We start from the raw sequence: 288,358 nt of genomic DNA, 5'->3' as shown, positions 1-288,358 counted from the left end.
CTGCTCCCTTGAATACAAGCCTGAATTTACTTATATTTTTTTTTATGTTTATTGCACGTCGCTTTTCTGTATACCTTCGGATAGTTGTAACGATGAGAATTAACGATTTAGTGGATTCCTGACCAGGATTCAAACCTGGGGCATCTGACCAGAAAACGATGAAGCTGACATGTATGTGAAAATTTTGTTTCATTTTTTCTTCATACGAGCATGGACCAATGGAAATATTACTACTACTACTGCTGCTTCTGCTTCTACTACCACTGCTAATAATAATAATTATTATTATTATTATCATCTTTGTTTAGGTGAAGGGAAAAATTGGTCCAAAAATGGAAATTTTGCCCCTTGGGAAGGGAAATTGTGCCATCAGATTGTGGCAACACTGGATAGAACCAGGCTCTCCTGCGTGGCAGTCAGACACCCTACCCACTAGACCACCGCGGCTTTGTATGGGTTGATATATTTAGTTTATGTAACGTCCCATTTCTCGGTGGCTCAGTCGGTAACGCGTCTGACTACCATGCTCAAGGTCCCGGGTTCGATCCCCGGCCGGTTCAAATTCGGGAACTTTTCTAACGGTGGAAGCGGCCCCGGCGCCTACCCAGCGTCGAATAACATGGGTACCTGGGGGAAACCCTGGGGGGTAAAGGCGGTCAGGGGCGTGATGCTGATCACATCACCCCCACTCACGACCGGATCAAGAAAGTGTGGGGCGTTACCCCCACACCCCCTATACGCCTTCATGGCGTGGTGCTATGCACAGGGGAACACTTTACCTTTTTTACCTTTACCCATTTCTGCGACGACGCCAGTGATCCCGGGTTCGAATCCCGGCTTTGGCGTTCCTTGCGAGTGCCCCTTCACCATATCATCACCATCTTCGCGATTAGCCAAAAGTAACAGAAAAGCGAAGTAAATTAACTAACTAACTAACTCACTAGCCTTCTTAAACCCGAAGGTTCATGGCTGCAGCAACACAGGCCTTCCATCTTTCCCTATCTTGAGCAAGTTCTATATACTCTTTTCCATCCCTACCAATTTCCTTTAGGTCTATCTCAACGCCATCCCTCCATCATCTTCGTCTTGGTCTTCCTACAGGTCCCTTACCATCAGGTTTCCCAACAAGAATCCTGTAAACTCCTCTTTCCTCTCCCATTCGTGCCACATAGCCTGCCCTCCTAAGTCGTCTTGATTTAATCATTCTAATAATATCTGGACATGAATACAAATTATGTAGTTCTAAATTATGTAACCTTCTCCACTCACCTGTCTCCTCATCCCTTTTAGGTCCAAAGATTTTCCTAAGGATCTTATTTTCAAATACTCTCAATTTATGTTCCTCTTTCAATGTAAGGGACCAAGTTTCACATCCATATAATACTACAGGCAAAATTACTGTTTTGTATATTTTAACTTTTAGTTTCTTAGATATTAAACGAGAAGACAAAAATTTATGAAGAGAGAGAAGTAAATTAACTAGATCAATCTAATCCAATCTTTGTTGATGAATTTTAATTGTCGGCTAAAGAACAATGACATTTCGCAAACATCAGTGAATGCGTATTCCTGAGCAATTCTGAACAATTATTGAAGATTTTCTCCCCGTTTCTCTGTAGCATGATGTTGACTACCGCCTCTATGGTAGCACGGAAGTGCCCATTGAAAAATGTTCGTTCCAAATGCTTCAAGAAGCACAACACTGTGACAGTTAATTAAAACCTTAGAACTGCAGTGTTACATAACTACCAGAGCGAAAGCAACTTGCCCCAGAGGAAAAACTAACCTTGTACAACAACCACAATCCTCTATAAAGTCATCCGAAGGTCAACAACCCGGAAAAATCCAGTCTGAAGTTGCAAGTGTTGCAAACCCTTTTCTGCGGAGAAAACGAAAGCGACCGAAACCTATGGGGCTATGAGGTGTAAAGGACCGAATATCACACACACGAAACTTTCTGGTTCTCTACGGTGACATCAACGTTATTGTCTTGAAAGTTAATGACATGAGTCATGGGCGTAACTTGGGAATTACCTTTCGGAGGAGGGGAGGCTGAATCCAACTCTGGTCGTAACTTTCGGGGTACAGTAGAAACAATTTTCATCGAACAAAAATACCGTCCAGAATTATTGTTAAATAACTGGCACATTTGCGAAATCACAAATAATTACTTTGTTATTGCTTTGCTCCGCAGGTCTCAGGGAGTTAACAAAAGTACTTCGTAAATTTTAACCTGACATTTTTTTTGGGGGGGAGGTGTCCACCATGCCTCCGCCAAGTTAGGAATATGGCACGAGTAACTAAAAACTACTGCAGTGGAATTATACATGATGATACGTCCAAATACGCCTCCCGATAGCGTAGTGCTAACGTCGGTGGCTTATAATCAAGGGGTCACGGGTTCGATTCCAGGTGGAGGCACTTAGTGGCTCGGATTCCACTTTAAACTGTTGGTCCAGTCCCGATTAGCCTATATGTGCATTAAGTGGAATACAAAACTCAATATTTGCCAGAAAGACTGGTGCAGAAGAATTCAATTTGAAGCCCTTTTGGGGAAACATAGTCCTTGTTTGCCCCCTCCCTGGAAAACACCACGCAAAGGGCTATGATTAGATTAGATTTACTTCGCTTTACTGCCGGATAAGCAGAAGATGAGGATGAGAAGAGACTATGATGAAAGTGATGAAGTGGCACTCACAAGGAACCCATGCCGGGATTCGAACCCGGGATCTTTGCTGCGATAACCACTCCGCCACGGAGGCCGACACGAAGGACCTATGGACGTGGGAGTTGCAAATTTTCAAATAAATTGCGTTCTTCTTGGGAAACCCTTTTTACACTTGCCCTTCGCCGTCTCTTCTGACGTAACGATGACGAATGCAACAAAAACTATGAAACGGATAGAAGGGAACGCGCACCATTATTGAAAAACTATCAGCAATGTTAAATGATGTAATGAGCATACCAGGGCGAATCAACAATCGTGAAAACCGGGCTCCATGCTTCCTTGTAATCCTGGGTCACCTCCGATAAGGAGGCAGGCAATCGTATTGACAGATGTCGTTTCGCATTCATGGCGAGCCTCTATGAACATAACCCGTTGGAATGCCACACCGAAAGTATGGTGTGTCGCTGGAACGGGTAAAGATGAGGAAACGAGAGTTATTGGGTAAGGGGGGGGGGGGTAGGGAATGACTTTCTGCATTCCATTCTCCAGTCAAGGCATCGACCGTCACTGCATCCTTGCTATGTATTCTGATCACATGTACGCAGTGTTGCCAGCCCGTCGCAGATTTTCAGAACAGGTAGGATCAGTGTTGCCACTATATGAGGGCACAATTTCCCTTTCCAAGGGGCAAAATTTCCCTTCTTGGACCAATTTTTCCCTTCACCTAAGCAAATCATACAATAATAATAATAAGTATTAGTAGTGGTAGTACCAGTAGCTGTAATTATTATTATTATTATTAGTTGTGGTGGTGGAAGCAATAGTACTTGTGAATAAAAAATGTTAAATTTTTCACATGTCACTTTCATCGCTTCCTGACCAGATGTCAGGTTTGGATCCTGGTCAGGAATCCATTTAATCGTTAATCCTCATCGTTACTGTTATCCGAAGGTACAGAAAAGCGATGTACTTAACAGAAATATAAATAGATACATGCTATATTCAAGGGATCAGGAAAGAGAACAGAAAAAATGAAAATGTGAATATGAAAATGGATGTCTTTAAATTTCCCTGAAATTGGTATTTTAAATCGAAATTCCCTTTTCCCTTTTGGCTAAAATTTCCGTCCGAATTTCCCTGCAAGAGGGAAATTTCCCTTCATGTGGCAACACTGGGTAGGATCTTTCAATTCTGTAAACTCTGTCCCCTTTATATGTCTGGAGCAAGGCCGCGCACAGCGGCTGATGAGGAGGGGAAATCGGGTGAGTAGAGGGAAGCAGTACACGCCGCTGGTAACTGCAGTCGCTTCCCCGGCCACGAAATCCCATTCCCTTCCATGTGCTCATTGGTGGAGCAGCCTAGCGTCACTACTTTCCCAGAGACTTGTTTTCCTTCGTTTGCTCCAGAGATAGCCTGGATAGGGTATATAAATGTTACTTATGCATGAATCACACGAGGTTCGATTCCTCATGGATTTTTCTGGTAGCGTCGTTGCCTTGTAATCAAGGGGTCTCGGGTTTGATATCCGGTGGAGGCACATATTGGTTCGGATCCCACTTTAAACTGTAGGCCCAGTCCCGATTAGCCTTAAGCCGGCTTTAGGCGAAAGCTTGCTAGCATAAATGCTATGTAAATGCTTCCAAAAATCTTATAGCAGATAGCACTTTACACGAAAACATTTCATGGAACATTTCGGTTAGCTGTTGAGATTACATTGTATGATACATACAGCACGATAGGCACATCGAGTTACACCATCTATGGCGAGTGCACGGTGTTTACAATTGAAAAAAACCAAAATATTCTTCCATACGTGTACAGCAGTGGCGTATGCTGGTTCTAACGAGTGGGTAATCTCCGACCATTGATCCTCAAACTCCAAAAGTTTCCGTGCAATTTATGTCAGGATCCATATTGGATTTAGGAATATTGTGTCGGAATGTTTGTCTTATTGCTACGACCACAATCAATTAATTCTCGTTATTGCAGTTTAATATACGTGTAGAATTTCAAATAATAAAACAAGACAGTATTATAAAGCTATAAAAAACAACCTGTGAAATATAAAATGAAAGACGTGCACTAGTGAAATAAAAACCCGCAATATTAATTTATGTGAAAAATTCAACTTAGTCCAGGACCCGATTACTTGTGCCGTACCACATCCAAAGCACGCTGTTTGTCCAGTTGCACGTCAATACGTGTCTGTGCGAAAGATTGCAGCTTAACAAAGGAAGTTATTTGACTTTCGGATTTTTCATGTTTGTCACAAGCGTTGCAAAGATAGTTTAGATTACAGTATCCGCCACGCATCCATACATTCTTTTCAGTCCCGAAAAGTAAGCAAGACCAACAAAAAAGCAAAGCTTATTAACACTTATACTTCCTGTCAACCATGGTGTTTTGTCATAATTTGCTTGCGAAAATGCCTCACATATTCCCGATTTTTGTCTTTGTGTGTAGAAATAAGTTCAAGCGATGGCACTGGCCTACCTGTATTAACAATTTGCAACTTCTCCTGAAAAGATCTTGTTCCAAAAGGTTTCACCAGCAAATCTCGTATCACATCCATTACCCTTTAACACAGCACTATCACGACAAACACTAACACATAAATAAATAATAAACACGAAGCACAGCATGAAGCCAACGACTACACGCATTCAGTTTCATGCGCCAAACTTCTGTTGTTGTGTTCCTGGCTCAGAATGAAATTCCCCATGAATGATAAAAAAAAATCCCTTTCCGAGCTCGAAATGACAGGTTTTAAAAGTTCAAATTATTGCAGGCCAGAGCCAGAATTTTATTTCGGGATGGGGATCATCCCTTATTAGCAGCCGACACATAAAGTTGAAACAGTGGGGTTAGAAGTCCTGAAGATGAATCTCAGATTATTACAACGTATTATGCAAGGTGTTTAATCGTGCTAATGAAGGAAAATTAATTACCACTATACACTTTTTAAATTAGATATTTGTAGGATTTCAGGGAGTGGGGTTTCAGCCCCCGAGTCCTCCACCTGGCTATGTGCCTGATGTGTTTTTTCGTTTTATGTTTAATTCGTTCATCTTCATCACTATTAATCTATAGAGTCGGAATATAGCAACTTAAATGAACTAATAATATATATATATAATTTATTTTTGATATCTTTCCCTTTAAAAAATATTCAGTTCCGTGAAAGAAGTATTCTCGCTGCTTTTGAAGATTAGAGAGGAGAAACAATCACTACTTTGTAATACAAGGAGGGGGGAGTCAGCATGTACAGTAGGTGCTTTAATTGCTTAAGCTTTGAATTTTAATTTAGTTTGCTTCATCTTTAATATTTAAGCTTTTTACTTTTGATAAATTTATGTTCAAGTAACAGAAATCAGCAAGACAGAAGCAAATGTAAAGTGAAAATTAGCGTAGAATTGGTTTGCCCATGTTATTCAGTTTTCCTGTTCTTCGCACTCTACCGGGTATGTTTTCCCTAGTTGAGCGGAGGGAACGGAAAAGGCTCTCAAGGTTGAGAGTGCGACCGGTGGACTCTCACAAGAAGGAGCTTACCCTGGGCACGGAATCACCGCGCCTGAAAAGCAGTGTTTCCTCCCCCTCTTTCCTTTCTCCTCCCTCCTCGCCAAGGGTTGTAAGGAAAGCGGGAGGAATGACGTCAGGGTGAGATTCCCTGACGTCATTCCACCGGCTGGAGAAAGGTTCCCGCACATTCAGCGGCAAACGGTTGGAAGCATTCGCGCGCTGGAAGCAAAGAAATGTATGCATCGAAATTGGTTTGGAAGAATATTGCGAAGAAATGTATATATATATTTTTTTTTAAAAAAAAAATACAGCCGGGTCATCTGCGATTACCTAGATGACCCAGAGTATACGCCGCTGGTGTACAGTAAACGTTGTAAAGTATATATTTAATCAGCGCCATGCCTCTCGGTTGAATAGTTATCGTGTTTTAAAAATGTGAAGTGATACGTTGTTTACATCTCACGCGGCCGCCATTACAACTGCGCTCGTGACCTAGAGGTCGCTTCTGATTGGTTACCCTACGAAAAATGATACGGACCGAGCCTATCCTTGAGAAATGCCATGAAATATGCCATGGCATCTGAAATGCCATAAGATTTCTCACTTTACACGATAGCTTTTTGGTCATGGCTTAAATGTTATGAAAAATGCTTAGGAAAATGCTTTCGTTTAAAACGGTCCGTACTGTGCATAAAGCGGACTTAAAACACCAACTCAATCAATCAATCAAAATCCTGCTGGATTTTCCAGTTGGACTTGGAACTAGTTGTGTGGTACTTGCTTATCTGCTTGTTTTCGCCACACACAATACTAGTAACTGTACTTGGTATACTTTTGTTCACACAAGACATTTAAAATTAGAATTACTAAAAGCAAAGTATGGGCTATAAGTTGGCTCGTAAGAAAATATGATAGTCAAGGTGTAGTTAACAAGCTTTTAATAAACACGGGTATGCATATTTATACATGAAATTTGCAGGATTCGTTCATTAAAAACAATATTTTGTTCAATCAAATAAATAAACCAGTTATTACAGTTAAAGCCGCGGTAGCTCAGTCGTTAGGGCATCCGACTACCATGCGAAAGACCCGGGTTCGATTCCCGGCGTGGGAGAACGTGGATTTTTTCCACCTGTTCAAGCGTCTCCGGCGCCCACCTAGCGTGGGTACCTGGAGGAAACTCTGGAGGGTAAAGGAGGCCAGGGGCGTGGTGCTGTATCACATCACCCCCACCTTCGGCCTGTGATCAAGAAAGTGTGGTGCCACAACCCCTATATGCCTTCATGGCGTGGTGCAAACCACAGAGGAACACTCCCTTTTATTTTTTTTGTTAATATACTGACAACCAACACTCGAAAACCACAGACAAAAATATTTTCCTTGCCAACTCACAGATTATCTTCACATGACAAAACTTTCGCAGTGATTGGCTGGTCCACAGAATATAGAAGAGAAAGCTTGTTGGAATTAGAACACGGTCTAGTCGTACTAACCAGTCTAGCAGCCAGGCCGGCAGCCATTATTTCCAGCCAGATGGCCTGTCGAGCGCCAACTAGGACATTTCTACTGAAAATCCAATTCCGTGTAATTCGGCTTTTAGTTAATTGTTTGAATCGTTGTATTAAGTCCACTTTATGCACAGTAAGGCTAATTGGGACTGGACCTACAGTTTAAAGTGGGATCCGAACCACTGTGCAATGTGCCTCCACCGGGTATGGAACCCGGGACAACTTGATTACAAGGCGACGAAGCTACGACTGTGCCATCGGAGAGGCTCAACACAAAGAGTTGATGTCTCGTTTGTCCTCTATTTTTTATCTTTATACACCATATTCGCCTCCTTTCGATGTACAGTGGGATCCATAAGTATTACCAAGCAAATTGTCCATCACCATGTTTACTCCCTTTGTTACGCAATGAGAGCTTCAAGAACTAACACAAAACACCAAACAATCTGCTTACAACATCTGAACCAGTACACGTAAAAATACAGTCCTTAAAAATACGTAGAATGGAGATAAAAGCCAACGAAAATAGTCATGGACAGTTTGCTGAGCAGTACTTATGGACCCCACTGTACGTATAGCAACTTATGAATGTTACCCCTTCTTTTCTTACCGTGTGGAACCTTATTCTTCCCGGAACCTTCTCCCAGGGATAGGTCCTAATGGGGTACGAAGGTGCTACCAGGAACTTTATCGATGAAGACACTTCAGCAGATTGGTTGTTGCAGGAGGGTGAAGACATGAAGAAGAAGAAGAGGGAAAGAAGAAGAGACCGGAGATTCCAATCAGGTGAGATAAAAGCTTGCAAGTAAAGTTTCTTCTCCCGAGAGGGTGGAACGTGGCACATCCTTATAGACGAAGATCGATCACTGTAAGCGCCAAATGAGCTTTTCCCTAGCGATTTCCGATGACGACACGCATGACGACCTTCGCTCACCTCTGTTTAACATTCGGTGGTGAAATCAATTGATTGATTATTTTATTTAGGGCCGATGCCGATGTATCGGTATGATTTATTCCCGATTCATGATTTTCCAATTCAGGAACTATGGAAATTCCAATAAAAACAGTATCTGGTGCTCTTTACCAGTTGGAAATGTCAGTAAAAATGTCCCCCCAACCTAGGACGTTTTCTAGTTACAACCGAGGAGGATGGATTGACGTTTGAAATAGTTGACATTACGCACACGTGTGTAACTCCTAACCTAATCAAAGCACACGATGAACCTCCGGGATTTTGAAGTGATGGCAAATTAAAACACCCGCTCATCTTTTGGTAATTTTGAGCAATTCATTGTTAAAGACACGCCGAAACTTACGCTGCACTGTAACAATTGATTTTGACTCCGCAAACCATACCACAGCGTGTTTGCTCTTAAGAAGATGCCATTTTCACAAAAGCGACGACAGCGCTGCCAAGCATGACGCGCACGAACTAAAAAAACACACACACACACAAACTTGAGCGTATATGGCGCCAAATACAAAAGACTGAATTGTCGTAACTTTATTTTCTGATTTTTAACATTGCGTCGAAACCCCGGAGGTTAATGGTGTACGTATATTACGATTACGTATATGTGTATGTGTGTGTCGTATTTCCGGCTAACATACAATAACGATAAGAACCTCTTAGAAACCAGTGCTCACTTCTCCCCCTAGACAGCCTTTCCCGAGTTGGGAACATTCGACTCCAAACCTTCCACGCGAAAATATCCGTTCCGAATTAGGACATCCGCATCGGTATCGCAAAATATCGGTTGGATATTATTTACCGATAACGGACGATACTTTTCAGGTATCAACATCCCCGATGGCGTAATGTTAACGTCATCGCCTTGTAATCAAGGTGTCCCGGGTTCGATACCCGGCGGAGGCACGTGGCACAGTGGTTCGAATCCCACTATTAACTGTAGGTCCAGTACCGATTAGGCTTGTGTATAAAGTGGACTTAAACTCGACAACAACCACCTTCGCGGGCTCTCATTATCCTGGAAGTTTCTCAAAATTCGAAGTATGCATTGAATTTGCATGAATATTATGTGTTGTGTGATTCCGTAAAATGTATTTCAATAGTCTGGTGTAATGTTTGCATATTATAAAGCAGTGGTTCTCAAACTGTGGTACGCGTACACTCAGGGGTACATGAACAACTTGAAGGGGGTACGCGATCAGCTCGGAAGAGAAATGTCAAGAATACCCACACGACAAAATTTTTGCCAGGTTCCTTGTTTCAGACTTCATAGCTTTAACACTCAACAGGATCATAAGTCTGATTTTGTCACTGACACTTATTTTTGTTTCACATGTTTTGAAATAGAATACTAGTTGGAAATCTCGTATAATAGACTAAATTCGTAGCCGAATCTCCGCTTGAAAGTTTAAAGTGCACAACCAGACATCAAGAAACTGTGTCAGGCTATGCCGGAACATCCTTCTCACTTGAAACTCTGAGGATTCACAATTAAAACTACAAAATTGTGCCTCACAGTTTGTTTACAAATTTATTTTTTATCTTTCTCTCAACAACACTAGAAAAAAAGAATGGTACTTTAGTATTATACGGACTACCTCCAATTAGTAAGCTATAGGTACCTAACCTAACTCAACCTAACCTAACCTTCATATCTAATTAGTTAGGTTAGGTTCCTATGGTGTACTAATTAGATATGAAGGTTAGGTTTGGTTGAGTTAGGTTAGGTACCTATAGCGTACTAATTAATAATAATAATAATAATAATAATACAGGGTGTCCGAATTGAAACGCCCTAATTTCAAATACTTATATTAAACATAATATACAGGCAAGAACAGTGTGGTAGGTGGTATATGGTAGCTTAGCTGTGGAAATTTTAAATAGGTAATGAATAGTAAGGATTCGTTTATTTTTTATCGTTCCAGGGGGGTGAAAAGTGAAAATGACAACTTATGCTGAAAAGGCGCAAAATGTGTGGTGGTACGCAGAATTGGGATCCATTATTGCAGTTCAACGACGGTTTCGTGCAGAGTATCACAGAGACCCTCCCGATGCCATGAGAACCAAGGCGTGGCAAGGAGCGTTTCTAGAGACAGGATCTGTCGCTAAGAGGCATGGTGGTGGGCGATCACGAACATCAGAGGAAAACGTTCAGCGCATTGCCGATGCATTTGCCCAAAAAAATCCGTTCGTACGGCGTCACGTGAGATTGCTCTCCCAAATTATGTGTACGAACGGATTTCTTACAATAATGGATCCCAATTCTGCGTACCACCACACAGTTTGCCCTTTTTGAACATTGGATGTCATTTTCACTCTTCACCCTTTGGAACGATACAAAATAAACGAATCCTTACTATTCATTACCTATTTAAAATTTCCACAGATAAGCTACCATATACCACCTACCACACTGTTCTTGCCTGTATATTTGGTAAGTATTTGAAATTAGGGCGTTTCAGTTCGGACACCCTGTATAATAATAATATCGTCTTTATTGAGAGGGCGTGTTTCGGCCTCGCCGGCCGTTTTTACAACAAACCCTTAAAAAATATATTATAATTGACACTTTACACTTCTTGAAAATCATTGTTGCAGTAGAGAGAATAATAAAAAAAAAACATTCATACTTATAATGTACTGAAGGTACAGAGTTAAATCTAAAACCACAATTAGAATACAATTATTACAGCTAAAACTACAACCAATACCTCATTCCCATTCATTACAGAAAATACAAATCCAGACACTATTGTTTGGACAGCAGATGCTTCTTTAGGTTTGTTTTGTGTGTTGCAGGGTGGAGCTCCCCTGAGGTCAGTGGTGGGGGGAGGTCATTCCATTCTTTTATTGCGGTGACTATGAAAGAATTCCCATAGAATGTTGTTCTGTGTACAGGAATCGTGAATTGTGTTTTTTGACGAAGGTTAATTTGCTTTCCTTTCTTCCTCTACGGAGCAATTTGATCATATAAATATCTTGGTTCCTTATTGTACAGGATCCTGTACAATAACGACAATGCCAAAAATGTTCTCCTATTCCTAACGTTTAACCAATTAAGTTCCTGTAAGTACGGGGAAATATGTTCTCTTCTTTTGACATTCAGTATAGATCTTATGCAACTGTTTTGAAGTTTTTGTAGCTTGTAATAGTACGTATAGTACTAATTAGATATGAAGGTTAGGTTAGGTTAGGTACCTATAGCGTACTAATTGGAGGTAGTACCAAATTAAAATTAAAGTTTTTTATATACATCTTAGCGTGTATGTGTTCCACATTTTTATTCTTGTAACTAATCATAAAGATTGTAAACATAAGACACCCAAAATAATAAAAACGCAGGATTCTAATGTTTATTGTCTACTATACTTCCACATACAGTCCGAATGCCATCTTGCCCTATTGCAGATACACGCCTCCAACATATGAAAAACTCCGCACCAATCAGGCAGTCAAAAAAAAAATCACTAAAACCCACCATTCACAGAAAACCTATGCTGAGGGTACAATGAGAAAAAGTTTGAGAAGCATTGCCTTAAAGAATAACTGGTAAATTGAAGCTTATCATTGGAGTGGACTACCCACCCATTAATATTAATCAATATTTTGAACAACTTCTAATTACAGTAAAACCGCGTTAATCCGGACTTCGCTTAATCGGGACAGGCAAAAGAAAAAAAAAGGGCAGAATGCAAGGTTTCAAATGTGGCTAGAAGTCAACAACAGAACTTCCCAAAGAAAGGGCAGTCAACCACTGATGACATTCTGTTTCCCGGAGACTTTGTACTGTACTGCATAGTGCATTTAGGCCTATGCCCTTTAAATACACCATAATAAACGTGTTTTGTTGCTATAAACGGAGTTTTAATGCACTTTCCCGGTCAACTTACCCCCCCTCATTAGTCCGTATTAACGTGGTTTTACTGTATTACAATTTTCAAGTATCGGTATCAGTGGGTATCGGTAAACTAGTTGATACAGGATTCAAGGTTATTCCTAAACGTTGGATTGTTGAGAGAACGTTTGCTTGGCTCTCTCCTAGAAAATCCTTGATATTATTTTCATCTTTTGTAACTTGGAAAGCCTTATCGTCAGATGACATAGATTTTGTTACTACTTTTCTGATAACTTTCGCAATTTCTCTGAGTTGGCAACCTGAATTCTTACGAGTTGGCAACCTGAATTCTTACAAGTTGGCAACCTGAATTCTTACAAGTTGGCAACCTGAATTCTTACAAGTTGGCAACCTGAATTCTTACGAGTTGGCAACCTGAATTCTTACGAGTTGGCAACCTGAATTCTTAGGAGTTGGCAACCTGAATTTTTATAATGATATTGCTATTACTTCGCTTCTCTGTCATTTATGGCTAACCAAGAAGATGAAATGGATGAAAGGACAATAAGAAACACACAACACGTAACACAAGCTCCACAGCACAGAGGATTGTACTGGCCGTAGGTCGAGACGCCAGAGTCTCGTTAGTCTGCAAAATCACGACGTCTCGATGAAACTGATGAAGAGACATTTCACAAAGAACACCCTCGACCAGGCCGGGACTCGAACCATTGAATTTCGGTGACAAGTTCGAAAGTCGACAACTTTCTGCAGTGCTTTTCTGTTGCAAAAACATTATGAAAAATTAGTAAGTTTCGCTATATATTTGTAGTATTTCGGAAGTTATATATGATTTCTCACACCTGCACTGTAAAAAATGTCTATACTTCGAAATCGATGCATAAAACGTAGACCGGGGATCATATTCACACCACGAAGGATTCAGAAACAGAGTAAATGGAAGTGAGAGAGAGCCTAGGATGGATGAGTCGCAAAAATTCCCCATTCAACAAAAAATCCCTCAAATTTCCCTCTCTAAACTTCCCTCTTCACGAACAATGACTGCAAGCGGCTGTTTCCCTCAGCAAACTTCTCGTTTGGAACGGAGGGTGTATGAATCGTAAAAATTCCCTCTTCAAAGTAAAAATTTCCCATTCAACGCAAAAAATCCCATAAATTTTCCCCGATCAAAAATTCCCTCTTCACAAACCATGACTGGAAAAGGCTGCTTCCGTCAGCAAACTTCTCACTTGGAGCGGAACAGAAGCGCCCTCGCATGTCCCTTGGCAGGCAGGCGCTGACATGAGACTAAACGAATGATGATAAACGAGAAAAAAAACCACTAGACCAGTCCGGGCAATTTCCATGTTAGGTTTGAAACGTGCCATGAAAAATAAAATCTCAAGAATCTCGCGAACTTACAAAGGAGCCACGTTGAATTTAACGTATACGCTCGCTCTGTCCAGGGAATCTATGAAGCAAAGCGGGCGAAAACAAGTCTCTAGGCAAGTGAGAGCATGGAGGGGAAAACTCGGATGCAGCTACCAGTCGTTTGCAGCAGCGCGCACTGCTTTGCTTCACCCACTCGCTTTAACACCTTCTCTTCCGTTAACCGCGGCCTTGCTCCACAGAGTCCCGAGACAGAGTGTAGTGATTAAAACGGTACCGTGTTCGATTCCCGGCAAAGTCCACACTGAACGCGCTTAATACTTTGGGCCCTGGGCACACTAGGAAGGGGTGTCGAACAGGTCAATCGCTGTTTGATATAATGAAGCTCTATTAATTTATAAATCAAATAAATAAGTAATGCACAAATATCATTTATGTTCCTACAGGTTGACGTTTTACAATTAGGCCATCTCGAAGCCTGAAGCCTAGAAAGTGAACTACTGAAGAAAAATAATTAAAAACTGTGAATAAACCTGATTTCAATACGAAGATAATGGCGGTTCTGAAGTTGGCAACCTGAATTCTTAAGAGTCGGCAACCTGAATTCTTACGAGTTGGCAACCTGAATTCTTACGAGTTGGCAACCTGAATTTGTATAAGTTGGCAACCTGAATCTGTATATGTTGGCAACCTGAATCTTTATAAGTTTGCAACATGACTACCGTTGGGATGGCAACGTGGGTTGCTTGAAGACGTCAAGAATGATCCTAGCCTTGTCCCATCCTCCATAGCCTACAACCAGGCGTCATAGTGAGCTAGGTCGTAGACTTAGTTTCGTGGCTACGTACGTCTATTAAAGAATCGCGATTATCTAGTCCCGAATAGCTTATCTATGCATAAAATGGACTTAAACGCCAAGTTGTTTTCTAAGACACACTCTAAAATACACACATAAATTCTTAAAAACACTCGCACACCATATTACAACACTTAAAATGAACGAATGATTTATTTTACTTCACGCGTCTGCCACTTTTGGCTAATTGCGAAGATAAGGATGAATGTTGATAAGCAGGGAACAGATTTATATGTACGAGTAAATACATATTTATGTATGAAACTGAAATGTTATTTTTTTAATTGTCTTTGCGCATCAAGGCATGTAGACTCGAAAAATTTAGTTTTTATTTTCCATATTTGTACTTATATTAAGTTTTGGCTCATATTTTACATATTTTAGTTATTTTTACACATTATTTCCATATTTCAGGACATTTCTCAACATATTCGCGCAATAAATACATGTCACCTTGTCATCGCAAGAGTTGAGTGAATTTCTTGTGAACAACTGACGAAGTTCGAAGTGACGTTACCCTCCAACTGCGTTAATTACAAGTTTTTTGTCGTCCTAACAATAATGTTTTAATTATTTTTTATTTTTAATATATTTTTATTTACGGGATTCGCTTCTGGTTTCTCTTCAAGGCAGTCACGACAGCAGCGCCAGAAGGAACGATTTTGTGGCAGACGTACGGGATTCGTTTCTGGTTTCTCTTCAAGGCAGTCACGACAGCAGCGCCAGAAGGAACGATTTTGTGGCAGACGTACGGGATTCGCTACTGGTTTCTCTTCAAGGCAGTCACGACAGCAGCGCCAGAAGGAACGATTTTGTGGCAGACGTACGGGATTCGTTTCTGGTTTCTCTTCAAGGCAGTCACGACAGCAGATCCAGAAGCAACAATTTCGTGGCACACGTACGGGATTCGTTTCTGGTTTCTCTTCAAGGCAGTCACGACAGCAGATCCAGAAGCAACGATTTCGTGGCACACGTACGGGATTCTTTTCTGGTTTCTATTCAAGACAGTCACGACAGCAACGCCAGAGGCAACGATTTTGTGGCACACGTACGGGATTCACTTCTGGTTTCTCTTCAAGACAGTCACGGTCATACAGGGTGTCCCAAAATAAATGTTACTACCATTTCAAATGTAAATAACATCTTTCTTAATCAATCTGTTGACAAGAAATTTGAATGACACATAGTATGCAAACAGGAGATTCATTATTCGCCAGACACACACTTTGGATCTTTGGAGAACGGATAATCTCTCGATACTCTGACTTTAACTGGCCTCCCAGATCCCCTGATTTAACAGCACCAGACTTTTTCATATGGGGTTACCTCAAATACCGGGTGTTTAGAAGTAAGCCCAGGACGGTCCGCCATCTCAAAAACAACATCCAGGAGGAGATTCAAGCTATTGGCCCAGACACATTAAGAAAATTCATGGAACAAGCCATGGAAAGGGCACGTGGTCTGGCGCCCACCTACGTGATATCATATTCCACACCTAGATAATGAATATCCTGTTTGTACACTATGTGTCATTCAAATTTCTATGGGTTCGATACCCGGTGGAGGCACAAGTGGTTCGGATCCCACTTTAAACTGTAGGTCCAGTCCCAATTAGCCTTACTGTGCATAAAGTGGACTTAAAACAACAAATCAATCAATCAATCATTCAAATTTCTTGTCAACAGATTGATTAATAAAGATGTTATTTACATTTGAAATGGTAACATTCATTTTGGGACACCCTGTAGTTACAATGCCGCGACTGTATTTTAAGTCCATATTTAACTGCATATTTTGGTGAAAATAACTAAATATGTATTTACATATTTAGCTCATTTTTACTACATATAAACCCGTTCCCAGGTGATAAGATAAGATAGATCAAGGAACAACCACAAAAGCATATGGCTAATATTCAAACAGAGGATTATACTGATTTCAGGGCCATGCACCAGAGCCTCGTTAGTCTGCAACAATACAGTCCAGTGTACTATGTGGAACTGAGGTTGACGCTTGGGTGTCCCTACACCACATCTTGAAAAAGCAATGGGTATCTTCTGTTAACAATACTACTTTCAACAGAGGCAGCAATAGATCAAAAGTGCTTTGATATCACATGAATTAGCAAATGCAAAGATGCGAAAAAAACTTGTTGACCACGGAGATGGGCATCACTAATTTATATGGTGAAGTAAACAGGTCTATATCCATTCCAAGAAACCATTTGCACTAGTGTATTTAAAACAATGCATTGTACACCCGCACCAGCCACCAGGGAAGGTTAGACAAACAAGACGATGATGGATGGAACCGGCAACTGGCAACTTGCCCTCGGAGAGCGTTCGTAGGTATTATGTAAGCCAAGGTATCCAGACCCCAAACAAGGTCAGCCCGCAAGGTTACCAACACTCAATCCTTTCCGCTGGCAGCGACAAATCTGTGTCATCTGCGAACTGCGCAACCTGTTTCTACCAGAGGACAATGTTCTTGTATTATGCAGTCTTGGCAGTCTTGCTTTGGATGTTGTCCACCGTCCATCTGTTTGTTGCTTATTCTGAGTCACTTTTCTGCTACTTTTGTCCAATCTAGACGATGGCAGAGCAGACTAAAGCCCGCTTTAGACGAAAGCATTTTTCCTAACATTTACGCCATGACCAAAAAGGTACCGTGTAAAATGAAAAATCTTATGGGATTTCAGATGCCATGGCATATTTCACGGCATTTCTCAAGGATATCATCGATCCAATTTCCGTAGCACTTTTCGTAGCATAACCAATCAGAAACGACCTCTAGGTCACGAGTGCAGCTGTAATGGCGGACGCGTGATATGTAAACAATGCATCACCTCGCATTTTTAAAAGACGATAACTATTCAACCGAGAGGAATAACCTTTCCTATTGAATGGTTTTAGGTACAAATCAATGGCGCTGCTAAAGTACATACTTTACAACGTTTACTGTACACGTATGGAAGAATATTTTAGTTGTTTCAATTGTAGACATCGTGCATTCATCATAGATGGCGTAACTCGACAAGCCTAATGTGCTCTAATCGCAGAAGCTAACCGAAATGTTCCATGAAATGCTTTCGTGTAAAGTGCTATCTGCTATAAGATTTTTGGAAGCATTTACGTAGGATTTATGCTAGCAAAAATGTTGAAGGAAATGCTTTCATCAAATCACCCAGCAAAATTTCACAATAACACCCACCGATTCGGATTTCAATGAAACTTGGGGCACTTGTTAATAACACCAAGGTATGAACACATGCAAATCTTTTCTTCTATAGACCTCGTAGTTACTGAGAAACAGGAGGCTAAAGTTTCAGAATATTGCACAGATCGGCCATTGCCAAGGCATTGGTGGTAGACCCTGCAGTGCTTAACAGAAAAAGTTATTTCTCAGAGTCAAATCAACATATCACTTTGAATTTTTTTCCAGAAGTTCATAGATATGTATATATTCCATTAAAAAGTTGTCACCAACATTCCCTTGCACTGAGGGTCAGAAAAAAATATTGTGTATAATGTTAATTTTTTTTGTGTCGACGTCTGACGTTACTAAAATTGCATTAGCACTAGACCTCAGATTTTAGGTTCTTAACCTATTTTTTTTCCTTTACAGGTAGGCTATGTAAGAAATAATAAGTTATGTCAAAAAACGCAACTTCTGATGATGTTGTATAGTGCCTAAAAAAACTATTTTGCTTGTTAGAACCTATTTTAGGTTTATGCGCCTAAATGAAGACTTTTTTTTAGGGTTTTATAAATTTTAAAGGTTTTACAGGATTTTTATGTCACACAGAGGCATTTGCTTTGTTCGGTCATGAAAAAATTCAATGACGAATGTGTTTGAAACGTACTGTCTGTCGATTTCCCTTCCTCCAAGTACATGGTGATTTTTCAATGCTCAATTGTCTCATGGCACTGTTACCTGTACAGTCCAAAGTGCAAACTTCTGATCTGCGTGGTCTTGCTCACTTTCGCGTCACTTTGGTGCTTTGTTGCATTCACGCCTTTCAAACTAGAATTTCAGCATTGAAGTTTGCACCACTGACTATGTTTTTGTTGAAAGATTATTTTCAGCATATAAGATGATCCTCACAGATAAAATTGCGGAGTTTGACTGTGGATAACATGAAAAAAGATTGTGGCCTAACTATACGGCGAAGAGTGGATTTTAATAGCAAATTTCCAATGGTAAGTTCTGCCATCGCCGTAGGGTTAGGCAACACACATAACGTTATGCAAGATAGTGCGTATTTCAGGATATAGGTGTCTCATTCTCATTGCCTGTGACTATACCTAATCAGTATTTTTCAGGAATTTTGAACTATTTTAAGTTTTTTTAACCTACTTCAGGATTTTTCGAGCCAAACTTAAGATTTTTAGGACCTATTTTAGGATTTTTCGAACCTATTTTCGGATTTTAGAGCCTATTTTAGGAACCTAAAATCATACTTTTTAGAACTATTAATAAATCTTCATTAAAACAAATTTTATTTACATGCATATGGGTCATTCCATGCCAAATCATCCCAAAAAAAAAAAAACTTTCCAACTCGACTATTTGAACTTTCATGAAATTTCTTAGCATGGTAGAAGACATGAAGTAACTTATACACGAAAATTTTTAGTCCTCAGTGACACACTGTATTCATACAAGGGTTGCCAACCTTATAACAAATGTAAAATGTATGTGCTTGCGAGGCACAGGCTATATGCTTACAGGCCGAAACCAAGTGTTAGGTAATAATCAAAATCTAATTATTGATAACAACTCGTTTAAACCAGTTTCCAAATTCAAGTACTTAGGAGTAATATTAACAAATGAAAATTATATTAAAGAGGAAATAAAAAGTAGGCTTAATTCAGGAAATACATGCTACTTCTCTCTTCATAAACTTTTGTCTTCTCGTTTAATATCTAAGAAACTAAAAGTTAAAATATACAAAACAGTAATTTTGCCTATAGTATTATATGGATGTGAAACTTGGTCCCTTACATTGAAAGAGGAACATAAATTGAGAGTATTTGAAAATAAGATCCTTAGGAAAATCTTTGGACCTAAAAGGGATGAGGAGACAGGTGAGTGGAGAAGGTTACATAATTTAGAACTACATAATTTGTACTCATGTCCAGATATTATTAGAATGATTAAATCAAGAAGACTTAGGTGGGCAGGCCATGTGGCACGAATGGGAGAGGAAAGAGGAGTTTACAGGATTCTTGTTGGGAAACCAGATGGTAAGAGACCTGTAGGAAGGCCAAGACGAAGAGGGAGGGACAATGTTGAGATGGACCTAAAGGAAATTGGTAGGTATGGAAAAGAGTATATAGATCTTGCTCAGGATAGGGACAGATGGAAGGCCTGTGTTGCTGCAGCCATGAACCTTCGGGTTTAAGAAGGCTAGAGAGCTAGTTAGAGTAATGTGCTTGCGAGGTCAAGTAAAACATTTCATAACTTTGCTTCCAATTATGGTATAACTTTCATCTTGGGCTTGTTTTGAAACTAAGGGATCATAGTTTTCATAAAAAAGTATCTTTACATGAAAAAATTGAAATTTTCACTTCAAGGTCACATATCTAAAAGTATGTATGTTCAATTTTGTGGGGAATAAGGTATGTTGTGCAGTCTCTGTTTGGTGTAGGGTAAGTCTCATTTTGGATCTGACAGTAGTAAGTATATGCCACATTCAATGAAACACCTTATATCTCAATCAACGAAGAGGAAAACAAGATCAAATGTCGGGATTAATTCCGTAAAAGCTGGGAGGAAACTGTATTTCTCCTCCCGACAAGTTTCGAAGGGTGTGGTCAGGACTTTGAAATCATCCCGGTCTTCATAACAAGAGCTGTGTTCAAACCAATAGCGTACGCAGGATTTCAAGGGGGTGTTATTTCTAAAACTTTTTTCAAAATTCACATTACCATTGTTTTATTATACTTTAATTAAATAATAATCACAATTAATTAATAATACTTATAATTAATTAATTAGCTGAATTAATACTAATACTACTAATGCCACTACTACTACTATTAAGTAGTAGAGATCTACATAAATATAGTATTTATAGAAACAATAGAACGAAATTACTTTCTAGTTAATCAAATCCTGGAAGCATTTTTTTTTTTCTTTGTTACGAAATAATTGTCTGGTCAACGAGGTGAGACATATCAAGGGTGAAGAAGATCCATAAATACAAGAAAATATATTAAAATAAATTGAAATAATCAAAGTATGGAACTCATCCAAGGAGCTGCGGTGATCTGGTCGGTAGAGCGTCTGACAAGTGACAATCACGCGGGAGATCCGGATTCGATTCCCGAAATTGGTTGGAATTTTTCCTGCTTTTTCCCGCATAAATGTCCCCTATAATTCACATCTGGATTATCTTGCTGTTCTTACCAACAAAACATTTTGTAATAGTTAAGCTTATTGTCGTTTGAAAAATTGTTTAGTCAACAAGGTGAAACATTTTAAAGGGAGAAGACATTCAAACGTGCTGCGGTAAACAATACAATGGGAAGGCGGACTGGTGACTGTATTCTTGTCCGCTTAGCCTTTGTCTATACATTAGCCTCTTACAACGTACCAAGAACTTTCTTTAGTTAATTCTCATTGTTCACACAAAAAAATACATGTTCGTTGAACACTGGCGTACGTAGAGGGATGGCCGATGGTGTTCCAGCCCCTACCGAAATTTTGAGAAAATCAGAATTTTCAAATAAAAATCAGTTAAGAACTTTAAAAAACCCAAATATGTAAATGCGAAACCTCTTTTAAAATGAATCCCAATTACCATTTTTGTCTTTGAATACAATTTTAATAGACTAAAAAGCTCCAAAAATACGAAATATTTTATTATGCATCCTGCCATCCAAAACGAAGCCATGTGCTATCCACATTTACTATTCCAGCCCCTCCCGAAGAAGAAAAAATCCTGCGTACGGCAGTGTGTTGAACATTGTTGCAACTGAGATACAAAACAACTTTTTTCTCTTTTAAATCATAGTTACCCTAACCTAACCTCATAAACTCGTGGTTATTTTCAAGGCTTCACTCTGAAAGACGCGTGTGTTTGGAATGCTGTGCTTTTCTCCATGCTGCATGGAAATAATAATTCAAATTATTATTATTATTATTAGTAGTAGTAGTAGTAGAAGTAGTAATATTATTGTCACAGATCTTTGACTGTGAAAAATTGGCCATTTAATTTTTTTCCAAAGCATTTTCCATAATATTTCACAAGCTCAAGGGAGGGGGTTTAAACCCCGTAACACCCCCACCCCCCCCTTGCGTACGCAACTGGTACAAACTTCACCGTGTTCTGATAATTTTGTGGCTACTGCGTCCGAGTTGCCAACCATGCCTTCATTCAATGGGAAACATGACGTAAGGTTCTCCTACACCATTAAGTCGTGGCCAAAAATAACACAAAGTGCCAAACTGACGAAAACTACACGCCGTTATGCAACACTGCATAAACAAGCGGTAAAAAGGCAGAGAGCAAAGGATAAAAAAAAATCATCGCCAGAGCTTCGGAAGTTTTCGTGAGAGAAAAGCAGAAAGTGTCGTGACGAACCACTGTGCAGTGTGCGGGGATCGAACCTGCGACTTTTTTTTTTATTATTATACAAGGTCAATGAGGCATGGGAGAGGCCCATACAGGCAAGGTAGCCCACAGACGGGAGTCACATGGAAAAATTAGTTACTTATTATTAGAGGCACATATTTTTGGTAAATAAAAAAGCAAAATTTCGGCACAAGAACAAGAGTCAATATCGGGTTCAAAAGCGGTAAATAAAATAAAATTCCGGTGTTATAGAGGTGAATAATCACATCAAAAGTGCTATATAAAATAACATTTTGGTTTTAAAATTGTGAATATAATCCTAAATTTGATTTAAAAACTGCACTTATTACACAAAATAAACTTATCCCTCCTAATAGCATATTTATGTACATGGACGTCCGCAGGATTTTTTCCAGGTAGAGGCAAGGAAGGTTTCTTCTTTCCAGGGGGGCAAACAACGCACATTTTCCCCAAAAATAGTATTGTTCCCTGAAAAACATTGCTTAAATTTGAATTTATGGTGTTCATGCAATAATTAACACATATTATTGTGACTAAAATGAAATTATAGGTGTGAAATACATACTTTTTGGTTGACTATCATTTTCCAGGGGGGCCTGCCCCCCCCCCCTTCCGGACGCCCATGTTTATGTAGTTGCCAGAGTATTACGTTTATTCCTGTGTAAAGCGGTCCATTTTTGATTCTCAAATATTTACAGCAGAATTAATCTATTTTCCGCGAATTGCATAACTCACAGGATTCTTCAGACTTCAGAAAGTGTCGCGTCGGTATATGGACGGTAAATTTCGTGTTTGAGAGTCAATTTCGCATTTTGTAGTTCATTTCGCATTATTTCGTGAGAAAACAGGGTAGAAAAATGCACCTCAGACCTTTCAGAAACATGAAAAATGAACATTACAGCATGTTATTTCATATTTCGTGTTTTCGTCAAAAACGAAATTTGCATTGCCTCTAGTTATTATTAATTTATTTCTTATATTCGTATCTCTTATTCCATTTTGGCTGTTCTTATTACTTCTTGATTACTTCTCTCTCCCTCCCCCTTCTCGTTGATTTTCTATTGCGGGTCTATTTCTTCAGCTTTCATCTTGGTTCTCTCCCTCATTACATTTCCCTCAATCTCGGCATTCTTGTTTCTTCCTTCTTTATTAACTTTTCTGTTTCTTTATCTCTCTTACTGAATATGCTTCTCTTTCGATTATACTTTCTCTCCTAGGGTTACCAGATCGCTACAAGGGACAAGTAGGACATAATGTCCCAAAATGTAGGACACGAAACATTCGCAATAAATAATACACATTTCTATAACACGTTAGAAAGTAATTTAAAATTCACACTTTTCAGTTTTAAAATAATATGATTTCATAATGAATCCTTAAATTGCAAAATTTCTAAACTTGTAATCAATACTAAACAATACACTTCTTGCTACATGTGCTTCTCAGAGGAGCCAAATTTTCTCAAAATTTGAGGTTACTCTTTCAAATTACGCCGAACCAGCACTTAACCTTTTACAGACTTTATGAAAAAAAATATTTCTACTAAATAAGAATGAGAAACACCTTGCGCCATCAGTATAAACCACAAGACAATAAATTTTGATCAGGCACTGAATAGCGACATCATCAGAACGTAGACCCAAAAAATTGTTCATTCCGGTTTTGTTCTAGCAGGACAAACTTTTATTTTCTTTATGGGCAATCTCCAATTCAAAATAATTTCACTATTGAGTTTGGGAGCGCAGTCTATAGACTTGTTTTGTAACATGCATGATTCTCTTTGTTCAACTGAAACACGTATTTTCCTAATTAATATTACCTCACGCTCAAAATGTAGGATATCTATGATATTTTTAAAATTCCTTCCGGACGCCGGACAAAAGGTTAAAATGTAGGACATGTCCGGGAAAACCGGACGTCTGGTAACCCTTTTCTCTCCCCCTCGCTCATCTTTTCTCTTCCTTTTCTCGCTCATCTTTCTCGGGCTTCTTTCATATTCATATCTCTTTCTCGCTCTTCTTTTCTTTCCGCATTCTTTTGTCTCTTCTCTCGCACACTCTATTTCGTTGTTCTATCTCTCTCCCTCTCGCTCGCTCTTCTTTTCTCTCCCCCCTCTCTCTCTTCGTCGTTATTCCTTCTATGGAGTATGGCTATGCAGAGCCACGCATTTCGACTGTTCTGAGCTGTACAGAGCCATGCCTTGCCGACCGTTCCGAGCTATGCAGAGCCACGCGTTCCGACTGTTCTCAGCTGTACAGAGTCATGCCTTGCCGACCGTTCTGAGCTATGCAGAGCCACGCGTTCCGACTGTTCTGAGCTGTACAGAGTCATGCCTTGCCGACCGCTCCGAGCTATGCAGAGCCACGCGTTCCGCTGTTCTGAGCTGTACAGAGCCATGCCTTGCCGACCGTTTCGAGCTATGCAGAGCCACGCCCAGGCAAGGTAGCCCACAGACGGGAGTCACATGGAAAAATTAGTTACTTATTATTAATTTATTTCTTATATTCCTATCTCTTATTCCATTTTGGCTTTTCTTATTACTTCTTGATGTACAAGCGGTCTGCATCCCTTCCCCCTCTCGTTGATTTTCTCTTGCGGGTCTATTTCTTCAGCTTTCTTTATGGTTCTCTCCCTCAGTCTCGGCATTCTTGTTTCTCACTTCTTTATTAACTTTTCTGTCTCTTTATCTCTCTTTCTGGATATGCTTCTCTCTCTTGCTTCCCTCGCTCTTCTTCACTCTTCCTCTCTCTATCCTCTCTCCTTCACGCTCTTCTTTCCTCTCACTTTCTCGCTCCTCTTTTCTCTCTCTTTCTCTTCGTCGTTCTTCTTTCTCTCTCTTCCTCGTTCTTCTTTCTCTCTCTTCTTCGCTCATTATCGCTCATCCCTCCCTCTCTCTTTCTCGTTCATCTCTCTTTCTACTTCCCTCAAAATATATTTTACAATGAAACACAAACATGGCGTCAGACGATTTTCAAAACTTTCCATCTCATTTTCTCAGCCTTTTGAAAAGCTCTGTATGGGCGCTCATGGGCCCTGGAACCATGGTCTGTTCAAAATCGTGAAAGTGAAGAAAATTATCGTCAAAGAGCGATTACAAAGTACCCTATGACATCACAAAAAACCTTTTTGTCGGTTCTGCTTTAGTCTCGTTCTTTGAACAACCATGACATAAGTGGAGTTTCTATTTAAGTCGACTTACTGCTCATATGGGCTAACCGGGACTGGATCTACAGTTTAAAACTACAGAACAACACTTGTTAAATCCCATCGAGTCTCTTGTGTGAATTTGCATTAGTCCTCAGGTGTTGACAAGAATCAAAGTTCGGCCACTGCATCGTTTGAGGTTCATAAGAAACCCTCCACACACTTTCTTGTGTTGTCACTACGGTTACCTGCAGCCTGTTCGACGTCCCCACACCACTTTTTCTCCAGCAAACCATTGTTAAGTTTTCCACTCTCGGAAGGTCTTTTGGATTTTGCATGGTTCTTTTGTGCTCGCCGAGAAACCTTACGGGTATTAATTGCGAGTGTTTTGTTCCTTTCTGCGTCTTTTGCGAACCTTTCTTGCAACTCCGTCGAATGCTGCGACTTTCAAGAATTTAGGTCACCCTTCTGGGGGATTCTTTGATTTGGCTGTCTGAAGCTCTAGAGCGAGTCTCACTCCGGTAGACATACACGGCACAGTGTTAGGAAACTCATTATGAACTGTTGGCAGGGTAATTTTCTGTCATTTCTCTACCTCTTAAGTTAATCGCGATGATGAATTATGAAATTGATGAAAGGACAAACACAATGCTAACCAGGATTCGGACCTGAGACCTCTGGCTTCCTAGCTGGCGACGCTGACCAGTCCCCGCGGCGTGGAAGTGGTTGTGGAGCATTGTCTAGGTGGTACTGGCCGTTGTTGGTACGCCCAGGACCGGTTTTAATTCTCGGGGAAGCATTCCGCCTGATCCACCCATTTGCTGAGCTGAACTAAGTATTCCAAACTGAGCCAGGCGAGTGTACTTCCTATTTGATTTCGTCAGAATTAAAAAATCCGGGACCCCTTGATTACAAGGAAACGATATCACTACGCCACTGGGAGGCGTAAAATCAATTTCACTGATGCAGATCTGCGCTGTGCCGAGCCTTACAGTGTCGTATTGGCGGTTCCAAGTTGTGCAGAGCCACGCGTGCCGACTGTTCTGAGCTGTACAGAGCCATGCCTTGCCGACCGTTCCGAGCTATGCAGAGCCATGCCCTGCCGACTCTTCTGAGCTGTACAGAGCCATGCCTTGCCGACCGTTTCGAGCTATGCAGAGCCACGCGTTCCGACTGTTCTGAGCTGTACAGAGCCATGCCTTGCCGACCGTTTCGAGCAATGCAGAGCCACGCGTTCCGACTGTTCTGAGCTGTACAGAGCCATGCCTTGCCGACCGTTCCGAGCTATGCAGAGCCACGCGTGCCGACTGTTCTGAGCTGTACACAGCGATGACTTGCCGACCGTTCCGAGCTATGCATAGCCATGCGTTCGGCTCTTCCCAGCTGTATAGAGGCATGCCTTGCCGACCGTTCCGAGTGTGCCGACTCTTCAAAACTACTAGTCTCAATTTGACACACCTCTGTCTAATTTTATTTCATGGATTGATGCCTGTTCTTCCTACTCAGATGTTAGGTACAGTAATATCTCTTAATTATAAGACGTACTGCTACTTAAATTCAACTAGCATTCGCAGAAAACTCTTAACACACAAAAGTAAACTTACGTTTCTCGTATATGGAAAGCAACAACAGATGCAAACTTAACTGTGTGGTCCATTTATCCATATATCCTGGCACGAATTGATTTCGATTCGTCTAAGTGCATTAGCATCACACCGTACACTTTAATGAGGCACAGGACTCATAATTAAGCTTATTTTGTGCGTCAGTCACACACGTTGGGTTTCAGCTCGTGGATGATGAAACATTTTCCGGGCGAGAGGCTTTTGTGAATCTACCGTAGTAAATTTTAGGGCTTTGGAGAGACTAAAGAATTAGCTGAACAGTGTAGAAGGCTTACTCGAAATCTAATTATCGCAGATACATGTCATGGCTGTCAATCCAGGCTGTCTTTGTCGCACGGTGCCACTTAAAGCATATCGTCACAAGCTATCCGGAAGGGTGAAACGGGGGGGGGGGGGGGAGGTCTCTGAAAGAAAAGAGAGAATAGGTAATGAGGAGAGTCGCAGGTGATGCATAAAAGAAACCTCTCAGAGCCAAGAATGCGTGATGAAAACAAAATGCGAATGATGTAAAAACGCAAACGGAGCTGGCAAGTATCCAGATGGCTCGGGCCTGTCCTTTTGCAAGCAAATTCTCATCCTGGAGCCGAAGGGTCTTCAGTAGGTTTCTAATGGTAGTCGGAGCGATTATATAGATGCTGAACCCGTGGCGCAGGGTACAATTCAGGTCAATGACCAGGGTAAAAACATTTTCTTTACCTCCCACCCAGCCCCAAATATTTAGGGTGAGTCTGCAACTTTGTAACAAGCCAAGAACGACTGCAGGTTCTGCCGAAGTCAAGTTTTGAAAAAAACATGGGACGAGTCAAGGGTTTGTAGTTTCACCTTATGTCGTGTTCCACTAAGGACGGGTGTGGAGTTGCCGTAAATTTTTGTAGACTGGTTATGCCATTGATGAGCTCATGAAGCAATGGGAGTATATTTAAAATAATGGATCACCGCGAGATATTCAGCTTGTATTTTCTATTGTTGACAAGAAAGTTAGAATAACAGATACATTATCTAGTGTCAGTGGCGGCGATTGGGTTCCGAAACGGGGGGGGGGGAGGCAAGGACAGTTTACTTTCCTTGGTACATAAGGTTTAGCATAATGTCCGGGCAAAAGTGGCAAAAAGTGGGGGGCAACCGCCCCCTCGTCACCCTAATCGCCGCCATTGTCTACTGTCAATTTTAAATAAACAAGAGTGCAAAACGAACAGAATACAGATGAACGAAAAATCTTTGGTTTTAACAAGACGAGAAAATGTAGTAAAAGGCTGAAAATGGAATATGAATGGTGAAGTTCCCCACGCATATAGCACCGTGCCATTAAGGCACATTTAGGTGTTGTGAGGGTAGGGCTTACACATTCTCGGTCGGCCATTTTGAACGTGATGTGATCAGCAAGACACTCCGGTCGCCTTTAAACCCCCCCCCTCCCCAGTTACACTCATCTCAATTAGTACTCCGGCAGTTTGTTTCTTTATACAGCGTATTTGCAGAAGATACAATTCAAACTACAGGTGTATCAATATACGCTGTATAAAACACACCATATTACTAACTTCGTTGACCCTGTATCCATTGATTTGAGGCTGGGTGAGCACCAGAGCCGCTTTATGAAGGGGACAAAGCCTGAAAAATTCATCCCATAGATCACCCACCCCGGTTTCCCGCGTGGAAGTCAGACACAATACCGACTGAACCATCGCGGCTCAAAAGTTGACATAGCTATGTAAAAATATGAAGAACGGAAATAAGAGTTTTGAAGAATACATTCCACTATTCGCAAAGACAATAACCACTGATTGATTTGGATTATTTTACTTCGCTTCTCTGTCACTTTTGGCCAATCGCGAAGATCAGGATGAGTGATGATACGATGAAATTGATGAAAACCTACACCAGTCCGGAATTCGAACCAGGGTCCACTGGCGACGTGGAACTCTGGTGCTAACCACTCCGCCACGGAGATCGACACAAGATAAAATTGATTTCATGATTATATGAAGGTTGGTTGAGTTGGTGTTTTAAGTCCGCTTTATGCACAGTAAGGCTAATCGGGACTGGGCCTACAGTTTAAAGTGGGATCCGAACCACTATGTGCAGTGGCGTATAATGAGTCTAAGATCTGGGCTATCTCACTATGTCACGTGGTCCTAGGCTATGAATGGAAATAAGTTTACCAAATCACAAGAAATCAGGTTGCCCACTCATAGAAAATCAGGTTGCCAACTCACAGAAAATCAGGTTGGCAACTCACAGGAAATCAGGTTGGCAACTCACAGGAAATCAGGTTGGCAACTCACAGGAAATCAGGTTGCCAACTCACAGGAAATCAGGTTGCCAACTCACAGGAAATCAGGTTGCCAACTCACAGGAAATCAGGTTGCCAACTCACAGGAAATCAGGTTGCCAACTCACAAGAAATCAGGTTGCCAACTCACAGGAAATCAGGTTGCCAACTCACAAGAAATCAGGTTGCCAACTCACAAGAAATCAGGCTGCCAACTCACAAGAAATCAGGTTGCCAACTCCAGAATCACCATCATCATGTCACTGATATGAATAATTTTATTTACAATTTATGATCGATTTTCCTCATGCATTTTATTCTCTAGACTTCAGGCTTCGCAGATTGTCTAGCTAGCCTAGAATATAGGCTCCTGACTATAGTATGCCTCCACCGGGTATCGAACCCGGGATCCCTTGATTACAAGGCGAAGATGCTACCACTGCGCCATCGGGGAGTACATGGAGATACGTATTTGCATATAAATCCGTTCCTTGCTTCTTACCATGACGACCGAAGGCCCGCCTAAAAATATTTCTTCACCTTGCGCCCAATTCTCGGGCGAAGGTATCGACTATTACTAGAAGAATGCAGTCGAAGCATGGCGGAAGAATGCTGCCTTTCTGCTTTGCACACATCAGTATTGAAGCTGCATCCGAGCTTTATTGCAAGCGAGCATCAACATGAGTTGAGGTCACCCAAGACGTGACGTAGATGCATCTGAAGCTCCAAGCGTCGCCGAACAATCGGGCCTTTTAAGCCGTCAGAAGAGGCTAAGAACTTCCTTCAAGTTGCAGACCGTAGCAGACTCAACAGCTACTCACAGTCAAGAGCGCGGCCTCCAAAAGATTGAGACCCACGCGGTGTTCTGGCAGCGTTCAAAGAAACAATACCGCGCCATTCAGGAAGAGAAACAGTGATTGTAATTGTCGATACAAAGGGAAATTGTCTCGGCTTTTACGAGGTTGATTTGAAACACACTTGTAAGTCACCCCTTTGTAGCCACGATAAATATTTCTCGCTTCACGGTCTTTCCTGATTTAAACTTCACAATGCTGCACAGAGAGGCAAGTTTACGGAGGAACCAATTGGGCGATGGCGTAGTGGTAACGCCGCTGTAACCAAAGGATCCAGAGATCGATCTTCATGGAGCCGCATTTCACAAGGGTTCGGACCACTGGCGTACGAAGTATCTTTTTTTTCTGGAATGGCTGGAATTGTAAAGGTGCACAGCTTCGTTCTAGGGGAGCAGGACACGCAATTCAGTATATTTGGAGCTTTTCATTCAAACCGTACTCGAAGATAAAAATGGTACTCGGGGGTCACTTTAAGGGGAGTTTGTATTTAGATCTTTCGTTTAATATTCCAGTTCTTAATTGATTTTCATTTTAATTTTTCTGATTTTATAAAAATTTCTGGAAGGGCTGTAGCCCCATAAACTCCGCCTTGCGTACGCCAGAGCTTCGGACTAAACTAAACTCCACAGAACAACATTCCTCTGGCTGACAGGGTCTGCCAAGGAGCTTTTTTATTGGGTGGCGCGTGGTATTTGCATCGAGTACCATCGTCATGTTTTTTTTCTTTTTTTGTTTGTTTTTTCGATATGAATTGATTCTTATTATTTAGCGCCCCATTGCTACTACTTTTGGTCAATCACGAGTGATGATATCATGGAAATATTGAGGGTGACACTCACAAAGATCGCCCGGGATTCGAACCCGAACCATTTCGCGACGTGTGCCCGCGGGGGTTCGGACCCCTCTTCAAACTCTGCGAACAGTCCCGATTAGCCTATCTGGGCATAAAGTGAACTTAGACTCGGACAAACTTGCAGTGCAGTTCTATCCTGTGGCCGCCCCCGTGGCGGAGTGGTTAGCACAGCATGCTTCGACGCCGGGGCTCCAGAGTTCGAATCCCGACATGGGCATGGGTGTTCTTTGTGAGTGTCCTTTCATGAATTTAATCATATTAACACTCATCCTCATCGTCGCGAGTAGCCAAGTTAACAAAACACAAACTCAAGAGGCAAAAAACACACTCTGCTGCCTTAGCTGAGACCATGGACGGAAGTGCGCATGCGCCAAATGGAAGTGTTCATTGGCAAAATAGGGGTGATGGCACTTTGATCAGGAAGCGGGTTCCGTCAAAATCGTTTTCTGTGGAAACAATAATGAAGTTTCAAACGTAGCAACATCGCCGCCAAGATTTGTAAGGGCACAGAATGAAAAAGATAGTCATCCATATTCTATATAAGCAAACAGAACATATCAGGACAGTATTCATCACGTCACATTAACATATAAACATGTTTGTAAACCAGGAACTTTATTTTGGATCATTCAATTAAATTGATCTCCTTAGTAAATATTATAATTAGCATAAATGTACACAGCAGTAGTCAGGATAGTATTCATTAATAGTAAAATTATTATGCATAGTATTTATAAATATAATAAATACAATGTAGTAACTGAATGGTTTGTGGCATTGTGCATTATATCGAGGGCGTTTTGTAGAATGTGCAACAGGGATCAAGACGACACAGTTTTGAAAAACTAAATATGCTGACCAAGGCAGTAATTTATTTTATTAAAAAACATAAACTAACGTAACGTTTCAACCTTCTAGCAAGGTCTTCTTCAGACTCTGTATCAAGTACAAAAGTAACCAGATAGGACAAGAAGGGTAATATATATACACAAACATTACTCCCTCCAGACTATTTAGAAAGTTGTTTAGAACTTTCTAGCAGATGACTTTCACTTTCCAACTATACTTTCACCTAAAAGGCTAAACACAATTACTTCCATATAGAATGTGGTTGGACTTTTTAATCTCACGCTCTTTTCCCTTCATTTTTCTTCCTTCTCCTCTCCTCTTTTTCTCTTGTCCTTTCCACTCTTTCCAACATCTTCTTCCATTCTTTGTTTAACTTCAGTCCCCCATTCCAGTTCATTGTGTCTTCTTCGCCTTTCTTCTCTATTTCCTTGGCTTCCTTCCATTTTCTCACTAGCATTCTCTTCTCCCTTCCTATCTGCTTAGTCTCATCCCACTCTATGTCATGTCCTGTTTCTCTCGCGTGAAAGACGGGCTGAAAGACAGGTTGAAACAACATAGGGATGATGTACGACTTAAGAGAGAGAGAAATGCAATATTTAAACACACGAGAGAAACAGGACATGACATAGAGTGGGATGAGGCTAAGCAGATAGGAAGGGAGAAGAGAATGCTAGTGAGAAAATGGAAGGAAGCCAAGGAAATAGAGAAGAAAGGCGAAGAAGACACAATGAACTGGAATGGGGGACTGAAGTTCAACAAAGAATGGAAGAAGATGTTGGAAAGAGTGGAAAGGACAAGAGAAAAAGAGGAGAGGAGAAGGAAGAAAAATGAAGGGAAAAGAGCGTGAGATTAAAAAGTCCAACCACATTCTATATGGAAGTAATTGTGTTTAGCCTTTTAGGTGAAAGTATAGTTGGAAAGTGAAAGTCATCTGCTAGAAAGTTCCAAACAACTTTCTAAATAGTCTGGAGGGAGTAATGTTTGTGTATATATATTACCCTTCTTGTTGTATCTGGTTACTTTTGTACTTGATACAGAGTCTGAAGAAGACCTTGCTAGAAGGTTGAAACGTTACGTTAGTTTATGTTTTTTAATAAAATAAATTACTGCCTTGGTCAGCATATTTAGTTTTTCATAATCATGGAAACAAGGCTTAATGGAGTTATCACAGTTTTCTTTGTTCCACTTCGAAACTGTTTGTTACAAATTGTAAGAGACATTACAAACACAACACAGCAAGCAGTAATAAACCCATGCAAGCAAAATGCCACAGGGTGGTGTTCTAACTGCTTCCCCTCTCACGTTTGGAATCGTACTTCCCAGATAGTTTCGTTTCCCTTGGCCGGACTGTAGTAATATTTAACAAATTAGGTCATCATATACGGATAGCAATATCATTGTTTCTAAAACTAGGGACAGACAATTTTCCGGGGAGTGGTTCCTTGCATTGCTAAGGGCGCCCACCCAACGTGGTTGCATCCGCGTGAGTATTTACCTGCCGACAGAGGAGAGTCCCCAGCATCCAAGCCTTCTTGGTGGAACGGCCAACCGGTTTGGCGCTCACATCGTTACACAAGAGACGGTCCGTGAAGCTCACGCAACCACGAAAACACTTGGAGCGGCTACGGAGGTGGTGGCTGTTACGCAACGAGGACGAATGGCCCAACGAGCGAACCTAATGACTTCCATTCGGTTAAGGTCGAGCGCCGCGAACACCTGCCCGCCTGCACGGATACCTCGTACGAGTAGCGCCATGACTCAAGTAGTGGATGCGAGCCAACGATGCTGTTGTGATCCTTTGTTCTTTATCTTTCGTTATCTTTGTCTTGCCTCTTTGAATTTCGCGTTCATTCCCCAGATATTCCTTTCTCACTCACTCTACCTAATTCTTAACTTTTCCTCTTTTCCCATACTCTTATTTCTCTCTCATAGATATTCACCCTCTTTTTTACCATTCATACTTTCTCTCTCTTTCCCTTCTTCTCGTAGAATTTTGCCTGTCTCTCTCTCATTCATATTTTCTTAAGTCTTGGATTTTCCTCTGAAACGCAATATTCTTCTTCAGCTATAATTTTCTCTACCTCTGTCTCTATTAATACTATTTTGCCTAATTCTCTGAAAAATAGTCTTATTATTTACCATTCAATTTCTCTGCCTTCCTCCCTGTCTGCATGTCTCTCTGTTTCCTTTTCCTTCATCCTCCCTGTCTGCTGTCTACATTTCCTTTTCTCTATCTTCTTCCCTGTCTGCTTGACTCTATCTCTATCTTCCTCCCTGTCTGCATGTATCTCCATTTTCTTTTCTCTATCTTCTGCCTGTCTCTCCATTTTCTTTTCTCTATCTTCTGCCTGTCTCTCTACTTTCTTCTCTCTGTTTTCTGCTTGTCTCTCTATTTTCTTTTCTCTCTCTTCTGCCTGTCTCTCTATTTCCTTTTCTCTATCTTCTGCCTGTCTCTCTATTTCCTTTTCTCTATCTTCTGCCTGTCTCTCTACTTTCTTTTCTCTATCTTCTGCTTGTCTCTCTATTTCCTTTTCTCTATCTTCTGAATGTCTCTCTATTTCCTTTTCTCTATCTTCTGAATGTCTCTCTATTTCCTTTTCTCTCTCTTTTGCCTGTCTCTCTACTTCCTTTTCTCTCTCTTTTGCCTGTCTCTCTACTTCCTTTTCTCTATCTTCTGCCTGTCTCTCTACTTCCTTTTCTCTTTCTTCTGCTTGTCTCTCTACTTCCTTTTCTCTATCTTCTGCCTGTCTCTCTATTTCCTTTTCTCTATCTTTTGCCTGTCTCTCTACTTCTTTTTCTCTATCTTCTGCCTGTCTCTCTACTTTCTTTTCTCTATCTTCTGCCTGTCTCTCTATTTCCTTTTCTCTATCTTCTGCCTGTCTCTCTACTTCCCTTTTTCTATCTTCTGCCTGTCTCTCTACTTTCTTTTCTCTATCTTCTGCTTGTCTCTCTATTTCCTTTTCTCTATCTTCTGCCTGTCTTTCTATTTCCTTTTCTCTCTCTTTTGCCTGTCTCTCTATTTCCTTTTCTCTCTATTTTGCCTGTCTCTCTACTTCCTTTTCTCTATCTTCTGCCTGTCTCTACTTCCTTTTCTCTTTCTTCTGCTTGTCTCTCTACTTCCTTTTCTCTATCTTCTGCCTGTCTCTCTATTTCCTTTTCTCTATCTTCTGAATGTCTCTCTATTTCCTTTTCTCTCTCTTCTGCCTGTCTCTCTATTTCCTTTTCTCTCTCTTCTGCCTGTCTCTCTATTTCCTTTTCTCTCTCTTCTGCCTATCTCTCTATTTCCTTTCTCCTCTCTTCTGCCTGTCTCTCTATTTCCTTTTCTCTCTCTTCTGCCTGTCTCTCTATTTCCTTTTTCCTCTCTTCTGCCTGCCTCTCTATTTCCTTTTCTCTATCTTCTGCTTGTCTCTCTATTTCCTTTTCTCCATCTTCTGCCTGTCTCTATATATCCTTTTCTCCCTCTTCTGCCTGTCTCTCTATTTCCTTTTCTCTCTCTTCTGCCTGTCTCTCTATTTCCTTATCTATCTCTTCTGCATGTCTCTCTATTTCCTTTTCTCTCTCTTCTGCCTATCTCTCTATTTCCTTTTTCCTCTCTTCTGCCTGTCTCTCTATTTCCTTTTCTCTCTCTTCTGCCTGTCTCACTATTTCCTTTTTCCTCTCTTCTGCCTGTCTCTCTATTTCCTTTTTCCTCTCTTCTGCTTGTCTCTCTATTTCCTTTTCTCCATCTTCTGCCTGTCTCTATATATCCTTTTCTCCCTCTTCTGCCTGTCTCTCTATTTCCTTTTCTCTCTCTTCTGCCTGTCTCTCTATTTCCTTATCTATCTCTTCTGCATGTCTCTCTATTTCCTTTTCTCTCTGTTCTGCCTGTCTCTCTATTTCCTTTTCTCTTTCTTCTGCCTGTCTGTCTACTTCCTTTTCTCTCTCTTCTGCCTGTCTGTCTACTTCCTTTTCTCTATCTTCTGCCTGTCTCTCTATTTCCTTTTCTCTATCTTTTCCCTGTCTCTCTATTTCCACTTCTCTATCTTCTGCCTGTCTCTCTACTTCCTTTTCTGTCTCTTCTGCCTGTCACTATTTCCTTTTCTCTCTCTTTTGCCAGTCACTCTATTTCCTTTTCTCTCTCTTCTGCCCGACTCTCTATTTCCTTTCTCTCTCTTCTGCCTGTCTCTCTACTTCCTTTTCTCTCTCTTCTGCCTGTCTCTATATATCCTTTTCTCCCTCTTCTGCCTGTCTCTCTATTTCCTTATCTATCTCTTCTGCATGTCTCTCTATTTCCTTTTCTCTCTCTTCTGCCTGTCTCTCTATTTCCTTATCTATCTCTTCTGCATGTCTCTCTATTTCCTTTTCTCTCTCTTCTGCCTATCTCTCTATTTCCTTTTTCCTCTCTTCTGCCTGTCTCTATATTTCCTTTTCTCTCTCTTCTGCCTGTCTCACTATTTCCTTTTTCCTCTCTTCTGCCTGTCTCTCTATTTCCTTTTCTCTATCTTCTGCTTGTCTCTCTATTTCCTTTTCTCCATCTTCTGCCTGTCTCTATATATCCTTTTCTCCCTCTTCTGCCTGTCTCTCTATTTCCTTTTCTCTCTCTTCTGCCTGTCTCTCTATTTCCTTATCTATCTCTTCTGCATGTCTCTCTATTTCCTTTTCTCTCTGTTCTGTCTGTCTCTCTATTTCCTTTTCTCTCTCTTCTGCCTGTCTGTCTACTTCCTTTTCTCTCTCTTCTGCCTGTCTGTCTACTTCCTTTTCTCTCTCTTCTGCCTGTCTGTCTACTTCCTTTTCTCCATCTTCTGCCTGTCTCTCTATTTCCTTTTCTCTATCTTTTCCCTGTCTCTCTATTTCCACTTCTCTATCTTCTGCCTGTCTCTCTACTTCCTTTTCTGTATCTTCTGCCTGTCTCTCTATTTCCTTTTCTGTATCTTCTGCCTGTCTGCTGTCTACATTTCCTTTTTTCTATCTTCTTCTCTGTCTGCCTTTTCTCTGTCATCCTCCCTGTCTCCCCTCAGTATCTTTTCATTTCTCATTCTCTGTTTCTCCCTATTTGTCCCTTTCTTTTTTCTATCTCTTCATATTCACGTCTCTACATTTCCTTTTTTGTTGTTCCTGAACACTCCACCCTTACCGGGCCGCTTCTGGCAGGAAAACCCCCCAAATAAACAACTAAATAGGCTCGTTAGTCTTGGGTTCCCATCCCGTTCCTCACCAGAGCGCTCGGAACCAAAGAATCAATCACAAGCAATCACTTACTGAATTAATGCTGCAGGGTGACTGCTGAAAACTCGCAGAAATGGGCTTTATACATTTATTTACAATTCAACAAAACAAGGCTCGGATTCTTCCAATAATTCTCTAATTTACATTATGTACATTCCTCTAACTTGAGCCCCACGGCAGAACTGCCAAGTGGAAGCTAAGCATCGGAAGAACTGCCTCGGGATGCTTTTTCTCAGGGAGGCCACTGGAGCCCGAAGATCGCTCTCCCTTCTGCTATCCAGTTCCTAAACACACACTCCCCCTGTCCTCTGCCAGAGGCCATATTTATATTTCCTCCCTCGTCGCAAGGGGGAGGGCTGAAAGTTCAAATCTTATTGGCTCTTTTAAACTACACAGAACCATGGAAGAAACCCAAACATACAGAGTTACACACAAAAAAGAAACAAAAAACAAATACTGCTTGTGACATTGTGTTATTTTTCATCTTCTTGTCTTCCTCCCTTTACCCTCAGTCCATATTTTCCTCGTTTCTCTCCTACCATTCTGCTCTCTTTCTCTCTGTAATCTGTCTGACTTTCTCACTCCTTTCTGTATGTGATTCTCTTCCTTCTACACCGTGACACACACACGGCGAAACCCAGAAACAAATACTTCCAAGAATCAAGATTCACCACTTCTTAGTTACAGGAACGAAGATATGCTCCCATTATCCTAAGGAAAGCTACAGACGCACCCTAGACACTGTGAATCTTCCCCGCAGTGTTTACAATCACTTTACCCTTCAAACTGTACCCGTTTCCTCCACTAGTACCCGCTGACCGCTTCATTATCACTTCACGTACCTTCAATGTTATCAAAGCCGCTGTGAACAGTAGGAAATGAATGTGAAATTACGCAGAAGCACGTTCTTAGTGCGACGACAACAGTCGTAAATTCAGAGAACCAAACTTCCAAGAAACATACAGCTGGGAGCGAAGAATGGGTACCGTCTTTCTCAGAAATTTGTGGAACAACTGTCGAGAAGGGGAGAAAGCGAGTGGGCGCAAACGGCTGGTAGCTGCAGCCGCGTTGCCCCCTTTATAATCCCGTATTACGCGTTCATTGGTCGAGCCCTCTCGAGTCACTACTTGCGGATAAGACATCTTTTCGTTCACTTGCTCCAGTGACTCCCGGAACGGAGTGTAGTGGTAAGCATCATTACTTCTCTTGAAGGATCTTACTTGCCTCACAATTTTAGCCCCACCCTCTTTACCAGGGTTGTTAAAGGTCTAGGAATTTTAAATAAATTCAATTCCGGTCCAGGAGAGAAAGTCACCAAGCGTAAATGGGTTCTGGACCGTAAATAACCTTTTTATCTGTAAAATATTTCAATTCGGTCCAGGAATCTTTTTCCCAGATCAATTTAAATACGGTCCAGGAACATTTTTTTCAGATGAATTTAAATTCGGTCCAGGAACCTTTTTTTCGGATGAATTTAAATTCGGTCCAGAAACCATTTTTTCGGATGAATTTAAATTCGGTCCAGGAATCATTTTTTCGGATGAATTTAAATTCGATCCAGGAACCATTTTTTCGGATGAATTTAAATTCGGTCCAGGAACTATTTTTTCGGATGAATTTAAATTCGGTCCAGGAACCATTTTTTCGGATGAATTTAAATTCGGTCCAGGAACCATTTTTTCGGATGAATTTAAATTCTATCCAGGAACCTTTTTTCCAGAATGAATTTCAATTCGGTCCTGAACCTTTTTTCCGGAAAAATTTCAATTCGGTCCAGGAACGTTTTTTTCCCGCATCAATTTAAATTCGGTCCCGGAACATTTTTTTCGGATGAATTTAAATTCGGTCCAGGAACCATTTTTTCGGATGAATTTAAATTCGGTCCAGGAACCTTTTTTCCGGATGAATTTAAATTCGGTCCAGGAACCTTTTTTCCAGAATGAATTTCAATTCGGTCCAGGAATCATTTTTTCGGATGAATTTAAATTCGGTCCAGGAACCTTTTTTTCGGATGAATTTAAATTCGGTCCAGGAACCTTTTTTCCAGAATGAATTTCAATTCGGTCCTGAACCTTTTTTCCGGAAAAATTTCAATTCGGTCCAGGAACGTTTTTTTCCCGCATCAATTTAAATTCGGTCCCGGAACATTTTTTTCGGATGAATTTAAATTCGGTCCAGGAACCATTTTTTCGGATGAATTTAAATTCGGTCCAGGAACCTTTTTTCCGGATGAATTTAAATTCGGTCCAGGAACCATTTTTTCGGATGAATTTAAATTCGATCCAGGAACCATTTTTTCGGATGAATTTAAATTCGGTCCAGGAACCTTTTTTCCGGATGAATTTAAATTCGGTCCAGGAACCATTTTTTCGGATGAATTTAAATTCGATCCAGGAACCTTTTTTCCAGAATGAATTTCAATTCGGTCCAGGAACCATTTTTTCGGATGAATTTAAATTCGATCCAGGAACCTTTTTTCCCGGATGAATTTCAATTCGGTCCTGAACCTTTTTTCCGGAAAAATTTCAATTCGGTCCAGGAACGTTTTTTTCCCGCATCAATTTAAATTCGGTCCCGGAACATTTTTTTCGGATGAATTTAAATTCGGTCCAGGAACCATTTTTTTCGGATGAATTTAAATTCGGTCCAGGAACCTTTTTTCCGGATGAATTTAAATTCGGTCCAGGAACCTTTTTTCCAGAATGAATTTCAATTCGGTCCAGGAACCATTTTTTCGGATGAATTTAAATTCGGTCCAGGAACCTTTTTTTCGGATGAATTTAAATTCGATCCAGGAACCTTTTTTCCAGAATGAATTTCAATTCGGTCCTGAACCTTTTTTCCGAAAAAATTTCAATTCGGTCCAGGAACGTTTTTTTCCCGCATCAATTTAAATTCGGTCCCGGAACATTTTTTTCGGATGAATTTAAATTCGGTCCAGGAACCATTTTTTCGGATGAATTTAAATTCGATCCAGGAACCTTTTTTCCAGAATGAATTTCAATTCGGTCCTGAACCTTTTTTCCGGAAAAATTTCAATTCGGTCCAGGAACGTTATTTTCCCGCATCAATTTAAATTCGGTCCCGGAACATTTTTTTCGGATGAATTTAAATTCGGTCCAGGAACCTTTTTTTCCAGAATGATTTTCAATTCGGTCCAGGAACCTTTTTTCCCGATCAATTTCAATTCGGTCCAGGAACCTTTTTTCCCGCATCAATTTAAATACGGTCCAGGAAACTTTTTTCAATGAAACAATACGCAACTTGGACCGAATTTAAATTGTGCGAGAAAAACATTCCGGTCCTGCAACGGAACCCAATAGAACCCATTAGAATTTTTAGGTCCCTGGACCTCTTTACTCTATTCTACTTCCCCACCTTCTCCGTCAACGTAAGATTTCTCCTCAAACAGCACTCGCCGATGTCTGTGGCGAAGTGATTAGCACAACATGCTACGACGTCAAGGATCACGGGTTTGAATCCCGGCATGAATGTTTCTTGTGTGTGTCCCTTTTTAAATTTCATCACATCATCACTCATCCTCATCTTCTGCCAGAAGTGGCAAAAAAGCGAAGTAAATAAACGAAACCCTAAAGAGTGCTTATTATTACGAAAAAGATAACGAAAGAAACCCAAAGTGAAAATGGCTGCAAATTTCTTAGCTATTGTTCCAATGCTCAACGAGGTTATTGAAATTTTGGGGGGGAATTTTTAACTTCCATAGATAAAACGACCCCCGGGACACACCCTCTGAATTCATCACTGTCAGTGGATGAATCTATCTTCTAACTATCTATATAAAAATTGATGTGTGTGTGTGTCGGTGTGTATATTTGTTTGTTACGGCATAACTCTCGAACGCCTGGAGCGAATACAACCAAACTTGGTACACATATCACTTGCAACCTGGAAATAAATACCGTGGGGTAAGACACCCCTAGGGGTGGGGTGAGAATGGGTGACATGTAAAAATAATCGAGAACCACCGATATTAAATTCCGCACAAACAGACATCCGTGATTCTATGCAATCCGCACAACGATAGAGTTTCTCGGGTTGTCTAACATTCAGGCTGTGTTGCGAATGGAATCCATAGTTTTCGCGACACACTCCCAATGCGGTTTAACTCCAAGTTCATCACCTATCGGCATGGGGGGGGGGGTGAGAGAGGGTGGTGAAAAATAAAATGCCACAAATGACCTAGATTAGTGTCGAATCCATAGTTTTCGGAGTCGCTAAGCTAATTGGTGACATTCACGATCACGTTCAAAATTAGTTACATTTTACACTATAGTTAAATTCATTATTTTCCTGTTTAATACAAGATTGGGATAAATGAACAGCCGGGGAACGCCGGGTAATCACCTAGTAAGTAAATAAGTACGTTTGCACACAAGAAAAGAGGAGGGGTATTATGGCGCAGGCTGCGCCATCGAGATTTTTGGGAGGGATTTTCCTCCCTTCAAATAATATAAAATTCAACATTTATATATTTTTTAAAAACATATGTAAACATTTTACACCTTAAATGCTAACTAACTAACTAACTCTCTAGCCTTCTTAAACCCGAAGGTTCATGGCTGCAGCAACACAGGCCTTCCATCTTTCCCTATCTTGAGCAAGTTCTATATACTCTTTTCCATCCCTAACGATTTCCCTTAGGTCCATCTCAACGTTGTCCCTCCATCTTCGTCTTGGTCTCCCTACAGGTCTCTTACCATCAGGTTTCCCAACAAGAATCCTGTAAAATCATTTTTTCCTCTCCCATTCGTGCCACATGGCCTGCCCACCTAAGTCTTCTTGATTTAATTATTCCAATAATATCTGGACATGAATACAAATTATGTAGTTCTAAATTACGTAACCTTCTCCACTCACCTGTCTCATCATCCCTTTTAGGTCCAAAGATTTTCCTAAGGACCATATTTTCAAATACTCTCAATTTATGTTCCTCTTTCAATGTAAGGGACCAAGTTTCACATCCATATAATACTACAGGCAAAATTACTGTTTTGTATATTTCAACTTTTAGTTTCTTAGATATTAAACGAGAAGACAAAAGTTTATGAAGAGAGAAGTAACATGCATTTCCTGAATTAAGCCTACTTTTTATTTCCTCTTTAATATAATTTTCATTTGTTAATATTACTCCTAAGTATTTGAATTTGGAAACTGGTTCAAACGAGTTGTTATCAATAATTAGATTTTGATTATTACCTAACACTTGGTTTCGGCCTGTAAGCATATATATTTAGTTTTCTCTTTGTTAACTTCCAAACCTATCTCTCTAGCAGTTTTGAAAAATATTTTAGCATTATTCTTAATTGTATTCACATCATCCCCCAGTAAGTCTACATCATCTGCATATGCTAACAACTGAGTCACACCATTTAATTTCAGTCCTTCTTTAGTTTCTTTTACCTTCCTAACAGCATATTCTAAGGCAAAATTAAAGAGCAATGGAGATAATGCATCTCCTTGTTTTAACCCATCATACCTTAAATGCACCATATTTAATCCATTAGATGAAGAAAATAAAGTGTTTAAGGGTATTATCGATGGGGGAGGATATCCAACTATTACATATTATGTCTTAATTGACACGTGGGATCTGGGGAGGAAATTCTGAATTAAATGTTGGGGTGGGAGGACAGTATCCAACTCTAGGTTTTAGGTTATGGCGGGTATTTTAGTTACGGGTGAGGGATTGAGCATTAAATTGAGGGGGTAACCAATTCTCGTGTATTACTATTGTAGACTGTTGCAGAAATTCTGGTGTGGAGACTGAGAATTAATGTTTTGGAGAAGGCAATATCCACTCTTCAATATCAACAGTAAATCTAAATCTGGCATGGAAATGTTGGTGGTAGGATTGACTATTAAATTTAAATGGGGTTAAAGGAAGCTCTTGATAAAGTGTTAAATCTTAGATTGTCAGGGATTTCTGTAGTGGAGAGAGAGTTCGAACATTAAATTTTGGAGACTGCATTTAGCGATATGGTATCCACACGGTTTCGACCCAGAACGTGCCAAAAGAGAAGCTGTAAAAAGCTCGTGACCCTAAGAAAGTATTGACACCCCATTAAATTAATATTTGCATCACTTTTTAAATATAATGCTTAGTGTTGGTATACTGCTTAATTGAAAGCAGGTGCATCATTTGGAACAAAAATATATCGAATCCGTATTTCTAACTTCTTGTCACAGGAAACTTTTATTTAACAAGTTAAATTTGCACTGAAGATAAAATCCACGTACTTTTGTTATGGGTTACTAAAATAATTATATTTGCCCTAAGAAAACGGGGTGAGGGTGAGTTATTTGAAAGACGAACCGTGTTATATTATCGCCCTGAGCTTAAGAATTTCTAGCTAGGGTTCTGTAATGTCTCGTGAAACAATAATTGAATCGGTCATACGGCTGGACAATGTTATTTGGTTTGTCGAGGTTGAATTTTCTATCTTTAAGTTGTGTAACAATTTGTGTTAAATACTCAAATTCTGAGTTTTATAAACCCACTCTCAAACACAATTTATATGCATATTTACATAATTTAATTGACTACATTTAACCAATCAATGTGCTAGTTTCAAGTTTTTTCGAAAATCGAACAAATAAAAAAATGGACAGTGTTAACGTGGTATTTCATTCAAATATACATAAATTATTACATATTCATCCAAACTATTTTGGCGGGATTATGATGAACGATTTTAGGGGCGGTCTTGAGTGATGGGCACCCCTGTTTAGGGAGCAGGGGCAGATCAAGTATAGTTTTCAGTAAAGCTAAGAAAACAGTTACTTTCGGTAGACACCCTGTCGTAATTAAATACTTTGTGGGGATTACGATATGGCTCGAGGGCGTGAATGATATGATTTTGTGGGGGGAATGGGCACTCCTGCATGGCAGATATCAAAGCCATAGTCCACTTCTTCTCTCCCAGGACTTTCCCCCTTGGACAGACAACCACTTTCCTCAAATGTCTCTCCAATCGTAGATTGACTGCCTTGTGGGTGGTTGTTTCCCATACCCTGTTCTAAACGACGCTGTACGATAGTAACAGATTTTGTGCTTGCAAATTCAATCACGCAGAAAGCCTTCTCCACCTGGTTGATTGATTGATTTAGTTTATTTTACTTCGCGGTTTGTGCCTCTTGGCTAATTTGCGAAGATGGGGATTTATGATGAAATTGATGAATGGACATTCACAAACAACCAAACCCGAGCGGGATTCGAACCCGGGACCCTTGGCGTCGCAACGCGATGTGCTAACCACTCGGCCACAAGGGTCCGGCCTTCTCCACCAGGCTAGCGGCCATACTGCTTGACTTACGTTAAGGGTGCTCACGTGATGCTGACGTGACGAAGACAAACTAAAAGCGGAGGTCGTAAACTTGAAGACTTTCTCTATTTAACAGTACTAAATGCTTTCTGATGTAACAAACAAATTTCAATTTATAAAGCGTTTAAACTGTCTATTTCTTTTAGGGTAACCCTGTATTTAGATCTTCGGGCAAAGCCACGAATAAGCCAAATGACAGGAGGAGTGGGGTCGGTGAAAAGGGATAGGGGAATAACGGATGTGCAGTAATCTATTATAAAGTCTGTTTCTTTCGCTCTTGTATTCGGGACATTCGAAAAAGATATGTAAGCATCTTGCCCCACACGTCCAGTCTTGTTTCGGTTACCTTCGCCAAAGGTATCTTTTGGCTCAATGAACGCAAAGCCAATCGATTTGCGAAAAAGCTAATACGTCATTCATAGAAGGCCTACGGTGGCCAATTAGAAGGAGGTCACGGAAATCGAAAGGCCACGAAAGAGAAGGGCAGGAAGATGAAAAACTTGCCTTGCCGAGATCCAAGGCCTAATTAAAGACTGCCCCCAGGCCACTTTATGTACCCACAAGCAGTGTTTGCTTCAATCAGGCTCATCGAGTCGCCTGAGCTTTGTCGTAGCGATTGACTCGAAGGGTTTTATGGCCGGGGGCAACACGAAACAATCAGCTCAATAATGGCGCTCCCGCAACAAAGAAGGGGATTGAATTCGAATGGAACACGGAGGAGGTCTGTAAATTGAGTCTCTCCAATTTAATATATCTCACAAAACTTATAAACACCCTTATCTCATTTTGTTTCGTTATTATTACCAGTGGCGCTGCGCCAGTGTTTCCCAACAGCCAAGGCGTTGCCAACTTTGCTATTTTTGAGCCAGATCTGCAGGGAGAAGATGACTCTCTTTTTCTGTCACTCGCTAGGTTCAATGAAAGTTTATCGTTATTGAAGAACCTTCTAAGGGTGAACGCTTCATTTTAGACTCTTACACTAACTGAGAGTTAGTTTTAGAGGCCACGCTGGGAGAGTAGCTGGGTAATTTAGACATTACGCATGCGTGTCTTCAACCATCTGAAGGGCCTCTCCGATGGCATAGTGGTATTCAAAGAGGTCCCAGGGTCGATACCAAGAGGTGGTACATGACAAATAGTTCGGTACCCACTTTAAACTGTAGGCCCAATTCCGATTAGCTTTTCTGTTTCAATCAAGAAGACTTAGGTGGGCAGGTCATGTGGCACGAATGGGAGAGGAAAGAAGAGCTTTCAGGATTCTTCTTGGGAAACCTGATGGTAAGAGACCTGTAGGAAGGTCAAGACGAAGATGGATGGATAACGTTAAGATTAGCAAGCGTTTTGGCAATTTTGATAATTTCTTTATGCCATGCTGAGCTTCACAAAAGCCAAACCAAGATACTTTCCGCAGATTTCTTACGTAATTTGATAAAAGCTTTACCTTATAAAATACTGACTGTGTAATTATTTGCCGAAGCGATATGGATCTGATCTCCATTTATATATAACCTAAAATGTCGATGGACCTAAAGGAAATCGGTAAGGATGTAAAAGATTGGATTGATCTTGCCCAGAATATGAACAGATGGAAGGCGTGTGTTGCTGCAGCCATAAACCTTCGGGTTTAAGAAGGCTAGAGAGTTACTTAGAATCAAAATGCTGGTATAGCGAAATGAAGTCATGGACTTCTGGGCTGTAACAATCCCCATGAATTTCAATCCAAAAGTGTCTGACTGTACATATGAAGGGCACAATGGAAAAAACACGCCAGGAGCAAATTCCTTCAGCAGGTTGAGAGAATTCCTGCTAATACCACGATGACGTTTGCACTGTACGTTAATATAGGCTTTCAATCCTATGGAGAAAACAGGAGCAGATCAGAGCCAATCAAATCGCACCGAACAGAAGCCGAAACAAAATCCCCTCTGTCAGGATGAAACAGGCCCTTCTTGAAGAGAGCATGGCCACCTCGGGAAATCTTTCAAACAAAACGGAAGATAAATGAGCTGCCAGTAGACCCAGGTAGCCGCAAACATCCTCTCACACACACCGAGATAAAAAAAAGCGTAGGAAGTCACAAAAGGGGCTTTTTCAAAGGAAGTGTGTCATCACGGCCTCGTTCGACGATGAAGTCACTAGTATTATAATCATCGCTTATGTCCCTCGTGTCCAGTAACCCTGGCCAGAAGAATCTGCCTCCTTCCAGACATCACAGTACAATCCGCTTCCAACCACCGCCAGGGCTGGCCCTAGGTGGGTGCGAAGGCTGGGGCGTACAATTTTCTACAGACCTGAAAAATTGCTTTTTAGTCTAAAATACACATGTCCTATATAATAGACGACCCCATGGCTTGTTCATTGCAACCAACAGAGTGAAATGGTCAATATTTTGCTCTGTTGGGATTTACAGAGCTGTCTTGTCATGGCTCTACGAGCGTCAAACAATTGGCAGAGGTGGGGTAGGGTTGGTGGACTACTATGTGGTCCTCCCAGCTAGATCCGAGGGATCCGCTGACCAACGACAGGTGCGGTCCTCCAATCCTATTGGGGGTTAAGCATAGAGCTGACAACTCTTCACTGTTAAAATTGCATGTTAAGAATCAGCAATATGTGGCCATGGATGTTTCCAAGGTAAAATATTGCGGGGGTAAAATAGTCCCCCATTCGGATCTTCGGGCCGGGACTTCTTTGGGAGGTTCTGCTCTAAGAATAGGATGTACAGTAGGAAAGAGGATATTAAATTAGGCACCTGGAATGTTCTGAGCCTTTGCCGACCTGGGGCATTTCAGTCCATAGTCGGAAATTTGATACTCCAGTAGGAGAGCCAAGACGAAGATGGGGGGATAACGTTGAGATGGACCTAAAGAAAATCGGCAGTTGATGTTGAGTTTATGCACAGTAAGGCTAATCGGGACTGGACCTACAATATAAAGTGGGATCCGAACCACTATGTGCCTCCACCTGGTATCGAACCCGGGACCCCTTGATTACAAGGCGACGACGCTACCAATGCGCCATCGAGGAGGCCCTGGAAAAGATTGGATAGGGACAGATGGAAGGCTTGTGTTGCTGCAGCCATAAACCTTCGGGTTTAAGAATGTTAGAGAGTTAGTTATATAATCACAATATAAACATTATTCCAAGTAATAAACAATTAATTTGCATACAGTGGACTCTTTTTAATTCGAACTTAGATAACTCGATTTTTTTCAGTAATTCGAATTTTCATAGTTCGTTTTTTTCGTGTTCCCATGAAGTTCGAATTACAGAGAGTCCACTGTATATTGAAGTATTACCTACAAGCAATAAGCAGAACATGTTGAACGTTAAAGCCAAGAATCATGGGATGGTAATAAAAGTTTCTAAAATATTGTTTCATTTCTGATGTGCCATTGGTGTGACCTTCATCATAATTACAAAACTAGATTGTTGAATATCAAACTATTATTTTACCTACCAAAGTGGCAATTTTCAATCATATACAATAGTATTCCCTAACACAATACTCTTTCGTTTACTTTTCATTGTATTTTGACGATGTTCTGAATTTACATTGATTCATATAAAATAAATAATATGTCCATTTCATGATTTTATTCTTTTAATAAATAAATAGTGCACGTGAACTAATTTTGACAAATATTTCAATATAAATACTTTTTTTAAAAATCTAATTTCAGTAACTTGGGATATTTTAAGTATCGAAACAAACCATGAAGTAAGACTAATTGCTTAATTGAAAACCAGCGTCCTCTAAAAAATTATAATAAACAGTACAGAAATATTTTTTCTCCTGGTGGGGAGCCTCGGACGAGTGCCCAAGTTGCAACCCTACCAGAAATGCCACCCAGTGATGTCCCAGCGGGATTTTTCTCAGGTAAGGGAAATTTTGGATCCCAAAATTACAAGAATGGGAGGAAAAGGGGGGAAAAACACACACAAATGTCAAGAAACAGGGAAATTAGACATCATCCTACAAATTGATTATTTCTGACTCACAGTTGCTTCAGTTATTTATCTCCTACTGAAGTATAAGCGCCTGAAATATCGTCAGAATCTGGAACCTATAGTGGTGCCTGCGAAGGTGAAGAGTATTGTATTGCATGTTTTGTTACTTAGCGTCGCTTTTCTGCCATTTTTGGCTAGTCGCGAAGATGACTATAACTGGTGTTATGATAACAGGCCATTCTAAGACTATGATAAACTTCACGTATAATTCAAGATTCTCAAGGCGAACTTTCCAAAAATTCAAGGGTACAGGCTAATGTTTTCTCTACTTCAGCCTTACACATTACCGCTTCAGCCCCCCCCCCCCCACCGCAACAGATATATTAACAATATAAAGGGTATGTGTGATTACAATGTATCCAAAAAAGTTTAATTCAATTAAATGGTTGGTATGTGTGTGTGTGTGTATTTAAGGGGCAGAGTATAAATACATTTGCCATTTCACATAGTCAGACTCGAAATACATACAAAAGTCACAAATGTCAGGAGTTATACTAATCTACGAGAAATAATTAATTGTATAATAATTTCAAATTCAAATTTAACTAGTTAACTTCAAGATATCTTGGAATAATCTTCAGTCTGTCGGATTGTTCTACAAAGTAAACTGATTGAGAGAATTCTGTCTTATTTTCTAAGCAGCTTTCTTTTCCTTCCTCGATAAAAATACAACCTAAGCTGTGAAAAACTTGTTTCGGGGCATTTATAAATATGTTTAAATTCAATGGGATTTGGATTAATAAAAAGTTGCCATTTTTCACGTGGACGGAGAAAAATTCACGCAGAATTCCCGGAGAGAATAATTCAGGCATAATTCCCGGAATTCATGGAATTCAAGGAATTCCCGGTGAGTGGCCACCCTGGATAACCCCATGAACACCCATGTCCAGGCAGGGATTCGAACCCAAAACCCCTGGCGATGTAGAGTTCTGTAATAAATGTTTCCAATACTGAGCCTTTCTTGCCCTAGACGCATTATATTATGTACATAATATGCTATTGCTGTAAATGGCAATAATGAAATCAGAAAAACATATGCAATTTCGTAAATGCATATAAGATAGTAAATGTATATAACGGTATGGAAATTTCCGCGTTACTGATTTCATATCAATCGACCGCATGGAATATATTGATTCACTACAACACATCTCCGTGAACTCAAACTAACAAAACGTCCACAAACAACATTATCGTCATAAATAGGGAGCGGAAGTTGATGACCTAAAAATATATTGATATATGACCTACAGAATGTCCTAAAGAATGGGAAAAAATGACGTAAAGAATGCAAAAAATGACCATTAAATTTGTTAGTTTCAGGTTAAAAATTGAAATGAAAAGGAAAATAAACAAAATTCAACCTTGCTTTAAAAAAAGCACCAAATGATATCACATGCACATTCAATTAAAATATGCAACGAGGATTTCCAATGGAAACAACAGAATAATTTTAAAACAATTTTATGAAAAAGTCATAGGTGAATGAATGAATTGGTGTAAAATGCGTTAATTTCCCAGATCTTTGCCTGGTGATGTAGTGTGGTGTGTTTCTGTGGCACTGTAAAGAAAAATAAATCCTGCGAGATAAATATAGGCCTATGTTCACCTTGGTGAAAAGACTCAAGAATATTACCACAATGAAAGAAGTGACAAAATATGACGAAACAATACACCGAATATTGCGAAAAATGACGGGAAAATGCCGAAAATCGGGGAAAATGATCTAAAACTTGATAATTGGCAAAAGAAAATGCAAAAAAAAAAAAGCACTTTAAAATTACCTTTTTTGGGTTCTAGACGAAGTGTAATATTGTGTATATTTAATGGGCATCGTGTCCGAGATGTCAGAAAAAAGATGACATTTCATCAACTTCCGCTCCCTAGTAATAAACCAGGAAGTTTTCTGCTTGTAGCGGAGGTACAGAGTGAAGGTTACTTCGATTGACTTTTAACAGTAAATAAAATATTAGTTGTATTACACAGGGGCTAACACAGACTGGATTTTACTTTGGCAATAATCACTAGCGAGGTGTAAGGGGTGACTTTCCACGTATAGTGGAACCACGAGCAAAACAACCTGCGCAGACCCGCAACTCCTGTGCACCGTACCCCCGCGAGTAGGGGAGGGGGGAGAGTGGACCATGCTTCCTTATGGCCCGAGATGGAGGGAATAAGAGAAAGCTGCGCGGGGACTTTTCGTCCCAAGGTTTTTTCCCTTGTGGTCGATCTATAGTACACCCAATTGTCAATCTCACTTCCACGTAGTACACCCTCGACTGCACTTTGCAGACGAACGAGGCTCTGGCGACTGGCCCTATTGTGTGTTGTCCTGTTTTTGTCCTTATGTGTGCTGAGTGCCTATCTACAGCCTCAGCTTTTAACGGAAGTCAGAAAATTTTAAGATTTTACTTATGCAACGTTAGAGTTGCTCTTTGTAAAGATAAGGGGCTGGACCCTGTATAATGTGACGGGTGCGAAATAGCCTAAGTGCTGACGCACCCAATATTTTAAATTCAAATTTAAATTCAATAATCACTAGCGAAAATTAAAGAAGAGATTGCTATTATCATTGGCACATATGGCCGCTTTTACTTTTACACCCTTGAAAGTATATGAGGAAAAACTCTCTTATGACACCTCTCTTACTTTGAAGTTTGAAAAGGGATGTAAAGAGCCCTTTGGGAAAGGTTAAAAGAGGAACGTTTTAAAGAGACCTGCACAGGACATAAACAATACATTAGGGGTCTCCCCGATGGCACAGTGGTAGTGTCGTCGCCTTGTAATGGGGCCGTTTACCCACTGTAACCCCTCGAAAATTACGCAGATTTTTTTTAATCGACAGATTTCAATGTTTTACGTAATGTAAAAGTGGTTCCAGCTTTAGGACAGAGCAAATAACGGAGACATTTGATCCCAAAGAATGGCTCACGTAAGTTCACTTTCTCCAGGGGGTACAGTGTGTCCAAGGAGGAAACGACAGAAAAATGAGATGCGGAAGGTGTAGTTGACTAGGGATGGACGATATCAACAATTTGATATCGCGACATATCGTCACAAACTATATATTTTTTCCTATCGTGATATCGGCGATATATCGTTTCCACGATATATATCGCCAAATATCGTGACCATATATCGCTGACACGATACATATCGCTAAAATATCGTGACGATATATAGCAAACACGATATATCGCCAAAATATCGTCTAGTTGATATCGCCTGGACGATATATCGCCCAACACTACTGTTGACCTAAATACGAGGGGTGCCTCCCCCTTCCACCACCGAAAAACCATGTGGAAACAACAAAATCCGATTGGCTTTCAATGAAGCATGCTGGTAGCGAAAAAATTACGTCACAAGTTGAGAGGGGTTTAAAAAAAGCTATAAAAACATACCTGACCGTTGGTCGGCTGCTCTCCGGAATTCGAGGTGTGAAACCAAAACCACGTCTTCATGCTAACGGTGCCTCGGCGTCTGATCACGTATCACTCACACGTTCCTAGCAGAACGCACAACACAAGTAACGAACCGGCCTCCATACGAGCACGTACGGCTACTGAATGCAGCCAACTAGTTTCAGCAGAAAAAGGCTATGGAGGACGGCTACCTTCTGCTGGAAGCAACCGGTCCACTCCCCACCCCATAAACTCTTTCGCCTTCGTGTTTCATCATACAAGGCGTACTCCACCAAGGTCGTTTGGCCGTAACGTACACAAAACACGGTCGCGCTAAACCGAAAGGCAACATTTTTTGGCAAGGGTGATTTTACGCGTGCTAAGGAAATGGGGCGATATCGGACCTGCGTTTAATAAGGCCGTTAAAAATGGTGGAATTGATTGAATTTGTTTATTTTACTTCGTTTGAATGCATGAATGGATTTATTTTACTTCGCGTTTCTGCCACTTCTGGCTAATTGCGAATATGAATGGTGATAATCACATTCACAAACACACATGGACTACACATAACAAAAGTACCACACAGGATTATACTGCCCTAGAGTCCACACGCCAGAGCCCCGTTGGCCTGCAAAATGCAGTCCGGTGTGTAGTAGGTGAAAGTGAGGTTGACATTTGGGTGTTTTAAGAAAGGGTTTTTGGTTCGATACCCGGTGAAAGCACATTGCACCACTGGCGTATACTGAGTCCAAGATATGGGCTATGTCACTATGTCACGTGGTCCTAGGCTATCAATAGAAATAAGTTTACCAACTCCTATAAGAAATCAGGTTGCCAACTCATAAGAAATCAGGTTGCCAACTCATAAGAAATCAGATTGCCAACTCATAAGAAATCAGGTTGCCAACTCATAGGAATCAGGTTGCCAACTCATAGGAAATCAGGTTGCCAACTCATAAGAAATCAGGTTGCCAACTCATAAGAAATCAGGTTGCCAACTCATACGAAATCAGGTTGCTAACTCATAAGAAATCAGATTGCCAACTCATAGGAAATCAGGTTACCAACTCATAGGAAATCAGGTTGCCAACTCATAAGAAATCAGGTTGCCAACTCATAGGAAATCAGGTTGCCAACACATAAGAAATCAGGTTGCCAACTCATAGGAAATCAGGTTGCCAACTAATAAGAAATCAGGTTGCCAACTCATAAGAAATCAGGTTGCAAACTCCAGAATCAGCATCTCACTGATATGACTAATATTATTCACAATTTCTGATCCATTTTTCTCCTGTATTTTATTCTCTACACTTCAGGCTTCGCAGATAGCCTAGAATATACGCTCCTGGAGCCGACCTCCGTGACGGAATGGTTAGCACAGCGCGCAACTAGGGTTCGAATCCCGAATCTAGGACAATTTCGATGGCGGACATTTGCAATGACGCCAAAATCATGGACAATCGCGACGATCAGACCTAACCTAACCAAAGGCTCCACAGAACTAATATTGCTGTAGAAGGTTGGAACAACGAAACAAATAGATGGCTTGGAAGACCGCATCCAAAAATTCATGTTCTGGCCTGCCTGAAAAGCCAAGCAGATGACACATACATCAAGTACATGCGGATGGAACTTAATCTAGAAGGTCAGAAAGGAAGAAGCGTGACATTAAAACCGACGAGAGATTTGGAAAGTGTATTCGCACATATAAGCAAACTGACGAGTGACATCCAAAAGTTTCTGTTGGTTCTAGCCCATGTTCAAAAACTTGATTGAACCAATTGCCAGCCAAGTTCGACGAAGAACTTCCGTGCTGACAAGAAATAAGAGAAGAGAGAAAAGTAATAACAAAAATACGAAAATGAGGAAATAGTTATGAATGACGATGTGTGGAGTAACACTGACTTTAATTCGAAATTATTAATATTTCACATAATTCTCTTGTAAGAGGTATTATACGGGGTGTTAAGTCAACTTTCAATTTGATAAAAGAATTTGATACCTCGAATCCCGTCCTGGGCATGGATAATTTTTGTGAGTGTTCTTTCATCATATCATTACTCATCCTCATCTTCACGATTAGCAAAAATTGGCACATCCATGCCTTAACCAGGGTCCGAACATGGGTTCTCTGGCTTCGTAGCCCCACACTAATGATCATTTTTCCAAAGCCAAAAAGTCCAATTTTAGCCAGATAGGCTAAGCGAGACTAAACTGGAATGAAAAGCACTTGAAACGAAACTTTTTTTCCTCCTCCACCCACTGCACAATATTTGATTCATTCGCCGCAACCGAATTGCGCACACTTTAGATCCAGGATTGCGCACAAATCTGACTGACCTGTTTTGCGCACAGATTTTGATCGAACGTTGCCACTTTGATAGCTTTAAAGTCTGTGCGCAAAACTGTTTTTTTCTTTAGACAAGAAGAGAGAGAGAGAGAGAGAGAGAGAAATTAGAAATAAAATAGTAAATCATACCAATTTACTCAAACTCAAAACTTAGGTTAGGTTAATGACTGCAAAAACACGTGTAAGTCCACACACACACACAATAGCTTGAGAACATTTTACATCTGACAACATCGCCTCATTCTTTTGTGCGCAATCCTGTACATTGTGACAGCTTATCAGATACCACTGGTAAAACCGGAAAAGTGTGCGCAATCCGGCTGTAGCCGATTCATTGCTGTCTTGATGCAAACATTCAAATTAGCAGGAAAAAAACAATTTATATTTTTTCGTGGTTTACTGTCATGTTTGCTTGTCCGAACATTCTCAACAACTTCACCAGAAACAAATGTACTATATTCAGTCAAGGAAAAGAAGTCAGCATTTTGAGAAGTCAAAGCAACATTACAACATTAGAAACCAGTTGTTACATAACTCTTGGTGATAAAACAAAGGGACGAGGGTACACAACCACTGCCCCCTCCCACTTCATATCTAGTGCAGTAAAAATCGGACAAGTTTTCCGCCTATGCAGACATAATGTCAGTCGAGACATCGTGGAAGCAAGCCGGTGAACGTGAAAAGTAGACCCAATTTATTCTTGTTTCACGCCACACTTGAACCTCTGTAGATTAGTCGCGGCGATGATGGAGTAAAAAAGAAAGAATAAACACGATAAAGTGGCCACGACTAACCGAGGATTCGAACCTTGGAACCTCTGAGTAGCGCGTCTCATTACGAATTCCTCTACGTAGGTCTGTGCAAATTGCATGGACAATGCACTTGATTGTATCGTGGTACGATTTGTGATTGCATTACGCTCATTGAACCACGTTTGATCCGAGCTGTTGTTGTCTCAGCGTTTGTTCCGGCTTCCCCGATGGCGTACAGTACCGCCTTGTCAGGAACCGGCCTGGAGACCGCCATCATGACCCTCTGTTGCAGCGTTTAGCTGCGAAGGAACTCGCGGTCAAGCAGCCAATTACGGCGCCCACTGCTTGGGCAATAGCCCACAACGTTAAAAATCCGCCTCCCCAAAGCAGCCGTTAGGGAAACAAGGATTTTGTCAAAATAACCATTCTGCGCTGTGATCGCACACCGGTTGCTACGGCGACTCCACTGTAGTGGTAACATCATCGCCTTGTAATCGAGGATTCCCGGGTTCGATACCCAGTGGATGCACATGGCACAGTCGTTAGAATCCTACTTTAAACTGTAGGTCCAGTTCTGATGAGCCTTTCTGTGCATAAAGTGGACTTAAAACAACAAATCAAGCATAGCCTACAAGCTTTTGTTCTCTCCGCGTTTGGTCTAAATTGTTGCTCTCAGTGTTTGGCTCAAGCTGTTGTTCTTCCCTTCTTGGCCTAAGCTGCTGTTCTTCCCTTCATTGGCCTATGCTGTTGCTCTTCTTGCGTTTCGTCTAAGCTGTCGGCCTTCCCGCGTTTGGCATAAGCTGTTGATTTCGCAGTGTTTGGCCCAAGCTGTTGTTCTTCCCTTCTTTGGCCTAAGCTGCTGTTCTTCCCTTCTTTGGCCTAAGCTGCTGTTCTTCCGTTTTTCGCCTAAGCTGCTGTTCTTTCCTTCTTTGGCCTAGGCTGTTGCTCTCCTTGCGTTTCGTCTAAGCTGTTGGCCTTCCCGCGTTGGGCCTAAGCTGTTGCTTTTCCGATGTTTGGTCTAATCTGTTGATCTTCCCGGGATTGCCAAACGTTGCCCTTCCAGCAGAAATCAAATGGACGGGGGGGGGGGGGTTGTCATCATTTACTGGCAATTCCGGGGTGGTGGAGAGAGAGAGAGCAATGTATCAGCCACACAAGAATTCACGAATTTACATAGAGCATAGCAACAGCTACCACGAACACCAAAAATAGCTTCTTTAACAAGACATACAAATTGAGAGACAGCATGAGAGTGAGTAATATGATGAAGGGGCACTCACAAACAACATCCATGCCCAGGTCAGGATTCGAACCCGAGGCTCCTGGCATCGTAGCGCGCTGTGTTAACCACTGCGCCACGAAGATCGGCAACTTGAGGAATGTGGTTGGATAGGGTGGAGGAGGAGGTAGATAGGAGTGACCAAAAAATTCGGATCCGGGTTACCCGGTTCCGGAAATATCCGGATCTAGTGGGTAGCCGGGTCAACTATTACCCGGGGATTTCAAAACCCAGACTTAACCATCCCTAGCACCTACCGGATGCAATCCTACATGAAAATCGCAAAATAAGTGGGAGGCATCACTAAATGGGTTTACAAATGGGTCCACCCTCGTACAAAAAAAAAACAAAAAAACAAGCAAAGCTAAAAAACACGAAAGGCAATAGTGGAAAAAACATGTAAAGAGAACGAATGGATTACTAGTGTGCGAAAGAGAGAGAGAAAAAGGCATTTCAAAAACATTTAGTCGAGTCACTGGCTAATCCACCCATATGCGCATCGGCTCCGCTACCGTTTTCAATAACATGAAGGGAACCGGGTGGATATTGCGAAAAAAAAGAGGATAATCGTTTCGAAACCAAGGGGATTGCACCTAAAAAAATACATTAAAAAAATTGCAGTGGTAACATTTGTATAGACCCACTGGAGACTGGAGAGAATTCCATTTGAAAAATAGAAATGAAGATTAAATATCAAAAACGGAAGGATAGATACCGTGTTAAGTGTTGTAGAGCGGGATGCCTAAGTATTACCAAACAAAATTATCCATCAACTTGGAGTTGCTAAGAGCACCAAACCAGACCTGCCTAACCTACTCGCGTATCTAAAAGCAGAAATAAACATGTGAATAGGTCAGGAAGCTTAAGTTATGTTTATTTATGCTATTATAGGGTGTGTACCAGGGTGCGACATCATTTTACACTGGTGGGGGGGAGAAATATATTAATGTACAAACCCCCTCCCCTTCCCCCATATACACAATATACATATTTATAATATTATTAAAACTACAAATACATTATTAAATTAAAATATATTACTATTATTATTATTAATTACACAAAAAAGTAGCAAACTACTTTCTTTACTAACTGGTTAAAGATGTTAATAAATGATGAAATAGTTGAATGTTTTATTATGTGTAAGTTTTTATTTAGTTTTTGCTTTATGTTAATATAAATCAATCAGATTTCATAGTTATTATTATTTTGCATTCTTGTTATATTGTGCGTATTGATGTAGATCTGTTAATGATCTCTTGAGAGAGAAAAAGCATTGAACACTCACAACCACACTAATTTGTGTATGTTTTCGATATTATTCTTAGTACAGTATATTTGAAATTAAAAGTAATTGCTTATCTTTTGTTTGTTGTAATAAAATCTCTCCCACCGGAAATATTTGGTGGGGGAATTTTTGAGACAAAGATTGTTGGGGGGGGAGGAATTCCCCCCCAGGATTTCGCACCCTGGTGTCTACCAAAATAAAAAAATCCAAATTCTTGACTCTTCCATGGCCTTTTCTTAACCTTTATTTACTCCACCCCTACTTAGCTTAAGTTGGAAATTATCAATTAAGAAAATAAATATTAATTTCATGAAAACCCCTACCAAAAGGCCAGTTAGGATGAAAACTGAAGCTGTATTTTACAAGAGAATGACAATTGCTTTATCTAATAGGTCATCCTGGACTGCATTTGGCAGGTTATCGAGGCTCTGGCGTCTCGACTTACAGGCAGTATGATCTCATGTGGTGCTCGTGTTGTACACCCATATATTTTCGATTGCCCCTTCATCCATCTTATGTTATCACCATTCATCTTCATCTTCGCGATTATCCAAAGAGGAAGAAAAGTGAAGTAAAATAAACTCAATCAATCAATCAGTCATTGTGACATAACAAAAAATCTTGACCACAAGTATAATTTCTTGATTTTTTACTGACATCTTGAGCTACTATAGTTGATACTTTTCCTTGACTGGAAGACAGGGCCTCCCCGATGGCGCAGTGGTAGCGTCGTCGCCTTGTAATCAAGGGGTCCCGGCTTCGATACCCGATGGAGGCTCATAGTGGTTCGGATCCCACTTTAAACTGTAGGTCCAGTCCCGATTAGCCTTCCTGTGCATAAAGTGTACTTTAAAACATCAAATCAATCAAAAATTGACTGGAAGACACTCAGCATTAGTTGAATACGTGAGTAGGTTAGGTTTGGTGCCGTATGTACAGGGTGCGCCGGAAATATTGAGACGATTTAAATTTGCCAAATCTATATTAAACTTCAGAATAACAATGAAATCACTTACATGACTGGAAGGTAGATGCAAAAGCATTTCATGTGATGCCTATCTCTTGAAAATAATGTTACCCAGGTGGGCCCCATTCTCCCTCAAACAAACCTTTGCACCTTGACGTACAGCAGTCGCAGCCTTGTTGCAGGCAACTGTTACGTCTCACCAGCGGCGATTAAGGGTGGCAGGGGGGGCAGTTGCCCCCAGTTTTCGCCACTTTTGCCCCCGCATTATGCTAAATCTTATCTACAAAGGAAAATATATTGTCTTTGCCCCCTAGTTTTGGCACCTTGCACCCCTCTCCCAGTTTTGGGTCCCAATCGCCGCCACTGCGTCTCGCCGATATGTGACCATGCTGACAGACTATCTACAGCCAGAAGTGCGCAGGTTCGGTCTTCACAGGCCGTGTATGATTTCAGCAAGATGGTGCCACAGTGCACACAGCGGGGACATCCATGACGCTTCTCGTGGGATGTTTCCAGGAAGGATCATGTCCAATCAGGGAAATGTCACATGGCCTTCACGTTCGCCGGACTTAACTCTCTGTGATTGGGGGGGGGGTGTTGAAGCAAAATGCCTACATGACCCCAACTGACACGTTGGATAGCTTAAAGGAGTCTATTCGTGCTGCAATACAGCAAATTCCACTGGAGATGCTGCACAAGGCTATGGCTGCTGTGCGTCGACGTGCAGAGGTTTGTTGGAGGGAGAATGGTGCCCGCCTGGGTGACATAATTTTCAAGACATAGGCATGACATGAAATGTTTTTGTATATACTTTCCAGTCATGTAAGTGTTTTCATTGTTATTCTGAAGTTTAATATAGATTTGGCAAAGTTGATCTTCAAGTTGCTGTAGCTGTCGTTAGGCGCTCGTCAAAATATCTACCCAAGAGTGACAAGAGAATTCGACCTTGCAAAGAGGTAAAAATAAAAAGAAGTCCACCACGTCACATTGTAAAACACATGCTCTTGACACTGAAAAGAGAAAGTAAAATGCCAGCTCTGAGACTGAAACGAGGGGAAAGGGAGGGAGGGGTGACAACGACGTTAGATATGGAGTGGCAGCCTTCGAAATTGCAGCAGGGCGTTGCTGACGGGCAAATGTTTGTTCACTTTATGCTCAGATGGGCTCATCAGAACTGGACCTACAGTTTAAAGTCGGATCCGAAGTCCCGTACCGAGTGACTAGAATTAAAGTTACCCAACTCAGAGCCCTCTGTAGCCTGTTTGAGGCAAGAACTCTAAAATTTGGTGAATCCCACTATGCAGACCATGGGGAAGAGGATGGCGATAAAAAAAGTTCAATTTTCCGCCACCAGGTTGAAATGTGGCGCCGTACTTCCATGATGGGTTGTAATAATGACGTAAACTGCTCCAATTGGTTATGGATTTGCCTTTACCTTCCAATCTTGCAATAAACGAGAGATTATCTTCTCGCAACTTCCAGCCACTAACAAATGTCTTTCTAATTAATAACTCAGCTAAATCACTTAACGTGATTATTTGTACAACCCATCATGGAAGTACAGCGCCACACGTCAACCTGGTGGCGGAAAATTGAACTCTTTTTTTTATCGCCATCCTCTTCCCCATGGTCTGCATAGTGGATTCACCAAATTTCAGAGTTCTACGATGCCTCAAACAGGCTACAGAGGGCTCTGAGTTGGGTAACTTTAATTCTGGCCACCCGGTAGAATGTGCCTCGAACGGGTATCGCTCTTTAATTACAAGCTAAAAAAAGGGGAAATCTGTCGTAATCAGCAACACACTCCGGCCGTCCCTAAGCTCGGCTGGACCTATGAAGTCTCCTTTATCGCACAACACTTCTGCAACCTTGACGTACGTAGACTGACTTTATTTTTAGGCTAAATGCCCAAGTTGTTAGGTTAAGCTAGCTAGGTTTAGTTCTCTTAGCATAAATAAGTATTTATGCTAACAGAACCAGTATTTATGCTAAGAGAACCAAACCTAACAACATAGACATTCCTCGTATGAGGTCAAATGCAAGGCTGCAGAAGTGTTGTGCGAAAAGGGAGACCTCACTCATCGCACACTTCTCAAACAACATTTTGTTCAAACCCTTCCCTTCGCCTTCTGACTTCAGGCAAAATGCTGTCGTTGATAGGTTAAGCCTCTTAGCACAAATAATACATTTTTGGTCAAGCCCCCGCAAAATTGCTAACAGTGTATTTATGCTAAGGATCCTAAACCTAACAACGAAGTCATTCTGCACTTACGTCAGACGTCGAAGGGCGGGGCTTGGCCAAAATGTTGTTCGAGAGTGGTGCGATCACCTTTGGCCTACACCAGGACAGGTGTGTTCGAACTTTCGTCTCTTCTCGAAAAACTATGATATTCCAAAATCTGAAACATTACACATGCTTAGAATTTCTTCTATAGCATTCGCCTCACCAGTGGCGCAATCTTAGGGGGGGCAGGGGCATAGCCCTCTCCCAACCTTGGACTGAAATGAGTTCTGGGGGAAGGCAAACATTGACGGCCAAGTGTACCTGCAGGGGGCAATTACCGCCCACAACTTGAAATTTTATGCAAATAAAAATACTTTTCGTAAAATTTTCTTAGTCTTATCAAGTTCAGAACCGTAGCTAGGGGGCGGGGGGAGTCGGCCCTGGGCGCCGAACGATTTAAATGAAAATAAGTTGTAAGATTGATTGATTATTTTTGATCCACCTTCCTGCACCATCAAAAGAGATGCATGCTGGTGCATCAAAACGCATCAGCTGATGCATTAAAGTGCATCTCGACTGAAAGAAATCCTCACTTGAATCAAATGATGCACTTTGGTGTTTCTTTCACGACATACAAAAATTCACCAAACTGCATCAAATGTGAATCTGATTCTTCAAAGAAGCTACAAAACACACTTTAGTGCGTCAATCGATGCATTATGGTGCATCAATCGATATGATGCATTTAGTTCTCTGTGTGCAGAGTCGCTCTATACAGGTACGTACTGAAATTATCCATGTCGTAAATCGAACGCTCTGCCGATTGGATGTCCACAAAATCCGTATTTTAAATTATCCGATATTCCTTTTGGGTGCAACGGATAATCCGTATAGTACAGACTTGATGAAGGATTTGTAGAAATATGACCATGACGAAGAAAAGAATATGTGGATAGCTCGTTACAACAAATAAACGATAAAACTGTCCCAATAATGCACACATTCGGATAATCCAAATATCCGGGTATCGGATAATACAGATTTAGGATATTCGGATATTTGAAATCAGGATAAAAAAATGTATCCGTATTTTGACATCCCTGCACACGGATTGCACGGATAACAAATGGCTGATGAATTCCAGAAAAATCCAAATTCATTTCAAAACGTGTACAATGTCCTCTGCATCATACTGCGTAACCAATTCATCCTTAAAACCTGACATTATTAGCAGACTCAATGACATTAAACCCTTGTGGAATTAAGGCATATAAAATAGCAGAGTCAACAATCAAATCGCTTCCACAAAAACATTCATCATCATAACGTAATAGGTATGGCTCATAGAGGATTTTTTTTTTTAAAAAATGTTATTCTCCATTGTCATATTTTCCGTTTCATTTCCCTTCCTCTTTTGTTTATTGTCCGGTAGTTCACGATTTCCACTAGCTTGGACAATGGAGCGCCCCACTACAATCCACGAACTCTGGTTCGTTATGTTTGAAGCTACAAGTCACCAAGTGGATCGTTTGGAATCAGAACAAAAGAGAGAAAATTACGATAAAATTATGAACTAAAGAATGGAATATGAAACGCACAAGCCGAATAGACGACCTCGAAATTTCGCGTCGACTAACAGTATCCTCACCGAAATTTCCTGGTTTTCGAGTCGTGGCCTGAGCATAGTATGAGTGTCTGTCTCTCCATCCATTTCATCTTGATCGTCGCGATTAGCCCTAAAGAGGAATAAAAATGACGTAAAATAAGTCGATTTCGGAATTACAGTCTCCCAATTACACCTCGGGTTACGATTTCTCATTATGCATCAAGAATTGGAATGAATTCGTGCGTAACCATCGCTTTTGGCCTTGTAATGAAGAGGTCATCGGTTCGTTTCCAGGGGGGGGAGGGGGGAGGTTCTGGAGTGGATCGGGTTAAACTTTAAACAAAATATGGCTACTCTTTTTTCGTTTAAAATACGGTTAAACTTATCAAATTTGTTGAATTTTGAGTTTTGAATTAGAAAACTAAGAATAAAGTTTATTTAAGAATAAAGAGAGAGGAAAAGATAGCTATACAAAAAGAGAGAGGAAAAGATAGCTATACACAAAGAGAATTGAAAAGATAGCTGTACACAAAGAGAGAGGAAAAGATAGCTGTACACAAAGAGCAAAGGAGAGAGGAAAAGATAGCTGTACACAAAGAGAGAAGAAAGGATAGGTGTACACAAAGAGAGAGGAAAATATAGCTATACACAAAGCGAGGAAAATATAGCTATACACAAAGAGAGAGGAAAATATAACTGTACACAAGGAGAGAGGAAAATATAACTGTACACAAGGAGAGAGGAAAATATAGCTGTACACAAGGAGAGAGGAAAATATAGCTGTACACAAAGAGAGAGGACAATATAACTGTACACAAAGAGAGAGGAAAAGATAGCTATACACAAAGAGAGGAAAATATAGCTATACACAAAGAGAGAGGAAAATATAACTGTACACAAGGAGAGAGGAAAATATAACTGTACACAAGGAGAGAGGAAAATATAGCTGTACACAAGGAGAGAGGAAAATATAGCTGTACACAAAGAGAGGAAAAGATAGCTATACACAAAGAGAGGAAAATATAGCTATACACAAAGAGAGAGGAAAATATAACTGTACGCAAGGAGAGAGGAAAATATAGCTGTACACAAAGAGAGAGGAAAAGATAACTATACACAAAGTAAGGAAAAGACATATAGACACAAAGTAAGGCAAAGACATCTAGACACAAAGAGCAAGGAAGAGGAAAATATAGCTATACACAAAGAGAGGAAAAGATAGCTATGATAGGAAAAGACAGCTAAACAAAGAGAAAGGAAAACATATCTAAATACAAAGAGAACGTAAGAGAAAGTAAGGCACAAAGAGTAAGTAAAAAGAAGCCAAGAACATATTGAAGGTATGAAAGATACACACTTTAAAAAAAAGATATAGGTAAACATAAAAGGGAAGACAGAGAAAGAGAAAGAAAGAAAGTTAAACAAAAGAAAGGAGGAAAAAGAAAGATTCAAAGACAGGAATAGAAAAGTCCACTTTATGCTTAGATAAGCCAATCGGAATTGGAACTACAGTTTGAAGTGAGTACCGAAAAACTGTGCAATGGTGATGAAACACGGGATCCACTGATTACAAGCGACGGCACTACCATTACACAATCGAGGAGGCCCTATCCAATCAACGCCTCGTATACACTGAGTTAAATAGGGACTCTGTAATCCTTACTTTGCGCGCCACGCTAAAATCTCACGTACCCAGAAGTGGAGAACACAGAAAGGGTCACATGCAAAAGTTGCCAAAACATTCCCACAATTCCAACAGTCAAGATTGATTTATTAATGACAAGTGCCGAGTGAAAGAAAATTCACCCTCGTTATAAACGCATTTCCACTTTTTTCATCCTATGATTCAAGTTAAAAAGGGGGGGGGGGGGTATTCGCTGCCAAGTTAATTGATCACGGATGTCGACCAATCATTTCAATTATGAAACTTTTTTATTATTTTTCCAACTTTGAGGTGTCAACGAATCCACTCCCTCTTCCTAATTATGTATATAGGTAGAATGGTTTTAAATTAGCAGGTTCTAAAATTCTGTTTGCATGCGGACGGGAGGGCTGTAATTTTTGTTCTTCCAATAATAGCTGTGGGTTAGCAATTCGGGATAAAATTGCAGTCACATTACTAAATATGAATTTTCCTAAAATGTTACCAAATAATTTAGTCAAAACGAAGTTTATTTTGACTGATTCATTGATTTGGTTGACTTTACTTCGCTTCTCTGCCACTGTTGTTTAATCGCGAAAAATCCCGGTCGCCTGAAAATTTCAGCCTAGCGAATGATATTTTGCTGTAATATTGACGTTTTTCATTTGCATCCACGAAACTTTGAAGATTCTACGTTCAAATTGCAGTAAAATTGCAAATTATTATTTTTTATCAACGTTGTGTACATTCCGTAGAATCAACAGCAATTTCTTACTCTTTGTCGCCCCCCCCCCTCCGCCCATCGCACCTGCTTTCTCATGGCAAGCACTTCATAATTAAACGCTCAAGTGATTCGCGTATTTTAGTGCCAAAACCACAAGGCATGTGTATGGACACGAGGAGTTTTGTCGTTGTGTAGAAATCAATTGTAATAGACTTGACTGCAACGTGATCTGGGGCTTTTTGTAAATAGTATAGTAAATGATTTGTATATACAGTTGGGTTCAATATTTTTTTTTTACACTGTGTGCTGTGAATATGCCAGTGTGACACCATGTGTGCTCAACAAAAAAAATCAGATAAACTGTTTTTCCCTGGGGCCTGATTTTCAGAGCTGGCACCCAGCTCTGAAGAATTTTTTTCGGGCTCTGTATATAAATATTTCGAGTTCCCTGATGGACATTTCCATTACCATTCTTTAAAATAACAAGTAGAGTATGTATTTTTTTAATGTTTGCGTGTTTTTGTATTGTTACATCAGTACAAACAAAACACGACATTATAATTTTTTGCACTGTTGCTGCCCGAATGTTAAAATCTGCAGCGACATGGCAGAGTAGACCATATATTAGAATGTATAGTATAATTACTCATGTCCAGATATTATTAGAATAATTAGATGAAGAAGATTTAGGTGGCCAGGCCATGTGGCACGAATGGAAGAGGAAAGAAGAGTTTACAGGATTCTTGTTGAGAAACCTGATGGTAAGAGACCTGTAGGAAGGCCAAGATGGACGCAAAGGAAATCGGTAAGAATGAAAAATATGAGATTGATCTCGCCCAGGATAGGGACAGATGGAAGGTTTGTGCTGCAGCAGCCATAAACCTTCGGGTTTAAGAAGGCTAGAGTAAGTTAGTATAGTTCTTCTTGCTTTTACTTGTAGATCCTTCTTTAGGAGGCCCCTTTGGGGCAAGAATTAATTACTTTTAATCCAATCTTGTATTAATGAAGTTAATGTTTTAAGATCTTCGTTGGATTCATGGCTTTCTTGGATCGCATTAAAAAAAACTGCCTCCTGAAAAACAAGCATGACACCAGGACTAAGATACATTGTTTTACTTGTACATCATGCACTGGACGAATATATCCTCCTAAACACAGAAGGAGAGACACTAATGGTACCTTCCCCAAAGTCTTACCCTCCCCAACACCGATTCCGGTACCTGATTAAGTTGGGGGCCGGGAGAAAGTTCATTTCTTGGTCTTATAATCCGAGAGGAACTCGGCTCAAGTTTCACTTCGGGATCTCCTAGCGCTGTCCCAATATGGCCGAATGAATATTTATATCCGGAGAAATGGGAATCGTGTTCCACCCCCGGGATCAAAAATTCGGACTTATAATCAGGAAAGAAAACTCTCTTTTCTTCTTAAACGAGAAGCGAGCAGAAAAACAAAGTAGGAAAGTCTTTTGTGTCCGCGTGTGGGCGGAAGAGAGAGACAATGGAAAAGTTAGGGACTAAAAAATATAGCATGGTGCTCGTCATAAATTGTGAAAGGGTTATGAGAAAAACTTTGCGCGTAATTTAAGGCATACTTAATTACTCGTTAAGTATATCAGCTGACTTGGTTTTCAGAAATTTTCACTCAACTTTTCTTTTTAAAAAAAAGGTAAAGCTGGACCAAGGGGGGGTTATGACCAAGGCCTGGCGCCAAAATCTTATTTCTGAGTACATAACCGTGGCTATTTTTTGTTTATTTTTTTAATTCAACTTTATGCACAGCAATGCTAATCGGGACAGGACCTACAGTTTAAAATGGGAACCAAACCACTATGCGCCTCCATCGTGTGCGTGGATATTTGTTTTAATTTGGATTTTGGATTTTTGTTGACAAGAATTAATTCGAGTTACTGCTGCATGACATAAGTATACTGCAAAATCATGTAGCAATTTAAGGTAAGAGATTACTGTTATTTTGATATATCATTATATAGGTATTAAATAAATACATGCCTTCAGTAGCGTGTTCTTCAACAGCAATAGTTGAAGTACAAATGAACAAATGAGGCTATTATTTTTCACTAAAGCCGAAATAAATGTGTGTACTATTTTCACTGGGTCTCATGTTTCGTTACTGTCAAGGGGCATTTTCATAAAACAGACACGTTTCTCTCTATTTCCTTGTAGGTTAGGCAGCTAGGTTCCGGGTTTGTCTAAAAAATAAACAATAACAAATTCTCAAAGTGTGCAGGTAAGGTACATGTAGAGGCACATAGTGGTTCTGAAGTGGCGAATACCAAGGTCTCTCAAAACTCATTTGCAGTGTAAATATTTTGTTACTATTTGGAGAGTTGCCCCAAAATATTATGCCATAGCTTAGCAATGATTGGAATAAACTATAGTATCATGTTTTTGCATTTCCTTGGTTTACTGAGGATTTTATTACGATAATTTTACTGAGCTTCCCAGCTAGATGCTCGCAATGTGCATCCCACTTTAGATTTTCTGAGAAGGTTTACTAATTTCATGTAGGTAACTTGAGAATTGTCAATTGTAAGCAGTGCGTTTAATTTTGGTTTGCTTTTGTTATGATGGAAGTTTACACAGTAGATAACTTAGCGTTAATTTATTACGAGACAACGAAACTTTGAGTTCTTCAGTTGTATTATTGATATAATCTGATATAGTTTTTTTTTTTTTTTGTAGCAGTCATTATTAGGTTTGTGTCATCTGCATTGTTTTTCCAGAACTTAGATTAAGTAGTAGGACTATTATAAGGCCGAGGATGGATCCTTGTGGTACACCATATGATATTTTGCATGAATTTGACTTACAATGAAGCTGTCTGAGAGATTCTTTCATCTGTATGTAATATCTCCACAACTTGCCTACAGTTTTTAAGGTAGGATTTGAACCAATTATTTGCTACATCTCTTATACCAAGATATTTTAAATTTTCAAGTACTTGGTCATGACAAACAAGGTCGAATGCTTTTGATAAATCTGAAAAAGATACCTATACAATCTTCTGTCTTGTCCAATAGTTTTCACATATGTTAGATATAATTGAATATTGTTGTTTCTGTTAATAACTTTGCAGAAACCATGTAGATATTTGGATATTATATTTTGCTTAGTGTAAAATGATATAATTTGTTTGAACATGACAGTTTCAATTACTTTTGAAACGGTTGATAACAGGGATATATGTCTATAATTGTCACCCTTTTTATACACTAGTTTAACTTTTGCCTCCTTTCAAGAAGGATAAGTTTATGTGTGGCAGTGGTTGTAATGTATTTTACTACTTTTGATAATGGAGGTGGTATTTACTCTGTACCACAGGTAGATTTATTTGTTGTTCATATTTGGAATTAATTTTTCAACGTCGTGATTCATAGTTGGTTGAAGAATTATAGATTTATTACACCGTTTAATTTTTAAATGTAATGTGTTAATTTGAAGTTTATTTGGATTGGAACATTTATCTGCAACAGAAACATAACATTCATTAAATAGGGATGCAATGTTTTGTAGACCCCTAGACCTTTCACATTGTGTTCAAGCATAATGTTATCATTGTTATTTTCCTTTAGTTCTTTATTAACCATCTTCCACATTGCTTCATATCTGTTACTAGACGTTTTTATCATCATCTCATTGTGCAAATGCTTAGCTTCCTTAATCAGTCGTTTGTAAATTGTTTTGTATTTAATGTCATATGATATGTTTCAAATATTCAGGACATCCTTCATGTATATTACAACAATCTTCTGTCTTTCACGTCTTGTGCTGCTATCTCTGTTTAACATTCGTAGCACTTTGCAACTCTGCTGTGTCCGTTTTATGGCTATATTCTTTGTGAACAACTTCATGCAGTCATATTTTTTTTATTATCAAAACTCTCTTGATCCTTTCGCCCAATTCGACGATTCACAAATTTTAAACATTATAATATGTACGGAATGTAACTATTTTGAGTATATTTGTGTGGCAGCAACGCTGTTAAAAATAAAAAAAATCGAGGGATGGAGGCAGACAAGTGATTTTTCTGGAAGTGCAGTCACTTTTAATCTACCACATAATATCGTACAAAAAATACGTATGTAGACACTGGTTTACGCAAGAGGGGAAGTGGAGCTGACGGGGCCCTTCCGAAACTTTGAGAAATTAAAATTTCCAAATGCAAGCAGCATGGACGTCCGCAGGATTTTTTCCATGGATGGGCAAAAAAGGTAATTTTTCCCCGGGGGCAAAGGACATGTATTTTCCTCCAAAATAGTGATGCCCCCTCAAAAACACTATTTCAGTCTGAAATTATCATGTTTCTTCAACGAATTTATAATAATTAACATAAATTACTGTGATTGAAATGAAATTATGTGTGAAATATATAAGTTTTAAGTACAAATTCATTTCCCAGGGGGGCGTGCCCCCCCCCCCTTCCGGACGCCCATGGCAAGCAGTTTAGAACTCGGGGAAAACCAAAGTGGCCAGAGGCGGCGATTGGGTTCCAAAAGTGGGGGCAAAGACAGTATATTTCCATTCGTAGATAAGGTTTAGCATAGTGCGGGGGTAAAAGTGGCGAAAATTTGGGGCGACAACTCCCCCCCCCTCATCGCCGCCACTAATGCAAATTCGCCATAAAATGACTTCCCGATTTCCATTTCTGTCATTGAACATCTTTGAAGTGCAAGGATAAACATTGTAATTACAAATATTTTATTGTGTATCCCGTTCGCCCTAGAATGCAGCCCCCTCCGAAAAAAAATTCTGTGTATGTCAGTGTATGTAGACTACTTTTTTTTGGGTGGGGGGAGAGTCCACCAGTTGGTGCCGTCACTGGTGAAATAATGTATGTCACCAAGTTGTGTGACTAGAATATTAAGATTTTTAACCACCATTCTTATAATTAAGTACTTATGGTATCAGTGGCGCAGGAACGTTTCTGATTTGGGGGGGTACAAAGTCCACCTCTTCGTCTGTCCGTGTATGTCTGGTTCTTCATATGTACACACACACACACACACACACACACACACATACATACATACATACATACATACATACATACATACATACATACATATATAATGATGTCCACAGATTTCTTTCTGGTACATATAACCTAAAACATATGGGGGTGTACATATAGTAGCTTAGAAGAATTATTTATCTGCTTTCAGATTGAAAGTTTAAATGACAATGATGAACCTAAATGTTGCAAATCTCTCAAACCTCATGCATACGTAGTAACATTTATGAATATGTAAGCGAGAATAAAACAACTATTTAAAAGTAAAATGTCATGCTTTGGGTACTGTGATGACTATATTATTGATTAAAAGTTGAATTTGCTACAGAATTTCAATGATATAATTTTTAAAATAATGCAACAATAATAAGTCTCAAATAAGCTATACTTTTTCAGTAGTATTACTGCATAAAACATGGGAAAATGTACTTCAAGATAACCTGGCAATACTGTACATCCACTGCATACACATAAATGGAATGCAAATGTTATGTTGTAATTACACTTCATGAACCTAAACATATTTCAATATTTCAAATCATTTCAATATTTAAGAAAGCAACATGAAAACTGAAGTGTTATTTCCCTGCCTTTACACTTTTCCAAATACACTTTTTCTGTACTCATTGTTAACAAATTCCTTCATCAATACTGCCAGGTCCAAGTTGTCTAAATGGTGTTGATAAGCATGAAGCACACAAAGGTGATTCAATCGTTCTTGGGACATTGTGCTCCTTAGGTAAGTCTTAATCCTCTTCAATGTGGAGAAGCTTCTCTCAGCAGTTGCTGATGTTGCTGGAATTACAAGAAGTTCCTTCAATAATGCCTCAATCAAGGGAAAAAGGTTTCTAGTTTCCTTGTGTAAACTTCTGAATTTTGCTACAACTTGATGGATTCCTCTTATCTTCGAAAGTCTTGAAAACATCTCCATCTCCAATTTCAGTTTTGTTGCTGGAATTCCCCTCTTTTCAGCTTCAGTTATCATAGACTGCTTCCAATTTTCAGGTGACAAAAGTACTAGATTTTCCAGTTCGCAGTAGGTTTTGAAATCAGGCTGATCAAATCTATACGATATTTCTCCACAAATATTATCTAGTGCTTCAAAAAATACTGTTTTGTACATATCTTCAACAGAGGACCACCTATGAGGTTCAGCTGGTTTCTCAGAATGCTCTAAACGTTTGGGTGGACACCGTACTCTAGGTAGCAGCGGTGGAAGTAAATCATAGTCCTCTATTAATTGGTGGACATTATTCCAAATTTTCTGAAATGTTTCATCATTTCGCTTTCCTTTCAGATGATTCAATACTACTTCAACAGCTTCTCTGCTACCGATAACTGTTTGGGAAGACTTCTGAAGAGAGATACTTAGTTTTTCAGTAGGCGCAAAAATTAACTGACAAAGTAAGATTCCAAAGACTGTAGATCCTTTCATTAGGTTGTCAAGAAGACCACGGGCCTTGCTTGAAGAATCACTAGGAGCACTAGAAATGTTCTCGAAGAACGCTAATAATGCAGAATAATTTTCAACTATCGCATGTAAAGCTGACGTACGAACTGACCATCTTGTTGGGCACAGAGGGCGAGGTGAGGTAAACTCCGACACTCCTTCAGCAGCTTTGATGTCTTTGAACTGTGATATTCTTTTTGGGGAATCCTTTAGAAATACACCAATATCATTTATCAAGTTCATTGTGTCTCTCAAAAGAGGGATGGTTCTTGTGGTATCTTGAAGAGCCAAGTTTAAATTGTGGTTATTACAGTGTACAAATAATGCTAAAGGCTGTTTCTGTTTGATTAATGCTTGAACGCCTTTTCTTACACCAGACATGTTAGCGCCCCCATCATAACATTGCCCTCTAAGATGTTCTAAGGGCAAGTTAAATCGCTGCAAACCATCGATAATAATGTCATGCAGAGCACTTCCTGTTGTGTTAGATGTTTCGTATAGACCCAAAAAACATTCACGTACCTCTAAGTCATTTACTGTTCGCACACTGATTGAAACTTGCTCTTTACAGCTAATGTCACAAGTCTCATCGACAATTAGGCTAAATAACTTGTTCTCTCTTACTTCAGAAATTATTTCTCGTAAAACACAGTGAGCCATAATTTGTAGTATTTCATTTTGAATAACATCAGAACTGAAGTCCTTTTTTCTTTTCAAAAACTGTTCAAGTTGTGGTGTTTCATCTTTTCTGAGTTGATTGAGCTGGTATACATTTCCACTTTCCTTGTAATGTCCTCGCAAAGGAATTCCCTGCCTAGCCAAGAAACGCAAAGAATTAATCATTGCACGCAAAGCCACTCTTGCACATTTCTGCTGTTCGTTCTTTGCAGAAGAAAGCACACTGCAAATTGGAACGGATTCAAGACCACCGAGTATCGTTACAGCGTCCTTATGAAGTGGACTGCATTCATGTGAAGTCAGTTTCTCATTTGCTTTATTCCATTTACGGAATCCACGACCATTCACGAGATCGGACACTTTCACTACTTCATCATACTTTTGTCGAAAGAGTCCTTTCTTCAGTGCCTTGCAACAATAATAACAAGAAAATCCTTCTATGGATGAATTGTAATGAAGCCAAGGATACTCACGATAGAGCTTCGTTTGAAAGTAGAACTTACGCCCATTAATTATCTGTGGTGAAATATTGAAGGGGTGATATGGTCTGTTTTCAAACATATTGGAACTTCCACTTCCAGAACAAGATGTTTCTTCAGAAGAATCTTTAAGAGATTTTTTTGAAGAGCTTACAACATCACTCATTTCAGCACGCACATCTGGAACGGAAAATTCAGGAAATAATAAGTACTTATCCCTGTGTTTAAATAAGTGCAATTAAAAATCCTTTAAATATAGTTAATGCAAATACTATAAGAACTTATTCGCCATATCATAAGTATATGTCAGTATTCTCAGGATTCCCTTAAAATCAATTTTAAAGTATTAATTTTCAAAGTTGAAATATTCTTATGTGATTCTTCGTTGATTTACACCTTCAAAATACTAACTTTGTACAAGACAAATTAATAAAATTATACAATTTCGTGGTTTGGAAGCACAAGAGCTAGCCCTGATGTATCTTACTGCTGTTTTTCCACCTGTGTAACAAACATATGGGATTTATCCAACTTAAACGCAATTACAGCTTTAAAAGAAAGAACACCATGAAAATATGCCAAGGAGTAATAATAACTTTAGAAAGAATTGTGTAATGTTTTGATTTTTATAGCTTTAACTTAAATATCAGCGTTGCCAATGTGTGTAATGGAAACGTGTGTGGATTGTGTGTGTATTCTGATAAAAATGCTCCAATATCTCAAATTTTGTTGACACTATTTTTTCTGTCGTTCGCAGATCATGTATTTCTTATATCAAGAAATGAACAAAACAAATAGATTCTCATTTGCTGCTTCGGTCTTCCTTAGAGAGATCCACTGTAACAGTTTAAAATATTACCTCTCCCTGCTGCATTCACAAAGGAACGGAAGGGACAGGAAACTTGAGAAGGGCAGGGGATGGAGGAAGGGAGGTCCTTGGAGGTACTGGCCGTGGTGGACAGTGCTGACGACAACCGTTGGAAAGCTGGGGGCGGAGGGGGTTTAATTTCTCTCGTTCTACTGCCACTAAATCAAAGCAGCTAATTGAAAATGTCAAGAAATATATAGGTAGACAATAATAACACAATTTTTGAGACACGCTTTTAAAATTTATAGTGCATATTATGCTACTTTTAATGCATGTTTTGGCCTTATTAAGTGCACATAAACGCAGACAAATAATAATTGAATATTCTCTGATATAAATCCACCCCCTAACGACGATATACTAATGAAGTTGATTGATTGAATGATTTGGTTTATTATACTCAGTTTTCAGCCACTTTTGGCTAATCGCGAAGATGAGGATGAGTGCTGATACGATGAAATTGATTAAAGGACAATCACAGTAGAGAGCGTCCATAACCAGGCCGGGATTCAAACCCGGCATCGTAGCGCGCTGTGCGTGATGAAATTGATGAAGGGACACTGACAAAAACACGCCCATGCTGGGATTCGAACAAGAGACGCCGAGTGTCGTAGAGCACTGCTCTGCCATAGATGTCGACACTCGAATTATTAAAATGCCACAATGATCACGCCCATTAGAAAATAGGAACATCTTAACTTTTATGAAATTATTTGGACAAACAAATAATCACTATAATAATGGATTTTTTAAGAATATTTTGTTAGTCAAAGCTCAATAAATTTATTACAATACGTCACAAACCGATGAATTGTGATACACTAGCCAGTCGTGTATGCTACATATACAGGTTGCTTTGTAAATTTTTGTTAAAGACTTACTGAACGATCATATGGTGACTTTGTCCCGTTCTGCTCCCCCCCCGCACCAACTTTGCTTATAAAAATGTGCGAGATTTTTTCAAAGCGACGCATTTTTCAAGAGGAGAAGAAAGGCATTTTCCTCCAAATCACTGTCTTCTAGAAAAAAATCGATCCAGTCCATAGGGTACAGTGGAATCCATGAGTATTACCGTGTAAATTGTCCATCACCATGTTCGTGCACTTTATTTGATCCAATAAGAGCTTCAAGAATTAAAAGAAAACTCTAAACACTCTGTTGACAACTTCTGTACCAGCATACATAAAAATCCATCGTTTAAAAACACATATGATGTAAGAGAAAAATGAATGAAAATAGCCATTCACAATTTGCACGGTAATACTCATGGATCCCACTGTACAACGCCTCACGCTCAATCCTCCGGACACCCTTACTTATGAGGAATTTAAAAAAGCAATCAAATAAAGCAAAAATAATGTTTCTAACCTCTTTAGTTTCTTTTCTTTTTTAAGATTGGAAATTACCTGCTTGCGCTTGAAACACCCCCCCCCCCCCTTTTTCGGCATATGTAAGAAATATAGGTGTAATTTCAAAATCAGTGTGTGTGTAATTTCACAGCAGCTTTCGTGGATTCTGTGCGTATGCGTCTGGCAACGCTGCTTAAATTACAAACTTTCTCATTTAAATTGGCAACTTCAACAATATTTCAGTCAGGAGTGTTCAACAAATTTATAATTAAGGACCATTTTCAATCCAATAACACGCTAACTCGCTACGAATAGTTTCAGGTTCAAGTGTAGGATTCAAAATGAATGTCCTTTTCATCAATTTCACATAGCAAAGCGACGTAAAAATTACCAAGACTATCAACACGATCAACCATTAGCTGCATATTTCGTGGTCAGAAAGCACACTCAGTAAATAGGAGTATATTTTCTACAAAATTAAATAAGACAAACCAGATAATTAGGAATGCCCTTTTATTATAGATCCAGTGGGGAAAAATTACCTTAATTTTTTCATATTAGGGTAAATAGTTAACTAATTTCGAAACACGATATCGGAAATATATTTATTATTTGCGTATCAATAATTCTTGATTGACTGATTGACTTGATTTATTTTACTTCGCTTTTGTGCCACTTTTGGCTAATTGCGAAGATGGGGATGACTGATGATATGATGAAATTGATGAATGGATACTCACAAATATCCAAGCCCAAGCCGGGATTCGAACCCGGAATCCCTGGCGTCTGACAGTGATGTGCTAACCACTTCACTACGAGGGCTGGCTATCAATAATTCTTGTTAATTCAAAAAAACTATAGCTTAACTAAAACTAAGAGTGCGCTACTAGATTTTATGGAGGTGTGAGCTCCAAGATTTCGATGTTAACCCAGTATCGTGAGGACAATTGCAGAGCTACTTGAAAGCAATAATAGCGGATTAAGGTCTTCAAAGGCAGAAAACAGCAGCGATAGGATTCAGTGCTCTATAATCATGCATCAGCCAATGAACAAGCGCTCGGCAGATCCTGGACCCTAAAAGACTATTGCGCCACGGAGTCGAGTTTATTTTTTATTTACTTTATTGATTTTCATAAATATATTAAAATAATTTCTCGAATTGCATTTTTCTTATTTTGTTCCATGGCTTTTCTTCCACATTTGGCTAATCGTGACAATAAGGATGAATGGTGAATTGATGTAGTATGTAAATAGAAAGCTCCTTACTAAGAATTATAACCTAAAATCTCTGGCGTTCTAGCACCACTGCCACACAGACTTCCACTGATCTAACCTTACGTAACTAGTACATTGAAAATATTGCTCTCTTAAAAAAATGTATGTTTATGAATTATTACATGAAACGCATTTAACGCATTCCGTTTATATCTAGCGCTAATCTAAACGTACTAGCCCTGATTTCCGACTTCCACGTTTCGTTACGTCTATCTTATAAGCATAGCCGTGTGTATATACAGGGTGACTGGTAATTAGATGTATTCCCTGAAAGGGGTTAAAGTAGAGACAATTTGCAATAAATTTGACCATATGATACCCCGTCCGAAAAGCTCAGGGAGAGGATCTGAACAGCTGGTCAACACATCAATGACACCATCACATCACGAGGTAAGAGACCAAATGTCCGTAAAAACCTGCTTGCCTACATTCGTAACGGAGGCGCCCACTTTGAGCAAGACGTGTAATGTTCTTTAATTGTATTGTTCATTGATTCCATTCACATGAAGATGAATGAAGTATTATTTCTTGTACACAAATGTGAATGTTAGCAACATTTGTATCTTGTTGGATAGTAGATGTCACAAGGAAGTAATTTACGTAATTTGAACGCTTCGTGTCATACCATTTTTGTTATTAATACGTTGCCAAGTAAACTAAGAGTGCATTTTTTTATCATCACTTGTAAGTTTAGACCCACCCGTTACTTACATGTGATTGTTATTTGGGATTTTTTTTTTCAACGAACCACTTATTTGTTAGCTATCAGAAAACGCTGAAATAAGTTCCATACAAAGAGCAGTTTTTTCTGAATTCATCTTTTTATGTGGAAAATTGTCATTTTTTAAAAAAACAATTGAAACTCGATTATCTCGAAAACTACTAATTTTCGGACGGGGTATCATATGGTCAAAATTATTGCAAATTGTCTCTACTTTAACCCCTTTCTGGGAATACATCGAATTACCAGTCACCCTGTATACATACACATTGGTTAAGAAAGGAAACTTCAATTTTTCCCGGCCAATTTTAATAAAATTTAGTAGTAGAAGCAATTTATTAACATTTTTGTATTAAAACAGCGAAGAAACACCATACCAATTTTACCTTAGAAGTACAGTAAAACCTCGTTAATCCGGACCCTGATAAGCCGGACTCCGCTTAATCCGGACAGGCAAAAGGAAAAGAAAAAAGGGAAAAAAGCAGAATGCTTTCGGAAGAAGCCGCATTGATACAGGAATGCCCTCGTACTGCATTATATGTACACAGTAGTGCTATACATTTTATTGTACTGTATAGTGTATTTAGGCCTATGCCCTTTAAATACACCACAATAAACGTGTTTTGTTGCTATAAACGGGAGTTTTAATGCAATTTCTACTATTCTTTTAGGTTATTTAAGTTAATCCGGACTTTTGTTAAACCAGTCAACTTATCCCCCCCCATTAGTCTGGATTAACGAGGTTTTACTGTAATTCTTACCGCTAAAACAGGAATAAACTATGACCACATTCAACTTGGCATGAACTACAAAACCACAAAGAGAATTATGAATTGTCCGTATTAAAAAAACAAACATATTTCACCGTTTGAATTTGAAGTCCACTTTACGCATAGCTAGGCTAATCGGGACTGGACCTACAGATTAAAGTGGGGTCTGAACCACTATGTGCCTCCAGCGAGTATCAAACCCTGGACCCCTTTGTTACACGGCGACGACGTTACCACCATTGAGAAGTCTACATGTTGCAGCGTAATAGTAATTTACTAACTAACACAAGCAGTGGAAAGGATTTTTATCTGTTAAACTTCCCTTCAAATACAGCCATGTTTGAAAGCTGTTAATTAAGTATTGGAGAAAAAATATATAATCACATACCTTCTTTTATCGATTTATCTTCTTCTCGACATTCAGCATTTGTTTCGCTCGTTTCCACTTTCCTTTCTTTGGCAAGAATTGGAACAAAAAAGTCCTTTATAGTTCTCTTCGCCATTGTTTAAACTACACCCACTACCACTTCCATACACGTTCTGATAGAAAATGAAGTTCGAAGAAAACGTGTATGCAGGCCACTGAATCATTGACAGTTGCTCCCTGCACACCAGTGTCGCACCAAACTACACTACCAATTCACTCGAACAGAAAAGAACGTGAGAACTGACAAACCCAAAGTTACGTTGACTGGTGCCGGCTGGACCCACACCCACCCTCAAGTCCGGCGTGGGTATCATATTACCGTGCATGTCCAGCGAAGACTGCGACTTTTCGGTGTTGACTGAAATGTGTTTTTTTTCTCCTTCTGGTCAGTAGCAGAGGGAAGGAAACCAAAATGTCACTTCAACAGCGAAGAGGAAGAAAGAGGAAAAAACTTGCGACTTTGCCACGGTTCAACTCAATTCTACTCAAGTTGTTTGAGTTAGAAAAACTTAAATTAATTTGAATCTTCCGAGTCACACATTTCTTCTTTCCTTGTCAAATGAACTGTAGGGGGGTACAGGGGGTACAATGGGATTTAAGCATTTAGGGGGGTACTGTACCCCCCTTTAAAATTTTGGGGGGGGTACAATGTACCCCTGTACCCCCCCGTTCCTTCGCCACTGTATGGTATTATATTTTAGCACATTGGCAAGGTCTTGTTTATGTTAAATCACACACACCAACCATGAAACATAACATGGAAAAATACAGGTGAACATTATTATTATTTCAGAGATCAGTTGAGCTCATACATTTTATGCGTCATCATTTCATCATAGCAAATATAAGTCAAGCCTACAAACAGCTGAAGATGATAAAATTATATAATTGATAATGAAATGTTAAATCGAAAGCTAAACGAGATTGGTTTCATTCAAATATTTAACGTTTTAAGGTTTGCATCAGTTTACTCTGTTTAGCATGGCTAAGTTAGTTTTGAAAAAAAAATACTAATTAATGTTTTGAAATGCAGACCAAATACTAATAGAACTTACAGTACCTCATAACTTAGAGTCCAAGATATGTAAATCTCAAAAGTGTCACACAATTGATAGGTCATAAAATATTGAGTTCACTGTAGTTTAGCATACGTGTATCAAAGAGATTTGATATAAGAATTTCATTAAAACTATATCAATATATAAAATTTGAACTGCAGTCCTTGCAACATTACACGCCCTGAAAAATTTCGGATCTCTTACTTCAAGCTTTTCAGCGTGACAGACCACAATATTATTTTGTAAAATGGAATAAATACATTCAAAAATAAATGAATAAAAAGTAATAATTCTACATACCTAATCAACTGCAGAACTGGACGACAGCCACAGCGTAAACTACAGCCTGAAAGTCGTCTTCATGTGTTAGACACCAGTTTTAACTTTTCCCCTACACAATCAACACCAAACGCCCCTCTTCCAACAGGGACCACCTGTTCACACAAAAAAACAGAGCAAAAGAACTTGAAAGAGGCTAGTTTGTTTCACGCGAGGCAACACACGAACTTGCAGAAAACGTCTTGATAACATTCAAACGCTCCTCAAGGTCGGGTACACAAAAGTAAACAACGAGTGATAACTTCCTGACACACCTCTTGCATGCAGCAGATCTGCACGCACTTTGCTTTGCAGCCACAAGCCGAAGCAAGTGTCTGCTCTGGTTCCCTCGTCGTTCTGCGCTCACTTGACAGCTAGCGCCACACAGCGACCAATTTCGAAGTTACGATCTGCAAGAGATCGAATTCCGTCAGCGTTTGGGAACGAAGACCAAAAAGTGAATTCTCTTCTCGGTTTTCCGAAGCGTATGGATAACATGTGATGCTGAAAGAAGGGGGAGGGAAAGTGATAGCAATTCCTGTGATAAATCAATATTCTCCAACGTTTGATATGCAGTAATCGGCAGTGTGGGGCCGGCAAATTTCGTTCGGGTAAATAATATTTTCAGATTGATGCTTCTTCCGTAGTCAGCGGATAATTTCTCTTTTCCCTTGCACACTGTCAATTTTCTTTCACTATCTTTTCGCTTGCACATTGCCTTTCCATCACTCTTCGCTTGCACACTTTCTTCTCTTCTTCCACTATTTCCTTTTTTTTGCTTTATCTTCTTTGTCTCATTCTCTCTCCTTTCTTTCACTTTCGTTATGTTCCCCTTTTCTCTACTTTTTAATATCCCTTTCATTATTTCCTTTCTTCCCGATAACGTAATGGTAAATCTATCGCATTGTAACATGGGGTTCCAGGCATAGGCGTGCGCACGGGGGGGAGTGCGAGACAATTGTTTCCCCTTAGCTAAATCATGGAGGTCCACAGATTTTTTCCAAGGAAGGGCAAATTATTTATTCCAGGGGACTTAACGAGGCATATTGCCCTCATTATAGCGTTTCGCTCACGAAAAGACCACTTGAGTTTGAAATTTTCACATTCCTGCATCTCCATTATGATAATAATTAATGTATATTACTGTGACTGAAATCAAATTATATATGTGAAATATGTACTTTTAGTTTAACGTTAATTTTCCAGGGGGAGGTGGGGTCATCCTTCCGGACGTTCAAGCACTTTCACTCAGAAATTTAGTGTAGAGGAATCTTATCGCCGTTGCATAATATTTACCCATGGCTCAACAGCCCTCGAAGGGGCCTGGGCCTATCTCCCGGCTGCCAGTCTCCCTCCCACAATCCTACCTAGAGGTGTGGAGTTCTTCAACCGGTAATGGGGTGAAGTGGGGTCAGCACGTCGAACCCCCAGCCGTTGTATAGGAGATTTCCGATACCGGGTTACGCTACTCACTCGTAGCTCCCCAATTTCCTCAGGATGGTGGGTTGCCACCAGTCCTATACACAGGCCGAGAACCCAGACCATCCTGTCCCGCAGTCGGAGCCCAAAGCACAGCGCCTTAGACGGCACGGCCAAGGACGTATTGGGGGGGGGGTCCGAACCCACCCCGAAAGACTTACCAAGTACTAAAATTAAGTAATGAAAATATTAGCATTTGTTGCGTAATCGATGGTTAATAATTTCCTCTGAACTTTTTAGAAAGCAAGGATAATATTGGGATCATACGGCTTTGAATGACATTACAAAGAAGATTTATGTACACTACTATTCAAAATAATCTGCATAAAATATTAATAAAAAACTTACTTTTCTCCAACTACATGTAACATCATTTTTGTTATTCGATAAATATTCAATTATTCATCTATTTGAAATTAATTTCATTGCCAGGGCACTTGTTTTTATGTAAATTATTCCCATCATGACTACAGGTAAGCTACGTAATGAATATGCGCTGTTTTATAACAGATAATAGATACATATCTATTCTTATTCAATCTTTTTACTTATTCGTGTGTTAATAGTATAATATTAATTTATGTATTGTAATTAGTATTAATTTGATTTAATATAATTATTTTAATTTAAACATTATTATTATTATTATTATTATTATTATTACTATTACTATTCCTGAGACACTTGGTTCAGACCCCCCCCTCCCGAAACATATTTCTAGACACGTGTCTGGGCACGGCCACGGAAGAGGACATCTTACCGCGGCTATTAAACGATATTATCCTCTTAAAGAAAATGAAGTATTTTCAAGCCTATGAAAGTTCCAAGCAACTACGTCTACGAGAGGGGAGGGGTGCACTATTTTCTACGTAATTGAACTATAATATGCCTAAAATTACACTAAGGGGATTTTCGGTGGGTCCGGGCACACGCTATATACGCCCCTGTTTCGTACCCATCAATACAGTAAACAGTGAGATGAACTGAGGTTTTTCTTTCCCGACTGAACTTTCCTCAAGGTTTCTATCCAGAGGCGGCAATTTCATACATTGACAATATTTTTTTTACGTATACTTCTTGAGGAGTTTGGGAGGGACAGGAAGTGTCTTGCCCCTCCCCTAATCAGATGGTCTGCGCACCAGGTTCGACTCCGATGAAGGTATATGGATTCCGATTTGGACTCTTTCAACTTATGAAAAAAAGTGTACGTAACCCCTCCCTTCCGAAAATCATGGGCACGTCACTGACTCTAGCCCATCATAGAAGGTCGTAGTCCACCCATGTACAGTAGCAGAGATTGGTGCCAAAACTTTGGGGTCAAGGACAGCTTACTTTCTCTTGATACACAGGGCCTGTGCGGGGACAAAACCTGGCAAGAAGCAGAGGGTACCTACCTCCCCCTCCCCTGCCTAATCGCCGCCACTGCACTTAAGGTATTTAAAAAAAAAATAAGTTGGGTTGGAAAGTAAACACACTAGGGTGGAAAGGCAAATTTATTGTATAAAAAATATACACTAAACACGTAACGTTTCCACCCTCTGACAGGGTGTTTTTAGACAAAGATTTTTAGTAGTCAACCCTCATTTTGCCATCCTGTTCTGCCTTTGTCGTTCATTTTTAAAGAATACTGGACAAAGGGGGGGGGGGGTTATGGCTCCCACCAACCCCAACCCCTTGGAGATGCCACTGGCTAGAGTCCACCCTTGCACATGAGCGCAACTTGGGGCTTAATTTGGAACAATCACAAGGAAATTTTCAGTCAGATCCAGGAACAACACTGGAAAGAGTACAGCAGAAGTGAAAATGAATGGGTTACAGGCGAGCTGCAAGAATTAAACCAGTTTCCCTCAAATGTCAGAATTCAAAATGTTTGAAAATTCTAGTTCGATCATTTCAGCATTGTCTCCCTGTTGTATTTTTTTGTGAAACTGAGAATACATTTTTGGAAATGTGTTACAAATTTTGGTTTCTGAACGAAATATTTTCCATCCTATAAAATTTTTTACCAAGCCTGAAAATTGGAGGGGGGCTTTATTGTATATAAAAATCCCAATGGTAACACTGTTAAGCCTTGTTTCCATGTTAATAAGACATTCAAATGCTGACCAAGGCTTGCGAAGTTACACCTATGCCCTTGCATACCTAATGGCAATGCTCTGGATCATACTTTTAGCTTAACTTTGGGGGGGCATGAACTTCCATTAATCCAACATTCCAGAAGTTTCGGGGGGGTTGAACCCTAACCCCCCTCTAAATACGCCATGGGACCTACCCTTCCTGGAGCTTCCAGAATACTTCCCTCTTATTGAAATCATTCCAATATACCTCTTCTTCTCAACTATAACCACCCACTGCCAAACAGCCCTGGTACTTAATCGCATACCCTCGAATGTATGCGGGTGAAGGCTGGTCAATCTTTGTTGGTTCCCCCCTTATAAAAACGTTTAAAGTGGGATCTGAACCACTGTGCAATGTGCCCCCACCGGGGGCAACAACGTAACCCCTATGCCATTGATGAGGCCTGGCAAAAAGCTTAATATAATTTGAATGGTGAACTGTAGCATGAAAACATGGATGGGGGCGGCATGAAAGAATTGTCTGAAATCTGTGCATTGTCGAAAAAGCGCAAAAAGACAAAGCAATGTTCATCAACAAAGTCAAGACCTTAGCCACACCAGGTTCCTTCCTGTCCTGGAGGGGGTAGGTTACATTGACAAAAATGTAGCAAGACAGTGGTAGAGCAAATTCCAAGAGCTCCGAATGCATATCCTGTTACATATACGAAAGGACTCCACTTATGATGAAAGTTAAAGGAGAGATGAGGCACAGATGAGTGGGTAAGCACTGATGGAAGCAGGTTACTGTCAGCCTCCTTTTTCATCCCGAGCCAGAATTCACGCTAGGTTGAACTGACTGGGCTGGCTGGCAGTTTTCTATCAGCGTCGTCAGAAATGTTTGTAGAAATGGTTGATAAAACTTGATTAGTATAGTTAATAATACTGATAATTATTATTACCATGGTTATAATTGTTTGCAATAATAACTATTACAAACTAATAAACAATTTTATTACAAATGTTCATTATTATATCCTTGGGGAAACTGTTTATTATCATATTTTACATATCATCTGGCTAGTGTACTGAAATGCATAGTTATTTTATTTTGTTATTATCTTACATTCCTAGTTCAAGAAAAAGTTGTGAAAGTCAGGCTTAGTATACGGTTATAAAGTTTATGTTATTTGTTCTCCTACATAAAACTCCAATTTTGGAAATGGTTGAACTATTCATTCTTTGGATTAACATGGTTCCTGTATTTTTCACTTATTTTTTTCGATCTAACATATTTTTACTTGGTTATTTGAACATAATATATGTTGTTAACTATAAAAATAACAAGATGCCAATTTCCAAGGGTAAGTCGATGGACCGGAACCCCCCCATACATGGGATTCAAGGCTCCTGGTGGCCCTGCACCAAAATCTATTCGTCTCTGTGATGGAAGCATTCACACTATGGTGAACTCCTTATTATCTCCTCTCTGGCGTATGCTGCTTGCCTGTTATATACAACAACAATTACTTTCATACTTAATTTAACACTTAAATTAATGATGCCTTGAAATAAAGGGGTCCCAGGTTCGATACCAGGTGGTTTAGATCCCACTTTAAAAACTGTAGGTCCAGTCCCGATAAGCCTTCCCGTGCATAAAGCAAACCTAAAACTCAAACAACATGTTCTCCGAGAGTTGAGCAATAACCACGATTTGTTCCAGGTAAGGCCGGTAATGACACGTTCAAGATCAACCATTTATTTATCCAAACACGCCCACATTTTTTGAAAAGGCCCTATTCATGGTGATTTTCCACTATATTTACCTTTAAAAATAAAACTCTGTGGCCCTCTGAGGGCCAGAGCTTGCCAAGCAGCTTTTTTATTGGGTGACGTGTGGTCAGTGAATTGAGTCCCATTGCCACTGTTTTCTGGCCTAAGAGACTGCCACCTCCTACTTCTTTTCTTTTCTTTGCAAGTAGCTCCCCCAACTGTTCTCACAACGCTGGGCCAAAACAGACATTTTGGCCTTGGAAGTACACTCTCAAAATCAAAAATGATCTTACACCTCCCAGTGGCCAGATGAAAAATTCTGGATATACCCAAATTTGCCTAACTTTGGAGTAAAAGAAAGTAGATCACAGAGTGGCACCCAACTATCTCCATCACCATGGTTTTGTCAATATATCAAGCTGAAACACAAAAAACTTAAGGCTACAGTTATGATTTTTGGATTTGTTAAGTGCATAGGAGCTTATTATCTAACAGACGCAATGATGAAATTAGTTATCACACAATGAAACAAGGGAGAAAATCATTTGGATGTCCTCTGTATACTCTTACACTTCTCCACATTTTTTTTCTCAAAATGTATATCTTTTTCGGTTACATATTGGAGGGGCTGCAGCCCTCCTCTTCCAGTGGCATGCAGTGACATTTAGACTAGGGTATGCAACATGGGCGCACTGAAGGGGGAGGGGTTAAGGGGGCCAGACACCCCGTCATCCAGTCCATCGTGTTATACAGAAAACTACTTTTTCCCAAATTTTGCAATGGAAAATTTCTCATCCTTTTATCATTTTCAAACAACAGGAATCACTTTTTGGAATGGCACAGCAGCATCTATGAATCGTTGCACCCTTTTGTAAGACCTTCATTCGTCCCTCACAAAAGTTGTTGCTTGAGAATAAAGAATAACATTATTTTATAATATTTTTTTTTTAGGAGGAACTTGTTCTGAAGATTAAGGGAAGCAGAAGTTATTTTAAGCTTCTTTTGTGCACATGGAAGCTAACTGAAGCTTGTTTAAAATAGGATGTCAATTATGGAAACATTAACGATGAAACTAAGGAATCTCTGATATAACCTTACACACTACTAGAGCTATCCAAATGTAATAAGGTAATATAGTATATGTATGATATTTTATATTCGCAAATATTTTCTGATAGTAGCTACGTACAGACCAACAATTGACTTCAATTAATTCCTTCGCAGGCTTGTAATCAAGCGATACCCGGTGAAGGCACATAGTGGATCAAACCCAATTGAAACTGTTGGTCCTGTCCCAATTAGCCTTATTGTGCATAAAATGGACTGAAAAAACTCAAACTCAATTAATTCCTTCATGCAGCACAATGAACATTGAACGGGAACGAACTGGCATAATGATTTTTCATACTTTCGAATAGCATGTGATAAATTTGATAAATGTTAGTATCCTCTACTATTTTACACACCTTTCTCAGAGGAAACCAACGAACAAGGACAACAATAAAGTTTCCGGTTGTTCTGCTGCCTATGAACAACTGTGTAGTTACATTTTTTCCCCTGAAAATGCCTAATATACTGCTTACCATCCTTCATAATTCCTGCCTGAAACAAGTCCTCCAAATCAGGAACACAGCTCCCATTTCGGATTGTTTGCAATTTTTTCGTAATTATATGCATAAAATCCCATCTCCAGAATGTCATCAATAACTCCCGAATCCTCTCCCCCTTCCCTCCCCATTTTATCACTTCACTGCACCTACATACAAGCATTTAATATGAACAAAACACTTGCTGCAAATTTCATGCGATAGAAGAAAGCAAAAGTCAATCTCCCACGGAAACAAGTGTCTGCTGTCCCCGAAAACAGCGCACTGTTGTGAATGAATGACTCTGAGTTGCCAGTTAACGAAATATTTTGTACAAGGGAGATAATAAAGCTCACGAAGAAAATATGTCAGCATACAATGGTATTCATCCCAGCACATTTCAAAAGCACAAAAAGAAAGTTGGGTGTAATATACCATCCATATACATCACTTTGCAATGTCTGGGCAGGGTGGGGGGGGGAGCCTCATTCGAATCCCATAGTAGCATTGTGTTTAGTTATGTTTTTTTTTTTTTTTATTCATTCATATTGTCGGGTCAACAGTCAACACCCATCCTCATCAACTTATAAGTTGAAATGCAAATGAACTTAAATAAAATGTTGATCTCTGGAATGGGATAAACAGATACTCTCGTACTCTGAGAATTGTATGAAACTTGCAAATTGTTTACATCATTTCCTCCGAGACAGTGACGATGCGAAAAAGGGGTTCACGTGCAAAACTCAATCCAGCCAGTCCATTCTGCTCTCCTCACCTCCCTATATGCAAAAATCTTGCTTGTGTAATTTTAACCTCACATAAATATTTTATATCTGATAGTTTACGTGTATATTAAATATGGTCTTCTACCACAAAATATTATTGCCCTCGTCGTGCAATCATTTTTATAATGTATTTTTTATTGCAACCCAGCACAGTGATCTATCTATCTACACGTGACTGCGAAATGTGGGTAAGCTAAAGATTCCAGAAAAAAATATATGTTGAGTACTGCCAACACTGCAGACGCTGTCAAAATCTTTGGTACCCTGGCTTCTCACACCTCTATGCTTTGAACAGGAAAATGTAGGATGGGGTGAGCGCGGGCAGACCCAAACATATGGTCGTGGCTGATCTGAGCCCATGAGGTTGACTTCCAAATTTCTAGGGTAAAAAAGACAAAGGCAGCTTTTGATCGCAGAAATCGGCAGACACACAGATCGGGTGGCTGCGGACAGCGCCGAAGGCACAATCGGGATAATTCAGGACTGCATCCATTAGGGCCAGGCCAGGCGACACATGGCAGGCAGTAGCGTATTCATCCGGAAGTTGGAATTTCTTGCAGAAGTGCCTTCAGAGTGATAATTGTTGAATTTTTATGTTCGGGGAAGGCGAAAAGAAAGGCTTCATTTTTTCTTACTGTGTTGTGGGTACGCATTGTGTACCTTGCATACCCAGAATGCACACCGCTGTCCTCTTCTGAATGTCCATAAGGATCATCCTATAAAATGTAAACATGTCTTTGTAAGAACAAACTACATGAATATTTTTAGTTCAATGTTACTAGCAGTTCTTTCTTGAGAAAGTTTCAGCCGTGTCTATTGCCTGAAATTTTTGTAGCAGAGGTGAGTCCATTGATATGCAGATGAACAGCACAAATAATAATAACAATAACACAGGGCCGCAAATTAAATTCAATTTAATGTTGTTTTTTGATTAATAGTTGAACTTTATTATTTGTGCCATGCTGACCACGAATATGAAATTCGTTTTTCTCTATCACGCAAGGTTTTCTTGCAAATCAAATTTCAAAATTTGGGCTTTGTCCAATATTGCATACTGTTTTATTATAATTTTTATTTTCTTCAATCAGAATAATTAGCTTATCACACTAAACGCATCAACATGTTTATTTTAAAATGAATATAGACAGACACAAAGGACCCATATAATATAGAGAACGACATATAGCAGTATATAATATACACACAAGAAAATCAATACACAATACATATTTTTCAGTTCTCTTTAGCACGCTTTCTTCTGTAACCTTTCCTAACTTTCTTGTGATTTTCTTCTGGCGTTTCTCTGTCCAATGCCCAACAGTAGTCAGCCATCGTGCTAACACTCCAATGTCCTTGATACCTTTTCTCCATATCCCTCATCTCAGGCCGCGGTGGCTCAGTCGGTAACGCGTCTGACTACCATGCTCAAGGTCCCGGGTTCGATCCCCGGCCGGTTCAAATCCGGGAACTTTTCTAACGGTGGAAGCGGCCCCGGTGCCTACCCAGCATCGAATAACATGGGTACCCGGGGGAAACCCTGGGGGGTAAAGGCGGTCAGGGGCATGATGCTGATCACATCACCCCCACTCACGACCGGATCAAGAAAGTGTGGGGCGTTACCCCCACACCCCCTATACGCCTTCATGGCGTGGTGCAATGCACAGGGGAACACTTTACCTTTTTTTTTTTTTACCTCATGTTCTGATGGAACCGTTCGCCTTGTTCCTCACTTAATTCACAAAGATTTTGTGGAAACTTATCAAGGTGTGAATGCAAAAAATGTAATTTGAGATTCATGTTACAACCCAGCTCTTGAAATTTAAGTAACATATTCTCAACAACTTCTCTGTAATCAGGACTTTTGTGGTTCCCCAAGAAGTTCAACACTACACTTTTAAATGCTATCCAAGCATCTCTTTCAGCTACAGTCATTGTTTCCTCGAAGTATTTATTATTCATTAATTTCCTAATGTCTGGTCCAACAAAACAACTTCTTTCACTTTGCCGTACGACAGGGATGGAAATTTGTTGCATATGAACTGGAAACATTGTCCTTCCTTGTTAACTGCCTTCACAAATTGTTTAATCAGCCCTAATTTGATATGAAGAGGGGGAAGTACAACTTTCTCAGGACCAGGGTTCAATATTTTCCGTATTGGCCATTCTTTTCTTTCCCAGTGGTAATTTCGTGCCCTACTATCCCACTCACAGATGTAACATGGCATTTGAGGTATATCAACATTGTAGTCCAAGTAACTCAAAACTTTAAGATCACCACACACCAACCAACCATGGTTCTCATATTTAATTTCATTAAGAACAAGTTGCATTGTGCTGTAGGTTTCTTTTAGTGACACAGAATGAGCAATAGGAACTGAGGGGAACTTATTTCCATTATGTAACAAAACAAATTTTAAACTTGTTTTATTCGAGTCAATGAATAGCCTCCAATCAGTTGAAAGACAAGGAAAATTTAACTTAGTCAGCAAACCGGACACATCACAACAACGAGAAATAAGGCATACACTCTTTTTCTCGGTGTCTGTACCAGGAAAATGTTGTTCCACAAGCCAGCAAGTTCTTTTCGTTAAGTCTGGAACCAAGAAGCTCAGCTGATTCTTTAGATAAATTTAGGTCTCTAACTAAATCATTGAGTTCGCTTTGAGTGAACGGTATAGGGTCACGAGATCCGTGAGGGAGGTCATAAATGTCATCTTCCATTTCACTTCCTTCCACTGAATCACTTAGTGAACCAGGATCACTTACACACTCAAGACTTAATGGAGGTGTCGGTACAGGCAAGTCTAGACCGTGCAACACAGGTCTCATTGCAGAGGGAATATTGGGATACACTATCCTTTTCTTGTTTATAATATTTCGACCTACAATTTCACAGGAACAGAAGTAACAATCATTGCTGTGATCCTGAGGCTCCCTCCACACCATTGGTATTGCAAATGGCATAGATGGCCGCTTTCCCGTGCTCCAGTTTCATAAAGATTCCACACATGATCTACATACCTTGTGTGGGGCCCACGATTTATCTTGATCTCCTAGTTTCATTTTAAAGTATGCGTAATATGCTCTTCTTACAAAATCTGTAATTTCCTGTCTCTGTATCCGGGGAACAAATTCACAGCAGATGTAGCAAAACACATCTGGGCTATTCAGACAACCACGAGATGCCATGGCCACACCACAGTAATGTACATCACTGAACAACCAAATGTTAATGTAGGAGATCAACGTATCTTACATACCATGGAAAATTAGGACTTTTGAGTTACATATAAAATTAATTTCAAATTATATATATCAATGTTTTACATAGTATTATTTTCAGCATTTAGGCAAGAAACATTAATTAATTTAAATAAAACAAAACTTCTCTGTATTAAAGCTTATTCGTCTTTATTACTTGTTGAATAATATTGAAACTTACCAGTGACATCTAGTGACAATCACTTCAATTGCACTGAAACGTGCATACCACAACCCACATATAAAAATCGTGAATTGTAAAACATTCTAGCGTGATGTGAGAAAACTAATGCCAGTTTCAGCATCAGCAAGTTCAAATACATGTAAAACACCCAAAATTATAAAAACAACAGAACCCATGCGGCCCTGTGTAATCAATGTTTATTACAATAAACTATTATTGAAATTAGAAATTAATTGATGGAAAGTGAGCACACAAAGAAATCTAGCTTCCTTGCTTTTGGCAATTCCATGAAAATCCTTGCACTTTAGTATCCAGACAACAATTGGAAACAGAGTTACCAAATGGATGATATTCATCGAACAATTTCCCCCCACAATTCATTGCATGAAATCATGCTCAGCTGCTATATTTTGTGTCAACAAATGAGATACTGCATTGAAATCCTGCTGGGTAAGCATTGTGTGTACGATCTTCACTGAAGTGATTCAAGGTATGGTTATCATCATCATATGAGGAACGTGTACACATGAAATATTGCAAATTTCTCACTGTATGAAGCTTTCTCATATGCTTTCCTTAACGTGTGCGAATCTGTGCGCCTGACTTCATGCTATTTCTTTCCAAAGTGCTTAAGTGTCAAATAATTCTTGAAGCTTTCCTGGCGGCAAATGATGAAAGAGATTTTCTTCGGACAGGTGATTTCTGAGCTTTCGAGAGTTGTAGCATTATAACGTCACTCTCATCTTCAGAGATTGAAGTGACTTCACTCGGAAGCTCAGAAGCCTATCTGGAAATCACCTGGTTGATATCCTGAAAAAATCTCTTCATCAAATTAAGAATGAAAGTAATTGTTGATAACATTACTTCGGTTGCAAGTAACTCTGTAACAGTTACAGCTACTTACTTCTAAAAGCAACTAGTTACAGTTAAACTTCCTAAGTAATTGTTACTTGAAACTAAGTTACTTCCAAACACTGTTAAGATGACATGAAAAAAAGAGGGACAGGACAAAGGAAATTTGCAGTGATCGGAACGCTACATTTTAAAAGTAGCTTCGCTACAGCTACAGCTACTCTTCCAAAATGTAGCTTCGCTACAGCTACAGCTACATTTACCAAAAAGTAGCTCGCTACGCTACTCCTGTTCGCTACTCGCTACTTCGCTACATTTTGCGCTACTTCTGCATTAAAAAATATGAAAACAACGATATGGTATTAAAAAAATCCCCTACTACTGGTAAATAGATTCTGTTATTTATTATCATGATTCCAGTCATTCGATAATTTTAATAGCAATGTTACTTCAGTTACTTATTTCTACAATAGTTTTTGAGAATACCATACCTATGCAAGTGGCATATCAATTCAAATTTGATATATGAATATTGCAATTAGGGTGTTACCCAAATTAATTATCGCAACTATACACAAATAAAATTTGGTAGGATTACGTATTTATGTTCACATCAACATATTTTTCTTGAGAATAAATATTTCATTTTTTATAGACTGATATGAAGTCAGCATTTTGAATGAAAAGTACCTGGAGCCCTTTGACTACAAAAGGGCCCCAGGTTCGATACCCAGCAGAGGCACATAGTAGTTAGGATCCAGTCTCGATCAGATTATCTATGCTTAAAATGGACTCAAAACAAAAACTAGGAAAGATGCCAAGTTGGGAGGATCAGATCCTCCTGCTCCTCCATTCCCCACACTGCTGAGGAAGAATAGATGAGGAGGTAAACAGAAGAGGACAAATGAATGGTGGTGGACTATATCAAAGCGTTCGAAGAATAATATGGAATAGGGATGTACCTATGAAATGCAAGAAGGTAATATGTAACATACTATGTGCCAATAATTACGTATGGAGCAGAAACTTGGACAATAACATAGAGAGACAAAGAAAAGATGCAGGCAGTGGAGATGAAATTTCTAAGGAGTCTTTTGAGGAAGACTAGAAGGGATAGAATAAGGAATGAGGAGATCCGACAGACAGTGGGTGTAGTGAAGCTTTAGGACAGAATAGAACAGGCACAGATGAGATGGTTCGGACACATGAAGAGGATGGATACAGATAGAATACGAGCTTACAATGCACAAGGAGTGGGAATAAGGCCAAGGGGGAGACCAAGATGTCGGTGGAAAGAGCAGATAAGATTGGAACACCTTGGAAAGAGAGGAGTTGTGAAAGACCAGGAAAAAATGGAGAGGCTTGACTTCTATGCCGACCCAGCCAGAGGCAGGAAACAGCGAAGGATGATGATGATGATGATGTCATGATTAGCAAAAGTTACAGAAAAGTGACGCAAAAGTAAGAGAAATACATAAATTTGAAAACTATGTATATTAACTAAAGAAAATTGTCGTTTCTGCAGGAAAGTCAATAACTCGTACATACTTCTTGCAATATGATAACATTATTGAGGAAACTGTCGTATAAACCTGAGTGTTCTAAACGTATTGTAATTTTAAAATTTGTGAACAAATACTATTGCGAAAATAATTGTAATTCCAGAAACTCTATCATTCTTGTAACAATAATTTCTTGCTGGTGAGATCCTATATACTGAGGATGATCAATGCTGTTAACGTACCGAGCCATTTAATAGCCAACTATTCCCTTGTCAGTGCATTGGATATTCCATTGCTCGTTTTTGCACTGCAAGTTGTGTCTTACACAGCAATTAATGACATTTTGGTGTCTCTTACTTCATGAATATCCACAGGATTTGTTCCGGGTGTGACACAAACGAGGCACTTCTTTCCAGTGGTGCAGCAAACGAGGCAAAATAGCGATGCAGCTAAAAAACATAGCTGTTAGCAGGAATATATTCATATATGTCAGTTAGTTATCTGGATATCTGAATTCTTCAGATACTAATTAAATAAATTACGCAGATATCTATAATCTACAATGTAGATAATCTGTATCTCCATGTAATAGACTGTCTTTATGAACCTCTTGCAAAATTAAGGGTTATTGTCGATTTTTTCTGACGCTGTTGCCACATTCAAAATTCACCTCAAAATGCCGAGAAAAAATGTAGCTGTAGCGAAATTTTCGCTACAACTACAGGAATTTTGTAGCTTCGCTACCGCTACAACTACAATTTTCAAAATGTAGCGTCGCTACAGCTACAGCTACAAATTTTGTAGCTAGCTACAGTAGCGACGCTACAAGTAGCTCGCTACTTCTGACCACTGGAAATTTGTTACACATGGAAACAGAGGGGAAAAGTATTGAATCTAGAATGTGATGGATTAAGAACAGAATAGTCCAGGATGTAGGACTGACAGGCAAATTCTGCCAATTAGATAACGATACAAAAACACACATAGGCTTTTAGCATTATTTTATTGGTTTAACTCCTACAGGAGTCAACATTCGTCACACATTGTACAAGTTCTCACGAAAAAATGGCACACATTGTGGCTTTCTAACCTGAGTGAAGAATCTGGCTTATCTGATAACCAAGTCTTTCTTGATAACAGTACCCTAACTGCAAAAATACATCTCAATAGTCGTTTTCAATGCCAACCAATAATTTAAAAAGGGAAAAAATGGAATGATTTAAAGCAATTACCATGAGGAATGAGTTAAGGGTATGATATGCGGTAAAACAATTTTAAAATTACATGGGGCATGTTAATAAATAAATTTCTTCTTTACAGATGTTGATAAATTGTCACAATGGTAATCAAATTGGTATTTCACTAGGTGTTATGTAAGAAAATATTGTTCCCTAATATGAAGTTATAATTAAAAATTTCCCCATGTGTTATTTAACATAAAATTTTTACTAAGTTTTATTTACGTATACTTTCAACCTGTAGTATTTACTTTACATCTTCCTCAGCTGTTCTATATATTTGAAGCATTTTCGAACTTTACAATTTTTTCATATATAATTTTTATTTGCCACACTATTCACCTAATCTAATTTTTATACATATTTTGAATGCTAATTCTTATATTTTCCCCCAGAAAATTGGCCCATATGGAGTTTAAAAGCTATATTTTATACCTTCCATGTTTCATGCTATTTTTTTTTTACTAATAATACGTATTAATTCCTTGCATACAATTGTAACAGAGTTCACTGACTGGAAGTCATTTTTTGCAGTACCCATAATAAATTTACTCGCTATGTTTTTACTGATTTCTTTATTGGTTGGTATATTAATCAGTGAACAGACACTGGATTATGGAAGGCAGTATAATGCTCATTAATACTGTATACTTGATCCTATTTGACTTTTAATAGCCTCTTTTATTGCAATATTTAGCCTCGCTTGTTTGTATTCTCTGTATCTCTTGTCATATTTTATAGAAACTATCTGCACATAATATCAACTATTAATTTTGTATAAATGCTATGATAGAAATGCGCTTTTGTATGAAATTGAGACATCATCTGCCACAGCTACAAAATATGACCTGTTTATATTTTACAAGCTTTCATTGAATAAACTTGTTCAACTGTCTGCATTTCACCCGTACAGCTGGCATTAAACAAATCTCTGGATTTGAACATTACTGTCGTGTACTATATGAGTAACATCGTTAAATTCAAGAAAGAAAAGTCTCAGATAGACCAGATAGCTATCAGTTTGTTCCATGAACTTGTGATGCTATTAAACTTAGAGACCATTTCATGGGAAAACATTAATTGTTGTTATATTTACAATAGAACAAATATAGATTTTTTAAATACTTTGTCAACACTAATTTATAAAAAAAACTATAAAAAAAACTTCGGCAAAATTTTCCTGTTACTTTGTAACTAGTGAATATAAATATAGAAAAGAATATAATGTAGCAAATGGCCTGTACTGTACACACTGGGATTTTTTTGGTCATGTCTCGTATTCTGCCATTTTCCGACAGTCGTACTCAGTATTAAGTATGCAAAATTCACTCATATAAACAAGTAGTATGTTTATAAAAAAAATACATTAACTGCCATTCTGACTGAAAAAGTTCCTACAAAATAACCACACATTCTCGGCACACATCCAATTTATAAAAACAAATTAGGAATTTTGTTGCGAACTGCATTTTATGCAGTTGTATAACCTCCTTCTTATTTTTTGTTTAAATAAGGCACATCGTAAAATTCACTCATACTTTCACACACTAGAACAATTCTTATCTTACGAGTTCGTTTAATCTTTGAAGCTCCTGCTCAACATCAGTTTAAGTCTATGATTCCTGTACGGATGTGTTTATTTCCTTGTCGGACAAACTGGAAGAATTTTTACGGTTGTATGAGCAAGCTCTTCGTGAGCATTTGTTCTTAGGAGGTGTCGTCTTCTCTCTTTTACGGCTGCTCGTTCTCTTGTGTGTTCTTTGCCGAACCATTTGCTGCATCATTCTCACAAGTCTGTAAGTACATGGTATGGATTACATTCATGACCTGAGAAATTTACATCATAAATAACGTAATCTATTTTAAAAAAGTTATGCATAGCATCGAGACAGTATCAGATTATGCATTTGCATTTGTGTGAAAGTGTGTGTATGAAAATATTTTATAAATACGGTGACCATAATATTTGGGCCCAAAAACGGGACATCCGAAGGAGATCAGTTTACCCCCCCCCTCTTTCTGAAAAAATAGGTTAGGCCTCCTAATCATAAAATTATTGTTATTATTAATGTATTGTTATGGATCACATAAATGATACATCATAAACAATAAATGAAATATGATCTCTTGTTGTCAAAAAGTATAATTATTATAATCTCGGAATGCCAGAAGTATTTATCAGAAGAACCAATCTTCTTAAGAACAGTTTTATTCTTCACCAACTGTTCATGAAACTTCCCGAAAACCTTACCCCACATATCAGACACACAACTCTAGATTTTTCTTGTGAATGTGTGTCTAGATGCAGGTAATTTAAATTATTGTTGCAATTTCTTAAAGAAACTGCATGCTTATTCGCTGCTCTTTAAATAACGGAACACACATTGTTTTGTATACACAAAACAATACATCATTTTTGGTGTGAAATGTCTCTCAAATTTAGACTTAGTTTTTAAGATAACTCCTACACCTTTATAAAATGGAACAAATAGTGGCTTTTTAATAATATGAATGGGACAAGCCTCTGAAATGGGACTGTCCAGGACAAAACGGGATGTATGGTCACCCTAATTATAAAGGGTGTCCCAACAAGAATGCCAAGATTTGAATAGCGCCATTGTCTTGTTGTTGGGTTGACGGCCCTGTTCTTACATACGGTTGTGGCCTTATTTGGATGGGGTGGATATTGAACACTTGTGGTTCGAGCAGGATGGCACTACCTGCCACGAGATGATTGCCTTGCTGCATGATAAATTTTCGGGCCAAGTCATTTTGACCAGAACTGGCCAGCAAGGTCGTGTGACCTGACAACTTGCGACTTCTTCCTTTGTGTATTGCAGGTTTATGAAAACAACCACTGAACCCTGCCAGAACTGAAGGAGGAATTTTTCCAAATCGAGGAGCAAGTCTGTGTAAGAATCATCAGTAATTTCATCCATAGAGTAGATGCAGAGCAAGTCGTTGGGCACATATGACAGATGATGTTTTTCAGGCTTAACTGGCAACATGTACCCTTTGTAATGATGTAGTAATGTATACCATTCCATGAAAAAAATATCAAGTTATTAAATCTGGCATTCTTGTTGGGACACTTTTTAGGTTTATTATGAAAGTTCATAATAATATTACGCTATAAACAGTTTTATCCAAAATAACTTTTAGTAAATTTTTAAAATTCACAAGTGGATCCATGTGATATAGTTTATTATGTCATTTGATCAGTGTCGTGCCCAAAGGTGGGTTGGTGGGGTCATAAGTGCATAACCCTACCCCTTTAGCCCAGTATTTCTAAATAAAAGAACATCAAAGGCAGGAAAAGATGACATAAGCTGCTACTATTAAAAAAAATGTTAACCCCCCCCCTCTCCCCACACACACAAACCTTTTGAAACTTCTGGGCATTCCAATGCACATGATTTTTTAAATTTATAGTACATGTTTAATACAGCACATTCTAGATTATTTGAAATTTCACTTGGTCAAAATATAGACATGATCCCATCAAATTAACATAAATTAGTTTCTAGTGTAATACAACATTAATTTGTCCATAATTTATTTTAAAACTTAAAATATAATTAATAATTCTCTTGAACATGCATAATTTGTGTGTTCTGGCATAGGAGTTCTCTAAATAAGAAGGGAGGAGGGTCAGTTACTAATTTTCTGCAGCAAATCAAGATAATACATTTTTTTTAAACAAAGTCCACCACTTTATGTACACTTTTAAGTCGAATCCGAGCAACTTGTGCTCCCACAGGGTATCGAACCCGGAACAATAGAATGAACTTTTTCCCCTATATATACGTATATATATATATTGGCATTTGCTAACATAAAATATTTTATAGAATACAATTAGCTATGAAAAGTGTCATTAGATTTTGATTTGAAGTAAGATTGCAAAATATGATGTAAAATCACAATTTATCACTGAGATAAAAAGAGTATGCAAAGTCTTATGTTACTATTTCTGTTGGCTGTTGGTAACCACGGAAGTGGCCAGTGTTGCCAACTGATAAAGGCAACATGCAGCTACCGAGGCAGATGACAAGGTTCCTTTCCGATCAATACTTAGGCATAACTATGCGTTAATTTTGCTTCACCTGGGAAACTACTTGTTCATGGCCCCCCTCCCCCTCATTGTTTTACCTACAATCCTTACATAGTTTAACATGAACTGACTTTGACTTATATATTTTATGTACAGTGTAATTCTTGAAAGTATCACATCTGTTTTCATTTAATATTACTTATCCAAAATATATCTGCATCAAATCACATTTATTGATAGTTTCAATTCTATTATTTTAAAATTTATATGTGGAAATATTTTACCTATTTACAAAATAAAATATAGAAAGTACTCTTCAATACCACAAAATATAAATAACACTAGAATTATAGGTGGAATGATTTCACTGAAATTCTTAGATAGCACTAATCACATTGCCCTAAAGCTGGTTCTGAAAGCTAATTGGTGATAGATCTACAGTTTTATGAGAGATTATGAGCAAAGAAACTTGAAATTTAGCAATAAATAAGTACATATTTTGCCTACATTCTGAATTAAGACACATAAGTGTTCCGCTGAAACAATGAAAATTAATTTACAGCTAATACTAGTACAAAATTTTGATTATTTCTACTGATTATGATGGAAATGTTATTCAAGTTAGCTTGAGACAGTACAGTTAAATTCTTGCGGTGTTAAACTAGTTAACAAGATTCATATGCGAAGATATAAATAAATTAGAATTGGTATACCACTTATCAGGCAGCATCAGTATTATGACGGGAACTGTCAGACCAAAGTGATAAGCAACAAGCGACATGTGTCACTTGGAAAGGAACCTTCAGATATAAATGCAACCTTTCATACTGGATTGACAGGGCAAGCTCTATGTGTTACTTAGGGTGACTAACTTTCAGCCACAATTCAAGGGAGATTTCCAACTTTTGACATTGAATTTCTGGGAGATTTAGCTGTGACAAGTTTTGTGCATATTTAGCGAAACGGCATCACTCCAGGAAATGTTTATGGAAAGCATAATATTAAACAAAATAATTATTTTACATTTAATATAATATTCAGATCACAATAGAGAATAAAAATTTAGAAATTTGCATGTGTCTTAGTCATAACTCGCATGTACTTGTCCACTGTAGCTGCAGAACCAATCAACTACTGCAAGATATGATGTTCCTTCCGCCTGCCAAATTTTAAACGTGCAATATCTTGTAGTTGACTTGAAGTTTTGTATGGCTCGCCGAACTTGGAGTGAGTTGAAATTGTGCGATCTTGGTTGTTAATGAAAAATATTGAAGAAATAGAATGTCAATATGGGAGCCGGGAGGATAAAAAAAATAGCTGTAATATGGGAAATCCCGGAAAATACATGAAAGTTGGTCACCCAACATTACTGACCCATCTTCACAGTAGTGTGGGTAGTGTCGCCTCTGTGCAGTGAATCCATTTTTACAGACTGGATTAACCTGTGTTACTTGCAGGAACGTCGCCTGATAATGTTCGCAAGAGCACGTGAACACTCATGTGTATGTTCTAAATTACGTACATATTAAATGCACACACACATATATTTCTTCGAAATAATACTTTTTTGATGTTCGAGTATACACACACAATTTAGTCTGATACGACGTCTTTCACGTCTGATAACTTTTTTAGATAGTTGGTAACACTGACTCCCACTGTGTTCCACGGTTGCGATGAACACAATGGCTGTGTTGTGTGTTGTGAACTGGCAGCTAAGGGGCTGTTGGCCACTATACCCCGAAAATGTTCACTGCGCTGTGCGAACCCTGATCCAAGCAGCAATACTTCTTACATTCGGCACCAGGGTGCAGCATATACGTACAAGGCACGTCTAGGAGGACTCGAAAAGATCGGTGCTACATAGTTGCAAACTTTAGTGAGAAGTCACTAAACCTGGCAGATTTTAAATTCCAGTGGGCGCTAAAATTCACGGAATAGTGACGAGCGACTTTTCTTTAGAAACTAGTCTGCAGGAGTTACACAATATCTTTCAAAGTTTATATGATTTGCACATGTGCGTCTAAGGGCAATTCAGACTGTGCAACTTGTTTTAGTAATCGACGTTTTTCATGCCAAGGAACTAACTCTCACCAACTTAAATTGCAAAGGAAAGTGCCGACTACATTTACATCAATTCAACATGCATTTTTCTGGTTACTATACCCAGAATAGTATGGGGTCGTATGGCCTAAATAGTTGTTACCGAAAAAGTTATCAATTGATATTAGTAAATCATTTTTACTATTCTCTACGTTATTAGAATATGCTTATTGTAAAGAACAAAATATAACTTTCAGAAAACTAGAGCTGTATTTTTGCTACACATATATTTTCTTTTTTGAAGTTAGAAAGTTGAAATAATATATGCATTTAAATTATCACAATTGAAATTAAATGCATTTTTAATGTGCATATAAACACACATACATTCAATAAACCTGGTGTAAGTTGTTCCCCAAAGCATTTTTTAAAAATACATTTTGTATTTTTCACCAGAAAATTTGATTCAGCGATTTTTAATTAGCGCATGTTGAAGATTTAGAAACTTCTGCGTTTCAATTGTTGGCAACACTGCTGCTTTGGAAGAACTGCAAGGGAGCACGTTTGTTTTGGAAAGATCAAGTACCGTTAGTTTTTCGGGGTAACAAAAAACCCTATGCTCTTTGGCCGCAACGGGTAAAAGGCAGTTAGTGTCGATGTCGAGAGGAAGATATCTATTGACAAGCGGTTTGGCTGAATGACTGTGGTTGGTTAACATATGGTCCGTGTAATACAAAGTAGATTGCGAAGTATGGTAGTCTTGTGTTGTAGTACATACCTGAGATTGCACTAATTGTAAATAACGTAATTAAAAGGGTGTTAATTGAATAATGAAGTATTGTATTGCTTCAGATATAGCATGATTTTGGGGGGAAATTGTTGAAAATATGTTGAACTGTTATTCTTACTTGTTCAATATTGAAGATGAAGTTACAAGGGAGAGTAGTAAATCTCCAATCCGTATAAAAATTTTATCGTGAACACCCATATGTGAACCTCACGCGACGCCACTGGTTACTTGTCATTTGTAAGTTCCAATATGTTTACCCTCAGTAGTTTGTGTGTGAAGTATGGTTTGATTCTTCCAGTCGAGGTATTCTTTGTCCATACATGCCTTACATATTTCCATGGTATGTGATCACACTGGAAGCTATGTTGTTGGCCAGACACACATATAACATGATTCTGCTTTGACATTGTTTAAAAGCAAAAATAAGTAATGAGCACATGAAAAGAAGTAATTGGCACATGAAAAGTAGTTATGGGTACACGAAAAGAAGTAATGGGCACATGAAAAGAAGTATTGGGCACACGAGAAGAAGCAATGGGCACACGAAAAGAAGCAATGGGCACACGAAAAGAAGCAATGAGCACATGAAAAGAAGCAATGAGCACACGAAAAGAACTAATGAGCACACAAAAAGTAATGTGCACACAAAAAGTAATGGGCACATGAAAAGAAGTAATGGGCACATGAAAAAGTAATGGGCACATGAAAAGAAGTAATGGGCACATGAAGCAGTGGCATTAAGAAGATAACAATCAGAGACTCTGATGACACAGTAGTGTGAAAACAAAGTTAAATTCAGTGAATGCTCATGCAAGCATTATTATACAAGGATATTAGTGAGTAGGAAGGGTGGAACTTGTATTGCGATGACTTCACTTCCGCTGAGCATGTCTCGTTTGCCCTCTTCCTCGCCCTCCTCCTCCTCTCTGGAAAAATTCCTTTGGAAGTCCATGTTTGTACCTGTATTTTTTTGTTATAATTTTTCTGCCACTTTTCACTAATTATAACAATAAGGATGAGTGATGATATGATGAAATTGATAAAGGGACACTCAAAAAGAACTCCCATGTCCACTCCAGGATTTGAACCTAGGAACTTTGGTGTCGATGTACTCAGCCTCTGAGGTGACAAGTGACAGAGTAAGAATTCACAAAGTCCTGCACCATATTGGCACTTTTACAAACAATATTAAATTTCGACAATATCATGTTTTATTAGTAACTATTAGTTCCCACTGCAGCAAAATGCATCAGAAAAGTAAGTTAGAAGATTTTCCTATATCCAACTAAATGAAATGGTTTAGAAACACCACTACCAGTGTCAATGAAAAGGGCACAGGGCTCCAGGGATATAAATATTCGGTTTAGAACTAGAAACCCTTACTACTTTAGAACTGTAGTTACGGAGCATACTTTATAATTGCCGTGCTATAGGATTAAAATCCCTATGGCCACAGGCCTATATAAGGGGAGAGTTTATTGGTTCCAAATCCCTGCCTTTGGATTAGTAAACATCTTGCGGTAATTGTATAATCGCATCAACATTTAACTGAATCAGCATATTATCTGAAATCATTGAAAATATCATTTTTAGTTTAGAGCTAGACCAAAAATATAATGGATCTGGAAATATGGATCTTATATTCTTCCAATACAGTAACAACAGTTTCAGAATTTATTTTTTTCAAAAATGAACTGTAAATCATATAAATTTTCAAAATATTAACACGCACAGATATATTTTGACAGCTAATTTGAAGAATTTGAAAACAAAATTCTAAATGTATTGTAATGCAAATGATTGTAATTTTTTATGTAACTAGTGCACACAAGATATATATATATATATATATATATATATATATATATATATATATATATATATTGAGATATATTGAGATATTTAGAAAGTAACGTGCTATTGGAAACTTAAACAATATTAACCATTTTACTATTAGTGAATATGTGGTGGCTTTCAATGACGCTACCGAAATGTCAACCTCTCTTCCACACATTACATCTCAGGCTTTTCTTACCAGGCTAACAAGGCTATGGAACCACAGTCAGGATAATTCTCAGTGGTTGTTTGTTTCGTGTTGTCCATATATGTTTGTGATTGTCCCTTCATCCACCTAATCTTACCACAATTAGTCCTCATCATTTCAATTCAACAGAAAAGAGACGTAAAATAAAATAAAAAATTTAATCAACCAGACTAGTCGAAGCTCTTCCATTATTTCCATATCTATCTATATCTCTCAATGTGTGTTAAGGGAGGAGAGGCATGCCTAGGGTTACCTCCTAGGGATAGGATTTAGTTACTCAGTAACTTGTAATGTGCTATTTACAAATTACTCCAAACATTTCTCAGTATATTGCGTATTAGTACAGTTCCATAATTCCAGATTTGACATAAAAGACACCACTCACCTACTCTGCATACTCAAGAGTAAATTATACCTATAAGAAAAAATGCTATCAAGTTAAACAGTTCAGAAATGATTAAATAATCTTGAAGATCTTAATTCTTCGTATTTTTACAAGCGATTAGTTATTCAAAATATGCTTCCATGCAGCACAGCAGTTCCATTAATGCATTAGTAACAAGAACAGGAAACAAAGCTCTGTACATTGTTAAATCATTACTCTGGTTATTTAGTAAAAATAAAATAGCATATATTCACAAGCTGCAAGCATTTGAGTTGCTATTAGTAATAAAAAAATTAGAAAATAACAAAGCAATCTACTATTTATAATATAAAGTTATTAATATTTACAAGAAGAAGGTATTAATATACCAATCAACCCTACCCATAGTCTCTTGCTGTATTTCTACCTTGTATGTTGGGTTGTCATAGGCAGACTCTGATTTTCTCTGAGAAATCGCAGCCTTTGCTTGTCCTTGTTTCCGAACAATTATCATTAGGAGAATCAAGATTGCAACAATGGCCAAGGCGGCTATAATAGCAACAGCCACCAAAGCACCATAGTAGTCACCATTTTCTGGCGTTGCATTTGGCTGGGCTTCAAGTTTTCCTGAAATAGAAACAGAAATATATTACCAAAAAAAAAAAGGATTGTGTTATTGTTGTAAGTACATATTATGCACCGATACCCTAGATGGTATGATATTGATAGTCAGGCACATCGCCGGATAATGTTCACTTCCACTGATTGCGTTGAACACAATTGCAGTGCGTGTTGCATCAAACTGGAAGCTAAGGGGCTGTTGGCCACTATACCTCGAAAATGTTCACTGCACTGTGCGAACACATCGTGGTGTGAGCCCTGATGCAAGCGGCAATACTTCTTGTATTCGGCACCAGAGCGCAGCATATACAAGGCATGTCTAGGGGGACTCGAGATGGTCTGCACTACATAGTTGTATAATGTAAAATTTAATTAGAATTATTTCTCTTGATATCGTTATTAAGTGCATTGTGTGTCAGTGTGTAGCGTTCAATTACTTGACCCACAGTGAGAATTTTATTTTCTGTGTAATATCTAGAGCTCAATTATAGGCTTCAGCCGGTCATCCTTCAGGAGTGCGTTCATGTGCAAATGTATCTATTACAAACAAGACTACTTACTGATTTGCCCAAATAAGTGGCTAAAGAACACACACTAAACATGCACTTTCTTTTTATTTGGGCAAATCAGCAAGTAGTCTTGTTTGCAATAGATACATTTAAAAAAATATATAAATATATCTAAAAGAGAATTGTTATTCTTTTTTCATCGGACAGTTCTTGTAATTGATCAATTCACTCGAATGCATTGATGGGCAAAGGACACATCCTGGGCATTTGCTATCATTTGCACATACACAAGCGACTCGCTTCCAAAAAACTGCTTCTGGAATGATTCGTTTTGTGCAATGCATAAGATCAAGGATGGTAAATATGTTTGATTGATTGATTTGGTGTTTTAAGTCCACTTTATGCACAGTAAGACTAATCGGGACTGGACCTACAGTTTCAAGTGGGATCCGAATCACTATGTGCCTCCACCGGGTATCGAACCCGGGATCCCTCGATTACAAGGTGGCGACGGGTAAACATGTTAATGACGACGATGAACAGATGTTACTATACGCTTTAAATTAGTGGTTCCCAAAGTGTGTGTGGCAGCACCCTGGGGCACCATGATTGACTTACAGGGTAGCTGGTTGACTTACAGGGGTGCTGCAAAATGTTCCAATATTTTCACTGAATTGTTAGTCAATGCTATGAATGTTTCAAATATGTGCATTTTTAGTACATTTTTACACATGAAATGTTTCGGAATTTGAAATACGTGTTTAATTTTTAACTTAAGGCATGCAATCTTACAACTAACTGAGCATTGCAAGTGTTAGAGAGGGCTACATTCTGGGCACCGTGGAAACATTTTGAAACACTAAGGGCACCGTGAAGCAAAGATGTTTGGGAACCCTTGTTTTAAATGGTCGAAAATCAATCTCTCTAAACCATTGGCAAAATGATGCTACGAGGAAAAATACGAAACACGAGGGAAGTGTTTTAAATGGTCGAAAATCAATCTCTCTGAACCATTGGCAAAATAATGCTACAAGGAACATTATAAAACACGAGGGAAGAAGGAATATGAGCAATGTCACATTGACTGACACTTCAATGATAAGCATTGCAACCAAGTTACTGTGAGCGGGGGGACATTCTGTATAATACCCATATATCTTAATACACAAAATACACTTTATTCTGGACTGGACGCATCCTCCCCTCTGTCCAGCTAATGATGCACGTGCTTTCAATGCTGAATGAATGTCTTAGGTTAACATATGGTCTGTGTAATAGAAAGTAGATTGCAAAGTATGGTAGTCCTGAGTTGTACATACCTGAGATTGCATGTTATACGAGTACTAATTAGTTTGCACCAGCCATTACTAATTGTAAATTACGTAATTGAAAGTGTGTTAATTGAATAAAAAATCTTGTGTTACTTCAAATATAGTGTGATTTTGGGGGGAAATCGTTGAAAATAAGTTGAACTGTTATTCTTACTTTTTCAATTGAAGATGAAGTTACAAGGGAGAGGAGTAAATCTCCATTCAGTATAAAAATTTTATTGTGAACACCCATATGTGAACCGCACGCGACACCACTGCTGATAGTACAGGTATAAAATTTACTAATAGGGGAACTCCAATGTTAAGTGTGCGATATTCACATGTAAAAAGTAAGGTTCTAGACATGCGATTGGATTAAAATATTCATAATAAACTGGTTTCATAGAATTATGAAGTACTTTGCGGTGTTCTGCTAACAAATAAAAAAATCAACTTGAGCATGATGACATAACTTGATTCAGGGGTAGAAAAATACAGAGTGCCCAGTTGGCACTCTTGGAAATTTCCATTCTCTTCTTTACAAAAAAGTAACATACAGTATGGGATTTTCAATGTTTGTATATTTTCTGTATCATGTGTATCATTAAATCAGAATAATAAACATGACATCATTTTTTTTTCACTGTTGTTGCTAGCCAAATTTTAAAATCTGCAGCAATAGAAGAGTCAGCTATATACGAGAATGTATTGCATGGTTATTCATGATGTTACCAGTTGAACCTTCTTTAGAAAGGCCACTCAGGCACAAGAATTAATTACTTTTCTAATTCAATCTTATATAAATTAATAAATTCAATGTTTTAAGGTCACATTTCAAATAGCTTTATCTTAGTTGGATTCATGATTTATTTTCAGTTTTGTTTAACCTTGGGCTGAATGCATGAAAAGCATTACGAAAATGTAATAAAGTTTGACCTCATTTGTCTGTGACTAATAGGCTATAGATGCTAAAAAAAAAATATTGGTGAAATATGCAAATTATATGCATTCACAAACACCTTAATAAAATTATAAACAATAATAATATTCAGATTAATTCATTTTGTTATTTACATGGAGTATGACCACTTTTGTGGAATGCCACAGTAGCGAGAGACAAGAAGTCACTGATAGTATATCCAAAGGCAAATTTAGATCAAAGTTCTTATGGGCTTTTGCCTTAGAAAAAGGATCTTCTGATCTAGGCTGCTCCCATATTAATGTTTACTGTACATGTCTTTCTTACTATCTGGACCCATTGTCAGAAGGAAATGCCTATCTTCAAGGGGTATTTATGTTTTCTTGCAAATTTTACTTCGGAAACTAGTATGTTGTGAAACACAAAACTTCGGGAGAATCCTTCTTTATAGAATAGAATAGAATGGTCTTTATTTGAGCAGGCATGTTTCGCCCTCATGAGCCATTCTTACAACCAACCCTTGTCAGAGATACAATAAATGAATAAAAAAGAGAGGAAAAAAACACAATGATCATGATAATACAATCAAGATTATACAATGATAAAATAATACATTGATTAGATTAGTATATGTACTGTGGAGTAAAGATAAGTAATAAGTCTTCGGTAGTTCATTGTGTGTGCAAGGGGGGATGGGGGTAGGTTAGGTATGCATTATATGATGTATAAGTGCAGGTGCAATTGTATATGGCATGTCAAAATTTTACTTAGTTTTAAATAAGGGAACTTACACACCTTATTTATTAGCTTAATTCTAATTAATGTCATTATGCAATATAAATACTAAGTTACTAGCAGCAAAATTCATCTCAGTCCAACAATGTCAAATTATTGCCAATATATATATATATATATATATATATATCACTGCATTCCCTTGACATGATAAACAATAAAACCGACAGAGATGATAATTACGTACCTTGTTCTGATGAGCCCACCGGGGGTGCTTGGCCAGCTTTTGTAATAAAATCCTTCACGTTGCTCTTTTTAATTTTGCCACTTGTCAAATATGCCTCTATCCATATTCGGTACCTAGAAGATATATAATTATTGAAGAGAACAGAATGTAATTTTCCTTTGTGTGACAATGAAATATTGGTGATTAGAAGCATTTTACCACAGAAAAATTATATCATTATGCACAATATATTAACTAGGGCTGAGTTGATACCACTTGGAAACAATACCAATATTAATAGTACTATTACTGATTCGATACCGATACCAATGCTTGAAAATTGTAAAAGTTAAAAGTTCTTCAAAATATTGATTAGCATTAATATGTAAGCATTCCACTGTAATAATTTCCTAGTTTTTGTTTGAAGAATTGTAAATCTATCAGTAATGTCTCTCATATAATGATATTCACATATCACCTGATATTGATAGAGTACCAATCAATAAATCCCATCTAGGGTTGAGTCGATACTACTTTGAAACCAGTACTGATACTCTTACCGCACAAATACTGATGTCGATACTCTACAATTGTAACAATTCATAGATTTTAATATATTAAGTTTCCCATTCGAACTATCTAATATCAATCTAACAGCGTCTTTCTTTAAAAAAAATGTATAAAAGATTCCTTTAAAAGATTCATAATTTCACATGAGACAATCATTTTCACCACAAAATCAATTTCTCCTCACAATGCTGTTGCAAAAATAATGAATATTTTGTATAATTCCTAGGATATTTACATTCTATGAAAGTCATGCATTGAATTTTTGGGGACTGTACCAGGTGTGCCTGTTAATAATTCTCAATTGATCCAAAAGAAAACAAGTGTATCTGAAGAGAAAGGTAACAAATGCTTTATTCAAACTATGCGCCATCGCTAGCTATACATTGTGCCCATCTGTCCATCAAATTTTGGATGCCCTTCCAGAAAAATCATTCACATTTTGAGAATATCCAGTCAGCAAGCCATTGTTCGACATCTTCACAATTGTTGAAGTGTTGCTGGGAAAGTGAGTAAGACATCAATGAAAACAAGTGGTAGTCCGAAGGGGGTAAGTCTGTTGAGTATGGCAGGTGGGGCAAGAATTCCCAGCCAAGTGCAGAAATGGTGTGTCTGACGCCTTTCGCTGTATGTGATGAGGCGTTGTCGTGCTGCAAAATCACTTTTCCGTGTCTTGTCACCCAATCTGAGTGCTTTTTGATCAATGCATGGTTAAAATTGATGAGTTGTTGACGGTAACGAACGGCATTCACTGTTTCACCTGGTTTCAGAAGCTCATGGTACACCACACCCTTCTGATTCCACCAAATGCACAGCATTGTCTTCCTTCCGAAGCGATTCGGTTTTGAGGTCAATGTTGAAGGTTGTCCTGGGGCAACCCAAGACTTTCTCCATTTTGGGTTCTCGAAGTAGATCCATTTTCATCCCCAGTCACTATCCGATGCAAGAAAGACTTTCTTTCATGCCGAGAAAGCAACACTTCACACACCCTTTTTCGCTTTTCCATTTGTCTGTCGTTCAGATGATGTGGGATCCATTTTCCTGCCTTTTGGATCTTTCCCGTGGCATGAAGACGATCAGATATGGTTTGGCGACCAACATTTAACTTCTGTGCCAGTTGTTGTTACGTTTGCGTATTGTCTTCATCCAACAGTGCTTGCAATTCGGAGTCTTTGAATTTTTTCAGCTGGCCTGGGCGATTTTTGTCTTTCAAGTCCAAATCACCACTTTTGAATTGTCAAAACCAACGCACACATGCGTCTTGTGTTAGGACATTGTCACCGTATGTTTTCACAAGGATATGATGGCTTTCACTCACGTTTTTCTTTTGATTGAACAAGTAAAGCAGAACGTGCCGCACATGCTCCTTATTTGGTTTGAAGGTCAACATGTTTCCCACACAAACCCAATACCACGATCACTCGCACTTGGTTGCACATCCACGTCATTTTGACAGGTACTGTCCTGGCAACACACTGATGTAACAGTTGTGACTGTGCACCAACCCTTGCTTCCAGCGCCATCCAGCGACGAAATTAAGAATTATTAACCGGCACACCTGGTACAAGACACTCTGAATACAGAAAGTATTGGTTGGAAAATTTGCGATTAAATTCAAATACCGATATTAATGAAGATTTTATTATTATTATAAAGGATCCTGTACTTCAATTTAGCAGTTGTATAGTAATGGTTTTAGTACTGGTTTGTCTAACTGTCGAGTTGTTTATTATTGTTTTTTTGTATTTCTTTTGTTTTTCATTTCTATTTTTTTTATTTTTGATCTTATATTTATTTCATAATCGTATATTTTTACTGTTTGTAGGAAATAAACATAAAGTTCCCTGTGCATATAGCACCGTGCCATGAAGGTACCTTCAGGCCCCACACATTCTCGATCCTGGCAATTTTGGAGATGATGTGATCAACACCATGCTCTGGTCACCTTTAATCCTCAGGGTTGCCCCCAGGTAACCATTGATTTGAAGCTTGGTGAGCCCCTGAGCTGCATTATGTGGGGACAAGGCCAGAAAATTCCGACCTTAGAACACCCATCCTAGGAATCAAACCTGGGTCCCCCATGTGGCAGTCAGATGCCCTACTAGACCACCGAGCCTCCAATTTTGAGAAGTTTTGTCTGTGAAAGAGCATAAATGAAGTAAGCTTGAAGCTTTCGTGGCGACGAATGATGAACAGATTCTTTCCGGTTATTGACCAGGTGAGTCGTGGAAATGATACCAAGCTTTCAAGAGCTAACATCACTCTCATCTTCAGGGTAGAAGTGCAGTTCTGAGCGTCAACCAGGTGTATATACGTTCGTGGAGGGGATGATCCCGGTGAAGATGCCGGACCAATTGAGTGGTGTGTCTGCTCTACGTGCGAGTTTCTGGTTAACTAATGCTAACCAGGCTGCATCCAGTTCGAACCCCGTGTCGCGATTAACATTGTATTTTTCTTCATAAATGGCTATTGCTTCCTTGATAATACGGTCCCAGTAGTTTGAAGTTCTGGCTATGATTTCTGTGTTGCTGAAGTCTGGTCTACATCCCTCGTTGATTGAATGTTCTGATAGTCTCGACTTTTCAGGATGGAAATACTTGATGGAGCTTTGACGTTCTTTACAGCACTGTTCTATTGTCCTACCCGTTTGCCCAATGTATGCTTTCCCGCATTTGCATTTGCACCGGGTTGATGCTCAGAACTGCACTTCTACCCTAAAGATGAGAGTGACGTTAGCTCTCGAAAGCTTGGAATCATTCCCACAACTCACCTGGTCGATGGTCCGAGAGAATCTGTTCAGCATAAAAGAAATAATAACAAAAGGAAAAAGGACTGCACCATTATTGACAAGAGTAATTAGTTAAATCAATATTGAACACACTATACCATACCTTGTTCCTGGCTTCAGATCACTAATCATTGTCTTTGCGGTAGAATCTCTTTTAGCAAGTTTAAAGCTGTTGAAATCCTCTCTGCCTGAGTCACTTTGGTAAATGGCACGGAATATGTTGACATATTTGTCTTCAGGGTATGGCACGCCTGTCCATGTAAGTTCCACAGATGTTGATTTGATGCTATTTATGTCCATTGCGATTTCAAATCCATACGGATCTGTGAGATAGAAGTAAAATACTGTGTCAATAGAAAAACAAAAAATATGATTACATCCAGACAACTGCTGTCTGTAAAATTTACTGATTCAGATTCAGAATATTGAACCAACCTGTTATTAAATGGCAAAAACTCCACCTGTTCACCTCAATTAATGGAAACCGGATAATTGCAATGGGTTTTTATTTTGTAAAAAAACACTGCAAATCTACAAATTTAAAGTATTATAGGAAACTTGCATAAATGAATTATGACTTTATAATCATAAAAATTGTTACAAAATCGCATAACTGAAACAAAATTACACTCAATAATATGCTATATAATACTAGATTGTTAAAATTTGTTGATGATTTAATCATTAAGCTGATTTCACTGATATGTATCCACTATTCATGATGGTTGCGGTAAATGCAGTTTAAAATTACTTACGTGAAATTTAGAAAATTTCACACTTCCGCATTGCACAGTGGATCTTTTAAATTAATAGGATTTGACCATTAAATTGTGCAATGCGGAAGTGCGAAATTTTCTAAATTTCATGTAAGTAATGTATCCACTAGTCCAATGGTTCTCAAACTTTTCAAACCTTGGAGCCTTTTTCACCCAAAGTCAAGGTTGCAGAGCCCCAACATATTTTCCATACCCATTAGAGTAAAATTGTATTTTACAGCCAATGAGAATTCTGGAATTGAGTTTCTGAGAAGTATTGGTTTTAGCTAACACCATACGTAAACTTTCAGTGTTTCATAATATGATATCAAAGAAAATATCGCAACAGAATGGACTCAGAACCAGACAGGAGATAGCAACTCTCCTCGATAGATCCGGATGTGATAGAACTTTGTAAGGCAAAGAAACAAGTGCATTAGAACACTTTATTTCTTGCTGGAAACTAGTCATTGCGGCGACTTTGCAAGTATGAAGGTGTGGTAAAAAGGTAAAGTGTTCCCCTGTGCATAGCACCACGCCATGAAGGCGTATAGGGGGTGTGGGGGTAACGCCCCACACTTTCTTGATCCGGTCGTGAGTGGGGGTGATGTGATCAGCATCACGCCCCCTAACCGCCTTTGCCCCCCAGGGTTTCCCCCAGGTACCCATGTTATGAAGGTGTGACAAGAGATTTTTTAACCGAAAGTGTCGCAGAGACCCAGGACTCCGTGGAGCACATTTTGAGAATCCATGGATTAGTCAATATTGATACAGTATAGTGGAACCGCAGGCAAAATAACCTGCGCAGAACTGCGTGGCCTGTGCATCATACTTGTGCATGTAGGTGAGGGGAGGGGGTAGAGTGGAGCAAGTTTCCTTCTTGCCCAAGTTGAACGAATGGAGGGGAAGATGCACAAGGGCTTTTGACTGAAGGTTTTTTTGTTAGTGTTCGCTCTACCAAGGTGTAAGGGGTGTCCTTTTGAGAAGGTGTCTAAAAGTCAACCTCACTTCCACATAGTACACCTCCATAACGACAATGGAAGATGCACAAGGGCTTTTGGATGAAGTTTTTTTTGTTAGTGTTCACTCTATACCAAGGTGTAAGGGATGTTCTTTTGAGAAGGTGTCTAAAAGTCAACCTCACTTCCACGTAGTACACCTCCATAACGACAATGGAAGATGCATAAGGGCTTTTGGATGAAGGTTTTTTTGTTAGTGTTCGCTCTACCAAGGTGTAAGGGGTGTCCTTTTGAGAAGGTGTCTAAAAGTCAACCTCACTTCCACGTAGTACACCTCCGTAACGACAATGTTGGAGGGCTGAGGATCTGGCATCTGAACCTACGACCAGTATAATCATCTATATGGCTGTGTGCTGTCTTGTGTTTCACCCTTATTTGTTATTTTCCTGTAGTTTACGGTTATTACAAGCATAAGAAAACAGTTTTTCGTTGTGACGTTTCAGGAGAGCACACACTCCCTTCATCAGACATTTATTTTCATTTTGACTAAAGATACAGTTATAACAATGGTTAGCAATTTTTTAAATAAAAATAATCTGTTATATAATGGATGTTGTCAATGTTACATTGTTGTAATATAGCAACTTAACTGTGAAAAGAAGCAGTCTGTTTTATTTTTATTTCAGATAAAAGAATTTTGATCACATTATTTTTTATTTAAAATTATGAATAAAGTCATCATTGTTTTCACAAAGTCTCTTGATGTTTTCTGTTACATTAAATTTTAAAGATGGTGGCTTACTCCATTTGTGAAAAAGAAAACTCCATACTGGATCTATGTTACCATTTTTATTATTTAATTTATTCCAGTGTTCTTCTGCAATGAACGAAGCTTCCCAGACATTCAACTCTATGTTTCCCGTCAATCTTTTTAAAACCCTTCTCTATTACAACAATGTAACATTGACAACATCAATTATATAACGGATTCTTTTTGTATAAAAAATTGCTAACCATTGTTGTAACTGTATCTTTAGTCAAAATGAAAATAATTGTCTGATGAAGGGAGCGTGTGTTCTCCTGAAACGTCACAACGAAAAACTGTTTTCTTATGCTTGTAATAACCGTAAACTACAGGAAAATAATTCTAGAATGCAAGCAATGCGTACATACAAGAAAAACCCTTATTTGTGTTGAGTATCCCTTTACAGCCTGACCATTAACCTGAGGAAAGAGATTTTAGTGCTCGGGGACACATGTTGATATTAGCTATGGTAAGGGGCTTGGCTCCATACAAAATGATGCTTGCAAAGAGCCTCTAAGTGCTGATGCACCTAGAATTTTCACTTCAATCAATTGATGAATGATGCAGCACAAGTACAGATTGTTCTGTCAACCCCAGTGACAGTGACAGAAAAATTAATGGAGTGGTAGTGGAGGGAATGCAAATATTTTCTGTGGGGTATTCACATTTATTATACCATACAAAATATACATATTTAAATTGAAAGGGCATTTATTTTTCAAGATTTTCTTGGTTGTTGCTAGTGTCAGCATTGGCTCAAGACAAGTAGGGTGGGGTTTGCCCCACCACCACACTCTGGTGATGCATCACAGGCCCATCACTAAAACCGAAATTTAAAAGTGCTTTGCACCATGCCATGATAGCACATAGGGGTTGTGAAAGTAAGACCCACACATTCTTGATCTCGGATATGGTGTAAGCAGCACCATGCTCCAATCATTTTACTAATCTCCCTCAGGTACCACTAAATACAGGCTGGGTGAGAAATAGAGCCACTTTATGGAAAGATAGTATGAGAAAAAAATCTCAGAAAATCGAACCAAATCCTTCTATATGGCAGTTAGATACTATGCTCTCTCTCTCTCTCATATCCTAAGAATGTATATTACACCTTTAACCAAATTTTCACTTACCAATCTCTGCTGAAGTTGTTACATGGATAGCATGCTCTGAGAGTAATTCTGTTGTCTGGCTTGGGAACGGAATGAAGAATATTCCTACTTCATATTGTGTACTTGGTTTCAAATTCTCTATTGTGTAACTCGTCACTGCTCGGTGTATCAATGGAGTGGCAGCATAGACCTAGGAAACACAACAAACATTAATATATTCACATTCATTTTAAGGATACTGCTTATGAAATTCAATGCATTTTTTTCACAAATATATGACTGGGAGTTACGAAAATTTAATGATATCATAGCCTTCCTGAAAGATAAGAAGGGCTGTGGAAAGTTAATTAAATTGCTTTAATGGGGATGTACAGTACTGTGCAAATTAATGCGGACAAAGAGAAAAAATATATATTTTTTCCATTTTTTACTCTTTCTTGGAGATGTACATAACGTACACTTACACTAATATGAAATATGTCCTCCTTTGGCTGCTATTAGCTGCTTGATGCAGTTTGGCATTGATTGAACCAAATTTGAACACATAACTTTGATATCACTGTCGTGAAACCACACATGAATCACATTGGTAATGACATTTTGCTTCATTGAACAGTCCATTTTTGCAACACGTTTCTTCACAATACCCCATAAGTTTTCTATGGGGTTCATATCCGGTGAATTCCCTGGCCAATCTAGAATCGTGAAATTGTTGTCAGAAGCAAATTTACGTACAGACTTTGATGTGTGACAAGGAGCAAGGTCATGCTGAAAAATTCTTGTCCGTCGTTAGTGGGATTTTGAATGAGTGGGACAATTCTGCGCCTCAATATGTCAATGTATTTTCCGGAATTCATCATTCCATCCACTGGTACGAGCCCTCCAGGTCCACTGCAAGTAAAGAAACCCCAAAACATTTGCTTGGGTGGGTGTTTGACTGTCTGAATGCAATGTTCAGCTCGTAAAGGTTCACCTGGACTTCGTCGCACAACAGATGCTTTGTAGCCATGCACTTCAAAGTGAGACTCGTCTGAGAATATTACCTTCCTCCAATCAGTGACTGTCCATTTCTGGTATTTCTTAGCCCATTTTAGGCGTTTCGTCTTAATTTTAGCTGTCAACAATTGCTTTTTAACCGGTTTCCTGGATTTTCTTCCAACTTCAAGTAAGCGATGTCGAACAGTTGATGCATCAATACTGATCCCAGCAGAAAGCAAATCACGTTGCAGGTCCACATTTGTTTTGTATGGGTGAATTTGACTGTTTCTTAGCAGTAACGTGTCACTTCTAGGTGTTGTTTTGCATTTTCTACCACACTTTCCTTTTCGCTTTGGAAAAAAACTACCAGTTGCCCTAGTTTCTGATAATTTTTGACACCGCTGATTTCCCAACACCAGCCTCTTCAGCGATTTGCCGCACAGTCATGGATGTGTTCTCACTCAGTGTAATAATTCTAGAACGTTTTCTGGGTGTTATATCCATAATGAAAACTCGGAGGAACACGGAGCCCAACAAAAGCGTGTTTACTACAGCCAAGCTCTCACAGAAGTCTGTTGGTTAATAATATTGGCATTGCACAACGACAACAATGAAACACCAACAATAATGCTTCAAACCTTGCAATTGTTGTAAACATTCTCAAGTACGCATCAAAAAGTTAGCTGATACTACTAGTATAAATCTGTTACATATTTATTCGATTATCTCACATAAAGAGTGTAAAAACTAAAAAAATGTATATTTTTCTCTTTGTCCGCATTAATTTGCACAGTACTGTATTAAGCGGTTATTCATCACGGAGAAATGGATTGAATGAGCATTGACGAATTTATGAAAAAGAATTAACTAAAATACCTCTTTATGTCCATAATTATAAAACCTGAATTCAATCACTGACAGATATTTCTTAAGGTGTTAGGTTTTGGAAGGACCTTGATGTTCTCTCTTTCCAGTATCAAGCCAGTCCTCTCCTAACTCTCCAGGTTTCCTATAAAACTTCGACCATTCACCTCTCTATGTCAACACCCTTATCATATCTTGCCCTTGCATCACTGTATGCAGGAGCATATATTCGAGGCTAGCAAGGCTATCTGCGAAGCCTGAAAACTAGAGAGTAGAGTACATAAGAAAAATCTATTATAAATTGTGAATACAATTACTCATTTCAATTAGATGATGGTCGTTCTGGAGTTGGCAACCTGATTTCTCAGGAGTTGGCAACCTGATTTCTCAGGAGTTGGCAACCTGATTTCTCAGGAGTTGGCAACCTGATTTCTCAGGAGTTGACAACCTAGCTGCCATTGGCATGGCAACAATACTTCCTTGAAGATGCGAGAATGAGTAAAATGTGTGTATGTATCTATTTATACACGATATTCAGGTCCTCCTCCTTCCATAGCCATGTGCCATAGTGATAGCCCACATCTTGGACTTAGCATACGCCACTGACTGTATGCCAGCTCATGCTGACACTTATACTTCCTCATTCTTTCACAAACACAATCCCAAATTTTGGTGTTGACCTGAAAATATGAGGACAATAGGGGAGCTACTTAAAGGCAAATGTTAGTGGGCTTCAATGAAGAAACTCAGCAAACAGTGGGTTTGGACTTCATGAGCTGACCATATATTACCCAATAAAAAACCTGCTAGACAGGTCTCTATTCTACAGGGTGGCGAGAAAGTCCCTGTACACTGAATTTAAATTATGTGGTTAGGTACACAGCTTGACTCCTATGGATCCAAAACATCCATGTTGGTTTCTCTATGTTCATAGCATAGCCTTATGTGCCATTCAGCTGCAGTACTTATTGTCGGAGTATCGGTTTTCCGCACCTCTTCCTTCACAAGACCTCAAAGGGCATTGTCAGGTGTGCTGATATCAGGGCTTCTTGGAGACCAAGGCAATGATGACTTACGTCCGATCCGCCGATATGTAAAAATTTTGTTTAGGCCTCTGCGGAAAATCAAAGCAAAATGTACTGGTGCGCTGTCGTGTTGAAACCAAACAGTGTTGGCAATTCATTTTGCCATCAATTGTGGCATTCTCAGATAACTGTGCTGATTCAAAGAGCCATTGAAAAAATAAGGACCCAGCAGATGTTCTGCTGTCATCCCTGCCAATACAATAATATGAGGTGGATTGTGCTCGGTTATCTCAAATAGAAAGAGTTTTCTTTTGCCAAGAAAAATACATTCCAATTGTGTGAGCTGCGATAAATCGTTTCATTGTTTCTCCTGTGACTAAATGTTCGTAGACCCATACACAAGCCACCAAATGTTAATCGACAGTGAAAAAGCACCACAACATGCCCAGAATGTTCACACGTCATTGAAGTCAGTGGTTACAGTCGCACCTGGAAGAGGCCTGTTTAATATTTGTGACAAACATATTCTTACAACTGTGTAAAGTACAGTGTAAAGGAACTTCGGGATTTACATAAGCAATACAAAATGAACACAGTCTACAAAACAAAAAATAATTTTAACTTAGCTCGTGCCATGAGTATTTAAAACAAAAACACAAATTAATAGTAGGTTCTGCATATACATTTCACTTCATACCTTTCCTTCCACTTCCTTGTAACGGAGCTGCACACCATCAATGAACTGTAATTCGAAATCTGTAAATTTCCTCCAGGTAACGTGCACCCACGTTGAATTGACTGCAGTCACAGACAAGTCAGGGTTGACTGGTATTTGCGGTGGTAAAGTGGTTGCTGGAGTTGCTGAAAATAAAATGCTTTTATTAATCATCATTTCTTGTATGTATTGCTTGCATTGCAGAATTACTTCTCTTGCAGTTTACAGTTCTTCTAAAAAACATGAACACAATTTTTCAATGTAACGTTTTGGGAGAATTGTGTTTATATACTTGTAAGAACCATAAACAGCAAGGTAAATATTTTTCGAAACCAGCAATAGGTATTTTAAAAGATGTACCATTATTAGGGATGAACTGATACTGATGTCAATGTATTGGTATCGGCCGATATTAGCCAAGAGCATAACTTGGGATTTTACTCTGGGGTGGGGGGTAGGTAGAAAGTTTTCTATTCCATAAAAATAGCGTCCAGAACTATTTTGATAAATAACTGTCATAAAAATTACTCCTTAATTTGCTCAAGCCCCAGGAGGTTAACAAAAGCACCATTAACTTGTGAATTTGAATAAACCTGAAAACTTGGAAGGGGGGATGAGAGGGGAGGGTTTCCCTTGCCAAGTTATGCCTATATACTCAGTTGAGCAATTTTTTACATATTTTTTTCAAGTATAAGGGTCCACTTTCAAATTTCACGTATGAAGATTAAAAATGTTATTTCTTATTTTTTTAGCAAACTATAATTTGTTCATTGCTATTGAATGTGCAAAAAGTAACTATTAAATTAGTTACTCATTACTTGTAACTGCATTACATCAAACCAGAGCCTTTGGTTTCCACACCAATGCTCTACAAACGCACTATGAAGCTAATCCCAACATTCCATAACTTAGATCTCTGTGCAAGTTATTACATACAGAACTTTCATGCCGGTAATGTTTACTTAGACATGCATTATTGAATGACCAGTATATTGCAGATAAGATCTGATGCGATTCTTATATCAAGTAAATTGATCTACATACCTGGTTCTGCAGTTCTTACAGTAAGCACCCGGCTACTTGGAGAATTCTGAATGTCCCTCATTATAACAGTCACTTTGACTTTGTATGTCGTGTTGGGCTTCAGATCTGTGAGACGATACTCCAGCGTTGGTCTAGTGATGATGTCATCACGCAGTGAAAACACTTGATGATCCCAAGTTGAGACGTCATCATTTCTGGAACATTAGCAAAATATGTAGTAATATTGCTAAGAGTGTAACAAAAAAATATCTTGCTTAGTACAATTAGGCATGTGGCAGATTAATTGGTACAATATATTTGCATATTGGTTCATCATAAAAATTACCATTATCGATAGACAAATCACCTGTAATTTGTGCAAAATTCTGACATTTTGTTAGTATTTTTAGAAATTTAGAGGTATAATTCCTGTACTCTGGTTTTATACAATAAACATCTAAACATACAGTTTCATTTTTGAAGCAAAATTCTAACTAGGGGTCCTCGTTTTGAATCCTGGTGTGGACATTCTGTTCTTTGTAAGTGTTTCTCCATCAATTACATCATAGCATTACTCATCTTCATCATCTCGGTAGCCAAATGTGATGATGCTACGTAACAAAAATTCAATAAAATGAAGGCAAAATCCATTGCAGTCATCAATGGAAATTGTTAGGTGAGGGGTACTTGAGTTGATACTAGCAAAAAGATAGTCCCATGATTTAACATGGTCGCTATAAGGAGGATGCTTTGCATAAAATTTCCTACACTATCCCCCTACATCAAACACTGACAGTCATCTGATTACCTACATTAAGTAGCTTAATAAATCATTCAAGTTTTTCATGGGGTATATGCAATTTTATATCGCATACATAGAATATCAGTTATCAGTAGTAAGTCTCGAAGCTTCTCTGGTGAGAAAGAATGAACAGATTAGACTGTGCGACAATGAAAATTGCCGCAGAACAAAAACATGTGATTCCTATGGAGTTCAGTGCCCTGATGACGATAGTGAAAACCGTTTTTCACTATCACCTAAACTTTTCTCTACAAACACAATTTTATCAGTGCACGACTGCATGTTATTGTTGTTGCGGCGCTTATCAGCACAGCCTGTTACTAGGGCTCGACAGTGCATAGGGGAGGGGGTGGAGAGAGAAGGGATAGATAGCCACTTGGTTGAGGTATAGTAAGGTATAATGGAGTTGCAGTTATTTGCATAAGTCAGTTGCTAGTGGGATCACGCAGTGTCTGTTCCTGCAGTATGTGTCATGCAAAACCCCTAACGTGAAGAATACTGTTTGTGTGTGTTCGCGTGTTTCTTGTGTTCAGCGATGTCTGGGCTGTGTGTTAATTCACCAAACCTTTTCTGTTATGTGGGTGGTGAGTTTACAACGAAGTCACAAAGACATCCCATTTCCCCGCTTGTCAAAAAAGCGTACGAGTTGAATTTTGAATCAAAGGTAGATGAGGGTAAGTGTTGGGCACCACAGAACTGTTGCTCACAGTTCTATTTAAGAGGCTGGTTGCATGGAACCCACCCATCTATGCCATTTGCCGTACCACAGTTGTGGAGGGAACCTAGAGACTACATAACAGATTACTTTTGTTTAATGAAACTAACTGGAATCTCAAGTAAATCAAAACACACAGTTTCATATCCAAATTTAAAATCTGCAGTGCGCCCAGTTCCGCATTTCGATTCTCTCCCAGTTCCAAAACCACCAACGGAATGGACACTGGAAGATAAAACAGACGATGGTAGTGACCAACCAATAGATCATGAAGATCTTGATTACACGCCATCTACATCACAGCCCCAACCACAGCCAGAATTGGTATGAACCAATTGACAAACACAGTGTGCTGTCACCACCGCTCCATCTGAAATTGGGCCTTATTAAGAATTTTGTGAAAGTAATGGACAAAGATGGCAGGGTACCCACAACTTCAAATTTTATGCAAATAAAAATACTTTTCATAAAACTTTCTTGCATGCTTCGCTCGCAATGCCTGATTTTCTTAGTCTTATCAAGTTCATAACCGTAGCTAGGGGCGACGGGAGTCTGCCTTGGGCGCCAAATGATCTAAATGAAAAGTTGTAAAATTGATTGATTGATTTATGGTTTTAAGTCCACTTTATTCACAGAGAGGCTAATCGGGACTGGACCTACAGTTTAAAGTGGGATCCGAACCACTGTGCCTCCAACGGGTATCGAACCCGGGATCCATTGATCACAAGGCGACAATGTTACCAGTACACCATCGGGGAAGCACAAAAGTTGTAAAAGAGAGAATGTATTTGCGTCCCGTGATATTATTAGCCTGCAAAAAAAAGTGGATCCAAAAATTTTCTTGCTCGCTTCGCTCACAATTTATCATTGTTCTCTGTAATGCATTGTAAATTGCCAGACAGAGAAATAAGACTAGTATTAATTGATTCTGTTTTAAATGCATAAGCAATTGTTTCGAGGAAAGGGAACGTGCACATTTGAGAGACAGTTTACGTAATTTTTGCTGTTGGTTTATTGTGATATGGATAAATTGGATGTGTAATGTATTTAAATAATATATGTTGTATATAATATGTATTAAAAGAAACTTTCAGTATGTACACAATTTAGTGATCGAATCTTTTGGCTGGGAGTATTCAATCATCCTCATACAGTCCAGACCTTGCACCTAGCAACTACCACCTCTTCAGCCATCTGAAGACCTTCCTGGGTTCAAAGCGTTTAGACACTAACGAAGAAGTGAAAACGACCTTGAGTAACTGGCTATCTCACAAGCAGCAGAGTTCTATGAGGAGGGTATCCAAAAACGCGTAGTTCGTTACGATAAATGTGTTTAAACCAGCAAGGGAATTATGTAGCAAATAGAGAAGTGTATGTAAATTTAGAAAATAAATGTTTTTTTGAAAAACATTTACTTACTTCGTTTTTATTGCAAAACGGACCTTACTTAAAAAATAACCCTGGTATTACAAATTAATCATAAGTAACATAAGTGCTTACTGTAGATCAGATGTAAAGCTGATTTCCACATGGCCATGCAGTCCAACGAAGATTGACGGAAGAGAAAACACAATGTGGACTGAGCTTTCGTCCACAGCTTGCAGAGACTGTACTGCTACCTCATTGGCTGCAAGAATAAAAAAAAAAAAAGATTAAATTACAGCCTATAAACACCACTCACAAATGCGTCATCACAATAACTTTTATCTCTTAATCATTTCAATTTATTCAATTGTCAGTTTTCATATTGAAATTAAATTATTGAAATTATTATGTATATTATAAGTGTGGATGTGCATAATTTTATTATGTTGCTATATATTTCACAGAATATGTAAAAAATGTTATCTGTTACATGTGCAGCTCTACTTATTTCATCAAAAGTTTTCTGCAAAAGCAAGGCTGAAACATATTCTCAGAATAAAAGTAATCCCACATAACAAATTCAAACTCTACATAAATTACATTTATACAATGTGTTTTCGTGACCTTGAATCAAACTGGCTGGGTGGATGGAGACTGGCCCAAGTATCAATATGAAAAAAGGAACCCTGGTCTGGAAAAACGTCATAAAAAAGTTATATGCCAAAAGTTTGAAACCTCTCTCTGGCTGCCGCCTTTGCGCGTGATTTTTAAATTTTACACTTATTTCAGAAGAACGTTATATCTTGGAGACTATTTGAGCAATCTACTTCGGGTAACTTTTGTTTTGCATCTAGAAAAGCAGGGCATGCAACCGTGCAGGAATCAAAACGCCAAAGCCAGTAAGAGGGTGGGCCGCGGCCCCCAACTTTCAATGAAAAAAATCATAAAAATGGGGAGTTTTTTTCACATATTCGATAATGTAATGCACCCAGGAACATGAAATGGCTTTCATCGGTTGAGAAAGGACCATTCTTTGAAAATAAGGCAAAAGTTTGCCTCCTCTTCCCAAAATAGCGAGGAAAGAGGGATAAACTCCCCATTTTGATGATTTTTTTTTCATTGAAAGTTGGGGGCCGCGGACCACCTAACCCCTCTTATTGGCTTTGGCATTTTGATTCCTGCAAGGTTGCATGCCCTGATGTTCTAGCTGCAAAACAAAAGTTACCTGGAGTAGATTGGTCAAATAGTCTACGAGTTATAACATTTTTTGTCAAATAAGTGTACAAATTTAAAATTCGCGGCAGCTTCCATACGCAACTTTGGAGTCGGGGGAGGGGGGAGGGAGGTCCTGGGTGGGTGGGTTTTCTTCCACATGAAATTTCTAAGTTTTATCTCAACATCTGTCAGCGTTTACAATCTCGCATACAAGTATGAAGGTTCAAAAGGCACGTGAACTTTTTAATCAGAACGATGGTCCACCAGTGGGCCATCGGCGGACTACGCCTATATTTTCGATGGTCCACTGGTGGACCATTGGCCGACTAAAGGTTAAGATGGCAGCCTCCAGCATTGCAAGAAGCTCTGTCGCATCCGCTCTAACATCCCTGGAGTTGATCTTGATGACATCACAGGCAACAACGATTCTTGCAAGGAGGGGATACAAGGAGTGTTCGTCACCAGCAGAAAGTGAGGAGGACCTGTTGGCAAGAATTCTTGCTGCCTGTGTTATCAGAACGACACTTTGATTCAAGGTCACGGAAACACCCAGTATAATTATAATTAAAATATACATGAAATACTACATTTTATGGCATATCATCACAAAAACTCACCATTCGTTGAAGGATGAATATTTCCAGAAAACTTTGGAGGCAAAGGTGCACCATTGAAACCTAAATTGAATGATTGAATAAAGAAAGCTTCATATTATAATATTTGAACACGATACATAAAGGCACTGCATACTTCTAGCCTTGATCTACACCTTTTATTGTTTAATAATATACAAATAATTCAGCTTCTCATGGTGTACAAATTACACTAAGTCTTTCCTAGATTTGATTTACCGCCGGCTCACTGGCCGAGTACATTAAGTGATCAACTTTTGATCTTGACACTGAAGTTCCCTGGGTTCGAATCTTGTTCAGGGCATGTGTGTTCTGTGTGAGTGTTCCTTCGTGTAATCATAACTTATGCTCATCATTGGGATTAGTCAAAAAGTGGAAGAAAATCAATGCTAAGTAATAGAATTATATACACAGATTTGATTCAGGAATAGAAGGTAAAATGTTCTGAGCTGATAGGAATTATTTTGACAGTTTGCTAACAAATGCATTCATATTGTGGATAGTTTACAAGAGTCATCAGTTTTCATGTGTGGGGTTCAAAAATATTTCACCCTTTTCTTGACATTTTTAATTTTAATATTTTTGAGCATTTTTCCATACTTAATTTTGTTCAAATGAAGAAGAGAAAGCGAACAAACATATCAGACAATTAAGAATTGTAAGTAACACTGACACTATTGTAGGAAAGAATTTGCCCGTCATTAAATTTCCTCCTATTTATTTTATGTTGCTTTGCTATCTCTTGGGTTAATGGTGATGAAGACAAATTATGAACTGATGAAAGAGTGTTGGGACAAACACTGTGCCTTAACAAGGGTTTGAACTTGATACCTCCTACATCATAGCATCTCATGCTGATCACTTTGCCATGGTACTGACAATATGCATCATTAACAAACTTAAGTATTACAATTATTATTATGACAAGTCAGACATAACAGAATTATACAATCCAAAATATCTTTAAAATTCTTGTCTTCTTTTTACTATATTAACAACAATAAATGGTGTAAATCTATTTCTAAACTACAGTCACTTCGTCACTTTGTTTCTATAAATATGTTCTGTCCTTTGAGATTTTCGTCATAAAGAAACAGGAAAAGAGAAGGAATTAAATAATTTTGTTTTCAAACAAAAAGCAAGCAAGCAGGCAAAAGTGTATGTCTGTTAACAAATTTCAGTTCGGAGTGATAAGTGCAATGACACTTTTCTTTAATATTGCATTTCTGTGCTGTTAAATAGGAAACATTAATGTTTAATTTTCTCTATATAACAGAAGACACAAAGAAGAAATAGTGAACGAACCTGTGGACGACTGTGCTAGGGAGAGGCTTTCTTTAGTGTCTGCTGCGTGAGGTCCGGGAAAGGGCAAGATGAGCTGTGTCTCATTGCGTAAAGTGACAATGTCGTCAGGATGGATGGAGGCATGGGGCCTTTGGGAGAGGGTTTGGTTGTGAATAAGCTGGAGGATATGTTCGGGATGCAGCAGTTCGACAGGCCCGTGCTGTGGTCTGTTGGCTGCAGAATCTTCGACAACATGAATGGGAATGACATGTTGCGGATTGAGACCTAGTTCGTGAAGGATATGTGCGGGAATTTGCGGTTGCTTCGGACGGCCTTGGCCTCCGAAGACATGGATTAGGTGTTCTTCGGGTATACCGTGTTGTGGTCGGTACTGAGGCGGGGCCGGTAACCTATGCTGACTTTGCGGGTGCTGGTGGCGATGGCCAGGTTGGCCCTGAAAGTGAGGATGCTCTTGGCTAAACTCTTGGTCAAAGTACTCCGGAGGGATATCGTGCCCCGTGGGCTGGTTTTTTCCAGCGGGAGGTCTGGGAACGTTCTTAGGATGGAATGGTCCTACAACCTGATCGTGCTGAAGATCTTGAGAGTGAGGACGAAAATTTCCACCTTGTTCAGGCACACGGAATGGAATTTGCTGGTGGTAAGGGCCTGGGAAGGGATGAATGTGATCGTAAATTGGGATGCCTTGTTGCGTTTGGAAACCCTGTGGTGGAGCACGACCGGGGAAGCCTTGTTGTTGGATGATAGGTGGATAGACTGGACCTAGAAGGTGTTCCTCTGGTGTTTTTGTACTTTGCTTAGAGCCACCAGCTTTAGAAGGCTGTTTCGGAGAAGGCAAAAGGTGAATCGGCCCTGGAAAATATTCCCCAGGCGACAACTCTTCGATTTTCTCGGGATGTTCAGAATCCTCTGAAAACTCATGGAAACTTGGACGAGATTTGATCGGGCCGGCACCAGCCTCCTTGCCTCCTGCCAGAGAGGGTTTTAATGTCACAAGAAGCTTATCGGTTGGTTTTGTTCCGACCGAATCCTTCTCTACAGATTTCACAGTGACGGGACCGAGAATTTTCTCTTTCTCAGAAGTTTGTGAAGTGGATGTGGCTGCGGAATTCGGTTTGCTTGAAGATTTTGATGGGGGGAAAATTGTAACAGGGCCAGGTATTGGCAGACCATCAGGAGTGTGGGTCATATGGATAACGACAGGGCCAGGAATTTGATGTTCAGGATTCAGAGGTATGGGAACAATTGTTCTTGGAGTTAAGTGTTCCGGAGGAGGTAATGATGTTTTATTTCCTGTTTGGGGGATACTTTTCCTCAGAGTATCCCCATCATGTTCCTTCGTATCATTTCCTGGAATGTGAAAATTTTATTTACCACAGTTAAACATTTATGTAAAAAAACAACACAAAACACAGACAGCAGTAATGAAGAGGAATTATTATATTAGTAACTACAACAGACACAACAAGCAACACAACAAGAATGCAATACAATATAAAGTGCTTAATACTTTTATTACTAATTCTTGCACCATAAAAATGTATTGTTATTTAATATTTTTATCTGTACTCTAAGTTAAATGACATATTAAAGTAATCACGTGTTATGTACAAAATTTTATATATTTCTTTATTTGTGAAAAACCAAAGATTTTCTTAGTGAGAGAGAAAAGGAAATAACGATCAAAAATATTTATCACAAAGCCCAAATGCTTAGATAGATCGCATGTTAAATTTAGAAATTGGGACATATTGCGTTAAGAGGAGAATTTAAGAAATTAAATGATATAGAGTTATTTTGTGCATTTAATTAATATTAGTAAGGCTGTTGTATCTATATATTTATTTCCAATTGTATAAATTCTGATACAATTTTGTGCTGTGAAGTTAAAAAGAAATATAATACAAAGAAAAGCAAATTGATGATTGTATTAGGTTCTTTCACAATAAAAATAGTAACTCTATAAGTTAAGCTTTCTTTCTGGGATGGAAAACAAAACTTAATAACTTATATCTTTACTAGTAATTTAATTGATTAGAACAATAAAAGGAAAGTTCTCCCTATTTTAATTAAGCACAAATGTACAAACTGTGCATAGCATTGTGTGCATGGAAATAGAGTGTAAATTGAGAATACATAAAATAGAGTGCAAACATACATATTAACACACAGTCACCCACATAATCAAGTGCATGCTAAAATTTGCATCCAACATGAAAAAAATGCTTAGTGAATTAAAGACAGTTGAGAGGAAGAAGACATCCATTGTCATAGGTCACAAATTGTCAAGGAAAGATAACACGTATGCTTGTCAAAAGTTTTAAGTCATCGAATTACATTGTCAATTATTTTAAATCCTAGCCATATAATGCCTAATTTGCAAATGCATATCCTGAAAATTACCTCCACATAATTTAAATATGTACAAAAGATACTAAAATGACATTTGGACTCTTGCTAAATTAAACTTTTATGATTTTACACAAGAAAAAAATGTAGAAGGTTATACATTAATAGGAAACACTCACCAGACACTGGATTTTTTTTTTCAGGTTGCGTCTTCAAACGCAGAGACAGTGGAAATGAAAGTAAATGTTGCACCTGCAAGATTGCCAGGTCAAGAGCAAAGATAAAGTTGGCATGAATACCCTACCAAAAGAACCAACCACATTTATTCATACAAACTTTATCTTCGTTCTTGACCTGGTAACATTGCAGATCCAACACTTAATGTCAGTTTCCAACATGTTTAAAATTTAAAGATTTTCAGTGTCTACCGAACGTTTAATATTTCCTTCACATTTTATGTATTAACCCTTTTAGCCCTCCTATTTAGTATGTGTGTGTGTAATTTTTATGAAATGAAGCAATAATTTACATACGCTGAGTTAATGTTGATTACTATTTGTTCATTAAAAAAATTAAATTTTTTGGGAAAATTACAGAAATATTTGGAAAAATTTTACTGAAAAATCTGGATTTAGATGTTCTTATGAGTCCACCGCTCACTATGACAATGTAGGTTTATAAAGATTACCATAATACAATTTTCCAACTGTGCATGCACAAGAAATACATAGTGCATAGTGCATAGTGCAATGTGACAATTCCAAACTTTTGTAAAGTTGAATGGATGCTAATAAATCAATCAATCAATCAATCAATCATCTGTGTAAGAAATGATTCAACGCTTATGGTCAGGCACATATCTAGAAATATGTTTCAGGGGTGGGGGATGGGGTTGGTCCGAACCGAGTGTCTCAGGAATAATACTAATAATAGTAATAATAATAATAATGTTTAATTTAAAATAATTATATTAAATCATACTAATAATACATAAATTAATATTATATTATTATTACACAAATAGAACTGTATAAGAATAGAGATATAACAGTGCATATTCATTATGTAGCTTACCTGTAGTTAAGATTGGAATAATTTACATAAAAACAAGTGACCTGACAATGAAATTAGTCTCAAATAGATGAATAATTGAATATTTATGGAATAACAAAAAAATGTTACATCTAGTTGGAGAAAAGTAAGTTTCGGATTAATATTTTATGCATATTATTTTGAGTAGTAGTGTACATAAATCTTCTTTGTAATGTCATTCAAAGCCGTATGATCCCAATATATAATCCTTGCCTTTTAAAAAGTTCAGAAGAAATTAATAACCATCGATTATGCAACAAATGCTAATGTTTTCATTATTTAATTTTAGTACTTGATAAGTCTTTCAGGGGGGGGCAGCATCCGGACCCATGGACAAGCTTATATTACATTTATTCCTCAACCTAATGTACCGATCAATGTTTATTTTTCTGAATTAGTATCCCTGGTCTGCATTGCAAGATGTAAATCTCAATGTAAAAGTTAGTATTTTCACATAATTCTCCCTCATTCTCGTAGCAAACCATCCATAACACATTTTTAACAAACAACGAAAAATTTCCACTGATTATCCTCCTACAAGTGCATAAATGATAACATAAATAGTTTAAATTAGCAAGAGTTTCATAAACTAAGGACTGCCATGTTCTACGTTCTACTAAGATGCTAACCAGTATATAGAGAATTTACATGTTCTGCAATCAAGCTGAATATTCATTCACACTTACCTTACCAAGAACATGCTATCTGGTCAATGATACAAAGTTCCTACATTAGAAATTTATAGCTGTACAGAAATAGTAACATCTATGTACAGATTTTATATATAGAACCCATACAAGTTAATCTATTGAACAGGAATCTCTAATATACACCTACAATAGTTTAATGAATCTAGTTGAGTTTATCAGCTGTGATAGTAAAATATATACACTATAATTAAGAATTGCCAAATATTAAGCAACTGTATGTAAACATGAAAAAACTAGCAGAATTTTAATTACTTTTTAGTTCACTATTTAAAAGCTTTTTCATCAGTTTCATACAGTATATAGTTTTCATTCATTATCTATGTGAAGAAAATTCTGATTGAATAAAGTAGGTATAAATGCTACATTTCTGAATACTTCTTTGGTAGAATGTGAATGATTTCAATAAGTGAAATTAAATATCCTACATAAATGGAATGTTAAAGAGGTGTCTCGGGATATCAGCCAGATTATTTACAGACAGGCTTCTGAGCTTTCGAGAGCTATCGTCACTCTCATCTTCAGGTATTGAAGCTTGGAAGCCTATGCAGAAGTCACCTGGCTGATATCCCGAGAAAACCTCTTCATCATTCGCTGCCAGGAAAGCTTCTAGAATTTTAAAAGAATGTATTAAATATGTATTTTTACAAAACAAATAAGTACTCTATGTATTTTACTAGTTTTACTAACAAGAATAAATTATTATGTGTGAAAGTCTACACCATTAGGAAACTACAATTCTAACATTGTAACTTTGTGTGCAAGAAATATTTTTAAATAGACTTGGAACTTGGAATATTTACTTTTGCAACAATGAAAAGTCAAACACTATGACACGATATACTGGAAAGACTTGCGTTTTACAATACCTGTGTTCTGCGGATGTGGACACTGCCAGTACAAGCAACAATCATCATCCGGTAGATGATCTAAGGTAGCCGTGTGAGCCGGACATGGAAGATTTGGTGGTGGCGTGGCTGTAACCGGAGGGCAGGTTGGGTGACAAGTAACATTTCCAAACTCACAATAGCAACGTTGTTCGCAGCCGGTTAACTTTTCGGGAATGTCAGCAAAATTGTGGTACATTTCTCCCGCATACATGCACGAGCCGTTGTTCTTGCAATGGATGTTCGGACAACAATTTGGTGGTTCCGCTACAAAGTCAGGCTCCTTCTCCCACGACACGCAATGTGGATCTAGCACATCGAGAGCAAAATCTGTGGGGCATTCTATTGTTGCACACTGCACTCCTGTTTTCGTGCATGCACAGTATGCTGCACAGCCATCATGGAATTCCTCGTCCCTCTTGTACTTTTTCCCTTTGTATTCGCAATCCACGCCTGGTACTACACCTGCATCATTTGTTGGAAGACTTGGCGATGATTCGTCTAGAAGGAGATCTGACGAAACAAAATTATTAATGTTATTCTAAATGACAACTGTATGAGCAACCACAGCAATATTATATTATTCACTAATGGAAAAATATACCTTTTGTAATTAATTTTCTTATTTGTCAGTTCAAATAATAAACTATCTCCACAAAAGTATATAATGCAAAATGATATTTGTGTAAGTAACTCTATGTATTACAAATAAAGAAAGTTATCTTATCGGTTATGTGGAATTAACTAAAACAAGGAATTCAGCATAACATGAAGGTCTATCTTAAGAATGTGAAAAGAGGCATAGGCTCATCCGAAATATCCAAAAGTGGTTGGCCCAATGTTGGCCCAATCGTACTGAAAATGGTTGGCCCACGGTTGGCCCAATGTAAAAGATACCATTGGGCAACGTTAATTTTGGCTGTGGTTCCAACATTGGCCTTGACTAAGTAAGTGAACTTTAGTCACCATTTTTGTCTCTTTTTCAATTTAGTATTGCAAAATTGTAATAAATGTTACTTTTAGTGAAAAATGCACAGTATAAAGTATTAACTAATTATTGTTTTTTCAACTACTTGTGTGTAACAGAAAATATAAACTAATTACAAAAAATATTTTCCTGTTTTGTAACTTACAAGTCAAGTGTGTTCATAGTTTTTCTATTAATTATTTTTTTTATAAAAAAAAACACTGCATTGCATACTTGTTTGTGGTTGTTTGTGATGGCGGACTGGCAACTATGCTCACTTTACGCGGGATTGAATAGTCTGTGGGTATCCGGTAGAATGGCGGTCTCGAGGTGAAGATGTCATAGAAATTTGTACAATTTTGTATCTTACCGTTTTGGCAGTAATAAATAGTTGTTATTGTTAAGATATGCGTCGTCATATCTGTAAGATCCTAGAAACGGAACTACAGTGGTAGCAGCCTCGTGGTTAGCAGAATGGCAGACGTGAGTAAGATAGAATTACTGAACAATGGCAACTATCATGTCTGGGCACTAAAGGTAAGTGCAGTGTAGCGAAGTAAGGGATTGTACAAGGATGCAATATTGAATAATGAACCAACAGAAGAAAAAGCTAGAATTGTTTGGGAAAAGAAAAATGACGAAGCTTTTGGTGTCATAGTTGTTACTTTATCGCCCGACCAGGCTGGACTGTTCATTAACGAGACATGTGCAAAAACAGTGTGGGATGAACTTAAACGCATTCACACGGGAAACACACAGGACAAAATAATAGATATAGGTGTGGAAATGAAGAACATAAAAATGGGTGAGAAGGAAAGTGTTGACGAATATGTTTTGAGAGCACGAAACATAATGTCAAAAAGTGCTGCATTGGGTCAACCAATTACGACACGAGAAGTAGTGTATCATATTGTACGGGGTGTTCATCAAAAGTATGAAAATGTCGCAGCAGTATTACGAGCACAAAGGGGTGCGACAATTGAAGAAGTGCAAGATACCTTAAAAGAAGAAGAGGTTAGGTTGCATAAAATGGACTACAATGAAAAATCCGAACAGGCATACAAGGCTCGGGATAAGAAGTATTGGAAGAATAAAGAAGCTGTGCGAAGATGCTGGATGTGTGGAAAAGTAGGACATTTTTCGAAAGAATGTTGGCACAATAGAGAAGGTGGGAAAGCTCAAGCTAGGAGACCTTCTACGTCTACCTCTGCATCTACACCTTCTAAAACACCGAAGGGAAAAATGAAACAGACGGGATTCACATGCGAAGACAACATGGAAGCTGCTTACAGTGTATACGACATGCAGGAAGACAGAAGAGAAGTGCAGGTATGGTGTATAGATTCTGGTTGTACATCTCACATGACAAATAAAGAAGACTGGCTGATAAATAGAAGAGAAGTGCAAAGTGAAGTGCAACTTGTGGAGGAAGGAAAATCGATGGAGGCCAAAGTACAAGGTGACATTAAGGTATCAACAGTCACAAATGATGGCCAACTTCACGATGTGTGTATTTATGATGTATTATATGTACCTGATTTGCATTTGAATTTATTGTCAGTTAGAGGTTTGGTGAATCATGATAATGAAGTGTTGTTTTCCAAAAATAGTGCAAGGATAATTGACAAAAATGGCATGTTAGTGGCAGAAGCACAGGAAAAGAATCGTATGTACACGTTACAAACTTATGTAAGATCAGATGTAAGTCATTGTAAGGATGCATGCTTAAGTATGGAAACTAATGTAAACAATGAAAAATACATGTGGCACAGAAGATTAGGTCACTTGAATGAAAAATATTTAAATAAAATGAAGGACAGTGATATGGTAAGAGATTTAGATTTTAAGCAAACTTCAGAAAAATTAGAATTGTGTGATGCATGTACAAAAGGAAAAATTGTACAACTTCCTTTTAAACAAAGCAATGATGTATGTGAGAAACCACTAGATTTGATACACATGGATTTATGTGGACCTGTAGAAAAAGAGTCATTGGGGGGTGCTAAATACATGTATGTTATTGTAGATCCTTACAGTAGAAGGGTGTTTGTATACTTTCTCAAAACTAAAGATGAAGCTTTTGATTACTTTGTAAAATTTAAAAGCCAATATGAAAAGGAAGCTAACAATTGTATAAAAAGTGTAAGGTCAGACAATGGTACTGAGTTTGTTAACAGTCAATTTCAAGAGTTGTTTAACAAAGAAGGTATTGATCACCAGTTAACTGTTCCATACAGTCCACAAAGTAATGGTATTGCTGAGAGAGCAAACAGGTCACTACTAGATATGGGAAGAACAATGTTAATTGATGCAAGGTTACCCATAGAATTTTGGGCTGAAGCGGTTGCAACGGCAGCGTACATCAAAAATTGTATCCCTACCAAGGATGGTGGCACAAAAACTGCAATGGAAAGATGGACGGGAAGGAAGCCTACAGTAAAACATATGAAAGTATATGGATGTGTGGCATACAGATATATTCCGAAGAAGTGTAGAAGCAAATTTCAACCAAAGGGAGAAAAGGAAATATTTGTTGGGTATTCCAGAAAAAGGAAAGCATACAGGCTGTACAACACCAAAACAAAACAAATACATGAAGCTAGAAGCGTTGTGTTCGATGAAAGAAACTGTGGAGGCTTACTGATGAATTGTAATTTGGAAGAGCAACTAGAATTCAACAACTTGAAGTATAAACATGATGAAGACAGGGAAAGTAAGCAATATGACAACAGCAATGTCCATTTGCATGAATCGAAGGTAGAAGAAAGAGGACCGGACATATTTCTTGACTTAACACCTGAAGATCTACCAGAAGAAATACAAACAGATGAGTTAACCATAGAAGACAGTGGAGACAAAAGAAGTGGACGGAAGAAAGGAGAAACAAACGAAGTGTTAAAATCAAGACACAAAGAAAATTTGAAAAGAAATGAAGATCAACTTAAAAGTCTAGGTGTGAAAAGATCTGAGAGGATAAAAGCAAGAGAACAAACAAATTTTGCACAAGATGTCATACCACAAACCTTCGATGAAGCTCTGAGTTCAGCATACAGTGAAAATTGGAAGATTGCAATGAACGAAGAGATGCAAGCATTGGAATCACATAATGTTTGGACATTAGTTCCCAGAGAGGAGAACATGAAGGTTGTAACAAGCAAATGGGTATTTAGTACAAAGGAGAACATGGATGGGACAATATACAAAAGAAAAGCAAGATTGGTGGCAGTTGGTTGCGGACAGAGAGAAGGCCTTGATTATGAGAGTTCGTTTTCACCAGTAATAAGAATGGAATCAGTACGTGTATTGTTAACTGTGGGAGCACATTACAAAATGAAAGTAAATCTCTATGATGTAAAAACTGCATATTTATATGGTAATTTAAGGGAAGAAATATACATGGAACAACCAGAAGGGTTCATGGAAGATAGGCATAAAAACAAAGTTTGTAAATTACAAAGAAGTTTGTATGGGTTACCACAATCAGGTCTTTGTTGGAATGAGAAACTGAACGAAGTTCTCACCAAAATAGGTTTCAAAAGACCGGAAAGTGATCCTTGTATCTATAAACTGACAGGACAAGAACTTTTGTACATAGGAGTATATGTTGATGACTTTTTGGTAGTAGGTCCAAATAATGAAAGCATAGATAAGATAATGCAAATAATTCAGAAATATTTTGTAATTCAAGAGAATAATAGCTTAAGTTCATTTTTGGGTATGGATATAATTGTAACTGAAGAAGGTTATCAGTTGTCACAAAAGGGTTATATTTCAAAAATATTAAAGAAGTATGAACTTCATGATTGTAATCCAGTGAAAACACCAGGTGATTTGAACTAAGATTTGCATAATTTTGAAGAGTCAAAACCAGTTGATGAAACAAAGTACTTACAAATGTTAGGCTCACTTATGTATTTATCTGTAGGGTCAAGACCAGATATAGCTTTTTGTGTGAGTCAATTGTCAAGGTATAGTAAAGATCCAAGGGAAATACATCTAGCAGCAGTAAAAAGAGTATATAGATATTTGAAAGGTACGTGCAATTATGCATTAAATTTTTCAAGTGAAGGTGGTAAGCTTGAATTATGCACGGATGCAAGTTGGAGTACAGCAGTAGAAGCAAAATCTCGTACTGGCTATCTTGACAAGGTTGGAAACTCAGTCATCAGCTGGAAAAGCAAATTACAGAATTTGGTTGCTTTGTCTACTTGTGAGGCAGAATTGATTGCATTATGTGAAGGTTTGTGTGATATAAAATGGGTCATAAGTTTAATATCAGAATTAGATGTTGGAAATTTTGTAAATAGACCAGTGATTGTTAAAACTGATAGTAAATCAGCAATTGATTGGATCTCAAGTAACAATGTAAAGGCAAGAACTAAACATATAAATAGAAAATATAATTTTGTAAAACTGGATGTAGCAAATGGGAATGTGTATCTTCAACATGTAAATTCAGAAAATCTAGAAGCTGATATACTAACTAAAAATGTGACTAAATCAAAAATGGAGAAAATATGTAAGGGCATATACATGTAAAATAATTTAGTATTAGCTAGTGTATGTGTAAAAGTAGAAATACTATTGTTAGCGCGTAATGTTCGCAAAGGGGGGAATGTTGCGGACTGGCAACTATGCTCACTTTACGCGGGATTGAATAGTCTGTGGGTATCCGGTAGAATGGCGGTCTCGAGGTGAAGATGTCATAGAAATTTGTACAATTTTGTATCTTACCGTTTTGGCAGTAATAAATAGTTGTTATTGTTAACATATGCATCGTCGTATCTGTAAGATCCTAGAAACGGAACTACAGCTGCCACCTGGTGACAGAAATGTGAATGTTTCAAGTTTATTACATCAGTAAATAGTCTGTGAAGAATTTATCAGTCGGGTGGTATTTACAATCAGTATTATGCAGTTGCAGTTCGTTCTGTTCATTCATCATATTCACATTTTATTTGCATTGAGTGTGTTCATGATAATCTCTGCTACAGTTGAAGACTTTGAACTCTACTTGCTTATAATCTAAAACATTTTTCTTCATAAATATTTTGGAATCTAGTCAGATCTACACTTTGTGGTACAGAACAGCTGTTAAAAGCTATACGGTAATTGCTTGCATTGTACATGAGGCACAAGGAGAATTTCTGAGCCCAAATATTCTAGAATTGTACAGAAAATACAACATGTTATCAGGACTCATTTGCATATGAGAGTTGTGCATTGCTATGGTGCTGATGGTAAAACATGGAACAGGTAGAGTGCCAAGATTGCTAATCAGAGAAAGGAGTTTGAGCCCAGTTACACCCTACATGTGCTAAACATTCCTATGTATTACAATACAAGGTCATAAGAATCATGTAATTGATACGTCTCATGCGCTGACACAGGGCGGTCACTGGTGAGTTACTCTGTGACAAGATTCATAATGGTTGTGTTCCACGGACTGATCCATGAAGGCATATGGGGTGATGTGGAGGTAGAGGTCCACATATTCTTGATCTCTGTCATGGTTAGGATGATGTAATCAGCATGGCCGGCTACCTTTAACACCCAGGGCTGCCCCCAGGTACCCATTTATATGAGGCTGGATGGGCCTTAGAGCTATGCAGAAACAGGGAAATGACTGGAAAATTTCCTGGTCCAGATCACGTGTTCCAGGATTCGAACACGGGGCTTCCACATGGTAGCCAGATGCTAGCTCTCCAATTGATTGATTGATTGATTGTTCTCAGGGTGCTCATTATCCAACCAGGGAACCAATTCAGTACCACTTGCACCAAAGGTTAGAGCACTAATGATTCAACTACACAGGCCCATCTTTCTTATTGATCTTGGATCAATGCCAGAAATGTGGATTCTGCAGGGGATAGAATCAGGGGACATTACAGACCATTATGCTGTGTGAACACTAACCCTTACAACCACACTTTCTTTGTGTGTGCATATGCACAAGTGTAAATTAACACAAGCAAAAGCAGCATCTACAAAGACATACAGAATACAGTAAAGAAATTAGAGAAAACAAAAGAAGAAGAAGAATCATTTAAAGTTACCTGACGAAGAAGAAGTAGAAGATGAAGTTGAAGAGCTGACCCTCGACAGGCTGCTTTCGGTTGCATGCTCAATTGCAATGGTTGATTCTGTGCCCTGGTTCTCACTCGAAGTTTTGTTCAGAGATTTCCCTTCCCTGCCACGAACCACAGTTTCGACCGTTATGACAGGGACTCCATGAATTACCTCACCAGTATAGGAAGGAGTTTCTGTATTAGCTTCAGTGCTGCCATCTCTAGGATGCTCTGAAGTTGTTTCCTCAAGAGCTACAGCTGAATTGTGCTTGTTGAAGAATGCCTGACTTTCTGTTGAAATCGCAGTGCTAGTTTCAACCTGCAGGCTGACTGTAGAAGATTCTGCAGGAGCTGAGTTTGCAGGTATACTTTCATTAACTACTACAGCTTCAGTTGCAGTATCATTATGATCTGATACTACAGGAACTTCAGTAGATTCTTGGGCAATATGTTCGGCAACTCCTGCAGGACTTAAAGTCAATTCATCCATAGGTATATGCTCTGTAGTAGTACTAACACTTCTTATAGCTGACACATCACTAGTATCAAACATATCAGTCATCAAAGTGACAATGCTCTCGGTTGCCTCTGACCCATGAGAAACCGACATGCCCTGAGCATCCGTCGTATGTGTCTCTTCCGTAAGAGGTGTGCTTTGCTGATCGTCACACTCCAAAACGTGACAGCATATATCCTGAGGATCGGGCCGTAATGTGCAGTGTGGCAACACTGTGGATGCAAGAAACATGGGGCATCGTGGTACACACTGCATATCTCCAGGACTGACACATGTACATTTTTCTGAGCAGTCATGATACATCACTTGCCCAATATCAAGCTTATGATGCTCAAATTCACAGCCACCATCTAGCGGTTTGGAATAGAACAAAGAGAGATAGAAACAGTAGGAAAGCAAGTTCACTGATATGTAGAAATAGATCTCTATAAATTATAGCCATGTCTTTTCAACACTTGTTTCTATTTACACCATTGCAATATAAATAACACATTACAAAAACCTCCCCCACTCCTTCAATTCTTGTTCACAAGGATTAATTCATTGATTGTTCATACACACAATTTTAATACTGATGTGTAGTTTTTCTAGTTCCCCAATTGTAAGAACATTCTGTTATTATCCACCAGGCCCATAGCCAGGCAGGGGTCAGGGGGGCTAAGCCCCCCTAGAACTATTGTCAGCCCCCCCCCCCTCGGCACTGGGGTCAGCTCCCTTGACATTAGGTAAAACTATTTTGTGTAATTTGTTTGCAGTAAAGAGTGAAAATGTAGACAGCAGATATTATTTTATCCTTCACCAATGTTGTGAGCAAATTCAGGGAGCATGAACACTATTACATTCGTTCATCTTATTTATAAGGAGAAGTCTAAATATCGGCAAGCATTTAGGAGATTCTCTTCTCTAGACTTCAGAAAGTTCCTTCACAGGGGAGCTTCTTTATCTTTACCTTCGTCGCCCCTATTGCGACCTCCCATTTATACAAAAATCTGTGACTTTGATGTCATTATGCAAATTCCCTCCACATCTGCATCAAAGGTTAACAGCTCCCACGTTTTGGGAACGAAGGGGAGTTTTATTGTTTCGGCCGGGGAGTGGAATGTATGCTAGGCACTATGATTGAATAGTGTCAATCTTTTCTTGGTGATATAAATATCTGTATTATAAACGTAGTATGGAGTGTGTAGTAAGCGATAATTTCAGTAGCAGCCAATTAACACTTCAAGCAATATTTTAAAAGATATAGAAAAATTGTAGTATTTGTGTGATATTTCTGAACTTTATGTAACTTAATGACCCCGCTCCCCCACACACATAATTTACCTTCATTTAATAAACTTTTGAAAAATGGACTTGATTTACAAAGCCAGCCCCTTGATAACCCATGAGCCCCCTGGAGATCAATTCTGGCTACGGGCCTGTTATCCACTAAGAGATACAGCATTGTAAAATTGTCAGAAATTAACAGTTTTTATGTTAATTTTGTCCCACACCATGAGTGTGCAGTCTAAGGTACCAGACTTTGAGCTCCGGCTATAGGATACTTGCTGGTTCGAGTCTTCTGATGGAAGCGTAACAAATTTTCTCCTGAGATTTCTGGCCAGGAAATTGGGGAGCCATGAATGAGTAGAATAATCCAGACATTGAAACCTATAAAAACAACTGGGGGTTCATCGTGCTGCCCATACATCAGCTGGAAGATTTCACACCTCAGGCATGTGGGAGAGAGGCCAGATGTCTGTAGGGAGGCCTTAGCCCTAAAGGACAATTTTTTTTCATGTTCATTTTACATTTCATTTACCTTGATAAGATGATTACATTTTGTAATTTTTACAAGAGACAAACTGGTTCTGATGTAGAAATTTCATCAAGAAATGCAGGCTCGACCAGGACTCAAACATAGATCTCCAGCATAACATGTCCTTTCTCTACAAGATACCCTGGTTGATTTGATAGCCCGGTTGGTAGACCAATGGCACAGTATGCCAGAGACCCGGTTCAAATTCTGATTGAACCTGCATTTTATACATACATACATTTCTATACAGTATTATTTCCTACGTGTGCCAAATTGAATGCTAAACTGTTTATGAATTTAAGTCCCAGACTTAGCAAATGCTTTCTATATATTATCCATCTTTTATTACTTCCCAATTACAACACCCTAATAGATAAAATAAAAATAGTAAAATATTAAAATTTGCAATGCTTTCTTGCTTCACTTGAGAGAAGAATATCAAAGCAACAAATTTTGAAAAACATGGCTATATTTATTTATAAAATGGTTAAAATAAAGTGAAATTGAAATGTTAACATGAAAAATCACAAGCTACAAAGCTAGCAGATATGACATACAAGAGTAAACAGAGAAAATAAAGTTGTTACCATGAAACTGAAATCTGTTAGTAGCAACATAAATACACATACACAACATAAAGCTTTTGTAAAGGAAAAAAATATTCCTTAATACTGATTCAAATATTTCATTTAACTTGAGCGACCTAAAGTAAGAAGTTACATGGAACAAGTACAGAATTCGTACTCGATCTGGACCATAATTTTAGTTTTAAGAACATACATAATTCACAGACTTAACATGTTCTTAGGTTCACATGCCAACTCCTTGTACTCCAAGTTATCAGTTATCACCAAGGCTATGTTTAGTTTGTTTGTATTATGTTTAATAATAAAAAGATCTGATATTGTGAACGTTTTAACTGCAGTTTCGGTAGAACAATTATTATGAATTTATCAAGAAATATCTCAAAAGCTACAATAAGTTATATTTATTAACTAGTAGTAGAAAGGAATAAATAGTGGTACATACAGGAATTAAATCAATGTCTAAGATGAAGTTTGGAAATTTTAGCTAGTCTGTGTGCTTAATCCACCTAAGCTAACAAGATGTCACTGAACCTTGGGATTGTCTCTGGAAAGACTTTTTAAAAAATTACTCTCTTTTCAACAAACTTTTATGATATTCTAGAATTCCTCCTAGAACATGAAAATTTACTTGAATGCTCCAGAAGAAACAACATGAAAATTTACTTGAATGCTCTAGAAGTAACAACATGAAAATTTACTTGAATGCTCTAGAAGGAATGACATGAAAATTTACTTGAATGCTTTAGAAGGAGCAACATGAAAATTTACTTGAATGCTCTAGAAGGAGCAAAATGAAAATTTACTTGAATACTCTAGAAGGAACAACATGAAAATTTACTTGACTGTTCTAGAAAGAACATGAAAATTTACTTGAATACTCTAGGACAAAAAACGTAATTTTTAAGAAATTGACATTTCATCGAGAGCAATTTTTGCAAAAAGCCCAGTAGCACCTTAGCCAAACTTAGAATTTTAATAGTTCCTATGTCTAAGATATTCTACCACTGATTACTAGATGTGTATATGTATACAAAAATAAATGCCGAGAATGATACATATTCCTATGTAAACACCACTATCAGGCAGACTTACCTGATTCTGGCATTGTAACTTGCGCCACATTGCTACGAGCATCCCGAGTCAGCACACGGAAATAGTACATTTTCCCTGCTTTCAAGCCACCAATATGAATAGCAGCCATATCCACCCCTTCCATTTCAACTTCCTCGTGAGAGTAATCCTCGCCGACCCAGTTCTCCTTGTCCTCACTTGCCTGCACCGTCAGGTTGTGGATGTCCAAATTGGAAGCCAGCGCCTTGCCCATCTTTACCCTGACAGTAACAGTGGAGCTGTTGAGAACATCCACCGAAGTGACATGGAGGAAGCTGGAATTCTCCAGGAATTTCATTGCTTCTTCCATAGACAGTGTGGCGTTGTCGTCTTTCCTGTTTCGACCTTCGGCGCCATCTGTTGTCATTGTGGAGTTACTGGTAGGTGTTGACTGGGTTGTAGGCATTGCGGTAGTTGTGTGTTGATTTCCATTAGACTCTGCAAGGAGATTGCATTATAAGTATTATCAGCCAATAGAATAGTATTATGAGAAACACTTGGGCTTGTGGGTTAAAAAAGAAGTCTAAAAATTCAGAGAAATATTTATGATGGCGTTACTACGGATAATAGGCAGATTTATATTTTAGCAGTTGGGGTTTTTTCTGCATTCAAGTAGACTCAACAATAAATCTCTGAATGTTAGTGACAATGGTTCTACATTAGCATGCAATATTAATAGGACATTATTCATTGTCTAGGGTTTTTAACTAGGCCTGAGCAGATACCAATACTCAGCCCATACCAGTGGTATTGGTATTGGAAAGTATCAATTGGAACTTAAATCCCTAATGCTGGTCTATACTTTTTCCTAATTTGGGTGTTTTGCAGAGCCCACAAAAATGTTGTATGCAATTTTTGTGGTGTCTAAATATACCGAAAATTATGCAAAATTAATAGTTTTCATTATTTTGTCAACAACATTGTGGACAGAAATGAATTTGGTGATTAAATGATTATCCCATGTGAAATTATGATTATTTTAAGGAAAAAGCATAGTTCGATTGGAATACTTACATATTAAAATGAATAAATAATCTGAATTACTTTGAACTGTTGTAAGGAATCGCTTTTGGTGAAAACAGGCAAGAGTATCAGCATTGATATCTGCATCAGTTCTAAGTGGCATTGGCTCAGCCTTACTTTTAACTATACTTATAAACCTATAGTTACATACTTACATTAACTTAACTATAGTCATAAAGATAAGAAAACATTAATTCTGAATTTGGCTATTTAGAAAACCACAAACGCTACAGATAAAAATTTGTGAAACAAAATTGAACTAACATGCTAATTAATTATGATGTAAATTGACCTCATTAGCAGGCCAATTTTCTGATTAGTAACCGTATGTAGCAAACGTATCTTCAATGTTCAACAATTACATTCTTTGGTTGTTTTCTACGTATTGTTTGGATGGTATAATACTGATGTGATGAGGAAACAGCAGTACTTACCACTAGACGTTTCTTTTTGTGTTTCATCATCCTCACTGTTCACATCACACCGAACAACACTGCAACAGTGATCGTCTGGATCTGGCAACATTAGACAGGTGTCAGGAGAATAATGTTTTGGCACAGGAGAACACCTGCAAATGACAAATTATATCTACTGTAAAAATGTCTACTTCAATGACAGCTGATGTAAAAACTACAGAATTCTTTCAACAAACTGAATTTACTGGTTTTACATACGTCATAAGAAACCACAAAAATCAGATAAAAATCAAGATGCCGCCGCTTAAGGAGACTTCACGCTGAAACAACAAGTGACACGTGTCCCATGCCACCTGAAGATTTCGTCAACAGAATGTATGCTTGTGCAGTGCATCATTCTATTATGGAGTGAAACCTTTCTGTTGATCGGTTCATTTCCAAGTGTCATTGTCGTGTGTCACTATGGTGTGAAATCTATCTTAAAAAGTACAGGGTCCGGCAGAGGAGTTAGATGGTTTTGAAATGTGAATAACACACTTAATTTTCAAAGGTGCAGAAATGTATTACTACAGAAATACAGGTTATTGTATGCCATTTTTATTTACCATGACAGTTCCTGCAAAAAAAAAAAAATAATTATGCCTTCAATTTACTTCTATACACATTCGAAGATCTTTTTCCTTTCCATTTAAATGACCTACGTAAGATCTTGAGTCAGCGCTTTGTCTGTTTGAACAATTGAAAGAAATTCAAATAAACAATCGGCGATCCGGTGAGAAATTGGTGGCCTACTTAGCTGTTTGTCAGCCAAGTAAGCATGGAGCCCTGGAATGTGCAACATCGAGCGTTTGTTGTGGAGGGATTCTTCAAGACTGGAAAATCTGTATTGAAAAGCAGCGCAGCTTCTTTTTCAATGTCATTTTCATGTGGCACGCCATGGGTTCGAACACGGCCAGGTGGTGACCTATTCATAGCTGATGCTGTCAATCTGAAGTTCTTCACCCACGCGAGGATAGTGTTGCACATAGTTGATACACTCCCATGGCGTGCCACATGAAAATGACGTTGAAAAAGACGCTGAGTTTTCAATACAGATTCTCCAGTCTTGAAGAATCCCTCCACAACAAATGCTCGATGTTGCACATTCCAGGGCTCCATGCTTACTTGGCTGACAAACAGTTAAGTAGGCCACCAATTTCTCACCGGATCGCCGATTGTTGATTTGAATTTCTTTCAATTGTTCAAACGGACAAAGCGCTGACTCAAGATCTTACGTAGGTCATTGAAATGGAAAGGAAAAAGACCTTCGAATGTGTATAGAAGTAAATTGAAGGCATTATTTTTTTTTTACACTAACTGTCGTGGTAAATAAAAATGGCATACAATAACCTGTATTTCTGTAGTAATACATTTCTGTACCTTTGAAAATTAAGTGTGTTATTCACATTTCAAAACCATCTAACTCCTCTGCCGGACCCTGTATGAGCACCTTTTACAGAGGTTTCTAGCATTAGATAACTGAAACAAAGAATCAAATTTAAATAATATATATTAACTTATTAACTTCCAGTGGTGGCGACTGGGTTCCAAAACTGAGGGTGGTGGGGTGGGAGGGCAAAGACAATATATTTACCTTTGTATATAAGGTTTAGCATAGTGCGGGGGGCAAAAGTGGGGGGACAACTGCCCCCCTTGCCCCCCCTAATAACCACCACTGTTAACTTCCAAATTATCAAATTTCATTAGTTTCATCAATACTCACCTTGGTCGACAAACAAAGTCTTTGTTTCCAATACATGCACACTTAGTTTCACATCCTTCCTCAAATTTTTCACCCTTTTGGTATGTCTTGTTCTTGTAAATGCAGCCATCAAAAGGAGTAATCACTTCTTGAGTACCTGAAATACAAATATACTAATTACTAGGGTCTGGATAGTTTTGCACTTATATCATCTAAATTCTAAAATATGCACTAAAAGGTACAAAATATGCAAGTAAATATGCTCTTTAGAAAAACATCTTATCTTCTTTAATTATTTTCTTAAAGTTACTGCAGAAACCAAACATGTAAGCAGATATTTGTTCATGTTTTTCAGATTTGAATTAGCATTTAATAAATGTAAAAGTTGCAGTTCTTAATTTCTTCCCACACTTTCTTGTTTATTTTACATTGCTGTTTTATAAATGAAAAAAACATTCCTTACAGATCATTATTGCACTTGATTACAACATTAAATCTAAAATTTTCAAACTTGGAAGTTATGTTATCAACAAGAATATTTTTATACTCAGAAAAAAAAGTAGCTCTACTTCAAAAGACACAACTGGACAAAATTTTGAGGTAACATTATGAGTCAAGTTTCTTGATTATTTCTTTGAAAGGTGTTATCAGAAATCTGAATCAATCCTTCATAGTTCCAACAGAAAAGTTATGTATCAGTTTCTTTCCTATTACTTCACATAAGTGTTTACCTTGAAGTAAGAAACTATGTAAAGTGCTCAAAATTGCCAAGAAAAGAGTCATAGTGATTTTTAAACATAATTTAAATGGTATTTATTAGACTCCGTTAGTGTGACGTCACAGCAGACGATGAGCTGGGACTGAGTCTAAAAAAATAAAAATGTGCTTTTTTTCATATTCAAATACATTGAGTTTCCCATTGCAAAGGGTAACTTTAAGAATCGTGACAGCAGTTACGAGACAAAAATATGATGTGCATCGTACATCAATGTAAAGATGAGATTTTGGAGAATGCGTCTATATATAACATATACCTTACACATGAGAATGCAAAGAATAAATGGAGTTGGAAAATGAGTAAAGCGAATGACAGAAAGGCATCCAATCTGGAATCATAGCCATTGAGTGCCGCCGGATTAATCGCCTGAGGCTGCTGGTTTCCCATCACCCATATCGGCAGCATGACCAACTTGAGATCGGGTGAGCTTCGGGTCAGCTTCGGCTGTGCTCGGAAGTGGAATGTTTTGAAAATGCATGATTTTCTCCGGTTATTATTTACCTTATTCTCTGTAAGATATGTGTGATATATAGTCATATTCTCCAAAATCTCATCTTTACATCGATGTATGATATGCATCATAATTTTGTTTCATAACAATAATTCACAATAATTAAAACTACCCCTTTCCGATGGAAAATCCCATTGAATTGAATAGGAAGAAAACACGTTTGCCCATTGTTTAGACTCAGTTCCAGTGGTGACGTCTGCTTGTGACGTCACCACTAATGGAGTCCCTTTTGTTAGTCCAACAAAGTACTGCATACAATTATGATAATTTTTATATTTTCCTAGGAATTTCTGAAACATTTTTGTTTAGAAGACTACAAAAACAAAGTAAAAAAGAGATGTGACTTACCCTGTTCAGTTCCATTATCTCCAGCTGAACACTGAACAATTTTGCAACAAGAGTCTGCTGGGTCTTCCAGCAGTATACAGCCTGAGGATAATGTCACTGTATCATGATGTGTGCAACGAGGCTAAAAAAAGAAGAAAGGATATGCTGAATCAATACCATTAAGAATAATATGGAAGCATTTTAAAAATCTTATGAACATAGTAACTACACTAAATATATATTTTATAAATCAACTCAAATATGTAACTTATGAATATGTTGCATCACAGTTAATAATATAGAATTGCATAAATGTTAATAATAAATTTGATCTACAGTCTAGAAAATTCTTTAGCCCATACGTCTTTTTAACTGATGCATTCTCCCAAAATTGCACATATTATTCCATTTTTCATTGATTTGTATGTACATGGCTGTTTGTACTACTGTTTGTCTTTACATAGATTAGGCCATTAATGGAAGTTTGTAACCTTTTCTATCATCATCTTTACTGTTCTCTGTTATTATCTTCTACTATTTTGTAATTAAAATTACATATTAATTGTTTGCTTGTATGATCAAGTGGATGGCAATAAATAAATCAATCAATAAATTTTTAAGGTGATAAGACTGAAATATTTATAATGTGAAAGAGAATTGTAATTTGTTGAAAACATTATTGGGACTAAGACAATAATCGAAACAGGAAATTGTACAATTCAGAAATGAAAATTGAGACCTGAATGTATATAAAATATGAGTGTTATATCCAGGGTGGTATCCAAATGGGGGGGGGAGGATATAGGAGAATTTTCCCATGCATCGCCCTCTCTTGTTGCAAATTCTTAGTCCTTGCGAGGGGGGGGTATGAATAACATACTGTAATTTATCCCACACCACAATGCTTACCACACCTCTTTTGATTACATCAGGTGGAAGAGAAGCAAACAAAAAACACATTTCACATTGAAATGATACATTATTATTATGGAATTCTTCAGTACATTCTTGTTGTGACATATGATATTAAAGCATTGCTTTATAAAGTTAGTGCATTTTATCCTTTGTTCTGTTAATAATGAATAATACTTTACATTGAAAAGGCTTTCCCTTTTTCATGATTTAAATCATGCTATTTCATAGATCAATGATACACATATTAATGAAATATACTCACTTTGCACAGGACATCTGAATCATTGCCGCAAGTACAACGCAGTTCACAGCCATCAAAGAACTCTTGGCCTGAGGAGTATGTCTGGTTCTTGAAAGTACACTCTTCCCCACTCATACCATCCTTTGGTAATGCTGGAATTAAATGAACAAATTTAATCACAGTCAAATCGTGGAAATCTTATATACAAAAAACACTTCTGTATCTGCCGGCCTCTCTAAACCTTGTAAAGTATCATGTGGAGTCCTCCAAGACTCGATCCTGGGACCAATACTATTTATCATAGGCATAAATGACTTGTCATCAAACTTAGAGCCAACCAAAACAACTTTATATGCTGATGACACAAGTATAAATGCTGACTGGCAAAAATGAGCAAACACTTAATTCTAACATCAAACAGACAACAGACTTTCAGAGTGGTTCAGCAGCAACAAACTAACAATAAATAAAAACAGCATCAATAAAATTCCACCACCCAAGAAGTAAAAGCAACAACATATCAACTGTAAACATAGAAAATGAAGACATTAAATTTGAAAATTCCACAAAATTTCTGGTCATATAGATACAAGAAAATCTCAATTGGGACACCCATATTAACTATCTAGCAGGAAAATTACTCAAAATCATATATGGCATAAGAATCATGAAAGATATAACAGAAAAGAGCACAATAAAAACTCTATATTTCAGTCTGTTCCAATCGCAACTACCATATGGCATTATATTCTGGGGAAATGCAGCAAACAGCACAAAAGTATTTAGACTTCAGAAAAAAGTATTAAGAATTAAGATGGGAAAGAAATGGAATGAACCATGTAGGGAAATCTTCAGGGAACTTGGCATTCTACCACTACCCTACCTCCCTATAATTAATTTATTATGGTATGTAAAAATGGATCTGTCAAAGTTCTCCAAATTGAGTTGATTGATTGATTGATTGAGTTGGTGTTTTAAGTCCATTTTACGCACAGTAAGGCTAATCAGGACTGGACCTACAGTTTAAAGTGGAATCCGAAACACTATGTGCCTCCACAGGGTATCGAACCCAGGACCCCTTGATTACAAGGTGATGATGCTACCACTGCGCCATCGGGAAGGCAAAAAAAAAAGTTCTCCAACAAGGAAGTACATAATTACAACATGAGGTATAACTCCAATGCATAACACATAACTATTTGAAAAAGGTCTCAAATCCACAGGCATCCACCTCGTACGACAAGTTACCAGATCATATAAAAACTATTGAACCAGTAGCCAAATTCAAAAAGAAATTATGAAATCATCTGTTGTACCATTGCTTTTACTCAGTGAGTGAATTTTTAAGCATCTAATCCATCAACTCGCTTGTGGGTTGATGGATTGGATGTTCATTGTATTAGTATATTATAATATAATTATATTATATTATATAAATATATGTATATTATAATGTTTGACTGACATGTCCAATATCACAGCATGAAAATGCAAGATTCATGGATGAAATAAATCTAAATCTAAATCGTTAGAGTGCTATTGAAACATTTTTCGAAGAATTATTGAGTTTCTAAGTTTTTTGTTTCAAGTTCCCTTCATGCACAGATAAGCTAATTGGGACTGGACCTACAGTTTATAGTGTATAGTATAAGAGCCTGCACCAGGTATTGAACTTGGGACCTCTTGATTACAAGGCAATAATGTTATAGCTCTTTTCCACTATTACGGCAGGCCCTCTATATGATGGCAAGGGAAGTGGGGAGCGGGGAAGCGACCAATCCAGCGCAATAAGAAATGCAGCAGCCTGTAGAACGAGGAGCATGCAGTAGTTCCTCCCCTCGACGTCGTAACTCTCGGTGCCACCGCTGTTGTCTGGTTGGTTTGCTGCATATTCCCCGCTCCCCACTTTCCTTGACAGTATATAGAGTGCCTGCTGTAAGAGTAGAAAATACCTATCGGGAGCCCTTGTCAGAAGAAGTAGAATATATCACAGTAAGCACTTATAATCGTTGCAAATATCTTCACAGTGATAGCAAATGGACTAGAAACATGAAATAAGCAATAACATGATCTTAAGACACCCATTTATATTGATTATACAGACATCAAAATTTCCGAGTGACTTTCTGTAATTAATAATTTCCAAACCATGGCCACAATTCTAACTTTAAATTTATATCTCAGACAGGGACAGCTTAAGGGCCGGGCAAACCAGATGACTGCCTGGGCCATCGCATTGGGAGGTGCACCAAACCAGTGTCTCCTCTTTGAATAGTGCCAAAACCTTATTTCTGATTATATAAGTGTGGCTATTTGTTTTAAAAATCGTTGGATATCTAGACAAGAGTTCAGTGAAGATACTGCTACATAACATAATAAATATATTGCAAAATCATGTAGTGTGCAAAATAATCTAACACAGTTATTTCTAGTGGTATTTATTTGATTTTCTCTGCGACGTTTCATCCTGGGGTTTCCCAGAACTTTTTCAAGCTACACATACAACAACACACCCTCACATAGGTAGTCACTCTACAGTTCTGGTGTGCCATGTGAGGTTGTGTTGTTGTATGTGTAGCTTGGAAAAGTTCTGGGAAACCAGAACGAATCGTTGCAGAGAAAATCAAATAAATACCACTAAAAATAACTGTGTTGGATTATTTTGCATCTACAAAAAATGGTTATGCGAACCTTCAAGAAGAACATTGAAATCATGTAGCAATTTAAGCTAAGATTCATTGGTTTGTTATTTAGTGTCGCTTTTCTGCCACTTTTGGCTAATGGCGACAATGAGGATGAGTGATGATTTGATAAAAGTGAGGGCCTCCCCGATGGCGCAGTGGTAGCGTCATCGCCTTGTAATCAAGGGGTCCAGGGTTTGATACCCAGTGGAGGCACATATAGTGGTTCGAATCTCACTTTAAACTGTAGGTCCAGTCCTGATTAGCCTTACTGTGCATAAAGTGGACTTTAAACAACAACAACAGGGTTTTGAACCTGGTGTTGTAGCATGCTGTGCTAACCATTCCGCCACAAAAGTTGGCTTTAAGCTAAGATATTACTGTTATTTTGATATCATTATGTAGGTATTAAATAAATGCATATCTGCAATAAATGTAGCTATTCTTTAACAGTAGCCAAGACTGGAAAGTATTATAAAATATAAGTCTATTATTTTTCTTATATAAACCCGTACATATGTAAAATGGTCAAGGTTTTTATTAAGTGCTGGGGGCCATCAAAAATCCATCTTGCTCAGGTGAAAATTTTATATTGAGCCACCCCTGATCTCAGAAGGTTTATCCTGGATATAGTTCATGCCATTAGGTAGTTTATCGTGTACTGAAATATCTTGCTAGCTGCCGTCCAGGTGCAAGTGTTTCCATCCACTGACAGGAACACTGGAGACAGCATATACTTTATTCTCTGCCAGTCAGACCTCGCCATTTCTCTCAAGGATGAAATGTAAACCATTGGTTGCCACATTCACAGTGAAGAGGAGAGAATAGCAACTGACACCAGAGGCGCAACCACAAATTTTAGTCTGGGAGGGGGGGGGGCAATTACCTTGAAAAACGTACCAATAATAATAATAATAATGTTAATAAAAATAATGTTGATACGTAAAAATAATGTTACTAATAATGTTATTCTAATACTATTTTTATTGTTATTGATTTTCTTTATTTTACTTCGCTTCTTGTGCCACTCTTGGCTAATTTGCGAAGATGGGGATGAGTGATGGCATGATGAAAATGATGAATGGATACTCCAAACATCCATGGCCAAGCTGGGATTCGAACCCAGGACCAACATTATTATTACTATTAGTAGTGGTAGTATCAAAGACGTTATTATCCTCGTAAATTACGCAAAAAGGGGGTAGAAGTTTGTGCTAAAGCATTTATGTTCGAACAAACGATTTGAATTATTTTTTTTTGACACGTTCAATTTCACATTAATAACGGAAAACAAGCACATAAACTATTCTTGAAAGATAGAAAATGCTTGATAAATGCATTCCAAATATAATTATTTTTACATTAACATAACTTTCATGCACGATAGTGGAGTAACGTGGACACTAAATTGTGTACATATTTAAAGCTTCTTTAATAAATATTATATACATTTTTGCAGGCTGAAATCAATATTAATTTAATAGGGTGCAAATAATTTCACAGAACGCCATGGCATTGTATCATTTACAACTTTTGTGCCTCCCCGATGGTGTAGTGGTAACATCGTTGCCTTGTGATCAAGGGGTCCAGGGTTCGATACCTGGTGGAGGCACAGAGGGTGAAGGTAAAAGGAAAATAATTTGCCCTCTCCAGGCTTGAAGATCATGTTGATTTAATTGTTTTGCACTGACAGACTCGTGGCCAGCCATCACTTTTCAAATGTTTGTCAACAATATCCTGGAGACGACAGACCATTTACTGGCAACTAGTGTACCTGTATAAGCCTTCTGTCCAGTTCCAATTTTCAATTTGTTTTTAAAATGGACTTAAAATGATCTTCTTTACAGTGTGAAAGCATGGACAAAAATAGTATGCAACTGCAAACATCACTGAAAACAGCATCTGATATCACTCTGTCATTGTATTTTCAACAACTGCCAATGTTTGTCAAAAGTCCAGTTTATCCCAGGACCCCTTGATATCAAGGCTAATGATGACTGGACCTACAATTTAAAGTACATTCTGAAGTTACTGTGCAATGGGCCTTCATGCGAATCAAACCCCTTGATTACAGAGTAACAGATTTGGCAATTAGCACTATGCCATTGGCTGTGTGGTAACTGTAGCTAAGTTACTGTTTTAATGAGTAACTGTAACTTAATTACTATTTGGATGAAGTAACGGTAAATGTAACCTGGCTACTTTTAAAAAATAATTTTCCAAACAGTGCCAGCTTTCCAATTACAATACTTCTGCTGCAACTCACATTGCTTCAAAATCAGGAAGCTCAAGGTTTGATTATCAGAACTCATGCAGCATGTCTTTTATACAGGGTGATCAAAAAGAGACACAACCTTATTGGGAAATGATTATTGTTACTATATGTTTGGTTGTTAGGTGGTGAGCAACAGTGAACATTTCATGAATTGAGGCTGTAAACTGCTTAAACTGATTAGAAATGTTGCTGGAAACATGTCATTAGCTGTGTTTTTGTTTTGTGTTTGTTTCTTATGTCTTTGCTATGCTTCAATCATGTTTCAGGTGTCAATGAAGTTGTTGCATAATTGAGGATGCATGGGGTACACGTTACAGCAGTGAATTTTCATTGTCACGCAGTACATTCACTGTGGCAGTTATGTCCAGACAGGTTACAGCATATGTGGTTTCAACAGAATAGTGCTATAGCACATACCGCCAACAACGTAATAGGGTATTTGGTACACTGATTTCATGGACAAGTAATCTCTCAGGGGTTGTGGCCAGCTCGGTCTCCAGAATTATCACCACCAGACTCTTTCTTGTGAGGTTACCTCAAGGATGCTGCCTACATAATACATGCTCACACTATTCAGGAATTACAAGCAAATATTGAAAACTGTGTTGATGCAATTTCACAGCAAACGGTAAGAAGAGTCTTTAAAAACATGATTCACTGTACTGACTTGTGTGAATATCACAATGGCGACCACTTCCAGCACTTATTGCAAGCATTGTACAATAAATCATTTCCTCATAAGGTTGAGCCTCTTTTTGATCACCCTGTATTTTCATACTGCTAGGGCATAATACATTCTTGGTACTACAACTATACACAAGAAATATTAGTAAATTTACCTCTTGAAGGATCATGATCCGAATTTCCAGCACACACAACCCGAACACAGCACTCGTCAGTCTTTTGCTCCGTGCACATTGGGTCCAATTGGAATGTTCCTCTTCTATAAAATGGAAGCGAACATCTTGAGTTGCACTTAACTTCATCAGAGGATTCACAGCGACATGTTTTTTCACAACCTTCCACTATAACGTGGTCATGCTCGTAACGCGTTCCATTGTAAACACAAAACCCATGGCCGCCAGTTGTTGTACCGAGTATAGGGTCGGTGGAATTGTCATTCAGTTTGATTTCGTAAGTCGTTCCGGGCTTGAGGTTCACGAGGGTTAGCTTGACGGTTCCCGGCACTTGTTCTATTTTTTGCCAGGATTCTGCTCCCTGCTGGCGATACTGGATGGCGAGATTGCTTGCGTTGAGATTGGACCAGGTGATTGTTACCGACTCATCTGTCGAGTCAGCAACACGAAGTGCTGCAGTCTTGTTAATGATGTCTGAAAAGTGCAAAAGGAATTATACAGCTGAAATTGCAATGGCAAAGTTACTTGCAAAAATTAAAAGCTAAATACTTTGGACTACTTTTAATTCGAACTCCAAGGAGACATGAAAACAATTTGAATTAACAAAAGTTAATAAAACAATAAAAAAAACTACTGCTAACACAGTTAAGCTTTGTTTCCATGACAGAAAAAAACATTACATATGCTGACCAAAACACTCTACATTTCAATATAATTAAGCCTTGCTTCCATATTAAAAACACTAAGTTGTTGACCAAGGCAGTTTATTAAGATATAAAACACTAAACTAGTTTAGTTCTTCATCTGAGGAAGACCCTGATACAGGGTTGAAACGTTACCCGTTAAGTGTTTTTATCTTAATAAACTGCCTTGGTCAGCAACTTAGTGTTTCTACATTTCAGTAAAAAAAAAAAAAAAAAACACTTTTAGTTTGGTTTCAAGTCTGAGGAAGACTTTGATAGAGGGTTGGAACGTACATTGTTAAGTGTTTCTTTACTGAAATAAAAACTATTGTACTACAGTTTCATGGACATGCAATGGACCTTGCAGTAAAAATTGCCGTATTTTAAGCATGGTTCTACAGTGCAAGCAAAAAGGAATTCCTCTCTCAATAGTAATTAAGTTAGTACAACATACCCTGACTAATCACAATTCACAACTGAGGGCAGATAGGAAGACTCACATATCATTGGCTACTGGGGGTTCAAGGACCTGCACATGAATCCCACGTTATTGAGGAGAGGTTGGAAGCCGCATACCAGAAAACAGAAAATTTCTCTTCCTTACATCTGTCTCTGAATAGCTGCCTTTGAATTATCCAAATAAAAGGTTTGAAAATTCGGATTACATATGAATTTTTAACATTGGTTTCAATAGGAATTTCAAGAGGACTAAACTTCTCTTTGAACTGCAGAGTAATTCGAATTATCCAAGTTTGAATTTAGAGTCCACTGTAATAAAACAGCAGCTTGCCATTTCAACCCCAACATTCTTTTGTTCTTCACAATGAATACATTTAAGTCACACCTGGTTAACCTGCTGTGGTTGTGAAAGAGCACTCTCGTATACACATGTGGACTGCAGAGGGAGCAGTGGTAGTGTAGTACTAATATTAGTGTGGACATCCAGAAGGGGTGCAAGGGGGGCCACGCCTCCACATGGAAAATGAAAGTCAAACAAAAATTATATATTTCTTACATATAATTTAATTTCAGCCACAATAATACATGTTAATTATTGCATGAACATGAAAAAATTAAATTGAAGCAATATCTTTGAGGGGACAACACTATTGTGGGGAAATATATGCTTTGTTCGCAGCCCTCTCCTGGAAAAAATATCTTGCTTGCCCCTGGAAAAAATCCTGCAGACGTCCATGAAGATGGGCAGAAATAAGAGTGAGCAAGGCAGGAAGTTTTTCCACAGCATTTGTGGTGAAAAACCTCTCATCTAATTCGTAACAGTACAGCATGGCATTGTAATCATGGCAGAAAAAACAGAAGATGGTTCCATGAGAAAGAGGGATCCTTCCTCACACAGTTCTTTTTACCACTCAATGCAAGTGTTAAGCTCTCATTGCACAGATTGATTCCTGGCCATCACAAGTGGAAGCAAGCTGCTCAAGTCTGATTTAAATTAACTATGGATTTGCAAATGGCAGGCTAGCCAATACCATATTTGCCGACGTACAAGACACACTTTTTTTCCCTTTAAAAGTAGGGTGCATCTTATACATCAATACTCAGTTTTTGACTACCGGTACCTTCAATTCTGATTTAGATGAGGTTTCAAGTGACTTCATTTAGCTCTAAAGTTGAATATAAGTTTTGATGAAGAAAATTCTTTCCTAGTTAGATTGCATAAGTTATTTGTTGAAAGTAGACCTACATATTGCTTCATATTTGAAATACTGTAAATTAATTATAATATTCAGTGACACAAGCTATTTCCTTAAAAATGTGTACAAAAAATGGGGTGCATCTTATACGCTGGCAAATAAAGTATACGAAGGTCATTCGGAAAGTAACTTCCGCTCGGGTATAAAAGACTGAAAGAAACAACTCTAAGTTATTTTCCCACAAAAACACCCTTCTGTTGAGACACTTGTCATATTGGTGAACAAGGTTTACAATACTCATCTCAAAGAAATCTGCCGCCTGTGCATTCAGCCATGCAGTAACACTGTCCTTGAGCTCCTGATCATTGTTGAAGCGCTGTGCTCCTAGCCACTTCTTTATTCGTGTAAAAGAGGTGATAATCGCTAGGGGTCAAATCTGGGCAGTAAGGAGGGTGGTCAAACAATTCCCACTGAAAATGTTGGAGAAGTTCCTTGGTTCGAGCAGCAGTATGAGGGCGAGCGTTATCATGCACAAGAACAATGCCAGAACTCAACATGCCACGTCGCCTGCTTCGAATTGCTCGCTGCAATTTCTTCAAGGTTTCACAATACACTTGGGCATTGCATGTTGTGCCTCGTTTCAGGAACTCCACCAACAGTATCCCTTTTCTGTCCCAAAACACAGTTGCCATGAGTTTTTCCATGGCTGAATGCACAGGCAGCAGATTTCTTTGACATGGGTATTGTAAACCTTGTTCGCCGATATGGTGTCTCAACAGAAACGGTGCTTATGTAGAAAAATAGCTTAGAGTTGTCTCTTTCAGTTGTATATAATAAAAACTCTCACAATGTCCTGGTGTTTCATTTATACCCAAACGGCAGTTACTTTCCGAATCACACTTGTATATCAAATGTTATGATAACGGGAAGTGAAAGACAAGGAAATACGAATGGGAATGGCAAAATTTGGATCAAATGTTTGTTAAAAGAATGGCTATCTGAATGAAATAGATGTTCCATAGGCAAATATGTGAATAATCAATATTCATGGGCATCTGAATGAATGAATATTTTGATACAATGAATATGGGAATGATAACACAGGCCTGCGATGAAAAAAATACAAGGGAAGTGATAGGTGAACTTTATGTATTTTGTCGTGCTGAGTTCGAAAAAAATACAGAAAAATGTCTATCACGTCATGTTTTCTTGAAAAATTTAATTGTAAGTGGATTTGTATGAACATTTACCATAAATATGTTGTTTCGGCGTGGAATAGCTTTCCTCCCTGCCTAACCATTACAAACTATGTAAGAAAACTTTATCTTGCGTATTTTGGCATGAAACTCGGAGACCAGGACAAATCGTGGGCTCCTCATAAAGTGTGTGTGCAGTGTCTCAATGATCTACGCTTATGGCTCAACGGAAAGAAGACTGCTTTACGCTTTGGAATGCCTATGACATGGAGGGAGCCGAGAAACCACTGTGATGATTGTTACTTTTGTGCCTGCCATGTCCGCGGGTATAACCGAAAAAATCACAAGCTAATCTCTTATCCTGAGAACATTCTATCGGCCATACGCCCCGTTCCTCATGGACCTTATGTGCCAGTGCCTTTGCCTCCAACTGAATTACCAGTCATCTCTTCAGAGTCTTCAGACTCGGAACATCCAGACGGTCAAGGCTCCGATACCGAATATAAGCCCTCTGGAGGCGATTCACCTCAGCCCTTCTCTCAGGTTGAACTTAATGATCTGATTAGAGATCTGGGCCTTTCGAAAGAGGCAGCTGAATTGTTGGGCTCCAGATTGAAAAACATTTATTGGCCAAAGGAACCACTTTTTATTGGTACAGGAATCGAGAAAAGGACTTTGTTCAGTACTTTGAGAAAGCGGAGAACCTGGTCTATTGTTCTGATGTTCCCGGATTGATGAGCAAATTTAATATCACCTACGATAAAGATGAATGGAGGCTGTTTATAGATTCATCGACAAGGAGTCTGAAAGCTGTCCTTCTTCATCACGGAAGCCAGTATGCATCTGTACCAGTTGCACACTCGGTACATTTACAAGAACGCTATGAAAACCTGGCTCTCGTCCTCAACAAAATAAAATATGCCGACCACGGTTGGACCATTTGCAGTGATTTAAAAGTTATCTCCATGCTTCTTTGTCAACAAGACGGATATACAAAGTTCCCATGTTTCATTTGTGAGTGAGACAGCCGTGCAAAGACTCAACATTGGGTCAAGAAAGAATGGGCTACAAGACAAAATCTTGAACCAGGCACCAAGAATGTGATTCGGAACAGCTTAGTTGACCCAAAAAAGTATTGTTACCCCCGTTGCATATCAAATTAGGTGTAATGAAGCAATTTGTCAAGGCTATTCCAAAAGATGGCGATTGTTTTAAATACCTGTGCAAAAAGTTTCCAGGTTTATCTGCAACCAAGTTGACAGAGGGAATCTTTGTTGGTCCAGATATCCGCAAGCTCATGAAGGATAAAGACTTTGAGACTAGCATGACAACAACGGAGAAAGAAGCTTGGGTTGCCTTCAAAGATGTGGTCAGTAAATTTCTGGGGAATTACAAGGATCCTGACTATAAAGCACTTGTTATGAATATGCTGGACAAATTTCAAGCGTTGGGTTGCTCCATGAGTGTCAAACTATATTTCCTTCACTCACATGTGGACTATTTCCCCAAAAATTTAGGAGCAGTCAGCGAAGAACAGGGTGAAAGGTTCCACCAAGATATTAAAGATATGGAGCGCAAATATCAAGGACAATGGGACAAGAACATGCTCGCCGACTACTGTTGGATGTTAACACGAGAGAGGCCTGAGATTGCACATAAAAGAAGAACGTCAAAAAGAAGTTTCAAAGGCAAAAGGGTACGTACTTAAATATAAACTTTGTTTGTGTTTGACACAAATTGTAAACTGAACAAACAACAAAACCAAACGTTCATGTACACATACATTGCTCCTTATGGTCAATCGTCTATTTTATGTATGTTACCTTAATAAACACAAATGAACATAATACGTTGGTGCTTTTTTTCTAGAAACTTCACCATAATGGGATGTTAAAAGTGTAAACGCAAGGGAACTTTGTGTTTTTCTCTCGACCAGAGGCGGCTCGTCCGATCTGGCAACAGTGGTTTTCTTCCATTTAAACCTATGCAAAATAAAATCAATTGCTAATAAATCAATTTGCATCACCAAGCATCGATTTTACATAGATTTAAATGGATCAAAACCACTGTTGCCAGATAGTGCATGCAAAATTGTTCGTGAAAATTCCTTTTTACATAGGATTTTAACAAAAATATCGATATCGATTGTACAAAACATCCTGACGTGATGGAAAGAAATGGAGGTCATTTTCGAAATCAGCACACCCAATAACATAAAACTCAGCGTACACGTCTCTTGTATTTTTCAATAACTTCAATTTCGCAGGCCTGTGTAATTAGTCCAATGTTATGTTTTTTGAATACTCGATACAAGATATCTGCCGCTTAGTGTGACAACTGAACCTTCTTTCATTTCACAAAGGTGGGCAGTAAACAAAGCATTTGGAGTAGAAGTCTACATCATGCAGGATAACTATGGCTATGAATGGGGAGAAATCAGATCTATGAGCTTGCACGATGCCTCTACATAGAAAAACATTTATCTACAGAGTTAATTGATGTGTTATACAACTGATGGTAGATTATTATTATATTTGGCTTCATTCATGGTTCTTGAAAAAGATGAAATGTTATATTTATGAAATAATAAACATAATAAACTTCATATTAAAACTGAATTAACGATGGTGTCTCATAATTTCATGCTGTGAAACAAAACAGCCCGATTTTGTAAGGTCTTTGCATGAATTAATCTATTTTTGCATTAATTGTATACCAAATGACAAGTATTAATTTTGAAATGTTACCTAATTAAAATTATAGAAATGCAATTGCATAAGGCAATGAAAAAATAATAGATGTTAACCTCAGTTCATAAACTTACTTTTTCCACCATTGAATATATCTGAATCTAGCTCATTCTCAAACAAAGGTCCAAAATCTGAAAAGAAAAGAAAAATTATCAGATATAAATAAAATTATGAGTAAGAAGAAGCTGATAATTATATTATTATTATATAAGGAAGCAAGAGACAATGCAATCACTATACATTCAGCGGCAGCTCGTGACTTTTCACAGATGCGTGCTACAGGTAGATGTTGTTTCTTGCACTTACAATTATCCCCCCCACAAAAACACATACACATTTACACACTCACTTGGAGTTGCTAGCATACACAGGGTTTTTTTCCCCGAGGGGTCTGGAATTGTAAAGGTCTGTATCACAGCTGCTTTCTATGTACGCTGGAATAAACTATAAAATATTTTGCAGTCACCGCTTTAAGCCTTCATTTTAAGTTATTCAAAGACAAAAATGGTAACTGTAGATTATTTTAAGGGGTGTTTGCATTTAACACTTTTTTTTTGTTTCAGAGTTCTTTGCTACTTTCGTCCGAAACTCAAAATTTGGAGATGGGATGTAGCCCCCATCAATTTCCTAGCACCAACCTCTCGTACGCCACTGCTTGGAACAACAGAGCACAATTATCCTTTACAATGACAGCTCCATATGCCACGCGCATGACCATGAACCGCGCGAAAAAAAATAAAAAATAGTGTCTGATTCTGTAAAGCTATCCACAAACTTTCTTCTTATACTGAGATGACAACTCTTACCGTGCTGTGGATCTGTGTAGCACACTAGCAGACAAATTTCATAGCGCACTGCAAATTTTTGAGCCTCTTAACGTGAGAAGTTTCATTTCACTGCAGTGTTTTATTAAACATCTTGAATCTATGAAATGTGTCCCTTCCTTTCTTTTCATTTTAGTAAACTGAGTAGCGTGCTATAGCACGGTAGCACGTATTATGCAGCCGCCACTGATTCTTGTGAACAAAAAATACTTTTACTTCTGAATATTGTTGCAACAAAATATATCATATATTGGTTGGATTGATATAAATTGTAATTACAAGTCTACTTTTAGGAGCTATTTTTACTGATATATATAGTGTAAGATGTAACATTATCATATGCCATAGTTGTCTCCTGATAACTTCAATTTAAAGTATTTTTCAAGATATATGTACTAATCAGATATTGCTCTGTATTTCAGGTGGAGTACAATTATAAAATATGATTGAATGATTTAGTTTATTATACTTTCACTTCTCTGCCACTTTTGGCTAAATGCAACGATGAGGATGAGTGATGATATGATGAAATTGATGAAGGGACACTCACAAAGAACAGCCAATGCCCAGACTGAAATTAGAACCTGTGACCCCTGGCCTGATTTGAACTCTTAAAATGAAAAGGAAGACCACTGTGTCTAATATTCGCTCATCGAGTATGAGAGTTTCCCCAAGAATAAGAAGATAATTATAATGACGATAATAATTATCATTGTTAGTTGCTAATATAATTGGCACTAAAGTTTTATTATCAGTAACAATATTATTTTTATAATAACTACCTCATCAATTTTATATCAATGACCTGAACTTGTTCGCTACAAATATTTCTGGCAATATCCATGCTCCAAGCCCACAGCATGTGTGCGTGAAGGGGTGTGGCTGTATCCACATATCCAGTATCCAGAGGTGTCTCATGAACGAGTGCGGGAAAAAGGACAGCTTGCTCTGAGACGACATTCATGAGCATTTCTACATTCTAATTTCTTCATATATGAGAAGTATTTATTTTACACGAGAGCGCTGAACTAAGCGTATATTATATTTCTTGGATCTGAAGTGATGCATGCATCAATTGTGGGAAAAGAATTATTACTTTCTTTCACTTCAGATCCAAGAAATGTAATATAAGCTTAGTTCAGCGCTCTCGTGTAAAATAAATACTTCTCCTATATGAAGAAATTAGAGTATAGAAATGCTCATGAATGTCGTTGCAGAGTAAGCTGTCCTTTTTCACAATTGACGCATGCGCAGCATGCACCGCATGTGTTAACGAGATGCTGTATCTTGTTCTGCAGCTTGTCTGCATGGGTGCAGAGTGTCACTATACACCCTGTTTTTATCATTGGTATGGAGATGCAGTCCTCAGATAGTTTGTACTTCTTGGTTGCAAAGATGATAGTGAAAATGAATTTTACTTCTTTAAGAAAAACAAATCTTAATCATGACACTTTTTGTTTTAATGACAACTATATTTTATGTTCTTGTTGTTAAGGACTTGTCATCCTAGGATGTGATAGGTGCAAATAGGCCAAGTGGTGATTTGCAAATTTATAATTCAAATATTTGAATTAACATTTCAATCAATCACTATTTACCATGATTAATTAATCTATTCTTGTACATAGACTTGGAATCAAAATCAAGATGAAGCAGTTGCCTACGGAACAATAATTTATATTATATTAACATTCAGAGCAATAGGTAGCTAGTGATTTCTGTGCCTGGGGCGAGAATAAAATTTGGTGCCCTGATCGACTTCCCCCCTCACTTGGGACACATGCTATTCTCCTAACTTACACTTAGTTTTTAATATTCGCAAATAAACAACAATTTATCATAGCAAAAATTATATTAATTTTCTTTGAAGTGCAGGCTTTCCTTTACAACAAAAGTCTTTTGTTCCATAACTGAAGCATGGCTCAACAGTTATTTCTCTGTTCTGTGGATAGTTTACAATGTATTGCTGCACAGTACAATTAGGGGGGCATGTAAGCTATGTTCCCAGCAGACAACATTGTAAAAATGAGTTGTGTGCTTAAAATGTACATAATAAAACACAAAAACTAAGTACTATTTTATAAATGAAATGATTAAGCAGTACTAAGAATATTCTTTTATGTACGATACCTGTTTTTAAATGATAAATAGAAACTTCACATGACTTATGGAAATGATTGTATTGCAAGCAATAGAATTTTTAGATGTATTTCCTTGTCAACTGGCAATAATATTTATTCAAAGGGTGCAAATACTTCCAAGGGAAGTATTTTGCTCACCTTTTTTTGTCTTCTTGCTCATTCAACACCATATATATCTGACTCTATGCCTTGAGCAAGCCCCCACCCCTCATTAATTAACATTAATGATAAAGAAGTAAAACTCTGGGCAATGTAGCAGGCATTGCCATAGTGTATTTCGAACTTCATAGTAACCTTTGAAGGTGCAAGGTGTAAAATGAAAAATTAGCACATTATAAATTATGCTAGTTCACCAAACTTATCCATACCCAGATACACACTCACCAGGGGCGATTCCTCCATGTAAGAAGTGTGGAACTTCTTGCAGTTCATTTTTACTTATTTTCAGTTCTCTACTTTTTAGGAGTTTAATGCGTGTCATAAAATTACGAGCTTGTATGAGCGCAATATACGTACAATTGCCTAGGTTAGCTACTGTCAAGAGTTGACTGCCCTCGCTCGCTCCAGTAGCAGTCCAAAGACGATGAATGTGGGCTTTTCTGCCGCTCGCTGAGAAACCTCGGCAGTCATCCTACAGACAGATGGGTGGGGGCTGGAAGGGGCAGTGAAGGGAGTGGGGAAATGTTACGGAGATTGGCAAGGATCGAGGAACCAGCAAGACTTTCCTCAATCAGCGATGCCAACCCCAACAAAATGTTACTAAACCAAGCACAATTTGATCTTTGTTGGCACTTAGCACCATTTCTAGCATAATCTGCAAACGCCAATCCCTGGGAGAGGGAAATCTTATTTGTACTTCACCAGCGGACATGTTTCAAATGAAAGAGAGTATGCCGATCCAGCAGAAAGCTTTTTTACAACCATGCCACGATCCATCCTCTGTCACTTCTTCATCCTGCCCGATTTAGTACGTCAGAAGATTTTATGGAAATCGGTAGAAAGTTGGGGGTAAACAATTTTCTCAAACCTTTTTAAGTTCGATTTTGAACCCATGTCATTTGTTGCACCATTTTAAACAATTTGGGGGGGGGGAAATTTACACTATTACATAAGTAAATAAAGTAACGCAAGTTCAAAACTCTAGAAAAGCAGATGCAGAATTACAATTATCCAAAAAATACCACAATTTAGAAGCATTTAGCATAACTTCGAAGTTTAAGCAACACTTTTTATTATCGTCAATCCACACAATAGGGAGGGAGAAGAAAATATAAATTCTTGTAAAATCTGAAATATCGTCAATGTTATTTTCGTCAATTTTTATAGGTTTACATTTAAATATTTCGTAGTTCAAAGTGAGGAGCAAGGGCCACTTGCCACACCTTGAGCATGGGCCTGCAGCTAACATTCTAAATGCAATGGGTACTACAAGCAAGACGTGTGAATGTAATTGAACCCATTTTTGAAACCTTCCTTGGTTTACCATAACTTCTTCCTACACTCTGGAAAAGCCACGAGTCGCCATGACACACACACACACATAGCTATAGATTAAATAAAATTCAAAGAAAAGTTTATACTGATGTAAATATTATGAATATTTACCACTGGAATGTTTCATCAAATCATCTTCCATCTGCATGATTCCAGCACACACCACAACAGAACAGCATTCATCGCTTCGTGGGTCATCGCGACGCTCGTGACATGCAGGGTCTCCAGTTACTTCCCCTATCCTGAAGAGTGGCCTCGGGCAAGAGAAGTCCTCACACTTGAATGATCCATCCTCACTGCATTTGCACTGTAATGTGCAGTTGTTACTGTAGTATGATTTTCCAACTATAATCTTCTTTCCGTCATGATCACAGGATGTTACTGTAAAGAAAGCATATGTTACAAGTAGTCGTAAATTTAGAAGGATTTAATTTTGGCATGCAGAATAATTAAAGGAAATCGACAAGTTATTTTGCAATGTAAGAGTACATAAATGTTCCAGCGGAATATTACAACACCATTAAGCCTTGTTTCCATGATATGGAAAACTCAATATGCTGACCAAGGCAGAAACTTATTTTATTTTAAAACAAACTAAACGTAACGTTTCAACCTTCTAGCAAGGTCTTCTTCAGACTCTGTACCAAGTACAAATTTCTTGGTACTTGTTCTTGGTACAGAGTCTGAAGAAGACCTTGCTAGAAGTTTGAAACGTTACGTTTAGTTTATGTTTTAAAATAAAATAAATTTCTGCCTTGGTCAGCATATTGAGTTTTTCATGGAATTTTACGTTCCTGTATTCTACATTTTCCCACATTATACATTCATTCTTCATGGTTTCAACAGAATATAATAAATAAGGTAGTGATTGCTGCTGCAGCTGTTTCAAGCATTCCCATTGGCTGGTAGCTTTTGGGGGTGGTAAATGATCTGTGGTCATTAGGTTAGGCTTGTTGCGATTGGTTCTCTTAGAAGATGATGATAATGGAAAATGGTTGTAGCAGCAATACCGGCCAACAAATAATATGCATATAACCAGCCCTGTAGCCAGAATTATATTTCAGAAGGGTCTCATCCCTTATCAGCATCCGCCAATTAAAGTTGAAAAGGTTGGGGTCAATTACCACTATGCACTAATTAAATTTTTAGGATTTTGGGAGGGACTTCAGCCACCCGACCCCTCCCGCTGGCTATGTGCTTGTGTATAACATTATAAAAATTTCAATATTTTCAAATTTTTATGCATTTTAAATGCATAAATGATGGTCAAGGTCTGCAGGAGCTTTAGTTTTGGTGATACATGCAACATTCTGAAAAAAAAAACAAAAAAAAAACAACTGTCTATTCAACATGTATGACTACCATGCGAGAGACCCGGGTTCGATCCCCGGCAGGGAGAACCGGGACTTTTTCAACCTGTTCAAGTGGCTACGGCGCCCACCCAGAGTCGTATAAAGTGGGCACCTGGAGGAAATTCTGGGGGTTAAAGGCGGCCAGGGTCGTGGTGCTGATCACATCAACCCCAGCTCAGCCAAATCAAGAAAGTGTGGGGCCATAACCTCACACCCCTTCAAGGCGTGGTGCAAAGCACAAGGGAGCACTTTACTTTTATTTTACTGTCTATTCAACTGTGAAAGGTTTCCTTGGAACAAACATGGTAACATGCAGTAACAATTGCAGTGCAGTGTGCAGTGGCATGCCAAGGGAGGGTTAGTGGGAGTCATCAACCCTCCCCCCCCCTTTTTGCCCAGTTTTCCTAAGAAAAAGAACGTTGCAGGCATAAAAAGATCGCAAAATGAGGGATGACTGCTAAAAAAAAATGTACCCCTCCCCCTTCAAAATCCTGGCCTGTGGGCCACTTTTAAAGATTTCAGATGCCACATCTTCAAAGATTGATTCATTTGGTGTTTAGAGTCCACTTTATGCACAGCAAGGCTAATCGGGACTGGACCTACAGTTTAAAGTGGGATCCGAACCACTATGTGCCTCCACCGGGTATCGAACCCGGGACTCCTTGATTACAAGGCGACGACCCTACCACTGCACCATCAGGGAAGTCTACATCTTCAAAGAAGAGTATATTTTGTTAATAACATTGTTATTACATGATCCAAATAGGGATTAATCATAAAAGTGTAAATATTGGCGTATATGCAAATTACAGTTGCACTGAAAAAGTTTTAAATTTTACGTTCAGAACTACATGATGCAGGATGCAGTGTGCTACGAACACAGAGGTCATGGGTTCGAATCTTTCAAGCTTTCCCATCGCATTAACCATTATCTTTACACTTTCCTACTTTGTGACTAGGTGGGGCAGCAATATTTTGGGCGGGTCATTGCCCAATGTGGTGTCACCTCTGCTCGTAACAGGGAACTAAGAAAACAGATATTTCGACATCAAAATAAGTTACAGTTTGAGGTTTTGTCTTTCTGCGCCTTGCACCTGCACAAAGCATGAAAGGGTAAGGCGACTTGAAAAGTCCAAAGGCCAAACTCTCCGCTTACAAACCTTCCCACACTTTCTTCCTGCTTTTTCTTCCCCGTCGGCGCTTGTGTTTTGTTTTCACATGGCTTTCAGAGGCAATTATAGGTCCAGTGGAGAGAGCGGGCATAAAGAAGGAAGGAAGGGACGCTAAAACGGTGCATTGAGACCAAAGACCCCTCCATTGAAAGGCCCTGCCTCCTGTTATTTGCATCCAGGTCCGTTTCCACATTGAACTGGCAGTTAGAAGGAAGATGCTAGGTTATGGAGTGTGTTAGCGGAAGACAAGGGAACTCGGGGAGAACAAAAATGTGTGTTGGTGCACTGATTGAAAGTAGGTCTGTGAACTCCAAACAAAATTCTTTTACCTTTTGGATAAACAATGCTGATCAAAAACCAGTTCGTGATGGCATCACAGTCACGAACACTTCTGGGTTGCAACAACTGCATCGACTTTCAATCAGGGTCCTTAAAAGTCCAGGAACCCATAATTTCGAATGGGTTCTATTGGGACCGGAACCTTTTTTCTCGCACAATTTAAATTCGGTCCAAGTTGCGTATTGTTACATTGACCGTATTTTAATTGTTCCTGAAAAAAGGTTCCTGGACCGTATTTAAATTGATGCGGGAGAAAAGGGTCTTGGACCGAATTTAAATTACAGAAAAAATGTTCCTGGACCGGATTGAAATTCATTCTGGAAAAAGTTCCTGGACCGAATTTAAATTGAACCGGAAAAAAGGTTCCTGGAACGAATTTAAATATGAAAAGGTTATACACTGTGTAAAACACATTTACGTTTGCTGATTTTCTCTCCTAGTCCGGGATTGAATTTATTTAGCTACAATTCTTGAACCAGGGTTGACCGATTAAAAGTTGCTTTCTAAAAATGTCCACGAGTACGTTTTACATTGGAATGTCACACTGCGGTTGTAGAAAACGTAGCGCAGGGAATAAATCTTTCGTGGGCCAGGTTCAAAAACTCCCTTGTCGAAGAGTTGCTGTACATAACGCTATGGACTATATTAGTGTGGCGTCACATTGAGTTCAAACAAACCCGTCACGTGTTGCTCCGGCATCCGATCCAGGAACCGCATCCAATAGGAGCCGTCGATGAGGTAACGTGAGGCTGCTGTGTTCCCAGCAGATATCACAACAGGGAAGGGCAGTGTTGCTACGCGCGCGAGAGAATGGGGCTACATGGAGAGAGGGTAACCTAATGTGACTGCAGCGTTTGCGTTTCGCCCATTTCTACCTTGTACACCCAGCGGCGAAAGAAACAGTAGACAAGTTGTCCACAGCCATTTTCATTCGGTCTGTATTACACAATGTGTGATGAATGAATTGGAATTGAATTGCCTGCTTCGAACCAACATAGTTTCATTCCTTAAAACAACACAGAACGTAGAATAAAAAAGTAATGAAAATAGCAGTGATGTGCCGTAGACTATACGTTTACGTCTACATGCGTTGTCTACACGTAATCTACGCGTAGATTACATTGGGTTGTAGTTTACATAGACTACGTAGGCAATCTAAAGTACATTAAAATTAATTTTCAAGGCTTTCATGAAAGGAAAGTGACATTTTCAACTATATTTGTTCCTAACGAAATGAAAAGATTCCTACTTACAACAAAATGTCTCTTCTCTTCTATCATCAACTATGGAAGAAGATAAATAGTATGCAAAAAAGACAACAGATGGCAGTCGTGAGGCAAGAGTGGTCTTTTCCCCCCCAAAAAAAACACACACTAGAATATTTCTATTAGGTTTCTTCCTAGGTGAGAAATTGTTCGAATTTGGAAGAAAGAGTATGAAAAGTTTCCTTCACACACCAGCAACTGATACGTAGTATAATTTTCTTTTAATTCCACGGCGCCCTTCGCTAAGTTATCACCTTTCGCGATGTTGTTTACATAGATTACGTAATCTACGTATATAAAATAGTCGACGTGTAGAATGTAGACTATCGTTGTTTACGCGTAGACGCACATCACTGGAAAATAGTGGTGGACCATTTGCCTACCATTATCTTTGCCGGTGACTGTACCTTAGATTCTCGAGACAGCCAGCACCTGGATTAGTCTTTCATGCTCACAAGTGGATAATTGTTTATCGTCAGGTCCGTATTCGATCCAAGTTGTGTATTGTTTCATTTGAATACGAAACTTGGACCCTATTTAATCTGATTCGGAAAAAAGGTTCCTCGACCGTATTTAAATTGATCGGGAAAAAAGGTTCCTGGACCGAATTGAAATACTTTACAGATAAAAAGGTTCTTTACGGTCCAGAACCCATTTAAGCTTGCTGATTTTCTCTCCTGAACCGGAATTGAATTTGTTTAAAATTCCTGAACCTTTAACAACCTTGCTTTCAATGGAATCTTTACATCCAAGAAGTGCCCGTAACTGCACAATCTTTGCATACAGTACACCCGTGGTTTCCTGAGTGTGCGCCGCGGCGTCGTGAAATGTTCCAATATTTTCATTGAAATGATACTTACTTGTTAGTTTACACCGGGTTTTAGGACTTTTCACACATAAAATGTTTCTCAATTTGAAATACGTGTTTATTTTTTTCACTTAAGGCAAGCAACCTAACCACACTAACACAGCGTTGTAAGCAGGAGCGTATATTCTAGGCTAGCTAGGCTATCTGCGAAGGCTGAAGTCTAGAGAATAAAATACAGGAGATAAATCGATCAGACAACCTGATTGCTTATGAGTTGGCAACCTGATTTGCTTTGAGTTGACAACCTGATTTCTTATGAGTTGGCAACCTGATTTGCTTTGAGTTGGCAACCTGATTTCTTAGGAGTTGGCAAATTTATTTTTATTCATAGCATACAACCACGTGACAGTGAGATAGCCCAGATCTTGGGCTCAGTATACGCCACTGATTGTAAGTGTTAGATAGGCCTACATTCTGACTTGGGCGCCACGAAGAAATCTTGAAACACTAAGAACGCCGTGAAACGAAAAAGTTTGGGAACCACTGCACTACACCATACCATACTCCACCACTGAAACAAACTTGCAAATGGCACATCTTATTTTTCTTATTTTATAAGAACAATAAGTTGTTCCACTGTTTCTGAGGAATTCCAAGTAAAGGAAAATAGCAATCGGGGGTCAAAATTATTTTATTTAACTTCATTACTTCATCATTTCCCTCACACGTTTGAATTAATGAAACTTACAAATCAATTTAATGATGCACAATAGCCTGAATGTGTGCTAACAAAAGACAATCGGGACGTTTTCAGGTCCAGGCTGCGAACAGGAAAAAGATATGACTGTCGACTAAATCAGGGTGCCTGCTACCTTAAAGTAAGGACAGTCGTTCTGTTATTTCGTGACTGGGTAACCGGAAGTGTAACACGTCTAATTTCCTACGTGGAATTTTCGTGCAAAAGTCTAGAAAGTATTACATCTTCAAAAGACTGCTGCAACTGGCTCGACAAATTTCCTTCGCCAGGCGAAGGTGAAAATGACCAATTAAAAACCTGTCACACTCGTTACCGATTTCACACGGTACGGCATGGCATGCCCGGAAATCGAACATGGATCTTTTCATGCCGAACGCGGAAGGAAGTACTTCTAATTCTCTAATTAGGCGCCCTTTGTCTCTAACTTTCTAATGCAGCTCCGAACAATGCGCAGAATGAGACAATGAAGCAGCAACATTCCCAACTGGTCAAGGCTTGCAGTGGACAGTTCCGAAGGGAGGCAAGTCCAAGTAGTATAGCAGGAACAACTAAAAGGTAAATAATTTCCCAATATGACCCTGAAAATGACGTCATATTAGATACACTTATAAACCAAGAAAATTTATTGCCAGTTAAGTCTACTTTGTGCTCATATAGTAAGTTAATCAGGACTGAGCCTATAGTTTAAAGTGTTCTATAAAAATGTGTCTCCACCGGGATCCCTTAATTACAAGGCTTCAGAGCTACAGGTTACAACAGTGGCAAAAACAAGTTTTGGAGTTTTTTCGTACAACATACTCTTGCCAAAAATAATAACAAAAATTAGAGAAAATGTACAAAAATTTCGTTTAAGTCCATTGTGTACACAGGGTAATCAGGACTGACCAATAGTTTATGACTAGGCCTCGGAAGTTGAGGAAAAATCCTATTTTTTCCCCCAGTGTCCGAAGACGAGGCCCAACATAATATATGTTCATTTTGGATCATTGTAGGCCAGAAAAAGGTGGATTTTATTTGTCCTTTTTTGCCTTTTTCGGCGTCTTTTTGGCTTATTGGTCCTTTTTTAGCCTTTCTTAAAGTCTTAACGGCTTTCTTTTTGCAACTTCACCTTCTTTCGACTACGTTTTTACTGCCCATTCTCAATTCGAATCATCATCAGTTCATCACCTCTTAAACATCCTTTCTGTAGTAAAGAAATAAACTAAAAAAAAAAAAGAGAGAGGAATAAATATATTTGAACCGATCCCTGAAACGAGAGAGAAACATTTTTGGACGACTGAAGCAGGCACGGTACAAGGTCCTTTAACCGTAACTTGTGCGCTGTAAGTGGCAACTTTCCCTTGTTTTGAACCTTTCAGTTTTTTCGCACTGTGTGTTCCATACCACCAGAATTTTGTATTTTTTTATTCATTAAATATGTAATTAAAATGAAGTTATTAATTAATTTGGATCACATTTATACGTCCTTTTTTCCGTTTTAAGTCCTTTTTTTATATTTTTAGGTCTTTTTATAGGTCTTTTTTTTGGCAATTTATAGGTCTTCAACTTCAGAGCCTTATTTATGGCATTCCAACAGCCTTCGCAGGGAATCGAATCAGAGAGCTTTTGTTTACAAGTAGCAATAAAAATACTGCAAAAATGAACTATGTTATTGATATTAAATGATAATGGAGACAAAAAGCACAATTAAAAATTCAATAAATATATATAGGCGTAGTTATGCCTCGTAAGTGCCTCACTTGATAGATATTAAAAATAAATGCATTGAATTTTTGTTATGTCGCTTCTCTGTCACTTGTTAGTCGCGACGATGGATCATGATTCGGTGAAACTAATGAAGGAATACTCACAGAGAACACTCGTACCCAGGCCGGAAATTGAACCCGCGAACTTCAAGATCGAAGGTCGACCATCTAACGCCACGGCGAGATAGCACACACAAACATACAAGGAGAGATTTTAAAATCGGGGAACTTGAGAGGGCACCATATTTCGGCAACCATCTTCTTTTGCCAGCTTTGCAGTTTTCTGGCCATCAATGGGTCCCAGTACATACGTTGGAGTTCCATAATGAGCTGGACTGACACACTTCCGACAGATTTGACACATTTCTGCATTTGTGCTGCCATCTGGAACGCTTGACGGGAACTAATTCACACACGTTTATGATAATTTTCAACTATCTGGGGAACCTTCCAGAATTAAAATGAAAATTATACTAGGGGAATATTTCATAATTCTCTGCCAGATTTTGGATGATTTGTTGCCGAGGATTCAAGGAAATTTCTTTAAAACATGATTTGACCACCCCGTGTAAAGGTGTGTTCTAACGCAGTTCCCCAAAACCACTAGAAATAACTCGATTCAAAAAAGGTTCTTAGGGAAGCAGTAACTACTTACCAGGCGCACATTCGTTCTGCTGGTTACGGGAGTAGCCAGGGGCGCACTCGCAAATGGGGCGGTGGTCACGGGGGACGCAGACAGCATGCTGCAGAGTGGATTCGCAGGGCCGCAGGACTCGGCAAGGATCTGCGCATGCGCCTCCCAGGCAGAACTGGTCGCTCTTGCAATCGGTGTCTAGCGAGCACGATGTCTGGGCTGAAAATAACAAGAAATATCAATGCATTAATTATAATTCAACTTTAGATGTCATTGCACTTAAAAATTTCAAATAAAGAATTGTTCGTTCGTCGTTTTGAGAGCAAAGAAAGTCAAAAACAACCCCATAACAGCATTACTGTTCACGATTTATTCCTGTATAACTTCAAACCTGAACGAAGCTTATCTCATTTATTTAAAAAAATATTATTGTGCAATTGAAATCATTAAATTAATTACGTAAATATTAAGCAATACATTAGATTTAGACATGTGTGCATAATTCTTTTCTAAATCGTGTTATTAAAAACTTGTGACATTACAGCCATTCCATTCAGTCTATGTAAACTGTCTTGTCGCTACACTAAACTAAAAACTAAATATATCATTTTTTTTATTATTTTTAAATTTGCTTCGCTTTTCTGCCACTTTTGGCTAATGGCGAAGATGAAGGTAAATGGTGATTAGATGAAATGGATGAAGGGACAAGAACAAGCACATCTAACGACACAACACGAGTCGCACAAAGGATTATACTGGTTGCGAGTTCAGACGCCAGAGCCTCGTTAGTCTGCAAAATGCAGTCCAGCGTGTACTACGTCGAAGGGAGGTTGAGATTTGGGTGTCTATAGAAATGTTCACCTCTTACACAGCACAAAAATAACAAATATCTCATATCAATAAACAAAAGAATTAGTCGTTACGATTGTATATAATTTATATAGCCTATCATATCTCCGATGCAAACTGTTAAATGTTTAACAGAAGAATAGTGTAAAATTTACGTTAACTACTAACAGCAGAGGGTATTTATAACATTTGGATCCTAGGCTGTTCTTAGATTTGGGCCCTGCCGATATCATCATTATTATCATCATCATTAAACTTAGATAAAACAATACACTTACCCGGTGGAGGCACAAAGTGGTTCGGATCCCACTTTAATTGTAGGCCCAGTCCCGATTAGCCTTCCTGTGCGTAAAGTGGACTTAAAACACCAACTCAACTCAAAACAATACACTTAGATTTAACAAGAGAATACTCTCCTAAATGTGTTTCAATTTGGCTTTCATAGCAGCAAACTTGCAGGATATCAGCATTCGCTGTGAAGGAAGGATAACTAAAAAGTGTGCTATCTGACGCTGAATTTCTGAGGGCAGTTTTAATTCTTTTTAGAACACTGGACGAAAGCTCCACTGTCATTTGATGGTAAAATACTTACAAAAATTCTCAGAGCAATGTCAAGGTTTGGGGAGAAAACACTGTTAAATGTTTTGCACGAATATTTATTGAATAGTGACCAGCTGAATTCACTTCATACTTTGCTTCAGTCAAGTGTTAATCCTTTGAAAAATCTTGAAACTGATGGTCTTTGTAACTTCTGCCTCTTTTGTATTTCACTTTTGTGCGGCCCCCTGGACTTGCGATGGCCTAGTGGCAAACCCCCCTAACTGTCTAACAGTGTATTTCACTGTAGACAAAATATGCACAGGTGTGAAAGAATTGTTCCTTCCGTGTCTTGGAGACAACTGTTACGAAATTTTAACTGATATGCTCCAGTCATTATCTCAATCTAAACTAACAATCTACACTTCACAATTTGGAGTACCGCAGCACCAAATCTCTCAGAAAAATCCCGTGCGACAAGTGTCAAATGGAGCAAAAATGTACTTCCCGCGCAAAACAATCCTATCTGCAGCCATCGTAAATGTAGCGAAGCAGGTGCACGGAATGACATCGGTTCTGTTATGAGAAAAAAGGTTCAGGAAAAGCTCATATAATATTATCCGCCATTTCTTAACGTGTGAAAAGCAGCCCAGGTTGCGTCGATGTTCTTTTGTTCTTGACGCTACGGTTAGCTCGGAACACCTCACTGACCCAATTCACATAGCAATATCATCAGGTGTAATTCTCGTTTATTACACTCTTACATTAGTGTTATGTATAAGGGAATGGATGCGGAATTGCTCCTTAAACGGCAAGGGAACATGCGTTTCGAGTGGAGCGAAGGGAAGAGAATTTTATGTGAACCAAATAACGCTGCGATATTGTTTCTTATGCACGGGAATTTCGTTCATGCACTTTACCAACTCTATTAGAAATGCATTTGTTTAAAAGGTGCTTTTGTGTGTCATTCTCATTCGTACAGCGTAAAGCTGGAAAGAAAATGTGTTGACTCGTTTTTATGCCACCAATTAGCAAATACTAGAACTAGAAAATCGATTTAGTGGACAGAATGACCTACGAAATACCAGCATAACACAGTGAGTTAACATTTGTTCTTTGCAGAGCCGAAACAGCTAATAAAATGCACAATAGCACATATGAAAATTGCTTAAGGATTTAGCCCAAGGAGTTCTAGAACGTCGAAATTGTTTTTTTATCTATTAGTACATGTCAACATTGGATATCACATGGTTTCTAATCGGTACGGCTGTGTTGGTGTAGGTTCCGATTTATCTGGTGTGAAACCAGATATTTCGTAGTTTAAATCGTCGACTTCAGATTAACGTTGTTAATTATATACCCATCGCATGAAAAATAACAAATATATAATGAAGAAGATCACTGAAGTTATTCTAATATTACGTTCACAATCATGCAAATTCTTTCAATCTATGGATTAATGAGTGAATTACAATTTTGGGATGCGTCGGCACGTAGCATGGCCATTTTACACCCTTCATGTATACGGAGTTATCCCCTTATCTAAAACCCTTAACTGTGAGTTAAAAAGGGATGTAAAAAGAAGGTTAAACTAGGTTGTAAAGGGACGTGCCGAGGATATACACGACACATGAAAAAGGTGAATACATTTTGAAACATAATATTTTATTCAATTTTTTTTTTTTTTTTTTTTTTTGTAGAAACATGAATTTCACATTGAAGATGTGATCAAAAACAATATTCACAAGTTGCTAAGTTAACTTCATAAATACTATGCTGACCATAATTTCCTTTGAGTCGAAAATCAAATTATGTTTCATCTACTTTCTAATGTGGCAAGCAATGAAACAATATGAAGTTGCAAGAACATTTAAAGAAAACTACCTTTTCCTCACTTAATTCTAAATCTCTTGTTACCAAGGAAAAACAAGGTTAAGTACGAGAACGGAAATTATGGGTTCACAGCTCAAACAACTCGAACTACTGGGGCCAACTGAATTTTGATTTAATTCAAGAATTTGTGAAGGAACCAGAAGGAAATTAATGATATACTCGGTATAAACACGCTTCCATAAGTTAAGCATGCAAAAATGGAAAAGTAAAGCTTTGATTAACACAAAATTGCACATGAAGGTAGCAAATGTGTTTATGCATTAAAGAAAACACGAATTGTGTACAAAGATGAAAAAAATTACTTTTCGTAAGTTATATGATGACGTCACGGCCTCCCCGATGGCGCAGTGGTAGTAGCATCGTCGCCTTGTAATCAAGGGGTCCCGGGTTTGATACCCGGTGGAGGCACAAGTTGTTCGGATCCCACTTTAAACTGTAGATCCAGTCCCCATTAGCCTTACTGTGCATAAAGTGGACTTAAAACACCAATCAATCAATCAATCAATGATGACGTCACATTTGGGTCATTAACTTAATGATGTTTAAAGGCAAACAAACCAAACAAAACTTACAGTAATATGGTGTGTGAACAAAACTATAACGGTCAAATATTGAGTGACAAGTAATTAATCTAATTGCCCGTTAGTAGGAATTAATTGCAATTGGTATTATTAATATCCGTCGCGAATACAGGTGTCTAGCGAACTGCCTTAGCCAACACTAGCTTGCTCAACCACCGTTTTTCGCCCGAATTCGGATTTACATGCATTCTTATGGGAATAACAAGAAAAATGCAACTTCTAAACCAATGGACCGAATTTGATGAGATTTCAACCAGCGGAAGACCACATCATGAAAGTACTGATTCCAAGATTTGAGCCTAATCAGAACAGAACTACGGGAGTTATGAATTATTAAAGATTCATCGCTGAATTGAAAGGGAGAAGCTACCCTACTGAGATGCCTTTGCTTTTCGTGACTGACTACAATGGAGGAAGAGTTAGCCTAATCTCTGCGCGAGGGGCTGCTACCAAAGGTTAAGGACCGGGGTGAGCATTGACCAGGATAGGAGGACAACGGTCAAAGCACCTGAAACAATAAACAAGCACCTGATCATAGAGGGTAGCGCGTCACTACGTTCAAATCTGGAATAAAAGGGATGATTTGAAACAGTTTTACACAGTTTTGCCTACAATCGCCACCGGAGTGTGAGCTACGCGCGACCGAGCTGCGAGTTGCAAGCAGACTCGAGGTCTGGATTTGTTTTCCACGAGTGAGTGTTTCAGAGCCATGGAGTAGAGCAGAATAGAACCAGGGGATCCTTCTCCCCCTCGCCGTCAACGCATCCGTGCACATACGTGTGGTTATGTGAGAATAACGCCAGACACGTCCACCTGTGTCAATCGTCCGAAACAACGTCCTAAGTAGTGAAAGTTAATAACATTTGATATCCATGTGAAACCGCGAATGGCTCATCGCGTATGTTCGTCTCATCGCCCAAGTCGCGTATCTGTACTTACGAGTGACCGCGAAGAACTGACCTATTATTGCGCAAGTTGTCGTATGGAGTCGACAGTGAACGAGTGAAGCCAGGATCCGATGAGGCCAGATGGAGCCGCCGACTGATCCACTTTCCCCAACCAGGATAACCGCGAGGTGCAACGATGGAGTGTGGGGAGGCCTTCCAAAACTGTAGGACCACTTTCACCCAACCCAGGTCAGAGGGAATGCAGCGAAGGTAAGATCCAACCATGTGCGTGTGTGAGAGAGATGACGACAATCTACCGCGAATCTGCGTAAATCAAATCATTGCTTAACTTAAATCAGTGCTATGGCATCCCTAGACATCTGTTTTCCGGCGGAGTAATCAAATGTTAAAGATGAGAGTTTATGTTAACAGCAAACAATAGTTCATTGAATATATTTATACCTTCAGAAAAGATAGAAGGGGTTCGCACAAGGAACAATTATTCACTTTATACTTAAAATCCTAAACGGTAAATTGTAAAAGGCAATGTAGCCAAGACATAGCAAGAGTATGGTCAAAGTAGTAATTAATCTAACCTTTGTAATTGTCATATTGTCGCCATATGCCATGGAATGAGAGTATGAATGTGAGATCGAGTGAAAGAGGGCAAGATGTAATGTGTATTTATCTGTGCTTTAATATATGTGTATATTCAGAAACACCGTAGTATTATGTAACGTCATTTCAGGTATTTAAAATCAAATCCTCCTAGGTTTATTCTTGGTAACACCGACTGTTAGGCACTTATCCTGACCGTATTATATTTCATGTAATGTTTAATTCGCCCAGCAGGTGAGGCGAGAGATTCTTCGATGTTGCGTTGCTAAGCTCAGCTCAGTTGAGTCAGTTGAGTTAATTAGATTATTTATTAAATTAGCAGCCCGTGACAAAAAATGGCGCCCGAACATTCGACGAGTAGGCAAAAAAGTAGGCAAGTAAAAAAGTTGCCCGAACATTCGACGAGTAGGCAAATAAGATAAGTAGGCATATAAAAAGTTGCCCAAACAAGCGACGAGTAGGCAAGTAAAAAAGTACGCCGAATAATCGACGAGTATGTGAATAGACAAGTAGGGGTGTAAAGAGTAGGCCCGAATAATCGACGAATAGGCAAATAGAAGAGTAGGCAAATAGGAAGCAAATAGGAATTAGGCTCGTAGAACGATGTTACAGGCAGGCTAGTAAGGAACCTGGAGGTCACGAGTATTCTAATTAGTTGCTTATCTACTCAATGTGAATTTTATTAAGTTTGATTGTAATGGTTAACAATCAGTTATGTCTATTACCCAAGGGGATTTAATACTTGTTGGTAAAGAGAGTTTTCAGCCTACGAATGTCTACGACAGGGTACCAGAATTTAACGCTAAGGGGGAACTAAGATTTTTTTGTTGAAAGTTAAATAATTGCAACCTGTAACTGAAAATCCTGATAAGAATCTATAAAGACGTTTTCATTTAAAGTATTAATGTGTAATTTGTACGGTGATTTTAATTAACTGAATATACAATCGATGTGTAGCTAGAACCATTTTGTGTGTTTTTTATGGTGTAATAGTGAAAATACTTTGTCGCGACTATAGCATTTTTCCATAGCAGAATTATTAGAGGATTTTATTATTTTATTAACAATGGGCGTTATTAACTTCGGACGATAAAGGACAAAAGGACACGCGTTATGACACGGAAGCAGGTGAGGGGTGCGATCCCCGGGATCTGAAACCAGAAACCAGGAAAAGAATTTTGATATCTTTTTCCTTCGGCGATAGCCAGCCACGAGAAGAAGAAGAAGAAGATTGGCATGCAAAGAACTACTCGTCTCCGCCAGAGGTTAACGAACAATACCATGGACCGCCCAGGGGCTGAGAATTCTACAGATGCAGGCGCTTCGTCAGCCGGCAACGTTGATAAGGATCTAGGGAAAGATCAGTCGGTAACAGGGTTGCCAGTTCCAGAGAAGATGGACGTGCAGGCCATGTTCTCTCAGCTAATCAGCTATATCCAAGCCAGAGATGAAGAAAGAGATCAGAAGAGGAAGAGAGAAGAAGAAGAAAGGCGGAAGATAGAGGCTGCCGAAAGGAGAGAGCAGGAAGAAAGGAAGGAAGAACGCCGAGAACAGAAGGAAGAAATGGAAGAAAGAAGAAGAAAAGAGTGGGAAGAAAGATGGGACCGCCGTTTCCAAGTACTGCTATCCGAAAATGACCGAATGAAGGAGAAAGTACTTCAGTCGGAGAAGGAATGCGAAAGGAGACATGAAGAGACAAACATTAATGTAGTCACAATGGAGAAAGATCTGCGTGTAGAGTTACGTCAGGTTCAAGAAACTATTGGAACGCTGGACGCAAGAACGACCGAGAATCAGACGGGCATAACCAGCCGATTAGAACGACTGGAAGCGGAGACACGTGAATTGAAGGATTTCCAAATCACGCAACGGAGAAGAAATGAGGACGAAGAGATTCGCCGATTGGAGGCAACGTCCAGGGATGTGAACCCAACTCCTTTGCTCGTCGCAGCAGACGTGACCAACCAGCTGACCTGTCAATCAGCACCAACTTCCTTGGATCGCCAAGCAGCGCGTGACGTCATCGGCCGGAGCGGGAGCTCGCCGAGCTTGAACGCTTTCGCCCAGCAGGAGACACGCAGTGTTTCCAACCCGGAGTCGAATACTCGAGGAATATTCTCAAAGGTCAGCATAGATCATTTTCAAACGTACAACCCCGATCACGACGAGATTTTACCGTCAATCTTCATAGGGGACTTCAAGAGAGATTGTTTGTTGTACGATGTCGATAGCCCAGACTGCTTGAGGCTAATGCGAAAATTACCCAAAGGGAATGCAAGGATCTGGCTAGAGCAGCGGAATCCGCCATTCGATATATTTGAAGAGTTTGAACAGGCATATGAAGTTCTTTCCAACCCTGAGAAACGGAAGCTCTATGACCGGGGACCACAGTTTTTGAGCAACGAGTGGAAAAGCACATTGCAGGACTACGGAGTGAAAGAAATGCTAACCGCCCCTTATCCCCAGCGAGGCCAGTACAGCAATCACCGTCCACAACAACAACACTTCAGAGATGATAGAGATGGAGAAAACACGAGATGGCAACACTGCAGGGGTCAAAACAACCCGAGTCAAGTTGAGAGGAATCGTGCTGTGAATGCGGTTAGAACAGTCGTATCCCCACAGACTGGTGCTAATTTACTTGATTGGAATAGACCGTCTACTAGCCGTAATTTGGACTCACTCTCCCCAGATTACCAACCTGGACGAAGTAGACTGAGTCAAGAACAGCGATCTCTGGAGCAGATAACCGATATTCAAGGTCCGACGGAAGACTAGAAGACTCCTTTGCCAGTCCGGCTCATGTCAAAGGAGACACTGAAGAAAATATTGCACTAGAGCCACCCCGATTGTAAAGTAAGCAATAGGAAAATTAGAGATTATTTTTTTTGATATTAAAAGGCAAAAAATGTAGACCTTTCTTATAATTAATGCAAGAAGTATGCAAACATATGTGTGAGAGGGAACAAATTGCAAATCAAATAATTACTTATATCTTATTTAGCTTATTATTCAGTATTCACATTAATATGTATAAAACTACAGGGTGTATCCAAAGTTAGTATGTATGTAGTAATACATTGGGATTTCGATGTCAAAATGTACTTTATATTGTATTCTTGTATACGTTATCATATTCGTTTATATTCTCATAATTATAGTACAATTGCAAAAAGTATAACTTCATTCTAATGTTGCGTTAAAAGTTATACAGTCCAGGGTTCGAGTCCCTATTCAGACGCCTAAGTGTGCGATCACTAACAAATATCATTGATATGTGGTATGAATTTTTTCCTGTCACTCGCAAGTTCGCTCTGAAAAAAATTCATAATTAAAAGGAGGGGAATGTTATAACGGTCAAATATTGAGTGACAAGTAATTAATCTAATTGCCCGTTAGTAGGAATTAATTGCAATTGGTATTATTAATATCCGTCGCGAATACAGGTGTCTAGCGAACTGCCTTAGCCAACACTAGCTTGCTCAACCACCGTTTTTCGCCCGAATTCGGATTTACATGCATTCTTATGGGAATAACAAGAAAAATGCAACTTCTAAACCAATGGACCGAATTTGATGAGATTTCAACCAGCGGAAGACCACATCATGAAAGTACTGATTCCAAGATTTGAGCCTAATCAGAACAGAACTACGGGAGTTATGAATTATTAAAGATTCATCGCTGAATTGAAAGGGAGAAGCTACCCTACTGAGATGCCTTTGCTTTTCGTGACTGACTACAATGGAGGAAGAGTTAGCCTAATCTCTGCGCGAGGGGCTGCTACCAAAGGTTAAGGACCGGGGTGAGCATTGACCAGGATAGGAGGACAACGGTCAAAGCACCTGAAACAATAAACAAGCACCTGATCATAGAGGGTAGCGCGTCACTACGTTCAAATCTGGAATAAAAGGGATGATTTGAAACAGTTTTACACAGTTTTGCCTACAATCGCCACCGGAGTGTGAGCTACGCGCGACCGAGCTGCGAGTTGCAAGCAGACTCGAGGTCTGGATTTGTTTTCCACGAGTGAGTGTTTCAGAGCCATGGAGTAGAGCAGAATAGAACCAGGGGATCCTTCTCCCCCTCGCCGTCAACGCATCCGTGCACATACGTGTGGTTATGTGAGAATAACGCCAGACACGTCCACCTGTGTCAATCGTCCGAAACAACGTCCTAAGTAGTGAAAGTTAATAACATTTGATATCCATGTGAAACCGCGAATGGCTCATCGCGTATGTTCGTCTCATCGCCCAAGTCGCGTATCTGTACTTACGAGTGACCGCGAAGAACTGACCTATTATTGCGCAAGTTGTCGTATGGAGTCGACAGTGAACGAGTGAAGCCAGGATCCGATGAGGCCAGATGGAGCCGCCGACTGATCCACTTTCGCCAACCAGGATAACCGCGAGGTGCAACGATGGAGTGTGGGGAGGCCTTCCAAAACTGTAGGACCACTTTCACCCAACCCAGGTCAGAGGGAATGCAGCGAAGGTAAGATCCAACCATGTGCGTGTGTGAGAGAGATGACGACAATCTACCGCGAATCTGCGTAAATCAAATCATTGCTTAACTTAAATCAGTGCTATGGCATCCCTAGACATCTGTTTTCCGGCGGAGTAATCAAATGTTAAAGATGAGAGTTTATGTTAACAGCAAACAATAGTTCATTGAATATATTTATACCTTCAGAAAAGATAGAAGGGGTTCGCACAAGGAACAATTATTCACTTTATACTTAAAATCCTAAACGGTAAATTGTAAAAGGCAATGTAGCCAAGACATAGCAAGAGTATGGTCAAAGTAGTAATTAATCTAACCTTTGTAATTGTCATATTGTCGCCATATGCCATGGAATGAGAGTATGAATGTGAGATCGAGTGAAAGAGGGCAAGATGTAATGTGTATTTATCTGTGCTTTAATATATGTGTATATTCAGAAACACCGTAGTATTATGTAACGTCATTTCAGGTATTTAAAATCAAATCCTCCTAGGTTTATTCTTGGTAACACCGACTGTTAGGCACTTATCCTGACCGTATTATATTTCATGTAATGTTTAATTCGCCCAGCAGGTGAGGCGAGAGATTCTTCGATGTTGCGTTGCTAAGCTCAGCTCAGTTGAGTCAGTTGAGTTAATTAGATTATTTATTAAATTAGCAGCCCGTGACAAAACTTACATTAATATGGTATGTGACCACCCCCCGACCTTCACACAAACTTTACAACGATTTTCCATGCTTTCAATGAGGTGATCAACCATCGCAGATGCGAGCAATGGCCATTCCTCCATTAGGGCAGTTTCCAACTCTCTGAGACTGGCTGGAGGAGGTAAACGTGCAGAGACAGCACGCCCTAGGGAATCCGAAAGGTTTTCAATGGGATTAACGTCGGGGAAATACGCCGGCCACTCCAGACGAGAAATGCCCTCACTTTCCAGGTACTCGTCAACGATGTTGGCTCGATGGGGACTGGCATTATCGTTCATAAGGAGGAAATCAGGACCAACTGCTGCAGCGTAGAGTCTCACAATGGGGTCTAGGACTTCATCCCGATACCGCGCAGCCGTCACAGAACCGCCTTTAAAGATGTGCAGCTCGGTGTGATATCCCATTGAAATTCCAGCCCACACCATGACGCTGCCACCTCTGAATGCGTGATGTTCTATGCCTGATTGCGTGTGCCTCGTTCTTCATCTGATTCCAGGGCAAATCTGGACTCGTCCGTAAACAGGACGTTGCACCAATCTGAGACAAATATCTCATATCAATAAACAAAAGAATTAGTCGTTACGATTGTATATAATTTATATAGCCTATCATATCTCCGATGCAAACTGTTAAATGTTTAACAGAAGAATAGTGTAAAATTTACGTTAACTACTAACAGCAGAGGGTATTTATAACATTTGGATCCTAGGCTGTTCTTAGATTTGGGCCCTGCCGATATCATCATTATTATCATCATCATTAAACTTAGATAAAACAATACACTTACCCGGTGGAGGCACAAAGTGGTTCGGATCCCACTTTAATTGTAGGCCCAGTCCCGATTAGCCTTCCTGTGCGTAAAGTGGACTTAAAACACCAACTCAACTCAAAACAATACACTTAGATTTAACAAGAGAATACTCTCCTAAATGTGTTTCAATTTGGCTTTCATAGCAGCAAACTTGCAGGATATCAGCATTCGCTGTGAAGGAAGGATAACTAAAAAGTGTGCTATCTGACGCTGAATTTCTGAGGGCAGTTTTAATTCTTTTTAGAACACTGGACGAAAGCTCCACTGTCATTTGATGGTAAAATACTTACAAAAATTCTCAGAGCAATGTCAAGGTTTGGGGAGAAAACACTGTTAAATGTTTTGCACGAATATTTATTGAATAGTGACCAGCTGAATTCACTTCATACTTTGCTTCAGTCAAGTGTTAATCCTTTGAAAAATCTTGAAACTGATGGTCTTTGTAACTTCTGCCTCTTTTGTATTTCACTTTTGTGCGGCCCCCTGGACTTGCGATGGCCTAGTGGCAAACCCCCCTAACTGTCTAACAGTGTATTTCACTGTAGACAAAATATGCACAGGTGTGAAAGAATTGTTCCTTCCGTGTCTTGGAGACAACTGTTACGAAATTTTAACTGATATGCTCCAGTCATTATCTCAATCTAAACTAACAATCTACACTTCACAATTTGGAGTACCGCAGCACCAAATCTCTCAGAAAAATCCCGTGCGACAAGTGTCAAATGGAGCAAAAATGTACTTCCCGCGCAAAACAATCCTATCTGCAGCCATCGTAAATGTAGCGAAGCAGGTGCACGGAATGACATCGGTTCTGTTATGAGAAAAAAGGTTCAGGAAAAGCTCATATAATATTATCCGCCATTTCTTAACGTGTGAAAAGCAGCCCAGGTTGCGTCGATGTTCTTTTGTTCTTGACGCTACGGTTAGCTCGGAACACCTCACTGACCCAATTCACATAGCAATATCATCAGGTGTAATTCTCGTTTATTACACTCTTACATTAGTGTTATGTATAAGGGAATGGATGCGGAATTGCTCCTTAAACGGCAAGGGAACATGCGTTTCGAGTGGAGCGAAGGGAAGAGAATTTTATGTGAACCAAATAACGCTGCGATATTGTTTCTTATGCACGGGAATTTCGTTCATGCACTTTACCAACTCTATTAGAAATGCATTTGTTTAAAAGGTGCTTTTGTGTGTCATTCTCATTCGTACAGCGTAAAGCTGGAAAGAAAATGTGTTGACTCGTTTTTATGCCACCAATTAGCAAATACTAGAACTAGAAAATCGATTTAGTGGACAGAATGACCTACGAAATACCAGCATAACACAGTGAGTTAACATTTGTTCTTTGCAGAGCCGAAACAGCTAATAAAATGCACAATAGCACATATGAAAATTGCTTAAGGATTTAGCCCAAGGAGTTCTAGAACGTCGAAATTGTTTTTTTATCTATTAGTACATGTCAACATTGGATATCACATGGTTTCTAATCGGTACGGCTGTGTTGGTGTAGGTTCCGATTTATCTGGTGTGAAACCAGATATTTCGTAGTTTAAATCGTCGACTTCAGATTAACGTTGTTAATTATATACCCATCGCATGAAAAATAACAAATATATAATGAAGAAGATCACTGAAGTTATTCTAATATTACGTTCACAATCATGCAAATTCTTTCAATCTATGGATTAATGAGTGAATTACAATTTTGGGATGCGTCGGCACGTAGCATGGCCATTTTACACCCTTCATGTATACGGAGTTATCCCCTTATCTAAAACCCTTAACTGTGAGTTAAAAAGGGATGTAAAAAGAAGGTTAAACTAGGTTGTAAAGGGACGTGCCGAGGATATACACGACACATGAAAAAGGTGAATACATTTTGAAACATAATATTTTATTCAATTTTTTTTTTTTTTTTTTTTTTGTAGAAACATGAATTTCACATTGAAGATGTGATCAAAAACAATATTCACAAGTTGCTAAGTTAACTTCATAAATACTATGCTGACCATAATTTCCTTTGAGTCGAAAATCAAATTATGTTTCATCTACTTTCTAATGTGGCAAGCAATGAAACAATATGAAGTTGCAAGAACATTTAAAGAAAACTACCTTTTCCTCACTTAATTCTAAATCTCTTGTTACCAAGGAAAAACAAGGTTAAGTACGAGAACGGAAATTATGGGTTCACAGCTCAAACAACTCGAACTACTGGGGCCAACTGAATTTTGATTTAATTCAAGAATTTGTGAAGGAACCAGAAGGAAATTAATGATATACTCGGTATAAACACGCTTCCATAAGTTAAGCATGCAAAAATGGAAAAGTAAAGCTTTGATTAACACAAAATTGCACATGAAGGTAGCAAATGTGTTTATGCATTAAAGAAAACACGAATTGTGTACAAAGATGAAAAAAATTACTTTTCGTAAGTTATATGATGACGTCACGGCCTCCCCGATGGCGCAGTGGTAGTAGCATCGTCGCCTTGTAATCAAGGGGTCCCGGGTTTGATACCCGGTGGAGGCACAAGTTGTTCGGATCCCACTTTAAACTGTAGATCCAGTCCCCATTAGCCTTACTGTGCATAAAGTGGACTTAAAACACCAATCAATCAATCAATCAATGATGACGTCACATTTGGGTCATTAACTTAATGATGTTTAAAGGCAAACAAACCAAACAAAACTTACAGTAATATGGTGTGTGAACAAAACTATAACGGTCAAATATTGAGTGACAAGTAATTAATCTAATTGCCCGTTAGTAGGAATTAATTGCAATTGGTATTATTAATATCCGTCGCGAATACAGGTGTCTAGCGAACTGCCTTAGCCAACACTAGCTTGCTCAACCACCGTTTTTCGCCCGAATTCGGATTTACATGCATTCTTATGGGAATAACAAGAAAAATGCAACTTCTAAACCAATGGACCGAATTTGATGAGATTTCAACCAGCGGAAGACCACATCATGAAAGTACTGATTCCAAGATTTGAGCCTAATCAGAACAGAACTACGGGAGTTATGAATTATTAAAGATTCATCGCTGAATTGAAAGGGAGAAGCTACCCTACTGAGATGCCTTTGCTTTTCGTGACTGACTACAATGGAGGAAGAGTTAGCCTAATCTCTGCGCGAGGGGCTGCTACCAAAGGTTAAGGACCGGGGTGAGCATTGACCAGGATAGGAGGACAACGGTCAAAGCACCTGAAACAATAAACAAGCACCTGATCATAGAGGGTAGCGCGTCACTACGTTCAAATCTGGAATAAAAGGGATGATTTGAAACAGTTTTACACAGTTTTGCCTACAATCGCCACCGGAGTGTGAGCTACGCGCGACCGAGCTGCGAGTTGCAAGCAGACTCGAGGTCTGGATTTGTTTTCCACGAGTGAGTGTTTCAGAGCCATGGAGTAGAGCAGAATAGAACCAGGGGATCCTTCTCCCCCTCGCCGTCAACGCATCCGTGCACATACGTGTGGTTATGTGAGAATAACGCCAGACACGTCCACCTGTGTCAATCGTCCGAAACAACGTCCTAAGTAGTGAAAGTTAATAACATTTGATATCCATGTGAAACCGCGAATGGCTCATCGCGTATGTTCGTCTCATCGCCCAAGTCGCGTATCTGTACTTACGAGTGACCGCGAAGAACTGACCTATTATTGCGCAAGTTGTCGTATGGAGTCGACAGTGAACGAGTGAAGCCAGGATCCGATGAGGCCAGATGGAGCCGCCGACTGATCCACTTTCCCCAACCAGGATAACCGCGAGGTGCAACGATGGAGTGTGGGGAGGCCTTCCAAAACTGTAGGACCACTTTCACCCAACCCAGGTCAGAGGGAATGCAGCGAAGGTAAGATCCAACCATGTGCGTGTGTGAGAGAGATGACGACAATCTACCGCGAATCTGCGTAAATCAAATCATTGCTTAACTTAAATCAGTGCTATGGCATCCCTAGACATCTGTTTTCCGGCGGAGTAATCAAATGTTAAAGATGAGAGTTTATGTTAACAGCAAACAATAGTTCATTGAATATATTTATACCTTCAGAAAAGATAGAAGGGGTTCGCACAAGGAACAATTATTCACTTTATACTTAAAATCCTAAACGGTAAATTGTAAAAGGCAATGTAGCCAAGACATAGCAAGAGTATGGTCAAAGTAGTAATTAATCTAACCTTTGTAATTGTCATATTGTCGCCATATGCCATGGAATGAGAGTATGAATGTGAGATCGAGTGAAAGAGGGCAAGATGTAATGTGTATTTATCTGTGCTTTAATATATGTGTATATTCAGAAACACCGTAGTATTATGTAACGTCATTTCAGGTATTTAAAATCAAATCCTCCTAGGTTTATTCTTGGTAACACCGACTGTTAGGCACTTATCCTGACCGTATTATATTTCATGTAATGTTTAATTCGCCCAGCAGGTGAGGCGAGAGATTCTTCGATGTTGCGTTGCTAAGCTCAGCTCAGTTGAGTCAGTTGAGTTAATTAGATTATTTATTAAATTAGCAGCCCGTGACAAAAAATGGCGCCCGAACATTCGACGAGTAGGCAAAAAAGTAGGCAAGTAAAAAAGTTGCCCGAACATTCGACGAGTAGGCAAATAAGATAAGTAGGCATATAAAAAGTTGCCCAAACAAGCGACGAGTAGGCAAGTAAAAAAGTACGCCGAATAATCGACGAGTATGTGAATAGACAAGTAGGGGTGTAAAGAGTAGGCCCGAATAATCGACGAATAGGCAAATAGAAGAGTAGGCAAATAGGAAGCAAATAGGAATTAGGCTCGTAGAACGATGTTACAGGCAGGCTAGTAAGGAACCTGGAGGTCACGAGTATTCTAATTAGTTGCTTATCTACTCAATGTGAATTTTATTAAGTTTGATTGTAATGGTTAACAATCAGTTATGTCTATTACCCAAGGGGATTTAATACTTGTTGGTAAAGAGAGTTTTCAGCCTACGAATGTCTACGACAGGGTACCAGAATTTAACGCTAAGGGGGAACTAAGATTTTTTTGTTGAAAGTTAAATAATTGCAACCTGTAACTGAAAATCCTGATAAGAATCTATAAAGACGTTTTCATTTAAAGTATTAATGTGTAATTTGTACGGTGATTTTAATTAACTGAATATACAATCGATGTGTAGCTAGAACCATTTTGTGTGTTTTTTATGGTGTAATAGTGAAAATACTTTGTCGCGACTATAGCATTTTTCCATAGCAGAATTATTAGAGGATTTTATTATTTTATTAACAATGGGCGTTATTAACTTCGGACGATAAAGGACAAAAGGACACGCGTTATGACACGGAAGCAGGTGAGGGGTGCGATCCCCGGGATCTGAAACCAGAAACCAGGAAAAGAATTTTGATATCTTTTTCCTTCGGCGATAGCCAGCCACGAGAAGAAGAAGAAGAAGATTGGCATGCAAAGAACTACTCGTCTCCGCCAGAGGTTAACGAACAATACCATGGACCGCCCAGGGGCTGAGAATTCTACAGATGCAGGCGCTTCGTCAGCCGGCAACGTTGATAAGGATCTAGGGAAAGATCAGTCGGTAACAGGGTTGCCAGTTCCAGAGAAGATGGACGTGCAGGCCATGTTCTCTCAGCTAATCAGCTATATCCAAGCCAGAGATGAAGAAAGAGATCAGAAGAGGAAGAGAGAAGAAGAAGAAAGGCGGAAGATAGAGGCTGCCGAAAGGAGAGAGCAGGAAGAAAGGAAGGAAGAACGCCGAGAACAGAAGGAAGAAATGGAAGAAAGAAGAAGAAAAGAGTGGGAAGAAAGATGGGACCGCCGTTTCCAAGTACTGCTATCCGAAAATGACCGAATGAAGGAGAAAGTACTTCAGTCGGAGAAGGAATGCGAAAGGAGACATGAAGAGACAAACATTAATGTAGTCACAATGGAGAAAGATCTGCGTGTAGAGTTACGTCAGGTTCAAGAAACTATTGGAACGCTGGACGCAAGAACGACCGAGAATCAGACGGGCATAACCAGCCGATTAGAACGACTGGAAGCGGAGACACGTGAATTGAAGGATTTCCAAATCACGCAACGGAGAAGAAATGAGGACGAAGAGATTCGCCGATTGGAGGCAACGTCCAGGGATGTGAACCCAACTCCTTTGCTCGTCGCAGCAGACGTGACCAACCAGCTGACCTGTCAATCAGCACCAACTTCCTTGGATCGCCAAGCAGCGCGTGACGTCATCGGCCGGAGCGGGAGCTCGCCGAGCTTGAACGCTTTCGCCCAGCAGGAGACACGCAGTGTTTCCAACCCGGAGTCGAATACTCGAGGAATATTCTCAAAGGTCAGCATAGATCATTTTCAAACGTACAACCCCGATCACGACGAGATTTTACCGTCAATCTTCATAGGGGACTTCAAGAGAGATTGTTTGTTGTACGATGTCGATAGCCCAGACTGCTTGAGGCTAATGCGAAAATTACCCAAAGGGAATGCAAGGATCTGGCTAGAGCAGCGGAATCCGCCATTCGATATATTTGAAGAGTTTGAACAGGCATATGAAGTTCTTTCCAACCCTGAGAAACGGAAGCTCTATGACCGGGGACCACAGTTTTTGAGCAACGAGTGGAAAAGCACATTGCAGGACTACGGAGTGAAAGAAATGCTAACCGCCCCTTATCCCCAGCGAGGCCAGTACAGCAATCACCGTCCACAACAACAACACTTCAGAGATGATAGAGATGGAGAAAACACGAGATGGCAACACTGCAGGGGTCAAAACAACCCGAGTCAAGTTGAGAGGAATCGTGCTGTGAATGCGGTTAGAACAGTCGTATCCCCACAGACTGGTGCTAATTTACTTGATTGGAATAGACCGTCTACTAGCCGTAATTTGGACTCACTCTCCCCAGATTACCAACCTGGACGAAGTAGACTGAGTCAAGAACAGCGATCTCTGGAGCAGATAACCGATATTCAAGGTCCGACGGAAGACTAGAAGACTCCTTTGCCAGTCCGGCTCATGTCAAAGGAGACACTGAAGAAAATATTGCACTAGAGCCACCCCGATTGTAAAGTAAGCAATAGGAAAATTAGAGATTATTTTTTTTGATATTAAAAGGCAAAAAATGTAGACCTTTCTTATAATTAATGCAAGAAGTATGCAAACATATGTGTGAGAGGGAACAAATTGCAAATCAAATAATTACTTATATCTTATTTAGCTTATTATTCAGTATTCACATTAATATGTATAAAACTACAGGGTGTATCCAAAGTTAGTATGTATGTAGTAATACATTGGGATTTCGATGTCAAAATGTACTTTATATTGTATTCTTGTATACGTTATCATATTCGTTTATATTCTCATAATTATAGTACAATTGCAAAAAGTATAACTTCATTCTAATGTTGCGTTAAAAGTTATACAGTCCAGGGTTCGAGTCCCTATTCAGACGCCTAAGTGTGCGATCACTAACAAATATCATTGATATGTGGTATGAATTTTTTCCTGTCACTCGCAAGTTCGCTCTGAAAAAAATTCATAATTAAAAGGAGGGGAATGTTATAACGGTCAAATATTGAGTGACAAGTAATTAATCTAATTGCCCGTTAGTAGGAATTAATTGCAATTGGTATTATTAATATCCGTCGCGAATACAGGTGTCTAGCGAACTGCCTTAGCCAACACTAGCTTGCTCAACCACCGTTTTTCGCCCGAATTCGGATTTACATGCATTCTTATGGGAATAACAAGAAAAATGCAACTTCTAAACCAATGGACCGAATTTGATGAGATTTCAACCAGCGGAAGACCACATCATGAAAGTACTGATTCCAAGATTTGAGCCTAATCAGAACAGAACTACGGGAGTTATGAATTATTAAAGATTCATCGCTGAATTGAAAGGGAGAAGCTACCCTACTGAGATGCCTTTGCTTTTCGTGACTGACTACAATGGAGGAAGAGTTAGCCTAATCTCTGCGCGAGGGGCTGCTACCAAAGGTTAAGGACCGGGGTGAGCATTGACCAGGATAGGAGGACAACGGTCAAAGCACCTGAAACAATAAACAAGCACCTGATCATAGAGGGTAGCGCGTCACTACGTTCAAATCTGGAATAAAAGGGATGATTTGAAACAGTTTTACACAGTTTTGCCTACAATCGCCACCGGAGTGTGAGCTACGCGCGACCGAGCTGCGAGTTGCAAGCAGACTCGAGGTCTGGATTTGTTTTCCACGAGTGAGTGTTTCAGAGCCATGGAGTAGAGCAGAATAGAACCAGGGGATCCTTCTCCCCCTCGCCGTCAACGCATCCGTGCACATACGTGTGGTTATGTGAGAATAACGCCAGACACGTCCACCTGTGTCAATCGTCCGAAACAACGTCCTAAGTAGTGAAAGTTAATAACATTTGATATCCATGTGAAACCGCGAATGGCTCATCGCGTATGTTCGTCTCATCGCCCAAGTCGCGTATCTGTACTTACGAGTGACCGCGAAGAACTGACCTATTATTGCGCAAGTTGTCGTATGGAGTCGACAGTGAACGAGTGAAGCCAGGATCCGATGAGGCCAGATGGAGCCGCCGACTGATCCACTTTCGCCAACCAGGATAACCGCGAGGTGCAACGATGGAGTGTGGGGAGGCCTTCCAAAACTGTAGGACCACTTTCACCCAACCCAGGTCAGAGGGAATGCAGCGAAGGTAAGATCCAACCATGTGCGTGTGTGAGAGAGATGACGACAATCTACCGCGAATCTGCGTAAATCAAATCATTGCTTAACTTAAATCAGTGCTATGGCATCCCTAGACATCTGTTTTCCGGCGGAGTAATCAAATGTTAAAGATGAGAGTTTATGTTAACAGCAAACAATAGTTCATTGAATATATTTATACCTTCAGAAAAGATAGAAGGGGTTCGCACAAGGAACAATTATTCACTTTATACTTAAAATCCTAAACGGTAAATTGTAAAAGGCAATGTAGCCAAGACATAGCAAGAGTATGGTCAAAGTAGTAATTAATCTAACCTTTGTAATTGTCATATTGTCGCCATATGCCATGGAATGAGAGTATGAATGTGAGATCGAGTGAAAGAGGGCAAGATGTAATGTGTATTTATCTGTGCTTTAATATATGTGTATATTCAGAAACACCGTAGTATTATGTAACGTCATTTCAGGTATTTAAAATCAAATCCTCCTAGGTTTATTCTTGGTAACACCGACTGTTAGGCACTTATCCTGACCGTATTATATTTCATGTAATGTTTAATTCGCCCAGCAGGTGAGGCGAGAGATTCTTCGATGTTGCGTTGCTAAGCTCAGCTCAGTTGAGTCAGTTGAGTTAATTAGATTATTTATTAAATTAGCAGCCCGTGACAAAACTTACATTAATATGGTATGTGACCACCCCCCGACCTTCACACAAACTTTACAACGATTTTCCATGCTTTCAATGAGGTGATCAACCATCGCAGATGCGAGCAATGGCCATTCCTCCATTAGGGCAGTTTCCAACTCTCTGAGACTGGCTGGAGGAGGTAAACGTGCAGAGACAGCACGCCCTAGGGAATCCGAAAGGTTTTCAATGGGATTAACGTCGGGGAAATACGCCGGCCACTCCAGACGAGAAATGCCCTCACTTTCCAGGTACTCGTCAACGATGTTGGCTCGATGGGGACTGGCATTATCGTTCATAAGGAGGAAATCAGGACCAACTGCTGCAGCGTAGAGTCTCACAATGGGGTCTAGGACTTCATCCCGATACCGCGCAGCCGTCACAGAACCGCCTTTAAAGATGTGCAGCTCGGTGTGATATCCCATTGAAATTCCAGCCCACACCATGACGCTGCCACCTCTGAATGCGTGATGTTCTATGCCTGATTGCGTGTGCCTCGTTCTTCATCTGATTCCAGGGCAAATCTGGACTCGTCCGTAAACAGGACGTTGCACCAATCTGAGACATGTTTATATGTTGACGACACCACTATAATCTTGCCCCTCAGGCTTGGACGGTTAGTGCAACACAAACACGTGGTACTCGGGCGTACAATCCCTTCATGTGGAGCCTTCGGCGCACAGTACTGGTAGATATTGTCTTACCAAGTGCCGCTGCAACCATGGATGTGACAGTTCTGGAGGTCACTCGTCGATTCCGCTTGGCTACTATAGCAATATATCGATCATCGGAAGGGGCGGTAACCCTTGGACGATCGGGCACAGGTCTCCGGACAACTGTTTGACTTGTTTGGAATTGTTTCCATAATCGAGAAATTACCGAATGATCAACGCCAAAGAAAATAGCGACATCTTTGATTGACTGTCCTGCTTCAATGCGTCCGACAGCACGCCAGTGCTCACTATCTGCCATTCGTCTTCTTTCAGCCATAGAAACACGAATATTATCAAAAATAATCCTACAAAAGTTATAAACACTTCGTATCAGCTTTTAAATGCACCTCAAACCTTCAGAATGCTGGCGTCTTCAACGAAAGTGTGATGATTCTTGCACGAAATCCTCGCTTTTATGCTATTTCAAGAGCACAGATTAAGCACCTAGGTACAGATGATTCACTCTCTACTTACAAAAAGGAAGCTACACATAACAACTGACATCTACATTCGCAGCGATTTTCAGCCACTCAAATTCAAATACGCTTCGGAAAATTTGCATTGCGTGCTACAATTAACGAACAGTGGAAGCACACAGCACAGTCTTTTTCTAGTCTGGTTGTAGATGCCTGTTGTCAAATGTTTGCAAAATTATCCATGCTCAATCCTTCTGACACACGCCAGAACCTATTAACAATTCGAGCATTAAATGCAATGACTTTAACTTTAAGACTTCTCTTTCCAGTTTCCTTGGTACTTTAACCTTTTCTCTCTCTCTCTCTCTCTCTCTCTCTCTCTCTCTCTCTCTCTCTCTCTAAGAAAAAGGAACAAGTCAGAATTTAATAAGGAACTGCTGTCAAAACTGAGCACAACAAAAACCTCGGATAACTAACTTCCAGATATCTCTTGAAGCAGAAAGAACTGCATGACCTTGAACAAAGACAACTAACGGCGTCTCGCAGATGTCACCTCTATCGCGTTTCTCTTGAAAGAAAAAGACAACAGAGACAAGACAATCTCGAAGAAGAAAAACCCTTGTTAATTTACAAGCAAGTTCACCAGAGTGTGGGTGTCACTTGAAGGTGTCTTTCGGTTCAGCCCTCTCTTTCCTTACCCAACACTAATTTCCATGAATTACGTCACCCTCTTCGGTTCAAATAACAAATGTTCGCAGAGTCCAAACTTGCGTGTCTGGTCGTACACTGAACCCACTAATTGCATTACGCTGCGTGGTAATATCTTGATAAGCGACTGAAATTCTTCGAACAAGTCAAGGTGGAACTTAAAGACAGTAATAAAGAGTCGTTTTTATTTGTATAATACTTTCTACAGTACATGATTGTGAATGAACACACGAGTAAAGCAAAGGAAGAGAAACAAAGGTAATAAATATCAGTCTACACACAGCATCTACGTAGTTTGACAACTAGATTACTAGATTAATAGAAAGCAAAGGTTACATAGCTCACATAAGCTAATCGAGACTGGGCAGTGGCAGCGATTAAGGGGGGGGGGCGAGTAGGGCAGTTGCCCCCGCTTTTCGCACTTTTGCCCCCGCACTATGCTAAATCATATATATACAAAGGGAAATATACTATCTTTGCCCCCCCCCCAGTTTTGGCACCTTGCCCCCCCCGGTTTTGGAACCCAATCGCCGCCACTGGGACTGGGACTACAGTTTAGAGTAGAATCCGAATCACTGTGACTGTGCTATTTGCCTCCTATGGAAATCGGACCCAACTTGATTATAAGGGGACAACACTAGCCATTTCGCTATCGTGTAAGACCAGCTTATAGTATAAGATAACGTCAAAATCTAGAAAAAACAACTTAGCTCCTAACAAATATCTCTCTTAGATCACTATCATTGGCATTGTTGCTTTTAATTACAGGCGGTGAGTTTCTTCTCCTTCGCACCCTTTCCCACTCTATAGAACGCACAATAAATGACACACACAAACACGTATATAATTTACTAGATACTTCACTCACGCAGACTTCTAGTGCTAGACTAGAAATGCCTATTCAGGATTGATGATCATAATATAGTCAATTAACACTATTCTGTTAAGTTTCCATCTAGCATTTGTGTTTTGCAGTATATCCATGGTTTACACAGCACAGGGCTTGTCAAATCGTGGATCGCGAGCTACAGGTAGCTTGCAAGAATATTTTCAATGGCTCATGGTCCCATGAAACAGAATAACTGTCAGAGCAAGCGTTGCATATTGTGAAGATCATTGGTTGTTTTCGCACAACCATTGACTGAACGGCATTACATAAATGTTTGCTTGCAACACGACACTTGATTGAATATGCAGCCGAGAAGCAATTTGTAAGACATTTTCAAATAAGCACATTTGCAAAGCACGGAAACGACATTTCACGAGCTACTTCGTAAGTTATGATCGCATTGCATGTCGATTGATTGATTGATTGATTTAGTTTATTTTACTTCGCGTTTTGTGCCTCTTGGCTAATTTGCGAAGATGGGGATGAGTGATGAAATGATGAAATTGATGAATGGACATTCACAAACAACCAAGCCCGACCAGGATTCGAACCCGGGACCCTTGGCGGCATTGCATGTCGAGTCTCGCAATCAGTACAACTGCAAATGTTCCCAAAGATATAATTTCAAGCGCACACAACATGGACTATACACAAACGTTGACGTTTTCTGCATTGTTTATCTCTAATCGTGTACGTGTGCTTGCGGCTTGTATAGTCCAAGTTTGACATTTTAAAATACCTGAGAAATAAACACGCTTCCTGCACATTGTCCCATACGCCTGGCCTTCACACATCCTTTCATTACTGTTGTGGACCAGCATGCTTCAAACATAGTCATTACAACGTGCAGATATGAAATTAAATACATTTGTTCCAACTCCTGGACCCGCCTACAAGAACAAGTATTTCAGCCTGAACGCCCTGAACTATGCTAGTCCCAAAAATTGCAACTGCATTCCTTTCGTTGAAAAGTTGCAGAGTAATGAAACGACTTGGCAACGCACTACTTTTGCGTACATTGTATTAATAACACGTTCCATGAGTGATTGTAACGGTAGCTTGTCCACTCGGAGTTAATTTGATAAATTGAGAAAGCAAGGATTTATATTTGCCAGGACAAAACATGGTTTGTTGTGCTGTTTTGAACTTGTGCATGTAAAGTTGTGCACAGATAACGGATGTAGTATTCATGTAAATGGTTAGATGTCCTTACCGTATGACAAAGTAATGATAACGAGTTACTGGTGCAAGTAATGTAACGGTTTCAGCCCTTTACTTTTATTAAAGTGAGTTATCCAACTCTGTATGTTTATTTAGTTATCGGTACTTAAAGCTTTATAGTTCAAATCACAAACCCTGACACCTTCTGTAAACAAAACCACCTGCATGCAGAAAGCATTGCAAACTCATAGAAGTAAAATAATCCACACGAAAATCCAGCGTTGTTACAGGATTCATTACGTAAGGTAAACCAATGGCAAATTTGTAGTATGGGATACGCTGCCGCAAATGACGTCTCACTTTAAACCCAATGCTCTTTCTTTTTTTACTTATTGCTTCACCTTTATGGTTAACTCTTTGCACCAGTAATCATTTCCCATAAATTTGGCTTCTTTCTTGCATGCGAATTGAATATATTTTACTTGCATTTTTTTAGACAAAATGATATAACATGGTAATGTATGATATAGATTTATAAGGTTTGATATAGATAGGAGTGTATTTGAAATTTGTTTGTACATTTTATGTAAATTGTATCTTATGTAAATAAAATATATAATGGGCATAAACAGCCATATGCATTGCTGTAAGTCCAATAAATATATTGATGATGATCAAAACAAGACAAAAAGTTCGTAAATTTATTGCGGTTGGAAACTTCGACAAGCATCCTAATAACGATTTTTGTTCCGCCAAATATAGTGCACTTCGTAAAATAACTTGGTGACATGGCAAGGCAAGATAAGTGTGAACATTTTGTAGTAATATAACTTTCAATGAGCTTAGAGATTTGTGTACATAATGATATTTTATAACATTGGTTATTTTCTAAAAATAATCATGTGAACAGCAAGGAAGTAGTGCAACTTAGTAATATTGCCTGACTTAGCCTTAGAAAAATAACATGCCGAGTTCTATGCGTGAGGGAAAGTCTCCGTTTACTCCGAGCTTGTTTTCAAAACACCAGCAAGGACAGCCTTTGAAAAGGGGTGAGAAACAGATTCTACTCAATATTTATGTAACGTTCTGTCAGTAGTATCCTGAGAAACCAGTAAATGAAGTGGTTAAGTTGGTATCCCAGTGCAGTGGTGTGTCAGTGTCTGCAGTTTTAAGGGTTATGAAAGACAGAATGACCGGGAGAGTAACAATGTATGCGGCTGCATATTCGTCTGATGTTTTGAGAACGGGTTCTCACATTCAGAGGCTCTTATATAAAATGAACAGGTGCGGCGAACTATGAGTGTAACAGCAGATGATTGCGGTCATGGATCAGCTGACGCGGAGTGATACATCGAATCGGTGAGACCGTTTGTTTACAGAAGGTCTCAGGGATGGTGATTTAGACCTTAGATACAGTAGTTCCATTGTGCCTGATTTGTATATTAGTTTCTTAAGGTAGAGTTAGAACAGGTCTTTGATAAATTTTCTCAGTATGATATGAAAATTCTGTTAGGTGACTGTAATGCACAGATTGGCAAAGAAGAGACATTTAAACCTACGATTGGTAAAGAAAGTCTCCATGAATTAAGTAATGATAATGGTATAAGATTGATTACTTTTGCAACCTCAAAGAATTTAATTGTGAAAAGTACCACTTTTAAACATAAAGATATCCGTAAATATACCTGGTCTTCTCCAGATGGTAAAACTTTTAATCAGATAGATCATATTCTCATTGATAAGATAAGGCATACTAGTATAATTGACGTTCGTACACATAGAGGTGCTGACTGTGCCAGTGACCATTATTTAGTAATTGCTAAATTAAGAGAAAGACTCGCAGTGATAAATCATAAGCAACAAAATCTAAAAGTTCTAAAATTTAATAGAGGAAAATTTGCTGATGAAAGAATTAAGAAAGATTACCAAATTAAACTGTCAAATAGATTTGATGTTTTGCAGGATTTAAATGATGATGAAAATATAAATGAAACAGATTTAAATAAGAATTGGGAGCACATACGTAATGCAATAGAATCAGCAGCTAGAGAAAGTATAGGATACCATAAACCAAGAAAAAGTAAGCCATGGTTTGATAATGAATGTCACAATATAATAGATATAAGGAATCAGGCTAGACTTAGGTGGTTAAATAACTCTGATGATACAAATCTAAGCAATTATAATAGAATAAAGCGAGAACTTAACCGCATGTTTAGAAGTAAAAAAAGAGATTACCTGAAAATCAAAATTAACGAAATTGAAACAAACAGCAAAAACAAAAATATCAGAGATTTATATAAAGGTGTAAATGAATTTAGAAAGGGGTGGCAACCTAAAGTAAACTTGATAAAAGATAAAGACGGTGATTTTCTAGCTGACCCAAGCGATATTCTAAATAGATGGAAGAACTACTTTAATGACCTTTTAAATGTTCATGTAGGAGATAAATCAGAATTAAATGAAGGGCACAGAACCTAACTTGACTGAAGTTAAAGATGCTATTAAAAGGCTAAAGAATAACAAAGCACCTGGCATAGATTTAATACCAGCTGAGTTAATTAAATATGGTGGAAATTCGTTAATATGTCAAATTCATAAATTAATTTGTTTAAATGGAATAAAGAAGAAATACCTCAACAGTGGAAAGAATCCATAATTGTTCCTGTGTTTAAAAAAGGTGATAAAATGAACTGCAATAATTACCGTGGAATTTCTCTACTCTCAACAACATATAAAATGTTATCTAACATTATTTTAACAAGACTAACCCCATATGCTAATTAAATTATAGGTGATTATCAATGTGGATTTAAACGTAACAGATCAACTATAGATAAAATTTTCACATCAGACAGACACTTGAAAAAAAGTGGGAATATAATCAAAATGTCCATCAGCTATTCATTGATTTCAAAAAAGCATATGATTCGGTCAAAAGAGATAAATTATATAATATATTAGTCGAGTTTGGAATACCTAAGAAGCTTGTTAGTATGATAAAAATATGCACCAGTGAAACAGAAAGTAAAATTCGTGTGGGTATTAATGTGTCTGACAAATTTACAATTCATGATGGGTTAAAACAAGGAGATGCATTATCTCCATTGATCTTTAATTTTGCCTTAGAATATGCTGTTAGGAAGGTAAAAGAAACTAACGAAGGACTAAAATTAAATGGTATGACTCAGTTGTTAGCATATGCAGATGATGTAGACTTATTAGGGGATGATATAAATACAATTAAGAATAATGCTAAAATATTTTTCAAAACTGCTAAAGAGAGGTTTGGAAATTAACAAGGAGAAAACTAAATATATGCTTACAGGCCGAAACCAAGTGTTAGGTAATAATCAAAATCTAATTATTGATAACAACTCGTTTGAACCAGTTTCCAAATTCAAATACTTTGGAGTAATATTAACAAATGAAAATTATATTAAAGAGGAAATAAAAAGTAGGCTTAATTCAGGAAATGCATGTTACTTCTCTCTTCATAAACTTTTGTCTAAGAAACTAAAAGTTAAAATATACAAAACACTAATTTTGCCTGTAGTATTATATGGGTGTGAAACTTGGTCCCTTACATTGAAAGAGGAACACAAATTGAGAGTATTTGAAAATAAGATCTTTAGGAAAATATTTGAACCTAAAAGGGATGAGGAGACAGGTGAGTGGAGAAGGTTACATAATTTAGAACTACATAATTTGTATTCATGTCCAGATATTATTAGAATAATTAAATGTAGAAGACTTAGGTGGGCAGGCCATGTGGCACGAATGGGAGAGGAAAGAGGAGTTCACAGGATTCTTGTTGGGAAACCTGATGGTAAGAGACCTATAGGAAAGCCAAGACGAAGATGGAGGGACAACGTTGAGATGGACCTAAAGGAAATCGGTAGAGATGGAAAAGAGTATATAGATCTTTCTCAAGATAGGGACAGATGGAAGGCCTGTATTGCTGCAGCCATGAACCTTCGGGTTTAAGAAGGCTAAAGAGTTAGTTAGTTAGTTAAGGTAGAGTCAACTTTCGATCTCGCCACCTTTGTGAGTGTCTCTTCGTCAATTTCATTTAATCATCACTCATCTAATCGTCGTTGTCGCTCGTCTCGAGGTCAACCATATGAAAAGTCTGTTGCATGTAACTTATGTCCAACGATGAGTTTCTCTTACTAATCTACCAATCGAACCTGGTTGAAGTGGTTTCCTTCAGTCTCACCAGGTAATTCTTATTTTCTTGTTTCTTTCCTAGGTCTTTCCTCTTCTCTCAGTCTAACCAAGTAGTACACATTACCTATATTAATTACTAAATTATTCACATACATGTAATCCACAAAACATTCACAGAAAATAGTTTCGGAGGGGTGACAATACTCCAGCAAAGGGGCAGAGATCTACAGAAATCCCACAAGTCACCATATCCTTAGGGACAGAGTGAAGCGGCAAGTGATCCAGAACAGATATGAAACCACGAAGCAACTCAAGTGTTGATCGCCCTGTATTTAGCAACACCACACCAGATAGGTTAAGAAAAATGAATAATGAACGCAGGGAATGGTCCCATACTGATATTATAGATATTTCAGTCGAGTTACTTTGAGTAATTTCATTACGTTCCTTATTCTTTTGAACGCGTTACGTTACAGTCTATGCGTTACAGCAACACCTCCATCTTTAGCATAAACAATTCTATTCAGGTTCACTCTTTTTTGCTTAGGGACGTAGACTTGACTCCATACCACATTATCATCAAAGTAGGTATCTCAAAGTAGTAAATCTCAATAGTTTATTAATATCCTAAAATCAAATTAGTAACAACAAATAGCTCACAAATGTATCTGGATAAAAAAGATGAAAATAATATTTCCTCTAGCATAACAAGAGAGGAGGTAAGTAAAGAACAAACTTTGTTTACCATTTTTGTTCAGTTTTTCCCTTCACTTGTCATGACGTAAACCTGATCTCAGTAATATTTCAGTCCTAATTATCGTACCCCTAACATTACTCATACAGGTATGTTCTTCTCTGTGGACAAGCAAGCAAGTTTTCGTCAATTCACTTTGCTGACTACAAGGTAAACAATATGACGTCATCAGAAGGTCTTCGTAGTCACGAAAAACTCATCTTCCAACGTGACAAGAAGGCTTTTGATAAATGAACATTATTACGTCATTCGCCCATAGATCCGGAAGAATTGTAGGTCGCTTCTTCAAATCACGAAGGTTGTTCAGTACTGACCGTGGCATCATCACGGACGTTGACTAGTGAAATAATGAAAACAGGAATCGCAGATCATAGTCCAGATAGATAGGCATTTGGTTCATTGCGGAAGTAAGTTTTGGCTCTGCCATCTGGCGACATGGACTGAAACTAACGCCACGACCAGGTACGAAACAATCACTTTGCAACGAAGTCTTCGTTTTCACTCCAATTACTCTGAATGTATGGATTTGCGGAAGACAACTGGAAGATCACTGTTGATCTGTCATTCCATCAGGAAAATTTCCGTTTTTATATTTTGCCGTAGAGTATGGTACAGCAGCAACATGGTGAAACTTCGTATGTGAGCCAGTTTCAACGGTCTACTTCAGCAGCGAACAAATACAACTGACTTGCCAACCATTTCCCCCCAAAGTTAAAAAGAACTTACCCCTGCTTTTTCTGCCTTTCTGTCAGTGTGCAATCCATGTGAGCAAAAGTATTTGTATGTGCATTTTTCTTATTTAGCGTCGCTTTTCTGCCACGTTTATTAATCGGAACGATGAGGACGAATGGTGATTGGATGGAATTGGAAAAGGACACTCGAGCATGCCAACGCTAGGACTCTTGAGGAAAGTACTCACCGAAGTCGACGCGATACATGATTCATCTTAAGCTATTCAAATTTAACATATTGTTTGATACGTATCAAGACAGTAATGAGTAATGAAACAGTGGCATGACAGGAAAATTGTGAGCGGGTCGGACTCTGCTTCTCTAGCCATGATTACTAAGATTCTCTCTCTAAATATGTATCTACCTATTTCTGTCTATCTATCCGTCATTTTCTATTCCCTATTATGTTCCTCTATCTCCTCTTTTCAGATTTTTAAGAAAATCTTAAGTGTTTCAGGCATGAGCGCTTAGGGATAGCTTTAGCAACTTTGAAATACATGCTAACAGCATCAAACCTGAGCTGCATAACCTATCCATGTAGGCATATAATAGCTTAAATAAACAAAATGTAAACTGCCTAACCTATTTACATGCTTATTTCTGCTATTATATGCCTACGTGGGTAGGTTAGACAATATTTCCCAAGTTGCTAAAGCTGGCGCTACCAGCTCGTGGTTCAGGTAGTACGCGTAGTTCCTAGAGCTGCCACATGAGCGTGGCAGTTCCTTGTAGCCAACACGACACTGCATCATCTTCAAAACGACGCAATCTGAAATGCTAATCGAACTGCATCCCAGCTCATGCAAATACAAGGAGGGAAATGATAGCGACTGTCACGCGATATAGGTATTACGCATGTTCACCATACCAAGCTGAGGGTTCGAACAAAGAGCAAATTGGAAGAGGAGGGGAGGAAAAGCATGTTGTCATGACAAAAGCGTGAGAAAGTAAAGCAATTATCTTCGTTTGGGGGTAGAAAGGCATAACGACTGGCTTTGAAATAGCTATTAAAACGAGTTTCTTGAAACGCAAAGAAAAACCGGCGGGTTCTATTCGTGATATTCTTGTAGACAGTTTATGCACAAATGTTGCAAAGTGCAGTCAATTTGAAGAACATTTTTCACAAAAATATTACAATTTGTATTTATTCAGCTTCTACGAGCAAAACAGTGAATCAAATATAACATGTGTTATCACATTGTATGATCCTTTGCCATAATATTATCTCAATAGTTCGACCAAAAAAGAGATAGAAACAATAAGAGAAAACAATAGACAATAGTAAACCAAGAGAATTCAAGAGCAAATACTTCGATTTTAGCAACATTTCCTTAGTACGAAATATATTTTTGTATACATATTTTAAATTAAATTAAGTGTAATTAGGATAAATTAACTATCATTATGAGAATCAATAGAACAATATTATTACATGCAATAATTTAGCATTTACAACAAGCTAAAGAGTTTAGGCTTTTTACAGCCTATCGTGGATGACATCATCAATGAAACTTTCTATGGATTCCTTGTTCCCATTAGCTGACACCTTTGCAAAAGCAAGAAGCGTATCCTGATCCATCCTATTTAGTAATTTAGCAGTTATCAAAACGGACGATAATTTAAATTATTTCATTATTTTGGCTCTTAATTATAAAGAGGACTGAATCAGTGCTCATTACTAGGAAAGAGCCAGAAAAAGTACGTTCTACTTAAAGTGAAACATAAGTAAACATGGTTGCCAAATTTAGCTACCCGAATGCTCTGCCAGGTTGCTGAAATTGTATAGGGAATCCCCACGGCCACCCCCTGAATTAATCACTGGACGCGTGGTCAACGTTTCGACCAGCATCGCCTTCTCTTTTGTGATTTTCTAGACAGGGGTCCTTTACTATTGCTTTCAAGTAGCTCCCCAATTGTCCTCACGATGCTCACATGGAGGATCGAACCCGGGACCGCTTGTACCAAAGGTAAGAGCGCTACGCATGAGCTCTTATGCATACATAAAGTAGCTGAATTACGACTGAACTTACAGTTTAGTGAGATCACAATGAGTCAATGGGAATCGAACCTGGAGCCCCTGATTTCTAAGTTATAATACAGGATAAGAAAGAAAATGTTTGTTCTACTTGATCACATCATCAATCATAGCAGTTATACTGGAGAGGTAAAAGAGTGACGTTTTATAAAAGTAAATTAAAGAAATAAAAAAATGCAATACTCCTAAAAATATTATGTTTTCATGAATGTGTTTATCTCTTTCACCACTTTTCTCCCCTTTTGATGCGACGTCAGAGACGTGTTCAAACTGGCGTAAACAAGATACTTCAAAACATACGTACATTTTATACACTTGAGCTGCTTGAAGCCGGCTGCGTAAATAACTTCTTTTAAAACATTCCGCTTCGAAACGCAGGAAAAAGACGAAAGTTATTTTGTCCTCTTTAACTGGTTTACTTCGTAGTCGCTGAAAACACTAACTTTCCTTTACAGCTTTTACTATTTGACGCTTGTGCACAAATCTATTCATGATCTTGCGAACTAGGAAAAGTGCCATTTTCCCACTTAACACATGCTTACTTTTGATGGCAGGTGGAGTGATCACAAAATTCCCAGAATGATTTTTTTCCTTCACATTTTGTGAAACGATCATTGCGGTATACAGCAGCGTTGCCAAATCTATGCGGATATTAAAATTATTAAGTGTAATTACGAATTGTAAAATAAACACAGGCAAGTTACATTAATAAGAACATCTATTGTATTTCTTGTCATTGCCAGAGGTTTCAGTAAAACTAAAAGTAGTAATATATTTACATAAAATCATACTGTGTGTGTGTGTCTACATATATGTTAATCTGTTTCATTAATTTTATTCAATCATTCCCATCCTTTCTATTTTTCACTTAATTGTCCAAATTCTATTTTGGTATGAACTTATTCAACTCAGTATTGACGTTACAACCCTCTCCAGGACTATTTGCGTTAACGCTATTCGGAACATATTTTCTTTAAATTTTAGATGACGTTAAACCTTAAGAACCTTCCTTAAAATATTGGCCTTGCTGACATTATCAAATCTTGAGGTTCCGAGAAAAATTATGTTACCAGAAAATTGTATGTTTTTTAATGCTAAGTGAACACATTAACATTTTTAGTAAATTGAGTTTGTGTTCTCTTGGTTTTGTGGACAGGAATATTAAATGTCAAAAATGAATGCTGAACAAGATAGATTGTGCTATTGCATGAGAAATAAAGACAGACTTGTGATTGTGTTTCTATAAAAATTAAAGTTTTATGTTCATTAGGCCCAAATGAAAATATTAATACCTTCCTCTCTAAGAGAGTGTCCAAAATAGTTTTCGTAAAATTAATTGTGTAGAGGGTGTGATAAAAATGTAGAAAATGTGAGGTTACATACACAAGGGAAGTTAGTGAGCCTATCTACGATATAGGGCATTGCAAAGAAGACAAGCTATTGGCGTTGGATGGTGATGACGATAGTCTGTTACTGGGAACTACGTGACGTGATTGGATGCTCAGGGCAGCGGGACTCGCCTTCAAGCTACTAAATCAGAAAATGGTGCATTTTATTAGAATAATCACACTTTCTTATCGTTCCCTGTAAGAAATGAGCTAAAGCTCACTTTCCATTAATTATATAATAACTAACGACAAGATTGTAAGAGAATTACACCTCGTGATGCATAATTCAGATTAAAACCAGACAGGTCATTGGAAACAACTAGCGCCCACTCTATTGGGGAGTTTGAGCGAGGGCAGTTCGCACGAAAAGCCCTGTTATCAATCGAGCAAGGACCATGACACATTTTTTATACAGCGCTCGGGTCCCCATTTCTCGGTCAATCAAACGATTAGGATAATCACTCTTTCCAACGTGGCGGCTGCAGCCTTTGAAGGAGAGAAAGTAAAGCGCTTTATTGTCTAAGGCACATGACGTCATTTTTTTGGTCCTGTGGGCGGAAACTGGTCTTGTTCAGGCGTTCCCGAGCATACGCGACAAGATACCCGCGTCCCCCCCCCTTGTTTTTCCCCGCCTTCTCCGACAATGCGATTCGTTTGAGAAGCTTTGTGACAGGGTCACAAGCGACGAAGGTTTCATCTGCATTTCGAGATGAGTTAGGGAAAGCCATGTCTCCAGTTTTCTCAAATTCATTACGACACCCAGAACGAGACTGGACACACAAGTCCACATGATTCCTCATGATGGTAGCGAATTCAACATTCGGGATGCTGGTGGCGAAATTACGACAGGCACAATATCATACATATACCCATGGTTCAACATACGGGCAGAGAAACTATGAAGAAGCGAATCTTTGATGCAGGAGGATTCGGATAGACAATCCAGGACTAGACATTAAAGGATTCGAGTTACAGGTGACCATTTCAAGATATGAGATAGGGCTGGACTTTACAGGATTCGAGACGGAGCTGGACTTTACAGGGTTCGAGACGGAGCTGGACTTTACAGGGTTCGAGACGGGGCTGGACTTTACAGGGTTCAGAGACGGGGCTGGACTTTACAGGGTTCAGAGACGGGACTGGACTTTACAGGGTTCAGAGACGGGGCTGGACTTTACAGGGTTCGAGACGGGGCTTGACTTTACAGGGCTCAGAGACGGGGCTTGACTTTACAGGGTTCAGAAACGTGGCTGGACTTTACAGGATTCGAGACGGGGCTGGACTTTACAGGGTTCGAGATAAGGGAAGACATTCCAGAGTCCTATATATAGAAGAGACATCCCAGGGTTCGAGATAAGTGGTGGAAATTCCAGGATTCGATATACGGAGGGGGCATTCCAGGATTTGAGATACGAAGTGAACATTCCAGGATTCGATATGCGGGGGGAACATTCAAGGATTCCATATAGGGCAGAAATCGTGTTACGAGTGAACATTGCAGGATTCGACGGATGGGACATAATAGGATAGATGTGTTCCAGAAATCGAGATACGGGTGGACATTACTGGAAGTGGAATAGAGATATGGGTGGATGATCCAGTATTCGAGACAGGGGGTGGACATTATACGATTCGAGATAAGGGTGGACATTCCAGGATTCAATGTACGGAGGGGACATTTCAGGATTCGAGAGTGGTTGAACAGTCGAGGATTACCAGGAGATAGATAATACATAAACATCAAGGGTTGAAACTGGTGAATGGACACTCCCACAACAAGCACTAGTCCATAGTGGGATTCGTGAAGAAATCGAGAAACTAACCCTCAACACTCTCGGCCATCGAGGCTAAACTACAGCGGATAAGTTAGCAAAATATAGAAATGAGTTTGGCGGACTCAGGGCCTCCGTTGCTGAAGTCCTAAGCCAAAGAAGCTCTCGCTGCAGTGCGAAACGTCCAGCCGAAGAGGCAACCACTTAATTTTTTCCCCCTTTTTTGGTCCACGCTCATCAATTATAAGATGCGGATTGGCCCATCTCGTGTCCGAAATGCCTGCTGCCCCCCACCTCCTCCCAGCACCCTCCCGGGATACATATTTTCCCGGCAGAGTCACAAACCTTTCAAGGTCTTCGAACACCTTCATGGCGCCCTACATATACCACGTGACCCGCTTTCCCAGGCGGGAGACACACATCCACACTCGAGGCATGAGGCAGAAGGCTGGCGGAGTGATCGTGGACTTCTTCGCAGAACGACATGGAAGAGGAGCTTTTTTCCGTTGCTGGAGTCCTTGAACTGCACGGGAAGTGTACCAGAAACAAAGACACGTGAGAAATGTTTCTTGTTTCAGCCGCGATGGTCTTGCAGAATGAAGGACCTAGCAAAAAATGCGCTACAAGTGGGGACTTGGGGATACAAACACCCCAGGTGGGTGCGAGGACTGTATCCAAAATTCTTCAGGCGTTAGAAATATTAGTTCCTTAATCTGAAGCACAGATATCGTGTATAATTACAATATAAGCATTATCACAAATAATAAACAATTTATATATTTCCCACGAGTAATGAGCAGGCAAATAGGAAGCTAATAAAAGTTTCTAAAGGAGTATACTGTTTCAATTTCGATACTGGAGGGAAATGTATTGCAATTAATTACAAAACTGGATGTGCTGAATATCAATTATTTTACGTAATAAAGTGGTAATTTTTAATCATATCCAATAAAAGTATATATCATAATTCTCTTTTCTTAACTTTCATTACATTTCGAAGCTGTAATGAATTTACATTGTTCCAAAGAATAATATTTTCACTTCGTGATTTCATTCTGTAATTAAAGTATGTTTTGATATACTTTAAAATATCAAAAGTTACTCAAATTATATTCTCAACGAAGTACGACATAAAAATCGTCGTCAAAATTTTTTGCAGGGATTCAGGCCATTGATAAAACTTGAATAGTAGAAATAAAAACAATAAAAATCACTATTATAAACTAATAAAAATAAACAAATTTTATTCCAAAGACATCACTATCGTTAAATCCTTGTGGAGCCTTTGCTGCTCGATCGAGCGGATGAGTGAATATCCAGCACAATTGCTTTCCATTACGTTTTTACGTTGCGTATTAGTTTACTGAAATACTTCCTTCTTCTTTAGTTGGCACACACCGCCTATGAGCGATTTCTTGCCAGGGGTCCTATTTGGTTTGTTATGAGAAAGTTTGTTTACATTCCAAGTATCTGTTTGTTTATAGTTTACTGAAATGCATAGTCTATAAATAATCCGGTAGATATCAGCTTGGTACAGTGGGATCCATGAGTATTACCGTGCAAATTGTCCATCACCGTGTTCGTGCACTTTATTTGACCCAATAAGAGCTTCAAGAATTAAAAGAAAACTCAAAACAAGATGTTGACAACTTCTGCACCAGCATACATAAAAATCCATTGCTTAAAAACACGTAGGATGTAAGAGAAAAATTAATCAAAATAGTCATGGACAATTTGCAGGGCAATACTCATGGATCCCACTGTACATCTGAAGAAGTGGCGAAGCGAAGTAAATTTTGTGAAGGAAAGTTTTTGAAAGTATCGAAACGGACAGACTCAATACTACGCCTCGATTTCGACAAGGTCGTTTTGGAATCTTCCCGAGCATAAACATACAAAAGCCTCGTACAGATTTGACCGTTTCTGTTACAAAGAAGTTGAGAACATTTCCGTGAATGGTTAAGATGGCACCGTTCTGGTGCCTGAAAAGAGAAGCAAAAAAAAAAACCGCTGACTGTATGTACCATTAGACAGCACATTTTACCAACCTCAAAGCGCTTTTCTAACGAATCACCTGGAGGTGTTTGTGTGGGATATGATGGCATTTCCGTCAAACTCCTCCCTTCCAAATTTCCCACCTGTTCTCCATTGGAGTTGGTCACACAAAGGAGTAAGGAGCCCGGGCAGTCTTAAGCGGATATGACGTCACGACAGGTGCGCAGAATGTAACCTACGTAACGTATTTCTTCGCCTTCTTTGAAAGTTGGATAAGTATGATGAATATCGAGTCTTGGGAAAGCTACTTTTTGAAGGTATAGCACTTCACAGACTACAAACGGAGTCACAGGAGGTATTGCAATAACAATTTTATTTTGTGCAATTGAAAAACTAAATAGATTTTGAAAGTTAATTTTTTTGTTACAGTTACTCCATTCCCGTTGCTCCCTTTGAAATGTAACTCTGTAACAGTTTATATATATATATATATATATATATATATATATATAACAGTTTCAGAGTTACTTGATTCTAGATATGGCACAATTCTTGGTCAATGTGGAATATGTGTCCATCGACGAACTGCAAGCTGGCAGTTATTTTGGTACTGGTGCGATCTCGCACAAACACTTTTCACTCATTTCTTTCGTCATTTTTAACAATCGTACTTACCGATTTATGCACTGCGAAAGGTTCTTGAAGGTGAGATTTAGCTCTTGTGAAGAAAATAACTTCAATTTATTACATTAACAGTACTATATTGGTGTTACTGATTTCGGATTTTTCCCGGGTGCGAACCCCAAAAAACCATTGACGGATAGCCCTCAAAACCATTGACTGCTAGCCCCACGAACCATTTCCGGCAAGGCAAGATTAGGTTAGGTTAGGCAAGCATAGTTTTCTTGAAATATACATGTATTTGCGGTCAAATATATTGAACGATGGAAAAAAATACAACCACGGCCTTTCAACAATCTACAGAAACTCAATTCCGTAAGTACTTTCTCCTGTAAAAATGAAGAAATTCGTTTGTGCGAGATCGCACCCTTACCGTTATTTTTACTAGTCATGTAAAATTTATATTAATTTGCATTAAATACAATAACCTTCACATGTTTAAATATGAAAATGTAAAGGCAAGAAAATTTAAAGTAAATCTTGTACTTGAAAAAATGACAGGCAAAGCATATACTTGGTACAAAGATTAATTTTTTCTTCGATCTTTTGCCTGTTGAAACGTACCGAAAGTAACTCAAAAGTAGCTGTTTATTTCGCTAGATTGCTTGAAAAAATTAAATTGCCTTACAAATAACTCGTTACTTCCACAAACTAATAATAATTGAGAATAAATTGTCGGCAACAAGTTTACATGAGCGGTGTGTTCAATAAGTTTTACATACACCAATTGCAATTGGTTCAGATTTTCCTAAAAAACAAAGTTATTCTGGTAGAGTAAGGGGAAAATTAGCACTCACAGGCTACAAAAGTAGTTACTAGAGGTATTCCTATAATCATTTTATTTTGTGCGAGATAAAACTGAAGCTGATTATGCATAACAAAACGTAGACACGATCTCCATTCGAGGAATGTGTACTTTGTATGAAATATTGATCGGTAACTATATTAACTTTCCAAGTTCAGAATATAAGCAACATATATCTAATTATAAGTAGAAATTGGTTGTGATTAAGAACCTCGTCACAACTGTTTGTCACTCAAGTTGAGATTTTGTAATACGAATAACTCTAATTATTTGTACAGACTTAAAATGAACAAATTACATGGGAAAATGATTAAATGTGGTATAAATCAGAATTTCGGTAAACAGGGATATTGTTGAAACAATTAGCCAGTTTTATTTCTCTGTTCCTCGTTTTCATGGAAATTGACTTTTAAACAAACATTTTCTCAAGGTGAAATACTGCATTTTGTGCACATTACATGGACAAATATACCTTTGCTGAAACAGTACCCATGAATCAACAAAGGAATATTTGTTCACTATCCAATAATTGAATAACTACAATAATCAGTGCTTAAGAAGAGTGTTTTCTGCATTGTAGTTGGGTAAGTACGTAAATTGGTAATTCAATGTGTTCTAATTGTTAAAATAATTACCAATATTAATTTGCAATTAATGTGTAAATATTATGAAATAATTGAAGTCTATTCCTACGCAAGTAAGTTAGTCGAGAATAGAACCTAATTTATAAGAATGATTTTAAATTTTTCGTCTAAACATTGTGCGAGTAACATGATACAAATAAGTCTATTTAAATAAAAATATACTACATAAATTTATTAATATTGAATGTAGCAAGAATGATTTACTAAATTGTAGTTGTATTTTTCACAACACGCAATTTAGAAAAGAAAAAGGCGCAAATTACCGTCTATTATTTTTTTAGAAAGGCTAACATTTTTGGCGCTAAAATCATTCTCATGTCTTCCAAATTGAAAATTTTGAAGTGGATTAACTCCTATCTGCATGGCCGTCAAGAAAGGAGTAGGGGAGGCGGGCGGTAAAATTATATATTTCACACACATTGTATCATTTCAATTAACGTAATTTGCGTTAATTATTACGAGGGACTGATAATTACAAGTAAAACCGGAACAGGGTCGGTACAAAAACCGCTACAGCTTCAAATTGAATCAGCATTTTTTGAGGGGGTATGCCTTCCTTGCCCCTCCCTGGAAAAAACAAACACAAAGTATTTGTTTCTGGGCAACTGAAGAGCCTTCCAAAATATGTTTTCTTGTTTGTTGCAGGAGAACTGGAGTTTTGGAAGTTAGAAGATGGGGTCAAAATTAGAATTTGCTTCGCTACTGTGCTTGCTGTGAGTTCACACACTGATAAAAGGCAGAGAAGTGTAGCCAGGTCAATCTAAAGGAACCACAAATGGTAAAACCTCGTAGGAGGCGCTGGCGGCTGCAAGATGACCTTGAGGGCGAACCAGTGGAGGGAGATTGGAAGTAGATTGTGGGTAATTATCGGGGGGAACGCACAATGCACTCATCATGCCGGCAGATCCGCAACAAAATGGCCGCACGCACCAGGTGCCCTTTCAAGGACTTCGACACGCTGATTCAGCCCCGTGTATATCTATCCTACATGCGTAGGTCCCATGTAAAAAAAAACAATGACACAGTTGATGCATAGAGGGAGAGAGAGTACTGAATTTGCATATGTTCACGGTTGGCGTTATCATGCATGAAAGCTATTTGCATTGTTCGGGTACATGGTCCGCTTGCTAGTTCGGTTCCGTCTTTTACGACGCAGTTAAAAGAATGACGAAAAGGGAAACAGATAAGTTATTTCCCCTGCGGGTAAAATGAGCAAGGAAAACCAATCCCAGATAAGAGCTTGAACATGAAAATAAAAGGAAGGTGGGAGGGGTATTTGCATGTACATTAAATTTAACCCTTTTGGTCTGTTTCAACACTGCTGCTCATAAAATCTGCTCATTACAAGGACGACCATCTTCCTCACTACCAAATGCGATTTTCTTCACTTTTGTTTCATTTACCAAATTATCATTTCATCACCGTTTCCCTTTCATAACCGCTGAACCATCTTATTATAAATTCTAACGAACAATAAACCTTCTGAAACTGAATTTAAACGTACATAAGTAAATGAGCATGCAGTATGCAAATTGCAAAACAAATCTAATGTCAAGCACTTACTTAGACTGGCAAAAAAGGTTTTACTTTCACAGACTACACCATCCTTTTGTGGTCAAAATTTTACCCTAATTCCTACTGGTACGTACGTACCTTGCTAAATCCTTTTACCAAGGTGAAGCTGCACGAGATGGCTTTGAACTATTAAGTTTTTCCGATTAGGCAAGATATAACTTAGATTTCCACAAATTTAATTCCATGACTGCATAGATAATACAAAGAATTTTATTTCCTAAACAGTATACAAGATATGGTTACATAGAACGATTATTATTATTTTTTTTTTTTTTTTTATGTATACGGATAAAAGTAGTCAAGCTACTTTCGGAGGTATGTGCTTATGCCCTGGTACCTGAAAATTAACCCAGGGCGTCAGTTCCGTGAATTTTTTACGGATTCCCCCGCTTTTCTTTGATTCATCCTTGATTTCCATTATTTTTTTAATTACAATAATTCACTGTGACATTGGCAAGAATGTCCCAGTGTGAAGAACCAAATTTGTTCGGTTTTCCTGAACAAAGTTGGTTTCACATCATTCTACAAGGTAAGAAGATTAAGATGAAGGTTAGAAATAGTAGGAAGTAAATAAGTGTTAATGTTTAACATTAATATTATTTATGATCACAGATACGAAATTACATAAGTGTGTAATTGGGTGGGTAATGTTTTCTTAGGATAAGTTTTATTGTGTGTCGTGTGCATTAGTGTTGATGGATGAGATGAGGAATGGACATTAACACGATTCTATGAATGTTAAGCAGGGTCTATGTTCTAGTATGTTATGTTTGAGATAGTGAGAGTATTATTGGCTTTGAGATGTACGTATTAATAGTAGGAAGAGATATGAAAGAACGAGTGGTACCTGATGCAAGGAGACTTGCGGGAGACCAGCAAGAGTTGGTCGGACTGGGATGAACATCGGTACGACGGTTGGTACCCGGGACATCATCAGGAAGGGAAGAAGTAGGGAGGGATTTCCTGGGAAGTATCGGGTACATTAGTACGTTCGGTAGTGGAAATATAGAGAATTGTCAAGAATCAGTGAGAGAAGTTTGCAGTGTGTTTAGTAACGAGAATAAAGAAGGGGGTGTAAGATTACAATTTAAGAAAGAAACGAAAAAGAAGAATCTTGGTTAAATTCGGTTGGTTCCTAGGTCGAGTCCTTGCAGTGTTATCCTTTGCCTTTCTCCGGGGAGACGTAACCTTTTTTCGTTTTGGCGTATCACTGTCTTCTGTATTAGTGTCTCCTTCTTGATGTTCCTGTGGGAGGTTCTGCTTCATTATCCTCTTGGTGATCTTAGTCCTAAGGAGGGATGTCCTGTTGTTGAGTTTGTCGAAGGTGGATTCTTTGTGATCTTCTGGGGGGTATATTACATTCCGGAGGTAGGGGTTGAATGGGGAGGTGAGTGATGCCGGATTTGAAGAGGGAATGTTCCTCTTTCGACACCAGGTTTGTTAAGTCGTTTAGTGACGTAAAGTGCTTGGGATTTCTTATTAACTGGTACGTGTTGAAGTTTGGTAGCTTTTGTCTTAAATCTTCGATTTGTTTGTTTGATGTCTGGCAAAAGAAGGCTTTATGTTCCGGTGTGTCCGTCTCGGTTTTACATTTCAGGCATTTATCAGTCTGTCTGAGGTTGTGCTTATTTAGGTGTTGACCGTAGGGACCGTGTCCCGTTAGGAAATGTATGAGACCTCTCGTGGGATGGAAATGGTCCATCGAAAGTCGTTCTTTTATGTTTGGAAGGAAGCTGTGAAGTCTCCTTCCTTGCGTAGCTTGTGTCCATTCCTGTTGCCAGACGCTAAACAAGTGGTTGTAAATTTCTGGTACCGTGGCAGGGCGTATTCCAATTAGTTTATAGATTTCGTCCGCTTGTCCATTTCTAAAGTAATACTTTGATGCTCTAGTTTTAATAACGATTTCAATAGGCTGTAGGCCCGCAATCATGAGAAGAGCCAGGGTTGAGGTTGTTCTGAATGCACCCGTTAGGCGAAGTATCACTTTGCGTTGTGAAGATCTCAATCTGTTTTTAATGTACTGTTTACTGGTTTCCATGGCCCACAGGGGCGAGCCATAGGAAATAATAGAATTATATATGGTAATGAGATATGTTTTTATGTGTGATAGTGGAAGGTTGTAGTTTGCTGAACTGCATAGATAATGTTATTCGTCCTTGAACAGCAACATTTCAACTGACCCCATCAGAGAGAAGCTTTTTGGCGCCAAACACTCTAGTCGGCAATGTGGCCAGGTAAAATTAAGAAAATTGAATTGCTACTTGACAAATAACACTATCTAGCCTTTAATAGATTGGCATCTGGCAGAATGTCTGTTGTAAGCTAGCCAGTGACGGCGCCACAGAAACCAGGGGGAGAATTTCCCCCATTTGACTCGTGTCATCCCCCAGTAAACACTAAAAATAGATCAATAAATGCAGTTTCACCCCAAATATGCACTTTGTACGGCATATATTATGATTGCCCCATAGAAAATATTTCCATCCTATCTGCCTTCGCACTCACTGTCGTGCTAATCGCAAAACAATCGCGGGGTAACTTCACTAAAAAAAAAATGTTGAAAATTATTAACAGCTGAAATTCATGAATAAATGTAATTTTTCTGCATCTAAAATAACTTTAAAGTACTGGCAATACACAGAAATCTTGATGTTGCCAGAATAGCATTGTTTTTGTGAGTCAACTATATGCCCCAATAGGTTAATCGGAAGTTGGCCGGTTGACCTACAGTTTAAGTTGAAAATACGGTATAAGCACAGGAATTATGCCTCCACTGGTGCCTCTGAAGCACTTAATATGACTCATATGAAATAACAAACTCTATTTCACTTTAAAATAATGGAAGACTAGCCCAGTGGTGTATGAGTTAGCGTAAAGTGTTCCGAAACAAGAAACGTTTCTGGGTTTCAAACGTAGGTTGCATCACGTCACCAATGCATTTAATCCTGACAGTAAAAGATAATAGCGGAAAGTTAAAAAAATGTTAAAAATATCACGTTCTGGGATCTTTTTCAGCCTCACTCACACACATATTTTACCAGGAGAGTTGCCGCAATTCAGTAATTCCCTCCCGCCTTTCTCCCAGAAAAACCTCCATCCTTATTACCCACCTACCCAATTGCCCAATATCCAGGTTACCTTTCCCTCGCCTCTACAAGTCACCAGAGCTCCTCCACGCCACACACTGTTCCGGATGCAGTGAGCTTTCTACGCGAATTCTACTTTCCCCACAAGGCCCTTGACGCCTACGCGCACGTTCGTGTATCCATTACACCTACGATGAATCGCCATCCAAGTTTGCATTCCGAAAAGAAAAATATTGGCAATAATGCGAAGCGGACTGGCTCTCATAGGTTCTTCACGAAAGAGGAAGATATGGTTCAGAGGCGATCTTTGGGTTGTGAGCAAACGGCGTTACTGGGAGGGTCAAGGAGGGGTCAGTTGCTCCAGTGGAATGTGGAAAAAATTATTTTTTTTATTTTTTTTATTTGTATACCTTTTCCTTCTATCTCTTTTCTGTCTGCCGTTGTAGATTTTCACTTTCTTACATGTTTTCTTAGAATCTTTCTCAATTCTTACTTCCTCTCTTGTTGAGTATTCTTTTATTGCCTCTCTCTCCTTTTCTGTCTTGTTTTCTTCTTTTCTCGTCCTTTCTTTTCTTTTCTCCAACCTGTCTATTTCTCTCTCATTTATCTCCTCTCTGTCGCTTTTTCTTTTGTCCCCTCTCTCCCCTGATCGTATTTTATTTATGTTCCTTTCTTTCTATCTCTTTCTCTCCACACTTCTTTCTCATTCTCGACTTGCTCGCTTGCTTATCTTTCATTCTGTCTGTCTGTCTTTCCCGTTCTCTCTCTCTTTGTCTTCATTTCTAAATTTGGTCTCTTCCCTCTTTCTGTCTCGAACTTCTTTTCATTCTTTCCTTCTCTCTCTCTCTCTCGCACACAATTTTCTAAAACTTCTGTTCCTCTTATGCAACCTGAAAATCTTCGTCAACAAACAAGAAAACTCAATTGTGGTGAACAGTCACGTGTCGTTGTTGTGTTTGTTTTAAGACCTGTGGTTAAAGTGATCCTCAAACTACTATGTTCCTCCACCGGGTATCGAACTCAGGACAGCCGTGCGTCAAAAGTTTATTGATAATGTTTTACCATTTCTAAATATGATTTCAACTGTTAAATCGTCGTAAATACTTCGGCCAATGGAATGTCGGAAATACTCAAATCGAAAGGGATTTTTGCAGCTGAACAAGCAGCTCTTTTGCAAGCTAACATAAATACTTACGAACAACTCAGCCTTCAACTTACCTTAACAAAACTCTGTCTACTTCCCGCTAGTCGCCACTCTATCCTATTTTCAATACTGGTCGAGTAAAGTGAAATGTATAACCAAAACGATATGCATCTACTTATTTACTCAATGACGGAAGACTACTACCCGTTGTAGAACGTCTGCACATACGTATACATCAGTACAATTTCATTGTTTAGAAACACGTAAGGTGCAATAGAAAAATGAATGGAAATCGAGATTAGTAATTTGCCGGATGACATGTGTGCATCCAACCGTATCAGACCGGAAAAAATACATGTTTACAGGCAAAGATGCGCATTGTGAAAAGGACGATCCAAAGATGTCTGTAATGTCCAGTTCGAATCCTAAAAATAATTGTGAAGCTCGCAGACTACTACACAGAAACTAGATACTCAACAAAATTACTCTCGACAACTCTGGGTCTGGGTGCAGACACGTATTGGTTCAGATCCCCCATTATGCTGAACGTCCAGTCCTGATTAACAAACAAACTGGACAGTTCTGCCTATATTTTATGTCTACAAGTTGACATACGAGAAAAGGATAGGATGTTCCAGTCTGGAACTAGACGTGAGTTGAACCAGTTCGGCCACGACCTACTTGAATTTTAAAACCTTCTTAGACAGATTCACACGTACAGGCTCAACGAAGTTAGTAGTTAGGTGTGCTTTCAGGGTAGCTACGATTTGTTGAATAAGAAATTCCGTGACATTTCCAGGTTTTTCAGTCCAAAAATGATTTTTTTCCAGACATGATTATCATCATGATTTTTGGCTTTTGAACCCTGTGTTTTTCAATTAAATATATAATCCATTAATTATTATGAATATTCACTTTCACAACTTTCTATTTACCAAATTTCCTTCTACATGCACAAAAACACGTGAAAATTCAATGTTATAGAAACTGCTGTTTTTTTGCTTACATTTATAAGTACACAGCATCCGAAGAAATTTTTGTTGCATATAGGAATTCTATAGGAAATGCCAACAAGACTAAGATCTATAATATAATAGACGATAACCTCATCTTCACCAACCTTTCCGATAATTATGACCATATTGTCAATGCACTTTAGTTATCAATCAGATATCTGGACTGCAAGTTTTACTTTTATAATACTAGATATTAGAAAGAATATGAAAGTGAAAATTTATTACAGAAATTCGAAGGAACCATAATTTTGCACAAGACTGAGAATCATAAGAACGAAAGAAACAAGTCTCTCAACTGAATATTTTTTGAGAGTGGAATCACAAGAACCGAATCCAGAAGTGGAAGTGAACTGCTTGTTCATTTTGCAATTTTTTCTCTTGCGGACTCCAAAATGCACGTAAATTCCAGACGATCTGCAAAATTCCCTGACAAGTCAAATTCTCTGACATTTCCCTGTTTTCCAGGTTTTCCAGATGCGTAACAATCCTGGTTTTATACAGCGTATATTGATACAGGTGTAGGTTGAATTGTATATTTTGCAAATATGCTGTATAAAGAAACACACTGCCGGAGTACTAATTGAGGTGAGTGTACACAGACTCGCCACTCCACGTATGCGTTAAGATTTGAACTCTACCAGTCCTTAGATTGTACGTTAGTTCTATCTATGTGAATGGAATCTCCGACATTCTTCAGAGCTCACCATGACTTAATTGAACCAATTATGGATAACAGACATGAAGAATTTGCAAACAGGCAACGAAACCAGCAGAAAAGTACTAGTTTTATTAAATCAAGTTGAGCCACAAAACCGGTTATGATGCGCAGCTTAGAAAGCATGGTGAAACCATCAGAGCGATCAATGAATAGTTGCTGACTGCATGTGAAACCATGTTATCATTACATCATGGTGGAACATTTCTTGCATAACGCTTTCCATACGCACTCAATAGAAGCAGGACTTACATGGCTAGTTTGGGCGCGGAAAAAAAAGAGTATTTATGTTGATTAATCACTGGCACGGATCTAGAATGCTCAGAGTGACGTGTCCTGTTACGTTATCAGCCCAAGTCTCTTGATGAGGGAAACCTATGTTTCGTTTTCAGATGTAGTCTGTGGCAGAGCGTGGCATTCCTAGCTTTTTTTTATCTTTCTACCAGAAATGGTACAATTCCAACACCGGAAGCGGAAATTTCGTGGCTGCCATGTTAATCATACCTATTAACAGATCCCTCCCATGTACACAAAGTCAGCTGCAACAATCAAAATAGAGCAATCGCAGGTTTGGCATTCAAACTAAATTAAGGCGAGAAGCACAATGGTACTAGAACTTTTCTTTGCACATTATAGAAAATACAAACTTTTTAATTCTATCGCTTTTGCACGTTCCAATTCAAGATATACAGCTACCAGTCATTTCTATTTCATAATCAGTTTGATATTCAACGGTGAAATATGTACGTATTATTATGTTCTACAGGTAGGAATTTTTAAAATTATTTTCTGCTTTTCATTTTCCCGCTTAAAAGTCTAAAACTAAAATGTATCACTTCTTGTGAAGCCTTGATATTTCTAGCTGCAAAAATCGCTTCTATTCAAAGCCACATTTAAATAAAAATGGAACAATAAACACAACTCATTGTCAAGGTAACTTAATACATTAATGTCCCTAAATATCTACATCAAATTAATATTCGCATCGAAAAGTTAGAGCGTAATTTCATTTTGATTGTTTTTCAAACTTCGTATCAATCATGAACCGGTAAAATTATACAATAGCTAGCTGCCCATGAAAAATCATTGGTAAATTTCTCGTAAGAAACAGGCGGATTTCATCAAATTTACAGGAGAAATTACTTACCGAATGCAGTTACTTTAGACTTCTGTAAGTTCGGGGAAGTGTTTTCTCGCATCGTTCATTGAATTTTGCCGGTAAATCATCTATTTTTCGATATAAATGTGTGACCGATGCACGAAAGCTCTTGCATCCATTTACTTTCAGGTGGATGTAGCCTGTGTGTGATGGTAATCCCGGTGAGTGTTTCCAAACACGTGTTTTTGTAACTGAAGAAGGTACGTTTTCGCAAATGGTTTGTGGGGCTATGTATGAATGGTTCGTGGGGCTATGCGTCAATGGTTTGTGGGGCTACGTAAGTATTTTTGGATGCAGTGGGGTGGAAACACTGCATGCCGAGTACGGTAGTGAAACTGTGACCGCCATATTGCGTGTTACCGAAGGCAAAAAGAAACGAAGAAAACTTACTCGATATGTCGCAAATAGAGCTTATTTCCGTGAAATAAGCGAAATGCCACCTTAAGTAATGTTTCTCAATGCAGAATACGTAAGTACGAATATTCAAATTAAATGAACTAGCAAATTTCAGCCGTTTGTCCGATACGAGAAATTTACCAAACTTACACATTTCCATTAGATAAAATTGTTAACTTCGCCTAGTTCTTAGTGACATTTCTACTGCACTCATAATAAAATTACTGTTTTGTATTTCACATCTTAAAACTGGCCAATAGCCTACGTTCAATATATACATGTATATAAATATTATGGATTGATACGATATGCACTTTCTTGAACTTCAAGGTGCTATGCACTGAAGATGTCATGAACACTTATCAAGTAAAAAAATGCCTGTCTCCAATTTAGCAATAACAATTATGATATAGGTAGTAAAAAAACCAACCAAAATCCTACCTCTGAATACGGTCGAAATAAACTGCCGAGATATTGATAAATGCAATCAGACGAAATTCGGCAACCTTGTTTTCCTACCTGTCTCTTCACAGCAAACTCCAAGCGTCATTAATCACTCTGTGTATTTCACAATACATACCTGTAAAGAAAATATAACGTGTCAGAAAAACCTCTACCACAAGGTCAAATAACTGATACAATTAACCAATTTTCTACATTATATTTTAGTGAGAAGTCAGTTTGAGAACCCTTAACAAGAAAGTATTTTTTAAAGAAAACTGAGTTGATCACAGATTAATCTTACACAGATGGAACAGTTTAAGTTTGAAAAATGAGTAGTCGACTAGAGCGACACACCATCTGAATGTACGTGTAAATGATGATCGAATGAAAGCCATTTGTGATTTCTGTTGTCACCTGGAAGTGCTACGGACATTAGTCTCAACCGTAACTGAAAGAAAAGGATGGAAAATTTCAGGATCGTGATGATTCAACTCGGGAATAAGTATCACGTATTGACGTATTGCGACTAATACACGCATGTAGAACTAAACTTTTTTTAATGTTTTTCTCTCTCGCAATTCCCTACTAACCCCCTGGTACACATGGCCTGTCTTGTTCATATATTGTTCAATTCCATAAAGTGTCCTCTTCCACTTGTATATTTCCTGCATTCTCGCGAAAAAAAAATAGTTTCAATGACTTATGACCCAGCCCTCGTATTAAAACTCTAACGCAATAAAAAGGAATAATAATTTCCAGATTAATTAATTTTATTAACATGGAGTAGGACCACTTTTCGTGGAATGCCACAAACAAATACAAAACGGACTTGGACTCATACGGCTCTGAGCATCCTACTGACTCACTTCGCCTACGTGAGGAATCTCAAAGAACTGATTTGCAGTGACAGCACGCATGCCCCAAGTTCACCTCGTTCTCAATATTTCTCGCATTCTCTCGCTTCTTTTTTTTATAGACAGCCCACGGGTCGGCCATTTGTTCTGGTCCATCTTGGTGGCGACACAGTCGTTGCGATCTGCGACACGACATCTTTCATCCGCGTGTGAGGCATCAAGGCAAGAGAACAGAATATTCTTCAACAAATTGATCTGCATGAATTATTCAGGAATCGCTTAAATGGGAACGCGATGCTCCAGAACGAGTGTCTGCGCGGCGGTGTCGGATCCAAGGACGACGGGAAAAGCAGGGTTGGAATGTTTCCTGATCAAAATATCATGTTCGAGACTATCGGCTTGCATCTTCCATTATAGCTTATACACTCAGTCGAGCCTGTAATGGCACGTGGAACTAAGAACCGGACAATGACGTGGAGAAGGATAGCCTATATGAGAAGCAGCTATGGAAGATTTGATTGTTATTTAACGTCGCTTTTCTACCACTTTTGGCTAAGCGCAAAGTTGAGCATGAGTGATATGATGAAATTGATGAAGGGACACTCACAAAGAATATCTGTAAAGTATTTCAATTCGGTCCAGGAACCTTTTTTCCCAGTCAATTTAAATACGGTCCAGGAACATTTTTTCTGAATTTAAATACGGTCAAGGAAACTTTTTCCGACAAAAAAAAAGTTACCTTCCGCTGGGCTCGAACTCAGGTTGCCCGTATGCTAGTCCGACACGCTAACCAACAATCCAAACGAGACAACACGAAACGATTTTGCAACTAGTCCACTAAAACGAAAATTTATTTTTCAGATTGCTTGTTCCCAAGGGATAACATGCGTAGCCAGGTGTATCTTGCGTTTTCTGTACTTTTGTTATTTGAGTAGCTTTGGTCTCTCCCTAAGTTAATTACGGGAATAGTGAGGAATGTTTTTTAGACGAAGATGATAAATAGACACACAGGAATAATCACCCTCGCAAAAAATCCAAAACCCGAGCCTGGAACCTTCGACGCGAGGTGTGTTTCTTGTTCTAACTATATCTGTGTGTTTTCGTTAGATTCATGGTATTTCGTGAGTAGATATGAAGAAAGTAAATAAATAAGACAAGTGGGTGGAAAGGACTGGAGAATCGTAGCTACGGAACTATTGAGAAGATATCCTTCGCCAAGATACTGAATCTATATATCCCTTGTGATAGAGAATCTATTAGAAGAATGAAAAGACAGATTAAAATATTAAATTTGATGTGTATCCTTTCGTTAAAATGCCTAGAAAACAATATAATATACTTGTTTACTGCAAGAAAATAATTTAAAAAATTGCCCATGTTAGGGATCGAACACAGGTCTCGCTGATGAAAGCTCTGCACGCTAACCAACACACTATCAATAGCACTACATTCTCTTTTCTCCAGTCAGTCTGTTTCCTTCCTCAACACCTGAAAAAGCAAATGCATCTTAATTTCACTGATAATTGTTTAATTGTCTATTGATAGAAACCACGTATGTCAAAAATACACGCATTCTTTCTGTGAAATGTCCCATATTTCGCATATCATGCTTCTTCGTTTACTGTTATTTGGACATTCATTTGGAAGTTAAAACTAAGCTTTGCGTGTGTGTTTTCACGTTCATGTGTGTGACAAGAGTAGTGTGAACGTGTGCTGGATGTTGTTCTAGGTATAATTTTCGTTCAAAGCATTAATATAACTGTTAAATATAGAACTTAGTGTAATGCAAGGAGTGAAAATATAAACCCAGTCCGTCAGGTTCGTTCCCAAACAACATTAAATAAAGGAACGCAACGTGGACCGAGTATTATTCCATGTCGAGAACACGAGACATTACTTCCGACAATCTTCATCTCGTATTTCTCTTTGGCATCACTGCTCAATTTACAGAGATGTATACCCATGATTGGTATACAAGCCGCAGAATTGCAATGTTGGTTGGGTTGTCTAGTCACAAGGCGCTTGGTGGTCAGACATCGAGGGCTTGCTTCAGTGCTTCTTCAATAGGGTCGTTACAACCCAGCTGTGTCCAAGACTGTACAGTAACTCTTCGACAAGGGAGTTTTTGAACCTAGCCCACAAGAAAACAACAGCGTTTTGATTTATTCCCTGCGCTACGTTTTCTACAACCGCAGTGTGACATTCCAATGTAAAACGTACCTGCGGACAATTTTAGAAGGCCACTTTTAATCTGTTAACCCTGGTTCAGGAATTATAAATAAATTCAATCCCAGTCCGAATAGAGGATCAGCAAACGTAAACGAGTTCTAGACAGTGTATAACCTTTTCATATTTAAATCATTTCAATTCGGTCCAGGAACCTTATTTCCGGATCAATTTTAATACGGTCCAGGAACCTTTTTCCTGTACCTTTAACAACTCTGCTCAGAACCACTCACCAGTGACTATTCGCCTAATCGGGAATCTTCAAGCGGTAGGAAAGTAACGCAAAATAAAAATACCCAGAGTGACACCTAGCATGCCTCAGTATTGTAACCACAGCTTATTGACGCGAACAGCAGTTTAAACCGTTCCTCACGTACCAATGCCAATATTAACCATGACGTCACTTTGAAAATGTCTCTGAGATAAGCTGGTAGTTTGAGTGCGATTTAATCAACTTCTTGCACAGATAGGTCAATCGGGTCTGGACCTACAGTTTTAAAGTGGGATCTGAACCACTATGTCCTCCACCGGGTACCGAACCCGGAACTCCTTGATTGCAATGCGGCGACGTTACCACTACGCCATCTGGGAAGCCCTGGAAGAGGTTCAAACTTGGGTGCCTTCCAGAGAAGGACACCCCTTACACCGACTTACGTGGTGGAGTGGTTAGCACAGGTTTGAATCTCGGCCTGGGCGTGGGTGTTCCTTTTCGGTGTTCAGCTATTTCGTCATATCATCACTATTGTCGCGCTTAGCCAAAAGTGGCAGAAAAGCGGCACTAAATAACAAAAATCAAATCAAATCGTCTATCCTTTCCCTACCAGCATTCTGAACGTTCGCTGTGCCTTGAAGTGTCCCGTTCCAGTGACTGTCACGCCGAGCTGTTGATAAAAGGTAAGGTAAAAGATATTATATTTTACTAACCAATATGTATCGAATCCGGTATCTCTTGTACGAGGGTCACTATTTATATTTTGAGCCTTGGCAACACTGATTGAAGTTAGGCGCGATTTGACGTTTGCACGGAATCGTCTGGCATTATTGACCATAACGTACTTCAAATGTTTTGTCAATAGCTTCATTTGTGTTGTTTATGTTGCCTTGGAGATTGCGCGACAACAATAAAATGGAATTAACTCCTCAACATTTTCGTGGGATGATTTTTTACGATTTTCGACGTGGATTATCAAGACAAGAGTGCATCGATCAACTTACTTCCACATTTGGCGATGAAGCCCCATCCTTTGCCACTGTGAAACGCTGGTATAACGAATTTAATCGTGGCCGCCATTCGCTCACCGACGAGATTCGCGAAGGTCGTCCAAAATCAGTTGTTGTTCAAGAAAACATTGATGCTGTGCAAAACCTAATACCGCAAGACCGTCATGTGACATACTGCGAGATTGAGGCAACCATTAGTTCCACCAGCATATATAAAATATTACATGATCATTTAGCTGTGAGAAAGGTATGTTCTCGTTGGATCCCACACAATTTGACAAAAACTCAAAAAGACGCTCGCGTCAATTGGTGCAAAAAAATGCTCAATAAATACAATCGTGGTGCTTCAAAAGACGCATATAAGATTGTAACAGGTGACAAATCATGGATATATGCATACGAGCCGGAACGTAAACAGCAGTCGACTGTATTGGTGTTTCAAGATGAACCCAATCCAACAAAAGTTGTTCGCGCTCGAAGCACATCGAAGCAAATGGTCGCCTGTTTTTTCGGGAAAACTGGTCATGTGGCAACTGTGCCTTTAGAGGAACGTAGAACGGTCAACTCTGAATGGTACACAACAATTTGTTTGCCAGAGGTCTTCGGCCAAATACGGAAAACAAACAAACGCCGTCGGATCATTCTTCATCAAGACAATGCCAGCTGTCACACATCTCGTCTAACAACCGACTTTATGAACAGTCAAAAAATCGAATTGATGGGTCATCCGCCGTATTGCGTGGACAACGATTTTCGTCGACGGAAGACGCCGTTGATGCGTTCAAAAACCATACTATGGTGGTGTCTCAAGAAGATTGGAAAAACTGCTTTGACAAATGGTTCGAACGAATGCAAAAGTGTATTGACCATAAAGGAGAATACTTCGAAAAACAATAAAGCAGTTTTCAATGCCAAATTCCTGATTTTTCATTGTTAGGCTCAAAATATAAATAGTGACCCTCGTATACAAGCAGCGGCGACGCCAGGATTGATCATCTAGGGGTGCTGAGGAGGTGCGGAAAGAAATTTAGGGGGTGCGATGTTGAAAATAAAGAAAACATGAAACGCACATGCAACCTTTCAAAACTGGGGAAGCAAGGTGTCAAAACTGGGGAAGGGAGGCAAGGCCAGTTTACTCCCCTTGGTAGATAAGGTTTAGCATAGCGCGGGGGCAAAAATAGCAAATAGCGGGGAGCAACTACACCCCTAATCGCCGCCTCTGATTAACATAAATTACTGACTGAAATGAAATTATATGTGTGAAGTATATAACTTTAGATTGACATCCATTTTCCAGGGAGACTGTGCCCCCTTGCCCTCCCCCTGGACGTTCATGATGATATGTATTAAGTCTTATACTCCAAGATAGTGGTCATACAGTGCAAACATTCAGATACAGGTTACAGTCTTATTGAACTATGTAGTGAAATACAAAATGAAATTACCCTTGTCTTTAAAAACAATTTTTGAACCTTTTCAATGTAACCAATGGAGGTACTACAAAATACATGGTACCTCCCGTCTGCTACTTCAGGACAAAACGCGAAGTGCACAGCAACTTCGTCTTCCTTAAAATCCCTTCTGCCGCACTATCCCCAACAACGAACCGTAAAATTTCTTCGTGAACATTGGGCATCTTTCTAACAGTTTTTTTTAAAAAAAAGCCTGAAGTGTTAACAAGAAAACTACCCTTCACGTTACAACTCGCATTAACTACAATTTCCCGATACCTTACCTTTGAAAGCAGCTGAAATTTTTGCTTCGGTGCGAGGAAGAACAAGCAGGAGGAAAATAAACTACTCACATTAAGCTACAGGGAATTATCGAAAACCAAACAGACCACTTGAAGAAACAAACGAAGAAATATTCATAACAACAATGCTGACGAAATTAAAAACGGCCGCTGCTCTTTCTAGAAACTGCCACCAGTACAGGAAAGTATGTGTATCGGCATCTCTTTCAGTCCTTGCCTGTTGCAATAATAACGGTCTTACTTCAGTACTCAACATTCGGCGCTCAATATGACGACATGACATAATATGACACTCTAAGGGTTAGTGTCTTTAGTTGAACGTAGGGGGTCCTGAAGGGGGTTCGGAAGAAAATTAAGGGGTGCGCAAGAAATCCTCGCGCCACCCCTGTATACAAGGTGAAGACGCTCCTACTACGCCATTGGGGAGGCCTCCGACATAATCACCGAATGCTACAAGACCTTGAAAGAAAGACGAGATAACAGACACGTCATTATCGTGCCTTTACTGTTGACGTTCCTCGCCGTGCGTGACGATATTCAAACACATGACCTGTCTTCTGGAGTCAGGACTTTCTTCCATAATAAGCAACGCTGGAGGAGAATGATTCAACCTCTGTTAGGTCAGCAATGCGAAGGCAACAATGGGCGATTGTCACGTCTCGAGCCTTTTGCGTGGTCTCAGGATTGTTGACGTTGCTGAGCGAAGTCTGATAACACATTCTCAGCGTCGTATGAAAAATGTGGCTTGTGCCTCATTGGGAAAATATGCTGGGGAAACGCCGTGATGTAATCGCTTGTCAACACAACACGTACCTCCATTGAGCATCCTGGAGAAAGTGGTGTGTTGAGGAATTTTGTAAGGTAGATGGTAAAGTTTCTTCCTTTAATAGTCAGTACTATAAATTGCCATGTTTTCGTGTGTCTAAATTTGGACGACCGTCTTGGGGGGGGGGGGTTAAAATGTTGATATATACCCGTCAACGTACGATAGAAATGTTTTAAATGATCTAGAGGAAAAGAGAGACAAGAGCAATGATATATTGAGAGAAAGAGATATCACGAGCGAGAAAAGACAAACCGAGAGATTGAGGGAGAAAAGATAAATGAATGGAAAGAGAGAGGAAGAGAAAAAGACAATAAAACGGATAAAGAAAATTGTGAGAGAGAGAGAAAAAGGGAAAAAACGAATAGAGATAAGCAAATAAATGAACTGAGAGATTTAGAGAAAGAGAGAGAGAGAGTAACAGAGATAGGAAGAAAGAGAAAAGAGAAACATACTGGGATGTTGAGAGATAAGAGGAGAGAAGGAGATAAGAGTGATAGGGAGAGAAGTTGAGAGAAAGAAAAAGAGGGAAATGGACAGATTGAAAGAAAGGGGAACGTAACAGAGAAAAAGGATGAGGAAAGAAAAGAGAAATAAACGGACATATAGAGAAAAGAGTTTGAAAGAGGATAAATCTAGCGAAAGAGGGAAAGAGTAAGAATGGGAGAAAAGAGAAACGGAGAAGTTGAGAGAAAGAGAGAGAAAGAGAAATAACGGAGATATTAAGAGAAGTGAAGTGCAATGTTGTGATATTTCTACAACTAGAATTATGATCTCAACTTCGATATTATTGTACTCGTATTTTCCAAGTCACCAACACCTTTAAACCTTTGACCAAGACTGCCACATCTCCGGTGGTGAGGGACAGAAACAAGAAGAAGATATTAAGAGAAAGAGAGAGAGAGAAAGTGATGGACTGAAAGATTGAGAGGAGAGATTATCATTATTTAATTTTATATCGCCAACCTTACAAAAGATTTTGAGAACTCTCATTCGAATTAAAGTAACTAAATAATTGAAAATACATGTCGAAGCAATCTATTTCTCCATCATCATGATGGGTCGTGACATAATTCATGACCATGCCATATTGCAATTCCATTGCCCTGTCAAACCAGAGGTTAAATATTAAATCTCTCGTTTACTTCAACGGTCTATTATCAATCTTCACCGTTAAACCAAACCAGAGGTTAAGTATTTAATCTCTCGTCTATTTCCATGGTTTGTTATCAGTCTTCAGCGTGAAGTCAAACCAGAGGTTAAATATTTAATCTCTCGTCTACCTCAAACAGTCTCTAATCCATATTCACCACCAAGAGCAAAATAATAAAGTACTTAATATATCGTGCATAATATGTATTTACCGACAAGACTAAATAAATGAAGTACAAAAGTTTTAAAAAAGGAAGACATGGGAACAGTTACAATGGACTTCAAGAAGATCCCAGTCAACAGATCACATTCTCGTGGGAATACACAGCGAAAACAACAGCATTGGCGCTCGGGACAATCTTTTTTAGTGTCCAACGCATTGAGGTCGGTGGCCATCTGGAGGCAAGTGCATGACCACGATGACCTCCAGGCAAGCAAGAAATGTTCCTTCCAGCCAGTAGGTCACCTCTCAAATCATTTACCCTCTTGACATAATTTCCCTTCGCGTTTTTCACTAGTTTTTTTTTCTTTTTCCACCTGTGTATAAGCATACTGTGACCATTTCTACTTTCTCTGGTCGAGAGAGAACGGAGAAAGGCATATGGGATGGTGCTAACAACGCTCCTTTCCGAGTCCAGGCTAATACGTCACGGTAACCCGACCAATGTCGTCGCGCGGTAGGGTTATGAGTACCGACCTTGATTTTCGCAAACACAATAACACCGAAAAATGTTGCGGTCTAGCAGCTTGCTTCGGAAATGATTAAATTAAAGTCCCAAAGGAAAAATATATTTAGGAAGAGGCATTTAGCATACATTAAGATATGGATAATTGCTCGTTAAATATTATGCAAACTATTAATTAAAACGAGCTTCTAAACCAGAATTTATGTAAATTATTTAAACATCTCAAAGACTGATTTATGAACGCCACTGATAGTTTTAATTTAAATTAAAAAAGAGAGGTGCAATTTATTACATAAAATGAATTATACTAAACTAAATTATAATTAGAAAGAATAGTTCTCCATTGCACCGTTCTAACGACCAGGTTTTCTCCCCTATTGTAAGCTTCTTCCTTCCTGCTTTCTGCTCCGTGCTTGGCAGAGGCAGTGTTGATACATGCAGGAAAATTTTACTTGTTGCAGGGAAATCTATGTCCAATTTTAGGAAGAAAAGGGAGATTTTATGAAAAATATAGAACTTCCTGGAAATTTTAGTTGTCGGACTCTTGTTTTTGTTGTACTTGCATGCGGCGTTTTATTTCTATTACATCTAAAAATTAGACGAGGTGTATAATAAGTATATACAGTAAAAAAGAATTGTTGCGGGAAATAACACTGAATAATGGCGACGGTTATGCTGTTAAATCTTCAGTTATGAACCAACCTGAGATTCAAGAAGTGCACGGGCTAAGAATTGAGTCATAATGCCATACATTTACATACATAAAAGTGACACTACGAGCTACCGAACATAAGTGTTGTTATGTAACGGTGTGTGGCCTCTTCTGACCCGTTCGTCCTTGCCGGTAATCTTCCACCCATCAAGAGAAGCGACGTCCTCATGATGGAGACTCCTGAAGTCGCCGACCATATAATGGCACCTGCCGGGTCATTGTGAAGTGCGATGACCATCAGCATTAACTATGATATCAACAGACGCTTCTCATTTGTTTGTGTACAGGGCTTGTTCGCATCGAGCTCTACCGTTATTGTGCACCTGACATCAGGCCCGTATCCAGGATTTTTTTTGAGGGGGGCAAGCCCGAAACCTTGGTTTATATATAAAACACAGGAATAGGATGAGAAATAGTGCCAGACGGGCAGATAAACACAAATAATAAAGGAGACAGTAAACACTTACCACACGTAAGTGATTACTGTCTCCTTCATTATTTGTTTGTGTGTGTGTGTGTATATATATATATATATATACATATATATATATATATATATATATATATATGTTAATTATTAAATAATTAATGTATATTTATATTTATAAACATATATAAATGAATTAATTTGCTACATTTATAAACTAGCAAATTAATTCCTTTAACGACTGGTTCAAAATGTCGAGAAATTAGAAGATAGGTGAAATGTTTTTAATAAGTGTTAGATATTATTTAATTATTGATTTTTATTAAGTGTGTGTTGTTCAAATCTGCAAAATCGATTGCAAATTAAAGATAAATAGGTGGAAGGACAAAAAGTTAGAAACTTTAAGACATTAGTTTTCTATTAAATTAACATGTAAGTGTTATGTCTTATTCCCGACGAAAGGAGGTGAGAAATGGAGGAGAAATGACAGGTCGGTCTAATTTCTACGGCTCCATTTCTTACTAGTCCAATTTGATATAATTTTAAAATCTTATTTGATTTGATTTATTTTACTTCGCTTCTTGAGTGAAAACGAGTGATGATATGATGAAATTGATGAACAGACATCACAAACGTCCATGCCCAATCCAAGATTCGAACCTAGGACCCCTGGATCGCAGGGCGATGTGCCAACCACTCCGCCACGGGGCCGGCTTTTTAAATCTTATCTATGACTGTAGAAGAGAGAGAGAGATAGAGATAGATAGATAGATAGATAGTTAGATAGATAGATAGATAGTTAGATAGATAGATAGATAAATAGATCGATCGATATATATATATATATATATATATATATATATATATATGCAACATTTACACACAGGCTGACATCATTCTTTGTTATTCCTTCTTTGTATTTGTTTATGATGTTATTCTTAGTAAAGTATGTTTGAAGTCCAAACTAATAGCTTATCTTTGTTGTTATAACACAAACTCTTACGATCTGTAAATTTTAATGGGGGGAAAAATTTTAGTAGAACAAGATCGTAGGTAGGAAAGTGGGAGATCCCCCTTCCGCCATGGGAATTCGTACCCTGAATGTGACCACCAACGCTATGGAATTATCCTTATAATGAAGAACATGTCTGAATGTGAATTAATCACAAAAAAGAACATTTTCTCATCAAGACTGCAGTTCCAAAAAGGTCAAAACAGGGAGTAAATATGGTGAACTGTCCCAACCAAATTGGAACGTTTAATAGCTACACATAAATCATTATAAAACTAAAATTACTAAATATAATAGTAGACTGCAGAATTCTGGAGTCTGCCTCTCTACAGAGACAACCAATTGATTTATGCAAGAAGAAAATCTAAATTATTGTAAAAATCTTAAAAATTATCCTTATTATTTTTGTAGGTCTGCATCAAAATATGTCGGCCCACCTTGGACCCCCCTTGAGTACGGACCTGCCTGACATCTACCGAGAAAAACACGAAATAGCTTATTTATATCTTCTTTCTCATAGTTCCTGTAATCATGAATCCTACAGATGTGCACAAAAAAGGTCGAAATTCAGTTCTTCACTTACATTCTTCTAAACTTAACATTATTGTTGAAGACAAAGTTACGCACAATCGCAATTGCTATGTGGTCATCAACAGGGAATGAACGGGTTCGAATCCCAGGCTAGACATGGATGATCTTTGCGAATTCTATTCCATGTAAACAACATGGAAACTGCATTCTTGTAGACTAACGACGCTCTGATGTCTGGGCTCCACAGCCTCTGCTGGGGTTTAGGTTCTGTCCAAGTGTTTGTGATTGTTCTTTCATCCATCACCATTCATTCCCATCGTCGCGATTAGTGAAAGTTGAATTGAAAGCAAGGCAAAATTTGATCTCGACGAAAACACCTAGAATATTATTTCAGAAACAGCAGAGATGAACTTTCTCTAGTTTCCTTGAGAGGAGATTGGTGCAGATGGATTTTCGTGCACATCCAATGTGAAATCATGGATGTCACGTACTGATCTTCCATCAAATATCTCTCTTGCTATCAATTGGTGAAAGTCGTTTACCTTGGCGAGAGGAGAGAGAGAGCATATAGGAGAGAAGTTCAAATTCTCTAACTGCTCTACTTTGAAGTTTCACAGCGTAGCATCGCATCTCAAGACAATACAGTACAAGAACAACAATGGACCCAAGTAACCATGGCAATAGATATAAATTTACTTTCCTGCCTCGCGGGAAAAAAACAACAGATATACTGATACAGGTCCCAGGAGGTCCATGCCACAGTTTGGTCAACGATTAGCTTCAATAGTGTTAAAATAACACATAACTCTTGCAATCAACATCATACACCACCTTACTGTATATGAATTGAAAAGTGGTCTATATGCTGCAACAAAACCTAATATCTTATTGAAGAACGGTTATGGTTCAGTTAAAATTCTTAGACGTTTATATTGTATGGCAAAGTTACGCAGCGGTAACATTTTGAAGGAAAGTCAAGTACCTTGAAATTCTGATCAAGTTAATTCTATAACTGCAAATAATCATATAGTTTCAATATTCATTCTTTATTGCTCACGGGAAAAGATCACAAAAAACACATTACTTTATCAATTACTACAGAAAAAATTGGAATTTAGTTCACTACATATACTTTAACTTACTAAAAAACACACCGTAAGATTGTTAGCGAAAATAAAAACAATTTCGAGTAAAATGTTTGTAAATTCTCCTAGCTCTTAAATCATCTGAAGATGAGAATGAGATGCAGTAAAGGCAAAATACACTTAAAATCAAATAACTTTATTTCAAAATAATTTCCTCTGGAAAAAAGCACGTGAGAGACTAATATCAGAAGAAGTGCGTCATTAACAAAAATCGAAATAAACCAACACACTTAACAAAAGTAAGTATTACTTAAATTATAACTCCATTATATCAATGGATATGTGTATGATGAAACTTGGGTGGGTATATCAATGCTGATCTCGCATCACATATTTCAGTGCCATCTACTCTGCATATTTGAATATCAAAGGTCTAAATAATAGTACACTGTTCGCTCTTAATCTGCAAAACAAAAGAAAGGGTTTGCGGTTCAAGAGAACACCAACATGGCGCTGCATGTTGACATTCCCAGAGAATCCCTAAATCCTTTCATCCTATTGTTATCCCTCCCTCCCTTGCATTCCTTATTCCCTCTTCTTTTCGTTTCTTTCTTAGCTGTCTGAAAGGAGTGTCTTCTTGGAGCATTCTTCTGTTATTGTTGGAAATATATTTTGAGAGAGAATTCTTTTACGGGACAGTACTATCGGAATCGCACAAACCCTTCCTCGGCAGTTCGTTATCTGCTGTTGCATATTTTCATAAATACGGCACTCTATAAAAGTTTAAAATAGTGTTACTCAGATTAAAATGACGTCACTAAGGGAGATTTCAGACCGAGGCAGCAACAGGAGACACGTGTCGCTTGCGTGTCGCTCGGAATGGATCGTTTCCTCAATGCCATGCATCGTGTCGTCTCGGTCTGTTGTTCGCACATGCGCTGTGAATGTTTTGCTTTAGACAGAAGGGACCAGTGTCGCATGTTTGCTTGAGTCGGTTTTTTTAAGTCCACTTTATAGACAGGCTAATCGGGACTGGACCTACAGTATAAAGTGGGATCCGAACCACTGTGCAATGGATCGTTACAAGGCGACGACTTTACCACTACGCCATCGGGAAGGCACGCTTGTAGCTTCGGTGTGGAATCGGCCGTATTGCTTGTCGTCTGTAACGTGTCGCTTGAGGATTTCACCAATCGAATACAGGCTACGGTGTGAGATGTTGCTGCTGATTGGCTAGTTCCCAAGTGACATGTGTCGCTTCGGTATGAAATATCCCTTAGAGCGTTTTTACCGTTAGTACTTTTCTGGTGCCAACCCGTATTTGCCTTTACGTTACTTTTCTACAACGTCCTGGTTAATCGGGGCGAGGGGAATTGATGAAGGGATGGATACTTATAAAAGAACACCACATGTCCAAGCCAGGACTGTCGACTGTAATGTAATTTTGTTCACCTTATCTCAGGTGTCCACAGGGGGGTTAATGAGGCGGATCCCGCCATCAAAATTTCGGGGGGGGGGATTTTTCCTTAAAATAATACAGAATTCAACATGCATACATTTTTTCTAAGGCGAGGGAGGGGGTGATCAGAATATATTTCCTAAATCGTGTTTGTTATTAAAGCCATAATCTTTTCTTTTGATATTAGTATAATTTCTTCAAGTACTTCTGTTTTTGTGCTGATTCAAAACTTTGACCTTTCTTTGACCCTTGAACTCATCTTTATTTTCATTACAAAATCCTAATAATTCATTACATAACTTAGTAATTCATTTACTTTAGCTGGTTCCAAGTTACTTTTACTACTAAGTGCAAAGATTTTAAAGTTATGAAGAAAAGGAAGTATTTAGGGAGGCAGGTAGATCAAGTAAAGCGTTCAGTAAAGCTTACAAAAAAGTTACTTTCAGTAATATGACTGTCGTAATTAACTGCTTTACGTTTATTATGGTATGAACTGAGAGGGACGCGCCATTAGCCTTGGAGGGGAGGAGGCACTCCTGCCCTATCTGAAGCCACTACAAATAAAAGAGCAGTATAAAAAAAACTGGATGGCGATTCTGAAAATTCAGGAGCAACCTCTCACTTATGAATTTTCAAGACTTCTTTCTTCCTTGTCCAGGAATCATGACCATGCACTTGTCCTCCAAGACAAAGTACCCAGCAGCCCTTCACTTCCTTCTGCTTCCAACCCAGAAGCAGAACGGCCGGATGCAGGAGATGATGGCCTGTTTACGATAATGTTTATTGCACCGATCGTAAAATGCGACAGGATGTGCACGTTTTTGAGTGCACGCCCTTTCCCTAAGTAGAAAAACAGAGTTAATGAACAAAAGAATGAAAAATTTACTCTTCCACTTCTAAAATATGAAAGAATACCAAAGCACTGAGAACTAGCCTGGTCTTAGAAACGGAAGGCATCCGCCATTTGGACATTCCTGTTGTGGTGTATAAAGGACGACCCTTTACTTGAGACACCCAAATATCAACCTCTTTTCCACGTAGGTCGCCTTGGACTAAATTTTACAGACAAGCGAGGTTTTACCGTCTGGAGTCACAGCCAGTCTAATCCTCCGTGGGCTCGAGTTGTGTGCTGCCCTTGTGTGGTTGTGATTTTTCCTTCATCTATTTCATCAATCATCCTAATCTTCGCTATTAGCCAAAAGTGGAGAAATGCGACGTTAAAATTATGCGTATGCTAGGCCTACTTTACAGATTCACCGAAATCAATAACCCGAAAGCACTTTGCATTTACTTCAAAACATTTGTGTCCCTCATTCTACAGAGCATTCCCTGACATTCGCTACGAGACTCGGCGGAAAGCGGCCTGGCATCAGCGCTTGTCTTTCCCGGTGAACGGGTTCGCGACAGTCGCTAGAGTCGGCTATTAAAATTAGTTTTCATATTGTGTACTAACCTTGACTACAGAAGGTGTTGAAAATGATGTCCCTCTGTTGCAACACATTCCTGGCATCTCCGAAGGAAATTAGCATTTACACGTGCAAGTTCGTCTACTGTAATTCTCCCGATTTCTCCTATAATACTCTCTTTAAACTCACGGATGGTGTGCGGATTGTCTTTGCATACTTTATTTTTTTAGATTTTTTTTAATTTTTATTTTTAGATTTAAGAATTTTAGCCGCTCTAAATTCTGTGGTTTTTGAAACACCCGTTTCTTGTGAGAGGCGGCGGATAGATTTCCGAGGAGACTTTTATCCACTTTTATTCAGAACTGACCCTGTTACTCTAAACTTTTTTACGATGTTTAATATTGTGGTCCTATGTGGAACGGGAGCACCAGGAAATTTCGTTGCAAAACGTCATCGCACTTCTCCACAATTCCTCTTTGCGAAGTAACACTCGACAAGATAATGTAAACTTTTGTGGTGCCATATTAAGCCACAATCTTCAACACAGGGACACGACACAACACAACTTCCGAGGTAGGATTATACTGGTGTCAGTCTGCAACGTCAACAGAAAGGGACAGAGAGCGAAGGCAGGGAGAGCGAAAAAAAACAGACTGTAGCATGCGACTGTCGCGGACCCGTTCACCGGGAAAGATAAGTGCTGACGTCGGGCCTGCTTGCCGCCAAGTCTCGTAGCGAATGTCAGGGAATGCTCTGTAGAATATTGTTCACCAATCTGGGACATAGCTACCCATTCTCATACCTCCAAGATCGACAGTGTTCTCAGCTTTTTCCTCTCCATCGTTCGATACCTGAGACACCTGTCTAAGAGAGATCTGCTTGTAAATCTGCACATTAATACTCCAGAAACTCGTAGATACGTTGCAGATATGAAATTGCTATACAAGATCATAAATGGAAACTTAAGATGCAGCATCCCACTCCACGAACTCTCACTCAGAGTTCCTAGACATAAAACACGGAGCAAGGAAACTTTCCACTCTACAACTCCCAGGATCTCACTCATACAACGTTCACTATTCCATAGGCTACCGAATCAGTTCAATGCCATCTCAAACCAAATAGATATATTCACTTCATATTCATTTTTTATCACCAACATAAATGTACATAAGTAATGCTTTTGTGAAACTGATCTGTTATTCTTGGTACTGTTTGGCTTGTTTATTTTTGTTTATTTTATGTTATGCATTCTTTTGTGTTTTTAATCTTAGTCTATTGTTTTACTGTTGTTTCTCTCTGGTTTAAAATGGCTTCTGCTGTACTGGAAATTTCAATAAACAAATAAACAAATCAAGCAATGAATCTTCACCCCGATATTAGGATTGCCAAAGTTTGTTTTAAGTCCACATTATGGAGGCTAAGCGGGACTGGGCTTACAGTTTAAAGTTGGATCTGAGCAACTATGAAATGTGCCTATATCGTGATCGAACACGGGACCCCTTGATTACAATGCGAGAGCGTTACCAGTACACTCAGAGAACTAAATGCATCATATCGATTGATGCACTAAAGTGTGTTTTATGGCTTCTTCAAAGAATCAGATTCACATTGATGCATTTGGGTGCATTTTTGTATGTCGTGAAAGAAACACCAAAGTGCATCATTTGATTCAAGTGAGTACTTATAACCGTCGAGATGCACTCCAATGCATCAGTTGATACGTCTTGATGCATTTTGATGCACCAGAATGCATCGTTTTCGATGATGCACTTAAACGTTTCGTCCGAGCTGAGAGAGAGGGAGAGAGGGGGGGCAGGGGGAAAAGATGAAAGCAGAGAGATAGAAAACACGAATCTATCCCCAGCCAATAAGAGTAGACACGAAGCAAAATATCTACCTGTTCATTTACCCAAAGGAATGCAACATCTGAAGCGAAAACTAGCAACAAAGTTGAAGGAAGTGATAAATATAGAACCCGCTACGATATGTCCTACCCTTTCCTTAGGTCGGTACCGAACACGCGGCACTGTTACCTTGCACGTTGCAACACGTTATCAGCCTCCACGACAAATCTTTCGAGGTCCCCAACTCTCATTGCATGCAATTTGCGTCGTAAACAACGGCTGCCATAACGGCGCCAGCAGAATTCCGTTTCTTTTGTCTCCCACTGACAATAAGTGACTCAATCTGCTGGCGCTTCTCCGACAGTTGGAGAGCGGCGCTTTTTTATGACGACAGGACATTTGGGATGGCGGCTGGTTCTTACGTGCGCTTTTATTTTTGAAACCCTGACCGGGTGCACAGGTGTTACATGAAGGAATCTGGGGATTAGGCCTTTTCCTTCTCAGGATTAGGCACGTACAGTCATGGAGACTCCTGGCTTATAACAACCTCATTGTAGTGGTATCAAGAACCCAGAACTCTCCGTGACCGTACAAGTCATTATTAGGGAACGAAACTTCATGTGCTAAACAAATTATTACATGCATTTTTAACACCCGAAATCAGTTTCTAAATGCTTACCTCTTAGTGAGCTATTTTTTGGAAGAGTTGCAGAGAATCACCATAGTTTTATCCAAATTCTCCATTGTAAATCTGTGGCGATTATCTCTAAAAAGCATCTTATATTGTGAGAAAGATCGCTCCACGTCACAAGAAACAATTCTTGCATATTTGAAGCACGGAATGTCACTAACGCTGAAGTTTTCCAAAGCTTCCTCTTCCTCACCTTCCAAAGCACGTGAGATTTGGTACAAAGTTTGAAAACCTTGGTTTTGCACAAACATTTCTGTACATTTAGACATTAGCACTTGTGCGTTAGATCCAGTGGGGGTAATTTTTCCCCCCAATAGGATCGTAGGAGAGGCGCCAGAAGTCTGCCAGCGAGCGTGTTCAAAGACAAAACAAACCTAACACTCTCGATATGAAAGAGGTGAGGATAATGAACATTTTCTCTTCGAGGATTTCGAGGTAGCTGAAGTCAATGAGCGATTTTATGTATTTAAAATGAAAATTCGCAAAATATGTATTTACATATGGAAAACTGGAAAATATGTGTTTTTATGTAAAATAAAATTTGCTGTGTTGACATATAATCAAAATTTTGGCAAAAACGAGGGTCTCTATCTTATCGCAGAAAAAAAACATTTATTTACCTGAAGTTCCGTTCCCTATACTGCAGGAGGCCTTAGAAAAAGCGTTTTGCGGGCTAACATCAGACGTCGCTCGCACACTATTGCCGATACTCTCGTGTCGTCTGCTCCTCAGCCGAACAAACAGGCCGAGGTAGCAAGAGGCAGAGGTCATTCACCCTTCCAGAAGGGTGCAGCGAGCTACCTGTGGCAACCGGGCTTGCTCATTCGCGGATCTGATTGGTTCTCGCAGACACACTCCCATATTGTCGTCTGCTGTAAGCCCGCGAAACGATCTTTCTAAGGCCTCCTGCACTATAGTCATTATCGTCTTCATAGACGCTGGACTAATAGAGAAATGGCCCAAAAACAGATACAATGGCGGCGAGTTTGTTACAACCTGTCCCGCTTCCCGCGCTAGTTGCTCCCTGTCTTTTCTCGGTGCTGGGGAAAGTCAAAGCCAGGCAGCCAATTAAAATACGCAACGTCGCAACAGCGTCTACGTAAGCGCCTCTCTTCTGGCTTTCATTCGCTCCTCGCTGCCCAGCAGACGAATTTTTCCTCTTTTCTCATTGGCACCGTAACTGTTGAGCGCTCCCTAGCGCGGGAAGCGGGACAGGTTCTACCAAACGCGGTATAGGGACGGCAAGAGGGGAACAGTTGCCCCATCCCATAATTTTGTTCCCGCACTATGACCACTTATAGTGGCGGCGATTGGGTTTGAAAACCGGGGGTAAAGACAGTATATTTCCCTTTGAAGATAAAGTTTAGCAGAGTGCCAGGGCAAAAGTAGCGAAAAGTGGAAGAGTGCAACTGCCCCTCCTCACCCCCCTAATCGCCGCGACCGACCACTTAATGTTACCAAGAGTAAGTAATCTTTACTTGCACCCTCCAGTTTCGGTACCCAATCGCCACCACTGACAGAAACATATGCTTTCCAACTTGGACTTGTGGAATCTTACGGTACGAATAGAACAAAATTCTCTCTAAAAAATATGGGCGTGCTAGATCAAAAGGTCTAATCGGCAAGTGCGTTGCTTCCCGCCTCCAATTATCGAGGATTTCAGACGCAGTGGCGTGCCCAGGATTTTCGAAAGGGGGAGGGGGCGTCACGTATACTTTTTCTTAGTAGTCACTGACGGCTCATGCCTAAAATAACAGGTGAAGAAGTATATTTATAGGCAATGAAAACAAATAGTAAGTGCCAGTGCCCCCCCCCCCAACTTAAAACGTCTTTTTTGTCTTCATCCGTCCATCTGGAAAATGGTGTCTGCAACAAATTACACACTAAGTCATTTACTGGGTTCATTGTAGAAACCACAGCTCAACACATGAACACAACACACGATAGGAAACGCGAAACACACACGCGGAACAAGATCTCGCGAGAACGCGAAGATTTTGCCACAAGCACTGGATGCGATGTTTTCTCCGACGAGAGAACTGCTTCATCTAGAAGGCGACACCCGTTCAAGGCCAACGCTAGGTGACGTCACCGTTGCCATGACAACCGGCTAAGTTTTCCGCAACCTAGCGGTGTTTGCTCTTGGGTTGGGACGAACTCAATACGTGCGTAGCGCCGAGCGGCGTGTTATTTGAGTATTATCGTGTGCGTTCTGCTGGGAAATAGTTTCATTTAACAAGCAAATGAAAAATGTCAATATTAATTTGAAAATTAGGTGAAAACATCTGCACTTGTTGCACTTGGCCAGCCGCCACTGGTAGTCAGATCTCATTCTGTCATTTTGTCCTGCTTTCGGCGTTCTTTTGTTTTAGCAATGATGGACCAAAGGGGAGTTTATGGCTCCCGCCAACCCTCTCTTGGGCCCACTGTTCCCTTCGCTCGCTTAGGGTTTAAAATTCGATGACAGCCTCAAAAAGCTTTTCTCCTCTTTGTTCACAGTTTACAATAATTTCAAAAGGCCCAAATTTCGGCCAGCAATAAAATTCCAACCACGTCACTTCAAAGAATAAGACTCGGCATCGAAAGTATATTCTTTAGAGAACAATAACAACAGATGTCGCCACTGAGGTCTCTGCCGTCGCGAGGTCCACGTCCCCGTTATGCATTGCGAACAAAACAAAAGACTCGACAACATATCAGAATGCGTAAGATCCTAGAAGCTGTGGCAACTGTCCTATCTTCAGGTACAAGAGAGGAGAAGGGGGGAAGGAGGGAGATAAAAAAGAAAAAAAGACAGTCGCACTTTTTTCAGAGGAACGCGGTGCGTTTTTCTTTTGTTTTCTTAATCAGTTTGGATTCCATTCCAGCAACGTCCAAGGTCAAGCACCGGCATCTTCACGAGGAAAACCGCAACAGACACGCAACTTGAATGCGAAAAAAAGGGGGATGATGCGAGAGAGGCTTCTTTTTTTTACCCACAATGCGTGGCGAGGGATAATGGCGCATGCGTGGGCAACACATCTTCGAAAAATTCAGCGTAAGGAAACGTGTAATTAACTTCTATCAAGGTTTTTGGAAGCTTCGGGCCTTAAATGTTTTGCCAAATTGCTATTCTGTGCGAATTTCTCGTGAATTTTGGTGTTAATCGCAGTCAACATGTTTGCCATCAGCAGTGGCGCCAACTTTTATGGGCCTGTGGGGCTCGAGCCCACCCACGCATTACTATTATTATTACATATTGGTCATCGTGATTCGTGGTGTATTACCTACTGAAGTAATACATTTTAAAAAGTGAGGATGAATTCTTGGTGTGCATTTGTATGATACGCATGGGAGATTTGATTCTGTGAACTATAACTCACGTGTTCGTGCGCATCTGGCCGTCACACAATATTATAGTCTCGTAATGATAATTGACGTCACCTTTTCCTTATTTACGTTAGTCGCGGCGACGAAGATAAGTAGATGCGGAGCTGGATCAGGAGGGCAACCTACTCTGACCCTGTCATTCAAAACTCAATAACATCATGTGGATAAAAATGTTTTTCAGTAGCTTTGTATTTTTGATATGAGTTCAGCTAAATGAATACACACGTGCCGACCTCAATTTCATATCATCATCGCTCATCACCACTTTTGCTTAATCACGAAGATGATGATGAGTGATGGTATGACGAAACTGATGAAGGGATACTCACGAAGAACGAGGGAGGGATTCGAACCCTGCCTCCCTGGCGTGATAGCGCGGCGTGCTAACCACTCCGCCACGGAAGTCAGCTTATATCAGACGAGAGCGTGCATTCCAATGCCAAACTTTGATACTGTAAAAGTGTGCGCAAAAAATCAAACACAGTAAAACTTCGTTAATCCGAACACCGATAAACCGGACTTCGCTTAATCCGGACAGGCAAAAGGCAACAAAAAAAAGCAGAATGCAAGGTTTTAAATGTGGCTAAAAGTCAACAATCGCATTCGTCATATTGCTCCGTAAGGGCTAAGAATACGTATGTACAGTCACGGACACTGCCGGCTTGTAATGAATACATTGACTTTCAATGGAAGCGTTACAAGCCGGCAGTGTCCATGACTGTACATCCAACGTCCATGGGAGAACTTCCCAAAAAAAAGGCAGTCAACCACTGATGAAATTCTGTCTCCCGCAGACTTTCGGTAAGAAGCCGCATTGACACAGGAATTCCCTCGGCATATTCTCGTAAAATTCTGGTCACTATAATACGTGGCCGTACAAACGCGATACTTCTCCATAACAAGACGCCAATTCCAATAGCTTTACAATTTGCCTTCCGCCTGCCACACTCTCAGAACGGACACCCCTTGCTTTACATTTTAATGTACTGTATAGTGTATTTCGGCCTATGCGCTTTAAATACACCATAATAAACGTGTTTTGTTGCTATAAACGGAGTTTTAATTCACTTTCCACTGTTCTTTTAGGATATTTCAGTTAATCCGGACTTTCGTTAAACCTGTCAACTTATCCCCCATTAGTCCGAATTAACGAGGTTTTACTGTATGTCTATACATGTATGTGTGTGAATGTTCGTATGCACGTCGTACAGTCACAGGCGGTAGTAGAAGTTGCTACTGAAAATTTGCCATTAAAATCCACTTATCGCCGTACAGTTAGGCAACACGCAACGTCTTTCAGTATCTGGTATCCCATTTTTATGCCGTTGACTGTACGTTGCTCTGTAACTGAGCAATACAGAACACACGAGTTCGCAGAGAAGAATAATGGTCAACCTCTGTATGTGGATCACCAAAAGAAAAAAAACAAGCCATTTATTGACAACGTGAAGGCAGTAAGACTTGTTTCGCAAGGCTGCTATTAAAGCAACACGGATGTACGCGTAAGATCAATATTTATGGCTCCCGCGTAATTAACGAGCCATGCGTTTACGAAGGCTCCCTACGGCTACCCATATCGTATCCACACCGGATGGCTCAACTCACTCCCAGCGCGTCCTGCTTGCGGACTCCCAACACTCTGGACTCATTCTGGCCTTGACCGTCTATATAAGGCTTCCAGCCATCCTTTGCGACAATCCTGTTGCTAAGGCCTGCGGTATCTCTGGAGTCTGGGTTCGAGTCCTGGATGGACGATACAAATAACACGGGACTGGACCTACAGTTTAAAGTTGGATCCGAACCAGTTGTGCCTCCACTGGGTTTCGCACCCGGGACCCCTTGATTACAAGCCGACGACGCTACCACTGCGCCATAGGGGAGGCCCGCCGTTGTGTGAAGAGAGTTAAAGCGAATCAACTAAATATATGCAATCGAGTTGTCACCAAAAGTAGCGTAACACCCTAATTGGTGTAATACAGTGTTAAAGCCTCCATAGTTTTCACCCCCCCCAATACAATTTCAAATGATTTATGTGACAGGAACTTTCTAAGGCGAAACGGGACATCCCATTTCGCCTTACACACAAAAAAATTCCAACCTGGGAATATTATCGACTTGCAGGGTAATTCATAATGGGAGCGCAGAGCTTGTGATGTTGGTTAGGTTAGGTTAGGTTAGGAGGGATGGCACAGCAAGATGAATAGGAAGGTGCCCAAAGATCATCCAAACGTTTTTGCCTTTGTTGAATTAATATTACATTATTACATTAATAATAATGACCCTTCATGTCGATAATATTTTCGGGTGGGAAATTTTTTGTGTGTAACGCGAAACGTGACATCCCGTTTCGCCTTAGAAAGTTCGTGTCACATAAATAACGCGAAATTGTATTGGGGGGGTGAAAACGCAATAAGGCGAAACGGGCCGTAATCAACAGGACACAAAAGATGGTGCTAAACAACACCAGTTCCACACTAACACGAACATAAGTGTCCTGTGTCATCACTGATGGCAATTCAGTTGCAAATTTTGTAGTGTGTAGGATAATATTAATAAAAAATGTAACAAATGGATAGTTTATTTTAAAACAAGACAGTAAATAAACTATATAGAATGAGAGAATTGGAGAATAAGATAATTTGGAATTAGACCCTGGCATACTCAGCATGGGGGGCTGTTGGGCTACAGACCCTCCCAAAATTTTGAAAAAAATAAAATTTTCAAATGAAAGCAACGCCAAATAACTCGTGATAGAACATGATGATAAATGCAAACTCCCTTATAAATAACTCCCGATTACTACTGTATCCTTTGAACAACTTCTAAAACTAAGGTTCAAAGTGATAATTACGAAATACTTAATTAGAGATCATTAATAACGAGCAGATGATAATTAGTTTTCAAAATTTTAGCAACCGTTGCCCAGACACTCTATAATCAGGGTGCGAAATCCTGGGGGATTTTCCCCCACTAACAATCTTGGCCTCAAAAATCACCCCCACCAAAAATTTCCGGGGGGGAGTTTTTGTTATAACAAACAAAAGATAAGCAATTACTTTTAATTTCAAATATACTTTACTAAGAATAATACCGAAAACATACACATTATAATCTTCAAGAGTGTTCAGTGCTATTTCTCTCTCAAGAGATCATTAACAAATCTACATCAAGATGCACAAAAAAGTAAAACAAGAATGCAAGACAAAAATAACTATGAAATCTAATTGATTTATATTAACATAAAGCAAGAACTAAATAAAAACTTACACATAATAAAACCACTTCAACTATTTCATAACATCTTTATGCAGTTAGTAAAGGAAGTAGTTGGCTACTTTAAAATATCTGATATACAGAAAAATAACAAATTTATTTATTTGTATGTAATTAATAATACTACTATAATATTTTAATTACTAATTTAGTAATTTTAATTTAGTAATTTATTTTTACTTTTAATAACATTCTATGCTATAATTTATATGTATGTTTGTGGGGGGAGGGGGTTGTAGATTAAGATCTTTCTCCCCCACTAGTCTTAAATGATTTCGCACCATAATACATATATACTACCGAGAAAAATCAGTTTTAAGTTAAATTCTTTCCGTCGTGGAAAGGTTCTCATTGGTTCGCAGTGTTTTGCATTCTGTACGGAATACTTTTAAACTTGATTACAATTAGGTGGGTAATCACGCTGTCTGGAAGACAAGAAGGGGAAAACGCGAGCTTCAAATGTTGGGCAACTGCTGCACGCGTGACCAACCACTACACACCTGCTATACAGTGAAAGTTAACGCATGCCATGTTGGTTTAAAAAATCAGACATGTGTTCATACTCTTTTCATTGTTGCTGGGGTGACTTGTTTCCCACGAATAAAGGCAAAGATCAAGTCGAAGAAAGCAGTAATGGCGCCATGCCGCGAAAAAAGGAGGGAGGAAATGTAACAGAAAAAACAAAAACGGGCGGGAACTGGTCGAGCAAGAACGACACCACGATCCAGTGCAACAGTTGACAGTCCACAAGATCCACGACCAACAATGCGCTCGTACAGTACCTGCAAGTTCCTGATCGATGACGTAACGGGCGTGTTCATTTGCATTTGGGTGGCGAGCCCGCCATTACGAACAAAATGGCTCTCACGGTTTCTTTCTTTGGCGCGTGCTGGGCGGAGTGATACGCGCGTGGCTTGGTTGGGTGACTCCGGAAAATTAATCGTGAGTTTCTGACCAGGCGGTGCAGTATATATCGTTGGCACGTTCTCAAAATAATTAACCTAATTCTGTTCCCTTAAATTCTATGGCTTCTATGAATCGTAGAGAAATAGTACTACAAATCAGGGGTGCTTATCCCCCCAAAGTCGTTCATCATAATCCCCCAAAATAATTATTCATCATATCCACCCCCCCCCCCCACACACACAAATATAGTTTCGAATGTCGATAATTTGATTTCATTTCATTTTTAAAATACGTATTACATTTTCGAAGTACCTAAGCTTTAGACAACGAAAACTGACAGCACTTTTACAATTATCCAGTCAGTCGTAGCACAGGAACACCACAAAGAAAACACCGGACATTGTTTACCACTGGCCGAGAAGCCAACAATCCAAAGGCGTATGACATTTAAACCTTTCATTGCAGTTGAAATTATAAGAAAAGAAAAAACACGGCTCACTTTCATGTTTGCTAACATAAAACGTACAAAACTGCACAGGCTTATTGCCGCCAATGTTAGTGTACTACTTGAGTCACCTTGTAGTATTAATGAGAAATTCACGTGTCCCCTCCCCCGTCTTCCGAACCGGTTCTACAGGCATAAGAGGTGGTGTTTCATTTCAACCCCATCTTCGCGATCACCCACAGGTAGGTAGAAAAAACTACATAATAACCATAACCCCCCATTTTTGTGTGAAGATATATAGAATTGGTAGCTAAACTACAAAATGTTGTTCCCCCCAAAAAATTCCCATGACGCAGGTGCGTCATGAATCCCCCCTGTGGGAACTCCTGCTACAAATAAGAAACTACCAATGGGCTTCGGTTCATGGGTTATTGACTGAAGTTCTTCCCTACTCTCCATGTTATCCCAATATGAGACAATCGAAAACTTCAACCTCCTGAGGTTTCGACACTTGGAAGGAGTGCTCCGGGGAAAGAAGGCATAAAAAACACTAGCACTTCTTCCATTTTACTTTAGTCCTTTCCATGGATGTGCATGTAACTGTAATTGGAAAATGTTCCTTTGACTGACTTACTATATTTGCCGACTGTTGTGCAGCTTCGTTTTCCTGACTTCCACTTGTGTTGGCTGAGGTGTTTTTGCAGTATGGGCTCTGCAGTACCTGCGCCTGTCGCTTGGAGTCCGTCTTGTCTTGAGTTTGTGGTCCTAACAAGGACCGTTCCTTATATCTGATATAACGTATCATAATATATTCTGAGCTCCAAACTTGTAATATAACATCCGAAACTAAAATGTTATTTGCTGAAACAGATTAACATCGTTGCCGACAGTTCACACACTACATATTGGCCTCAAAATTTACAAAATTCCTGTTCTATGGTTTCCGTTCACATCGTCACATGCTCGTTCATTCAGCACGCAATGTATTAAGACCCAGTGGTGCCATCTGTTGATCTACAGTTTGATGACAAAAATCATTGTTGCAATAAACCACTGGGATTGGTAACAGGAAGTACCTGGTCCTTATGGATGAAGTTGGGTGAACAACTGCCACACGAAAGCAAGCATTAAATACCATGAAAGAAACTTCAAGAAGAAGGAACTCATTTCGTTCAATTAGTTGGCGTTTTGGAAGCCACGCTTCTTTCCTCAGCGCCAGCACGCCTCTACACCGACGTGACCAAGAATTAGGTTCAGTGAAAGGACTCCGTGACGTCAATCGGAACGAGGTCAAGAAGATGATACCGAAAAGGTCAGTCTTTTAATTCCCGCGCGGTCGTGATCCGTCACCGCCCTGAACTGCGACCTCGCTCTCCCAGGAACAGGATTTCTGCACAGCACCTCTGGCTTCGCCAAAGCACCCGGATATGTGTACTTGCCAGATGAACCACGAGACGGGATCATCCGCGTTATGTAAGAGTGGTACGCGGGACAGGAAGACGCGTGGCACAACTACTGCGAGCGAGTAAGACCATTCTTCAGGGGACTCTGGTGTGTGTTCCAATTTATCAACCGGAAAATCAGGTTTGACTTCCCATTCTGTGAAATCCGGATTCTTCCAAGAGCGTCTTCTCAAAGAGTGCTTTACGAGTCTTAATCATTCAAGTTTTGACTCACTAAAAGGTTTAAGCAGATGAAATCAGGCGCGCTTAAGGATCCGTAAGCGTTGTCACACGACTTATCAATATGATTGTTGGGTGCGTCAGCACTTGGGCTATTTGTACTCGTAACATATGGGGGGGGGGTCAGTCACCACAGCTTAAAATCAACACGTGTCAGATGACTAATACCTCGTTACTTAGGTTGAAAGCTGAGGGTGTGAAGGAGCACTCAGCACACATAAGGACACACCACAGGACAATGCACAGGCCTATAGAGGATTATACTGACTGTAAGCCCAGTCGCCAGAGCTTCCTTAGCCTGCAATATTGCAGTTACCGGGGCGTACTACGTGGAAGTAAGGTTGACTTTGGATGCCTTCTTCGAAAGGTCACCCATTCCACCCAAACTTACCGATATATCAGCAACTGAATTTTTTTCCACCGCTGGTATATACCGCTGATCTATCATTTTATTTACCGCTCTCCTCAGTTTTTATTTACCATAAAGTTGTCTCCCTAGTGATAACGTAACGATCTGTAGAATCTTAGAAATATCAATACAATCAAATCTCAGTTACTCAGCCATCATTTCCAGATAGAAACTTGCCAATCAGGAATGCAGTGTCAGACATTACTTAAGCTCTTCCTGGTCATCAGCGGTGTAAACATGTAAACAGTCGAAAACCAAGAAGAGGCCAGAGGTCTGACTCTGCATTTGCTTAGTAAAATCAATCTGAATAAATGTCTGGGATGAGAGAGGTCAGTGGTCAGTTCTAAACTATCAGTCAGTGGGTGCGGAAGTACGAGCTAAAAGTGTAGGAGAAGGGAGTGAAGTCTGGGCTTCCAGTCTTGCACTACAAACGGACACTTCGTTTTAACCAATTCCGTGGTTCGACACCTCGACGGAGCACTTCCACACAGTGAAATACAGGTATTCCATTCACCACGCTGATCCAGTCTGTTTAAACTCAAGTGTTGTGTTTTGCCAGTCATATGTGTGTAGTTATTACCTCTCGCTCCTTACCATCAATAGCGAGTTGCTCAATATAGAGGATGAATGATCAGTGAGCTACATCACCCACTGGGACACCTAAAGGTCCCTAGTTCGATCCCTCGTACCAGGAGAACGTTTCGATAAGATAATGTGCATGAAGGGACAATCAAGCATATATGGGTGACACAACAAAAGTCTCACAGAGGATTAATTGATTGATTGGCGGGATTTGAACCCGGGACATCTGGTTTCGTAGCGCGCTGTGCTAACCAATCCGTCACGGAAGTCGGTCCATAGAATTTAGTTTGAACTTGGTTTTAGCTTAAACTCCCTCATGTAATTTAGTTTGAATTTGTTTTACGCATAATCTCTCATGGAATATAGTTTGAATTTGTTTTTAGCTTAATCTAAATCATGGAATTTAGTTTGAATTTGCTTCTCGCTTAATCTCACTCATGGAATTTAGTTTGAGTTTGTTTTAGCTTAATCTCACTCATGGAATTTAGTTTGAATTTGTTTTTAGCTTAATCTCAATCATGGAATTTAGTTTGAATTTGTTTTTCACTTAATCTCACTCATGAAATTTAGTTTGAGTTTGTTTTTAGCATAATCTCACACATGTAATTTAATTGGAGTTTGTTTTTAGCTTAATCTCACTCATGTAATTTAGATTGTTTTTGTTTATGCTTAATCTCACTCATGTAACTTAATTGGAGTTTGTTTTTAGCTTAATCTCAAACATGTAATTTAGTTTGAATTTGTTTTTAGCTTAATTTTACTCATGGAATTTAGTTTGAGTTTGTTTTTAGCTTAATCTCACACATGTAATTTAATTTGAGTTCGTTTTTAGCTTAATCTCACTCATGGAATTTAGTTTGTTTTTGTTTATGCTTAATCTCACTCATGTAATTTAATTTGAGTTTGTTTTTAGCTTATTCTCACACATGTAATTTAATTTGAGTTTGTTTTTAGCTTAATCTCACTCATGCAATTTAGTTTTTTTTAATGCTTAATCTCACTCATGTAATTTAATTTGAGTTTGTTTTTAGCTTATTCTCACACATGTAATTTAATTGGAGTTTGTTTTTAGCTTAATCTCAAACATGTAATTTAGTTTGAATTTGTTTTTAGCTTAATTTCACTCATGGAATTTAGTTTGAGTTTGTTTTTAGCTTATTCTCACACATGTAATTTAATTTGAGTTTGTTTTTAGCTTAATCTCACTCATGTAATTTAGTTTGAATTTGTTTTTCGCTTAATCTCACTCATGTAATTTAGATTGTTTTTGTTTATGCTTAATCTCACACATGTAATTTAATTTGAGTTTGTTTTTAGCTTAATCTCACTCATGTAATTTAGTTTGAATTTGTTTTTCGCTTAATCTCACTCACGGAATTTAATTTGAGTTTGTTTTCAAGTCCACTTTATGCATAGAAAGGCTAATCGGGACGGAGCATAGAACAGCTGATCTTTAAACATGGAGAATGGCGGACAATGTAGTCAGTCACTCCTTCCACTGAGGCAACTAGGTGCGCCGGAAAGGCCGACAAAGCAAGAAAAGGGAAGAACGAACAGTCACGACCCAGTCCAGTCACGGACCGCAGTGCATCTGGGTAACAGTACATCCCAACGTATGCGGAACACAGCCGTGAAATCATCCGTAGCTAGTGAACTCTATCGGTGGACAAATAAAGCAGAAGGGAGTTGTAACCCACTTTAGTCACTTCTAACGGTAGCTGATCCTCAATACGACTCCAATCAGCGAGACAGGTAATGAAAAAAGTGTCAAAGTGACTTCTTGTCACCAATGACCAGTAAAAATTCATGTTCTTCCAAACGTTACGAGCGTAAGAAAAGGTAAATGGGTGTTCTTACCACTTCACAACAGATGTCGCTACTGATGCAAAATCTTGTAAGAGGAACGGAATGATTTTTTGTGATGAAGCAGCTCTTTTCTACGAAGTACATCAATGCACGGTAGATTGCGTAAAGTGTAAAGTTCTTGTTTTGCCTCCAAACGTATTAAAAAGTCTTAGGAGTCACCAATGCTACACGAGTATACACTGTAAAATGTATTTAAAAATTGCATTTCAAAACATCCAATTCGTGTATATATATATATTCAATATTTCCTTTAACTTTTCTCGGATTTTTATGTAATTACACCTTTTTTTCTTTGTATGTACCCAGTAGATATAGAAAATAGCGGCGAAATTGATTTCATTTTTGTTATTTATCGTCGCTTTTCCGCCAGTTATGGATAATCGCGACGATCAGGATGAGTGTTGATTTGTTGAAATTGATGAAACGACGCTCAAAAAGAACTCCCATGCCCAGGTCAGAATTCGAACCCGAGACCCATGGAGTCGTAGCGCACAGTTCTAACAACCCTGTCGCGCAGGTGGGCAGAGGCGAATTATCATGTTACGAACAATTACATGTTACATATTTCGAGGTACATTACAAATTTTTGGTTTGGATTACATGTGTTTTCATGACGTTTGGCAAGGGGGCCGGTAGAGGGGTTTTGGGTGTGTGGATAAATCACCACCGTCGCATTTTTACTACTTGACAATCGCGACAATGAAAGTATACAAGATGAAACTGATTAAAGATCACTCACAAAGAAACACTTATGTCCAGTAATGACTGGAACTTTTATTAACCTTTCAACTTATTGATTGATTGATTACTTCGCATTTCTGCAACTTTTAGTTAATCGCGAAAATGAGGATGAGTGCTGATATGATGAAATTTATGCATTTGAAGCTTCGGAACGAGTCACAACTCTCGAAGCAGCTAATCAACGAAGCGAGCCGCTGACGTCATCTCAACCCAGAACCTATCGCTAAGCCCCCTGCTCAGGCTGTACACGCCCACTAGGCTCGCTAGACAGACTCGCGTAGTCCGCTGGAGATGTTCCGAAAGTAATTCGACTCTACCTCCTACTTGTTCGTTGACGCGTTGCGCGGAATGCTTTTTTCCCATCGAAGGACCATCTCACCTCAATTTTTCAAAGGCGAACGACAGATTCTCAGGTATTTTTCTTCGGGGGATAGACGTTATGTGTTACATATGGAAGGGCTGGCGTTTGTTGAGGCTCGCTGCCCGCATCCACTCGGTATGACCTTGAATCTACGTCTCTCGCTCGGCAAAGATCAGCAGCAGATAAAAGTATGTCTACGTTCGAGCAGCTCATCGACAACAGTGCAGTGTTTCCAACCAGTAAAAAATAACACTGAAATGCTAATGCAAGTGTAGCATGCTAGCCTATTAAAATCATTGTAAGCAAGGGTTTCCGTACCTTGATGACTAAAATGTACGCGCATAAAGCAGACTAACTTTTCCCCGATTATTTCTGTCTGCTACCGTTGTTACTTTACACTTATAGTACCGGTGTAGGTTAACGAATCAGAACCACATGATCAAAGAATCACAAGAAACACCCCAGCGCCTCGGTGGCAGGGGGCAGCATTACCTGAACGAATTTTGCTCTCAAGTCTTTGCCTGGACACGGCTATTTCTTTGTGAATGTTCAATTTCAACCAATCAGCATCCATTATCGTGGCTGCGATCAGCCAAACGGTTCAGAAAAGTGTTGCAAAAACACAAGCATAAGAAACACCCTTGCCTTACAAGGATTCGTGTGACTTCGCAGTGACTTAGGCTAAACGATACACAATGGAGGCTGTTTTCTATCTTTAAGCAAACAGAAAGAAGGCAGGAAGGAAAGATATTCGCTCCAAATGAAGGACTGGTTGTCCATTTTTATCTTAAATTCACCACCCGTATTGTCAGTGACATTTATCATTGTTTTCCAACGAAATATTGTTCCTATTCGATAGTAAAATACTGTATGATTCAGTGTTGCTAACCAACGGGTAAGAAATTTTGACATTCATGCAAAAGTCCAAGTAAAACTAAAAGTGCTTTCCTCGAAAAACTCTTGAACTGTCAACAGTACCGTCTCTACATTTCCCAACAAATGGACAGGGAAACATAGTTTGGCCCTAAGTTTACGGCTTTGCTATATTTTTTGTGATTCGACCACCCTTCTGAACATTACGTACGAAAGTGAATTCTCCACCGATCACCACTGCCCTTTCGATGTGGGTGTCCTTGTAAGAATTGGCAACCTCGCTGGAAAATGGGATGGCAACACTACTCTTCACGATTCAATATTTTAGTTTGTCCAGATATACGGGTATCTGTTTTCACCTACTGGAGATTTCTATAAAAATACCTAAAAGTATGGAAATTGATTATTCAATGAACATGCATGGTCTTCTTAATGCTCGAAATTTACAGATAATTCCCACTGAACTATTTCCTTGTGGAACTGGAAACACTGATGGACTTCCTGAGCTAAGCAAAATAACCAAATTTGGTTCCAAAGGGATCGAGTTGGAAACATTGCTTGGGTTCATGTCCTCGTAAATATTTACGGGGTTCGGTGACGTGGCTTAAAAAAAAAAACATGTTTCCTAAAACACCGAATTAGAAACACTGCATGCAATCGTGTTTGTAGTCTTGTAAATTTTACATCACATTACTGTAAACTGTAAACTGATGAAATTAGATGGAGTAACAAAACGCATGAACCTTGCAAAGAAACTTCTGGCTTTGTGGTTGCTACACGCTACCCACCAGCCGCGAAGTCTCCTACTGCTTAATAAACTCATGTTCCAGTAAAGTTCGTGTCAGGCCAAAATGTCCAAGTTGGTTTCCGAAAGACAGAGTAGGAAACACTGATTGGACTCGTGATGTCACAAACACTTATCGACGTAAATTGTCATGTGAAACAAAGAGATGTTGGTTAAAAACAACCGAGTTGGAAACACTGCTTGGGTTCATGTACTTACGAAGCTCTTATCTTCCTAAGCCAAGCGTCAGGTTAACCTTGCAGCAGGTTTTATGTATCAATCCGCGCGAGAACTGAGCTCAGAATCTTCCGTGCCAGTCTTTCCTCAACCGCCGAGCTGCTTACATCGGAGACACTGAGAAAATCTACAGTATTGCCAACCGCACAACACATCAAAACCCGCATGCATGTCAAGTGGATTGTATTTTTGCTTCTCTTTGTCTCCTGAAACATAACATTTTAAAAGTACTTTCTGCGCATATATTATTTAATAAATGTGTCATTAATATAAGAGCGAAACAACTTCTAAACATGAGAGCATGTGTGTATATTTCGAGCACGCAAAAATAAAAATAAACAAAGATAAAAGTAAACAACGATAGGCTCCTCTTGAATTTAATGACAAATTATTGTTTTTGGTTTAGAAAGAAATAGATTTATGAAAAACTTGGTTGCTTCGTTCGCAATACATCCGTTACTGTAAGACACACGCACTTCAAGTTGTACCACCAAAAAAGCATGATTTGTTATTGGTGATATATACAATCAGGTGCATTGTCTGTCGCTATTACTCTGGTTTCAATTTATGAATCACTTCACTAAACCAGGATTCAAATCTTGGTCTGTCCATTTCTTGCTGATAATCACCCTTCCCTTTCTTTGCGCGGAACAGTAAATATGCGCCTTCAACAAAGCTTTCATTGCCGCCAGTGGGTGAAACAATAAGCCTCCCCCTTCCCCTCATCGTCGGTTTCTTCAGCCCTGGCGGTGGTTTTGCATGGTGGTATCCTTCCATGGTTTATTCCCCCTTCCCCCACTCACCGAGTTGAAGGACGTCTCGTCCAAATAATAAACATGTTTCTTCTCACTGCGATATATTTTAATACCGCGGAGATTCTTTTGTCGTCAAACAACAAACAATCGTTTCCTCTTGCTAAACTCAAACCGCAAATCATTCAACACCCGTGATACAATTCGTGTGCACATTGACGGCAAATCACCTCACGCCCTGTTTTACTTTGATCTTGTTGCCGCAAGGAGGATTATGCATTTAAAACAACTTGCTTGACTTTGAAGAACATTTCCTTTTGGATGAAGCCCAAAATAACATTCGGGTAAAACCGCGCGCTGAACAGGAGATTCAGCCATTCTCGCCGCTCTACAATAAACATAGGGTTAAAATAGTGGGAGGTGCAACACTGGTATCGGCGATTTCACGCGCTCTGCAACGCATTCAGTCTCGCTCGACTCGCTCTAAAGTTTCAATGTCTCTTCAACGCATTACAGATTCGAGTTGGCGAATCTGCGGTTCTAAGTTCGTCTGCACAGTGATTGCAACCAATTAAGTCCATACCTGCTAATCAATGTATTATTTTGTCTGTATATTACAAATAAAATAACTGTTTTCTTGCAAGTATGCAGTTGTGTCGGAATAGAACCCGTCTCAGTGGAACTATATTCTTGCGCGCACGTTTGGATCTACATATGCTAAAACCTGCTGCAAGGTTGACCTGACGCAGGGCTTAGTTCCAGTTCAACTGATTACGCAGTAAACAAAAACAAGCGTGCTTTGACTTCGCTACAGGAAGGAAATGGCAGAAGTATTTTGTCATTAGAACAGCAGTGATAAGGAGAAAGCATAGGTCATTGTTTCCTCCAGCTTATCTTTGGAATTGTCCGCGTTCTCCTTGCACTGCTCCCAACGACAGGGTCAGGTGGCGCAAGCGACAATGCAAGGAATGTACTCGTTCTCGAGAGGCTTAGCAGAATGTTCCTGGAACAAAACCTTATTCTGACAAGGCCCACGAATTATTTCTTCGTTTACATTCAACGTCATCACAAGTAGGTCATGGATCCCAATACGATATCGCCACATTTCAATTATCTCAGTTTGGGTACACACATGTTAGGAATATCATGTTCCAACTATGTCAATTTTCAGCCTATTCACACAAACATTTGCCATTGTGATGCTGATAATCGTGTTGCGATAACCTACCAATGATGACGTTGCATGCAAGCAAAACGTCTCCGCACCGGCGTTCTTATAAGAGGGTTTTGGTTAGAGGAAATGAGTGATTTGACATATAGAAAGTGAATTCGTTATAATCTTATTAATCTCACTTTGTAGTTATTGCGCAAGGTGCCAAAAATGACGTCTTTTTATATACTGGGGGAACCAGATGGAAACTTACACCAGTGGGTTATAGAGAACACGAAAAACGGTGATTGACATTATAGGATAGTAGCTACCTAAGATGGCGGCCATTCAAAATGGCGACTGACATCGAATCATTAAACATAATTTATCTCGGCTTCTATTTATTCGATTTTTACGATATTTTTACTAAACGAAAGCTAAAAATGAAACTAATTTAGTTTCTTCCATTGTTCTTTTTATAAATATGCTAGCTTTCGGGAAATTTCGAATTTATTGAATCTTTACCTATAACAAATTTGGTACCATTACGATACCATGAATATTACACCTTTCATTTTGTCGGTCGAATTGAGAAATACAATTAAACCTACATTCTTTCCTGAACAGGGAAAATACAATGTTAAATAATGATTTCGTGCCACTCTGTTCAGATGTATATGACAACAAATATTCCACAAAGAAATCCAAAAGATATATATCACTTCAGATTCACAATGGCGGCTATATTTACAAAATGGAAGACATCTTACATATACACACACACACACAGAGAGCTGTTGTGGACATGTAACGTGTCTTTTCTTATGCTAAAGGGTGCTGAATTTGATGGAACCAGTTGTTTTCGGTCGCCGAGTTGATATGACCTTAATAATTAGGAATCACTGTAAGAGCGTGTTGAGTCCTTCTCATTCTCGACATTTGATTTGATCTTTATTATTTTGCGTCGCTTTTCTGCCACTTTTGGCTCATCGCGACGATCAAAATGAGTGATATGAGGAAATTGATGAGGGGACACTCACAAAGAATGCCGAAGCTGGGATTTGAACCCGGGACCCCACGCTGTAATAGCCACTCCGCCACGGAGGACGGCTCATGCTAGTCGTGACGATTAGTCCACGCACTGTGGGGCAAGGCCGCGCATAAAGGTAGAAAGAGGGAGAAAGCGAGTGGACGGAGCGAAGCCGTATGCGCTCCTGCTAACGGGTGGTAGCTGCAGCCACACTTCCCCTCTCGCGCGTTCATTGGTGGAGCCCTCCCGGGCCACAACTTTCGCAGAAACTTATTTTCGTTCGCTTGCTCCAGCGACTTACGGGATACAGTGTATAAAATACGCACAAAATCAACGAATAATACGAAAATAAACAAAATAAAAAATTCTGATCGTGCAGATGAACCAGAGGGGTAGAAAAGCGTCGTTACAGAAAGAAAAACAATAAAAGAACCACGAGAAATGTAAGGAATGTGGCTCAGAATTGGTCACTTTTACGCTACTTCAGGGGAAACTGGATATCTATAAGCATACCCGGACACGCACGTAAATCCTTGTTAAAGTTACAACACGGCAATAATTGTCAACGTTGCTGCTTTTGCACGATAGAGGCGCTGCTGTACCGTGGCGTGGTTCCTCAACGATACCTTATTACTCATTACAACTCGCAATCTATTGACATAACCTTGCAACGCAGTGACGCCCGCGAAAATCGGTCTGTTCGTTCTCCTCTGTTTACTTCTGAAGCTCTCGTCTCTTGCAACGGGTCTCACTTTTCGCACGAAACTCAAACACCTTTTCGGATTCTGACGTAAGCGCGGAATGCTTTCGTGGTTAGATTTAGGTCTCAGCATAAATATTGCAATTTTTTTCTGGGCTTGGTCGAAAAGGTGTTGCGAGTTTCGTGCGATAAGCAAGAAATCACTCGGAACCGCCAATTAATAGGACGAAATCACTTGTCCTCTTCGGCTGAATTTGAATTAATTTGGTTTATTCTTCGTCGCTTTTCTGCAACTTTTGGCTAATCGCGAAGATGAAGATACTGATAAAGGGACAGTAACATAGAACACACATGCCAAGGTCGGGATTCGAACAAGTGGGAGTTTAAATCTAACTGAGCATGAAATGGACTTAAAATCTGATTTTGACGCACAATAGGTGTCGCTACGAATGCTACCATCTTATAAGCCGAACGGAATGACTTTCTGTGATGAACCAGCTCTTTTTACAGAGTATATCAAACATGGTAGATTGTGTACAGCCGGCAGCCGACGAGAAGATCGCTGAATGGAGGGAGACGGGGCACAGAGGGAAAGGGAGGGTCAGGTTCATTTGCAGAATTTAGGGGTGGTTGGGGGTGGTCGGGGAGAAGGAAGTCTTGTTTTCTTCTTGGCGGGTCATTGTCAAGCTGACGAGAAGAGTTCTGGCGGAAGAGCACCTCCCCCACGCGAAAGAGTGGAGTCGCCTGGCAGTACGTCACACCTCTTCTGCCAGCGCTCTTCTCGTCGGCTGCCAGCTGTACAGTGTAAAGTTCTTGTCTTTTGCCTCTAAACGGACTTCAGATTCTTAAAAACGAGCAATCACATATGTAGACTCGCTTTAAAATGTTTGCAAAAATTGCATTTCAGAAACATCCAAATTGTGTCGATTGTCATCCAATTATTTCCATTACGAAATAATTTTTATGTAATTTCATATTTTTCCTTTTTATGTTGCCCAATATAAATTATAAGCGGCAGCGAATTTGACTTGATTCGATTTTTGCTATTTAGGGTCGCTTTTTCTCCACATTTGGTTAACCGCGACGATAAGGTTGAGTGATGATATGATGAAGGGACACTACTGGGATCTTGTATTTCTTTTTATATTACGCACTTTTTCTTTAGGCTAATTAGGTCAATAGAGACGAATGATAGGTAAAAAGAATGAAGGAACACCCATGACCAAACAGGAAATCGAACATATAACCTTCGTCGTGAGTCAACCCATTCAACATGCCACCAAGGCGGCTGTAACAAGCTGGAAACAACTTCTGGCCATGAATGCTCTGCAAGAACGTAAGTTTAATGAACGCAGAATGAAATGTGAACGTGCGTGTCCTCTGGGCCTTTTTATTTTTGGAAAAAGAGCAGGAGAGGAGAAAGAAGAAGGCTGGTCACGCCACCCCCCCCCCCCCCCCGACCACCAAGACTCCTTTGGCAAGGAGGCTGACGCACCCAGCAAACGCCACAGTCAGATCAACATACCTCAGCTATGACCGAAATCCATGCTCACGGTCCAGGTACGTCGTTAAGTGGGGGCCAGGGCCAGTGGTCCCTCTGAAAGTTCCACGTTGCAACCCACAAAATTATCAGTGGCTTACGGAAAATCTTAATATTATAAAAACCCTATAAAATATATATGTAGAAACTTTCACATGCTAAGAGTCCCATCGGTTTCATTGTCTAAGCTATTGTACAGTCATGGACACTTCTGGGTTGTAACAATACCATTAGTTTTCAATGGGATTGTTACAACCCAGCAGTGTCCGTGACTGTACTTATACGGACTTGGGATAAGTTGAACACAAACGTAAAAATTCGTCTCTTGCAACTAAAAAAAAATTCAAGTGAAATTTCTTATTTTAAAGGATAGACCGTGAATCCAAGACGAAAAGGGTCCCTGAATTGAATGTCTGTCTGGGCAGGTGTTCTCTGTGAGATCCCCTTCATCAATTTCATCATATTATCACTCATCCTCATCGTCGCGAGTAGCCAAAGTGGCGGAAATGAAAAGTAACATAAACGAAATCAATCAAATAACCACTTGTTTACATACATTTATGCATTTGAGACTCGTCTTTATAGTAATCTGGCTACTATAATACCAAAACAAACTATATGTAATGAATATTAATATAACTAACTCTCTAGCCTTTTTAAACCCGAAGGTTCATGGCTGCAGCAACACAAGCCTTCCATCTGTCGCTATCTTGGGCAAGATCAATCAAATCTTTCCCATCCATATCGATTTCCTTTAGGTCCATCTCAACGTTATCCCTCCATCTTCGTTTTGGCCTACCTACGGATCTTTGAATTTTAATATAGGCCTATAGAAAGCAATATATAATTTATATACATATCCAAATTCCTCCCACACTCGTAAACACATGAACCTATCTGCGTCATACAATGAAGTTCAAAGATAAGTGTACTAAAACTCAGTGGCGTTGTGTGCGATTCGCATACGAGTGTTCACAATAATGTTTTTGTACTGAATGCAGATTTACTCCTCTCCCTTGTAACTTCATCTTCAATTGAAAAAGTGAGAATAACAGTTCAACTTATTTTCAACAATTCCCCCACTCCAAAATCGCGCTATATTTGAAGTAATACAAGAAGGACCCAGGGGAAATTGTCCCCCTCCCCCTTAAAATCCGCCAGGTTTAGAGAATTCTCGTTAAAGTTTGCAACTATGTAGCACAGACCTTCTCGAGTCCCCCTACACATGCCTTGTATATCCTGCACTCTGGTGCCGAATGTAAAAACTAAAAAGTATTGCCGCTTGCTTCAGTGTTCGCACAGCGAAGTGAACATCTTCGGGGTATAGTGGCCAACAGCCCCTTAGTTTCAGCTCTATGCAACACGCACAGCAATTGTGTTCAACGCCCTCCGTGGAACACCGTGGGAGTCAGTGTTACCAACTATCTAGAAAAGTTATCAGACGTGAAAGAAGTCGTGTCAGAGTAGATTTTGTGTATATACTCGTACACCATACTATTTTTTAAAATAAATTTAGCTACGTTTGTGTGTGTGCATTTAATATGTACGTAATTTAAGACATATATATGAGTGTTGACGTGCTCATGCGAATATTATCAGGTGACGCACAAACTGTCCATCATTACATAAATTTACTTTATTTTGTTCAAAATAGGGTTCTAGAATCATCAGCAAGGTAGAGGATACCTTTCCTAACACCATGAGAACTAGAAAATCACAATGCGTAAGTGAAACAGAACACTCTTTCTGGCGCTAAAAGTGGAATAGGATGTTGCATTACACGAACTGCGGAGGCTACTATATGTGCGTGTCTCTTATCGCACGACACTAGATCAACCTTACGTTCTGAGGCCAGAAGAGGAATGCCTACATTGTTAGGTTTGGTTCCATTAGCATAAATACATTGCAAATGTATTATTTATGCTAAGACAACTAAACCCAACAAGCCTAACCTAGCATATTAGGCATTTAGCGTAACAATAAAATCAATCCCCGTGACGTCAGAACATAAGGTTACTCTAGTGTTGTGCGATAAGGGAGACCCACTATTACATTGGCACCACCTTAGGTAGCAACGTGGTCGCATTTTTTTTCCCAATAGTACAAGGGGGGCGGGGGAAAACCACCATTTCTCCCATCCAGCTTACTGGCCAATTCTTTTCCAAAAAGATATAGCGTTTTCTTTTTCTTCCAATCTGCTGCAGGTTACTTTTTTGTCCGCGGGTTGAAGTCCCTCACGTCAGCCACGTTCCCACACGGCTGTTGAAGTCCCTCATGCTATGCCCTTTCCTAGAACGGAAGACCGGCTCGGTTCATGGTCACTTCAGCCACTGACGTTGCAACGGCTTCTCAATGGAAGAAACGTTGCATGTCCTCCCCCCTCCCCCTCTCCGCCGATATCTCGTTCACGAAGATGCTACCGGACTTGGAAGAAGCTTTCTTGGAATTTAATACATTTTGGCGGAATATAATCTGATGCTACTGCTTGTGTCTTTAATTTATTAACAAAGATTCAACAAGTCAAAAGATTGTCCGGACGGAAGATTCACACCGAAGTAAAAAGCGACAGTGAAAATGAACATTATTATTGTTTATTATTATTATTTGAAGTAGGGTTACACTTAACCTTACAGTTTACTTTACATTGATACTGTAACTACAGTAAAACCTCGTTAATCCGGACAGGCAAAAGTGGGAAAAAATAAAGCAGAATGCAATGTTTTAAATGTGGCTAGAAGCACTGCATTGTCGTATTGCTTTACATTTTACTGTACTGTATAGTGTATTTAGGCCTATGCCCTTTAAATACACCATAATAAACGTGTTTTGTTGCTGTAAACGGAGTTTTAATGCACTTTCTACTGTTCTTTTAGGTTATTTCAGTTAATCCGGACTTTCTTTAAACCGGTCAACTTATTCCATGATGTTAGTCCGGCTTAACGAGGTTTTACTGTATAAAAACAGCTTTTTGCCCTACATGATTTAATATACCATTGTGCTATTTGTTTATAAATGTACATAACTTGGAATATTGCAAATTTATATAATTGACAAGCATAAGAAATAAAATGAAATAGTCTTGAAACTACGTTATGTGAAGGAGGCAGATGAGGCACTGTGTCAGTATTCGAATTTAAATTTGGCCAAATTACCGTACACAATCTCACCTTTTAGAGTTTCCGTCAAAAACGAAACATACACTTCCGTAGGAGTGGTTTTAAAAAGGTCCATAGAATCAGATGACACTAATTTGATCCTAAGCTGTTATGAACCGTAAGATGAAAGATCAGGAAAAATAAACTTACCATTGATCGGGAAAGTACTGATCGCATAATGAAACATTTTACTGTTTTCATTAGTTTCTCTGAACGTTTCCTTTTTTCATTGATCTGAATAGAAGATAATGGGGCATCTCCGAAGGGTTTGTTTGGTGCGGGGCACGTCCAATTGCTAACACTTCGCGAAAATCGGTTTCTCAAAGAAAAGCTGACAGCACCAAACTTAACGCTCGTAACCAACTTACATGCATTATTATTTACACAGTCTTCTAATGTGATGTACGATACCCGGTGGAGACACATAGTGGTTAGATTCTCACTTTAAACTGAAGGTTCAGTCCTAATTAGCTTCTCTGGGCATGAAGTTGACTTAAAAAAGAAAACTCACAAGTGAGGCAAGGCACGATATATTTTAGTTGATCTTTATTATAACTAAAAAAAAACAACAGAGTTTCCATCACTTTCATAGCATATTCCCTAGTTTTACTGCCTTTACACCACATTAAGTCCATATTTCTTAACGTTTGGTGCATATTTCCTAACTTCTAGTGCCTTTACACTATGCTTAGTGCATATTTCTTTATTTTTGGTGCCTTTACACTATGTGAATTCTATATTTCTTTATTTTTAGTGCCTTTACACCATGTTTGGTGCATATTTCTTTACCTTTGGTACCTTTACACAGTGTTTGGTGCATATTTCTTTACTTTAGTGCCTTTACACCATGTTTGGTGCATATTTCTTTACTTTTGGTGCCTTTACAACATGTTTGGTGCATATTTTTTACCAGTGGTGCTTTTGCACCATGTTTTGTGCATATTTCTTTACCTTTGGTGCCTTTACATCATGTTTCGTGCATATTTCTTTACCTTCGGTGCCTTTGCACCATATTTCGTGCATATTTCTTTACCTTTGGTGCCTTTACACCATGTTTCGTGCATATTTCTTTACCTTTGGTGCCTTTACACAGTGTTTGGTGCATATTTCTTTATCTTTCGTGCCTTTACACCATGTTTCGTGCATATTTCTTTATTTTTGGTGCCTTTACACTATGTTAATTCTATATTTCTGTATTTTTAGTGCCTTTACACCATATTTGGTGCATATTTCTTTATTTGTAGTGCCTTTACACCATGTTTAGTGCATATTTCTTTACTTTGGTGCCTTTACACCATGTTTGGTGCATATTTCTTTACTTTTGGTGCATTTACACCATGTTTGGTGCATATCTTTTTACCAGTGGTGCTTTTGCACCATGTTTTGTGCATATTTCTTTACCTTTGGTGCCTTTACATCATGTTTCGTGCATATTTCTTTACCTTTGGTGCCTTTACACCATATTTCGTGCATATTTCTTTACCTTTGGTGCCTTTACACCATGTTTGGCGCATATTTCTTTACCTTTGGTGCCTTTACAACATGTTTCGTGCATATTTCTTTACCTTTGGTGCCTTTACACAGTGTTTGGTGCATATTTCTTTACCTTTGGTGCCTTTACACCATGTTTCGTGCATATTTATTTACCTTTGGTGCCTTTACACCATGTTGCGTGCATATTTCTTTACCTTTGGTGCCTTTACACCTTGTTTGGTGCATATTTCTTTACCTTTGGTGCCTTTACAACATGTTTCGTGCATATTTCTTTACCTTTGGTGCCTTTACACCATGTTTGGTGCATATTTCTTTACCTTTGGTGCCTTTACACCATGTTAATTCCGTATTTCTTTATTTTTAGTTCCTTTATACCATATTTAGTGTATATTTCTTTACTTTTGGTGCCTTTACACCATCTTTGGTGCATATTTCTTTACCTTTGGTTCCTTTACAACATGTTTCGTGCATATTTCTTTACCTTTGGTGCCTTACCACCATGTTTGGTGCATATTTCTTTACTTTTCGTGCCTTTACACTATATTTAGCGCATATTCATTTACTTTTAGCACCTTTGCAGTATTTTTAATATATATTTCTTAATTTCACGTGTCTATACACAACGATATTCAAATTTTGCAGGTGGATTGAAATGCAAGGTGTCCTTCCTTCCACCTGGCGAGGTGTTCAATTCCCCTCATGCAGCCAGAGAAATTGCGCATGCACGGAGCGACCGCAGGCCAGAAGCTGCCAGCATGTGAACAGCACATGCGATTGCACATTACATGAGCTTCGCCCCAATCCCAAAAAGAATCACGTCTGAAGCAGACGTTGCGCATAAAGAGCTACAAGTGCAGTCAGTCACCGGTTAAAATACAACGGCGCGAATGGAACTTCTCCCACCACAATATTGAAACTAACATTTACTTTCTACGTCTCTCAATTTTCGTTCCTCTATCACTTTCTCTTGCATTTGAACTCTGTAAAATTTCCACCTAAAAGCACCCCTGGAATCGAACACAGATCTCCAGCGTGAACAAGAGTTAACTAATAACATCTCAATTTTATCAGTTCTCAATAAAACAAGGAAGTTATTATGAATAGTTTATTTTAATAAAGATGCACTAAATGTGAAAAATACACTAAAAGAAGTGAAAACCCACTAACATAAAGAGTAAAAGTTAAGTTAAGAAATATGCTTTGAAAGTAGATGAAGGGCACAAAGTAAATAAATATGCACTATACGCATTTTAAGTGTACTAAAAGTACATAACGATGCACTAAACAAACTTTAAGGGCTCTAAAAGTAAAGAAATATGTACTAAACGTATTTTAAGTGCACTAAACGTATATAAGTATGCACTAATCGTAGTTTAGAGGCACTAAAAGCAAAGAAATATACACTAAATCTATAGTTTCATTGCACTAAAAGTAGTTTAAGGAGACTACAAGTTAAGAAATATGCTCTAAACGTAGTTTAAGGGAACTGAAAGTTAAGAGATTTGCACTACAAATGGCGTCAAAGTCCTGAAAGTAAAGAAATTTGCACTGAAAACGGTGTAAGTGCACTAAAAGGAAAACAAGGAAGTATAAGTGGGTGAAAAGCATATAGTGGTTCAGAAATATACACTAAACGCGGGAGAAAGCTCTGACTGATACTCTTTTTGTTTAGATTCAAAATGGCGCCGAACACAGCGAGCCCATATGAGGAGAAGAGTAGGGCGAAGGATGCCAGGGAGTGGTAAGAAATCCCTCTTACATCATCCGATGATGACTCGGCTCCTTTGGGTCGTGAAGGACCTCATTGCCGCGTCGTGGATGCGTTCTTGCGGTTTAGTAGGACGCGAGGAGCCGAGGTATTATTGCTGCCACCCAAACCGGCCATCCGCCGTAGGTTCCCTGTCTGCTTCGCTGTGGTAGCACGATTCTCCACTTCGATTCAGGGTTGCCACTGCTTCTTCATCAACAGTGGGGCCGGTGTTACTGGTCGAGCCACCGATTTTCAGTGATTTCAAAGGGGTGACTTCCGTTATGTCCACCAACTTCACTCTAACGTAGAACACCAGGACAGCATTTTGCGGGATTACGAGGCTCTGGCGACTGGACTCGCGGCTCCCTCCCGAAATGTTGAGAAAATCGAAATTTTTAAATGGAAACAGTAAAGAACTGTGGAACTACCGAAGTGGTAAATGCAAACTTCTACTTAAAATTATGCCGGCTACCACTTTTGTCTTTGAACAACCTTTAAAACGAAGATTTACATCATAATTACGAAATATTTTATTATGAGAACGCAACGTTCATTTTCTCTTTCTCTCTGTCCTTCTCCTCTTGCGTTTCTTCTTTCTCGAGATCTCCTTTTTGGTAGGTTCCTTTGGGGCGGAGGGTGAGAAAGAAAACATAAAGGAGGAGAGAAGAAGGAAGAGGAATGAAGAAATAGTTCCCCCTCCATTTCTCTCTCTTTCCATCTCTCTTACATTCTTTCTTTTCTCCCTCTCTCTTTCACATTCAACCCTCCTCCTTCCCCTTCCCCTTTATATATCTCTCTCTCTTTTCACTCTCTCCCCTCTCTCTCACACACACACACAGAGAGATGGCTATACTTCTCTCTCTCTCTCTCTCTCTCTCTCTCTCTCTCTCTTTCTCTTTCTCTCTTACTTTCTTTCTTCCTCTTCTCCCTCTCCTCTAAGAGAGAAAGAGTGGGAAAGAGAGCCTATTCTTTCTTTCTTTCTCTCTCTCTCTCTCGAGAGGGAGAGAAAGAGAGGGAAAGGGGGTGGGGACACCTCCACCTGAATGAAGAGAGATAACGAGGAAGGAAAGAAGAAAGAGAGAGAGAGAGGGGGGGTTATGTTTTCTTCTTTCTTCCTTCTTCTTGAGAGAGAGAGAGAGAGAGATTTTCCTTCCTTCTCGTTTCTCTTTCTGCTGCAGCCCCATCAGCCCCATTCTTTCGATCTCCTTATCTTATCTTCCTTCTCTAAGAGAGAGAGAGAGAGAGAGAGAGAGAGAGAGAGAGAGAAGGAGAGGAGGAAATATTTTGTCACCCATTTCATCTGACCCCAATTCATTCCCATCATCGCGATCAGCTAAAATAGGCAGAAATGCGAAGTTAAGTATAGTAAATCAACCAATCATGCACGCTCAAAGTCGGGATAAAACGCTATGTGATGGGGAAACAACTACTAAACGGAAGAAATATGTCACTAAAATATTATAAAAACGTTAAATGGGCGTAAGCAGGTATTAAAAATATTAGAAACGCTCTAGGAAAAGAGGAATTGGAACTAAAATTGAACAACTATGCACTAAATATAGTTTCTATTGTAATTTTCTTTATTTAAAGCCCTTTCCAGTCTTCGGTTTATCTGGACGATGAACTGATAAAATGGTGACAGTATGGAACCACTACGCCACGGAAGCCCGCACACTAAATGTAGTTTAATGGTACCAAGATAATTGTCAAGGTAGATCTGGCAACATGGCACTCGGTTGCCATGACAAACGGTGCTGCCATCTGTTATCGAAAAGTTACTGCAAAATTGCCTTTAGTTCCCCCTTAAATTAAAGAAATATGCACTAAACGCACAGGAACCGGCGCAGAGACCGCCTTTATGACAGTGACCCTGTGTTTCTGCGTTTAGTTGCGAAGGAAGTCGTGGTCAAACAGCCAATTAGGCCCACCGCTTTTGCAAGAGCCGACAGCGTTAAAATTCACCCTCCACAAAACAGCCAGTAGTGAAACAGGATTTTGTCAACATAACCGTTCTGCGCTGTTGATTGCACACCGGTTAGTACAGCGTCGGAACTGTAATATGAGTGCATTAAACGTACACAAACAGTGGCGTCGATTAGGTTAAAAAACAAGGGGCAAGGACCAGTGGCGTATACTGAGTCTAAGGTCTGGGCTATCTGACTACGTCACGTGGTCCTAGGCTATGAATAGAAATAAGTTTACCAACTCCTAAGAAATGTGGTTGCCAACTCATACGAAATCAGGTTGCCAACTCATACGAAATCAGGTTGCCAATTCATACGTAATAAGGTTGCCAACTCACACGAAATCAGGTTGCCAACTCACACGAAATCAGGTTGCCAACTCACACGAAATCAGGTTGCCAACTCACAAGAAATCAGGTTGGCAACTTCAGAATCAGCAACATCATCTCACTGATATGAATAATATTATTTACAATTTCTGGTCGATTTTTCTCCTGTATTTTATTCTCCAGACTTCAGGCTTCGAAGATAGCCTAGAATATACGCTCCTGGCATGGACACTTTAATTTCGCTTGGTACATAAGGTTTAGCATAGTGCGGGGGTATAAGTGGCAAAAAAGTAAGGGGCAACTGCCCCCTCTACCCCCTAATGGCCGCCACTGTACACAAATATACCCCAAAGGTAGCGTAAAGGTGCAAAAGAAGGGTATAGAGACAAATTAAAGAAATAAGCTGTAAACGTAGTTTAAGGGCACTAAAAGTTAGAAATATGCAGTAAGTAAGGACGAAATTCGCGTTCATAGATGGAAGCATATTGTTTAAAACGGGACAAACACAATTGAATCAAGAAAGTGAGCACTAAACTTACGAGGAATACATCAGAAACGAAAGAACTAATGCAGTTTATATTCTGAATTGAACAGTACAATATCATATTCCCAAAAATATTATTTACTTAGAGTTATGACACAGGCCTCGCGTAGGTAATATAGAATGATTTCTTCTTAAGTCTTAAATGCTCACTAAAGCCACAACTGCAAATTTCTACAAATTGACAGTTCAATCTTCTAGCATATAAACACAAGGAAGCAGGATTGTTAAAAGTGCAGGAATTTTAAATAAATTCAATTCCGGTCCAGGAGAGAAAATCAGCAAGTGTAAATGGGTTCTGGGCCGTAAAGAACCTTTTTATGTTTAAAGTTCGTGGACCTTTAACGACCCTGCAAGGCAGTACCATCCTTTCTGCGTCAAACTTTAGATGTGCCTTCGCAGCAAGTTTACGAAAGAGCACGGTCATACGAAGTTTTCATAGCAGCTGGCAACCTTTGCACACTTTATCGGCAACATCTGGTGTTTTGCAGCTCGACAAGATGCTTCGTGAAGCTAGTGTACTCGTGCACCTTCGCGTCTGTTTTGTCGAGATCCTAGGCTACAGAGTCGTGACTGCTGAACCATCGTCTGTGTGTGTGTGTGCATGCTGCCTTGGCCAAGTTAACTCACGGAGAAGGATGACGACCCCAAATTCTGACAGGTGCAATAAATTTCTTACACTCGCTCTGAAGCAACATCACGTGGTCGTTTATGCCTGGGTGTTTGCGCTATGGATGTAGTGTTACCTATCTAATACACTAGGTCGAGAATTCCCGAATATGACTGTTTATGGTTCAGTCTAATCAGTGTGTTATAGATGTTTGACTCGTGCAAACATTGTAGGCGATATTCATGTCATCATACATCTTTCAGAGCGAGCAAGTTGTTAAGAATATCGTAATTTATAGCAGGCTTGTTAATCGTCCAGGAACTCATAAATTCTAATGGGTTCTACTGGGTTGCACTGCATGACCGGTCCAGGAACCTTTTTCTGGATCAATTTAAATTCGGTCCAGGAACCTTTTTCTGGATCAATTTAAATTCGGTCCAGGAACCTTTTTCTCGCACAATTTACATTCGGTCCAAGTAGCGTATTGTTTCATTGAAAAAAGGTTCCTGGACCGAATTTAAATTGATCCAGAAAAGGTTCCTGGACCGAATTTAAATTGATCCAGAAAAAAGTTCCTGGACCGAATTTAAATTGATCCAGAAAAAAATGTTCCTTGACCGAATTTAAATTGATGATCCGGAAAAAAGGTTCCTGGACCGAATTTAAAATTGATCCAGAAAAAAGTTCCTGGACCGAATTTAAATTGAACCGGGAAAAAAGGTTCCCGGACCGAATTGGAATACTTTACAGATAGAAAGGTTATTTACGGTCCAGGACCCATTTACGCCTGCTGATTTTCTCTCCTGGACCGGAATTGAATTTATTTAAAATTCCTGGACATCTCTAGATGACCGTAAGTAAAGATTCTCACAAAGAAAAAGCCCAGAATGGATATATTTTATCTTTTTGTCTTTGTAGTTTTATCGGCCGTTATTATGGAAATGTCAGCGTCACTTACTGTTTGGTCATATACAGACAGACGAGTCTCCCGGATGGCGTAGTGGTAAGGTGGTTGCCTTGTAATCAAGTGGTCTCTGAAGAAAAACAATGGCCACTGTTATCAATCGTAATAGCCTAATCTGGACTGGCTGGACCTACAATTTGAAACAGAGCTGAGCCGATCTATCGGTATCGGCCGATACCAGTAGTATCAGGAAGTATCGTATCGAATTTATGAACCGATATCGACCGATACTTTTAAGGCAGTTTGGTTTTTCACGTGTTCTATAAAAATGCCTCTCGACACTTTAATGAAGTCTATCCTGGAAATTATGCAAAATAGGATGTTTCCCTTATTTTGCACCCGTTTTGTGCATTCTAATGTAATTTTTGTATATTTGAAAGCAAAAATCTTGGTCAATTAATGCATATAATTAACACTATTTAGAAATTTTCAGCGAAACATCCAGGCTCGACCAGGACTCTAAACTGGGTCTCTGGCATACCGTGCCATTGCTCTGCCACTGAGCTACCGAGCCGCCTGATTTTTCGCTGTCACTGTTTCACCTGCGTGGAATCGTCTCTGCCAGTGCTACCGCAACAGGATCTGTTGTCTTTAAAACACAGTAGACTTCGACGCTGCCTGGTTCCTCCAAGCGTAGAGATGTTAATTATTGAAGATTAGGCACACACAGGATAGATCAATAATTAACATCTCTACGCTGGGAGGAAACAAGCAACATCGAAGCCTACTGTGTTTCAAAAGGCAACAGATCCCGTTGCGGTAGCACTGGCAGAGAAGATTCCACGCAGGTGAAACAGTGACAGCGAAAAATCAGGCGGCTCGGCAGCTCAGTGGTGCGAAGTTTGTATGCAAACTTTTTACAAAATGTATTAACGTACACCTTTGGTACGATTGTATCTTAATAACTGATTAATGTACTACATTATGTAAAATCTGAACACACTGAAAAAGAAATAGATGGTGAATCTTACTAGGTAGATTACGAAATTATATTGAATTACTGACGTGAAAGGCTAATTCTAGCATTCACATAATCTCTTATGTAAAATTCTATACACATTGAAATTATTGTATATTTCACTATGTACCAATTTGTAATATCTCTTAATTACTTGTGTAAAGTCTTGATTATTGATATACTTAGTGTAATGTAAATGATATAGAAATAAAAATAAAAAGTGGTAGAGAAATGAAACGGTATGCCAGAGACCCAGGTTCGAGTCCTGGTCGAGCCTGCATTTTTTCGTTGAAAATCTCCTGTGTGTGCCTAATCTTTAATAATGTAATCTAATCTATTGTTAATGAATGTTTTGAATAACTTTTAATTATTACAATTGTCAGGTATTGGTGTCCGTTCAAAATGGAATACGAACCACTATGGACCTACACCGGGTATCGTACCCGGGACCCTTTGAAATACAAGGCGGCGACGTTACCACAATGCCATCGGGAAAGCCTTGGAAGAGGTTGAAATCTGGGTGCCTTCCAGACAAGGGCACCCCTTACGCCGTCGCACTCAGTGGTGAGTGGTTATCATCACAGCGCGTTAAGGCGACAGGGGTCCCGGGTTCGAATCCCGGTTTGGGCATGGGTGTTCTTTGTGAGTGTTCCTTCATCATATCATCGCTTTCGTCGCGATTAGCCTAAAGTGGAAGACAAGCGGCACTCAATAACAAAAATCAAACCAAATGGCATGTTCTTTCTCTACCAGCATTCTGAACGTTCGATGTGCCGCGAAGGGTCGCGTCCCAGTAACTTTCTCGCCAAGTTGTTGATAAAAATGTGACCGCAGCTTTGCACCTTCATTCAGGTAGCCTGATTTCACCTGGTGGGTGCCTGCCACGTCCTCCTCCACCGTTCACCCTTCTACATTCACCGCTTCAGGTGAAAGCTCGCTGTGCATAGTTCCCAGTGTGCAGGTTGCTTACGGTATATGCATGCTGAGAAGGAGTGTATTGTTGAAGATTTTGTGCTAGTTCGCGACCGGGGGCTTGTTGCTGACGTGGTTTCAGGTTTCTTCTATCCCCAAGAGCCGTGACCCTTTCGTCATTACTTTCGTTCAGTCATTAATTACATTAAATGTAGTAGAGTTGAATCTGAACTTGTATATAACGTCCAAGTATTTTCAATTCAATTTGAATTTTGTGATTTGTGAAATAATAATAATAATATATTTAACAGAACAGTTGAGTTGGCGAGGGATGGAATCAGGCAGCACTAATTCATAGATTGAGTTGGTGTTTTAAGTCCAATTTATACACAGTAAGGCTAATCGGGACTGGACATCCAGTTTAAAGTGCGATCCGAACCACTATGTGCCTCCACCAGGTATCGAACCTGGGACCCCTTGCTTACAAGGCGACGTCGCTACCACTGCGCCATCGGGGAGGCCTCAGGCACTGTGTATTTTGTAGTGATTTCATATTGTACGACGTCACTCCCCACACCCCTCCCCCGCCTGCACTGAGCGTGGGACGGGTGATCCGGTATGGTATTTGAAGAGTTATCAGTGACGTCATTTTTCTACAGAAATTGACTAAACATGACTGTCAGTGTTCTGAGCTATTACGAACTATAACCTTTAATGTAGGCCGCCAAAGTGCAAGACAACGAAATCTATTCTACACAGAGAGAGATCAAGAGTCAACATGCATAGGTTCTCACCTGCAGTGCGAATGCAGGACACAGTGAACGAACTATTAAAAAACTGTAGAATTTGACATATTTACAGATTCATTTAGTGCACTGAAGAAGAAAAAATACATAAATTAGTTTAAATATTGTGTTTACATATATGTTCACTTGATATTTTCTTTTATTGATAGTATATTATGTTCAACATAATTGGAAGATGTATCCTGTGCTGAACTAATAAATAATAATAATAATAATAAACCTTGTTCTGTTTCCCTTGAGACAAAATTCTGCGGACAATGTTGCTCACTTCATTCCTACGGCGAACAGAGAATAGAATTTTGATAGCCAGATCTGTGCAAAGAGGGCAACTAATGGACACTTCATATAGGTCGCGAATCATTTCCGAAAGACGAACAACGCCCGTTCGCTGATTAATTTCTTTGACGGGATTGAGGGGGGCGGGGGGGACACCAAAATGGAAGCCCCGCATGAGCGATCATGCGTGAATGTAGACAACCGACGATCGTACAAGACACGCACACACACAATCCCTCCCCCTTTACAAACAAAAACTGTGGAACTGGTTCTAAGTGAGACGACTTTTGTCTCGAACGGACGTTTGGCGGTTACTCCGAGACAATCGCCTCTGTTGGCCTAGAATAGCATTAGTTGCAAGAATGGCTTCCTTATGTTTCGCACTGACCTTGTACAACTTTCTATTATATGCCTATATCCTTTTTCCTATAAGTAGAGCGTGGTTACGAAAGCAGGATGTTAGCTGTCATGCAGATCTCTATGATACGTATTAAAGATTTTGGTTCTCCTTTCCACAATGAAAAATTCGTATCTGGACAGCAACGATCATCTAAAGAAAGCTTTTAGAACACCAGTTCTAAACGCTGAGACCAGTTGAATCGGCAGCAGCGTTGCCAACCCCTCAGCTACGAAAAGTGCTGTTCGAACTGTGAAATTATGCTAGAAAACCACCCAATTGTGCTAGGGCAATATTATTATTTTATTATTATTAAAAATATATTTTATTACTATTTTCAGATGTTATATTGTATCCCACCCTAAGATCTATTTATTTTAAGTCGCTTTTTTGCCTTAGGGTCTCTGGAAGAGACAATGAGGGTGGATGAAGAACTGATGAAATGGTCTATGGACTATGGGATGGAATAAAAACATCATTACATGTCCTTACCTTACCAAGGGTCGAACTAGGGCATGTAGCTCAGTAAATTTGTAAAACTTCTTCACATATCTTTTCTAGCAGATGAGGAGAGGGAAGATGAGAAAGGACAAACTTTTGATAGTGGGCCGCCCCAACAATCCTCTTCGATTTTATAGCAGGAAGATGCGGAAGAAATGAAAGGCGTGTTACTTTTATTTTTACTTCTTCAGAGCACTTTCCTTTGAGGTCAATATCTACCAACGTTGCAGATTATGGCACAGACTAAGATTATGCTAGATTTGGCTGTTATGCCAAACACAGGGTGCTAGGTGCTAAGGACGGTTAAATTATGCTAGGTTTAGCACCATTATGCTAGGGTTGGCATCGCTGATCGGCAGGTTTAAGAAGGGAATAAGTCCAAAAAGTCAATTTGTGGGAAATAAAAAAAAAACTGTATAAGTGGGAGAGTGTGCGTCCAAGAACACAAAATTCGTACTGGAACGTGAGAACCCTGTGTAGGTATAGAGGAGTACGTGAAAAACAATGTACATGTAACCAGAACTTGTATAAAATGTAAAAAAGGTGGTGGTTTTATTTCCTTCTTAAAACGTATGAAGTTTTTGCTGGTGAAAAAACGGAAATAAAGTGTACAATGGAATGAATAATACAAAATAATGTCTAAATTTTGGAAATTTGAAGGCAAGTCAAACACCGACTGATCTTCATTGTGGTGAGAAATTGTAGGCCAAGTTACCATGACGTCGTAGAAAGGTTTCTTTGTCCTCTGGAATGTAGGGGAGGATTTTTCTAGCATCATTAACTTTTTTTTCGTTGATTGGTAATGTGGCATTCTAATAGGTCCGGTATTCATTTCCTTCTTACACCTTACGTTGATTTCAGGGTTCTGTATCTTCCTCTAGGGGCGGCCTTTTTATATATTTCTTCACACTCACGTGTAGAGCGACGCTTTCCGATGATGAGTACAAAAGGTCATTTGCCATTTTTTGGTCTTCATTCCCTTCTTAAACCTGCCGATTCAGTTAGAGCTTCGTTTAGGACTCAAGGCATGTAAAGCAAGCAACCAACGAAAACTAACCAATTCATTGGGTTAATTTGCGTCGATTTTCCGCCACTTTTCGCGACGATTAGGATGAGTGATATGATGAAACTGATAAAGGGGTACATACAAAGAACACCCATGTCCAGGCCAGGATTCGAACCCGGAACACCTGACGTCGTAGCGCGATGTTGTGACCACAACAAGAACTAACGATTTAGGATCGTAATTTGTTTAGCGTATTTGGTAGTTACACAGGCAATTACTGTGATCCTTTTAAGCTGCTGCTCTCGTAACAAGTGAATTCTGGTTCGAGTCCCGATTGGAGTCCCGATTGTTCGGACCACACTTTAAACTGTAGGTCCAGTCCCAATCAGTCTACTTGGGCATAAAGTGTTTTTCGGTTCATTCTCATTTTATTTTTTTCCTATTACCCCCTCTCTATTTCCATGTTCTTCCCCATTTTTCCCTCCCCTTTTCTCGATTTAAACTTTTCACTGCTTTCCTTTGCAGTTCCCTCACCTCCTTCACTTACTTCTCCCCAGTGCCGTGCCCAGGATTTTCGAAAAGGATGGGGGTTCGTATCGTATACATTTTTTAGTGTTCAATCCTCATTTTACCATCTTTTCCTGCGTTTTGCATTTTTTTAGGAATATTAGGCCAAAGGAGGTTATGGCCCTCACCAACTCTCTTGGGCATGCAACTACTTTTTCCCCTCTCCCTCCACTATAAACCACTCTCGTGTTAAAAGCTACTCTTGCTGTTTCACTATTTCTCATATGTTTTACTTATGTGTGCAGAAACGTCAGCTATCACAATTTCGGTGTGGGCTTGTACCCCTGTCGCTCGTCCTATGGTGACGCTAATGTAAAACACACAACCACAAACAATTAGCAACGTGAATTTCCTGCCTTATTATTTGAACAGCCTGCAAAACATTCCCGAACTTCAATCTGTACGTAAAATCAACTGAACCAGAAGCACTTTCGAAGCAATAGATCTGATGAATTGCACAACATTCCAAGATCTCATTCCAAGCTTGAAAACAAGATAGTTATTGCGCTCCCAGCACCCTTTTTCCAACACAAAACGTGCCATTATGGCATCATTAAGATAATTACGGTCTCAGCCGGACAATTGCCAGCAATAAATGTCATTTTATCCTTTTGTTTCTCAACCTGCAAGCCTTCCACTAATGCGTCTGATAAAACCCCGCCAGCGTGGTGGGAACACCGACTGCACTTTATCAACGAAACTTGACGCAACTTGCTTGGTTCAACAGTGCGGAAACGGTTGGAAGAAAAGTCAAGAGTTTTCCGCCCGCTGCATTATGGGCATTATTGCCAGAGTTATTGCTCTCCTTTCGCAAAGGCTCATGGGAGTATTAAGCGGCCGCTTCTTTCTCATTAAACTAGCCACACAGTGCGCAACAATGTAATTGATTATATCATATCTCATTGTTTAGATTTGCTGCTAGATGGCGGCCCTGTGCCCCAAGGTGCCTTGTAAGAGTTCCTTTACTTACCGACCCGGAACGGTTAATCGCGGTGAACACAGAGAATAACAAGGTTATTGCTTTTGTCTCAGTTCGACACAGATTTGAGGAATTTACCAAGATTCATTGAGCAACGTGCAATCAGCCTCCTTTCCCCCGTACCAATTATAACTTGAGAAAAATGGAAAGGCACAATGCTCAATTGTTCAATGCTACAATTGATTTATAAAAGATTGCAGAGTGTACCAATCAGCTTAATAAGATAGAAGTTACATCGTGTAGTTCCCGATTCTTAACTCGAACAAATCAGCAACAATGCAATATTTGAGGATAAAAATTAATGTTCAGAAACAAAATATCCTTTCGCCACAAGAAATGCTTGTCCAATCTAATTTACCTGCCCAGGTGATACACTTGTAGCATCAAAATAACCCAGCTTTTCTAATAAAAAAGGGCGTGACATATATGCAAAATGGTAAAACACAGAATACTTTCAGGGAAGAGTTACACAGTGACATGCCCAAGGGCTGTTATTGTGGGTCATAACCAACATTTGTCCAAGAATTCCTACAAAATAACGCAAAAGGGAGGAAAATATGGCAAAAATGAGGTTTGACTACCAAAAAAATACACGTACACCATTTTTGTAAATCTTGGGCACACCACTGGAGTTACGTTTCCATTTTGTATGATCTGGATACGTCACTGACTGGTGCCTGCTCAGCAATTTAAAAAATAATGAATTTCATAAATCCTACATTAGAGGTACGATAGTATAGATATATCCCTATTTACCTGATAATAATAGAGTAATAGGCTGCAAAGCCATAGAATGTACTCCTTTCACAATCAGCTGACTTCAAGTTACACAAGAAGAATGGCAAATACATGCACTATTTCTCAGTCTGCTGATTCACCGCGTCCTTCACTAGTTAGTTTCATAAAAAAAACTTTACTATCTCATCACTAAATATAAAACAGTAAAAAGCAATAATTGTACTTAAACCACTTGAACATTTCTTGAACTAAATGATTTTACCAACAACACACCTTCGATCACAGTCATTTCCATGACGTTCCCGCAGATTTAAATATCTGTTGCGACCCACGGCCTACAAATAATGACGTTGCGCGTATATAAGAAGAGTCAGTACAGGCCTTCTTACAAGAAGGCATTGGCCAACCTCCCTACTTGGAAATTCTGTGAGAATGTAACAATTTCTATCGAGTTATAATGACAAAACAGCTGCAATCATCAAGTTGATTGATGCAAGTTAAATTTGTAAATAATGTTTCAGCGTGTTTTCACTGACTGAATGACATACAAGCAAGGTTGAAGCCAACATAAGTTATATGCAACTGAAATGCGAACAGGAGGTTAGGAAAATCTCAACTTTCTACAAGATGCATTAAGTATAGAAACGTGAATACGAATGAATTTTGACAACGCTCAAATTATTCTTACACATCTAGTACAGTGGGATCCATGAGTATTACCGTGCAAATTGTCCATGACTATTTACATTAATTATTCTCTTACATACTGTGTGTTATTAAGAGATGGATTTTTATGTATGCTGATGCAGAAGTTGTCAACAGCTTGTTTTGAGTTTTCTTTTAATTCTTGAAGCTCTTATTGGGTCAAATAAAGTGCACGAACATGGTGATGGACAATTTGCATGGCAATACTCATGGATCCCACTGTATTAATAGATAAAAAACAATTTCGACGTTCTATAACTCCTTAGGCTAAATCCTTAAGCAGTTTTCATATGCACTATTATGCAAGGTTGAAGCCTACATAGACATTGCTGCGAACAGAAAGTCAGGAAACTCTCAATTTCCTACAAGACGCATTTACGACAAACGTGTATCCAAATACATTAAGACAACCCCAAAATTATTCTTATACATCTACAAGTTTCAGGACATTTGAACTTCAGACTTCGCAAGCAGTTTCCACAAAGGCCATTAAAACTGTAATAGGTGTTACTGTACATATGTTGACAAGAACTTACATGAACTTATACGTGCAAGAAATTGAAAATAAGAGAATAAAACAAGCTCGTAGATAACAAAACAGCTGAGGCAGTTACTAAACGCGATGTAACGACTTCAATTAATTACAAGCCAGGCAGTATCTCACCTGCACGTTTGAATAATTTAACAATGTTGCTTCATTGCAAAACCTCATTAAGCAGTTTCACCTGATAAATATTATGTAAGAAAAATCACCGAAGGATCATTTCCTTAATGGTTGTAATCGCACAAATTGGTCCACGTGCTGGTTACGTAATTTGTTTCGAATTGTAAACAGCAACATTAAAGAAACGATGCATGTTTTGAAGTACTTTCGATCACTGATTTGCTCATTTTACTTGCAAATGATGACTAACTGAACGTTAATACGGTGAAACGAGGAAGAAAAGTTGAGAGTGGCCACTGAAGTATCTACATAACCAAGTGTAGTCAACGCAACGTCTAAAAACTGCAACAAAACATCAACAAAACAGTTGATATCCTCTACATACGCAACAGTACAATTCAATTATTTAAAAACCTAGTTTGTAAGAGAAGTATGAATGAAAATAGTGATTAGCAATATGACTGGTAATACCTACGCATTCGACTGTATGTGCAAATACTCAGTGTAAGCTTTTCTGCATAAAATGAAGTCCAATCTATAAAAAAGTTGTAAAATATAGCACCGAATACTAAGAAATAAACCTCATCGGATTACATTCGCCCCTTTTCTGTCTAGGTACGCCACTGTCTCTTTGAAAAAAAAAGTTCAATTTTGGCGCCAAGTCCAAAACAAAACTTTCCCCACATGTGAATAACGTAGGTTTATACAATAATGTATTCTAGCGAGAACAAGTTTTTTTGGATACAGCATTCGATATGATTAATGGTGAAAGTTTGAAATAGCGAAAAACACCATTCCCGACATTCTACCAACATGGTGAAAATCTGTGTATATTTCTCCAGCCCTTCTCCAACGTGTTAAATCCTGTGCAGAGCACAACAATGCCTTGCTGACCTCAAATCTGACGTCTCGCATCCGGCGTGTGGATCGTATGTATCTAAAAACACGTATGTAAACACTGGGCTCAAGGATGGAACATTATTTTCTCTTCCTGAACATGTTTCCATGGTGATTCAGCCTCTGCTTAACTGGCAATGCCGGCGGGGGGAGGAGTTTCATTGTTGTTACAATAAATATAAACATTGTATAAAAATAATAAACAATCAGTTTTGACAGTATGGGTCTAAAACACAGCACTGTAGTCATAATGCAGTCATAAATTACATCTAAGTAATCTATTATTATTATTACATCTATGTGCTACGGAAACATTTCCTTTCAATAGCATTGTAGACAAAACACGGATGTAAGACAAATATAATTATGAGAAATTCATGGCTCAATAATAACCACAGATGAATTATATAATTTGTCTGCGATGTTAGTAAAATAATGCATTATACGAGCTTCCCTCTATATATAATTATTGGGAATGTGAAGGTTTCACATTTTCAAAATCTCTATTTGTGGTCACTATACCGTAGCGGTCTATCCTCTATACAATAGCCTCGAAAAACTACAAGATATCTGACTTTGAAGCGGTAATGTAACAAAAACATAGTCACGTATCTAGAAATATATTTCGGGTTTGGGGTCCGAACCAAGAGTCTCAGAAATAATGTTTAAATTAAAAATAAATTATTAAAATATGCAAATTTATTAATATTGTATTGTTAGTATTACATGAATAGGTGAAAAGACGGTACAAGAGTAGAATATGATAGCACGTATTTATTACCTAACTTGCGTGTACATAAGAACATCAAAATTTGTATAAAACAAGGAAATTAACGTCAAATGGATAAATAATTGAATATATATTGAATAAAAAAAGATGCTAGATTGTTGACTATAAGTAAAGTTCCTGATTAATACTTTATGCATATTATCATAAAGAGTAGCGTGCATAAACATTCTTTGGTACTGTCCAATAATCCTTGCCTTCCAAGATCAAACGAAATAAATAACCATCGATTGTGGGAACAAGAAATGTCAAACAAGTACATTTTTATAATTTTAATTTAGTACTTTAGTCTTTCGGACAGACAGTTCAATGAAGTAAATTTTCGTCTCGTGAAGACGTGATGCATAAAAGAGAATACAATCATATTTATTGCCGAAATATCATATTTAGGTTGCGTTAAGTCCAGCACGCTGGTTAATATCTATTTACTTGGGCATTTCACAAAAGTTATATTTTATAAACAAGAACAAATGTGGAGAACAATACAGCCTAAGAGAGCCTCACGCTTCGAACAATGCCTCGCCAACAAAGAGACAGAGGCACAAAAAATGCTCCGCCAAAAAGCTCGACAAAAGAAGATCAAGTTTTCCAACAAGCACGCAGGGGATGAATGACCGGACAATCTGAAATATTGTTGAAGTTCGATAAATACAGGTCATGGAAGAACATTATTTGAAAAGATAACTCTTGAATATTATGATAACTCGTCTGAAAAAAAGAATAACACAATACAAAGTTGGCAGGTGGAGTGAAGTGACTAAATTTTGTCGTTTTCTGTCAATTTAGAATGCTTACCTTCACATTTTCCGGACGAATTACTGCACACTAATCCGAAATCGACATCGCATGGCCTGGAACGGTCGCAATCCTCCGATAACTGCTGTGCACAGACGAAACAACAGTCGCAATCTTCCCGTGCAATAACCCGACCATTGGGACAGTCTGTAGAAGTGGCATTTCCAGCGCACCTGGGTTCACAATCACAAGAATCTCCATGCACAACACACGAGAACAACACAACAATGTAAACTACACAGGCTAGCCTCAATAAAGGCATCTTTGCCGCACTGCTTCTCAAGGAAAACTTAATCATATCCGATTAGGCACTACATCAGTGTACACCGCCCGATCTCTGCACGACCACTGAGCTAAAACAGAGCGGGGACACCTTACGGAGGTGCATGGAGAGGCAGTGTTGCAATCTACCGGAAGCGAAAAGCAACAAAGTGGACGTCATCGGGGGCGTTTCGTGACAGCTCTCTCTTATAACATGACAACACACTGGTAACGAAAAGTGACTTCAACCCCATTTAAGTCGCTCTTGTTGTGTTGGGGTTACCAAAGCTAATGTTGAGGATTTTTTTCACAGATAAAAAAGCACTTAAGGGGGAGGGGGTGTATAAGGAGTCACTTATTCGCTTTCGCACTTGAAAATTGACACCATGCACTGGATTGCATAACGTAAAAGGGTGAAGGTAAGGTTTCCTGTGCATGTAGCACCGTTCCATGAAGGCACATTTACGGGATGTGTGGTTATGGCCCAATCCTCGATCTCGGCCATTTTGGAGGCGATATGATCAGCATCACGCTCCGGTCGCCTTTTTCCCGAAGGTTTGTCCCCAGGAACCCATTGTCCAGAGCACTTTATGCGGGGACAAGGCCGGAAAAATTCCAACATTAGATCACGTACCCCGTGTGACATGTCCCAGGCCGGGACTTAAGTTGCGAGATCAAAAGTCAACCACTTAACACGCTCGGCCACCGGGATTGCTATCAAAAGTAATTCAATCTACCGTAAACCTATTATGGTACTAGTTGGTTTAGTAGACAGAGCTGGTAAACTTTTAAAGGAGGTAAAAGGCAGTTTAAAATGAGTACAAGACAATGTAAAAAGACCAAGCTTAGTTTGAGGTAGCAAAGCTACAAGTTAATACCAGGAAAGGGGGGTAGGGGGCATGGCACATCCTGTCAATTTGTAATAACCAAATTTTCGTGATAAAAATAAAATGAAATTGCATGAATAATTATGCAAAAATAGAAACCCTCCCTTTTTGGAACACATTATAACAACGTCAACATTAAAATAAATGTTTATATAAAGATATATCCTACCTAGAAAGTCTGGCCATGGGTGAACGGAGAAAATATTGAAAAATATTTCATCAAATCTTTAAGCTGAGCTTATGCCCCGGTGAAGATCTGAGCATTTGACTTGTCAAGCCTGTGTAAGCTAGATGCTTCTAGAGAACCATTTTATGATATTACATTCACTGTATCAACGTCCCGCATATTAATTAATTTCTCTCTGGAAATGTCTAATTTCGCTTATCTGCCAGTTTTGGCTAATCACGATGTTAAGGATGAATCATTAGATGAAAGTGGTTAAGGGACACTCATAAGAAACGCCCATGGCCAGGATGGTAGTCGAATCTGGAAAATTTGGTTACGAAATCCGTTCTGCTCGTGGAACGTTATCCGTACGCTTCCGATCTTGTACCTATGCTTCATATCAATGTAGGATCCAGTCGCTTCTAACGCCATCTTCTTCTTCCCAGGACTCTTTTTCAGTCAACCACTTGCAGCACGCAATTCCTCTTATAGCTCTTTGCAGTTCTTACGGCGGGCGCTCTAGAAGCTGGCAGGGGAAGTGGGGAGCGGGGAGCGGGGAAACGACCAATCCAGCACGATAAGAAACGTAGCGGCCAGTAGAACGAGTTTCACGTAGTACTTTTTCCGGCCGCGTCGTGTCTCTCGGCGCCACTGCTGTTGTCTGGTTGGTTCCCCTGCCAGCTTCTAGAGCGCCCGCCGTAAGAACTGAAAAGAGCTTATTTTATAGCAAGTGTCAGGCAATTCCTGTTTCTTTTCTTGAATACTACGCGGATTGTTCTCTTTTCTTTAACTTTATGCTGCAAATTTTATGTTTCTTAATTTCATAGGCGTGCGCACGGGGAGGCAAGGAGCAGTGGCCCCCTAATCATGGACATCCGCAGATTCTTTTAATCTAAAAAAACAACATTTGAATTTGAAATTATCGCATTAATGTAAATTACTATAACAAATCAAATTATACGTGTGAAATATATACTTTTAGCTTGACATTCGATTTCTAAGGGGGAGGTGTGGCCATCCTTGCTCCCCCTTCCAGACGTCCATGTCCCTATATTAATATACTGTCACCTAGAAATTTAGTGTAGAGGAATCTTATCGCTGTTATTAAACGATATTATACTTTATACTCTTAAAGAAAATAAAGTATTTTCAAGCTGATCAAAGTTCAAAGAAACTACGGGGGAAGGAGGTGCAGTGCCGCAACCACAGGGGGAGGGGGCAATGCCCTGCCTTGGACGCAAATCAATTGAAGGGGGCAAGGGAGGCAAACATTGAGGTAAAAGAAAGCAAGAGTAGTAGAATCTAAGAGTAGCAGGACAAAATTAGTTTTCACGTCTTTATTGCATTATTTCTTCCTGATGGCCAAGAGCACCTGTAGTATCTACTTTCTTACAGTCCTGTCAAGTTCAGAGCTGTAGCTAGAGGAAGGCGGGAGTTTTGGCCCAGGGCACTGAACGATGTAAATGAAGAAAATTGTAAAAGAAAATGCCATGGCGCCCCAGCACATTTTTTGTGCCAAATTAAATCAATATTGTTTTTAGTTTGCAAAACTTTGGATCTTAAAATTTTCTTGCTCGTTGCGCTCGCAATTTTGTTCTTTTATAAAATACACTTTGCACTGTAAATTACCAGAGAGAGAAGTTATAACCTTTAAGTACTTCAGCCTCTTGCTGCTAAACAGTTTGTCTTAAATACATGAACACATTCTTTGGAGGAAAAGAAGCGCAGCACATTTCAGAGACAATTTATTTATTCGTTATGGTTCTTCTATGTTCCTGCATTTTATATATATATACGAGGGCCACTATTTATATTTTGAGCCTTGGCAACACTGATTGAAGTTAGGCGCGATTTGACGTTTGCACGGAATCGTCTGGCATTATTGACCATAACGTACTTCAAATGTTTTGTCAATAGCTTGATTTGTGTTGTTTATGTTGCCTTGGAGATTGCGCGACAACAATAAAATGGAATTAACTCGTGAACATTTTCGTGCGATGATTTTTTTTACGATTTTCGACGTGGATTATCAAGACAAGAGTGCATCGATCAACTTACTTCCACATTTGGCGATGAAGCCCCATCCTTTTCCACTGTGAAACGCTGGTATAACGAATTTAATCGTGGCCGCATTCGCTCACCGACGAGATTCGCGAAGGTCGTCCAAAATCAGTTGTTGTTCAAGAAAACATTGATGCTGTGCAAAACCTAATCCTGCAAGATCGTCATGTGACATACTGTGAGATTGAGGCAACCATAGGCATTAGTTCCACCGGCATATATAAAATATTACGTGATCATTTAGCTGTGAGAAAGGTATGTTCTCGTTGGATCCCACACAATTTGACAAAAACTCAAAAAGACGATCGCGTCAATTGGTGCAAACAAATGCTCAATAAATACAATCGTGGTGCTTCAAAAGACGTATATGAGATTGTAACAGGTGACGAATCATGGATATATGCATATGAGCCGGAACGTAAACAGCAGTCGACTGTATGGGTGTTTCAAGATGAACCCAATCCAACAAAAGTTGTTCGCACTCGAAGCACATCGAAACAAATGGTCGCCTGTTTTTTCGCGAAAACTGGTCATGTGGCAACTGTGCCTTTAGAGGAACGTAGAACGGTCAACTCTGAATGGTACACAACAATTTGTTTGCCAGAGGTCTTCGGTCAAATACGGAAAACAAACAAACGCCGTCGGATCATTCTTCATCAAGACAATGCCAGCTGTCACACATCTCGTCTAACAACCGACTTTATGAACAGTAAAAAAATCGAATTGATGGGTCATCCGCCGTACAGTCCTGATTTGGCACCCAGTGACTTCTTCTTGTTCCCGAATGTCAAGAATAAATTGCGTGGACAACGATTTTCGTCGGCGGAAGACGCCGTTGATGCGTTCAAAAACCATATTATGGAGGTGTCTCAAGAAGATTGGAAAAACTGCTTTGACAAATGATTCGAACGAATGCAAAAGTGTATTGACCATAATGGAGAATACTTCGAAAAACAATAAAGCAGTTTTCAATGCCAAATTCCTGTTTTTTCATTGTTAGGCTCAAAATATAAATAGTGACCCTCGTATATATATATATATATATATATATATATATATATATATATATATATACATACATACACACACACACACACACATCAATGCAATGCAACTAAAACAGTGAAATAATATGAGGTTTTTATTTCCAGACTGAACTTTCATAAAGGATTTGCCCCCCCCCCCCAATCAGAGGGTCTGCGCACGCCTATGCTTACTTTATCTGTCAGTTTCAAAGCACTACCACAGCTGCAGATTTAAACGGTGGCGACATCTGGAAAACTGAACCACTGCTTGAATGTTGGAGTAATCCAGATTGACAATTAATACTTTGAGTTGTCTTTAGAAAACTGCTACAGATTTAGAATACAACACAATGAAGTGCTGTCATAATTGCATAATTGAAAGATATGTGCCGAAACAACATCTTGAGACAGTTAGAATTATATGTAGTTCTATACTTCTCAATATTTCAGTGACTACCTGTTGGATTTTCCAGACATGATCAAAGCATTGTGCGTATTGTTCATCGGTTCTTCCCACCTAAAGTTTCTTAATCCGGCTCTTCCAGTAAAGAAGGCTATCAGCACAATCAGCGCCATCTATTGATCTCTTATTCACTTGTAAGATCTTTAAAATATATTAATTTTTCAAGCGAAATTTATACAGGGACTCTTATTCAATTTTGCAGGAAGGTCCAAAAACTTAAATCCCTCCACTATTTATCAACATCCCTTCATATATACAATTAAAGCTGATGTACAGTGGGATCCATTAGTATTACACTGCAAATTGTCCATGACTATTTTCATTAATTGTTTTCGTACATCCTGTGTGTTTTTAAGCGATGGATTTTTATGTATGCTGGTGCAGAAGTTATAAACAGCTTATTTTGAGTTTTCTTTTAATTCTTGAAGCTCTTAGTGGGTCAAATAAAGTGCACGAACATGGTGATGGACAATTTGCACGGTAATACTCATGGATCCCACTGTACTCATTTCCGTCATTGTTGCGATTACCTTAGAGGTGTAGTATATATTATGCACAGTAGTGGCGTTCCATAAGAGGAAAAGGGGGTTGAGGAGGGTAATAACCCCATTTCCAGCCAAGAACGAGAGGCAAAAATGATAAAATATAGTTGTAAGTAGCTAAAATGAACATGGGAGAAGCATAATATCCTACTCCCTGTGTACGAAATTCCATTGCACACAACTGACGCCACACACACAAAAACAAACAACTTAGAAAAACATAACCCCGTTTCGAAGTGAGAACAGCCATGAAGTGGCAACACTGACCGAGCAGGATAGGCCCGCCGCAGGTACCTGGTGGCAGCACCGGCGAGGACAAGAGACCGGTTCTTGTGTGTTCTTTTTTATTCTCGCCTATTCTTCCTCTCCTGGCCTACATTTCCGTGCCCACCTGAAGCCGAGAGTTGGTTACCTGCTGGAATCGAACCTTCCGACACCTGCCTCCAGGAATTTGCAATGCCGCGGAGGTCGGATCAAAATACAAAAACAAATTCCTCTGGTGATTTCAACCCGCGGTCAGAAAGGCAACCTCAAATTTCCAGGTGGGGGACAAAGTAAACAAATACTCCCAACAGATGGCGCGCGGGTAGATCATGCAAAACTCTCCGTGTATTGTGCGATCTGCAGCTTTAATATCTTTGTCTTTTTATTTACAAGTATAGAACACAGGCATCAAGCTGTGGTCGAAGTAACTTTGCTTAAGGGGGTTCTAAAGCCATGCTAAAGCATAGACCCAAATTTGTAAGGGTAACCGTACAAATAATATAGATTCGGTAAGGAAGAAATTTTCCGATATAAAAGATTATTTTATTCACTAGAACATGTGAACCTTATAATTTTGTTACGATTGAAGGGATTTAAGTAAATAACAGGAAATATAAGGTCTCCGTCATGTTCAAACTGCTGCGTACAGATGGCGCTGAAGTGGTAGTTTTGTTAATACCGGTGCATTTTCTTTTTTTTATGACTAGTATGGAAGATTTCGTGGTGAAACAAAGATCACATGTTCTTCCCGCAAGCATCTTAAATACTATGTGAAAAAATGAAAACATTTCGTACCTTCAGAGAGTTGTGCTTATCATTAAAACTTTTGAAGTGGCGTTTCGTCGCAATATACTCCGTGGTGCAGATTTAGCATACACTGTTGCCAATATTTCATTCCGTGTTGTCTAACGATATGATGAATGCAAGTTCTTGAAAGAGTGAAAATCAAACCAAGCTACCAGAGGATATCGAATTCCTTACAGATACGAGAACAAGGGAACAAATATATCCACGGAGGATGTTAAAAAGCTGAACAAGCTCGAAGGTAACTCTTAAAATTTAAGTGCTTGTTGCTTAATATTATCCATCAAAGGCAAAATGTTTGAAATATAGGCAAAATGTATAATTTATTTACATGTTGAAGAAATATCTTCTGATGTAATATCGGTTAGAATATCGCTTGACACTGCATGACTTTTTTTAACTTCCAAACGAAGTTGATAATTCTTTGTAAATGTAAAATCAGAATAGAATGTTATATTTTACGTTATAATCCTAATAACTACCGTTTTGAGATCATTACTATAGCATAAAATATACGTAGCTTAATATAGATTATATCTGATATCAT

At 39.0% G+C, this 288,358-nt stretch overlaps 3 protein-coding genes across 10 annotated transcripts in view; all 3 read right to left on the bottom strand.

The window, feature by feature from the left end:
• Positions 1 to 79,427, bottom strand: part of PKD (serine/threonine-protein kinase D3) — a 436,529-nt gene extending 357,102 nt beyond the window's left edge. For 2 of the 5 annotated variants that reach the window (XM_083137685.1, XM_083137689.1), the window contains exon 1: positions 79,147 to 79,427. Coding sequence is in view for 2 of the 5 variants with exons in the window: in XM_083137683.1 (XP_082993809.1) it covers positions 51,906 to 51,965 (60 nt within the window). In the remaining 3 variants the exon portion in view is untranslated. Of the gene's footprint in view, positions 1 to 51,905; positions 51,994 to 79,146 lie in introns of those variants that run through there. The other 3 variants (XM_083137686.1, XM_083137683.1, XM_083137684.1) reach the window with 3 other exon arrangements.
• Positions 70,364 to 71,464, bottom strand: LOC146000157 (zinc finger MYM-type protein 1-like). The gene has a single exon (XM_083137497.1). It carries the CDS (start codon positions 71,462 to 71,464, stop codon positions 70,364 to 70,366), a length of 1,101 nt encoding a protein of 366 aa, XP_082993623.1.
• Positions 79,428 to 95,165: 15,738 nt separating the features above from the next.
• sas (stranded at second transmembrane protein) lies at positions 95,166 to 281,675 on the bottom strand. Of its 4 annotated transcripts, none has more exons than XM_083137678.1 (22): positions 281,339 to 281,675; positions 171,799 to 171,996; positions 163,817 to 164,086; positions 159,321 to 159,377; positions 152,945 to 153,436; positions 147,171 to 147,301; positions 146,015 to 146,135; positions 144,399 to 144,534; positions 142,655 to 142,788; positions 141,180 to 141,635; positions 137,174 to 138,052; positions 130,133 to 130,663; positions 125,119 to 126,465; positions 123,799 to 123,858; positions 122,102 to 122,228; positions 119,106 to 119,299; positions 118,044 to 118,207; positions 114,501 to 114,669; positions 110,952 to 111,171; positions 107,515 to 107,627; positions 103,576 to 103,800; positions 95,166 to 95,672 (listed from the first exon to the last, which is right to left on the bottom strand). In XM_083137678.1, exons 1-22 carry the CDS (start codon positions 281,634 to 281,636, stop codon positions 95,665 to 95,667), a joined length of 6,330 nt encoding a protein of 2,109 aa, XP_082993804.1. In that variant the 5' UTR covers positions 281,637 to 281,675; the 3' UTR covers positions 95,166 to 95,664. The 4 variants fall into 4 exon arrangements, with proteins under 4 accessions (XP_082993804.1, XP_082993802.1, XP_082993806.1 ...); XM_083137676.1 differs by having other exon boundaries at positions 103,601 to 103,800; XM_083137680.1 differs by lacking the exon at positions 125,119 to 126,465 and having other exon boundaries at positions 103,601 to 103,800.
• Positions 281,676 to 288,358: the final 6,683 nt, after the last annotated feature.

This window comes from Lepisma saccharinum, chromosome 16 (assembly GCF_977018435.1).
Source record: "Lepisma saccharinum chromosome 16, izLepSacc3.1, whole genome shotgun sequence".
NCBI lineage: Eukaryota > Metazoa > Arthropoda > Insecta > Zygentoma > Lepismatidae > Lepisma > Lepisma saccharinum.
Note: the sequence above shows the minus strand (reverse complement) of the source record. Positions and strands in the feature narration are given on the sequence as shown.

Bases quoted from the DNA above. Each gene is read 5' to 3' on its own strand.
- sas (XM_083137676.1), bottom strand. From the start codon at position 281,636: ATGATTAAGTTTTCCTTGAGAAGCAGTGCGGCAAAGATGCCTTTATTG. The intron at 164,087-171,798 runs GTAAGTAGTTAC...CTTTCTTTACAG, and splicing joins GCAGAACGAATGTGCGCCTG to TAACATCCTGTGATCATGAC. The intron at 123,859-125,118 runs GTTCGTTCACTA...CATTCAATTTAG, and splicing joins CCTAGCACAGTCGTCCACAG to GTTTCAATGGTGCACCTTTG.
- LOC146000157 (XM_083137497.1), bottom strand. From the start codon at position 71,464: ATGAACTTGATAAATGATATTGGTGTATTTCTAAAGGATTCCCCAAAA.